The sequence below is a fragment of the Poromitra crassiceps genome, assembly GCF_964638095.1.
Source record: "Poromitra crassiceps genome assembly, chromosome: 4".
In the NCBI taxonomy this organism is placed as follows: domain Eukaryota; kingdom Metazoa; phylum Chordata; class Actinopteri; order Beryciformes; family Melamphaidae; genus Poromitra; species Poromitra crassiceps.
In genome coordinates, this window is record NC_139626.1 from 63271083 (window position 1) to 63559440 (window position 288358).

Here is a 288358-nt window from a genome sequence, read left to right on the forward strand (position 1 = left end):
CCACAGCACCACCGTACCCCACCGTACCCCACCGTATTGGCCTAGCTACAGGAAGCTGGACCACTGGACTGACTTTTAGCTGGTTACTGTCAAACTGAGTCTGACAGTAACCGCCCAGACACACCAGAAATGTATCCGACGCTGTGGTAGCACACGTACCACGGAGGCTGTGTCCTTCACGCGGCCGACTGCAGGTTCAACTCTGACCCGCGGTCCTTTGCCACATGTCATCCCCTTACTCTCTCCTCACCTTTCCTGTCTGCCTACTGTCCTATCAAATAAAGGCAAAATGGGCGCCAAAATAATCTTTAAAAAAAAGAAAGAAATGTATCCGACGCAGAAGCGACGCTACGCGGAGGCAGTTCCTTTTTGGCATCATTCAGTTTAGAACGATCACTCCGGCCGCGTCGCGTCAGGTCCGTCTCGCATCCTGCAGCGAGAGCTTTGCAGCCGGGCAGGAAGTCAATGCAAGTTGTGACCACGGCACAAAGCAAAACAGAGCGCTTCTGGTGTGAGTGGCCAGGCTCCTGCTCGCCGTTTCGCTGCACCATGGAGACTGAAGGTCCACCTGAACTGAAGGCCATTAGCCTAACCCATTTCATGTAGTTTACATGAAATGGATCCCTATGCCAAACAATGAGGACATGGTGGAAAATATGAAAACACTGTAAAAACTACACATTATAAGCCTTCCCTCCAGGATGAATGTGTAAAGACCCCCTAAAGTCAGACATCTTCTTCCTTCAGGTGGATGTCTGAGCTTCACTGTGCAGAATGATGTCTGACACTAGAAGCCTGTTTCCACAATCTGCTGAAAGTGGAAAGTTTCTCTGAGCTCACTGAGCCAATCCCTGTCCGGTATTCAGCAGTTGAAGCCCTTGTTTGCATGCTGTGATTGGCTAGTTATGTTCTTGATAACTCTGATTGGTTGCTTTAGCATTTTTTATGAGGCAGAGGGAGGGGAAGTCATTTTAAGGTCAACCTTTTTGTGGGGAGAAACCATCAGACACAAAGTCTGAGTCAAAGTAAAGTATTTGATATAACTTTAACATGTAAGACATGATCCATGTTTCCTGCCCCAAGCAGCCTCATTTCCTAGATGTGAACACAGAGACTGGAGAAGAATGTCTGTTGTGATCATAGCACTCTGGGAACCCATCGGTTAAACAAAAAAACAAAAAAAGATTCTCTAACCTCTGGGGGCAAACATAAACATCTAACCTCTGGGGGCAAACATAAACCTCTAACCTCTGGGGGCAAACATAAACCTCTAACCTGGGGGGCAGCAGCCCCGTTTCAATGTGGTGCGACAGGAACTCAAGAGGCGCGGTCGGCAGCAGAAGAAAATCCCTTTCCGCTCCCTGCAAGCTCTGCCATTGGCTCCAACCGACCGGCTCTGACCATTAATGGATTTATTTTCCGCTCCCTGCGTGTCGCTCTCAAATCCGTCCGTCGCTATGAAACAACAATAACAACTCTAGCTCGTTGCTGAAAATGGTAAGTTTTGACAACACACCGGTCCCGTTCACTTCATTTTGATCAGGTAAAGCGCAGCATGCGTGCGAGCGCTGTTACACCCCTTTTGACGGAGCCTGCCGACAGATTTTCGATGCAAGTCGAAAGTCTGTCTCGAGAGATTATGATCATAGTTTCTCTGTTATCTCTCTACCTCAGAGGTTCTCAAATGTTTTTCAGCCAAGGACTCCCTTACTTACAAGATAGAAAATATACCTGGAGGCGGGGACCCCCTCATTCTGATTTGTGATTTTGGGCTAAGCTTAATTGTTTCCACGGTAACGTGCTTGACTTTTAAATTGATAGGTTTGATAGATTAGAATGTAGTAATCCATGAACCATTCTAGATTTAAAGCATAAAATATTTTCGTTGAACTATGAAGCTTTTGCACACAAAAAAGCTCTGCCATTGAAAAAAAATATGAAAAAAAAAATATATATATTTTTTTTTCCTGAAAACTTTTCACCACGGACCCCCATTTGAGAACCACTACCTCACAGACAGCCATGGAGTTCTGTGGACTAAATCAGAATACAAACATCCTCAGAGACCAAACACCATCAAATGGTGTAAAAAAGGCTGAGAATCACTGGTGTAATCTGCTGCTTTCATCGACTAAAGAACAAAACCATCCATTCCAAGACTGAACATGTGAGAGAAACAGACACACCCTCTCCTCTCTTCTGTATGTGGGACATTTACCAACCTACAGGGTTGGGGGGGGGGGGGGGGGGGAGGGGGGGGGGGCGCTTAGGGGGCGTCTACTGTGCACCAAACTTGTTTTGATCAGAATTTGATCTTGATTTTATCCGTGATGTGTCGTTTTTTTCTGGCCAGTCTCTGGTAGATCAGAGATCTTATTCAACCTCTGTTTGTTTCAGGGTAGAATAAATACCCCAGCGTGTCGGGGGGGGGGGGGGGGGGTGGGGTGGGGGGGGGGGGGGGGGGGGGGGGGTGGGGGGGGGTAGGTTTCCAAAGAGTTATTGGAAAAAATATAATTTTACTGAGATTTTCAAAGATACATTGTGTACCGTTTCTACTATAAAGCTTTATGGCTTGCCTGTATGTTAAAAGAGAATGAGAAACATTTAGGATGAAAAAAAGAGACTTTGAGTAACATCTAGACCAGTGATACTCAACTTGCGGCCTGGGGGCCATGATGCGGCCCGTGATGGGGTGCAGAGTGGCCCCCCAACCATTTTCTAATTCACATTGAAAACTAACATGAAATTAAATTTGACTGAGCTTCAGCTAAATTGACAAATGCCGCCATCTGCTCGCCACTCAGGCAGTTATATACTGTATATAATAATGTACCTAACTAACTTAACCTAACTATCCTGTGTGCACATAATTGTCAGACTAAACTCTGGCTGACACCCCAAAAACCTACAATCCGCTACTGTACAAAAAAATATATATTAATGTTTGTTTGTTAACTGGCCCCTGGCCTCCTATCATTATACAAAAGTGGCCCCCGGACGAAGCAAGTTGAGTATCCCTGATCTAGAGCTTTCATTAAGGACACCTGATTTGTTCTACAGGTCCCGTTTAATGACATTTTGTGTCTCAGACCCAAATGTGAAAAAGAGTCTAGAATTCCGTAACGGTCATTCTTCTACATTCTCGAACTGGGTTCACTTCTTGTAAATTAAATAATGGTGAAGTTTAACAAGTCATCAGTTTGCTGTGGACCCCCTGGAACACCCCTCAAGGAACTCTGATGGTCCCCGGACCCTACTTTGAGAATGACTGATCTCGACTCTCTTCCTTTATCCTGCGGGAGCTCTGATCTCAGATCAGATGTCTCATCCGTTCACACAGACACAGTCCCAAACTGACTCCACATCAGCAGTCCGCTTCACATTTAAAGAGACGGTTCACTCCAGAATCGCAAATCCATATTTGTCCCCTCACCTGTAGTGCTATTCGTCCATCTAGATTCTAGATGATTTTGGTGTTGAGTTGTTGAGTTTTGGATATATCGAATGTAAAGATGCCTGCCTTGTCTCAATACAGTGGAACTGGATGGCACTCCACGCTTGTGCTGCTCAAAGCGCAAAAAATATATTGGAAAAACTCAACAGCAATGTCTATTCCAGAAATCATGACCTGGTTACTCAAGATAACCCACAGACATTGTTGTGAGCAGTTTCATGTTGGAAATATTTTCTTTCGACCAAACTACAGCTAGCGGGCTAGCTGCTGCTATAGCTGCTCGCGGGTATAGTTTTGTCAAAGACATGAAACTGCTCACAACAGGGTCTGTGGATTATCTTGAGTAACCAGGTCACAGTGGCTCAGTGGTTAGCGCTGTTGCCTCACAGCAAGAAGGTCCCGGGTTCGAACCACGGTCCGTCCCAGGTCCTTTCTGTGTGGAGTTTGCATGTTCTCCCCGTGTTCGTGTGGGTTTTCTCCGGGTGCTCTGGTTTCCTCCCACCATCAAAGACATGTATGTTAGGGTTAATACTCCTGTCAGTGCCCCTGACCAAGGCACTGGCAAAAGAACTGGAGTTGGTCCCCGGGCGCTGCACTGCGGCTGCCCACTGCTCCTAGTTCTAGGAAGGTTCCTAGGAGAGGATGCGTCAAATGCAGAGGATGAGTTTCCCCATGGGGATAAATAAAGGATAACTTAAAAAAAACAATCTGGAATAGACATTGCTGTTGAGTGAATGTGATTTTTGGTGTTTTGAGCACCACAAGCAAAGTGCCATCCAGTTCCATTGTATTGGAGAGAAGGCAGACATCTCTATGGCTGATATCTCCAAAACTCAACAACTCACACCAAAACCATCGAGATGGAATAGCACTACAGGTGAAAGGGAAAATGTGTAGTTGTGATTTGGGGGTGAACTGTCCCTTTAAGGAAACTCAAAGTTTCCTCTTGACTTCAAGAACAGACTGAGTCACAGTGGAGCCCAGTGTTTTTCTCAACTCGCCCTGTGTTCAGAACAGCACACGCACGCACGCACACGCACACACACACACACACACACACACACACACACACACACACACGCACGCACGCACGCACGCAAGCACACACGCACGCACGCACGCACGCACGCACGCACGCGCACGCACGCACGCACGCACGCACGCGCGCGCGCACGCACACACACACACACGCACACGCACACGCACACGCACACGCACACGCACACGCACACACACACACACGCACACGCACACGCACACGCACACACACACACACACACACACACACACACACACACACATGTTGATAACACATATGACACAACATTTGTTATGAATAAAGTAGTCTAAAACACTATGTATCTACTTTGGTAACAAAACATCTTCAGTCTGTGATGTTAAGTTCATTCACCAATTATTTAGTGAAGAAGAGTTTGCCGTTTCACCCAATCTGCTCCAACTAAACTAAGCTAAGGTAAGATAAGGTAGGGTACGATAAGGTATGGTAGGTAAGGTAAGGAAAGATAAGGTACTGTATGGTAGTAAGGTAAGGTAAGATAAGGTATGGTAGGTAAGGTAAGGTAACATAAGATAAGGTACTGTATGGTAGTAAGGTATGGTAAGATAAGGTATGGTAGTAAGGTAAGATAAGATAAGGTACTGTATGGTAGTAAGGTATGTTAAGATAAGGTATGGTAGTAAGGTAAGATAAGATAAGGTACTGTATGGTAGTAAGGTATGGTAAGATAAGGTATGGTAGTAAGGTAAGATAAGATAAGGTACTGTATGGTAGTAAGGTATGGTAAGATAAGGTATGGTAAGGTAAGGTATGGTAGGTAAGGTAAGATAAGGTACTGTATGGTAGTAAGGTATGGTAAGATAAGGTATGGTAGTAAGGTAAGGTAAGCTAAGGTATGGTAAGCTAAGGTAAGGTAAGGTATGGTAGTAAGGTATGGCATGGTAAGGTATGGCAAGGTAAGGTACAGTAAGGCACTTTATTGTCCCCGTGGGGAAAAACCTTTTCAGTGAGATTCATTCTTGGCGTAACATGACATAAAAACAGAATAAAGACACAACATCAACAAAATATATCACAGTATTTCACAAATCCATTAAGTTCTATACTAGTCTAACCACAGTGCATTATAGTCTAACCACAGTGCATTATAGAAATATCAAAATAAGTACTGGTACACTGACTCGACCCACTGGACAGAGCTTTTAATAATGAGGGATTTAAGGGGCGTCCGGGTAGTGTAACGGTAAATTCCCTGCCCACCAACACGAGGGTCGCAGGTTTGCGCCCCCATGTTACCTCCAGCTTGGTCGGGCGTCCATACAGTACAGGCATGATCGGCTGGTGCCTGCTGGTGGGAAGCCGGATTGGGGGTATGTGTCCTGGTCGCTGCGCTAGCGCCTCCTCGGGGCGGTCGGGGTGCCTGGTCGGGGTGGATGGGAACTGGTGGGAATAGCATGATCCTCCCATATGTTACGTCCTTCCGGTGAAGCTCCCCATTAGGTGAAAAGAAGCGGCTGACAACTGCGCATGTGTTGGAGGAAGCATGGTGCTAGTCTACGGCTCTCCCCAGATTGGCAGAGGATGGAGCAGCGACCTGGGCAGCAGAAGGGAAAATTGGCCAAGTACAATTGGGGAGAAAATGAGGAAAACAACAGGGGGGGGGGGATGAATTTATGTGCTTGTTTTAAAGGATTTAGTCACAGGTATGAACCACTGTTTTGACCTGTTCTTTAAGGCTGGGTGGCGAATTCTACGGCCAGAAGGTAACAGATCACAGGCTGTAAAAAGTGGGTGAATTTTCTCTGCTTTGTTAAGAGATCTGTACAGAGCCAGATTAACACCCCCAGGGGCCCCTGGGCACTGAAGCTCCCAGGGGCCCCCCTACCCATCGTCCGGATGTTTGGATGTTTTTTCGCCATATTTAGAGGAATATCTCATTTTAAATTAACATTAGTATTATACTGTTATGTCATTATTCAGTTTCTGAGATTCAGTTTCTCACTCACTCATAGGCGATTCTAGGCTTTGCAAACAGGTAGCACCAGCAGGATAAAAATATTAGTCTGACTGGGGGTTTTCTAGGGGGGGCTGTGCCCCCCCTGGACAAAGAAATTTTGTACATTTTAAAGTAAAATGCATGAATCTGATGCACTCTGAGAGCAAAAGGAAGAGGCTAATCTTCACATTAATATCCTCTTCACTGTGCTGTGGCTTTACAATGATGAAAAAATAATTGACATTACATTTCCAATACAAAACAGCCGAGGGTGCCGCAGCACCACAAGCACCCCCACTTCCCGCGCCCCTGGTCACCACTTGCCCACAGGCATCCAATGAGACTAAATCATCAGACTTAATCTTCTTGGAAACACATTTTATTTTGTCCTGATTGGTCTTAGATTTGTATCATAGTTCTGTGGAGCCCAACATGAGCCCGACCAAAAAAAAAAAAAAAAAAGTTTTGGAGGGCCCCTTCACCCCGAGGGCCCTGGGGCACCTGCCCCGGTTGCCCTATGGTTAATCCGGCCTTGGATCTGTAATGTCCTCTACGCTGGTCAATTGAATGCCTTAAGTTTGATATAACTGGGCTTTTTTCATTGTTTTGGCTAGCGTGAGCTTAGCATTTTTTACTAGCGTTATACTCGTGAGTCGTGTTGTTTACACTCTTGCTTCCATTAACAGGTCCCATCAGTCTTTTTCAGTTGAGGGTGTAACGTTACTTTCAGTTGGCCCTACCTCACCTCACATATCTCTTCTTGGTCCACATGTGGAGCTGGCAGACTTTTTTGAGAAGCCACCGCTTCATATTCAGACACTTCATCGCAGTAGTTAGCTAGCTAGCTAGCTAGCTAGCAATCACCTGTCACTGTGCCACGGTCTGGCAGGAGGAGACGACTTCCCAGTGCGAACGCATTCACACACTGATTTTACTCACTCCCTGAAATCCTTTTTATACAGTTTATAGTTTATGGTTGATGTAGCTTTATATGAGACATTAAATCATTGGTATGGGAGATTTCATTATCATAGGAGAACAAAATCCTTTTCTTTTTTTTTTCCTTTTCTTTTTTTGACAATCATCCCTGCGACCTCCCCGGGGAGTCCCGACCCTCAGGTTGAGAACCACTGGTCTAGAAGGCGTAGGGTCCGACGATCACGGTGAGGCGGAGCAGCGAGCTGGAGCGGTAGCTGAGGGCAGTGTTCTGCGTGACCATCTCCAGGTCCAGAACGTGCTCCATGGGCCCACTCAGCGCCCGCGTCAGAACCAGCATCCCACTCACGTTACTGGAGCGCTGCAGGGACCCCGACACACACACACACACACACACACACACACACACCAGCATCCCACGTTACTGGAGCATTGCAGATAACCACACAGGGATACAGGTCAATATCTAAGAGAGTTTGTCTCCAATTAAGCTAAACATTATGGATCTACTGTAAACATTATGAATCAGATAAAAGACAAAACAAACACATTCAGGCAGAATGTGGACTGTCATCATATGTTCTACATCAAACACCAGTTGAAAGGTTCCTTTTTAGCCTGATTTGGTTGTTTTCTTGTCAAAAGTTATGCTGCCGCAAAGCTTGCTGGGAAATATCGGAGAAGGGAGGGGAGGGGTGGATGGGGAGAAGGCAGGAGCAGCAGTCCGTTCACAGCGCTGGCTGGCTCTGAATGAAACCACACATGCGCGAGCAGGAACTGCACAGAGCTCTGCCATTGGCTCTGAAATTTGCCCGCCCCACAAAAGTTCATCCTATCCAAATGTTGAGCGGGTGGATTTGAAAGCCTCAAAACTGACCCCCTTTTTTGAAAAACTAACATGACCCACGGCTGACTGATACCTCTGAGTTGTGAGTGTTGAGTATCTCTTTAAAGCCCCATTCTGTAGTTTTTCTCTTTGGGGAAACTGCGCCCCCACCCGAAGGCTAGACCTCCCTGTTTGTACGTTCAGCTATCAGCCTTATTTCACTGTTTATGCTTGTACTCTCTACTTTGCTTGCCTTTCGTCAGTGTTTATAACTGTTTCGCTGGGGGGAAAAACTGCTCCAAAATGTCCAAATATCCCCAAATGTCCTTGTCTCGACTTGTTTCAGTGAGAGAAGTAGCTAATTGCGCCGCTAATCAAGCTAGCAAGCAAAACATGTTTAACTTCCTATACCTACTGCACAATAAAAGCATCCCGTTAGTTTGTCAGAGAAAGGTGCTGTGCAGCAAATTTAGTTAGTCAAAAGTTCCGCTCAGGGACGCAGCCACGAAAACTGCATAGTGCAGGAACAGGCCTTCGGGGGGCGGTGTGGGGATGACAGGGCCGCCATTCTCCCTATTAGAAGTCGTCACTGCCATCAAAATGATTAAAAAGCTGTTATATTAATGTAAAATGGTTACATAATGGGGCTTTAACATGTTAAGGGTTGGCTAGCTACCAAACTCGATATTTTTAAGGGTACCAAACAAATTACGTCAATACTACTGAGTAGCCAACCTAGCTACTGTATTCACGTAAAATCATGCGGCGCCAAATTTCAGTACCTCAGAGCGCATCTGGGTGAAAGGGTAGAGAGAAAGAGAGCGAGATGACGCATTCAAAACAACTCGGAACTCGGAGAAAAGATTACGTTGTAGTCGGATTTGCTATGAAAATGACGTTTCACGTAACTATGGATTATTATTTCATCACGTGGTGAGTACCAGATGTCCCAACATGTACATATAGAGCTTTCTGGCGCTGTGTTTTGTTGACTTTGAATGGCGATATCGATACCGATACTATTGCACCCAGAGGGCGCAGTTTCTCCAATAGCAAAACTTTAAGGTTTCCTTAAAATAAAATCGGTTGCACAAAACATCCTTAACTCTTCTCCTTAAGGTTTTCTTAAAAATGTTAACCTTAAGACTTCAGATTGTTTTGTGCAACCGATTTTATTTGTACCCCACTGGTCCATATGATGGATATTTCTTACATTTGCGTGGCTGCCGTTTGGACATTTTTGGACCAAATGGTCTAAAATTAAGGCTAGGTATTTTTTTGGGGGTGTTTTACAAAACTCATCCCTAGAGGGAGACATTCTACCATCCAAAAACCCTGTTTTGAAATTCCACCCTTATTTACCATTGGTCCATCAGATGGACCCATTAACTTACATTATAAACACTTTATTGGTACTCCCAGCAAATTTTCACAAAAGTAATGGATTTTATTTTCTTCTGCTCTCATCCTGGACCAAATACCTTGAAATTTGACCTTGAAAAGAGATTTTGGAGTTGGTTGAACATTTGGGGGAGTTACATGGTCTCAAAGTCCATTGCATAGTTTTCCCATTGGATTCAATGTTAATTTTGCACAAAAACAACATTTCTTTTGTGACTCCCAGCTAATTTTCCAAAAAATCATTATTTCCTTGATGTTACACATCTCACCTTGACTCAAGGGGTCAAAGTTGTAGTTTCTACTGTGTTTTGCTATTTCCCCCTAGTCCCCCAGTTTTGGCATAGCAATCAATTCCATGCAGTTTACATGAAATGTACAGAAAATTGATTCCTATGCCAAAGATGGGAAAATATTAGAAAACTGAATTTTACGGTCCACACTACTGATTTGAAGCCTTTAGACCAGGATGGATGCTGGACTAAAGCTAATTTGTGTTTTTCCAAAACATGCACTTTTTTGCTTTTTGGCTCAAAATATGAAAAATATGATTTTTACAAAAACAATATGAAAACCCACTGATGATGTCACAATGTCTGTGAAATCCTCAGTAATGTAATGAGTGACATCATTATTGACCAAAGTCATCTTATGACATCACTGATGATGTCATAGGCTAGTGATGTCATAGGTATTGTGACATCATTCTAAGATGGATCCTGCCAATCTTTGAAACTAGGCATCTTGCAGTGGTGACTTTTGTAAAACACCCCAACCTGCCCATAATATCAGACCCAAATCCAGTTTGCCGTTATGGGAAGGAAATTAATTCACTTTTTGTCTTTTTCTGTACTTTTTCATTTTTACTGTACTTACTGTACACTGGCATTTGAGGGTTAAAATTCTAATAGGTATGAAATGTTGGTATGAGGTATTAGGGATGAAGTTACCAATGAATTATAAACAATAAATCTTTTTTTTTTTTTTTTAAGGAAACCTTAACTTGGACTTTAAGTTGTTTTGTGCAATCAGCCCCAGGTTTCGTACCCTAAGGAAGAACTGTCCACCCTCGTTGCCAGCTTTGATCCTGAAGGTGTTGAGCATGTTGGGAAAGACGCTGGTGGCCTGGATCTGGAAGATGTCTGCTGGCACCGCACGCTCCGATGTGATGCTCATGTACTTATAGACAATGGAGGGAGGCAGGCCTCTGCACGCACTCAGGGACTGACAGCTGCAGCGGCTGTGGACGACAGATCACATTTCATCAGGTTCTTTACCTTATCAGTTGAACTTCCCTTTCAAAACACCAGAGCTTTCCAAAACTTCATGTCTTGGCTTTTGAGATTTAAACATTCTTGCTCAGTGTTCAGTTACAACACGTTCTCATTCCGGCCGCGTAATATCAGTGCTCTGTCATGCACCTTGTGTGATGGATGGAACGCGTGGTACCCTTGTGCACAAATACGATATGCCCACGGGGTGCACTGTTAAACAAGCACCGCACACCTGGTTGGGGTGAGGCAAAGGTGAAGTTACGGCATTGGGGAAGGGTCTCTTAGGGTTTGACACGGGGGGGTTGGGTTTAGGGGGGTTCCTCTGCCTTTCCGACATGCTGCCACTCCGAACGTTAACTTCCATTATTCGGACTGGCGGTCGTTCACCTTAGAAGCCGCAATGCCGACCTTAGGTTTAGGCGTGGGGGTGGGAGAGGTTAGGTTTTGGGTTAGGGTCTGGGGGAGGTTAGGTTTAGGCATGGGGGGAGGTTAGGTTTGGCGTCGGGGCTGGGAGAGGTTAGTGAAAAACGGGGAATATAGACCCCCTTTCTGAGTGCCGATATTTCGGAGTGGCAGAACGTCGGAGTGGCAGCACGTCGGAGTGGCAGCATGTAACCGGGTTTAGGCACTGGTAGCCACTTGGTTAGGTTAGGGTTTGGGTATGGTGGGGGGCTTAGGTTTAGGGTCTCCAGGGTCTCCAAGGTAGGAAGACCACCTGAGGGAGTCTTCCACTTGGAAGATCAACCGGGAGCGCACTAATGTTACCAGGGTTCAATGTTCCCAGGGTAAAATGTCCCCACATACACCTTAGCATGAGCAAAGTTTAGGGGTTTCACGGGGCTCCCTAAACTCCCTATGGTAATTTTTTATTTTTACAAAAAAATATATATTATTATTATATTACTATTATTAACATTGTATTTTTCTCACAAATGGAAGGTGCGATTGCAATGACTGACTGTATAGGATGAATCAGCGTGATATGACGACAACTAAAAAGCACTTCCTGGTGCTCTGGCAGCAAGTAAACTAGTATGAAACATGCTGAAAAGCTGTGGCAAGCAAACATTCATATCTAAAAAAAACTATACATCACATCGCTTATATTTTGACATTCTGAGTGAGAGCAGAAGTAGCTAAAGGGTCTGATGTATAATATATGTGTGTGATTTCTCAAACCGTACAAAAGATAAATAAAATTAAGGCGATGGAATACTAAAAGGGGTGACTTGTTTAAAGTTTAAATGGAGTGTGTAGCTTAAAGTATGAAGGAGTAGTTAGAGTTCAAAGAGGGCATGATCTCTCATCTCAGGAGAGGAAATCTAAGTGTGAACTGTGAACAGGGGATTCATGTAAGTGTGAACAGGGGATTCATGTAAGTGTGAGCAGGGGATTCATGTAAGTGTGAGCAGGGGATTCATGTAAGTGTGAGCAGGGGATTTTTGAGTACGAGTGCAGTAAATCTGTCCAAGCAGAAAACGTTTGAGTGTGAGAGTACAGTTTGAGGACAAGCAGAGCAGATTTAAGCACACGCGGGGGCTTTTTCAGTCCAAGGGTCCAAACAGCTATATAAACACAACAAAACCAATGTTTATAATTGTATTTTATTTTTGTTGTCATTTTAAAGCAATATTTTCAACTTCATTCGACCTGGACTTTCCCAGGATGACTTAAGCTTTATTATTTTAGATATAGAGCTGGGGAACATTGAACCCTGGGAACATTGACCGCCTCCAACCCCACGGCGTAACTTGACCTTTGCCTTACCTCGACCGTGTTCGTTCCATAATACGCCTGAGATGTGACATGCGGTTAACAGACCTGAGATGTGACATGTTGGTTAACAGACCTGAGATGTGACATGTTGGTTAACAGACCTGAGATGTGACATCTTGGTTAACAGACCTGAGATGTGACATGTTGGTTAACAGACCTGAGATGTGACATCTTGGTTAACAGACCTGAGATGTGACATGTTGGTTAACAGACCTGAGATGTGACATCTTTAACAGACCTGAGATGTGACATGTTGGTTAACAGACCTGAGATGTGACATCTTTAACAGACCTGAGATGTGACATGTTGGTTAACAGACCTGAGATGTGACATGTTGGTTAACAGACCTGAGATGTGACATGTTGGTTAACAGACCTGAGATGTGACATGTTGGTTAACAGACCTGAGATGTGACATGTTGGTTAACAGACCTGAGATGTGACATGTTGGTTAACAGACCTGAGATGTGACATGTTGGTTAACAGACCTGAGATGTGACATGTTGGTTAACAGACCTGAGATGTGACATGTTGGTTAACAGACCTGAGATGTGACATGTTGGTTAACAGACCTGAGATGTGACATGTTGGTTAACAGACCTGAGATGTGACATGTTGGTTAACAGACCTGAGATGTGACATGTTGGTTAACAGACCTGAGATGTGACATGTTGGTTAACAGACCGCGCGTTCCATCCAGTGTGCGTGACAGAGCGGTGATTACGTGGCCGGAGTAAGAATGGGCTGACAGTTAACAGTTTGAACACGCCACATTCTTCTTAATCAAATTTTCCACATTTTAGAATAATAGTAAACTATCAAAATTATGAAATGATCAACTTCACTATTTATATTTGTATTAAGAAAGCAGAAGCCTTTAGATCAGAATGCTTTAAGAGAATGAAACAGAACATTCAGTCACACATGGTAGCTCACTCGAGCTCGGCTGTCCCTGCAGCCTGTCTTGTCTTATCTTATTTGCCTTAGCTTATATATACATTTTTATCTTTGATCTTTTTATCCTTTTATAGTCTATGGTTTTATTGGTTTTTATGGAACTATGGTTTTATGATGGTAAGGGTTTATGTGATGAAATGAAATGTAATGCGGTTTTGGGACAGTGCAATACTTGAAGTGCAATACTTGTTAGGTAGGGTTGTTAACCCGTAGCCCAGGCTGCCATCATGTCTGACTATGTTGTCCTATTGCAGTGCTGCTTGTCATCAGCTGTGTTGCGTTTATATAATATGTACTGTCTGTCACGTTTGTCACGCTTCTATCTGCTGCTGTACAAATGCCTAAAACAAATTTCCCTATGGGACAATAAAGTTAAACTCAACTCAACTCGAATCCAAACTGTGGACTGGTAGCATAAATATATGTTTTATCCTTAATTTTCTTTCTTTCTTTTTCTTTCTTTCTTTCTTTCTTTCTTTCTTTCTTTCTTTCTTTCTTTCTTTCTTTCTTTCTTTCATTCTTTCTTTCTTTCTTTCTTTCTTTCGCAACAATACTTTTCCTGCAATTCCCAAAATGTTCCTGAAACTGCCCATTCCATTCCCCCTTCCCATCCCCAGACGTCCCAGAGCGCCTCACCCCTCTCCGGTCTGGACGTAGGGCTCGTGGCAGGGGTTTCTGGGATAGCAGCGGAAACCGCCGAAGTAGTTCCAGCAGGTCTCGTCCTCGCGGCAGTTATGTCCCGTCTCACACTCGTTAATGTCTGTTCACAAGCACAACACTTCACAATCAATTTGCAGGAAGTTGAAGAAAATGTAGTGAGCAAAGATGGAGGCTGGAATATTTCATAGTTCTGATCTAAACAGGGATGCAAATTCATGGAGCGTGAAAAAGGTGAATGACGCAGGGCAGACACAAAAGCACTCAAAATCCTTCACTTAAGTGCCCTATTCAAACTGACATCAAACAAGCAACACTTCTGAGTTCTGACTCTTCAAATATTAATTCATGTTTTCTAGTGAAGTGTATCACTCAATACAATAAATCAACAAAGGCTTTTATAGAAGCGAAAGCCAATGGCTGCATACTCTGCAGATAAAACACAATGACAAAAGGCACAGTAGACTGTTATGCTTAAAGGCGTAACTAAACCGACTGGGCCCTAGCGGTTACCGGGTTGCTTTTTGGAGTTAAAAACACAAACACTTGACATTCAATTTGGGGTAAAGCATGAGGTTTTTATATGTGGTTTACGCCAGCTCTGGGAGTATGAAGTGCTTTGAATTTGGGTACGTTAGGGGAGCGTACCTATGTTCCCCGGGTCCTATATTCCCCGCGTCCTATGTTCCCCGTTTTTGTGGGACCGGGGAACATAGAACCCTTTCTATGAAAAAGGGTCCTATGTTCCCCGCTTTTCCCAAATAGGGTCCTATGTTCCCCGCTATGTTCCCTGGTCCGATGTTTCTCCCGGAATGCTTGATTCATTGATTCATTCATTGATTGAAATCCGTTGTGGGGGAATCTCACGGAGGAGCAGGCTGCTCGCTCATCCATTCGACCACTGCTTCAGCCTGATGCGCTGAAAATAAGTCTGAAGTTTATTGCACAGGCCATGAGAACTGATTTGAAAAATACTCTTTCCATAAGGACACTGTGAAACGCGCCTTGCAGACAGCGGGAGCAGACTCGTTCCCTTATTTAGGCTACTAGGACTAGTTGAGTGAATAAAGTGGATTCGCTCAGTAGCAGCATCTCACCTACTCCTCATCTATTACGTGCCACCGCCCAGCATACGTGTTTATTCTACCAGACAAACAATGGCTGCAAATGGCTGTATTATTTGAGCCACCTGTAGCCTAGTAGGCTATTGCACTGGCTGCCTGTGCGCTCCCGCATTGATTTTAAATTAGCCCTCACTGTTTTTAAAGCACTTAACGGCACGGCCCCATACCTCTCTGTCTCCGAGAGGTATGGGGGATGAAGGCGCAGACAACACTCACATAATATTTAAAAAAGGCCTGGTAATCCCAGAGACAGAACTCAAAAATGATGGTGGGAAAAAAAATGAGCTAGTCGGCAGGCCCTTTCCAAATGTTACGGAGAGTGTTGTCTTTTGATTGAATCACGCGATCATATGAGGTAGGCTGTTTTTGGCATTTCGGGAGACACATCGGACCAGGGAACATAGCGGGGAACATAGGACCCTATTTGGGAAAAGCGGGGAACATAGGACCCTTTTTCATAGAAAGGGTTCTATGTTCCCCGGTCCCACAAAAACGGGGAACATAGGACCCGGGGAACATAGGACCCGGGGAACATAGGGATGACCCCGCCACAACGTTAACGCTAAACCAGCAGTTCCCAACCTTTCCCAACTCAGGGCCCACTTGAAAATCTCAAAACCTTTCATGGCCCACATCCGACCGCATACAAAATACAGCCAAATAATGTGTTCTCACAGCACTTATTTTCCACAATCACTAACACAGCATCTGAAACATGTTGTAGCATTTTCAGTGTTACAGTTTTCAAGGAGGTGTCCATCAGCAAGGGGGTGTAAAAAAAATCAAATGATTCGGCGGGCCACTTGCAATACCTCCGCAGACCACCAGACTTTCCCCTCATCTCAGAACCCTTGAGGAACATGTATTGTACTGTATTGCAAATAGCAATAGCGTTGCTATCATCTGAAACTGAAAAAGAGCGGCCATGGAGACGACATGTTTTGCCTCTAGCCTGCAACCGCAGGCGCAGCAAATTCAAGAATTTGTTCGTTGTATTTGACGCTCTTATACTACTGTATGCCATGTTCTTAAGATCAGGGACCATGATGGAAATAAGTGTATTACACTTTTCATGTTATCCCTTGGAAGTTTGTCTGCATTATCCATAATAAAATTCATTCATTCATTCATTCATTCATTCATTCATTCATTCATTCATTCATTAAGAAGAAGAAGAAGAAGAAGAAGAAGAAGAAGAAGAAGAAGAAGACTTGTTCAGTGAGCAGGGGAAGACTTGTGTTTTGAGGTGAAACAGAGCTGGTTGCTGAGCTGGCTGTTATGTTGCGCTGTGTGCAGATGGATCAGCCGTCTGCCAGTCCCAACACGCCCGCTGCTCCACAGCCACACACACACACACACACACACACACACACACACACACACACACACACACACACACACACACACACACACACACACACACACACACACACACACACACACACACACACACACACACACACACACACACACACACACACACACACACACACACACACACACTGCTGCATGGCCACACACACCTAAAGCTTTTGCTGCAACAATGAATTCAAATTGTTTGTCAGAATATCTCCAGAGAATGTCTCCACAGAATCCAGAGGAAGCAAAAAGCAGCAGAGCTCAACAGCTACAGACAATACTGTCTGTGGCTCCAACAGCTACAGACAATACTGTCTGTGGGTCCAACAGTTACAGACAATACTGTCTGTGGGTCCAACAGCTAGAGACAATACTGTCTGTGGGTCCAACAGTTCAGCGATCTGTCCTCTAGTTTTCTTAATGTCTCTAATGGTGTGCCGCAAGGTTCAGTTTTAGGGCCAACCCTTTTCACCATTTATATAAATGATGTAGGTCAAAATATTAATGCTTCTGTTCACCTTTATGCGGACGATACTATTTTATATTGTTGTGCGAGCACTGTTGCTCTTGCTTTTGAACGTCTGCAGTCTGCTTTTGATACCTTACAGTCCCATCTGTCCCACCTCAGACTGGTGTTAAATGCAGACAAAACCAAAGTAATGCTCTTTTCAAATAAGAAGAAGGTGCCAGCTGTTCTTCCCTGTATCACCTCTGTACAGGGTGCCCCTATTGAGCTTGTGTCCACCTACAAATACTTAGGTATTATAATTGATGATGGCCTTTCTTTTAAATGTCATATTGACAATCTGCTTAAGAAATTAAAACTAAAATTGGGGTTCTTTTATAGGAACAAACATTGTTTTTCTTTAAACGTTAGGAAACGGCTGGTTTCTGCCACCTTTTTGCCTCTCTTGGATTATGGTGATGTCCTGTACATGAATGCGTCTGCAAATTGTCTCCATCTGCTGGACGCTGTTTATCATGGTGCACTAAGATTTATAACTGGTTGTAAACTCATCACACATCATTGTACTCTGTATGCCTTGGTCAATTGGTCATCTCTCTCCATGCGTAGAACCATACACTGGTACATATTTATTTACAAATCCATTATAGGTCTGCTGCCCCCTTACTTAACATCCTACCTATCTCGTAATCAGTCCAGTTATAGCCTACGGTCCCAGGACTTCATCACTTTCTCCATCCCCTCAGTCCGTACTGAGCACGGAAAAAAGGCCTTCTCCTACTCTGCCCCCTCGGCCTGGAACACGCTTCAGCAGAGTCTGAAGCTGTCCAGCTTGATTCCCCTTGCGAGTTTTAAATTATTGTTAAGAGATTTAGAGAGAGCTTCTATGGTGTGCTCATGCTGAATCTCTTCCACCTTTAACATGTATTTGTTAAATGTTTTGTTTCTTTTCGTTTTTGTACGGACTGTATTGATTGTTTTTATGTCTTTGTAATTTGTACTTGTCTGAACAGGTCACACTTGAAAATGAGACCTCGGTCTCAACGTGTTTTTACCTGTTTAAATAAAGGTTAAATAAAATAAAATAAACAGTTACAGACAATACTGTCTGTGGGTCCAACAGTTACAGACAATACTGTCTGTGGGTCCAACAGCTAGAGATAATACTGTCTGTGGGTCCAACAGCTACAGACAATACTGTCTGTGGGTCCAACAGTTACAGACAATACTGTCTGTGGGTCCAACAGCTAGAGACAATACTGTCTGTGGGTCCAACAGCTACAGACAATACTGTCTGTGGGTCCAACAGTTACAGACAATACTGTCTGTGGGTCCAACAGTTACAGACAATACTGTCTGTGGGTCCAACAGCTAGAGATAATACTGTCTGTGGGTCCAACAGCTACAGACAATACTGTCTGTGGGTCCAACAGTTACAGACAATACTGTCTGTGGGTCCAACAGCTACAGACAATACTGTCTGTTGGTCCAACAGCTACATACAATACTGTCTGTGGGTCCAACAGCTACAGACAATACTGTCTGTGGGTCCAACAGTTACAGACAATAATGTCTGTGGGTCCAACAGCTACAGACAATACTGTCTGTGGGTCCAACAGCTACAGACAATACTGTCTGTGGGTCCAACAGTTACAGACAATACTGTCTGTGGGTCCAACAGCTACAGACAATACTGTCTGTGGGTCCAACAGCTACAGACAATACTGTCTGTGGGTCCAACAGTTACAGACAATACTGTCTGTGGGTCCAACAGCTACAGACAATACTGTCTGTGGGTCCAACAGTTACAGACAATACTGTCTGTGGGTCCAACAGCTACAGACAATACTGTATGTGGGTCCAACAGCTACAGACAATACTGTCTGTGGGTCCAACAGTTACAGACAATACTGTCTGTGGGTCCAACAGCTAGAGACAATACTGTATGTGGGTCCAACAGCTACAGATAATACTGTCTGTGGGTCAAACAGCTACAGACAATACTGTCTTTGGGTCCAAGTTACAGACAATACTGTCTGTGGGCCCAACATCTGTGGGTCCAACAGCTACAGACAATACTGTCTGTGGGTCCAACAGTTACAGACAATACTGTCTGTGGGTCCAACAGCTAGAGACAATACTGTCTGTGGGTCCAACAGCTACAGATAATACTGTCTGTGGGTCCAACAGCTACAGACAATACTGTCTGTGGGTCCAAGTTACAGACAATACTGTCTGTGGGTCCAACATCTGTGGGTCCAACAGCTACAGACAATACTGTCTGTGGGTCCAACAGCTACAGACAATACTGTCTGTGGGTCCAACAGTTACAGACAATACTGTGTGTGGGTCCAACAGCTACAGACAATACTGTCTGTGGGTCCAACAGTGACAGACAATACTGTCTGTGGGTCCAACAGCTACAGACAATACTGTATGTGGGTCCAACAGCTACAGACAATCCTGTCTGTGGGTCCAACAATTACAGATAATACTGTCTGTGGGTCCATCAGCTACAGACAATACTGTCTGTGGGTCCAACAGCTACACACAATACTGTCTGTGGGTCCAACAGCTAGAGACAATACTGTCTGTGGGTCCAACAGTTACAGACAATACTGTCTGTGGGTCCAACAGCAACAGACAATACTGTCTGTGGGTCCAACAGCTAGAGACAATACTGTCTGTGGGTCCAACAGCTACAGATAATACTGTCTGTGGGTCCAACAGCTAGAGACAATACTGTCTGTGGGTCCAACAGTTACAGATAATACTGTCTGTGGGTCCCACAGCTAGAGACAATACTGTCTGTGGGTCCAGCAGTTACAGACAATACTGTCTGTGGGTCCAACAGCTAGAGACAATACTGTCTGTGGGTCCAACAGCTAGAGACAATACTGTCTGTGGGTCCAACAGCTACAGACAATACTGTCTGTGGGTCCAACAGCTACAGACAACATTGTCTGTGGGTCCAATAGCTACAGACAATACTGTCTGTGGGTCCAACAATTACAGATAATACTGTCTGTGGGTCCATCAGCTACAGACAATACTGTCTGTGGGTCCAACAGCAACAGACAATACTGTCTGTGGGTCCAACAGCTACAGATAATACTGTCTGTGGGTCCAACAGCTACAGACAATACTGTCTGTGGGTCCAACAGCTACAGACAATACTGTCTGTGGGTCCAACAGCTACAGATAATACTGTCTGTGGGTCCAACAGCTACAGATAATACTGTCTGTGGGTCCAACAGCTACAGACAATACTGTCTGTAGGTCCAACAGCTACAGGTTGAAAGGGCTCATATATAGACGGTGGGTGTGTGTACCTTGGCACATGCGTGTTCCCTGCAGCTGGTAGCCGTCCGGGCAGACGCAGGCATAGCCTCCAGGCTGGTTGCGGCACTGCCACTGACACATGTAGGTGGAGAAGGAGCACTCATCCACATCTGGAAGAACATCAGCAAACAGGTCAGACCCAGACAGACTGCGGTCTGAAGAAACTCCTTCACTGGCTTACATACATTTGGTCACCAGGGTGATTACTATCATGGTACAGAGATTCAATTATCACACATTAAGATGGTGTATTGTGTGCATGTAGTGTATGAACCTCACAGTTTCAGACTACCTGCATCCTGGTACCTTCTGTATAGAGTACGGCAGGGATGAGATATTTTTGTAGGTCAATCCAGAAGTCATGAACTTCCATGGTTCGCTCATGAAGTCAATGGGATTTTTGGATGGGGATTTTGGTTAAATGTCTGATGGTCTGTGGTTAATGAAAGTTTACGAAATAAAGACCTTTGTTCAGCAAGATACTCTTCACAAATGAGGACCACTTTGTTGACTTTGAAGCATTTTCAATTTTTTTTTATTGTATTTACGCTTCAAAATGAATCAATGTGATCCTCATTTGTGAAGACTATCTTGCTGAACAAAGGTCTCATAAGGTTTCATAAACCTTTGTTAACCACAGACCTTGTGGTCAGAAGGTGGAAATCCTGGATGGTAGCTTGCCACCATTGGTGCATGAATGTGTGTGTGGGCATGTGTTGTAAAGCGCTTTGAGTGGTCGGTAGGACAAGCACTATATCAATGTTTGAACTACTGCTGTATTGCGTGTGTGTGTGTGCAGTGGCGTGCCGTCCATTAGGCGAACTAGGCAAATGCTAAGGGCGCTTGAGCCGTTAGGGGCGCCAGAGAGGGTTAAAAAAATTTTTTTTTTTTTTTTTTTTTTTACAAATACTTTTACCATGGTCCCTAATCCATACCACCCCACCCACTGCGCGGCCGCGCCCCCTTCTACCTGCTCGGAGCTTTTTCCCAGAGTGGGGGAAGGGAGCTGGAAGGTGGGTGCTGAGGGTGCTGCAGCATCCCCTGGTGGCAAGAAATGGATTTTCGAAATTGTTGGATTTGGCTGTCTTGTGTTTATACCACCAACAAGATGCATTAAAAAACAGTTTGTGCTTCCCAGCTCTAATCTTATTTCATATGCTCTCTCTTCAAAAGTGTTTGATTTTCATCATAATCTGGTTTTCCATAATAATAATAATAATAATAATAAGTTCAGTGTTTATGCCTGTGTTTCTGTCTGTTGTAGTGTAAAACGACTAAAGGGAGAGCAGGTGCTTACATGAAAGTGAGTGAGAAAAGGAGAAGATACTGAATAATGACATCACAACAGTATAATCCTAATGTTAATTTAAAATTAAATATTCTTCTAAATATGGATGAAAGTCCAAAAAACGTAAAATTTTCTTCGGCGCTGCCCTCGTGGGCAGCACCGAGAGACCCTTCCTTACAGCACCCCCTACCTAAAAGTACTTCCAGCGCCACTGGGGAAGGGCGATTCTGAGCCTGCACTGCAGTGCTGGATTAGCTGCGATATAATTTTTATTATATTTTCTTTGGGGGAGGGGGGAGGGGGGGGGCACCAGCAAAAATCTTGATTAGGGCACCAACTTGGTCAGGCACGCCACTGTGTGTGTGTGTGTGTGTGTGTGCGTGTGCGTGTGCAGACCTTGGCAGGTGAGCTGGTCTGAGGCCAGCTGGTAGCCCTGTTCACACTGACAGATGAAGGAGCCCAGGACGTTGTAGCACTGATGCTGGCAAGGGTTAGATGTCTCACACTCATTCAGATCTGAAACACATCAGGAACACGTGTGTAACGTTGCACACCTTCATCTATGAACACAGTGACCCACATGAAGGGAAGATGTTACACACCTTCATCTATGAACACAGTGACACACATGAAGGGAAGAACAACCGAAGGGTATCACACCAAATAAATGGTGTGATACCGGGCTGTTCTTCCCGTTCCCGTCATGTGTGTCACTGTGTTCATAGATGAAGGGCTAAATAAAATGTCCAGTTAGCGTCAAGCTTTGCCTTACCTAGGTGTGAAAAGTACACTTTCAAGGCCAGCCTTCAAGGCAAAATGTGACACTGACACTGCTGGACTGAGGCAAAACATGCCAGTGACACAGGCACTGACTCAGGATGCACTGACTCAGGCAAAATGTGACACTGACACACTGGACTGAGGCACAAAATGACACGAACACTGCTGGACTGAAGCCAAATGCGACACAGACACTGCTGGACTGAGCCAAATGCGACACAGACACTGCTGGACTGAGCCAAATGCGACACAGACACTGCTGGACTGAAGCCAAATGCGACACAGACACTGCTGGACTGAGCCAAATGCGACACAGACACTGCTGGACTGAGCCAAATGCGACACAGACACTGCTGGACTGAGCCAAATGCGACACAGACACTGGGCCGGTCTCTTTTGACAGAGCTACCCCTTGTATGTAACACATTTATGTGTGATGAATGGTTTACACTTTAGATTAGGGGATGCAGAAAGCATTGTAAATTAATTTTAAATGATTTACACATAATTTATAACAGATGAGGAACACTTAATTTATGAAAAGTTTACAGATGACTTACAACGCATTTGTGATATGTTAACATAGCATTTATTAATCATCTACAAATGTATAGTCATGTTTTGTAAGTGATTAGTTCATCATTAACTAAAGGCTTATAAATGACTTTCGACTGAACATTATTATGAAGTCTTAGCAAATTCAAATTCTTATTGAGGAAGCTAGAGTAATGTGTGAGCCTTCCGGTGTAATGGTATGTTGGTTTATGTGTCTTGTTCTTCTTATCTTTGATTTTTCTGTAGATATATTTATCCAAAATAAAAATCAATCAATCAATATTGGATTATGATTCAGGTTTTTGTTGTTGTTTTGTTTGTTTTGTTTTTTTGGCATTTAGAAACTTGTTTTGATGGATAATTGATGACTCCTCAGTGGACGATGAATCAAGTTGAGAAAATATTCTATCCAGCAGATTGTTTCCATTTCCTGACAGCCTGACTCACCAGCTCAGTGAGGAGTGGGAGGATTAGCTGAATTACTTTGTCTTGTTCAGTCATGTAGTAACTCTGTTTTTCAGTCTGGCCTTTCAACAGCAGATTGTACTTTACCTCGAAACTTGATACAGTAGAAAAGCAGGTCATGGGCAACCAAACAAACGTCAGTATTTGACCAGTTGTCACTGTGACAACGGGTTGGACCTTACCTCTGCAGTAGTTGAACTCATCGGGCATGAAGCCGACAGCGCACTGGACCGGAGTCAGTCCGGCTCCGGGGCCCTGGCCGGTGCGTGAGCCCGGGAGGACGGGCGGCACCGTGGGCTCGTCCGTTCCGTCGTTCACGATGATCTGGGCGTTCTGCGGCAGGCAGAAGTAGCCTCCGAAGTGGTTGATGCACCTCATCCCTCCTTTACAGGCGTCCGGCAGCGTGGTGCACTCGTTGATGTCTGGGAAATGTAGTCCGACAAGACTCAAGTCAGGGTTGAGGTCAGTCGTGAACTCAATAGAGGATGCATGGTAAATTGAATTCAAATGTGAGATTCTCCCAGCTGTCAGGAAACAGAAGGTGAACTGAACTGGAATGACAGGAATCAGAACTGGATTCCACAAAAAAGTTTTTTTCCAGATTTCCCCCCGTTTTCTGCCCAATTGAACTTGGCCCCCTGCTGTCCCGGTTATAGAAAGCCGCAGGAACAAGTCCGGAAATCATCGATGCTAACAGTCCTGGTTCTTCACTGTTTTCGCCTGTGGGAGTTTTCAATGGGTTTTTGGCGCGATGCTTCTAATAATCTCTCTGGGCAACGCTGGCTTAATCAAACGCGAACCAGTGTTTAGTAATATCATCTTCACACACGAGGACCACTTTTATGAGTTTTGAAGCTTTTACGTGCTGTTAAAAGGGCGGCTAGCTAGCAAATGGCTAAATGAGACTACACTGTTGAGTCGATGGGGATATATACGTCAATAACGTCACCACTTCAAAGGACGAACACGGAAATTCTCTTTCCCTCACCTGGTTCAGCCCCGTTCAGCCCGGGGTAATCAGTGCACACATCAACAACAGTCCAGGTTGAGTGCTGACGTGACGTGGAAGCCTATGCGACAGTGTGTAGTTCTGGATTATCTTAGCTCAAGCTTTTTACTTCTAGGGCTCGCATTTACACTACAAAACTCATGAAAGTGGTCCTCATGTGTGAAGATTATCCGACTGAACTCTGGTTCGCGTTTGATTAATCTTGCATTGCCCAGAGACCGTATTTGAAGCATCGTGGCAAAAACCCATTCAAAAATCCCATAGACAGAAACAGTGAAGAAGTCCGGGACTTCCGCGTTCTGACTACAAAAATACATCATCCCTGTGGCTCTCTATTGCTCCACCCCCTCTGCCGATCTGGGGAGAGTTGTAGACTAGCACAGGTGCCCTCCGATACATGTGCAGTGCCATTCGCCAGCTGCTTCTTTTTCACCTGACAGCGAGGGGGGTTTCACCGAAAGGATGTAGCACGTGGGAGGAGCACTTTATTCCCCCCAGTTCCCCTCCCCCTCCCCCCGCCCTGACCAGAGGAGACACTAGGGCAGTGACCAGGACACATACCCTTAATGTGTTCACACCCGCAGTTTGCAAAAAGCTAAATTTATAGGGGCAATAATAATAATGATTCAGACCATAATATATCTGTGGAGGTTGATAGGGCTGCTGATCAATATGGAGGACTTGGCCAGCTGCTGAGATATTCAGGGCTGAACTGTAGACTTAAGTCTTTCTCAGACTTTGATATCAACATGTTCCAGACAACCATGACAGATGATATTAAAAGACATGTTGAGCAGTGTGCATGTTGCCTCACCTTTGCACTCTTGTTCTTCAGCGTTGAACTCGTAGCCGTCTGTACACTGCGGGAGAGGAGATTCACATGAACGCATCATCTCACTGATGGATCACATGAAGGAACGGGAGCAGAGTCTGTTCAGGAAGTGAGTTCACTTCCAAATCGCAACGTTTTATCTTTTTTCATCTTTTTTTTGCAAATAGTTTAAATCAAGAACAAACGAAGGATACAAGTGTATGAAAAGATTGTGCCGGTGCAGAAACCCTAATGCAATGCTTATGCAAGTTCGCTTATGAGAAATTAAACCAATATTAACAACAATTACATCAAAAACATACAATATACAAAAATAACAAGAGAGAAGAACAAACTGTCGGCATGGTCTAAGGCAGGGGTGGGCAACTATTTTTCATGGGGGGCCACATAAGAAACCCAGATTGTTGCCGGGGGCCGAACAAATTATTGTCAAAAAATGTCTTCGCTACCAGATTTTGCTGAGGGCCGAACGGCGCCACCGCGAAACATTTGGTGCATTTGAAGCCAGGTTTAGAGGAATAACTCATTTTAAATGAACAGTTGTGATGTCATTATTCAGTCTTAACCACCAATATTTCATCATTTTCTCACTCACTCCTATGTCACCACCTGCTCTCAGGGCTTGAAATTAACTTTTTTGACCACCTGCCAATATGGCTGCTAGATTTTAAAGTTACCAGCCAATTAGAATTTCCACTAGCCGAAATGTTTTTCTTGAAATAAACCAGAATATGGGTGGGTTAATTTAAGCATAAGTATCAGTAAGTGGCCCGGGATTCTCAAAGCCTGTGTTGAGGGTCACACAAGAACAAAAATGCACTCTTGAAGCTAAATAAATCCAAAACCAACAAGTTAATTATTTAAATTTCTACTTTTACATTACATTACATTACGTCATTTGGCAGAGGCTTTTATCCAAAGCGACTTACAATAACACATTTTTGTCAGCAATAGAGCAATCAACTATGGAGTACAGTCTATGACAACTACAACTTCTGAAGTTTAGGTTAGTGGTACAAGTTTAGGTTAGTCAATTTTTTTTACTTTACTTTACTTCAATGTAGAACAGTCATTTCTTACACATGAGATTACTTTTAGCCTTTTAGTCATAAATATTATTGAAAGATATTCCATATTCCAGACTGAAATGCTATAACCGAAGAGTATTGCCCAGAATGACATGAACATTTGGACACTTATTCAGCGGGTATATTGCATGTTGCGTTCAAGTGCACTGTAAAATTTTTTTTTTTTTTTTTCAATTCCATCGCGGGCCACACAGGGGGCGCCCACGGGCCGCATACGGCCCGCGGGCCGTATGTTGCCCATGTATGGTCTAAGGAAATCGGGATGATGGCGCTCCTAATGATAGTGCAAGCGACCGGTAAAATTTGCATAAAGGCACACGGCAGGGCAAGTTGACTTCCTGTTCCAATTCTTCAGGTATTGAAACGAGCTTGTACCCCAGAGGGTAGATTTTTTTTTCTACCGATGGATTCTTGAATTGCAACAGAACTGACTGAGCGTGAAGGCTGCTTGTACAAACAAACTGACTGAGCATGAAGGCTGCTTGTACAAACAAACTGAGCATGAAGGCTGCTTATACAAACAAACTGACTGAGCGTGAAGGCTGCTTATACAAACAAACTGACTGAGCATGAAGGCTGCTTATACAAACAAACTGACTGAGCATGAAGGCTGCTTATACAAACAAACTGACTGAGCATGAAGGCTGCTTATACAAACAAACTGACTGAGCATGAAGGCTGGTTATACAAACAAACTGACTGAGCATGAAGGCTGCTTATACAAACAAACTGACTGAGCATGAAGGCTGCTTGTACAAACAAACTGACTGAGCATGAAGGCTGCTTATCCCTAGAACACTAACGTGATTTAAAGTCACACCATCACTAACGTTGGGTGTATTTCACCTGATGCAATATACCCCATAAAACATACTTCTCATCGAAATATCTGAAAGTACAACAATACATGGCAAATTGAGGTACTCTTCTTTTGTTTTTAAATGTGAAATATCACAAAAAACACAAAAAAGTTTATTATGGGGGACACTATAAAAAATATGTCAAATTCGGGAAAAATGAGGTAATCGTTATAAAAAAATCCCCCCCCTCAAAAAAACAGGAGCTCCCAACTTCTCCTTCGGTCCACCCATTCATGGGACTTGTGTGGTGAAAAAAAAAAATAGTCACCACAATACCATTAACCCTAACCCGAAGATATTTTACCCTCTATCACTAACGTCGGGTGAAAATCACCCGAACACGTAGCCGGTAGAAAAAACCATGAATGGGAGCAGGGGAACAAACCTACATTCAATGACGTCAGTGAGCATCCTGAAGGTACCTAAGGACCCGCCCACCTCAGACAGCAGCAAGACAATGAAAATCACGTGAATTCAATTGTCCGGGTGAAAATCACCCGACGTTAGTGTTCTAGGGTTATACAAACAAACTGACTGAGCATGAAGGCTGCTTATACAAACAAACTGACTGAGCATGAAGGCTGCTTATACAAACAAACTGACTGAGCATGAAGGCTGCTTATACAAACAAACTGACTGAGCATGAAGGCTGCTTATACAAACAAACTGACTGAGCATGAAGGCTCAACATTGTGGTAATCTACCGCCCGCCTGGTCCGCTTGGTCACTTTCTGGACGAGCTGGACACCCTCCTCTCCGTCTTTCCTGAGGATGGTACTCCACTCATCCTTCTGGGAGACTTCAACATCCAGCCAGTAACCTTACAATCTCTGTCTTTCCTTAACTTCTTCTCATCCTCTGACCTTTACCTCTCTCAATCTCCTCCTACTCACAAAGCAGGGAATGTGCTTGACCTGGTCTTCACCAGATCCTGCTCCACCTCTAATCTCACTGTGACTCCTCTTCCTGTATCCGACCACCACTTTATCACTTTCTCCCTTCCCATCCCCCTCCCCTCCTCCCACCCATCACCCCCTCACTCTACCACCACCCGACGCAACCTAAAAACTCTCTCACCCGACTCCCTCTCTTCTACCGTCCTCTCCCTACTTCCCCCTGCCAAGCAATTTGCTCTCCTGTCCACCGACGAGGCTTCCACCACTCTTCTCTCCTCTCTCTCCTCCGCTCTTGATTCTCTTTGCCCACTCACCACTAAGCCTGCCCGATCTTCTCCCCCTTCTCCTTGGCTGACTGAATCTCTGCGAACTTATCGAACTGAGCTTCGGGCAGCTGAGAGAAAATGGAGAAAATCACATCTCCCTGAAGATCTCTCTTCCTACCACCTTATCCACTCAAACTTCACTGATGCTGTCTCTAAAGCAAAAACCTCCTTCTTCATCTCTCAAATCCAGTCCTCTGCATCCAATCCCAGTAAACTGTTCTCCACCTTCTCCACGCTCCTCAACCCTCCCTCCCCTCCCCCTCCCTCCTCCCTCTCTGCTGATGATTTTGTAACCTTCTTTACTAAAAAGGTGGATGACATCAGCTCCTCCTTCCATCCTCCAGGCACCCTCACTAACACTCCCGACTCCAATCCTGCTCCTCGGCCCCCCGTCCCTGGATTTCCTTCCTTCTCTCCCCTCTCTCCTGATGAAGTGCTTAAACTCATCAGCTCGAACCGAGCCACTTACTGCCCCCTCGATCCTATCCCTTCCTCTCTCCTCCAAACCATCTCACCTAACATATCTCCCTTCCTCACTACCTTCATTAACTCCTCTCTGTCCTCTGGTCTTGTTCCGCCTGCTCTAAAGACTGCAAGAGTCAAGCCTCTGCTTAAGAAACCCTCCCTTGACCCTACTGCTATTCACAACTACAGACCTGTCTCTCTTCTCTCATTCCTTTCCAAAACCCTCGAACGAGCAGCGTCCGAACAACTTTCTACCTATCTCTCCCAAAATGACCTCCTGGACCCTCTGCAGTCCGGTTTCAAGGCCTCTCACTCCACTGAGACAGCTCTTCTTGCTGTCACAGAGGCCCTTCACACTGCTAAGGCCTCATCCCTCTCTTCTGTTCTTGTCCTCCTTGACCTGTCTGCTGCCTTCGATACAGTCAACCACCAAATCCTTCTTTCCACTCTGTCTGACCTCGGCATTTCAGGTTCTGCACTCTCCTGGTTTGCTTCCTACCTCTCAAACCGCTCATACCAGGTCTCATGGAGAGGGTCCCTCTCCAGATCCTGTCCTCTTACCACCGGTGTCCCCCAGGGCTCAGTCCTGGGCCCCTTACTTTTCCTTCTCTATATCAGATCTCTTGCCTATGTGATCTCTTCTCATGGCTTTTCTTATCACTGCTATGCTGATGACACCCAGCTTTTCCTTTCCTTCCCCCCCTCCGACACTCAAATCGAGGCTCGCATCTCTGCATGCCTCAAAGACATTGGCGACTGGATGTCTGCCCACCACCTCAAGCTCAACCTTGGTAAGACAGAGCTACTCTTCCTCCCAGGAAAAGACTGCCCTCTCGCAGATCTCTCCATCTCCATTGACAACACCACTGTACTTCCCTCCCAAACAGCTAAGAACCTTGGGGTGATCCTTGACAACCAGCTGTCTTGCTCTGCCAACATAGCTGCTACAGCACGCTCCTGTAGGTTCTCTCTCTACAACATCCGCAAAATCCGTCCCTTTCTCACAAGAGAAGCGACTCAACTCCTGGTCCAGTCTCTTGTCTCCTCCCACCTGGACTACTGCAACGTGCTCCTGGCCGGCCTACCTGCCACCGACATCCGACCGCTTCAGCTCATTCAGAACGCTGCAGCCCGTCCGGTATTCAACCAACCCAAATTCTCTCACGTCACTCCCCTCTTCCAGGAGCTCCACTGGCTTCCCATCTCGGCCCGCATCAAATTCAAGACACTGGTACTGGCCTACAGGGCAGTACACCAGTCAGCTCCCCTGTACCTGCAATCCATGGTCAGGTTCCAAACCTCTCAGCGCTCCCTTCGCTCCTCCACCAGTGCAGGTCGCCTCGCCCCTCCTTCGCTACGGGGGCTCAAAAGTCGCTCATCCCGATCTCGACTCTTCTCGTCCCTGGCACCTCAATGGTGGAACGAGCTTCCACCTTCGGTCAGGACAGCTGAATCACTGCCGATCTTTCGGAAAAGACTAAAGACACACCTTTTCAGGCTCCATCTGGGCCCTTCTTGATCTAACTTCTTATAAAAAAAAAAAAAAAACTAACCAACCTTGTACCACTAACCTAAACTTGTACCACTGTTCCTTCAGAAGTTGTAGTTGTCATAGACTGTGCTCCATAGTTGATTGCTCTATTGCTGACAAAAAAATGTGTTATTGTAAGTCGCTTTGGATAAAAGCGTCTGCCAAATGACGTAATGTAATGTAATGTAAATGTAATGTAATGTAATGAAGGCTGCTTATACAAACAAACTGACTGAGCATGAAGGCTGCTTATACAAACAAACTGACTGAGCATGAAGGCTGCTTATACAAACAAACTGACTGAGCATGAAGGCTGCTTATACAAACAAACTGACTGAGCATGGAGGCTGCTTATCCAAACAAACTGACTGAGCATGAAGGCTGCTTATACAAACAAACTGACTGAGCATGAAGGCTGCTTATACAAACAAACTGACTGAGCATGAAGGCTGCTTATACAAACAAACTGACTGAGCATGAAGGCTGCTTATACAAACAAACTGACTGAGCATGAAGGCTGCTTGTACAAACAAACTGACTGAGCATGGAGGCTGCTTATACAAACAAACTGACTGAGCATGAAGGCTGCTTATACAAACAAACTGACTGAGCATGAAGGCTGCTTATCCAAACAAACTGACTGAGCATGAAGGCTGCTTATACAAACAAACTGACTGAGCATGAAGGCTGCTTATACAAACAAACTGACTGAGCGTGAAGGCTGCTTATACAAAGAAACTGACTGAGCGTGAAGGCTGCTTATACAAACAAACTGACTGAGCGTGAAGGCTGCTTATACAAAGAAACTGACTGAGCATGAAGGCTGCTTATACAAACAAACTGACTGAGCATGAAGGCTGCTTATACAAACAAACTGACTGAGCGTGAAGGCTGCTTATACAAAGAAACTGACTGAGCATGAAGGCTGCTTATACAAACAAACTGACTGAGCGTGAAGGCTGCTTATACAAACAAACTATATGGGCTGTTTGTTGGCTGAGGGCAGTCTTGTATTTAAAGGGGTCGGCTTTATACCCTGATGAGGGTGCTGCTGTCAACCCCCCAGGGCCCCGCTCCCCCCAACATGCTAAAGAATAAAGAATTCTGCATCAGAGCGATGGGAGTGCCTTGTCTTTTTTACGGCAAACCTTCAAACGCACACAGCCTGTCCTTCATGTGCAGGTGTTCAGATTCAGCTGCTCTGTGCCCAGCAGATCACAAAGCAGTAAGGAGTGTTTATATGAGGGAGTTAATATCCTGTCATTACCTGTGGAGACGGAGCTGCTACATAATCATTACTTAGCCTCCATTAGCTGCTTTCTTTCTGCTACTTTACAGCTTATTGTCCTGACGGCATGCAGGTGGGCCGGGCAGGTGGGCCTATTTTAGTTCACATCTTACACTTTTCTTCTATTGTAAATTCTTATTTTAATTAATATTACTTAGGACCTCACAATTCTTGTGTATGCTTGTGTATATTCGGATTATATATATATATATATATATATATATATATATATATATATATATATATATATATATATATATATATATATATATATATACATACACACACATATATTTTATTTATATATATATATATATATACTTTAATAATAATAATCACTTTTATGCCTTTTGAAGCATTTTCTAAAAATCGAGTAAAAACAAAAACGCATATACGTTCCAAAAATCATAAAAGTTATTAACATTTGTGAAGATTATCCTGCTGAACCCAAAATAAAAATAAATAAAAATACAGACCTTATTTTATGCATTTAAGTGAAATCCCCATTCTAAAAGCCCATTCACTTTTCCCCTGACGAACCCGGAAGTATACTTCCACACTCATTCCTGCGGTTCTCTATTGATGGTTCTTACCGAGTAGGTGATGGGTTCTTCTACCTGCTGGGACAGAGCTGAAACCAAGACCCCGAGACAGACCAAGACCCCGAGCACCGCCATTCTCCTACAGACCACACACACACACACACACACACACACACACACACACACACACACACACACACACACACACACACACACACACACACACACACACACACACGTCAATCACTCTCACTTACAGGTAACTTCAATTACCTCTGTCTACCTCCATATCTCCTGTTACCTTCAGTCAAACAGGGAATTGAACCCCCAACCTTGGCAGTAGCAGTGCCTGGCTCTACTCCTCCTCCATGTGACACATGTAAAGCTGTAAGTATGAGTCCTGCATAGTGATTCATTCACAAATACCATTCACTGTCCTGACAACTGTTGTCCTTATTGCAATATTGTAGGAACACCTTAGACGCTAGTATAGTATAGTACAGTATAGTACAGTACAGTACAGTAGGCTACACTATAGTATAGTATTCACCTTATGTAGCCACACCCATTTGACCCGGTTGTGTGGTCGTGTGACGACTTCCGGCAAAAAAATAGATAAAGGTAATGGCTGGCTGCTCCAATATCATCCAACTCTGAATTAACTAATAATTTAGTCTATTGTATGTAACATACCAAATAAAAGCAAACGACAATGTCTAAGAATGCAACGCCATGTAACTGGCTCGTTAAGTCTCGCATTCCAGGGAATTACATTAACGTCTGCGGGTCTTATAGACGTAAGTGGCTCGAACGCAACTCGGAGGAGAGAAAACCATCTGAAGCTTTCTTTGTTGGAGTCCAGGTATGTTTTACAAGAAAGTGCTCGTCGTTGTCGATGATAACATTATCTGACCTGGCTAACAGTGGATATTCGCTTGCTTGCTGTGTACCGAGCTCAAAGTAGTAGGCTACGTTCTTTGTTTTACTCCCTGCACTGTCCACTCCAAAAACAACTCTCTTCTTCATGACGTTCATTTGTATTTGGCGCCGTGACCGCCGGAAGTGTTAACATGACCCGGAAGAATTTGGCCCACCCCCACGTCTGAACATATTGGTGAATAGTATGACATCGAGGAATTGAGAGAAACTTAGCAAGTAAACTGGGGGGGGGGGGGAGGGACTTAGAAAGTGTCAGACTTGGAAAAGCCTTGCTATAGAGACCTTTCAATATCATAGCAATTCTATAGGAATATCACAGTGATACCATATAAAAAAGATTCAAGTCACTTTAAACCAGGGGTGTCAATAAACATACGGCCCGGGGGACAGAACCAGCCCGCCACAGGGTCCAATCTGGCCCACAGGATGCCTTTTGCAAAGTGTAGAAATTGCACCGAGAAGTCCATTCCAACTTTTCAAGATTTGACACCTAATACGAGTGCACGTGTGAAGGCTAAGAGGTAGCAGGTTTCAGGAGCAAGTGCAATATAGCATGAGAGCAAGTGTGTTGTGGAGAATATATCCCGCTGATAAGCTGTTATCCCACGAGGCCTGCGGCCTCGTGGGATAACAGCTTATCAGCGGGATATATTCCACAACACCACGCAGCTCGAGTGCTATATTGCTTTTATAAAACGGTTTCCAAGTATATAATATAATAATAATAATACTATAAGTCCGACTGGCATGGTATTCTGATAGAGTCAGTTGAAACACTACTGTAAGGCGGGACCTCTAGCAAGAAGATAGACGTGCGGGTGATTTGATTGGATCGTTCTGGAGACTGAAGTCGACATTGGCCAATCCTGGCGCTTGCTGAGAGCTTTTTGCAAAGCCCGACACCAGAGCCGTATGCCGACACCAAGTAACGTTACGTCTTATTTAGAAATGCGGGGTTAAGAGTGAGGGCGCGCGAGAGAGGGGTTAAGACATTAGCCCGCGTCTATTCTTGTACAAAACATCATTTTCTGCGAAGTATTAGTAAAGTTATAAGCGAAGATCGATTCACAAGGATCTGAAAGCTGTCTCCGCCATTTTGTTTTTGAGGTACTTTTAGTAAGAGAGTTGCGCCATCATGCGTCCATAATGACTCATTGTACAAAGACTTGAAGGACTAGTGACCCTCCATACACAGCAGATCAGGAGAAAGCTGTTTGGCTCGAGCGCAGCGCTGCCTTTTAGTAAGAGAGTTGCCATGGCAACCAATAACCCATGGCCATGGGTTATTGAACTCGGTTACTGGAATTATACAATGGCTGTGAACCAATCAGATTGCTTGATTTGAGAGAGCCGTTTTATAAATTCTCCACAACACACTTGCTCTCATGCTATATTGCTTAATTATACATTGTGTTGTTATTTATAGGTTATTATGCATTGTGTTGTTATTTATAGGTTATTAAGCATTTATTTTCTTTGAGAACAAATTGGGTTCCATGTGGCCCATGGACTAAAACGAGTTTGACACCCCTGATTTAAACTCACTACTGAGTAACATTAGAATAGAATGGAACATATAATAGAACATCTATATTATAGGAATAGTGGTAGTAATTGGAAATGAAAACACCATAAAGTACAATAAGGACCAAACAAACTTCCTGTTCGATAGTAATATGAATATTACACAGTAGATAATATGAAGTAGGATAATATTATCATTGAGTACTATAATGCACACAGTGTAACTAAGTATAGTAATAGTAAGTCACACAGCAGATCAGAATCACTGTAAAGTCATTCTCCAGCCCTGCACACACACACACACACACACGCACACACACACATGCACGCACGCACATGCACACACACACGCACACGCACACAGACACAAACACACACATGCACGCACGCACATGCACACACACACACACACACACACACACACACACACACACACACACACACACACACACACACACACACACACACACACACACACACACACACACACACACACACACACACACACACACATGCACAGACAGTTGTTTCTTACCAGACTGCAGCAGCTGGAGACTGCTCTGTGTTATGGGAGTATGAGATGTGTTTGAGTATGTGTGTGTGTTGAGTCCAGAAGCCACAGGGGGGCGGAGCCTCTCTGCTCTGTCTTATCTCAGCTGCGTTCCAGTCAACTCGGACCTCAGGATTTTCCGACCTCCTACTAGACAAAGTACACTGGAAAGTCACTCGAAGTGGGAGTTCCTACCTGTAAACCTGGGAGAAAGAAATCTTCACCGACTTCACGGAGAAGCAGTTATCTGATATCACCCAACACACAACAGTGCGGTGGACCTGGAATGCTTGGAGGTCGGAAATCTGACATTTCAACTGGGAAATTCTGACCTCTGAGTTGTCTGGCACACAAACCTGTAACTGAACACATGGGGAAAACACACAAAGGGTGGACAGCTCCACCCCCAGGCAGGGAGGGAGAACACATCAAATAAATACACTCAAAATACAGTCAGTCATTGAGTTAAAGTGTTTTTACCTTCACCAAACCCACTCAGGCAGTGTTGCAGGCTCCAGAGAGCAGACAGACTGCACACAGTGCTAACACTGAGCTAGCTTGCTGCCTACAGAGAGCTGCTGTGAGGCTACAGTACTAACACTGAGCTAGCTTGCTGGCTACAGAGAGCTGCTGTGAGGCTACAGTGCTAACACTGAGCTAGCTTGCTGGCTACAGAGAGCTGCTGTGAGGCTACAGTGCTAACACTGAGCTAGCTTGCTGCCTACAGAGAGCTGCTGTGAGGCTACAGTACTAACACTGAGCTAGCTTGCTGCCTACAGAGAGCTGCTGTGAGGCTACAGTACTAACACTGAGCTAGCCTGCTGCCTACAGAGAGCTGCTGTAAGGCTACAGTGCTAACACTGAGCTAGCTTGCTTGCTACAGAGAGCTGCTGTGAGGCTACAGTACTAACACTGAGCTAGCCTGCTGCCTAGAGAGCTGCTGTAAGGCTACAGTGCTAACACTGAGCTAGCCTGCTGCCTACAGAGAGCTGCTGCTGTAAGGCTACAGTGCTAACACTGAGCTAGCCTGCTGCGTACAGAGAGCTGCTGTGAGGCTACAGTGCTAACACTGAGCTAGCCTGCTGCCTACAGAGAGCTGCTGTGAGGCTACAGTGCTAACACTGAGCTAACCGGCTGCCTACAGAGAGCTGCTGCTGTGAGGCTACAGTGCTGCTAACCAGAGACATTTCTCCTCACTCTTTCTTCACTTTTCCAGTCAAACCCATTCCAACTGCTTGGAACGGCACAGTTTCTGTCTTTGACTTATTTGTATGAATTATTTGCACATTAATAATAAATTAAAATGACTGATTGCATGTGTGAGGGGTCAGATCGGAGTGAAAAGCCATGTCCTAAGCCCCGCCGCCCAGCTACCCCAAGTTGAGACACTTGATTTAATTTTTTTTTTTAATCCCAAGTAGAGGCAGGTCTGGCAGAATTCTGGGGGCTCAGTTAATTTTATAGGCAGCGCTTATACTTTTTTAGTTTAGTTTCTTTCTTACACTGCCATATTTTAGATTTGATTTCATTCATGAAAATGTTTCAAGTTTCAAGTTTCAATACTTTATTGCCATTCAACATCGTTGATAGGAATTTGGTTTAGTGAGCTCAATCACAGAACACAACAAAACATGAAGACATACAATTCCCCTCACATACGATGCACACATTCTGACAAAAGAAGATATAAAAGTGACAAAATGCATAAAGTACAAAATACAAAATACAATTTTACCAAAGTAAAACAACACTCCCACAGGGAGGTTACAGAACCACGACCAGCTGTGGTAAGTTAAGATAATATACGTTAAAGTTTAGTGCTGTCACACAGAATATCTGTCTGTGTCAGACTTGAATAGAGCCTGCAGCACATTAAGAGTTGAGAGCACGGACAGCCTCGGGGTAGGTGCTGTTACAAAACCTAGCTGTTCTGCTTTTGATACTTCTCAACCTTTTAAAAGAAGGAAGAAAATTAAAAAGATAATTGGCAGGGTGAGAAGGGTCCCTGAGAATATTTTGTCCCTTTTTCTTCAGTCTGTTGGAGTAGATCCAATGGTCCATCCATGGTTTTAGTCTTGGTTCAAGTGTTAGTCAACCTTTGTCCTGTAGCACCCTCTACTGTTCATTTCACCACATAACAATGCATGACAGCAGAACAAAAAGAATAGGGATGCACCCATTGACTGTAGATGCACCGATATGGACATTTTGGCAAATGCCAATATTAAAATAGCTGTTATGGCCAATAACCTATATTTACCAATGTCGATATGATCTGCATAAAAACAAGTTTCTATGATAATCAAATTTTTTATTTCCTGAAAACATGTCAACACAGAATTTGAGCAAGAATGTCTTTCATTTCCAAAACATTTGTAAAAGACCATAAATCATAGAGTTACCGCATTGTTTCCTCTCAATACAGTACTGCAGGGATGATGTATTTTTGGAGGCTCACCCAGAAGTCCCTGCACTTCCTGGTTCATAGGTGTAAAAGGCAATGGGATTTTTGTAATTTCAGTTAAATGCATGAAATAACATGTTTAAAAGTTTATGATTTTCATAAAACACTTCAACAGTCATAAAAGTGGTCCTCATGTGTGAAGATCATCTTGCTGAACACAAACTTTGCTGTTTCATAAACATTTGTTAACCACAGACCTTATTTCATGCACTTAACCCAAATCCCCATACTAAAATCACATTCAGTTTTACATGTGGAAGCGCGTCCAGGTCCTCCGAGCTCATTCCTGTGGAACTCGCTATGAACATTTTGGCCGATACGATAATAACCTAGATTAACATCAGTCGATATGGATACGACTGCCTGTGCATCCAAAAACAAAACAAACAGGAGGGACAAACCTGAGGGAGACTTTGTTACACACAGACCAAACACGTCAAGTGAAAGGTCAAGAAAAGCTTTCCATGTTGTCAGACACATAAGAACAATGTGATGCTCTCACTCAATACTGCACCCATTTAAAAAAACTCTTCCCCCGATTAGCCACAAAGACAAAGAGTTAGGAAAAAAGCGGCAGGTTGAAAAAGACAGAAATTCTCCTTAAAGTGGAGAAAGTCAAGATCTCTACTTCCTGTATTCAAGACATTTAAAATCTTTTCAGGCCTTCAGTTTAGATCAGCGGTTTTCAAAGTGTGGGAGTGTGAGCTTTCCCTCAGAGAACATTATAGACAAGCCCCCCCCCCCCCACCACCCACCAACACTGCATCAATCCTTTACATGATAGATAGATAGATAGATAGATAGATAGATATATCTTTATTTTTGTGTCACTCCTCAACAAACAAATATGGTATAAAAAACAGCAAAAAGTGCATTAAAAAGTTGGGGACCACTCACATGGAGTTGTGAGACACAATACAATTCAGAACAATAAAAGATAAAAACATACATACAAGTACTATTACACAGAAAATACAGTTGGCAATACAATTATGTAAAAGGAAGGGGCAGTTTATTGGGCGGTGCTCATGAAGGCTACTCTTCTTTTTAGGATGAGGTGGCAGGCCTTGGCACATTCATTTATACCGTGTTCACCAGCTAAAATTTTACGCAATTTATTTATGTCATCAAGGTCATTAAAATTCTCGTAGTGTTTTGATAGAAAAATAAAAAGATCAGCGCGAATGTCGTTGTAAAGTTCACAGTGTAATAGAACGTGGGCTTCAGATTCAATAGAATACATTACATATACATTACATGTGAGCTCGCGGAGTCGCAGCAATAATCTGAGCTGAAGGGGATGATCACTTTTATAGCCTGGCAGGGGAGCATCGTCGCATCGGGAACAATCAGGTTAGTATTCATCTGTTTTCTGCTCGCACCAGATGCTGTCTTCTCTCTCTCACTGTAGGTATTAAATATCGTTTCATTGACATTTTGACCCATGACATGAAGGTAGCTAGAGTAAAAAATAAATAAAAAATTATTCTCTCTGATTTTCCCCCCTCACGCCGCGCCTCCCCTCAAGTTGTCCCCGCGCCTCACACTTTGAAAAACGTCTGGTTTAGACGATAATTTCAGACTTTCAGGAGCCACAGACACTCTGAAAAATGACTCGACACAGACACAAACACATACATGTACCTATTTAATAAAAACAAATCAAATCCATAGCAGGTGAATGAGGCCTACAGAGAGGAGTTCCTGAGCATTTGAGCTGAAGCAGCTTGGAGCTTCAACTTCAGTTCAGCTTCAAACACCATCAGGACTTTGACAGTCAGTCATCATCAGTCCAACGCGCACAAATATCCACAGCTGTAACCAGACTGTCAAGCTGCTTTTCCACCACAGGTGTAGTTCCTCTAAATGCCACTTGAGGCAGGACTCGGAGTCGGAAGTGACGTTCCCATTCACCCCCATGTTAAAATGCCCCACTTTGTAACAGTGATTAAGCATCTTCAGCCTGATCATTTCACCTTTCATAACAAATGCAGGCAGATACATTTTGATAGAACTCCCCCGTTTAGAGTAAAATAGACGATTAGGGGGTGATTGACAGGTCGCCTGTAGGTGGAGCTTCGGCTCTGGGACCCCCCCCCCACTTCCCATCTTGTGCTGTCTCGCAAGGACTCCAAGATGGCGACACAACACTTTGCTGCAAAACGTGAGTCCAAAAAATGGTGGATGGTTTTGTCTATATTATTTAGGTCATTGGTCATTGGGCAAACCCCGGGCGAGCCCACTGATTGGCCTCTTGCCTCAGGCCTGCGGGTGCTGCAGTTGCTTCGGCGGCAGCTTGCGGCGGTCCTTCCCGGCGTTCCTCTTCCTCTTCTTGCTCAGGAAGTTCTCCAGCTTGCCGCTCTGCTTCAGCTTGCTGTATTTCTCCGCCAGCTGCAACTTCCTCTTGTCAGCTGGTGAACGTGCAGAGAGAGAAGGAGGGAGAAGGAGAGTTCAGCAGATTCAAGCGATTTGGAAAACAGATTTTTCCACCCATTTGAAACCACTAACAACCAATATGGAATCATCCCTCTCCTCCGTCCCAAAAAAAAAAAAAATTATGAGCGTTTTAAACAATTTACGTAAAATCATTTCTAGATTTGCTCTCTCATAACGCTGTAGCAGCTCTCTATCCTTAAATATTCAAAATACTTTTTCTTAGTACATTTTACAGTTTAGTAGTAATATCATTCAGTTTTCTGTGGTGATGCACAGATATATCGGTTGAATATCGGAAATGGATTTTTTTAAAAAAATCAGTTCATTGGCCGATAAGATTAAATCCACCGATGGCAGTGGCCGATACTCATTACATTACATTACGTCATTTGGAAGACGCCTTTATCCAAAGCAACTTACAATATCACATTTTGTCAACAATAGAGAAATCAACTATGCAACAGAATCAGACAGCTACAACTTTTTGAAGGAATAGACTAGCAGTTGTAGGAATTAGTTTGACAAGGAATAAGTAACATTAATTGGATTATTTCTATTCACGATTGATGGATCAAGGAAGTTCTATATAATATGAATCTAGAGAAACTTAAGATTCTCTCTCAGAGGCTCGATAAAAACATTTAAAAAGACTTGGAACCCTTTCCTAGAATATATTGACCTACTCGACATTTCCTCAGACATGGAAGAAGAGTGGACATCATCATTTATCTTTCATAACAGGTTATTTTGTGACACCTGAGAGACTATGAGTAATATGTTTGTTTCGTATCAAGATAAATGGTCTGCTGACTTCTGGTATAAACCAAAACTAAGAACCTGTCGTCTCATAAAAGACAGTTACTGTGTAGAACCCTATGTGAGGTTTGATTTGAACAGACAAAAAAGATCTCTGTGTGCTCAGTTAACTCTGGAACTCTTCCCTTTGCTCTAGAGATTAGAGACTGGTAAGTTTAATGCAACCGCTGAAGAATATAGACTCTGTTCACTATATGAATTATGTGAAATTTAAAATAAGATGTTTTATTGTACGGCAAGGGGCGTACGCTTTAGTAAAATGTCCTCTATTTACAGTATGTTGACTTTTTCTGAGCTGGACGATTATGAGAAATTTGAGTTTTGTTTTAAAGGGAACCTTCCTCACAGCAAATTTTAGTTAGCAAAGACAGAATTTCTTGTTTATAAAGTGATGTTTTGATCTGTATTGTTGTCTGAGCACTATGCTAACTTGTTTACAAAGTGATGTATTGATCTGTATTGTTGTCTGAGCACTATAGGCTCAGGCTATAGGCAGGCTATAGGCAAGCTAACGGCAGGCTATCGGTATCGGCCGACTGTAAAACATAAATAAAGAGAACAGTTTGTACTCACACTTCTTGAGGAAGAAAGGTTGGAGTCCCTGTGCTGCCAGCGCCCTCTGCTGTCTCTTCAGAGCAAGCTCTCTCTCTCTCTGCTGCTCCTGGCTCTGCCTCGCTCGCTCCTGGTTTTCCTGCAGACAGAGGTTCATGGATCATCACACCTTCAGCTCACATTTCTCTCTGCATACCGTGTGCTTCAGATCCTTTTCATGCTTTGCCTTCATATAAACGTCCCCCTTTTCTCCCCAAGTAAGGCTGCATTCACACAGGATCCAGCGCTCTGCATTGCCCACCCCCACGCTCCATTCATAGTCAATGGGGGTAGGTAGTCCGTCAGGCTCCGGCAGTGGGTGAAGCAGGGGGGTGCGTGAAAAACACACAGAGGTCGTACTGTACGACAAGAGTGTGATCCAACTTTGGGGGGATGCAACCCGACGTCACGCTGCAGCTAGTCTCACGTAGTCAGACCCACCGTCGATGTCAGCAAGCTTCCAGCGACAGAGGGTCTGAATCACAAGTCTCTGAATTAGGGATGTTCATCTATTATCGAAAATCGATAATTGATCGTTAAGGAATGGAATCGATCATGTGGAATTTTTATCGATTATTGTTATTATTATTATTATTATTTTTTGTGGACTAGGTTTGGGTGGAATTCGTTCCTCCTCGCCCCACTCCATTGCACAGCCGACTAACGTGAGGTGGAGCTTCATATAGTCTCTAGTTTTCTGGCTGGGCACGGGCCTTTGTGCCAACAAAACTGTTTTAAACATGGGGAATTCACACCGGCATGCGCCGGGGACAGCAGAGTGTTGGAGAGGAGACACATTGAAATAAAGAGTTCATTGAGGAGAACACGTTGTCTTTCGTATTTTCTGCCATAGGCATTCATTTTGTTAACACGTTCACTGCCGTGGACGAGATATCTCGTCAAGCAGAAACCAACGGTTGACTGCCAATGACGAGATATCTCGTCCAAATTTTTTTTTTTTTTTTTTTGACGGTGGGACGTTGATCAACCCCTTTTACATCTCCTATTAAAATATGGGAGGTATTGAATGTGTATAATCTATTTTACCGACCCACTAAGTGGCGACAGTGCTCTCCAGACGAGAGAAAGCCAAGCAAAAACAGCCACGTGAGGAAGCCATTCTCATGAAAATGGATTGGCGAAAACGCTTTCGCTTTCGCGCAGGGAGCTGGCGGTGGGGGATTGCAAATTTGCATAATAGATTATGGGTGCAACACACTTTGAAACACGCAGCATAAATAAGACCAGAATCGCAAAAGCTTCATCAAAGCTCTCAACCGAAACCCCAAGAAACGAGCGAGCCCATCCAGACTCGCCCAAAGAGCGGCCGCCAGCAGACAGGCAGCAGCAGCAGCAGAAACTCGCTTGTGACACGCCCGCTGCAGAGCCAGGGAGGCAGGAGGAGAACACACACGGAGGGAGGAGTTTGAAGGAGAGGGGGGTTTCCTGCTGTTATGGAGGAAATTACTGTTCAAAACTATTGTTTAGATGTCTGACGTCTTACTGATGCCAAAAATGAATGGCTAAAGTGACTGTTCTATCGAATTTCACAAAAAGCCATTTATCTCAGCTTAAATTTTCAGACGCTGAAACCATGCTGTATTCAAGTGCTAATGCCTACATAACTACTAACTCTACAAACTAACTCTTTTAGACAGAGAAAGCACACATTCTATTAGTTCTTTTGAGATATTTTGTGTTCACAAAATCTTAGCAGAAAATAATCCTCGGCTCTTGAAAGATGAGCCAGAATCCTAAAAAAAAAACCTTGGCAGAAGCTACCTACAGTAAAAAAAAAACGCCTGGCAGTGAATGTGTTAAAATATATATATATATATATATAATTATTAATATGATCGATAATCGATAATTGATCGTTCATTTTCCCGATTTTCGATTATGGAAATTTTTCAAAAATGACCATCCCTACTCTGAATCACATGAGACATCCGGCGCTCTGGTCAGATGCTGGACGCAAAATCTGCTTGGCTGAGCTGTGACGGAAGTTACGTCATACAGCCAGTCATACTGTACAGCGTGCCTCCCATACTACACTCCGTTCAGTGGAACACCGTGAAGAGAGAAGAGATAAAAGGAGCGACCAAAAAGTAGCGATAAGCTGTCTTGCAGGATCGTAGTTTATCTCTATTGTCTGAACGGAATGATTTTGGAGCAAAGGAGGCAGCCAAAGTCCGTGTGTCCATCTGGCTTCTTTTCAGTAAGCTTCTGTGTCTTTTTTCAGTTGTTTCCAATGAGGAGAGAGCGTATGCGAGCGCACACGGACGTCTAGAGAAAGTGCGCTGCGCCCAGCGTCTATTTTCACAGCGCTCCGGCGTTTTTGTGCGCCGGCTCCCAGCGCTTCCAGCTGAAAATATTGTAACTTTCCAGAAAGACGCTGGTGTCGGGTGCGCCTTTTCAGGCAACTAATCATATGGAGAAACTATCCCAACAGAGACAGAAAGGCTCAATTGTGGGAGCAGATTGGCTAGACACTTAATATTTCTGGTGAGTGTTGAGCTAAATCACTGTATGTGTGTTGTTAGCTAATGTTAGCTGTCAGCTATCAAGCTAGCTACCGCACTGAGCTAACGATACTTTCAGACTGCTTCCTTGCATATTGTCCGCTAAGATCAGCGCTCCCAGCGTACTTCCAGCGTTTAACCGTCAGAAAAAGACGCTAGATGGACACACGGCAAAAGTTTGCAGTTTTAGTCGGCGTGGTGGTGGCCATTTCAATGTTTTCACTCGGGGTCTATTTGGCTGTTCCACACATTCTGAATGCACCGCTCACGAGGTCCGTGGTTGGTCAATTCATATGTCTGTCACGCATGCTTTTTTTTGTCTTGGGGGGGTGGGCGTTAAGCACTTTTGAGAGTTGTGCTCCAGACGTAGATATCGTCTGGCCAAGCTAGACCACACACAGCTCTACTATGTTTCAACTCTCATCTTATTTCTTCTCCTCTCAAACGCACTGCAGATTTATGCCTCCGCCATTAGTTCATTCTTGAGTCCAAATCGCCATTTGAGGCAAATTGGAAGAAATTCCATCAAGGCGCTCCTGAGATGTTGCGTTACAGAGCTTGGAAATTGGGTGTGTGAGGTCACAGTGACCTTGAGACTTTGACCTTTAACCATCAAAATCTAATCAGTTCATCCTTGAGTCCAAGTCGATGTTTGAGGCAAATTTGATGAAACTCCGTCAAGGCATTCCTGAGATATCGCGTTAACAAGCTTGAAAATGGCGATCGAGAGGTCACAGTGACCTCTCGAACATGGGACGGACAACCCGGATCCATAATGCCTCTGTCCTGGCTATCGCCGGCGGAGGGATAAAAAGAGAGAAATGATACTAAAGCTACAAAATAGCCTACAGCCTTTTTAAAAACATCTTTTCCTGGTTCGCTCGCACACTCGGGGAAGGGGCAGAAAGGGGGGGTGAAGTGAGACCCGCCCACCCTGACGTACTACAGCTGCACTGCACGCAGCGGCCACTGGGGAGCGCTGGATCCTGCCTGAAAGCAGCCTAAGGGCTTGTGTCCATATAGCTTCTTTTTCTGAGCTCCAGCGCCCTTTCCTCATTGAAAGCAACGGGATGCGTCCGCAAGGTGCAGAAAAGGCATCTGCTCCAGAAAAACACTAACCTGACTCTGCCAGATGGGGGCGGTATTGTAACAACTCCGCCCCCATCTGGCAGAGTCAGGTTAGAAAAACACTGCACGTCAGAGCAGAGGAGCGCTTTCTAAAGCTGAGAAATGTTAAAAGCGCCGGGTGACATGAAGAGCCTTTTCCAGCAGGGCGATGGAGAAATAAGATGTTGCAGTCTAATAATTGAATTAATGTTCCTGTAACAACAATCATAAAGGCACTATGGAATACATGTATTGTAAATATCTGCCATCTGGTAAAAGCCTTATGCCAGGATCAGACTACACGATATTTTTTGTCGTTCACGATGTCACCATGTCAGACGAGGCCATCATACTGCCATAAATTCGTGACATGTCTTGGTCGGGAGACTGGCCACACTACAAGTGTATTCTCGCTTAACACCGACAGAGCATCGTATGCCACCGTCATCACGTCGTCTGCTGTCGTCAGCGAGTTCACAGGTCGTCGGGGAGGCGGACCTGTGAACGAAATCTCCCAGCATGCATTGAGGCCACTACATTGACAAGAAATAGCAACCAAATCAGCCTAAATAGGCTAAAGTGGTAGATAGAAATAATGTTTATGTTAGCACAACATGCAATTGTAAAACATTTCAATATTGGGCAAAATAAAACATTGAAATCCAAACACAACCCTATGTGAAACATGTATGTAATCCAGGTGCTATATATATCCCTTGCAGAATTAACGTTATTTGGATGAGTGACAGGCTTTACTGTGATGCACTGTGATGTCCGCTCCAGCCTCCAACTTACTTCATGTGCACGCCCACTATTTTCTTGCCAGCTGCTGCGAGACGAGAAGGAAGAGAAACGAACATGCAGCCGACTCTGCTGAGCTCATGTTATTTGTAGTGAGCAATGCCCATTGCCCAGGCGTTTAAACGCAAATTAAAACACCCTGGCCTTTTTTATCTCTTTTATTCTTTTGAGCGGAGCGGTGAGTGCGAGCGGGTGAAATCTGTATCGAGCGGGGAGCGGTCTCCCCAGGACCTGATACCTGTCTTCCGGGGTGTCACACTAGGCGAAACCATGTCCAAAAGACTGACATGCCAGTCTTTTCGTCAGGGCGTCGTGAGGCGTCCTAGACGTCCCGACTGGTCCCGACGCTGGTCTTTGATTATGTCACACTACAAGAGGTGAAGACGGCCGATCGTCGTCCCCGACGGTCATATTCGGGCCCGACGCTGAAAATCTGTCGCGCACGACCAAATCGGTCTAATATCGGGCTGAATTCGTGTAGTCTGAACCAGGCATTACTTGTTCTACAACAATGTCTTGTTAGTAACATTACTGCTAGAAGTGCTAACGTTACGTTAACCAGGTAGTAAGCTAGCAGGTCTGCACCACTTACTTCTCACCTGGGGGTGATTTTTTTTAAATGTTGCTATGCACATTGCCTATATATACACATTATACTATAGTGTTGTATTATATATATGATATATCATTAGCAATATATATATGGGGTTATTCCTAATAAATAATTTCAATACATTGCCTAGAGGGATGGAATAAAAATTACAGATTCTTTGGAGATTAAAATTTTGATGGGGAGTCATATGGCACACTGATAAATAATAAAATGATAAAACGGCACTTCATATCGAAAAGGTTGCCAATCGGCGAGCCCTGATCGAGTGTGAACTTTCTCCTGTTAGAACCACATGGAAAAGATCACAGCTGACAACGTTCTCTGTTCTAAAGAGGAACTCGGGAACGTTCACTCTGAGGACATGTTAAATCACACACTTTGTACTTTGAGATTTTTACAGCGGTAATTTGAGCTCTACTGTAGTAAAATATCAGCGGTAATTTGAGCTCTACTGCAGTAAAACATCAGCAAGGTAACAGTACTTGTCCTACAGTAGGACAGTCTGTTGTGTCTCCTCACCATCCTCTTCAGCAGTGTCTGGAGCTTCTCTTTCCTCTGCTCGTTTCTCTTGGTCCTCTTCAGCTTCTTCTGGACCATCTGTAGAGCAACACACACAGATCTTATCTTCTCATATTGTCTCTCTCTGCTGAGCCACTGGCTTCAACAACTTACAACTCCTTCCTCACTTTATTTATCAATGGAAGCGTTTCTGCTCAAAATTGATGTGTTTGTTTTTCAGCATTTTTTCTCTCTCACCTCTTTCTCTCGATGTTTGATGTCATTGATGAACTTATAGGTCTTCTCAAAGATTTCAGGCTTGTATTCTCCCGACAGGTCGTCGAATCGAGGATCTCTGGAGACCTGCAGAGAGAAAACACTGTTCACAACAAAATGGATTCATTTGCAGTTTGCAGGCAAAAATACAATACAAATAAAACAAGTCAGTTAGTTGATCAGACAGATGATATAACACTGCCTGCTGCAGACTGGTGGCTCTGCTCGCCCTGGTGGATAAATGCAGTTTTACCTCAGACATGCTGCGGGCAGCTGCTGGACGTGTGTGTGCTGTGAGTAGAAAGCTGCTGTAGGCCGAAGTCCTGTGTCAGCATGTGTGTGTTGTGTCTGTCTGTCTGTCAGAGTGTGTTTTGTTGTGTGTCTGTGTGTCAGTAGGCTCTTTCACACCGGCCTTGAAAGCCGAAAAATGCACGGAAAATAGGATTCGCGCCTCAGATGTGAAAGTCGTGAACGCGCGTTGGTGGATAATTGTTTTACGCCTTTGTCGCGCCACAGTAGGTAGTAACAGCGCCGGGTTACCTGGCAACCCTCCTCCACTTGAAAGCGTCGGCGTCGTCGCAGCGAGCCGGAAAAGGTGTGAATGGTCAGCTCATTCATAAAAAAATGACAGGGGAAATCACCTCATGTATCAAGAAAGTGCACGACTGAAAGTAAAAAAAGTAGCCTATACAATCATGACTGCAGGGACGCCAGGAGGAATGCTCCGTGCGGTTAGGCTTTATGCGCAAACGATTTTGACATTAGTAGGTAAAATTAACGGATATAATAATAAGCTTCAGAGGGCTATAGCTGTCTGTGGCGAGTTGGTCTGAGGATATTCCCTCTCGAAATCAGCTCTGTGCATTCCCTTACAAAAGCTACTAACTTTAAGTAGTCATGTGCATTTATAGCCTATACTATTCCCCCGACGAACGTTATGCAGACTGCAGCTGTTTGATATGCGGGCGTCGTCTTTCAGAACGGCCCCTAATTAGGCTACTTGATGGGAATAATTTGCTTTACACAAAAATGGAACCAAAAGATAAGAATTAGCCTTGTACCTAATAGGCTACATGATGGTGCATGATGCATCCATGAAGTCGATCAGATGAATATTGAAAGCCTGGTTACCATGCTGCATGTGGACAACACATTACACAAGGAATTACACCATGACACCATATCCATCTGCTTAGTCAGTGAATTTACTTCTATGAAATATGTTGTATAAATAAAGTTGGCTTTCCTTGAATGCAATTCATGCAACACTTCACTGCCAGAAAGTCGGCAGATGCACTCCGTGGCGGAGCCCGTTTTGATATTAAGGCGAGTCCGCCCACCATGCGAGTGGTGCTCGCCTTTCAATCCGGGAGCAGGGGATTTCACCTGAAAGTACACTGCAGGACGGGAATGTGGCCGTGCTGCTTGGCTCTGTGTGAAAGCAATTTCTGTGGCGAGGCTGCGGGCTTTGCGGGACTCCTAAAACTGCAATTTTGCGCGATCTGTGTGTGAAACAGCCTAGTGTGTGTGTGTCAGAGTGTGTTGTGTTGTGTGTCTGTGTGTCAGTGTGTGTGTCAGAGTATGTGTTGTGTTGTGTTGTGTGTGTCTGTTGTGTGGTGTGTGTCAATGTGTGTTGTGTTGTGTGTTAGGGTGTGTGTGTTGCTTCAGACTCACAGTTTTCTTGATAGGAACAACCTGCCTGAGGAACTTAGTGGGTCTCTTGGATGAAATCTCCATCGGCCTGAACAGAGAAACACCGTTAGCATGTTGAGAATGTTAGCATGTTGAGACTGTTAGCATGTTCAGACCGTTAGCATGTTCAGACCGTTAGCATGTTCAGACCGTTAGCATGTTCAGACTGTTAGGATTAGTGCTGCAATGGATCACAGTTGATGCGTGATTCGTACGGATCAGCCCCCACGGTTCGGCACGCATGTGAACCGCGGATTAATTGCAAATTTAACCATCAGTGTGAAATACAGTTTAACTGCCGCTGTTCCTTTCTAAAGTAACAATTGACATTAGGGATTTGGGGGGGGGGAGCACATTTTTGAAATTCTTTAAAACCGTCACAAGTCGCGAACGCGAAGCTTTCCGGAAATTTTCACTTAACATGTCGTCAATACCACATGAGAGGGCCATTCATATGGACTCATGGTAAACACAATCCCATGTGAAGGTCCATGAGATCCCTTACCGGTTCTTGTTGAGTCGTTTCTTCTTCTTGTCCTTCTGAAGCGTCTTGTTGGAGCTGTACGCTATCTCATTATAGACTTTGGTCCCCAGTTTGTTCTGTAGCTTCATGACGTCTTCAAACGACATGGAGGAAAGTTCTGGAAGGAGTCAAGAAAAGTTGCGTTCAGAACTTCAATGAACTACTATTATGTGGGCAACGGCATTAAACATCACTGTAGTGCTTAAAAAATGTGACTGATATTCATGTGACGCACTGAGCATCTCCTAAACAAACCAGGCATCATGACAGCAGGTTGAAATGGACTCAGGTATCGATTTTAGTACAGGTTTAAAATTGAATTATAAATACATTTTTGAAATTCTAACCGTGTGCTTTGTCAGCTAAGTTGAGGTGCCGTCTCCTAATGTGGCAGCAAGCTGTTTTTGGTCCAGCAAACAATAAGCTGGTGAGCTAAAGTTAGCTAGCTCACGAGCTAACAACTAGCACAACTAGCTCAATCAGGTTCATTATGACTTTGTTCAAATTATCGTTTTTGTTTCTTTTAAATCAGACGAATGCGTAGTAGATTTTCTTTTGTTAGGTAAAAAAAAAGCTAAATGACAGAGCACTCGTATAAATAGGTCACAACTCGTCACCATGCACTCTGATTTCTATCATGGTTGATTGTACTCACCTGACCCGTTTTCCTCTCCGCCAATTGGTGGAGAGTTGTGACCTATTTATATGAGTGCTCTGTAATTTCCTGCTTCATTCTGAGGAAGGTCGTGAGACCGAAACGTCAAAATAAATCTACTCAAGATTCAAGATTCAAGATTCAAGATTTTTATTGTCACTTCGTAGTACAAGTATCACGTGTGAAATTCTTGTGCTGTAGGCGGAGATTCCAACAGCAGTGTGCATACTCTACTTTTTGTGTGGATGTGCTGCGCTCTACTTTGTATCAGCATCAATTGCCATAACGCCGAAGCTGCAGCTACACTCACCTTTCTTAATGTCGTCTTTGGTCTGGATTTCATCATCATCCTCCTCCTCCTCATCGCCTTCGCTGTCACCATCCTCTTCCTCATCCCCATCAACCTCCTCTTCCTCACCTCCTTCAGACCCTTCCTCCTCCGCCAAGGTTTCTGCAAGTTCAATTTAAGACTTTTTAAGACCTTACAAAGACCATTATGATGGCAAATTAAGGCCTATTTCACGTCCATACTGGGGGGAAAAAAGTACAGATAGGATTTTTAGTGAGGACATTTTTAGCGATGTCAGAATCAGGGAACATTGAAACAGCACACCTATGTCTCTGATCAATTCTGACCAGGCTGCATAGTTTGCACGAGTGGTTATTGGTTCCATGTTAGTCAGGTTCACTGGAGGCAGGCTGCGGTGATAAGCTGTGCCATTGGCTCCGCCTCCGACCATTTCAGTCAGAGTGGCTCCCTGCAAGCTCTGCCATTGGCTCCGGCCGTTTCAGTCGGAGCGAACAACAACAATGCTAGTAGCGAGCTAGCAACCTACACGCTAAAAATGGCGAGCTTTGACGAAGATTTGGACTGTGCAATAAAGCAGGCCTCCTTGGTACCGTCGGTGGATGGATGTAAGAGCCATTTCGCCGCAGGGGCGTAGGCAGAAATTCAATTATGGGTGGGCCTGGATAAAATTGGGTGGGCCTGGATAAAATTGGTGGGGCAATTGCATGACGAAATTTTGCGCGGGAAGCTCGAAAAATTCCTAGATGTCATGAAGTCGTCATGCATTAGACTCTGGAGATGATGTGCCCTGCGTTTTTAAGCTACAAAACCATTAGCTAGCAAGGCAGCAGCAAGTTTGCCTCTAGAAAACAACCAATTAAAAAAAATAAGAAAAAAAAATTGGGGGTGGGCCAGGGCAAGAAGTGGGTGGGCCTGTGCCTACCCAGGCCCACCCGTAGAAACGCCCCTGTTTCCCCGCTAGACCAGAATGAGTGAAAGAGGAGCCAGACTCTCTCCTGCGCGGGTACAGCGCAGCGCAGGAGAGAGTCTGGCAAGCGAGGCTACTGCCATGTTGTTTTCGTGTTGTAGTTTTGTAACAGCGTGATCGGTACGAATTTAAAGGGATAGTTCAGACTTTTGGATGTGGGGTTGTATGAGGTGTGAATGGGGTCACGAGCAAAAAACCTAAAAAATAGGGGGAGAATTAACAAAATGACTCCATAATGCTCACCTGCCGTAATCCAAGTCTCCACAAGCCCTGAGATGCCAAGTTGACTTGAAAATATGTCATTTACACCCTGTTTTTAGCTGAAATCTGCACTGGAGCCAGGTTGTACTTACTGTACCCTGGTGGTTGTACTTCCAGCCCCTGGCTACAGTGCAGATTTCAGCTAAAACAGGTGTGTAACTGACATCCTTTCAAGTCAATTTGGCATCTCAGGGCTTGTGGGGGATTGTATTAGGCCAGCTGAACAGTATGGAGGCATTTTGTTTTGTTTTTCTGTTTTTCTTTTTAAATTTTTGCTCGTGACCCCGTTCACACTCAGCAGACCGCTTTACTTGCCTGACACAGTTGTGGATTTGACTCTTCTTGAGCAGATGAGGAACTGAGTTTGAGTTGACGATTCAGTCTGAATATCAGAGTTTAAACACACAGTCCCAAATTTCCTATGCGTTTTTTTTTATCTGCCATCCGAAAAAAGATCATCACGCACAGAAAACCTTGCACACTTCTGAGTCCGATGCGTTTTATTATTATGTTCATTGTTCTATTTGCAATACGAAACAAATAGTCTCTCCTGTATCCACGTTACAACATGACTGACAGGCAGCAGCGGTGATGTGGAATGGAGAAGGCAGCAAGTCGGGGAAAATGTTATCATACTGGACACAGGGCTCCATCACTGCTCACTTTCACCTAGGGGCTGAGCGATATGGCAAAAATATCATATCACGATTTTTTCAGGCGGGATCACGATCCACGATCTTATCACGATTCTTTTTCATATTGGTTTTTAAGACTATTTTGCAAGTTACTGAACAGTACAAGTACAAACTAATTTCAGGGTTCGTATGGTCATGAGAAACCCGGGAAAAGTCATGGAAATTTAAAATACAATTTGTTTTATAAATATTTTCATGTCGTTCATTTCCGCTGAGTTTACAATAATTCATATGCTAAGAAATAATGTTCACAAGCATGCACATGCTCACTCTATCTATCTCTCTCTCTATGTATTGGTTATTGATATACTATTATTTCGGCTATACAGTAGGGTGAATACGAGGCAGGATGACAGCAGATTAAGAGCAATGCCTCGCATTTAAAATAACTTTGCACCATGAGTTCCACTCTATCTGCCTGTCTGTCTCTCTACCCGCATGTTTGTTTAGTGTGCGTGTGTGTTGTAAAGAGGTTTCATTTGCGTTCAGGTCATTTTCATCGCCGTTCATTTTAACGAGCAGAGCGTGTGTTTAGGCTATTTTTATTTTTTCAACTATCGTCCCGGCTCCGTCCCCAAATTAATTTTCATCATCCCCGACGCTATTTTTAACGTCCCCGGGATGACGGGAGGTCCTGTCGAGCCCTGGTTAAGTGTGTATGTGTGTGTCAAACCAACTCCCCCCTCAGTGTTGTCGTCCTCCATGCTGCTCTGCTGCTGCATTTTGTGAAGTGAAAAGGGGGAGGGGAGGACAATTTTGGAAGCGTCTTTCAGACATAGAAATGCAACTGATAGAATGTGCACTGCATGTAGCGCGATTCCAACGATCTGTCTGGAAAGGCAGATCGTGGACCCATTCTAATCGTTAACTCATTCTCTGCCAAAGACGTACCCGGACGTACTTTTAACAATGGCGTTCTGTACCAAAGACGTACTCGGACGTACTTTCATGTTTTGGCTGTTTACATTACATCAGACACTTTCCCAGCCTGTGACATTGTTTCAAGTCAGACTGATAAAAGGAACCCGCTTCTCGGCTGGCGACGATGGCGAGGAAGACGCCAGCGTTTTTGTTATTGCTCCACGACGGAGCGCCATGGCGACGAAGGCTCCCCTTCACAGCGTTCTGGTCTGACACAGATGAATTGGAGGAGGAGAAATGAGTGCCACTTGGAGAGAGCGATGACGATGGTAAAAAGTAGCCTATTTTTTGTATCGCGTTTGAGATGAAATGATCACACACACAACATTCGAGTATAATTGTCACGCATTGTTTATAAGTTATGCCGCCGGCATGACTCGCTTCACGTTTCCTCTTGCCAGCTCTCCCTCTCAAGGGAGAGCTCCCTTCACACTCAAGGGAGGGGGAATCACATGGATACGTCAAACGCGTCAAACCGCGTCACACACCCGTCCCCAGCAACCAAGGCGAAACATGTGTCACATAAACATTTCAAAGTTTACAGCACTAACGTAGCTATTGTGTGATCTTCTGTGCTAACGTTAGTTATGAGAGGTAACGTGACAGCAGGTAACGTTACAGCACTCGTTATTCCTGTGTGTGTGTGTGTGTGTGTGTGTGTGAGAGAGAGAGTGTGTGAGTGTGACCACATAAGGGTTCGTTCCATTTGTTTATGCTTTTATCAAGCTAAGCTAAAAATCCACATGGCAACTGTAAAATACATTCTCTTATTTTTTATTTATTTATTTGGGAAAACAAATACTGTATATGTCTGATGTGTCACTGAGGCAAAAAATAAAAGGCTCAAAAGAGAGTTCTGCTTGAAACGGTGTCCTTCACTAAAAACCTATTTTTCCATATTTCTGTCCAAAGGAGGGCATTTTTAGTGAAAACAAGCTAACTTCCACTGCTTGTAACTAAACAAGGAAACATGGGAGAGTTTCAGTTTTTTACAAGGGGTAAGAAGAGAGTCTCTGCTTTATTGTGAGATATGTTGTGTAATTTTATTCCTAGCAGAGAATATTCTGTGGGTCCTGGAAGATCAGGAAATATGCTCAAAATCCTGGCACTGGGAGCACACAGACCGAAATGACCCTGGCAGAGAATGAGTTAACGATCTAAGATCGCCATATCGCCCACCCCTACGTTCACCTGCGTTCACCTCGCCAAGCCGGCTGTGCGCGGTGGCGGGTTGCTGCAGCACAGCTTCCCGGGGAGAGAGAGCAGAGAGAGAGGAGCCAGTGAGGTTGGGCGAGCCGCTCAGACTGGACTCCAGCCGAGCGGGACTCGGCCGCACCTCTGTCTCCACGGCTTATTTTTGACTTGCATGTGTGACAAACTGCGAGCTTTGTCTACTTCACACTGACGGTGAAAAGTTTCCACACCGAGGAAGGTATGCTGGCGTGTGTGTGGTGTGGTGGCTGCCTGTCTCGGTGCTTTGGTTCTGCGTGCACGTCACGTGAAAAAGACAGGGGGAGCCAACCGGCACACAGAATCGGATATGTAGACTGACCGGCGCAGGTCACCGGTCACGGCCGAGCAGCTGACAATCGGCTATTTCCGGTCACGTGCCGATCGATCGGTGCATCTCTATACCTCATACAACCCCACATCAAAAAACCACAACTATCGCTTTAAAAGCAAGACTGAAGTTAATGCAAATTTATAAAAGTAATGTTAACTTCATAATCCAATCCATTTTTAAGACATTTTAAGGCTTAGAATTCAGACGATAGGATTTTAGATTTGAAGACTTTAAGGACCTGCCGAAGCCCTGTCCTCTTCCTCACCTCCTTCAGACCCTTCCTTTTCATCTCCAACAGACCCTTGGTCCTCCTCCTCCTCCTCCTCATCGCTGCCCTCCTCCCCCTCCTCTCCGGGGCAGAGCTCCTCTCTCTCCTGGGCTCCTCCTCTTGCTCGCCCACTGAGCAGAGTGAAGTTTCTCTCCACGTCAGAGTCTTCATCCTCGCTGCTGCTCGTCATCCTCACAGCAGCAGCTGCCGCCATCTTCTCTTTCCCCTTCGTTGGAGCTTTCCGGGCTGCAGACGACATCGTCAGCTGGGGGAAGACACGAGGAGCCACAAGGGGTAGAGGTTCAAATCAAACAGATTCAGTGTTTCCCCTAGAAATGTTTTCAGGCCTGGAGGGATTTCGAAACGTACCCCAACCGCAACGGTGGAGACCCTCGCTGGCGACGCTAAACTTTTAGCTAACCTGTTCGCATCTATGTTCGCAATGGCATCCCAAGTATCATCATACTATTATGGGATGCGTTGCGAACAGTTGTATTATGGGATGTACGTTTCTCAGGCAACAACGACACACATTTTGGAACAGCGCCACACGCTGGCACAATGCTCCTGAAAGCAAAATGCTTATTGTTTTGAATGATTTGGCATCTTCTATTACCGTCACACTGTCAACACCAGTATTGTTGTATTATAATAATATGCCATAAAGGTTTATTGAAATTTTGGGGAGAGAAAAACAAGAATCTAATCGAAAAAAATAAAAAATAAAAATCTGGCCTGGCGGGGGCGTCGTTGGCCTGGCCTGTAGAATGGTAGGGGAAACACAGATTGAATCAATTCATAGTTTGTGAAATTCATTCAAGGAGACACAAAATCTTGTACAAAAAGTTGTATTATTATAGTTGCCTGGTTTGCTCAGGAGTCCCTGGAATGTTACAACATGATTATAAACATCATAATACTATAGCAGGCTATTATACATTTTATACAGGGTTTCCGCTAGGTTCAAAGCCCGGGAAGATTTTTTTTTACCTGTCAAATTTGAAACTTACTAGTTTCAATAATGATGCAAATGCAAATATATAATGCAAATCTTACAACGCCCCATTACCTCGCTGCTTCTCGAGGCCATGGAACGAGGAGCCAGGAAGCAGCCAGGAGAGAGGGGGAGAGCCAGTGAGCACTCAGTCCACAGTCCGTGATTAAATGCAAAGATATACTAACATTTATGGGCTGGCCATTTTAGCACCGGGAGCCATGTTGCAAAGATATACTAACATGTATGGGCTAGCTAGCCATTTTAGCCCTGGAAGCCATGTTGCAAAGATAGTAACATTTATGGGCTAGCGGCTAGCAAATAGTAGCCAGGTTAGCCCCGGTGGCCGCAAACATGCTGACATTTATGGGCTAGCCATGTTAGGCCCGGTAGCCACGTTGAAAAGATATACTAACATTTATGCGCTAGTCATTTTAGCCCCGGTAGCCATGTTGAAAACATATACTAAAATGTATGGGCTAGCCATGTTAGCCATGTTGCAAAGATATACTAACATTTATGGGCTCATTGGGCTAGCCATGTTAGCCACGACCAGAGGAGGCACCACATCAGCGACCAGGATATTGCATGTTTTGGTGAAGGGGTTCCTATATGAAGGAAACCCCTGGGAGGCACGGGGAGAACATGCAAACTCCACACAGAAAGGCCCTTTTGACGACCCCACCTGGGCGGCGGGCAGTCGAGGACATGCGGACGGGCACGCATTCCTTCAGCGCTCACAGCGTCCCAGGTGGGAATCCAGGACCTTCTAGCTGTGAGGCGACAGCGCTTACCACTCAGTCCCGGTAGCCATGTTGAAAGATATACTAACATTTATGGGCTAGCTATTTTAGCACCAGTAGCCATGTTGAAAATATTATATACTAATGTTTATTTATGGTCTAGCTATGTTAGCTCCGGTAGCCATGTTGAAAAGATATACTATCATTGATGGGCTAGCCATTTTAGCACCAGTAGCCATGTTGAAAAGATATACTAACCACTTTTAGCATTATATGTCCTTAATTCAAGTTTAATTTATATTTTGTACAGTTTGAGAAATTGAGGTTTCATACTTTTTTCAAACGTTATAATGGGACCCTATGGAGCCAGGAACTCAAGGCTGATAAAAAATAAAATGGTGTCATTTCGCCTATAGGGGGCGCTATAGCAACATCATTAAATACCTGTATCTCACAAACCATAAGAGCGACTGTTCCCAAATTGGGTACATAGGTTCATAGGGTACTCTTCTACTCTGGCCTAAGAAATTACACCGATTGACCTCACGGTGGCGCTATAGCTGCCCTCTTTACGTTTTGGTTCACAAGTTTGGAACCGTAGCTTCTACGATCAAAATTCTTTCTGTCCTGGTTTCCTTGGCTCCTTCCGCTTGTACTCACATAGGCAAACCCAATTCTCGCCCACAACTACTTAGCACACCCTAGCAACGATCTAGGAATGCCCTATACCGATCAGCCAAAAAACACCCTAGCAACCAGTTAATATACCCTTGCAACCGCTTAAACACGTCCTAGCTACACATTGCCGATTGGGACTGTATTTATACTGGATAGGAGGGTGGGGTCTAAGACAGGGGCATTGCAAGGGGGGCGGAGCGTCGCGCCACAGCAACTACACAACTCGTTTTTCCTTATTCCAGCAATCTCTACACAGCTTGTTTCCTACTTGCAAAGTATAGAGGGTATGCACACCCACTGGAACACGCCCCCTCAATCGGGAATGAGTGTCAAAATGAGTGTCAAATTCCTCCCTGAGCAGCAGGTGTCAGTTATCTAGGCTGATTACTGCATTCAAGCTCAGTCTTGCTGTGACTCAGTGGGCGTGACCCCACAATGACTTCTGCCTCTGTGACATCACATGCACACCCCTCAATAGAGAGCCGCAGGGATGACGTATTTTTGTAGGCTGAATGCGGAAGTCCCAAACTTCCTGGTTCTTCACTGTTTCTGTCTATGGGATTTTTGAATGGGTTTTTGGTGCAACAGGCGTAAGTCCATGGTCTTAACTAAGACCGACGTAGGAGTTACGACCAGGCATAGTTAAGACCAGTTAGTGCAACCGGCCCCAGGGCTGTTAGCATCGATGATTTCCGGACTCGTTACTGCGGCTCTCTATTGAAGGCAAGAGTTGTTTGTGTTTGACAACAGCCATTTTGGCATGAAAAAAAAGCCTCAATGACCAATGGGATAACAGCATAGAACCATGACAGCCAATCAGAGGTGTCTCTTTCAGACCAAAATGGCGGATTTGCTGTGCGCCGATGTTGCAATGGAACAAGCTATTAGAAACTTCTGTTCCTATCAATGTACGTTTTCTGCAACCACTGACGTAACCCCGTGACGTCCACTCGAAATTGGTCTATTATACTGTGCAAACGGCAAGCCATTTGTTGACGTTCATTCTGAATTATAGGCTAAAGCCTGGGATGCTATTTTTTAAACCTAGTAACGACAAGTGACATCTGACAGCTGCATGTATTATGAACCTCTTACGGTGCAGCCACATCTACGCGTCGTTTGGCGCGTGCTGACGCTGCTGCCCATCCACTTTGTATTGAACATGCTGCTCGACGCCTCGCAAAGCATGCTGGGAGACCAAGCGACGCGTAGCAGGCTTGTGAAGCGACAGTGGGCAACAGAAGGGGCGGGGTGGAGTTTGACAAAGTACAAAGCTAGTCAATTGAGCTCGTCCTAGGACCTACCCTACCCTTCCTGTCCTCTTCCACTTCCTCTCTAACACCAATTTTCAAAGAAGCAAAGTAAATCTAGCAGCAGCTAGCTTGGGAGCTAGCGTAACCGTGTCCTGCAACGGACACCTCCTTGCCTGTTTCGTCACGTCCGGGTCAGAGGTCTCCCGACGTGGTTTCCGGTACTTTAGCGGGCATTGCAGATGCTGGATCGCCGCTTTGTGAAAGTGGAACTAATTTATACATCTATATGTGTCAATATGTGGAATTTCATATGAATATGTGCATGGTAACATGTCAAATTACTTTAGGAAAGTGACTTTGATGACAGAAAGCCATAAGACGTGCTTGGGCGACGAGAGTTACTGATCTTTAAAGTTGCTAGCTTGCTAGCTAGCTAACGCTAGCTTTGTCTAAAACACAACAAGGCCAGCTAGGTGGCAATAATGCAGCAAAATGGGACTCAGCGACCACTACAAGCCACTCGCTTTGTTGACTATTACTGGCTTGCTAACCACTGGCTTGCTAACCAGCAGAGCCGCAGAGTGAGCTGTCCGTAACAGGACAAGAGCAGCTTCCAGTTAAGACGCCAGCGGTAGCGTCCTTTCCCCGACTCTGGTAAATCAAAGACACAACTAAAATAAATTATTTCAACGGTATGTTGCTAGAAAGAAGTTCGACTTAACGTTTTCGCCGTTAAACGACACGGAAACATGACATGATCATTGTAGCAGTGTTTGAAGCACAATTTTAACAGAAGTTTTGTAAAAATATTGTCCGATGCAGGACACGCTTCCGTTAGCTGCTGCTTCTGGATTTCCACGCCCACCAAGCGTCGAGTGTCAATACTGCCAACGGTGCAGCCACATCTACGCGACGTTTGACGCGGGCTGACGCTTGGCTGTATGGACGCTCGTCGCTTGGTGGGCGTGGAAATCCGGAAGCAGCAGCTAGCTTCCCAAGCTAGCTGCTGCTAGATTTACTTTGCTTCTTTGAAAACCCGCCCCCTCTGTTGCCCACTGTCGCTTCACGAGCCTGCTACGCTCGCTTGGTCTCCCAGCATGCTTTGCGAGGCGTCGAGCAGCATGTTCGAATACAAAGTGGTTGGGCAGCAGCGTAAAAGCTTCTGGCATACTCTTCGCGCCCAGCCAAGCGCATAGGGCGCACGGCGATTATGACGACATCGCACGGGGCGTGTCGGGGGGCGAGGCCTGAGCGCAGCGCGGCGCGTCCATGTAGATTTTTCTATCAGCGCGTCGGTTTTGCTGCCTGTGCCTGAGATCTCCGTGGTAGGCTATCAGCGGATATCTGCTGTGATTGAGTCCTCACCGTCGTAAAGTCGCCTTCAAAGCATGCTGTTCGATTATAACGAACTAGTTGTGTGGCTTAGCCTTCCCAAATGTGGAGGGGTCGTTTTTTATAATTTAATACATAGAATTGGGAACGTTACATTCAATTTCATTCAGACTGCCTGGAGCCTGGAGCTGCGCACTGAGTATGTTCTGTTTTGGCCCGCGCAGAGTGCGCGCGCCCTCCTCTGAGCCCCGCCTCCAGCGCGTGCGCGAAGAGTATGCCAGAAGCTTCAGCCCGCGTCAAACGACGCGTAGATGTGGCTGCACCGCAAGCGTCAGCCCGCGTCAAACGACGCGTAGATGTGGCTCCACCGTTACCGCGTGCGTGTGTTGTGCACACTGCATGTGTAGCCTGATGGTGAATTGTTTGGTAGCCTATATGCCTGATGGTGAATTGAGTCATGTACACGTCGTGATAAGTGCGTTACTGTGCGTATATCATTAGCCAAAATTTCACTCCAGTAATATCACACTGACACACCTTTTACGTTAGTTTTGGCGTTAAGTTGTGTTTATAGACCGGAAAGTACGTCTAGTCGCACTGTGGGGGAGACAGACGGAAGCTAGCTAAGCTAACGTAGCTAAGCACGGGGATGATGAACGTCTCTCTTACCCAGTTCCAGATTCACACGATGCTATAAAACCCTTGTTCCTTGATCTGAGGCTGTAGTCGTAGTCTTGAGTTCTGTTGTTTTCCTGAGCTCCATTAACGTTATCCGCGTGTTTGTTGCAGGCGTCAAGCTAGACAGAATAAGCAGCACACCACATGCCATCCGACCGGAACCTTCAAAATAAAACCCTTGCATTCTAGTTCTTTTTGGTGTTTTGCACTGGAACATATCACTTAAAGGACACACACGTTTTACTGGACATTTACACAGACACAATCCTACCCCCCATCATGTCACTTTAGGATTTAAACTACTTTGCACTTCATAATTTATAATTTGAGATTGTTTTCTGATTGCTACATATTCTGCTATTGATGATGATTGATCACTGCTCTGCATACTGATTAGGCTACTATAATCTTGTGTTTTTATGACTATGAGTCCGCTAAATAAAAAGTGATTGATTGATTAGAAATACAACTTCCCCATAGAAATATTGTTGTCATTGCATGAATTCGTAGATTAGATTTTTGTTGATTTTGTTTTGTTGTTCTGTGAATCTGTTACAGATCTGTTACACATTACAATAGCTTTTATTTTGAAGGAGAAAATCACAGCCAATTTGCTTCCTGTCATGCGCAGTTGCAGCGTTAACGAACGGAAACACAGTCCGCGGAAAAGAACAGACGAGTTGGCTTCCGCAATTTTCAAATGCTCTCGCCATACCGTCTGTACGTTATGCTGCCTTCCAGACAACTGGGACCTTCGGATTTTCTGGCCTCCTATTAGGAAAAGTGCGCTGGAACGGCACTCAAAGTGGGAGCTCCCACTTGAAAACTGGGAGAAAAAAATCTACCCCCACTAGGCTGGGAACCAGTTGTCTGACGTCACACAACAATGGCCGCAACATGGAGTATGTAGTCCAAAGTATTAAGTGCCTTAATAAAATGTATAATAGAGTCTGTTACATTATGTGTCATTGCTGCTCCTCATTTTCATTTAAATATGTAAGGATGGTGCTCTACTCGTTGTTAAGCTGTCTTGCTATTTGCTAAACAAAAAAAAGTTTGTCTCGGTCCGCCATGTTTCTTGGTTGCGTTTTGCCTTTGTGCTCTGGAATGCTTTGAAGGTGGGGGGTGGGACTTTTCCACTGGGAAACACCCACGTCCCAGGTGTCTGGAAGGCAGCATAAGACCCCCAGAACATGCACAAGGAAGTAGTGAAAAAAACCTTCAGACCGGAAGGAAGTTCGACGGAATCTGACCAATCACGACACGCGTGTCCACGAAAAATATGTTCCCCCCGGAAACTTAAACCGATGCAGGTTGCTAATGCTAGCAGTGCTTTAGAATTACCATGGAAGCTACGCCGACGAAACCGGTGAAAGAAGACCCTGATAGACGTAAACGATGTATCCGCGGCTTGGAGGAACCTCGTGCAAGAAGTGTACTTATTCCAGAGTTAAACGAAAGTGATGAGGTAAGTTGCTAACGTTACTGAGCTTATCGTTCGTCTTACTAATCAGCGTTAGCTAACGATAGCTACAGCAGTATACAGCTAGTTAGCTAATGTTAAATTCTGATTGGACGAATGAGCGGAAGTCCCGCCTTTCAACTTCCTCTTCCGTTTGGTGCATGATTCTCCCCCACGAAGTACAGACTGTATACAAAGAACTTTTATGGAAAGAACTGAAAGCTCCATATTGCCCCATTGCAACATCAGCGCCCAGCAGCCTCCGCCATTTTTTATTTTTGGAAGCGTGACAGCGCCAAAAGAACCTCGCACAGGCTCGCAGTGGTCAGCTGCGGTAGCACGGGCCCCAATAATCAGCCTCTCTAAACAGTAACTCAACGGGAGAACACTCTAAACTTTGGGGATTCACATCTTTTCCGGGCGTACTGCAAATCTTGATTGAAGTGGTGTAGTGCAGGGATGTAAAACAACAACCATATTGTGGAAACTAAGCAAAATTTTTCGTTTTCTTTGTTTAGTTTTTTCAAGATAAATAGCTAATGCGGCTGTCGTCCACTCCGTCAGAAGTGCGTTGCCGTGGTTTTAACCTCGGGTCCTTTGCATTTACTATTTATCTTGAAAAAACTAAAAGAAAAAAAAGAAAAATTTTGCTTAGTTTCCACAATATGGTTGTTGTTTTACATCCCTGCACTACACCACTTCAATCAAGATTTACAGTACGCCCAGAAAAGATGTGAATCCACGAAATTTAGAGTGTTCTCCCGTTGAGTTACTGTTTAGAGAGGCTGATTATAGGGGCCCGCGCTACCGCAGCTGACCACTGCGAGGCACATTCTGTTTCCAAAAATGGCCGGAGTTTCGTCTCTTTCCTTCCATGCTCTTTGCTGTATATAGCTGCATCCACCGGATGTAGATAAGACAGTCTGTTTTAAGAGACTACGGAAAAGACGGAGGAGCAGAATCGTTCTTTTACTTTGAAAAGCCTCCCCGGAACTTCTTATATTGGCTTCGCTAGCACAACACAGGCCTTGCAGTAAAGGCTACTCTTCCGCAGTGTGAAGCGGATTATTGAAACAGCGTAGTCTACACAGTGTAGTCTACACTGTACTAAAGCATGGACCGCCATTACGGCTCTGGGTCCAGGAGGCTGAGGGACTCCAGCTGGGGAGGCGGTGGGTCGGGTTCTGGGTGGGGAGGCGGTGGGTCTGGAGGACGTTATAAGGACTCGGCGTCGGGGCTCGGGGGCTATGGAGGTCGGCAGACGAGGTTCTCCAGGGACTCCCGGGTCTCTTCCAAAGGTGAGAAGGGACAAAACAACGCTTGTTGATCAAACGTTTATTTTATGCAGTAAAGCATGGTAGGCTGTGAAACAAATGAGGAGTTTGATGAGGACAGCCTATCTCTATTCAGACCCATGGTATGTGTTCTTCTTCTTCTTCTTTAGTGTTTTATGGCGGTTGGCAACCAACTTAAAGGTGCATTACCGCCACCAATTGGACTGGATTGTGGAACAGGGGATTCAAAACAAAACAAACAAAAACAAAACAACTACTCTTACATTCTTGTGTCTACCCCAATTTCTTTAAGAAACTTAATAACATGCATATATATGCTACCTGCTGTTTTCCCTAATAAACATGGCAATGAAAAATCTTGATGTTTTGCCATTCTCAATGCCTGAAACATAGGCCCCGTTACAATACCCATACTTGTACTTCTTTCTTGTAGTATGTACTGCCGCTGCCCTCACAAAGTATGGATTGTAGTGTGCAGCATGCATGCAAAATGCATACTATTGGGACACACTACATCTGTCGTCACGTGAGCTTCCTGAACTCCGACCTCTTGCTCACTTCCGCCGACGTCCGCAGCGCCACATTTGATTTTTTTTTTTTTTTTTTTTAATTCAATAAACAAAGTCTGGCAGTAACAAACAGTACATTATACAAAAAATTCAGACTAAACATTTACAAAATTGGAACAGACAATCAAATAAACAAAATAAAATAAATAAAGCAAAAACATTAAGTCAGAGATCTAAACAGGAATCAAGATATGCATGTTTTGGTACACACCATGCTTGTTTGGTTTTAACATATTTCAAGGCTTTCTTAAAGTTAATTATCTCATTCATGAACACGCAGCTCAGTCAGTGCGACGTAACTCCAGTAGGTGGCGGTAATGCACAAAAAGTTGTTTGCCAACCGCCATAAAACATTAGAAGAAGAAGAAGAAGACATAACTTCCTGCTGCGCAAAGGATTGTGGGGAAGTTTGGCTGAAGCAGCATGCATCGATGCATACTCCGAAATAGGAGCTGATGTAGTACAACATCCTGGTACTCTTGGCATACTGCATCTGACATACTATGTATTGGGACATACTAAATCTTTTTTTGCCTACTAAATAGTATGGAAGTATGGGTATTGGAACGGGGCCCTGGTATTCCAATTGTGTTTGTTCTTCCGGTTCAGCGCTAGTTGGCGGCCAATTTCAAAACAAAACTATGAATGAAGTTTGGCAACCTTCAGAAGCTACACTGCGGCTAGCCGTGACACGCAACTCTAAATGGATTCTCCTTTAGAGTTGCGCACAGCTTGCCCTTCTCCGTGGAAGTCAGACCCAAACCAAGCTCTACGGGCTTCAAACATGCACGAATCACAAAGACAAAAGTACTCACGCGTAGCCACGGGTGTCTTCCCTCATAACGGGCTGGCAACGGTGTTTGTTAACTTTCAGTTTATGAGTACGATGCTTATTTGTGTAGCCAGAAACGGTATCTTTCCCTTTTCAGAGACTCTTCTTCCGGGGCGTGGCCGCATTTCAACTGCACAGCAGCGCCACGCCCCCGGAAGAAGAGTCTCTGAAAAGGGAAAGATACCGTTTCGTGCATGTTTGAAGCCCGTACGAGCTTGTTTTGGGTCTGACTTCCACGGAGAAGGGCAAGCCGTGCGCAAATCTAAAGGAGAATCCATTTAGAGTTGCGTGTCGCGGCTACGCTGCGGCCAACTTCAGTTACATGTTCACAGCGGTCGAGCGTTCAAAACGCTCTCCTACCCTTCTCCAACGTCCGATCACAGCTCCAAAGATATAATAATATCCCCACCGAAGCCAGTAGTTTAGGTGGCGGAGTTAAAATGATATTCCTGCTGCATGAAACAACCGTTTAAAAGCAGTCTTCCCACAGCCTGTGCCGAATTTACAGCAGGTTGTGTTTGATCTCACTATCATGGCAAACAACATCTCTTGCAGTCACACGGATACGGCAGCACAGTGATCAAATCCAGCGCACCTGGGAAGCAAAACGTGTCATGAAATACTCACACTCCCTAAATTCGGCCTTCGGCCTGTTGGTTCGCTACCAGTGAGTTTCCAGTGAAGTGTCACTACTAGACTACTAGACTAGTCTCTTAAAACGAACCTCGCTCACCAGGCTCTCTCTCAAAACTAAGCTTGCTCACCAGGCTCTCTCTCTCTCTCTCTCTCTCTCTCTCTCTCTCTCTCTGAGATATGGTCAGAAAGATCTGATCACATTCTGATCACGATGTGTTTACACCTTGCATGTAAACACAAAAAATGTATGTTACATGCATTTTTTCCTTATCCAGATAACATCCAACTAACTTATCCAGATACAGGTCACATTTAAAAAGGTCAGGCAGGGTAAACATACAGGTCACATTTAAAAAGGTCAGGCAGGGTAAACATACAGGTCACATTTAAAAACGTCAGGCAGGGTAAACATACAGGTCACATTTAAAAACGTCAGGCAGGGTAAACATACAGGTCACATTTAAAAACGTCAGGCAGGGTAAACATACAGGTCACATTTAAAAACGTCAGGCAGGGTAAACATACAGGTCACATTTAAAAACGTCAGGCAGGGTAAACATACAGGTCACATTTAAAAAGGTCAGGCAGGGTAAACATACAGGTCACATTTAAAAACGTCAGGCAGGGTAAACATACAGGTCACATTTAAAAAGGTCAGGCAGGGTAAACATACAGGTCACATTTAAAAACGTCAGGCAGGGTAAACATACAGGTCACATTTAAAAACGTCAGGCAGGGTAAACATACAGGTCACATTTAAAAAGGTCAGGCAGGGTAAACATACAGGTCACATTTAAAAACGTCAGGCAGGGTAAACATACAGGTCACATTTAAAAAGGTCAGGCAGGGTAAACATACAGGTCACATTTAAAAACGTCAGGCAGGGTAAACATACAGGTCACATTTAAAAACGTCAGGCAGGGTAAACATACAGGTCACATTTAAAAACGTCAGGCAGGGTAAACATACAGGTCACATTTAAAAACGTCAGGCAGGGTAAACATACAGGTCACATTTAAAAACGTCAGGCAGGGTAAACATACAGGTCACATTTAAAAACGTCAGGCAGGGTAAACATACAGGTCACATTTAAAAACGTCAGGCAGGGTAAACATACAGGTCACATTTAAAAACGTCAGGCAGGGTAAACATACAGGTCACATTTAAAAACGTCAGGCAGGGTAAACATACAGGTCACATTTAAAAACGTCAGGCAGGGTAAACATACAGGTCACATTTAAAAACGTCAGGCAGGGTAAACATACAGGTCACATTTAAAAACGTCAGGCAGGGTAAACATACAGGTCACATTTAAAAACGTCAGGCAGGGTAAACATACAGGTCACATTTAAAAACGTCAGGCAGGGTAAACATACAGGTCACATTTAAAAACGTCAGGCAGGGTAAACATACAGGTCACATTTAAAAATGTCAGGCAGGGTAAACATACAGGTCACATTTAAAAACGTCAGGCAGGGTAAACATACAGGTCACATTTAAAAACGTCAGGCAGGGTAAACATACAGGTCACATTTAAAAACGTCAGGCAGGGTAAACATGGCCAAAGTGGAAAGGGAAACTCAAGGAAAATAATGAGCGATGATAGAGGGATGTCCCGCCTGAAGGCAGGCGATTGGAGAAATACTCCTCATGCTCGTATTTCTCCAATCGCTTGCATCGGTCCCAACTTCCTCCGGTCTGAAGTGATTCCTGTGATAGAAAAATTGCTGAAATGCCCTGCTGATCCATCAATAATGAGATACCCGTTTCAAGTGTATTTAGGAGGATTTATGTAAGGGTTAATGCACGACGAGGTGTCCATTATCACTTTTTAAGGGACGACGTGGAGGCGTGAACCGTCCGAGGCGAAGCCGAGGATGGTTTGCCTCCGCGAAGTCCCTTAAAAAGTGATAATGGACACCTCGAAGTGCATTAACCCGCTTATACCATGGTCACTTGCCAAAGAAACAAAACAAGACCATTCATTTATATTTCCATGCATTTTGCAATCAAAATCTAGTTTTCATAACCTTGAATATGAGTTGAGAACCGGCGAGACAAAATAGTCCCCTCGAGATTAGGCTATCATGGGATAAAATGGCTGCTTAGTTTCTACACCTGGCACAATTCTAGAATCAAGCTAACTAATAATTTGGCCAATTGTAGCCTATGTAACAACATACAAAATAAAACGGCAATGTCTAAGAATGCAACGCCATGTAACTGGGTCGTTTAAACTCGCATTCCAGGGAATTGCGTTAACGTCTGCGGGTCTTATAAGACGTAAATGGCGCGAGGCAGGAGCAGAGTGAAAACTATCTGCTTTCAGTATGTTGGAGTCCAAAAAAAACTGCTTGTTTTGCCATCTGCGGGAAGGCTCAAACTGTCAATAGTGTTTGGCAACATGGAAACGACTCTATACATGAGTATTATTCTCCAGGGTTTACTGTGGGACAGAGAAAATGTGCGTATGAAGAGGCGAGAGGAGAGAGAGAGAAAGGAGGACAGCACAGCGCTGTTGACACACACAGTGCAAGCTTCCCTGCTCCTCTCTCTCTCTCTCTCTCTCTCTCTCTCTCTCTCTCTCTCTCTCTCTCTTTCCTCGGCTGTTCACGCCCATTTTCTCTGTCCGGAGAGTGGCTCATAATGGCTCAGAGCCGGCTTCTGTCAGGGGAGGGAAATCTCCGAAACGAAAATCAAAATTGTAAATAAGAGTTATTTTTGATAAACTGAGCACACAGGGGTGATTTAAATACTTACTTTGACCGAGCCAATTTTTTTCTCAACTTAGAAAATTGTCATATTAACCCTTAACGGGGGTATAGAGCTCAAACAGCTCTCTTGATACCACACTGTGAAACTATGGCGCATTGATATGAACGGTGAACAGACCATTTAGCTAGGTGTCCATTATCACTGTACAATATCACTTTTTAATGGACACCTTGCAGCCAATCAGAATCGAGTATTCACCCAGACCATGGTATAATCTACGTTAACATCTGTGCACAGAGGGTCTCCCCGACCACGTTGTCCCAAGGAGCCATGAGTCATTTTTACAACTCATCATATACTGAAACTATGGCACCCGCCCCCCCACCTTGGAGGGCAGTACTTTTCCACTTCATACAACCTTTCTCCAACTCAGTACATTTCCATGACGTCAGTAGTCAATCTGATGTTCACAAGACACAACAATCTGATGTCTACTCACACAAGGCAAGATCCATGTTCTCCCTATACAGGAATGTTCTGCAATGATGAAGAGCATGGTTCACAAAATACATCTTAGAAGGGCCATAGATCATAAGCAAAAAATCAATAAGCACTCAATCAATAATTTACTATCACATTCCCCCCCAACTTCCTTTGAGCAGGCTCTGTGGGCGTGAAGTACAGACTGTCTCTGGTGCAGTCACATAATTACATGTAGAAGAGACAATCTGGCTTGATAGACTACTGCTAGATGTAGTAAACTCACTTCTGGTAAAAACAAAAACACACTGAAATGTTCTTAGCCTTCAAAATCTTGATCTTTTTCTGTGCAAAATATAAATTATTTACATACGTACGTTTTTGGATTTGAACAACTTGTTGTTATTGTAATGTTGAAAATGATTCTTATCACATCTATTTGTGTCACAAAAACATCTATAAATATTGGTGACTTTCTAAAAAAAAAAAATCTACAACAATCACCAACAACTTTAATTACACTTTCTATCTAACACATCATTATCTACCACACTGAGATAGGCTACAGCTAAACCAAGCTCGTTTTCAACTGACACTCTCAAAAACCAAGACTAGATCTAAAAGGCGATTCTGTCCGTCTGTATGTATGCATGTCTTTGTCTGGGTTAGTGTGTCTATATGTATGTATCTATGTCGGCCCTTCGCATATCTCAAGAACCGTTCATTGGATCGCCTTCAAACTCGGGGAGTGCACTTAGGGGGGGCGTGACAGAGTGCACGCATAGTAGTCATAGTAGCGCCACCTAACGGCAACACAAAAAACGGCTTATCTCGAGAATCGTTCGTCCGATCGACTTCAAACTTGGGGACTGCGCTGCTGGGAACCCAATGGAGTGCGGTGCCAAATTTTGGACACGCATAGTCATAGTGCCACCTACTGGCAACAAAAAGTGGTTTATCTTGAGAACCGTTCATCCGATCGACTTCAAACTCAGTGGGTGCGCTGCTTTACTCGTGTGCATTACATGTAATGTCTTACTACCCACCCCTGCTCTCATCCACACAGGCACAATGCAGATGCCTCCATCATTCACACCGTCAGACAGAGGAAGGAAAGGGAGCGGTGGTGACCGGTCATTCACCTCTTCCCGAGATCACTACAGATCTGGTGGCGGCGGCGGTGGCTATGGTCATGATGACCAGAAGAAGAGAAAGCAAAGGCTGCCTGCAGCTGATGAACCATACGCCAAGAGGAAGAAGAAAGAGATTGCTGGGGCAGAATCTGAATCAGATGGGGAGGAAGCTCCGCCCACCCAGGTGAAGATGCAACAGGGCAAGCCCATCCCAAAGGGAATAAATAAGAAGCACTTCAAGTCTAACACATTTGCGTGCCCGGTGTGTCAGTTCCGCTCGTTGTACAAGGAAGACATGGACCTTCACCTTGAGGGTCGCTTCCACAAGGACCACTTCAAGTTCCTGTCCACCCAACTGACCAAGCCCACCTCGGATTTCATACAGGAGCACATACTGCACAAGTATAAGCAGGCTGAGCAGAAGAGAGAGATTACAAGACTGAAAAGATTACGGTACTACACTGGTTTCATCTGCAAGGTAGGGATGAAACGATTATGGTTTAATAATAATAATAAAAAAAAGTGATTCAATTCCTGGTTGTTAGTATTATTACCGTTTCAAATTGTAACGATTAAAAACTTGTTTAAATTACTGCACTTCGGAAAAACACAGTAAATACTGTCCATCGTTAACCAAAGTTACGAGGTCAGAGTTTTCAATATAGAGGGTATGCTACGCACTGACATCACTTTCCCACCGGAACACGCCCCCTCAATTGGGACTGAGTGGCAAAACATTCAGCAGGTTCCTCCCTGAGCAGCAGGTAGGGCTGGGCGATATGACCAAAATCTCATATCCCGATATAGGTCATTTCATATCCCGATACAGATATATATCACGACATAGCATATTTTCTGTAAATTAAATTTATAGTTTATATATAATGACCACATGGCCATTTATTTATGTAGCAGTTAAACCAGTTAAAATGTTGTCAAACCTCACAAAGGATACATGCATTCAGAATACAGATAAGCATAGCTAACACAAATAATAATAATTAGTTGCAGGGCAATAGAATGAAACACAAACTGAACCACACCACCAGTTCGATTTTCAAAGATTACATTAGAGCAAAACGGGTAGAATAAAAGTTATTTAGCCTATAGTGCAGTCCAGTTCTCTCAGTTCGTTTATAAAGGAACAAAAATGCTCCACTTCGGGATTTCCATGTTACCAGTTCAGTTCACTCAACAAAAGTACTCCACTCCGGGATTTCACGGTTATCCAACAAAACTCTTAGCTAAACCCAGGGAAAGCTATGAGCTAAAGCTAACAATAGACGTTTTGTTGTCTGCTCCTCAAGGGATTTCCTTGGGATGATGAGAGGATGGGAGGAGATGTTTTGCCAGGTTTAACGTTAGGAGGGCACACACAAATATGGATCAAACACGGACTTAACACAGCGCAAATGCCTGGGTAGACTAGGCGGACGGAGTGGAGGTAACATCTCCCTGCTCTTTAGCATACTCATTTGTGCCACTTATAAAGGGATGCAAGGGGCTTGTTGACACAGAGTCTGGTGCATGTGTGGACGTGAGTAAAAAAGAAAACGGAATGAAGAAAGCACAGCGTCATCCAAATGACGGACAGTATTGCCGTAAAGAGTGTGATTTGCAACACAACGATATAAACGATCAGCGAGCATCATATGAGACGAAATACATTTTCTATCGTCCAGACGAAATATATCGTCATATCGCCCAGCCCTAACTACAGGTGTCATTTATCTAGGCTGAGCACTGCATTCAAGCTCAGTCTTGCTGCCACTCAGTGGGTGTGACCCCGCAGTGACTTCTGCCTCTGTGATGTCACGTGCACACCCTCTATAGAACTTGATGAAATGATTTTTCAGTCAGTGTATCAGTACTTTTTGAACATTTCAGCACATTTTAACAATACAGTGATAATACGATAATACTGATAACGTGCTATTTTTGGTCACTATAATCGTGATATGAATTTTTCATACGTTTCCTCTCTACTGCCAGGTGCACAAAGAACAGGACGTCATCGGAAAGCTCGATATGAAGGAATCCATCAGCAAAGTGGAGACGGTCCACTGTGCAGCATGTGACCTCTTCATTCCCATGCAACACCATCTAATTCAGAAACACATCAAATCTGATGACCACATCTGCAACCACAAGAGTTGGATGGAACAGTCAAAGAAGGCCAGCCTGAAGGTCGCGCGTGACATCCTCGAGCACGACATCATTCGCATGAAGCTGGCGAGCTACCTCAAGGGCGAGAACCCCTTCACCGCAAGCCTAGACCTCGAGGATCTAGAGGACTCTGCAGTGATGGACGTGTTACAGCCACCTGAGGACGAGCCTGAGGAAGGTTATGAGGTTGGAGAAGATGAGGAAGGTTATGAGGTTGGAGATGAGGAAGGTTCTGAGGTTGGAAAGGAGGCAAGTTCTGAGGTTGGAGAAGATGAAGGTTTTGAGGTTGGAGCTGAGGAGGAAGGTTTTGAGGTTGGAGAAGATGAGGAAGGCTTTGAGGTTGGAGAAGATGAGGAAGGCTTTGAGGTTGGAGATGAGGAAGCAGGTTCTGAGGTTGGAGAAGATGAGGAAGGCTTTGAGGTTGGAGATGAGGAAGCAGGTTCTGAGGTTGGAGAAGATGAGAAAGGCTTTGAGTTTGGAGATGAGGAGGCAGGTTCTGAGGTTGGGAAGGAGGCAGGTTCTGAGGTTGGAAAGGAGGCAGGTTCTGAGGTTGGAGAAGAGGAAGAAGGTTTTGAGGTTGGAGAAGACGGAGGTTCTGAGGTCGGAGAAGATGAAGAAGCTTTTGAGGTTGGAGAAGAGGAAGAAGGTTTTGAGGTTGGAGATGAGGAGGAAGGGTTTTGAGGTTGTCTGATGAGTTTGGTGCAGAGAAGTAACAAAGTAATGATTAATTGATTGTCAACTATTGAATTAATCACTAACTATTTCGATAATCGTTTAGAGTAATTTTTAAGGGGAGTGGGGAATGAAATGTATCTGATTTTAGCTTCTTAAATGTGACTGGTTTCTGGTTTCTTTACTCCTCTGACAGGGGTTTTCCTGCATAGCGGAATTTTCAGCTCCCCCAAAGAGGTTTTCGGCATCCCCTTTAAAGGCCCAAGGCCAATAGAAATCCTGACAATGACTGATATATTTGAGTTCAGGACAACCCCCACTACTAACTCAAAATCAAGCATTTTGTACTGTCATTTTTGAGAATTTCAAAAAAGTCCCACATTTGTACCTTCAAATGGCTTCCTTTCTAAAACGTGGGGTTCTGTAAAAACACATTGCTGCATCATTTTTTACAATGACTGTTATAATTGTGCTCAGTAAAACTATCAGTATCCACACTAACACTTTTTTGGCTTCACTACGCCCTTTCTCTGACTTGTGACTCCAAGTATCCCCGCTACCCGATCATTTTGCCTAGAAAACTAAGAGAAAGCTATAGAGAGGCAAAGTGGAACGTCACTTCCTGCTTCAGCACTGTACCAGAGATTTTCATCCGCCATTTATTTTCCCATAGACATTTCGTAAAATGCTTATAAAATAGTTTTAACCAAACGGTTCGGCTAACGCTATAATCGGGAGAGACCATAGAACATTTCACTCGGACCAAAACTTTTTTTGATTTTTTTTAACGTTTTGGTCCCAGTGAAATGTTATCCTCTCCTGTTTCTAAATATATCTGTACCGTTTGGTTTGAACCAGTATATGAAGCATTTTACGAAATGTGCATGGGAAAATAAATGGCGGATAGAAATCTCTGGTACAGTGCTGAAGCAGGAAGTAGGTGGTCACGTTGCCTCTCTATAGCAATACTACAGGGTTTCCACGGTCATGAAATTCCTGAAAAAGTTATGGAATTTGAAAAACAGTTTCCCAGACCTGGAAAAGGTTTGGGATTTAGAGTGTTTTGGAATGTCATACCTGCACCTGCACATATCTTTGGTATCAGGCACGCATTTTGACATCGAAGCAATATCCAAGCGTGTCATGTGTTGTAAATCCTACTTCATCTTGTGGCAATAACCTGACCAATCCAACCGTCGAAAGACAATCAGAGGCAGTGGACCACATCACTGGTCCACTAAACTTATTTAAATAACTGTCAAAGTAAATTGCTTTTTCGGTGGAGTTCTCCTTTAATACTATTATGTGAATGCTGGTGAATATAGTATCTTGGGGTGAAGGGCATGGTGCTACAATCTACATTTCATGTACTTAACAGCTCACCCTAAAATCCAAAGACATATTTTTCCTCTCACCTGTAGTGTTATTTATCCATTTAGATTGTTTTGGGATAGTTGCCTGAGTTTTGGACATATTGGCTGTACAGTGTTTCCCCTAGAAAAATGTTCAGGCCTGGAGGGATTACGAAACGTACCTCGACCGCAACGGCGGGGGCCCTCGCTGGCGACGCTAAACTTTTAGCTAACCTGTTCGCATCTATGTTCGCAATGGCATCCCAAGTATCATCATACTATTATGGGATGCGATGCGAACAGTTTTATTATGGGATGTGCGTTTCCCAGGCAACGACACACATTGACATGTTTTGGAACAGCGGTGCACGCTGGCACAATGCTCCTAAAAGCAAAATGCTTACAGTTTTGAATGATTTGGCATCTTCTGTTACTGTCAACACCAGTATTGTTGTATTGTAATATATCTATATATCTATATCTATATCTATATCTCGATATATATATATTTTGCAATTCTTTTTCTGGCGTGGCGTGGTAGGGCAAACACTGCTAGAGATGTCTGCCTTCTCTCCAATACAATGGAACTGGACGGCACTCGGCTTGTGGTGCTCAATGCGGCAAAAGTAAATACTGTACATAAAAAAAAAAACATTTGAAAAACAAACAGCAATGTTTCTTTCCAGAAATCATGACCCGGTTACTCAAGATAATCCACAGACCTTAACTTGTGAGGAACTATTTTCTTTCGACCGAACTACACTAGCTGCTAGCTAGTTCCTACATGAAACTAGCAGCAGCAGCTAGCTATCAGGTGTAGTTCGGTCAAAAATAGTTCCTACATAAAACTGCTCACAACAAGTCTGTGGATTATCTTGAGTAACTGGGTCATGATTTCTGAAAAGAGACATTGCCGTTGAGTTTTTCATGAGGAAGGCTTTGAGTTTGGAGATGAGGCAGGTTCTGAGGTTTGGGAAGGAGGCATGTTTTGAGGTATTTGTTTTGGCACTTTGAGCAGCACAAGCCGAGTGCCGTCCAGTTCCATTGTATTGGAGAGAAGGCAGGCATCTCTACACTCAATATTTCCTCAACCCAGACAACTAACACAAAACAATCTAGATGGATAAATAACACAAACCGGTGAGAGGACAAATATTTTTGATTTTAGGGTGAGCTGTCCCTTTAATTTTATGTCACATGGTCAGGGAAATTATATTCTAGGTCCTGGAAAAGTTTTGAAATTGTGTCTGTTAAAAATGGTGGGAACCCTGATATTTAATGCAATGAATGAATGCTAACCCAACTTTTGAAGAATATCACTTTACAATCTAAGAAATGGAGTCAAAGAATTGCAATGACTGCCTCCTGAGCAGATTTATTTGAATGTTTCATTTATTCTCGTGATTTATTCTTAGATTTTTACATTTCCCCCTTTCTCTTAAGTACCCCCTGTAGTACCTCCATGTATCCCTAGGGGTACGCGTACCCCAGTTTGGGAAGCACTGCACTAACCCAATAGTCAGATGTACCCACAACTAGGGGTGCACCGATCGATCGGCAAGCAATCTGTATCGGCCGATTTTGACCTCAAATATGCGATCGGCGATCGGCCATTTTTTTTATATATATATATATTTTTTCTTTAAATAAAAAAAAGCCCTATCACTAATCAGGCTTTCCAACGATATAAAATACAATGCCAATTGGTATTATTAAAGGGGAGAGATAATCGACCTAAAATAACGTTTCCAAACTTTCTTTGAGGAGTTTATATATCGGTGATCGGTAATCGGTAATCGGTGATCGGTCGATGATCGGTTGGGCAGATATTTCCCATAGGCGATCGGTGATCGGTGCACCCCTACCCACAACAGTAAGCATGATCATGCTGTCGAGTGTAGGAACATTTAGTTGAGTTTATTAGGATCCCCGTTAGCTGCAGCAAATGCTACAGCTATTCTTACCGGGGTCCGGAAAACCCCGAGTCAACGGAATAGAAGACATTTGAGGGCATCGTCTTGGGCTTTGGGAAACACTGATTGAACATGTTTCACCATTTCGTGCACATTACTGTGTCAATCCAGATGTTTGTTTTGCACACCGCACTATGAAAACAACACAGGACATTCTAGGACTGCTCGCTACCAGGTCCAGAATCACTTCTGCATTTAGGGTGCCCAATCTGGTGGCTCGTTACTGCAGTGGCCAATGAAATTAAATCACACTCATCAACAACACTGACAAATTGAATTGGACAGATGTAGACGATCCACAGAATTGTAATGATTCCCATCGTCACCGTAGTTCAGAAAACTGTTTCATTTGACACTAGCCAAAGCAAAATGGATGCATCTGATTCTGATATTGCGGCTGCTAGCAGCTCCAGCTCGATTTATTTTTTTGTAAATAGTAAGCTATGTATTTTTTGTGTATTTTACAATACAAATTTGTCTTGAGAAAATGCTATTAAGTGTTTTTCTGAAATCTATTTTTCTCTTCCTGGTTAATGACATTGCATTGGGACAGCCTGCAATAACACCGGTAACGTGCTGCATGGTCCTTGAAAGTTTGTGGATTTCAAACGATAATAATAATAAATAAATGAAGGCCTTAAAAGTTTATGAAAATAGACATGGGTCCTGCAAGGTCTTCTTCATCAGGGCTTTGAATGAGAAAAAGACAGGCAAGACAGACAAATAGTAACCTTGGTTTGGGGGGGTGTCCCCCCCCCCAATCCAAATGAGTGAATGAGTACGGGTGTAACGAAGCAGGTGTTTACAGGCTCCCTGTATAGAAAAAAAGCATACATACATTCATACATACATACATTCATACAAATAAACCAGACTGGATAACAACAGTATGTTGGATACATAAAAACAAGTGATTTCATATTGGAATCAATTTGTAGATGATGTGGTATGGAAGAAGGCCTGGCTGGCTTCTAACTAATCAATAGTTAATTACCAATAAAGTTAAGGAAGTCTACTTTAAACCCATTCATAAATTTGCTCCAGCCAAAAACTAAAAAAGAAAGAAAGACATGATGTGATGTGATTGAGAATTGTAGTTTGTGTAATGTATGTCGTGAAACTGCTGTGCGCTTATTTTAGCATTACCCAATTTACTTTATATAGGAAGAATGTATTGTTTGGTCTCATGGAAAATGATACAGAATGATACACAATAACACCTGTGAGAACATGATGAATCTTATTATTGAAATCGACAAATACCATATTCATAAATGTACATTTACAGGTAAGAAACTATGCTTTGATGTCAGCAATAAGTTCAATTCTACATTTATTCAATTCAACACTCTAAAACAAAAGGCCCTGTTCGTGCTCCTGCTAACAAATAAGGACACCATTTCTTTTTAAAATGTAGTAGTGTAGTTTGCACTGTGAAAATGCTCAACTCCAGTAGGTGGCGGTAGTGCAACTTTAAGGATGCCAACCGCCATAAAACTCCAAAGAAGAAGAAGGAGGATAAAGGAAGAGGAAGAAGAAGCAGACTATATTGCGCATGCGTGCGTGTGTTTGGGCGGTCGGCGCGCGGGACGATTTGACTAGTTAGTCGAGATGGATATACTCCCTGCGCTCCAATTTATGAGGTTACATGAACTTCCTTCAGGTAAAACGACGCTTTTGCTTCTCATTAACGAGTTTGGTTGCTTTCTGGTTGCCTTTCTTTTCCACACAGCTTTTCCTGGCTAAATGGTAACGTGTAGCCGCTACCTTGTGGTGCGATTGCCCTGTGCTAACTTGTCAAAACATCGTCTCTGTCGCCTCAACGCTAGAGTCAGAAGGAAGAATGACTGTGATGAGTCTCGCGTTGAGGCCACTCGTCTCTGCAGTGGAGACATGATCACTTTCGACACGTAGCGTTAGTTCTGATCATATAATATTGCGTGAACAACGACGACATGTTACTGAATCAGGGTTCCGAACTTCCTAGCTGCTCTGGAAAGTCTGGAAAAGTTGTGTGTGTGTGTGTGTGTGTGTGTGTGTGTGTGTGTGTGTGTGTGTGTGTGTGTGTGTGTGTGTGTGTGTGTGTGTGTGTGTGTGTGTGTGTGTGTGTGTGTGTGTGTGTGTGTGTGTGAGAGACGTATATCATGTTGTTTTTCCTTATTTCAGACTCAGTCACAAGATGTTTCATATACAAATAAAGAAAACGGTACAAGATAAAACGTCAACAATTCAACATTCCATTGCGGAAGTTAACTAGTACGAGTTGTGCCAAACAAACGTTAATATCTCAAAAACTATACATGACGACGTCGCTTATATTTGGACATTCTGAGTGAGAGTAGTAGCTCAATAGTTTGATGTATACTATATGCATGTCGTGTCAAAGTTGTGTGAACTGTCACAGTTGTTAAAATGTACACCGCACAGCTGGAGTGAGCACTCAAAGCTAGCTCCATATAGGATCCCATTGCAGTTTCCACCCGGAAACGCGGTTTGTTTACCAAAATGCTGCTTGGCCGATCCCTCTATTCAAATGGAGAGGACGATTTATGACAAAAAAGGCATGAAAAAAATCCAAATCCAGCCACTCAAGGAGGATTGAAATATATAAAAGGCCTTTAATTTAATTCAATGGGCTGGAATAATTAAAATACACCAACACGTGTCGGCTTGTGCCTTCTTCAGGGTGCAGTGACACAGAGACAAATCACAGGTGTGACAGGTGACAACTTGCTGCCAGAAGTCAATGTAATCCACAATAAAAAACAAACCTTAAAATGTAGCATTCAAGTCAACCAAATGACACCTAAATGAATGACACCATCCCTACAGATGCAATTAGGCAATATAAATACAATACATACAGACACCATACACTATGAGCTTATCCCATGGGGTGTGTTTGAGGGAAAACACTTGAAAATCAAAGGAGAGAAAACCAGTGGCTATATCATGTTAGGACTAAGACAATGACTATCACGTTAGGACTAAGACAATGGCTATATCATGTTAGGACTAAGACACTTAGTATGTTTACATGCACAGTTAAGTCGAGCTATGGTTATAGCTTGATTAGCGAGGCGAGGCTGTCTTTATGTGGAGAGAGATAACGCCGATAAACCGTTCAAACGCAGGGATGGTCAAATAACACAAAGCTGCCCCTTGTTAGCTCAATACAGTTGAAACTAAGATACTCCACAGTGTTTCCCCTAGAAAATCTTTCAGGCCTGGAGGGATTTCGAAACGTACCCCGACCGCAACGGTGGGGGCCCTCACTGGCGACGCTAAACTTTTAGCTAACCTGTTCGCAATGGCATCCCAAGTATCATCATACTATTATGGGATGCGATGCGAACAGTTGTATTATGGGATGTGCGTTTCCCAGGCAACGACGCACGTTGACATGTTTTGGAACAGCGCTGCACGCTGGCACAATGCTCCTAAAAGCAAAATGCTTATTGTTTTGAATGATTTGGCATCTTCTATTACTGTCAACACCATTATTGTTGTATTGTAATAATATGCCATAAAGGTTTATTGAAAATTTGGGGAGAGCAGAAAAAAAATCTTAAACACTGCTCCATTAAATTTTTTTTTTTTTCTATACACAGATTTAGCTCTACAAAAGGAGTCTCTTGCGCGTCAGCCCCTCCACAAAAGGAGGTCGGTGCTCTCAGGACAGGACAGTATCACGACAAAAGTTCAATGGACAAACCAAAGAGGATCCTGGAGCACACGATTCACTGGAAAATTGCTTTATTCAATGACTAACGTTTCGACGCCTGCTGCGTCTTCATCAGAGTCAAAACCTTTTTTGTTTCGCGGAGGCAACCATCCTCGGCTTCGCCTTGGACGGTTCACGCCTCCACGTCGTCCCTTAAAAAGTGAGAATGGACACCTCGTCGTGCATTAACCCTTACATATACAGTACATATATTATACACAGAGAGACAGATGCTAGCCAAAGAGCTCATTTGGGACTATGCATTTACAATAATAATAATAATAATAATACTTTACACTTTCTGAGCCTGGGTGTGTAGTGACACATACAATTGTGTTAAAAGTGCCTCACATGTAGGCAAGGTCCAAAATTAACTTTTTGTCCACCAGCCAAATGGCTAGTGGACCGCTCAATGGATCAGTGTTGTTTGTTTGTTTGTTTTTGGCTGGTGAGACAGGCAAATCTACTACTTGTATATTTTACCAGGCAGCATTTAGCTGGTGCTAATTTTGGACCCTGCATGTAGGGGACACCAGAACACAAACAGCTGCCTGTTACAGTGCTATGGCATCTGGGAAACCTGAACCAAGATTTAAAATGTCTACTCTGTTCTGAAGCGCATTAAATTATCTTATTATCTTATTATATTATATTATCTTATGGTTATGAAATTTGCTAAACTTTATTTTTAAAGTATGACCTTTGACAGTAATATTACCATACCCCAGTTCAGGCCTACTTTTCCGGCAATTAGCTATTAGAATATGGCTGCTAGAGTAGACTTACTTAGGGTAGGCTGATATTCAATATCTGATCGATCAGCGTTATTATGGATCCCACAGGCTTTCCAGGCAAGACCCGAAACCACGCCCATTTCGCATGACACCACCGGAACAAGCCGGTCGCTGCTGGCTGCTCGGCGAACTTTCTATACTAGCAAAACCTGCACCCCAAAATTTGCCAATTTTCCGTATCGTTGCCTTAATCGCAAGATTAAACCTTCACAAGACCTCATGCCAATAGACCCGTTGCACAGCATTTAATTTGGTGTATCAAAGGCAGGGTAAACACAGGTGTAACCAGAACATTAATGATGGTTTCCAACTTCCATTCCATTAAGGTGTTCCAGACCAGAGCTGGGGCCCTCATTAATGTTTTGGTTGCACCTGTGTTTCCGCTGCCCTTCTTTGAGACACAAAATGGTGGTTCATTTCAAACAGACATTTTTTCTTCTTTCTGTGATCATCCATTTAGGAAGAAACACTGAAGTGATGTCTGTGTGAAGTGAATAGAGAGATGTCTGTGTGAAGTGATGGCTGTGTGTGTCCAGATCGGGTAGGATTGACGGAATGTAGGGAAACAGTGGATGGATACATCCAGAAGGAGGCGGGTAATGCAACATAAAGGATGCCAACTGCCATAAAACACCACAGAAGAAGATGTCTGTGAGTGATGCCTTGTGCTGTGTGAAGTGATGTCTGTGTGAAGCCTTGTTGTGTTGTGTGTGTGTGTGTGGTTGCAGCCTGGGTAGATGCCGTGTGGGACGCGGAGTTCACAGAGATGGAGCCGCTGGATGACACCATAGAAGAAGAACTGAGTGGCGTTGGGGAGAAGGACTTCAGGAGGCTGTACCAGAGCCTACTGCCCTCTGCTGCCGAGGAGCCGTCGGCAGGCACAGAGGTCTGTTCACACCGAATGCTCAAGGAAGCACGTGCTCAAGGAATTTCACTACTTTTAGGATTTCTTTTTAAGTGTATGTATAAATGCGATCGCCAAAAATGGACAGAAAATGCTTCAAAAGTGACAAAAATTGTGTTAATTTGTGAAGATGATCTTACTGAACAAAGATCTCAGTTTGATCAATCTGGGAACCCATCGGTTAAACAAAAATAACACTTTTTTTCTCTTCTCTAACCTAAACCTTTAACGGTACCACAGACCTGATTTCAGGCATCTGATCTAACCAAGCACTAAAAAGCCTTCCAGATGAGGCGATGCTAACTTCCCGCTTTTAGGACCCATTCTTCTGTCACTCTAGACCAGGGGTGGGCAACTATTTTTCATGGGGGGCCACATGAGAAACCCAGATTGTTGCCGGGGGGCGAACAAACGCGCGAAAAATTTGGTGCATTTGAAGCCAGGTTTAGAGGAATAACTAATTTTAAATTAACAGTTGTGATGTCATTATTCAGTCTTAACCACCAATATTTGATCCTTTTCTCACTCACTCCTATGTCACCACCTGCTCTCAGGGCTTGAAATTAACTTTTTTGACCACCTGCCAATATGGCTGCTAGATTTTAAAGTTACCAGCCAATTAGAATTTCCACTAGCTGAAATGTTTTTCTTGAAATAAACCAGAATATGAGTGGGTTAATTTAAGCATAAGTATCAGTAAGTGTCCCGGGATGATCAAAGCCTGTGTTGAGGGTCACACGAACAAAAATGCAGTCTTGAAGCTAAATAAATCCAAAACCAATGAGTTATTTGAGTTATTTAAATTTCTACTTCAATGTAGCCTTTTAGTCATAAAGATTATTGAAAGATTCCATATTCCAGACTGAAATGCTATAACAGAAGAGTATTGGCCAGAATATGACATGAACATTTGGACACTTATTCAGCGGGTATCTTGCATGTTGCGTTCAGGTGCACCGTGTGTGAACCCCCCCCCCCCCCCCCCCCCCCCCAATTCCATCGTGGGCCACTGTATTTTGCCCATGTGTGCTCTATACTGTATAACCTACCGCAGTGATACTCAACTTGCGGCCCCGGGGCCAGATGCGGCCCTCGATAGGCGTGCAGAGTGGCCCCCCGACCATTTTCTAATTCACAATGAAAACTAATAAAGTCTGACTGTGCTCCAGCTAAATTTTGAAATATCGCAGCCTGCTTGCCACCCAGGCAATTATGTTGTACTTAACTAACTTAACCCAACTAATGTAAGTATCGGATCCTGTGTGCACAAAATTGACCTGTTTGGTTAATTTTATTTTTGAGAGAGATCCTTTATTGATTTGTTTGGGAAGAGGGTTTACTCTGAACATAATTTGAGAACTGAACTGAATTCAAGTGAAGAGCCTGAATTTCTAACTTTTGTTATTTATTGTTTTCATTATATACAGACACCTCATACAGATATTGTGTTTGCATTGTCACTCTGATTATTGCTTTGATTATTGCTTGTTTACATTCTGCTTGGTGCATCAGATTTATGTTATGTGGGTTCAATCCGGTTGGCACCCCAAAAACCTACAATCCACTAACGAAAAATTAATATGATTAAGGTTTGTTTATTAACTGGCCCCTGGCCTCCTGTCACTTTGCAAAAGTGGCCCCCGGGCAAAGCAAGTTGAGTATCCCCGAGTCCTACCGTCTCCACCCGCAGAGGAGGGAGGGGGCCTATCATAAAAGCTGATTTATGCTTACGTGAAATTGGCCAGCACCGACTGTGTGGAGGGGTGCTGGCTGGCTATATATAATCATTTACTGTATTTGAGTGGACTTGTTTTTCCACTTGTGTTGTTTGTCCATGCAACTGCAGGCTACCGGTGAGCTCGCTAACTACAGTAGCAGCTATGCTGTGTTGTCGTTGAAATATTGCTTTTCTCGGGCGCATGCAAGTAGGGTTAGGCTTAGTTCACACCGGGGACCCAAGCCTTGCCTATGCCTTGCCTTTACCCACGCTTTTAAATAGGTGTCCGTTTTAGTCAACAAGGCTGTGTACACCGGGCGCTTGAGCGTGAACCCTGCGTGTACCCACGCCTTGCCTGACCTGCGCCGATTTTATCGTTTAGGCGTGAGTTCTATTTTCAAGAGGACAAGGCGCGTGCAGGCAGGCTTCTTCTGTCAAGCCACGAAAGAAAAACGCGACAATATCCGTGGGAAATGGCAAAGTCAACTAAATTTCAAAATAAAATGGAGTTACTACAACAGTGTTGAGCAGAGAGAGAGAGAGAGATTGACGGGTGGCTATCACGTGGGGCTTTCTCCCCGTCGGCAAACAAATCTTCAGGAGAGAGAATAGCGACCGAAGAAGCAAGATGGACAATGTTGTTGTGCCAGCACATATTCTTGCAAGATTACCTCTCTAAAAAGTCAGACTATAGTCAGACCTGGTTATACATATCCAGCATCAATAGAACATTAAATATATCAGATTTATTTTACCTACCCTACCCATGATAATTCGGGACCACAAGTGAAAAAATACAGTCGGGAGAGACGAGAGGCGCTTGTGACTCTGCTCCAGGTTCAGCGTGCAAAGGCGTGCGGTGTGATCGGTTCACGCCCAGCTCAAGGTCTGCAGGCGTAGGCGTGGGTTGAGGCAAGGCGTAGGTTCCCTGTGTCTGTGTGAACGTAGCGTTAGGGTTAGGGTTAGGCGGGGGTGGAGAGGGAGAAGAAATGCTGAGAGAATGTCAATTCTGCTTGTGATTTCCATGAGGCAAATTGAACGCTCACGTTGGTCGATTTTGGATTTAGAATAGAAATGGTGAACAGCCCCTCCTCTGGAAGCAGGTGAGTGAGTGAGAGTGTCTGCAGAGTAGGGCTGTGAATCTTCACTGACCTCACGATTCGATTACGATTCATCTGTCAGCGATTAGATTCCACGATGCATCTCGATGCAGCTCAAAGTATCGCAGCTCCACGTATCACATCCTCAATTCTCTATATTATTACTGCACATGGCTACTTTTTCATCAATTCATACAAGCAGTCAGATAAATATCAAGCCCCTTTTTTACTTAGAAAGTGCTTTAAAATCTGAATGTCAACACAAATTTTTACATAAAGGATTCATCTGTGTTCGGTTCGATTCACACGTCCGCATCGCGATGCATCGATTAAATGATAATTTTGACACCCCTACTGCAGAGCGTGTGGGCCTTGCTGGGGGAGAGTGGTGGGTTAGAGTGAGTGTCAGTGAGTGTGTCTGTGTGTCTGCAGAGCGTGTGGGCCTTGCTGGGGGAGAGTGGCGTGTCCCCGCGGGCTCTGGTGGCCGCGCTGGCCTTCTTCGTCCTGAGAGGAAAAGCCAAAGTGGCCAGCGGGCAGCAGAGGGTGAACGGCCTGCAGGCAGCCTCGCTCTACCTGCTGTTGCTGGGCATCCCAGGTGAGGAAGTACTCTTCTACTTGGATACACGTTTTGTTTTTTACTTTGTCTCCCAATGCTATGTGAAGCACTTTGTAACAATTGTTTTGAAAGGTGCTATACAAACAAAGTTATTGTTCTTATAATAATAATTAATTATTATTATTACTCTCTGTCCTATGGATGAGGTGTAGGGGCATCTGAAATCTGTTTTTCCCCCCCTCCATTTACATTTTAATTTAGTGGTTAGGATCTTTTTTCTTGTTCTTTTTTCTTCATGACTTGTCTCTCTCAGACAGCCTCTTTATGACTTGTCTCTATCAGACAGTCTCTTTATGACTTGTCTCTCTCAGACAGCCTCTTTATGACTTGTCTCTCTCAGACAGCCTCTTTATGACTTGTCTCTATCAGACAGCCTCTTTATGACTTGTCTCTCTCAGGCAGCCTCTTTATGACTTGTCTCTTGTCTCTCTCAGGCAGCCTCTTTATGACTTGTCTCTATCAGACAGTCTCTTTATGACTTGTCTCTATCAGACAGCCTCTTTATGACTTGTCTCTATCAGACAGCCTCTTTATGACTTGTCTCTATCAGACAGCCTCTTTATGACTTGTCTCTATCAGACAGCCTCTTCTTTATGACTTGTCTCTATCAGACAGCCTCTTTATGACTTGTCTCTATCAGACAGCCTCTTTATGACTTGTCTCTATCAGACAGTCTCTTTATGACTTGTCTCTCTCAGACAGCCTCTTTATGACTTGTCTCTCTCAGGCAGCCTCTTTATGACTTGTCTCTATCAGACAGCCTCTTCATGACTTGTCTCTATCAGACAGCCCCTTTATGACTTGTCTCTCTCAGACAGCCTCTTCATGACTTGTCTCTCTCTGACAGCCTCTTTATGACTTGTCTCTATCAGACAGCCTCTTTGACTTGTCTCTCTCAGACAGCCCATTTATGACTTGTCTCTATCAGACAGCCTCTTTATGACTTGTCTCTATCAGACAGCCTCTTTATGACTTGTCTCTATCAGACAGCCTCTTTATGACTTGTCTCTATCAGACAGCCTCTTTATGACTTGTCTCTGTCAGACAGCCTCTTTATGACTTGTCTCTATCAGACAGCCTCTTTATGACTTGTCTCTATCAGACAGCCTCTTCATGACTTGTCTCTCTGACAGCCTCTTTATGACTTGTCTCTATCAGACAGCCTCTTCATGACTTGTCTCTATCAGACAGCCCCTTTATGACTTGTCTCTCTCAGACAGCCTCTTCATGACTTGTCTCTCTCAGACAGCCTCTTTATGACTTGTCTCTCTCAGACAGCCTCTTTATGACTTGTCTCTCTCAGACAGCCTCTTTATGTCTCTATCAGACAGCCTCTTCATGACTTGTCTCTCTCAGACAGCCTCTTTATGACTTGTCTCTATCAGACAGCCTCTTCATGACTTGTCTCTCTCAGACAGCCTCTTCATGACTTGTCTCTCTCAGACAGCCTCTTCATGACTTGTCTCTCTGACAGCCTCTTTATGACTTGTCTCTCTCAGACAGCCTCTTTATGACTTGTCTCTCAGACAGCCTCTTCATGACTTGTCTCTATCAGACAGCCTCTTTATGACTTGTCTCTATCAGACAGCCTCTTTATGACTTGTCTCTATCAGACAGCCTCTTTATGACTTGTCTCTCTCAGACAGCCTCTTTATGACTTGTCTCTCTCAGACAGCCTCTTTATGACTTGTCTCTCTCAGACAGCCTCTTTATGACTTGTCTCTCTCAGACAGCCTCTTCATGACTTGTCTCTCTCAGACAGCCTCTTCATGACTTGTCTCTCTCAGACAGCCTCTTCATGACTTGTCTCTCTCAGACAGCCTCTTTATGACTTGTCTCTCTCAGACAGCCTCTTTATGACTTGTCTCTATCAGACAGCCTCTTTATGACTTGTCTCTATCAGACAGCCTCTTTATGACTTGTCTCTATCAGACAGCCTCTTTATGACTTGTCTCTATCAGACAGTCTCTTTATGACTTGTCTCTATCAGACAGCCTCTTTATGACTTGTCTCTATCAGACAGCCTCTTTATGACTTGTCTCTATCAGACAGTCTCTTTATGACTTGTCTCTATCAGACAGCCTCTTTATGACTTGTCTCTATCAGACAGCCTCTTTATGACTTGTCTCTATCAGACAGCCTCTTTATGACTTGTCTCTATCAGACAGCCTCTTTATGACTTGTCTCTATCAGACAGCCTCTTCATGACTTGTCTCTATCAGACAGCCCCTTTATGACTTGTCTCTCTCAGACAGCCCCTTTATGACTTGTCTCTCTCAGACAGCCTCTTCATGACTTGTCTCTCTCAGACAGCCTCTTTATGACTTGTCTCTCTCAGACAGCCTCTTTATGACTTGTCTCTCTCAGACAGCCTCTTTATGACTTGTCTCTCTCAGACAGCCTCTTTATGACTTGTCTCTATCAGACAGCCTCTGCATGACTTGCCTCTCTCAGACAGCCTCTTCATGACTTGTCTCTCTCAGACAGCCTCTTCATGACTTGTCTCTCTCAGACAGCCTCTTTATGACTTGTCTCTATCAGACAGCCTCTTTATGACTTGTCTCTATCAGACAGCCTCTTTATGACTTGTCTCTATCAGACAGCCTCTTTATGACTTGTCTCTATCAGACAGCCTCTTTATGACTTGTCTCTATCAGACAGCCCCTTCATGACTTGTCTCTCTGACAGCCTCTTTATGACTTGTCTCTCTCAGACAGCCTCTTCATGACTTGTCTCTATCAGACAGCCCCTTTATGACTTGTCTCTCTCAGACAGCCTCTTCATGACTTGTCTCTCTCAGACAGCCTCTTTATGACTTGTCTCTCTCAGACAGCCTCTTTATGACTTGTCTCTCTCAGACAGCCTCTTTATGACTTGTCTCTATCAGACAGCCTCTTCATGACTTGTCTCTCTCAGACAGCCTCTTTATGACTTGTCTCTATCAGACAGCCTCTTCATGACTTGTCTCTCTCAGACAGCCTCTCTATGACTTGTCTCTATCAGACAGCCTCTTTATGACTTGTCTCTATCAGACAGCCTCTTTATGACTTGTCTCTATCAGACAGCCTCTTTATGACTTGTCTCTATCAGACAGCCTCTTTATGACTTGTCTCTATCAGACAGCCTCTTTATGACTTGTCTCTCTCAGACGGCCTCTTTATGACTTGTCTCTGTCAGACGGCCTCTTTATGACTTGTCTCTCTCAGACGGCCTCTTCATGACTTGTCTCTCTCAGACGGCCTCTTCATGACTTGTCTCTCTCAGACGGCCTCTTCATGACTTGTCTCTCTCAGACAGCCTCTTCATGACTTGTCTCTCTGACAGCCTCTTTATGACTTGTCTCTCTCAGACAGCCTCTTTATGACTTGTCTCTCTCAGACAGCCTCTTCATGACTTGTCTCTCTCAGACAGCCTCTTTATGACTTGTCTCTCTCAGACAGCCTTTTTATGACTTGTCTCTCTCAGACAGCCTCTTCATGACTTGTCTCTCTCAGACAGCCTCTTTATGACTTGTCTCTCTCAGACAGCCTCTTTATGACTTGTCTCTCTCAGACAGCCTCTTTATGACTTGTCTCTCTCAGACAGCCTCTTCATGACTTGTCTCTCTCAGACAGCCTCTTCATGACTTGTCTCTCTCAGACAGCCTCTTTATGACTTGTCTCTCTCAGACAGCCTCTTTATGACTTGTCTCTCTCAGACAGCCTCTTTATGACTTGTCTCTCTCAGACAGCCTCTTCATGACTTGTCTCTCTCAGACAGCCTCTTTATGACTTGTCTCTCTCAGACAGCCTCTTTATGACTTGTCTCTCTCAGACAGCATCTTTATGACTTGTCTCTATCAGACAGCCTCTTTATGACTTGTCTCTATCAGACAGCCTCTTTATGACTTGTCTCTCTCAGACAGCCTCTTTATGACTTGTCTCTCTCAGACAGCCTCTTTATGACTTGTCTCTCTCAGACAGCCTCTTTATGACTTGTCTCTATCAGACAGCCTCTTTATGACTTGTCTCTATCAGACAGCCTCTTTATGACTTGTCTCTCTCAGACAGCCTCTTTATGACTTGTCTCTCTCAGACAGCCTCTTTATGACTTGTCTCTCTCAGACAGCCTCTTTATGACTTGTCTCTCTCAGACAGCCTCTTTATGACTTGTCTCTCTCAGACAGCCTCTTTATGACTTGTCTCTCTCAGACATCCTCTTTGACATGTTATTCAAAGTGAAAACCAAGTTGTTAACAAGACCGACCACCCCCCTTTCAAAACACCCCAATCCAAAACAAAATAATTTCTCTCTGCTTATTTTACAATTATGAAATCATTTAGTTTACTACAATAATTAGGCTTACTTCAGGCCAGCCTTGATCAATTTCAGACAAATTATGTCCCAATATTCCATGTTTTACACTTGATTCTATTTTTATTACCAAATTCCATGGTTCCGTCAGTTCCTTCTGCATTGTGGAAATCATATGTCCCTTGATTTGATGATCTGTGGTTGGAGATTCAATACATCCAGGATTTCATGTGATTCATCAAAGTTCAGTGACAACAAAGTCTGACTTTGCACAGTTCTTCTTATTTCTGAGACTCATGTTTTCAGCGATGCCTTTCATTGGCTGCTATAATAATAACAATTCATGTCACTTGTAAAGTACTTTTCAATGACCCAAAGATGCTGACAATATGAGGCGACAAAAAACAAATAAGAGGAACAACAATCTTGGAACCCAGAGTCTATTTACTTTGAAAAATAGACTCTGGGACAGGGGGACCATTTTGTGAGGGCTCCTGTACAGCGCGGATATGCTGCTTGGGACTTCTGTTTCTGTGCGTCCAGCCTCCGCTGTTTACAGTCCGAATAGCAACTTGTGCAGTGACTCCCGCCAGAATGGATTTGGCAATACTTCTAGTCCCAACAACTACACAACAGTGGAGCGTGGACGTGGAAACGGAACTCCTGGGCAGGATATCCATGTTGTACAGGAAACAAAATGTTGCGCCTTTCCCAGAGTCTATTTTTCAAAATAAATAGACTCTGGTCTGGGTTCCCAGATTGGAGGACAGGGTTCATACAAGGTCCTTGAAGTGCTTGGATTTGGAGAGAAAATAATTCAAGTCCTGGAATACCTTGAAAATAGCAAATTCTTTAACCAAGTGCTTCAAAAGTCCTTGACATTCAAATGAACCACATAACACTGTCTTATATTTTGACCAAAGTTTTGTTCATCAAGTGATAACTAAATTCAGAATTAGGGATGTTCATTTCGAATAAATTTCCATAATCGAAATTTGGGAAAGTTAACGATCAATTATCGATAATATTAATATAATATAATATATATTTTAAATATTTTTTATTATTATTTATTTTACAAAATGCCTATGGGCGAAGCGCTATGAAGTAGGGATGTTCATCAATTATCGAAAATCGACAATTGATCGTTAAGGAATTTGAATCGATCATGTGGAATTTGGATCAATTATTGTTATTATTATAATTTTTTTATTATTATAAAAAAAAATTGCGGACTAGGTTTGGGTGGAATTCGTTCCTCCTCGCCCCACTCCATTGCACAGCTGACTAACGTGAGGTGGAGCTTCATATAGTCTCTAGTTTTCTGGCTGGGCACGGGCCTTTGTGCCAACAAAACTGTTTTAAACATGGGGAATTCACACCGGCATGCGCCGTGGACACAAACAAACGCACCCAGCGGTCTGCGGACCTCAGTGAGGCTCAGGCCTGTTGATTTGACTCTTGTGCTGTCAGCTAAGCTGGAAGACGCTGATTGCCTTACATCATTAACTTGACATGTAACACGTTTGTAGGGCTGCTCGATTAATCGAATTTTAATCTAGATTACGATTTGGGCTGTCCACGATTATGAAAACAAGATAATCGACATCAAACGATTTTGTGGCTCTTGTCTCTCTCGTTCTGTCTTGTGTTATAAATCAAGCGCACCCCTTCCTTTGCTCGCCCCCTCCCCCAAAGCCCAAAGCACACCAGTTTGAGTTGTGAAATGACTGTCGTGTGAAGAGCCACGGGATGTTTCTCCTCCCCGCTTATTTCCGTGGTAGCACAAGAATAAATGACAGAAGTCACAGAAAGACAGCCGCTGGTCGAGAAGAGAGGTGAAACAACGTATGTGGGGTGGAAACACTATGGTTTCGCCGAGTTTAAAGGTCCTTACACTGCGCATATCTTGCACTGTTTGTTCCAAGTCTGTGGCTGTGACAGGTGGGTCAAAACTCGCATCGCAATTCCGTGCTGTATATTCGCATCGCTCTTGATGTGTAACTGATGTGTGACGCGAATATACAACACGTTCTCACTCCGACCACGTAGCATATTGACGCTTTGTCCCGTCCCTTATGCGCCACTTGTTACTAACATGGTACCCTTGAGCGACCCATGAAACGACTTGGGCTTTCCGACTAAACTCAATGCAAACCCATAGAAGTCAACTTTGACGCTTATGGCAACTGCTCCCCCATCAGCCTAACTGCTCGCCCATTAGTCAACTGCTCACCATTAGCGTCTGGGGGAGGTTAGATTTAGGCGTGGGAGGTGGGAGAGGTTAGGTTTAGGGTCTGGGGGAGGTTAGGTTTAGGCATGGGGTGGGAGAGGTTAGGGTTAGGGTTAGGGTCTGGGAGAGGTTAGGTTTAGGCATGGGGTGGGAGAGGTTAAGTTTAGGGTTAGGGTCTGGGAGAGGTTAGCTCCTCCAGACCCTAATGGGCGAGCAGTTGACTAATGGTGGAGCAGTTAGGCTAATAGGGGAGCAGTTGCCATAAGCGTCAAATATGACTTCCATGGGTTTGCATTGAGTTTAGTCGGAAAGCCCAAGTCGTTTCATGTGTCGCTCAAGGGTACCATGTTAGTAACACGCGACGCACAAGGGACAGGACAAAGCGTCAATGAATTGCGATGCGAGTTTTGATCCACCTGTCAAGATATGCGCGGTCGTGGCAGCACCCCGCAACACAACCTCTCCCTCTTTCGTTTAATCACTTGAAATCCACTCACAAAGTGGTCTATGACCAAGAAATAACGCTAAACGAACAAAAAGACAAAGCCCCATATAGTTACTCCTGCCACCGCAAAGTGTCATCGATTCAGGACACTCTTTACAATGCGACCGCTTATTCAACAGCTAACGAGCTCACAGATAAACATTAACAATAGCCTATTATAAACCTTTTATATAAATGTTATATAAATTATAAACGCTTTGGATAAAACCATCTGCCAAATGAGTAATTTAATGTAATGTAAACGAACGTTACTAGCATTCTCATTTGGTTAGATTTGAGGTTTAAGGACTAGTTCAGATGTTTACCAACATATTGAATGTAGATTAATAGTTGCAGTTGGTTGTGGCAGTTCACTGCTACATATACTGTATATTTATTTTAGTTTTTATTTTATTTCTAAATCTTTGCACTTTCTATTTATTTTCACTTATTTATTTATTTATTTTCAATTATATCTAAAATCCAAAGACATCCAATGTTAAAAAGAAAAGCCAGTGTCAATGTTCAATAAATTCATGATGTTCTCAATGTCAATGAATAATCGTGTTAAATAATCGTGATCTCAATATCAATCAAAATAATCGTGATTATGATTTTTGCCATAATCGAGCAGCCCTACACGTTTGTTTACCTGGCCACAGCGCTAGTGTCTGATATTCTTACTACACAGCGGCATCGCCATTATAGCTGGCCGAGAACGCGCAACGTTATTACCAGACCAGAGTAAAAAAATATATATATATATATATATATATATTATTACGCTATCGATAATCGATTAATAGATAATTGATCGTTAATTTTCCCTATTTTCGATTATGGAAATTTTTCAAAATGAACATCCCTACTATGAAGCGCTTTTCAATCCGCCTGGTAATGGTGCTCCGTGAGGGAAGCGCATAGTATAGCTCAATTACCACATTGATCAGGTCTCGATGAGGTTGCAGACGGGTGATCTTTTCTGCATGCCGGCCGAGGACGAGGCGCCTTCCTCGTTAACCAGGCTCGGATCTACGCTGTTCAAGTGGTGAATCATTGGCGTCTAGCCGTGTTGTAGCTACTTATAAACGGCATCACAGTTCTTGCAATGAACAATGTCGTCTTTTAACTCGAAATGGTCCCAAACAAAACTTTGCTTCGCTCGCTTCATTTCCTCGTCTGGCTGAGAGCTGACAATGTGCTGTTGCCCAGTGAGACCACGCCCATAGCCCCACCCAGAGGTGTTCTGTTCAGTTGTCTCTCATAGTCCCATTGCGCCCTCACCTGGTTGCGACCACGTAGTGAAATCCAATCTTATACTGTAGTTTCAGCACATTTAGGCCTACTGTATATGATTTGATTAAAAAAAAAAAAAAAAAATCGATAAAAATTCCACATGATCGAATCAATTCCTTAACGATCAATTATCGATTTTCGATTATTGATGAACATCCCTACTCAGAATCATGTTGCATGCAGTAATGGTGCAGCAGCTCTGATGTTACACTATGGTTGAGCAGCACACCTGCAGTTGCTGTGGAAATTGTCCTAACCTTTGGCTATATTAACTTCACACAAGGCCCAAACAACAACAATCGCTAAATGCTATGTCAAAAATAAAGGATGCTGGATTGACCACATCAAACTTTGTCAGACACCTGACAGGTCAGCCATTCATGGTCATGTGAAAATTAACATTAGCTCGTACGGATGGTTAGCACTTAGCAAACATGTTAGCAGATGTTAAAACACTCATTACAACCATAGAAGACTTGAGACCTGACTTGGACTTGCAAAAAAATACTTCTCTGATCACCACTGTATTTTAATTGTATTGATATTCGCCATAGTTTTGACCTGGATGTGGACACAGACCCCCCAGTGACCGGTTTGGCCTGTTTTGCTACATTTACCTGGCCCTGGTATCCTGCCCCATATAAATCGCAGTTGTCATCACTCTTCTTCATATGGGTCTGGACTAGGGTTGTGCGATGTCAGCAAAATATCCATCGTGATTGTTTTACAGTGAAACATCGTTTTGAACGATGGCATCGTCATTTATGCCATCCGCCGCTGCAATGCACGTTAACAGCAGGACAGCTGAGCTCTTCATGAGACCGACAGGCAGGCTACTCCTGCACAGAGCCAGGCGACTCAAGCAGTAAGCGGCAGCTACTGCTGTAACAGCTAGCAGTAGCCTAGCTGCTGCTGCTGCTGTATTTCTCTCTCAACTCGCTCCAGTCTCCTCAACTCTCTCTCATTAGGTTCAAAAGCCCACGCGAATCTAACGTTATATCCGCCAGTAATTCTGTCAGTTTTCTGCCAGCTAGTTAAATTCAACACACACACACACATGTTGGTCAGGATGTAACGTTACGTTAGCCTATTTGTTTTGCGCCGTTCAATATTGCTAGTGCTGTATCAACTTTCACTTTGGAACCAGGCGAGTTAAATTCACACACAGTTGAAGACTTGTACTCACTTTGGGTTGAAAACAGGAAAGAACGTGAAGTTTCTTCTTTGTCTTAAAAAGTTTTCACAACAACACAGCCGACACGCGCGGGGGATGCCCCGGCGACATTAAACAAGCGCCCCCTGTTCAGAGAAGCAGTAGAGAGAAAGAGGGGGAGTGGAGGCTTTCCTGAACTGAACTGGGCGCGCTTGTTTAATGCCGCCGGCGCGTCACGGTAAGATGACTTGGCCTCTTTTATCATTAAAACGGCACACATTTATTTCGAACAGATAATTAATCACGATGATCCGATGTAGAAGGCTCAGAGGTCGATGGGGGGTCGGCCAATCACGATGGTCCATGCCATCGTCCATTGTGCCAACCCTAGTCTGGACCAAAGCCCATCACTGGCGTTTATTCATGACAGATACTGTCCGGGACACCCGATTGGCTGGTCAATATAAGTGGCGGGACCTATTTAATGTTACTGATGACGCATTACAGAGTGCTGCAACAACACACCTGTATGTTAAATAGCTAGCTAGCTGTTAGCTACATTAGCTAAGCCCACTACTGCTGCCGTAACCACTTCAGCGACACGGGACTCAAAAAGCCAGTGTGAGTGAGCAAACGTTTTCACTTGTTCACCAGTCGGAGGCACGCTCTTTTCAGTCACCCATCAGCTTTGAAATCCATTGAGCTGCTTGTGGCTTGCAGCTTAAGTTAACTTCGCTACTGCGATTGGTCAAAGAGTTTGATGATTGACACAGACAGCAACCAATTAAATCAGTTGGGCTGAAAAGTACATCACCGAATCAGTGGTGATAGGCTTGCGTCCAGCCACCCTAATGAAGGATTCATTGGGGCTGGTTAAAGGTAAAGTCCCACTGTCACACACCTGAGTGTGCAAAATTTGTTCTCTGCATTTGACCCATCCCCTGGGGGAGCGGTGAGCGGCAGCAGCGCCGCGCTCGGGAATCATATGGTGATCTAACCCCCCAATTCTAACCCTTTGATGCTGAGTGCCAAGCAGAGAGGCAAATGGGTCCTATTTGGCCAGGGATTGAACTCACAACCTCCCAGTCTCAGGCCGGACACTCAAACCACAAGGCCACTGAGCTGGTTACCAGGCTAACATTTACCACCATTAAAACTCAATATTTAAATTGACATCGGACAAATACTTTTCCCGTCCGGCTCACTGGATTGATAGTAGAATTGACTTGGTTAAGGCACACTCTGTAATTCAAATTTACATTTGAAAATGAATTATTTGCTTTGCGTGAAGTCCTTGAAAATGAAAAAATGGTGCTTGAAAAAGTCATTGAAAAGTCCTTGAATTTCATCTTGTAATGTCTGTATGAACCAAAACAAACGAGCGACAAGGAACAGATAGAAACTAAAGGTAAGCAGGGATCCATAGGAGGGGGGAGTGGGAGGGAGATGGGCCGGGCAGAAAAACGTGAGAGGAGAGAGGGAGCAGGGAGGGAGGAGGTTAGATGAGGCTATGGATAGGGGAGGTTGTATACCTGGCGGATTTGAAGATGGTGAGTGAGGGTGAGTCAGGCACGGGATGGGGGAGGGAGTTCCACAGACGGGGGGGGGGGTTTGGATGATGGAACGGTGATACAGTGGATGAGGAGCGGAGGGGCAGGGGGGGGTCAATGGGGGAGGAGGAGGAGGAGGTCAGTCAGGTATGGAGGCGCCAGTTTATGGAGAGCTTTGAAGGTGAGGAGGGCTTATTTATTTGTAAGTTGATGTGTAGAATGTAAACGACAATTTAAAAAGTCATTACAAAGTGACAATAATATAATTTAGATGGAGTCAAGAGCTTGTGAAACTGATGGTCAAGAAGAGTCTCATTAGTGATTATTACTACAGCAGGAGAACATGGAGCTGATATCACCATTCATGTTCCTGACAGCACATACAAACTGTGACACGTTTTTGTATTGTATTGTATTTTGAGCTTCACCGTAAGAGGTGTTGTGTGTGTGTGACCTGACCTGTCTGTCTATGTCTGACTCTTTCCTTTTGTCTGTGTCTGTCTGACTCTGTCTCCAGGCAGCATTGCCAACCAGGTGTTCCACCAGGTTCTAATGGACACCTGTTCAGACCTGGCGTCTCACTGCTGGCCTCAGGAAACGGGCAAGAAGCGCAAGAAGGAGGGAGTGAAGCTTTCTCAGGCCGAGGGGAAGCGCTCCAAACTGGCACACAGGAGAGCCCAACAAGAGGTGAATTAGGACTGGGCAGCATCTGGACCAGAAATCATATCTCACACTATTTTGACACCATTCTAGTGCCCCTTGCTCGCTGAGCGCTGTGCTCGCTCGCCCAACAAGGCATGGTCAAAAGGAGTGCCCAGTCCACTGGACTGGCAGCACTCATTTGGCTACGGCTTGCAGACGTAGCTTGCACATTACGCCCGCCATCACTGCGTGGACTCGTTTTTGGGCTTTTATTTTGAAGGTCTGTGTGTTTTTTTGGGCCAAAGGGGCCCTCAGCGGCTTGCGTGAGTAACCAGGCAATTGTGTTAAGTGTTTCTTTTCTACCTCCAAATGATTCTTCTAACTTCCTGTTGTATAAATAATTTGTTTGATTTATAAAGTTGCAACTTCTATGTTTCAGGAGACTTTATTTATTATATCCACCATGTTGTTCACAAAAGGTCCTCGATGGAGAATGACAATTAAACGAACGGAATGGACAGAATAGAAACCGTTAGAATGGAAGCCTGTAACATGTTAAGTTTAAAGTGGTCTTCAACAAAAATAGTGTTGCTTGTAACACGTCTATGCTTGCCTATTAATAAGGCAAAAAGAAAAAGTAGCCTACAAATGGCGAATGAAAATAAATGAATAAAAATAATTTAGGCTAAGCCCAGCATAGGCAAAGACACTTGTGACTATTTTGGCTGAACGAAAAAGAGAGAAAATAGTTTTGACGGTATTGAAAATCATACCGTCGAGATTTCTAAATACCATGGTATACCGTAATAAGTTAATACCTCCCAAGCCTAATGTTACATTTATGGACATTTATATGGACCCCATCATATGTCACTTTAAAGGACTTTCACTTTGCACTTTATAATTGATGATGGTTTGTATTTTGGGGTTGTTTTCTGTTTGAGCCATCTTCTGCTATTGCTGTGATTGCTGTGCTGCATACTGCAGAGAAATCCTTCATTTGTAACATGATTACTCATTATGACTATTCAAATGATCTTGAGTCTTGAATCTATAAAGTAGTTGTTGTTCAAATGGTGTAGATCAGCCATTACCAACCTGTGGCCCAGCCCGCAGGTATTGCAAGTGGGCCATAAAAAAAGAAAATAAATAAATAAATATATATATATATATGTATGTATGTATGTATAATATGTCTGTGTATGAGAATGCATTTCTCCATTGTTGAATGATACCGTTATTTAATTTGTAATCAATTATTCGTTAATTAGCCCATTGCAGACAGCACCTCACTTTTAGTCTCTGGTTTGTCTGTGGTGATGGACGGTTCCTTTTATCGTAAACTAAAACTTGCTCTGAGAACGCATTATTTGGCCTCCGTACTGTTTACGGTCGAATGGGTCCGCAAACATTTTTTGAGATTTTCAAGTGGGTCTTGATTGGGAAAAGGGTAGGAACCAGGAAGCGCCGGTAGAGATAGTTCAAGCTGTCTGTAAATGAGGCTGCCTGTCTTCTTCGTTGTCCTCAGATGGAAGGCGGTGAGGAAGAGGAGGAGGAAGAAGAGGAGGTCCACCTGTCTGGTCAGGAGCTGGTGAAGATCAGAGACTCGGTGGTTCTCCTGGTGCAGAGCCTCCTCAGACTCCTGCAGAAGTTTCCCCTCAAAGACAAACCACAGAGCGCCAGCAACTGTGCCCAGGTGACCAAACTCCCCTTACACCCAAACAGCTTTACAGGAGAATGTGGCATCCACAGGGCTTTTCAAATGAACGACAGTGTTTCCCCTAGAAAACATGTCAGGCCTGGAGGGATGAATTTGGTGTACTTTGAGAAAGCACTTAAGAGCAACATTAAAAGGCTAGATCTATGAAGAACATGTCACCCTTACTGTGCTGTGGGTTTACAATGACAAACTAAATTTCTCCCTATAGGTATATTCTGAATACAGGTCACTCAGTAGAATACTGCTTGTTTAAATACAATGGCCCATCTATACCAAAATCACTTCCAGAGGAGAACTCAAAATACAAAGTAACATTTTGTAGGCATAAACAGAACTTGTTTGGTTCTCCTACAGGTAGCCTACATTCTTCTGTTATCTCACATCACTAAACCATCTAAATCCTGGAATTTATCAGAAAATGAATTTTGATGAAGCAGGAATGATTAGATGAATCACTTCTCTCTTTGACTACACATCGTGTGTGTCATTTATTAGCACAAAATAAGACGTCAGATCTCTCAAATCACAACACCGAAAACTAGGCCGGAACATGACCTCTGTGTCCCCCTGATACCCTAAGTCTCCATGAGCCTGTGGCTCAGTCAGCCCAAACCTGTGTTCACTAGTACTGTACGTCACTACAGGAACAACCTTTCAATAGGTCTCAATGACCTGACATGAACACAAGCTGAACATGAACCATTTTCTTTGATGCTCATCAACATTGAATTAAAGAAGTAGTAACTCACTGCTCCAGCCTCTTTTAGTCAGAGCTGCAGAAACACGTTTTTATGCCTGTGTAGTAAGATTTGTAAGTGCACTCACACGGTGTATATGACTGCAACATATTTACATTACATCATGTACTTTTTCATTAAAATACATGTAAATAAATAAATATAAACCCCTTAGAAAATGGGGTAGAAGAAAGTGTGCAATTCTCCTTTAAACTACCGTAAATTCCGGACTATAAGCCGCGGCTTTTTTCCCGTTTTTTGGCCCCTGCGGCTTATATAACGGTGCGGCTAATCTATGGATTTTTTCAGAAAAAAAATTCCAAATACAAATAAAATCTCTCTTTTTTAGCACTCTTTCTACCTATAAATCCACTTCTGTTTTAATTTCCTCTGTTGCCCTCTTTTCACCACACCGCGGACACTGTGTGCACTGTCGAAATAAACAAAGGTGTTGTGTTATGTTGTTTTGTTGAAATGTTACGGTAATACGGTAAATGGGAGCTTCCTCAAACAGCCAACAATCCCCTCTGTGCGTGAACCCTTACATATGGTAATTACGGTAAGCAAACGGCCACTCGGTGACCTCCAAAATCGATGGATTTTACAGGTTACACAGCTTCATCAGCACATTTTATGTGCATTGCTTTGCTGCTTGTTTTTTCGATTATTTTTTTGTAAAGCACCTTGAATTGCCTTTGTGTATTAAAGACTTGACATCATTGGCGGAAATCAACCGGTTACTCCTACCGGTTCAATGTTCATCAGCGCCCGGAATCACAACAAGACCAGCAGTCTCTCTCTCACTTACCATGGGGAAGGTACGCAGAAATTCACACGACGCAGCTTTCAAGCTGAAAGCAGTCGAACTCGCACTAAAAGAGGGAAACAGAGCAGCCGCGCGTACTCTGGGCATCAATGAATCGATGGTGAGACGTTGGAAAAAGCAGCAGGAGGAACTGTCTCAGTGTAAGAAGACAAAAAAGTCCTTCAGAGGCCACAAAAGCAGATGGCCGGAGCTTGAAGATTCCCTTGAGGACTGGGTGTTGACCCAGAGAGCAGACGGCCGAGGCGTTTCCACGGTGCAGATCCGACTGAAGGCAAAAACAGTCGCCACCGAGATGAAAATTGAACATTTCAGAGGTGGGCCATCTTGGTGCTTCCGTTTCATGAGACGAAAGGGACTGTCTGTCAGGGCGCGGACGACTGTGTGCCAACAACTCCCTCCCGACTACCAGGAGAAAATCGCAAACTTCGGCGAATACACACAAAGGAAGATCAAGGATTATTCCATCGAACCGGAGCAGATCATAAACATGGATGAAGTGCCCTTGACGTTCGACCTGCCACTCACTCGCACTGTGAACAAGAAAGGTGAATCGTCGATCACGTTGAGAACCACAGGTCACGAGAGAACCAATTTCACTTGTGTTCTAGGCTGCACAGCATCTGGAGCAAAGCTGCCGCCAATGGTGATTTTCAAGCGGATTACGATGCCGAAAGAGAAAATGCCCAGTGGTATCTGCGTCAGAGTCAACAAGAAAGGGTGGATGATGGAAAGTGTCATGAAGGAGTGGTTGTCTCAGTGCTACGTCAAGCGCCCTGGAGGATTCTTTCACCAAAAGAAAGCGTTGCTCGTTCTGGACAGCATGAGGGCTCATATAACCGATTCGGTCAAAGCAGCCATCAAGACCACAAACAGCATTCCAGCTGTGATACCTGGGGGCACGACCAAGCATCTCCAGCCACTCGACATCAGTGTCAATCGCGCATTTAAAGTGGCACTGCGCGTTGAGTGGGAGACGTGGATGACGAGCGGTGACAAGTCATTCACAAAAACAGGGCGCATGAGGAAAGCAACTTTCGCACAAGTTTGCCAGTGGGTCCTGACAGCGTGGAGGAGTGTTAAGACATCCACGATCACCAACGGGTTCCGAAAGGCTGGACTGCTGCGTGATGAAGAGGAGGACGCCGCCACAGCTGAGGGCCTTCAGAGGCTGTTCGATTCCGACAGTGACGAAGAGGAGTTCGTTGGTTTTGAGAGCGACAACGAAGGAGAGAGAGGAGTGGTTGACGAAGCCACCCTGAACCTGTTCGTTTCCGACACTGAAGTTGAGGACTTTGCTGGTTTCAGTACGGAGGAAGAAGAGGAAGACGAGGAAGACGAGGATTAGTGACTTTACTTTGACTCTGTTTACAGCCGTTTGCTGCACCTTCACCTAAAAGATGAAGACAAGGATTACGGTACCTGGTTTTGTTGGCAGCACCTTATCCTTTTGAGGATTGTTTTTTGTTTTCCAGTTATTTACTGCACCTTACCTTAACCTTTTGAGAATTGTTTTATTGTTTACAGCACTTTATCCTTTTGAGGATTGTTTTATTGTTTACAGCACATTATCCTTTTGAGGATTGTTTTATTATTATTATTATTGTTTTATTTTTTATAGCTACGGTATTTATTTTGTTGAAATGTTAATAAATGGGAGCTTCTTATAGCCTATAGCCTACCCTACCGTAATGCTTGTTTTGTTGAAATGTTAATAAATGGGAGCTTCCCCAAACAGCGATCTCTTTCCCGACATTCCTCTCTGTGCACGAACCCTTTCATATGGTAATTAAACATCAAAACACCCGCGGCTTATAGACCGGTGCGGCTTATAGAAGAAAAAAATAGTCAATTTTGGTGCTGCGGCTTATAGACCGGTGCGTCTTATAGTCCGGAATTTACGGTAAATGAAATTGAATGAAAACAAAACATAAACCCAACACTATATAAATAGACTGGGCAACAAGTGTAGCAGTTGAAAGCAGTTACTTTCTCTTTTTTTTCTCCAAGTTTGATGCACAGAAATAAATAATACAAAAACCATAGAAAATGAGGTAAAATAAAGTGTGCAATTCTCCTTTTAAAATAAATAAAATTAAATAAACAAAATAACAAACCGTTTAATTTTGAGCAATGGTTAAGTCGGAGTTTCAGGCTTGTTTTGATGCCCTTTGATGTGTAACGTTAGTGAACGGTGGCTGGCTGATATTAGCGGTCATTAACCTGGTTACACACGGGAGTTACACTACGGGGAGAAGGGGAGCCACTACCCGGCGGCCTCTCCCCAGGCAAGACCGCGGCTTCACTAAACCCCCGCCTCCGGCCTAGCGGAGCCGACGTTCACTTTTTCTCTCTCAAAACAATTGAAACCCGTCATGTTAAAGCTGAGCAGGGAGATCGATTTTATTTCACCAGAGCCGAAGGCAGCAACACAAAAGACTGATGGAAATAACACAAGAGATTCAGCAACAGGCGGACACCGTGGTGGTGAGTAGGTGCGATGTGATTTTCCTGGCTGCGGACTTTCGGAGGAAAGGCGGTCGCCTCCCTCAACGTGCATCTCAACGAATCACGATGCATTTAATCGATCACGTGTCTTGAAAATGACATCTAATCCGTTCTACTCTGCCTCTGATTGGCTCTGATATCACTCCGCTGCCCTGTGTGTTTTCCAATGTGGACTTTTGAGAGGGGGTAAAAAAACTGTCAACAGCTTCTTGTGGCGGTCAAAATCCCGTTGTGGCGGTGCGCCATAAATTCCCCTATGTGTGGGAAACACTCATGACATCGAATTAAAGAGGTAGCTAATGTCCTCATGGTCTTCTTGTCGAGGTTTCATGTTCAACTGTTTGTTCTGTGCAGATCTTCAGTAAGCTGATTTACTTTGAGCCGGTCACTGGAGAGATCTCCTTCACTGCAGCACAGTGAGTCTGTCCACCTCCTCTCCTCCCTCTGTCCCGTCTGAACCAGCCGCTCGACGGCTCCTTGAAATCTTTTACTTTGTGAATTTGAGGGGGGGAATCGTGGTCTTGTAAGTTTTTGAAAATGGACATCATTAGACGGGTTATTGAATCTATATATTTATGTGCAAGAAAAACATTTAATTTAATTTTTTTTTACTTGTGACACAGCATAGTTGAGGTGTTCCCACATTCAAGCCTCCCTCTCTTTGTAATAGTTGTCTGTGAGCTTCTGTCATTAGAAACATGTTCAGTGTTGTAACAAAAAGTAACCTGCATCTGTGTCTCAAACTCTGCTGTGTTGTTGGCTCCTTGGATTTGAGAGAATCGGGCCTGGAAAGTCCTTGAGTTTGGTGTTAAGAAGGCGTAGGAACCCTGTGTGTGTTTCTGTGCAGAGACATCTCCAAGCTGAAGAGCATTCCTGTGCTGGCCTTCTATGGCCTGCGGCTGCTCTGCTCCTCGAGCCACGGAGACCAGGAGCAGGTGAGATCTGATCCACTCTCCTCATATTCATGACCAATATTAGGCCATAAGGATATAATAACGGCTTTCAAAACACTACAGGGCCTTATTTAACCAATTAGCACTACAGCTGCAACGGTTAATCGATTAGTTGTCAGCTATTAAATTAACTGCTGACTATTTTGATAATCGATTAATTGGCTTGAGTAATTTTTTTTTAGATTCCAGCTTCATAAATGTGAATATTTTCTGGTTTCTTTATTCCTCTGACAGTAAACTGAATATCGTTGGGTTGTGGACAAAACAAGACGTATGAGGTTGTCATCTTGGGATTTGGGAAACACTGATTGACATTTTTCGATATATTCTGACATTTCATAGATCAAACAACCAATCGATTATTCGAGAAAATAGACAGATTGATCTATTTTACAATTCAAATCTTCGTTAGTTGCAGCCATTATGAAACAAAGTAGGCCAGTGCCAGAAGAGAAAGCGATACAACACGTCCAAATAGATATTATCCAGCGAGAAAACGATACAAAATAAGATAAAAAGACGCAAATGTGGTTACAGTGACCCTTCCCACTTGATATAATCTAGTCTAGTGTTTCTCAACTGGTGGGTCGCAACCCACCAGTTGAGAACCACTAAGGCCTTGGCCACACTGATCCGTCAGAAAATGGACAGAACGGATAGACGGATAGATTTATGTCCGTTGCATGTACAAGTAACCTACTTGTACAGCAGGTGGCGCACCTTGAAGGTGTCAGCAACCCGCCTATAAATCCAGAGAAGAAGAAAGCTGGCGTCAGCTCAGGGGTGTTTCTACGGGTGGGCCCGGGTAGGCACAGGCCCACCCACTTCTTGCCCTGGCCCACCCCATTTTTTTTTTTTTTTTTTTTTTTAATTGGTTGTTTTCTAGAGGCAAACTTGCTGCTGCCTTGCCAGCTAATGGTTTTGTAGCTTAAAAACGCAGGGCACATCATGACATCTAGGAATTTTGCGCTTTTCCCGAGCAAAATTTCGTCATGCAATTGCCCCACCAATTTTATCCAGGCCCACCCAATTTTATCCCGGCCCACCCATAATTGAATTTCTGCCTACGCCCCTGCGTCAGCTAGCTGTTAGCTCTGTGCGCTACGTTACTCATGTTGCAATAAAATGCCACTGAATGACCAGATTAGATGGTGAAATCAGACGGTGACACTGACTATCACGTTGTACAACAGCGGGATGGTGTACACAGCATTAATTATAGCCTCCTTCACCGCCTCGGCCGCCATCTTCTTTGAAAAGTTGAAACAAATCTCGGAACGCCTCCTCTCGAGACCTCGACTCTGATTGGCTAAACGGACAGTGACTATCCGACCATCCGATACGTCCGTCCAGAAAAAGTTCATCCCTCTTGAACTTTCTGTCCATCAAAACGTATGCAAATTTTCTGGATACGTACGCTTCTGAGTGCTCCACGGACAGTCGGACAGCTGTCATTGAAAATGAATGGAAGTGAACAGAGAAATGAACGCACACGGACAGACACCACGGATCAGTGTGGCCAAGGCCTAAGTGTCACATTTATTCCCTGTGACGTGAATTTGTGCAAATGAAAGTGTAGCTCCTGGTGTGTGCACTGCACATACTCTGCAATGAAGCTGGCTGTGGCTGTGTTTCCTCTCAGTGCCTGCAGAGGGTGTTCCACCGCCTGCTGTATGTGATCCTGATGATGAGTAAAGTGGGAGGTGGGAAGTCGTCCCTCCTGCTCCCCAGCCAGGCCGTGCTTTCTGCCCGTGACCACGCCATCTCTTTTGTCTGGTAAACCACTGTCATGGCTTTTTGACTTGTAAACGGAGATAAACAACTTGCGTTTGGCAGGCAGGGTTCTGCCAAGGTGCTTGAACTGCTTGAGTTTTGAGGAAGAAAAATTCAAGTTCTGGAATACCTTGAAAACTACTGACAATGACATCACCAAGTGATTCTACTGACAATGACATCACCAAGTGATTCTACTGACAGTGACATCACCAAGTGATTCTACTGTCAGTGACATCACCATGTGATTCTACTGACAGTGACATCACCCTGTGATTCTACTAACAGTGACATCACCCTGTGATTCTACTAACAGTGACATCACCCTGTGATTCTACTAACAGTGACATCACAATGTGATTCTACTAACAGTGACATCACCATGTGATTCTACTAACAGTGACATCACAATGTGATTCTACTAACAGTGACATCACCCTGTGATTCTACTAACAGTGACATCACCATGTGATTCTACTAACAGTGACATCACCATGTGATTCTACTAACAGTGACATGTGATTCTACTAACAGTGACATCACCATGTGATTCTACTAACAGTGACATCACCATGTGATTCTACTAACAGTGACATGTGATTCTACTAACAGTGACATCACAATGTGACATCACCATGTGATTCTACTAACAGTGACGTGATTCTACTAACAGTGACATCACCATGTGATTCTACTGACAGTGACATGTGATTCTACTGACAGTGACATGTGATTCTACTAACAGTGACATCACCATGTGATTCAGGCCATCAATGATCATATTGAATTATTTCCCGGCATTTCACTTTAAATCCGTAACTCTTTTGCCTGTTTTTCCTTATTTGGAAATGTTTGTGCCATTTGAATGCATGTATGAGTGTGTTTGTGTATGAATGTGTATTCTACACACACACTGAGTAGAGGGTGGTTCTGTCTGGCCCGGGAGATCTAAGACAAACCATTTGACTTACGATGCTAGAAACATCTAATGATATTACCTAAATTGGATTTTATTTTGAAACAATTGTGCTTCTTCCTGAATAAGTGTGCACAGTATGTTTTCTATAATTTAGTCAAGTGATCAAATTTGAGGTTATGGCATGACGGGGAGGAAAGATTGGCCCCCGGCAACAATCTGGGTTTCTCATGTGGCCCCCCAGGAAAAATAATTGCCCACCCCTGCTCTACACACGTGTTCGTGTGTGTGTGTGTGTGTGTGTGTGTGTGTGTAACAGACTACACACTCGCACAAAGTGCACACACAACGTAGAGTGTGTGTGTATAGATGTTCGTGTGTAACAGACTACACACTCACACAAAGTGCACACACAACGTAGTGTGTATAGATGTTCGTGTGTGTGTGTGACAGACTCTACACACTCACACAAAGTGCACACACAACGTAGATCGTAGAGTGTGTGTATAGATGTTCGTGTGTGTGTGCGTGTGACAGACTACACACTCACACAAAGTGCGCACACAACGTAGATTGTGTATATATGTTTGTGTGTGTATAGTAGATGATGTGTGTGTTTGTGGTTGCAGTCACATGGTGGAGGAGCTTGAGGAGCTGGCCATGCCCTTCCTGCAGATCCTGCTGCAGCACATCTGCTTCCAGGTGAATCATCTCACAGGGGTTCTCAACCTGGGGTCCACGGACCACGAGGGCTCTTTGAGAGGGTCCCCAGCTAATTGATGAATTGTTAATTCACCATTATTTAATGTACAAGAAGTTCACACAATTAGAGATTAGAGGTCGACCGATATGGGTTTTTCAATGGCCGGTGCCGATCTTTAGAGAGCAGGGCGGCCGATGGCCGATATATAATGCAGATTATTATTATTTTATTTTTTTCATTAGATAAAATAATATTAAAATATAATGAATGAGAGTATTTGGGTAAAAAAAAATCAAGTAGCCTATTTCCATTATCCATTCATGCACATTGAAAATCTAATAACATTATACTGTAGGCCTACATCTAATATTTTTAGTTATTTTTAGTTTTAGTTTTTTTTAATAATCAGACAAATGTGTAGTAGATGTTTTTTTACCTTGACAGTTTCGACTGCGTCAAATGACAGCTGTGACGTGTCAACAGCTGTTTTGTGCTTGTTTAGGAAAGGGGAGGGGCTAGGGGTGAGCAGCCACACTAGGCTGCAAACACTTGTAAACCGTCCTTTAACACTACAATGTTAGTTTCCTCCAGATATGAACCCCCGCTAAATAATAATAATAACAATAATCATAAATAATAATAATAATGTGAGCCAGGCAGCAGCCGATTAATTGAAAATGCCAATAATCTACCCCAATTAATCGGCCAACCTCTATTAGAGCTGGAGAAGAATGACTGTTTTGATGATAATGTATCTGTTATCTCTCTACCTACAATACAGATAGTCGTGTAATTCTGGACATCGTCAAAATGTAACAATAAAAATATTCTCAGATGTGCATCCGAGAGACAACATGTCAGTAACTGGGGGTCTGTGGCTCTAATGTGGATTAGCTTAACCTTTATACCCTGTTGGGGACCTGTTTGGTCCTAGCTTAACCTTTATACCCTGTTGGGGACCTGTTTGGTCCTAGCTTAACCTTTATACCCTGTTGGGGACCTGTTTGGTCCTAGCTTAACCTTTTTACCCTGTTGGGGACCTGTTTGGTCCTAGCTTAACCTTTATACCCTGTTGGGGACCTGTTTGGTCCTAAATAGTAAATGTGTGGTGACCTCGAAGAACCCTTCACATATCACTGCTACCCATTGTTGGTAATGACCCAAAGAAGGTCGGAAATGAATTTTGAGTGATGACTTTAATCTCCATAGTACATCATGGTGACAATTTATTTTCATATAACAAAAGGGAAAGTATATATCTGTATGGTTTTGGTGGAACGCCACTGTAGAAAATATGTTGTTGAATGCTTAAACCCGTTTTACTTTTGAACACATAACAGATTAAAAATACTTACAAGTTTTGTTTTGATATAAAAGAGCGATCTCAGTCATTCAAAAAGTTATAGGGGAGAGTTTCTAATTTATGGAAATGAAAATAATAATAATAATTAAAATGTCAGATTTTCACCATGTGAAGGGTTTTTGCAGGCCACCACACAAATGGTAAATATTAAGTCTTAATATTTACCATGAATTAATTAAGATATGGTACAAAAGTTAAGGGTCTTTGATATCATTGCCCTATGAAATCCTATCGCACAAAATAACTTAAAAAGTTCCGAATATGAGATCCTAGAAACTGGCTTGCTGTGTTTGTGGGTGTGGCCTGCTGTGTTTTGTGGGTGTGGTCCTGAGAAACTCTTTGCTGTGTTCAGATTGTGGAGAAGAATGAGTATCGGAGCCACGCGGCACAGGCCGTGGGCACGCTGACGGCTCAGATGGCAAGTGGAGACTACACCGCCTTCATCAAGTGGCTGTACAACTACTCCAGACTGCCCAAGGTACAGCCTCACCTTACATGATTAATCAATCAATCAATCAGTTTAATACATGTCCCAGAAGGGCACTTTGGTTCACATCAGGCAGTAGTGGAAATTACAACATCATTACTAATTTGATAGTAGTAATAAAGGCACACTTCAGAATTGAAATACATTATTACTAGAAATAGATTATTACTATTAGCCGGCCTGTGTCCACCTAGCGTCTTTTTTTTCGACTGTTAAACACTGGGGAGCGCTGATCCCAGCGCACAATATGCAAGGAAGCAGTCTGAAACTAACGTTAGTTCAGTGCGGTAGTATAAAATGAGTGCTTCCTGAGGCTGTTTCATTCTGGCTCTCCCGTATAGGCTACCAAACGTGACTCTGGAATAAAATTCAGTCCTCAATTTAGCGGAGGTAAATTGACAGCCTAACGTCGGGCGAATCAATCAATGAATAAATCGCTCGCACTTGTTGCCGACACTCGTATGATACAGTATATATGAGGAGATAATAGTTATGTGTGTTTTGGTGCGCAGCTGGCTAACACGAGTGCTTTGTGAGACTGTTTCACATGGCTCTGCCGTATAGGCTACCAAACATGACTCAGTCTGGAATGGAATGCAGTCGTCAATTTCAAACTAAAAAAAATTTGGTCTTTTTTTTTTCACGTGTGCGCGCATGTGTGTGTGTGTATTTGCCATGTTTCCCATGCTGTCAAGCCTCTTAGCTTTCCACCCAGTGAGGAGCATTGCATTAGCACCCAGTGAGAGGACTACAGGACGGAACAGCACCTGGCACCTGAGGCGGTCCCAGGGAAAATATGACGTGTGCTCTGCTGCTGATACTCTCACCCACAAGCAGTTTTTGCCCAAAACGCCCAAATCTCATTTTAAATTAGCATTAGGATTAGACTGTTGTGATGTCATTATTCAGTTTTAACCATCAATAATTGTTCCTTTTCTCATTATTTCATTTCTCAGAGTAAATACTGTATATTTATTTCGAGATCTTTGTCAATTATTTGTGCTGTTATGGTTATAATTAGCCTAGTTACTCACTTCTACACTATCTTAGATTGTGTTACTTATGGATGGCATGGAATTATAGTGAAAATAGATTATCCCCCCTTTTTGCTGGGGACCCCACTTTGAAAACCACTGGCTTAGGCTAGAACTGTTGCGAGAAGGTTTCAGGATTTATCTCTATGCATTAGGCTGTGATTACTATTTATATAAATCTATTTATTCACATAGATTCATGATATATTATGGTATACAGCCTACCTGTGACATCAATGTTTTGATTCATCCTATGATGTCTCACACTCAGGTGTGCTTTCACAAGACAGGTGTTGTCCATTCAATCAGCTAACCTGTCTTTATAATGGCTGTCTTGCACTGTTTGTATGATACTTGACAAAGTCTATGGCCGAAACTGTTGTCAAATAGCGTTAAATTACACTTAATTGCATCTGGAACGAGAGTGTGTCTTCCTGTGCACAGTGCTGCACTACTCATTTAGTTATCAACTTTGGAGCGTTATTTACCCCCCCTTCCCGACATCCTAGGTTGACATGCTTCATCCCAATCGATTCCTTATTTCTTCTACTTTCATATGATATAAAGATCACCACTCAAGCTTTAAAATTGAGCCCGCTGTCAGCTATCGATTTACAGGCCAAATTCGGTTAAAAAATGTGTGAATTTAAGTTTCGCGGGTTTTAGTATAAGAAATTACAGGATGAAACTTCAATACGACAAAAATAGCGCTGCTCGGTGAACCATTTCCACGCCAAATTTAATAGAAGGTTCGGATAACTTGAAATCATTTGACTTACTTGAATATCCGTGCTGTCTGTAGGGGAAACGCTGCAGTCGAGACGTTGCAAATATTCCAGTTTTCTGACATTGCAAAAAGCCCGTATCGCGCAGCTCAAGTCTCCCCGCAACTCGAAACTCGTTTTGGTGGTAATCCAATATCAACGACTGTCTGGCTTGTGAACACTTACTGATTGATAAAAAAGTAAATAAAAATAAGAGGGAAATATGATATGCTGCTACTGTCTCAGTAAATCCTTCCTGTCAGGTCAAGCAGTGGATTTCACCTCCTTGATTCAGCGTGAGAGACCACAGACCAGGCAGTGGAACAACGTTGCCGATTTTCAGACGTATTCAGCATTGGACAATACAGAATGTCAATCAATGTCAAGCAATCTATCTATCAAACAACAACCAATTAGGGTTTCACCTGGTTTCACGGGCTAAGGGAGAGCTCCCTCCTAGCTCAATCTGATTCGTTGGAAAACACATCACTCTCACTGTTTTCTGTGAATTGCAAGTCTTTTTCAACCAATCTTATTTTTTCATTAGATAAATTACCAAATAAATCAAGCCCACAGGGCGGGTGTTTTTTTAATCCCCTCCCCCATGCTGGGACCAGGGCCAGAGTGACTCGTCTGCATGGAGCTATATAATGAATGAAAAAATGAGCGTCTGCACATAAGAAAAAACACATTTGATTGATATTTTATTATAAAAAAAAATATGAAAAATGAAAAATATAAAAATAAAAATAAAAAATATATTTTTTTAATATATTTTTTTTTATATAAAATCCCCAATCTAATAGAGGAGGACCATCCTCCTATGCCTCACTGGAAAAACCTCCTCTGCTGCACTGAGACTGTCACAGTTATTACTTTTAGCTGCGTTGTTTGTTTTTTTACAACAAATTAAGCTTAAGATTGACTTGACATGTATTGATTAATCAATCATCAATCAATATATTAAAATAATTTGCTTCAAATTTTACTCTGGCCTCTTATTTAAGTGTGTATTCTTCAACGTAATACCTTATCTACTTGAAATGTACTGAAAAAATTGATATGGATATATGTGACACAAAAATGCGTTTTTTTTTTGCCGGTAAGAAATATGCTTGGCGGGTAGATTTTTTCCATTTACCCGCCACTGGCCGGTGGGTCAAAAAGTTAATTTCGGGCCCTGCCTGGAGGGATTTCGAAACGTTTCCTGACCGCAACGGTGGGGGCCCTAGCTGGCGACGCTAAACTTTTAGCTAACCTGTTCGCATCTTCTATGTTCGCAATGGCATCCCAAGTATCATCATACTATTATGGGATGCGATGCGAACAGTTGTATTATGGGATGTGCGTTTCCCAGGCAACGACACACGTTGACACATTTTGGAACAGCGCCGCACGCTGGCACTATGCTCCTAAAAGTAAAATGCTTATTGTTTTGAATGAGTTGGCATCTTCTATTACTGTCAACACCAGTATTGTTGTATTGTAATAATATGCCATAAAGGTTTATTGAAATTTTGGGGAGAGCAGGGTGAAAAAAATCAAAAAAGATTCTGGCCTGGCGGGGGCGCTGTTGGCCTGGCAGGCCCGCCAGGCCTGTAGAGTGGTAGGGGAAAAACTGGGGTCTGTCTGTTAGCAGGATTACAGGAAATCTACTGGGCCGATTTTCATGAGATTTGGTGGGAGGGTGTAGCAGGGGCCAAGCAAGAACCCATTACATTTGGCACGGATCTGGGACGGGGCTAGGGAAAAGGGGCTGTAACTAGGGATAGGAGGGTTGTAGAGAGTCGGGATTCGGGGGGTGGGTAGGGGGAGTGGCTAGGTATATTAGCTGGGTGGTGGGCGGGGCTCGGGAAAAGGGGCCGTAGCTAAAGGGATTGTAAGTTCATAGATGCTTAATTCCAATCCGCCCCCTTACTGACTCACCCCCTTAGAGGCGCGTTCACGTGAAGGGAGTGAGGGCTTAGGGATGTCCCACGGTGAAATTGCAAAGTGAATGAGGGCTCGTAGTGAGCCCTTTCTGCCCCCTTACCATAAGGGAGCAGCTGTGGCCACTTAGGGAAAGGGAATTGCCCACAATGCATAGCGTTGTGACGTATAAAACGGGGTTGCCGGGGAAGGCTGCAAATATCTGTCAAAAAAATAAAAACACACGCGCGAAACGAACGCGGTGTTTGCGAGTGCGCTGGAATGCCTTAATTGACAATGAAACATTACATTAATAGGGATTTCAGATTAGACAAAAATATTATATCAGAGGAATGCAAGTAGTTATTTTACACAATCCTAGAATAATCATCGATCATTTCTATTACAATTGCAATCCACAACTTTTTTGATGAATGAGAAATAGTTTTACCGAATCTGTATTGTACAGTATTGACATTGTCTATAATGTTGGGTGACATGTCATTATTATGCTTATTTTAATTATAATTACACATGTTGCAGATTGCAGATTTTGCAGTAGGCTACATTTATTTTTAAATGACCTGTTGTCCACTCTGTAGAGCCAGAGCCTGGATGAGAACAGACTCATCAGGGAGTCTATTCCTCAAAGCGTCTTGACAATAAACAATATATAGCGAACCCCAAACCTGCCAGAGTCAACATCATCTTGTCAAGTGCAAAGGGCTCTGCTGTCCCAATCCTCCTATTTATCCAATGTGGATCCCTTCCACACTTGATGACTCAACCACTTTCAGATGGTGGCCATTAGAGGGAGTGAGGGTTCAGGGCTTGAGTCTTTAGGGGGCGGATTGGAATTGGGCCAGAGATTCTAGGTTGGAGGGGTGGGTAGGGGGAGTGGTCAAGTGTATCTGGGTGATGTGAGGGGGAGTGGTCAGGAAAGGGTGTGGGGCTACGGATAGGAAGGTCGGAGAGCGTTGGGATTGGAGGGGTGGGTAGGGGGAGTGGCTAGGGTGATGTGGGTGGGTCAGGGTTCTGCTCCAACTCACATAATTTGCATATTATAGCACACTGGTGTATTAGCCTTGTCTGCACTCTCCGAGTGCACTTCTGGTTATGGAATGCTATTAAGGTTTGAATGTGCAATACAGACACATATTGAACTGTTTAACACGTTGAGTGCCAAGGACGAGATATCTCGGCTTACATGTTCCAACCGTTGAGTGCCAAAGACGAGATATCTCGGCTTACATAAACATTTTTTTTTTTTGACGGTGGGATGTGCATCTAACCCTTTTACATCTCTTATATAAGTATTGGACGTGTACAACGTGTACAACCCATTCCACCGACCCACTAAGTGGCGACAAGGAAGGAGGAAGGCAAGCAAAAAGCAGTGTGACGAAGCCATTCTCATGAAAATGGATTGGCGAAAACGCTTTCGTTTTCGCGCTGATTGCTGGCAGTGCGGGATTGCAAATTTGCATAATAGATCACGGATGTAACACACTTTGAAACACGCAGCATAAATATGACCAGAATCGCAAAAGCTTGATCAAAGCTCTCAACCAAAACTCCAAGAAGCGAGCGAGTCCAACCAGACTTCCTCAAAGAGCGGCCGCTCAGACAGGCACAGCCGCACAGCAGCTGCAAAGCAGTGAGACTGGTGACAAGTTGTGACACGGCCGCTGGCTGCAGCCAAGAGGAACGCCCACAGAGGGAGGAGTTGTGAACAGAGGGGAGTTTCCTGCTGTTATGGAGGAAATTACTGTTCAAAACTATTGTTTAGGTCTTACTGATGCCAAAAATGAATGGTTAAAGTGACCGTTCTATCGAATTTCACAAAAAGCCGTTTATCTCTGAATAATTTTTCTGACGCTGAAACCATGCTGTATTCAACTGCTAATGCTTACCGTAAATTCCGGACTATAAGACGCACCGGTCTATAAGCCGCGGGACCAAAATTGACTATTTTTTTCTTCTATAAGCCGCACCGGTCTATAAGCCGCGGGTGTTTTGATGTTTAATTACCATATGAAAGGGTTCGTGCACAGAGAGGAATGTCGGGAAAGAGATCGCTGTTTGGGGAAGCTCCCATTTATTAACATTTCAACAAAACAAAACAAAAGTCAGGTCAATCAATCAATCAATCAAACTTTATTGCAGCCAAAGGCCAAAAGGTACAAAACAGGACATGTATATAAATAACAACATTTTAAGCTAAAAACAGGTCCATCATTAGGTCGTCATCATATAAGTTTGCCAACAAACAATATTTGTGGAAACCTAACTTGTGCATACACAGGGACTGACCATGGGGCACCACCCCACCAATAAAAAGTTAGTAAAACTTACATTGTGCATACTTAAGGACTGACCGTAGGGTACAACCCCACACAGCCAAGAGTCATAAGAGGCACTTGTACCAGTGTGACCATATATGAGAGTGGTAACGAACAGAGCTGTAGCTTGGATTAACCAACACCATAATTACCTCATTAAGTGACCCATCAAGTCTACATTTAAAACTGTGCATGAGGTTTCTCAGTAGAGCCTGGAAGGTTGTCAAGCCATTAGTACAGAACAGCTGACTTGCACTACCCCCCCTAGGCTCCTTCAGGAGAATCCTGAGGGCGTCGTTATAAGCTACCTTAAGTTTACGTAAACTCTCACTTTTGTAGTTCACCCATAAGGGGGCAGTGTAGAGAGGGGTGCAGTAGGCTCTGAACAGGTTCACCTTCACCTCCATTGAACAGAAATGAAATTTCCTGACTAACATGTTAGCTTGCGCATATAGCATACGACGCTGTCTAAGCATATCAGAGTCATCCTGCATCTTGTCATCAATGATGTGTCCCAGATATTTGCAGTTGCTGGCCACAGAGATTATCCGTCCTGACAAATAAAATACGGGGAAATTAAGTTTCTGATCCCCTTTCGACCGGCAGATCAGAACCACACTCTTTTTGGCATTATATTTCACATCAAACATAATACCATATTCAGAACAGATGTTAAGTAGCTGTTGAAACCCCGCACTACTGGGGGAGATAATGGCAAGATCATCAGCATACATAAAATGATTAATCAATGTGCTACCTATCACACAGCCAGTCCTACAAGTAGTCAACTGCTTGGATAAGGCATCCATATAAAGATTAAAAAGGGCTGGGGATAAAATCCCCCCCTGACGGACCCCATTGCCAACACTAAATGGGGCAGACACCGAGTTCCCCCAACTTACCCGCATACTCTGGTTGGCATACCAGTATACAAGGATGCGGATGAAAGAACCCGGCACACCTCTCTGCATTAGTTTGGTAAAAAGCTTATGGTGATTGATTTTGTCAAAAGCTGACGAGGCATCAATAAAGCCAACAAACATAGTGGAGCCATGTTGTCTGTAAAGCTCAACCGCTTCTTTTAACGCATAAATACAAAGATCTGTACTGTGTTTGGCCTTAAAACCAAATTGATTATCAGTGGTTGAGATAAAAACACTTATCCTATCGAGTAGAATCTTTTCAAAAACTTTCGATATAATACTGGCTAAGGCGATGGGACGGTAGTTGGCCAGGCTCCCAACCTTTCCAGCTTTGTCCTTAATGACAGGGACTAAGGTAACTGCAATCATAGAGTCTGGCAGAATACCATGCAACAGAAGACCTGAAAAGCAGATGGATAGCAGCACTGCTAACCTGGGGCTAGCCAGTTTTAGATGTTCAGCAGTGATGCTATCCATGCCGCAAGCTTTATTATTGGGCAGTTGCTTAATAGCTTGGTAGAACTCATTGTAACTGAGAGGAACACCTTCCTCCACCTCGTCAACACAATAGGGTTCACTCTGCACACTATTGAAAAGTGCAACGTAGTGCTGCCTCCAAAGTTCAGTTATTTCATCAGCCCCGGAAACACCCTCAACGTTACAAGGCAGAACAGTTTTGGACCTGTTAACATTTTTAACATCTTTCCAGAAGCAAGTGGTGTTGTTGCTGAGCAGTTTACCAGCCATTGAATCCGCTCTCATGGCTTGTTCATGTTTCCCAATAAAACGAACTGCCTGTTTGTATTTAGCATTGGTGGTTCTTTTATGTTCTAGTTCAGGCCCTTGTCTAGGTTTCCCAGCTATTACCCAGGCCCTATGAGCTGCCTTAGCTTCTTCAAGATGACCAGCTACATATGTTTTCCATCCTGGCTTGATGTTATTAGACCTCCTGGGGTGAGAAAGTAGCGGTCTGCTGGCCTCAGAGAGGGCACTGACTATACTGTCATACATCACACAAAGGTCATTACAGTGATTAAAATCATTACAATTTGCATGGCAAACAATAGCATCCATAGGTAATTGGATTTGACTTAACAGTGTGTCGGTTCTCCCATAGTAGGCTAATACTTGATCAGCTGAGAGCCTATCCCAGACAATCTTGGCCACATAATCATCATTACACTCTGTTAGCTCAGGGAGCCTTTCAGTATCCAGCTTCACCACCAGAGGGAAATGATCAGTAGTGGTAGCATCATACAATATCTCTATTGACCTAATTGTTGCATGTGCATCCGCAGTACAAATTACATGGTCCAGCCAGCTAGTTGTACTATGGGCTTCACTGTAATATGTAAAGCTGTCAGCAGGCAAAAGCTCTTTACTGGAGAGTATGAGATTAGCATCATTACAGAACCTCACCAAATGCTTATGAAAATGGGAATAATTATCAGAAATATCGGCGTTCATGTCCCCAACCACACAAACGCTAGTACCCTGGTGTTCAGAAATAAAAGAGCTTAAAAACGCAAGCCTATTCACATACTCATCATCATTTTGCCTAGATTCATAGGGTGTATAAACATTCAGAATGAAAAACTCTCTGTTGTTCATTTTAATTTGAACGCCAATGCACCAATCTGACTCAAGTCTGACAACATTGATAACAGAATCAAACTTTTTGTGCCATAAGATGGCCACACCCCCAGGGATCCTCCCTTTTAGAATGTGCTGAGAGAGATCTTTAGTTGACTCCCCCGCGCCATGAAAATTAGCGTTCATAGAGTTCAACCCACCCAGGTCTTGTTTGGAGAGGAAAGTCTCCTGTAAACATAAAACATCACAGTTTTGTAGCAGGCTGTCCACCTCCATGCGTCGGGCTTTGTCACCCACATTGTTTCCTAGGCGCAGGCCGCGACAGTTATAGGAAGCAACACGCATTATAAGTTAGTTGGGTAAAGCCACAGCTGCATTTATCTCCGGACGGAGTAGTTCTTCCCTCCTAGGAGCCAGGCCAGAAGAAGCTCTGGGCACACGGGGCTCAAAGTAACGCCGCACATAAACACCCGCAGGCCAAATTAGGGGACTGTACATATCAGCCACCTCTTTGCAGTCTGCGGTGATTTGAAACGAACCATAACGGAGATTAGCCGTCTCAATCTTCCGACAAGACACAGACGAATTGTCAAGTTTCTCGGACAGATAGACACGGAGAGTCTCAGTATCCAATTCGGGGGAAAATCTGGTTGCAAACAGACTCACCCTCTTTGACGTAATAACAGGAATGCTGCTCTCTGTGCTGGTGCCAATGATCCCCGTAGGCCTATTCCTCTGTTCGCGTTTTCCTCTCGTTGGCTCCGAGGTCTGGCGGGGCTGTTGCTTCATTGTAGAAGTTGACTTTTTGGTCACTAATCCCCAGACAAAATCACACAACAATAGGCTATATGTGCAGCAAACCTGTAACCAGAGAAGTCAAGTCACTAATCCTCGTCTTCCTCTTCTTCCTGCGTACTGAAACCACCAAAGTCCTCATCTTCAGTGTCGGAAACGAACAGGTTCAGGGTGGCTTCGTCAACCACTCTCCTCTCTCCTTCATTGTCACTCAAAACCAACGAACTCCTCTTCATCACTGTCGGCATCGAACAGCCTCTGAAGCCTCTGACGGCCCTCAGCGCCAGCTGTGGCGGCATCCTCTTCATCCCGCAGCAGTCCAGCGTTTTGGAACCCGTTGGTGATTGTGGATGTTTTCACACTCCTATAATATTCCGTGATCTTCCTTTGTGTGAATTCGCCGAAGTTTGTGATTTTCTCCTGGTAGTCGGGAGGGAGTTGTTCAGTAGTTCTCCCCCGGACGGACAGTCCCTTTCGTCTCATGAATCGGAAGCACCAAGATGGCCCACCTCTGAAATGTTCAATTTTCATCTCGGTGGCGACTGTTTTGGCCTTCAGTCGGATCTGCACCGTGGAAACGCCTCGGCCGTCTGCTCTCTGGGTCAACACCCAGTCCTCAAGGGAATCTTCAAGTTCCGGCCATCTGCTTTTGTGGCCTCTGAAGGACTTTTTTGTCTTCTTACACTGAGACAGTTCCTCCTGCTGCACCGTCCAACGCCTCACCATTGACTCATCGATGCCCAGGTTACGCGCGGCTGCTCTGTTTCCCTCTTTTAGTGCGAGTTCGACTGCTTTCAGCTTGAAAGCTGCCTCGTGTGAATTTCTGCGTACCTTCCCCATGGTAAGTGAGAGAGAGACTGCTCGTCTTGTTGTGATTCTGGGCTGATGAACTTTGCTTACCGTAATTACCATATGTAAGGGTTCACGCACAGAGGGGATTGTTGGCTGTTTGAGGAAGCTCCCATTTACCGTATTACCGTAACATTTCAACAAAACAACATAACACAACACCTTTGTTTATTTCGACAGTGCACACAGTGTCCGCGGTGTGGTGAAAAGAGGGCAACAGAGGAAATTAAAACAGAAGTGGATTTATAGGTAGAAAGAGTGCTAAAAAAGAGAGATTTTATTTGTATTTGAAATTTTTTTTCTGAAAAAATCCATAGATAAGCCGCACCGTTATATAAGCCGCAGGGGCCAAAAAACGGGAAAAAAGCCCGGCTTATAGTCCGGAATTTACGGTACATAACTACTAACTCTACAAACTAACTCTTTTAGACAGAGAAAGCACACATTCTATTAGTTGTTTTGAGATATTGTGTGTTCACAAAATCTTAGCAGAAAAGAATCCTCGGCTCTTGTAAAATGAGCCAGAATCCTCAAAAAAAAACCTGGCAGAACCTACCTACAGCATTGAAAAAAGGGCTGGCAGTCAATGTGTTAACTTCTTCTTCTCTTCTGATTGGATATCTGACCAATTCGTCCCTCCCCAACATAATTTTCATCTACTTTCTATTCATTGATAAAAATGTCAATAGATTTCCTCCTAGGTTTTGTCATCACAACTTTGTTTTTATTATGCCTCCGCCGGCGATAGCCAGGCCGGAGGCATTATGGATCCGGGTTGTCCGTCCGTACGTACGTACGGCTGTCCGTCCGTCCGTACGATGTTTGTTAACGCGATATCTGAGGACGCCTGGACGGAATTTCATCAGATTCGCCTTAAACATTCACTTAGGCTCAAGGATGATCTGATTAGATTTTGGTGGTCAAAGGTCAAAGGTCAAGGTCACTGTGACCTCTCGAACGCCATTTTCAAGCTTGTTAACGCGATATCTGAGGAACGCTTGTACGGAATTTCATCAGATTCGCCTTAAACATTCACTTAGGCTCAAGGATGATCTGATTAGATTTTGGGGGTCAAAGGTCAAAGGTCAAGGTCACTGTGACCTCTTGAAACGCCATTTTCAAGCTTGTTAACGCGATATCTGAGGAACGCCTTGACGGAATTTCATCAGATTCGCCTTAAACATTCACTTAGGCTCAAGGATGATCTGATTAGATTTTGGTGGTCAAAGGTCAAAGGTCAAGGTCACTGTGACCTCTCGAACGCCATTTTCACGCTTGTTAACGCGATATCTCAGGAATGCCTGGACGGAATTTAATCAAACTTGTCTCAAACATCGACTTGGACTCAAGGATAACCTGATTAGATTTTGGTGGGCAAAGGTCAAAGGTCAAGGTCACTGTGACCTCTCGAACGCCATTTTCAAGCTTGTTAACGCGATATCTGAGGAACGCCTGGATGGAATTTCATCAAATTTGCCTCAAACATCGACTTGGACTCAAGGATGAACTGATTAGATTTTGGTGGTCAAAGGTCAAAGGTCAAGGTCACTGTGACCTCTCGAACGCCATTTTCAAGCTTGTTAACGCGATATCTCAGGAATGCCTTGACGGAATTTAATCAAACTTGTCTCAAACATCGACTTGGACTCAAGGATGAACTGATTACATTTTGGTGGTCAAAGGTCAAGGTCACTGTGACCTCTCAAACGCCATTTTCCAGCTTGTTAACGCGATATCTCATGAATACCTTGACGGAATGTTATCAAATTTGCCTCAAACATCTACTTAGACTCAAGGATGAACTGATTCGATTTTGGTGGTCAAAAGTCAAAGGTCAAGGTCACTGTGACCTCTCAAACGCTATTTTCAAGCTTGTTAACGTGATATCTCAGGAATGCCTTGACGGAATTTAATCAAACTTGTCTCAAACATCGACTTGGACTCAAGGATGATCTGATTAGATTTTGGTGGTCAAAGGTCAAAGGTCAAGGTGAGCTCTCGAACGCCATTTTCAAGCTTGTTAACGCGATATCTCAGGAATGCCTTGACGGAATTTAATCAAACTTTTCTCAAATATCGACTTGGACTCAAGGATGAACTGATTACATTTTGGTGGTCAAAGTTCAAGGTCACTGTGACCTCTCACACACCCAATTTCCAAGCTCTGTAACGCAACATCACAGGAGCGCCTTGACGGAATCTCTTCCAATTTGCCTCAAATGGCGATTTGGACTCCAGAATCAACTAATGGCGGAGGCATAAGTCCGCGTTGCGGTCGTTCTAGTTTAGTTAACATCTAGTTTTTGTCAGTGAAAAAGGGTCATTTTAGTCTAGTCTTAGTTTTAGTTAATGAAATTAACACTTGTGTGTGTGTGTGTGTGTGTGTGTGTGTCAGATGGTGTATCGTCTCTTCTCTGTGGACGTGGTCATGACTCTGTTGGAGCAGCCAGAACGGAGAGCAGAGCAGAGCCTGTCGGCGGAGCTCCTCCCCTTCCTGTCCCACAGCTTCCTGATCCAGAAGCTGCTGTACGCCCGGCAGGCTGACATCTCCCCCACTGTCAGAGGCCACGCCCTCTCCTGCCTCGCCCAGTGTCTGGAGCTGCCCCAGGTCAACTCCACCCATGCTGTCCACTCCCTCTTCTCCTGTGAGCACACACACCACACACACACACACACACACACACACTCACACTCACACTCACACACACACACTCACACACACACACACACACACACTCACACTCACACTCACACTCACACACTCACACACTCACACACTCACACACACACACACACACACACACACACACACCGCTCAGGGAGAGCTTCCTCCAGTCATAGTGAACCTAAACTATCTAACATCACTAAGTAACCTGCCAAATTCTACAAACACACTATAAAAACTATAGGAACGAATCGGCGTGACATCACAACAACAAAAAAGTAGTTTCCTGTGCCACTGCAGCAGAAACTAGTATGAAAAATGCTGAAAAGCCATTCAAACGTTAATATCTCAAAAGCTATACGTCACATGGCTTATATTTTGGCATTGTGAGTGAAACACTGACCTAAATAATATGTATTATATGTATTATATTATATGTATAATATTTTTGGACTCACATTTGTAAGCAAAATGTTGTCTGTCGCCATCTTGGGGTCCTTGCTTGCGTAGCTCACGCGAGACGAGTCTGATGTATATGTGTTCAAGTTGTCGCAGTTTTAAAATGTGTGAAGTTAGTAAAAAGTACAGCCTGCTAGAGGGAGTTCCTGCTCCATAGGGTCCCATTATAAACATTGAAAGAAAGCATAAAACATAAACTGCGATTTCTCAAACAGTACAACATATAAATGAAAGCTGAATTAAGGTGATGGAGTCCTAAAAGTGGTGACTTGACATGGAGGGACTAGCTTAAAGTATGAAGGAGCAGTTAGAGTTCAAAGAGCGCGGGGTTTCACCATGGACTGCTGTTTAAAAACCAACAGCAGTTGCACCCGGAAGTATAGCCAATCCGTATGTTTACAAACATGCTGATTTGTGCTATAACATTGAAGCCATTTACACTTGGCACTAACATGCGTTTTCTGTGATCAGATCCATCTTCAGTGTGTCTTGGGGGCGTTTACACCTGTACTTTCAAGTGGTCAAGCACTATCCGATTACAATCTGATCACACAAAACGCATGTTAGTGCCAGGTGTAAATGGCCTCATTTACACTAAAACAATCTGGGGGCAAACAGTGCAATCGAGGTAACTACTAGCGCTGTCCCCGAATACCATTTTTGGGCTTCGAAGCTCCAGTGACAAGTATTTGAATAGAGTGGAAGCTTGGACGGGGGTGCGGCCGTGCGGAGCGCGTAGTAACAATGAGAGGCAAGGAGACAAATCTGACTTAAAGCATTTTCCTTTTTATTGGAACGAAAATGGATAAAAAAATGTGCAATAAGCACATCAAATAATATGACAGCCATAGCCCATGAAGAGGAATTTGCTCATAAGTCATATACAGTAGACCCTGCTGGCTGCATGGTCAAACTGTCTCAGTTTCAGTGCTGGTAAGTAACGTTAGATGAGAGCTGTGAGGCACTATGTCCTTGTCTAAGAGAAGAAGTAATAATAATTAATGTTGATGCATAATGAATAATGTTGGATTATTATTTAAAAAATAAATTTCAGAAGAAAAACGAAGCATTCAAATACTGATTTGGAAATCGATCACCAGTCTGTGGTAGAAGAGGAGAGAGAGCAGTGCCTCCACCACAGGAGAAATCTGTGGTAGAAGAGGAGCAGGAGGATTTGTGTATTTGTATGTTTGCAGACTAAACATACCTGTCTTCTGTCTGTCTAGCTGGAATACAGACTGTGTTGGAGGGAGAAACCACAGAAGGTAGCACAGGTAGGTACTACTCAAGTACAGTTACACCCAGTTACTGTACATTACTTGATTAAAAATTAAATTATAAATTGAATTTCTAATATTTTTTTTAGCAGAATACTTTACTCTTACTCAAGTACTTCAGATGGTGAACAAAATCCTTGTATGTAATCAATTGTATTGTTTTTTGTTTGTTTTTGACAATTTATACTTCTAATAGTCATTTTTTAGTAGAATACTTTAACTTACTCAAGCACTTCAGGTGGAAAACATAATTCTTTTATGTAATCAATTGTATTGTTTGTGTTTTTTGTTTGTTTTCTGGCCCCCATTCAAAAAAAGTTTGGATACCTCTGCTATTGAGCAATTTCACAGCAACCATTTTGAGGTGGTAAAGGTGGTGTAACCAATATCATCAAGTGTTTACATTATCTGGTAATTGCTGGACTTTTACAGTTAAAATTAATCAAAGTCCGACAAATTAAAATCTGCTGGACACCAAGTCCGGTGAAATTATCTCCCTCTAAACACAATTTGAATTGTAATAGGTAGGGATGTTCATTTTGAATCAATTTCCATAATCAAAATTCGGGAAAATTAACGATCGATTATCGATAGCATAATAATATATATATATATATATATATATATTTTTTTTTTTACCCTGGTCTGGTAATAACGTTGCGCGTTCTCGGCCAGCTATAATGGCGATGCCGCTGTGTAGTAAGAATATCAGACACTAGCGCTGTGGCCTGGTAAACTAACATGTTACATGTCGGGTTACATTATGTAAGGCAGGGATACTCAACTTGCTTTGCCCGGGGGCCACTTTCGTGAAATGATAGAAGGCCAGGGGCCAGTTAATAAACAATCAATATACATTTTTCTGTAGCGGATTGTAGGTGTCAGACGGAGTTTAGTCTGACAATGTTGTGCACACCGGATAGTTAGTTAGGTTAAGTACATACGACTGCCCATGTCTCGGAGGAAGCATGGAGCCAGTCTCGGCTCTCCCCAGATCGGCAGAGGATGGAGTAGCAACCAGGATTGAGAAATCAAATGAGCACTAATGGGGGATAAAATGGGATAAAAAATCGGGAAAAAAACATAAAAAAGTTAAGTACATACATAAGTGCCTGGGTAGCGAGCAGACGGCTGTATTTGACAATTTAGCAGCTAAATCATAGATTATTGAAAGATATTCCATATTCCAGACTGAACTGCTATAACAGAAGTGTGAGTATTGGCCAGAATTACATGAACATTTGGACACTTATTCAGCGGGTATCTTGCATGTTGCGTTCAGGTGCACTGTAAAAAAAAAAATTTTTTGCAATTCCATCGCGGACCACACAGATGGACTTTGGCCACATGCGGCCCGCGGGCCGCCAGTTGAGTATCACTGATGTAAGGCAATCGGCGTCTTCCAGCTTAGCTGACAGCACAAGAGTCAAATCAACAGGCCTGAGCTCGGCGCGTCCCCGCCGTAACGTTGACAACCACAGTCCATAGTCACACAGCCTTACACTAGCTAGCTAGGCTACTGTACTCACATTTTGGTAGGCCGTGGCTTCCAGGCTTATAAACTCATGACAAAAACCTCATCTGTCCTGATGGTCGAGTTCCATCCAGCTGCTCTGTCCGACGCGTGGATATTATTATTTGCCACTAGATGTGTGTGAATTGATTCAGGTGGGCGTTAGCAGCTAAGCAGGGGTGGGCAATTATTTTTCATGGGGGGCCACATGAGAAACCCAGATTGTTGCCGGGGGCCGAACAAATATTGTCATGCCGTAACCCATGGATGGGTAACTTTGATGATAGAGAGGGCCACAAGAAATGTCCTCGCTACCAAGTTTTTGCTGAGGGCCGAACGGCGCCAGCGCGAAAAATTTGGTGCATTTGAAGCCACGTTTAGAGGAATAACTCATTTTAAATGAACAGTTGTGATGTCATTATTCAGTCTTAACCACCAATATTTCATCCTTTTCTCACTCACTCCTATGTCACCACCTGCTCTCAGGGCTTGAAATTAACTTTTTTGACCACCGCCAATATGGCTGCTAGATTTTAAAGTTACCAGCCAATTAGAATTTCCACTAGCCAAAATGTTTTTCTTGAAATAAATCAGAATATGAGTGGGTTTTGATTTGATTTGATTTGAATTTATTTGATGGTTAAAAAAATCAAGATTACATGTGCTGGACAGAGTACAGACATGAGACATTGAAATAAAATAAACATCAAGGATGAGCACAATAAAGTCAAGAACTTATTTCCATTGTGGTCCTTGGTCTTAAACACAAAAGCAGCAATACAATCATAAAAGAAATAAAACCTGGTTTGCTTCCTACCTCTCTAACCGCTCATACCAGGTCTCATGGAGAGGGTCCCTCTCCAGATCCTGTCCTCTTACCACCGGTGTCCCCCAGGGCTCAGTCCTGGGCCCCTTACTTTTCCTTCTCTATGTCAGATCTCTTGCCTATGTGATCTCTTCTCATGGCTTTTCTTATCACTGCTATGCTGATGACACCCAGCTTTTCCTTTCATTCCCCCCCTCTGACACTCAAATCGAGGCTCGCATCTCTGCATGCCTCAAAGACATTGGCGACTGGATGTCTGCCCACCACCTCAAGCTCAACCTTGGTAAGACCGAGCTACTCTTCCTCCCAGGAAAAGACTGCCCTCTTGCAGATCTCTCCATCTCCATTGACAACACCACTGTACTTCCCTCCCAAACAGCCAAGAACCTTGGGGTGATCCTTGACAACCAGCTGTCTTGCTCTGCCAACATAGCTGCTACAGCGCGCTCCTGTAGGTTCTCTCTCTACAACATCCGCAAAATCCGTCCCTTTCTCACAAGAGAAGCGACTCAACTCCTGGTCCAGTCTCTTGTCTCCTCCCGCCTGGACTACTGCAACGTGCTTCTGGCCGGCCTACCTGCCACCGACATCCGACCGCTTCAGCTCATTCAGAACGCTGCAGCCCGTCTGATATTCAACCAACCCAAATTCTCTCACGTCACTCCCCTCTTCCAGGAGCTCCACTGGCTTCCCATCTCGGCCCGCATCAAATTCAAGACACTGGTACTGGCCTACAGGGCAGTACACCAGACAGCTCCCCGGTACCTGCAATCCATGGTCAGGTTCCAAACCTCTCACCGCTCCCTTCGCTGCTCCACCAGTGCAGGTCGCCTCGCCCCTCCTTCACTACGGGGGCTCAAAAGTCGCTCATCCCGATCTCGACTCTTCTCGTCCCTGGCACCTCAATGGTGGAACGAGCTTCCACCTTCGGTCAGGACTGCTGAATCACTGCCGATCTTTCAGAAAAGACTAAAGACACACCTTTTCAGGCTCCATCTGGGCCCTTCTTGATCTAACTTCGTCTCTCTCTTTCCTTATATAAAAAAAAAAAAACCTAACCAACCTTGTACCACTAACCTAAACTTGTACCACTGTTCCTTCAGAAGCTGTAGTTGTCATAGACTGTGCTCCATAGTTGATTGTTCTATTGCAGACAAAAAATGTGTTATTGTAAGTCACTTTGGATAAAAGCGTCTGCCAAATGACATAATGTAATGTAATGTAATGTAAAACAATAAGATAAAAACAAACAGTTAATACAACAGTATCAAAAACATATTTTAAAACCTAATCTTGGATTTTATCTGAAAGCCATGATTTGACCTTTTTCTTGAATACACCACGACTGTTTATATCTTTTATCTGGAGGGGCAACATGTTCCAGTTTGAAGCCCCAGCGAATTTAAAGGAGCATTTCCCCATGTTTGTTCTAAAACCAGGTAGCCGCAGATCTGCAGTGCTGGCTCTAGTGTTGTGGGAGTGTGTATCTCCACATCTCTGGAAGTGACTGCTAAGATAATCTGGGGCCCTGTTGTTTAAGATGTTGTGGACCATGTTAAGTTGCAACTGGACAAACCTAGCATGCACAGGGAGCCATCCCAGCTTCAAGAATAAACTTTGGGTGGGTTAATTTAAGCATAAGTATCAGTAAGTGGCCCGGGATGATCAAAGCCTGTGTTGCGGGTCACACAAACAAAAATGCAGTCTTGAAGCTAAATAAATCCAAAACCAATGAGTTAATTATTTAAATTTCTAATTCAATGTAGCCTTTTAGTCATAAAGATTATTGGAAGATATTCCATATTCCAGACTGAAATGCTATAACAGAAGTGGAGTATTGGCCAGAATGACATGAACATTTGGACACTTATTCAGTGGGTATCCTGCATGTTGCGTTCAGGTGCACTGTGTAAATTTTTTTTTTTTTTTTTTTTTTGTTGTTGTTGTTGTTGTTGCAATTCCATCGCGGGCCACACAGGTGGCGCCCGTGGGCCGTAGTTTGCCCATGTATGAGCTAAAGGCTAGCTGAGTCCATGGTGACTGCTGCTACTTCATAGTTCATAACGTTATAAACAAATAAAACGACTTGAATTCACTTAAACACGTGTACCGTTACTCACACTTTGTTGAAAATTAGGAGAGAAGTGTACGAAGTGTCATAGTTATAACAGCCTCACTGAGGTCCGCAGACCGCTGGGTGCGTTTGTTTGTGTCCCCGGCGCATGCCGGTGTGAATTCCCCATGCAAGGGAGATATAGAGCATGATGATAATGCTCTATATCTCCCTATTTGCTCTGAATACACCAGTTAACATGATAGAAATATTATCAGCAAACCTAATGACTAGACTAATTATTCTGATCTGAATGGCAATGATTATATCAAGAAACATTGACTTTGCTGTATAGTGGGAGGTGCATTTTTGAGTATTGGTTGTTGGTTGGTTCAACACATGTGCATGCGTGCTTCTTCTTCTTCTCTAGCCTACAAGCATGTAACTTCCTTGATTGTTATTGTTGATAATTCTATTTAAATAGGCTACATTTTCAGTATATCAATAATGCAGTCATTTCCCAAAACATTCCCAAACAAGAAAGGAACATAGTGCGTGCACTGCAAAATATTTTTAATTACATTTGTAATTTTTTTTTTTTCGTGGAAAAAATCATCTCGCCACTAGGAGGTGCTGCAGCACCCGTACTTCCCGCGGCCCTGTGGGAGGCTGTTGCCAACTTTGGTTGATGATGGACAGTATTTACCATGTTTTTCAACGCACTGTAATCACGGTACCACGGTTTTAACGATGATGACAATTTGAAACGGTACAGTTATCGTAAGGAATTTTATCACAGTTATCATTAAAACCGGTTATCGTTACATCCCTAATATACATGTACATATTCTGATAGTAGAACAGTTGAAAGAGTTTATGTTGCAATTTGTGGGAGGTCATCGTTTAATCCCTACACTATATAGCCCCACCTCCACCACGACAACCCCTGCGCACTTCAACTGACTACAGTTGTGTACTGAACTGTGTGTGTATGCGCGTGCGTGTGTGTGTGCTTGCGCGCGTGTGTTTCAGGATCGCTCGGGCAGCAGACTCGGAAGACCATGGGGACTGTTGGATTCAGGACGGTGGAGATCAGCAGCCACATCAGCAGCAGCAGCTCAGCCTGTGAGGGTGAGCCAGAGTGAGACGTCTGTCTCATTTTAATATCTCAACTCGAATCACCCCCCTGCTTTACTACAGCACCACCTGCTTTCGATAGCACCACCTGCTTTAATACAGCACCACCTGATTTACTACAGCTGATGTTTGCTTTTTTATTATCGTAACTTTAAACGAACAGTTACCCCAAACAATTGTCATTATACTCCCCTCCATGCTGCTAGAAGGTCAGGTGAAGTTTTTTATCTACTCACCTCACGATCACGGTCACAATCAACTTCCGTTTAGGAGAACTGTTTTGTGGACTAAAAAACTTCAGGTGGGGGGGCATGGTGGTGCAGTGGTAAGCGCTGTTGCCTCACAGCTCGAAGGTCCTGGGTTCGATTCCCACCTGGGACGCTGTGAGCGCTGAAGGAATGCGTGCCCGTCCGCATGTCCTCGAGTGCCCACCGCCCGGGTGGGGTCGTCAAAAGGGCCTTTATGTGTGGAGTTTGCATGTTCTCCCCGTGCCTCCCGGGGGTTTCCTTCATATAGGAACCCCCTCCACCAAAACATGCAATATCCTGGTTGCTAATGTGGTTCCTCCTCTGGTCGTTAAGGGCGCCTGTTCGGAGGGAGGGGAACTGGTTGGAATAGCGTGAACCTCCCACGTGCTATGTCCTACCGGTGAAGCTTCCTCTGTCAGGTGAAAAGAAGCAGCCAGGGCCCGAAATTAGAGCCCGCCACCCGCCAATGGCGGGCATATTTTAGCTTTGGCGTGTTAGATTTGGCATCTGTCCGCCACGTGGCGGGTCGCAAAATAGTCGTCATGTAATATTAAAACTGTGTGTAGCCGGCCTGTGTCCACCTAGCGTATTTTTCCCACTGTTAAACGCTGGAGTGTGCTGCGGAGCGCTGATCCCAGCCACAATATACAAGGGAGCAGTCTGAAACGTAAGGTTAGTTTAACGTTAGTGCATTCAGCGCAGTAGTATAACACGAGTGCTTCCTGAGGCTGTTTCATTCTAGCTCTCCCGTATAGGCTACCAAACGTGACTCTGGAATGAAATGCAGTCGTCAATTTAGCGGCGGTAAATTGACAGCCTAACGTCGGGCGAATCAATAAATGAATCAATCAATCGCTCGCACTTGTTGCCGACACTCATATGATACAGTATATATGAGGAGATAATAGTTATGTGTGTTTTGCTGTGCAGCTGGCACGAGTGCTTTGTGAGACTGTTTCATTCTGGCTCTGCCGTGGCGTATAGGCTACCAAACAAAACATGACTCTGGAGTGGAATGAAGCGTCTTTTAACCTCTGCTAAATTGACAGCCTACATCGGGCGAATCAATCAATGAATCAATCGCTCGCGCTTGTTGCCGAGCTCGTATGATGAGGAGATGAATCAAAATGCTTACCACCAATAAAGCCGAAGCGGAGCCAAGAACGAGTGCAGGAGAGCTAACGCAGGTGCCAGGTGTGAGTGGGAGAGAAAGGTGTGTAGCCCAAGTTGTGCGCTGTCTGCACTGAGACTGTCGCAGTTATTACTTTTAGCTGCGTTGTTTTTTTTTTTGCAACAATTTAAGCTCAAGATTGACTTGACATGTATTGATAAGATTGACTTGACATGTATTGATTAATCAATCATCAATCAATATATTAAAATAATTTGCTTCAAATTTTACTCTGCCCTCTTATTTAAGTGTGTATTCTTCAACGTAATACCTTATCTACTTCAAATGTACTGAAAAAAATAGATATATATGGATATATGTGACACAAAAATGCGTTTTTTTTTTTTGGCCGGTAAGAAATATGCTTGGCGAGTAGATTTTTTCCATCTACCCGCCACTGGCCGGTGGGTCAAAAAGTTAATTTCGGGCCCTGGAAGCAGCTGGCTAACTGAACATGTCTCGGAGGAAGCATGGAGCCAGTTTCGGCTCTCCCCAGATCGGCAGAGGGTGGAGCAGCAACCAGGATAAATAAATTAAATTAGCACTAATGGGGGATACAAATGGGATAAAAAATCGGGGGCGAGGACTTCAGGTGACCTTCCCCCGGCATGGAGGTGAGTAGATGATTCAATTTTCATTTTTGGGGTGAACTCTTTAAAGGAACACTCCGCCCATTTTCAACCAGCTTTGTATCATTAGAACATCAGTAGTATATCAGAAAACTGTAAACGGTTTTGAAGTCTGTCATTTAATTTGACAGTTATTGAGTGTTAAAGTGTGGACCAGTGACATCACTGGTCCACACTAACTCAAATTAATAACTCATTAACTCAAATCAACTCTCAATAACTGTCAAACTAGGTGAATGATGAATAGTTTGACAGTTATTGAGAGTTGATTTGAGTTAATGAGTTATTAATTTGAGTTAGTGTGGGCCAGTGATGTCACTGGTCCACACTTTAACACTCAATAACTGTCAAATTAAATGACAGACTTCAAAACCGTTTACAGTTTTCTGATATACTACTGATGTTCTAATGATACAAAGCTGGTTGAAAATAGGCGGAGTGTTCCTTTAAGAGATGTACAAATAGCTTACCTAATTTGTTTTTTTTTTAAATGTATTTATTTAGTTATTTAGTTTTTTATTTTAATAGAAAGTGTAGTTTAATATTTTAGTGTTATCACAGTATTTGCATGTATTTCTCTCTCTCTCTCTCCAACTAAACCTACTTAGTCTTTAATGTGGTTAAGTTAATAGCAAACCAACAAAGTAAACATGCTTATTTATTCAACAATTTCAAAAGCTACTGTAGGTTTAGCACTGATTTAACTCACGATTTGACTCTTTCAACACTGTACCAAAGGAGCAAAGGAGAACCTGGCTCTCCTCGTGCAGCGTATTGCTGACCCCAAGACAAACGTGAGGAAGTCAGCCCTGCAGGTAACTGTAGTCTTAAAGGGATAGATGTGTGTATGAGTTACTTGCATACAGTCAGTGTACTACTTGCCGTAGCATGCAGCTGTGCCGTCCCAGTTTGCAGAAAGAGGGATGCTTCCATACTACTGTATGGAAGCATTTTATGTCCCCCTTTATTGTTTATTCAAAAGGATCCCCATTAGCTGACGCCTAGGCGTCTTCCTGGGGTCCAAGACAACAAATACATCACATGTCAGACGAACAATAAAATAGAATAGAAACATGTCACATAGAGTAAGAGAAGAGAAAAGATAAAAAGAAGAAACATTTAAGAAAATACTAAAAGTATATCTAGAATCAAATAGAACAAAATAGCAAGGACCAAAATATCACCAACAATAATCTGATACTTACAATCTCTAAAACAGGCATCACAAAATATGACGAGAGATAAGATAAATACAAGGGTGGTTAGTGTGAAAATAAATAAAATCCAAGTTTCTTTTTAAAACCTGCCTTTCCTGTGATGGAACGTATATCACCAGGAGGATTGTTCCGTGAAACTATAGCCCTGTAAAATACAGCCTTCCTTAAGTAGTTAGACCAGCTTTACAGCTTACCGGTCGGGGTAAAGTCATCTGTCCACCATTTGCCCTTCTGGTGCAGTGTGTATGTATATTTGAGCTATACATTATGTTATTGTGAAAAAATTCAGGAGTCTGGGTTAGAATTAGTCTATAAAAAAATATGAGTAGGTTGGCAGAAAGTCTTTCCTCAACACTAAGCCATGAGAGACGTGCATGATGCATATCAACCACACTAGACCTACGTGAGCAGCCCAGGATCAGTCAGGCTGCCTTGTTTTGAGCAACTTGTAGCTTACTGATTAGACCATTGGATGCAGATGACAAACTACAGAGCAGTAGTCTAAATCAGTGGTTCCCAACCTTTTTTGTCTTATGTACCCCTTGAGCTGTTTTGCCATGCCAATAGTAGCCTACCCCCTCACTCATGCCTGTTGATGATGCTCCTAAATTTGTTCTATAACTTTTAGTGTAATAATATGCAGACGTACAAGTAAATCCATACAAAATATATTTGTCACTGAACTACTGGTGTTTGGGATTGGCCTCCTTTTTCCTTTTATAACCAGGCTCTCCTAAATCTGAATCTGGAGCGACCGCAAGTGGACGTTTTTGAGCCATTTATCAGTCATGTAACAGTTGACACCTGTCGGGGGGAACTAGTGCATGTGCGTGCATGTGACATTTTAACAATGGGCTTATGAAATTACTTCTGAAATTATTTTTCTCCCATCATTTTGGGAATAAATTGTAATGCCAAATCTTTCCAAGTACCCCCTGCAAGCTGCTCAAGTACCCCTAGGGGTACACGTACCCCTGGTTGGGAAACACTGCATAAACCATAGAGCAAATAACTTGACGAAACAGCAATGATGTGAGATAAGGAGAGCACTTATGTGTTATTGCAACCGCTCTGCCCATTTTGGCAAAGGCAACCACCTTGTTGATGTGATCAGACCAAGACAATGTACAGTCAAGCCATAGTGAAAAGCTTAAACCGAAAATTATGCACATTGTTTTTGATATGTTAAGTATAAGTTTATTTGATTTTATCCAGTTAAATATAATGCAAAGCTCACTAGACAGAACCTGACTAAGCTCTGTACTTGTGGCAGCTGCATAATAAATAGTGGAATCGTCGGCAAATATTGTCAAATTAGCTCTACTTATTGCAAATGGCATGTCATTTGTAAAAACTGAGAATTAGCCGGAATTAGTACGTACGTACGTAGTACATCCGTGTTCACTTCGTTAATGCGATATCTGAGGAAACGCCTTGACGGAATTTAATCAAATTTGCCTCAAATGTCGACTTGGACTCAAGGATGAACTGATTAGATTTTGGTGGTCAAAGTTCAAGGTCACTGTGACCTTACACATCTAACGTTAGACGAGGAAATCCGCAACTTCCTTTAAAGGCACAACAACGGGTAGTTAAAAGGATGGTACTGAACTTTGGGAACGTCTAATACCGAACAGTTTTGAACAAAAATTATCAAAATAGTATCAATTTTGGTATACCGTGCAACACTAGAAGTTTATCGCTCACTTGTGATTGGTCAAATAACATCAAACTTCCTTCCGGTCTCAAGCGTATTTTCCCCCTTTAGAAGATGACAACTTCCTCTGTCCTGAGCCTGTCCTGTCCTCTGCACTGTGAAAAAAAATTGCAATTCCATCGCGGGCCGCATGTGGCCCACGATGGAATTGCAATTTTTTTTTCTTTTTTTTACAGTGCACCTGAACGCAACATGCAAGATACCCGCTGAATAAGTGTCCAAATGTTCATGTTTTCTGGCCAATACTCCACTTCTGTTATAGCATTTCAGTCTGGAATATGGATAATAATCTATGATTTAGCTGCTAAATTGTCAAATACCGCCGTCTGCTCGATACCCAGGCACTTATGTATGTACTTAACCTAACTAACTATCCGGTGTGCACAACATTGTCAGACTAAACTCCGGCTGACACCCCAAAAACCTACAATCCGCTACAGAAAAATGTATATTGATTGTTTATTAACTGGCCCCTGGCCTTCTATCATTTCACGAAAGTGGCCCCCGGGCAAAGCAAGTTGAGTATCCCTGCTCTAACCTATGTGCCCCCCTGGTCCAGACTCTGGTTGGGCTCCTGAAGCACGGTGTGATCCCCCTGAGCCTGGACAACCTGTCCCTGCTGTCAGAGCGCTCCAGAGACCCCGCGCTGTCTGTCAAGAAGAAAGCCCTGCAGTGCCTGGGAGAGCTGCTCGCTGTAAGTCACTCTGAAAGCTCTGCTCAGGTCTACTTCTGTTACCATTTCTGCATTAGCTTCAAACAGAGGGAGGCTGAAATGCCCACTGGATGCTAACCAAACTTGGTACAGGTGTGCAGGGATGTACTCTGAGCTGATAAAAAAAAAGTTGTCATTTTGCCTATAGAGGGCGCTATAGCAACATTAATAACCTGTAGCTCACAATTCTTACCTTACATCCGCACACTTTCTTTTCTTTCTGGATTTGATATCTCAGATTTTCACTGAAGGCACAGGAAGCACTCTGGGGAGAAATAAATTGTTGTTTTATTTTGAAGGAAGGAAGTGCCGATTCATTGTAATTCTCTCAAGCCTTACTACTTGTACTTGCACACGCATGCAGTTATTGTAGATGTCGGACACACCTCTATTATATACCCCAGTGTCCCCATGTGTTCATCATGGTGTCCCTCTAATCTATGTTTGGATCTCTGTGGAAAATCACATCCAAAAAATGTGTTTGGAGCAGGAAGCAGGTGAGAATTGGCCAGAGAAATCCAGTTTAAATAGCAGCTCTGAGCACGAGAGTTGCATGCTGGGTAGAGAAGTTTTGGAGACAAATGGGCTATTTGAACAATATTTGAGTAGGGATACGGAGGTTGTAGAGTCTGGATTTGAGGCGAGGGTTGGGGGGAATGTGTAGGGGAGTGAGGGTGGTGGGAGGGGGCGTGATCAGTAAGGGGTGGGGCTAGGGGAAAGGGGCCCTAGCTACAGATAGGAAGGTCTTCGGCCGCTTTCACATAATACGCTGGTGGACTCGGTGCAATTCGGGGCAGTTGAAGTTGTTGCATTTTTCATTTGGTCCGGTTCGCTTTCACACAGCAATTTGTCAAGCGCACCAACCTTTCTGAACAATGTCACGTGGTCGAAACAGTCACTCGTCTATTGGACAGAATAGAGAAGGGAAATCTCTCCTCTCCAGCAGGCTTCTTACCTGGCTGAGGGCTGACTGAACAACACAAGTGAATCTGCGAAACACAAACCATGGAGCAACACCACCTGCGATATTGGGATTTCTGGTTTTACTTCGGTGTTACTATCAAATAAATATTGCACAAGAATGTGCCCAATATGAGCAGCAGATGAGGCAGCAAGCTGTTGAACATTTCATTCTGCAGATGAGACGAGCGATGCAGTACCAAAGAAGGCGAGCCCTGATGAGAGACAACAATGTGGTGGTGGTGTTATGACAACGTATGTGTGCGTGTCTGCCTAAAGCAGGGGTGGGCAACTGGCGTGTTTTTATTTGACTGTACAACCCAGAACATGGTGCTAATGGCGTTAGCATTGTCCATCCACATACTGTTTAACGTTAGCATTTGAGCTAATCGCTATTGTAACAAACTATATCCAGGATGCACATGCAACATTACTAATCACATTAATATCACATATTTGGGTGATGTACCCCATCAAATTGCTGTAGCGGGCTGTTTTAAAGCTAGAGCAAAGTTTGTGGTGTCATCTGAATGGAAGACTTACTAAATTTGAATATGAAAATATAAATGTTGGTATAATAAACTTTGATTACCAGTCCTTTTCATCAAATTAGTAGCTATAATTGGGAGTGATGGTGTTACAGTAGGCTACTGGTGGAAGTGCATGGTCACTTTGGCCCTCTCTATCATCCAAGTTGCCCATCCCTGGCCTAAAACGCCATAAGGCTGAATGGCCACACCACTGCACTGTGGGCTTGTAATGAGTCAGGACAGACATGGATGTTGACTGCTGACTTGTTGGTGGAGGCATAGAATTAGAACAGCTATGCACTTTTTCTAATTATTTTATTTAAAGACCCCCGAAAGTCAAAAATCAGTTTTTCTTCTTCTTCCTTCAGTTGGATGTCTGAGCTTCACTGTGCAGAATGACATCTGTGCACAGTTTGACACTAGAAGGCTGTTTCCACAATCGTCTGCTGAAGGTGGAACATTTCTCTGAGCTGAAACTGAAAAGGACATTTTCAACAACCTGATTCAAATGTCATCACAAATACTGGAGCCAATCCCTGTCCAGTAATCACAGTTAAAGCTGTGATTACTGTGATTGGCTAGTTATCTTCTAGATCAGGGGTTCCCAACCTTTTTTTTGTGCCAAGGACCGGTAGATACATGGAGAAAAAAGTCGCGGACCGGTTGTCAATTTTAATGGTTTTAGTTCTATATATATTTACTCACCAGGTGGCGACAAAGAGTAAATAACAGCCTTTTGTGTTGTACTGTATTTATGTTTTTGTTTTAACTACAAACATAAATAAACGTCAACTTGAAACTATGTTTCAACTACTACACACAGCCTATAATATTATAGCTTATGTTTATGTTTTTTCTTTTTTTTTTTGACCGGCTCGCGGCCCGGTACCAAATGCGTTGCCGCCCGGTACCGGTCCACGGCCCGGTGGTTGGGGACCACTGTTCTAGATAACCCTGATTCTTTTGCTTTAAAATTTTTAATGAGTCAGAAGGAGAGGAAGTCATTTTTAGGGATCTTAACAAGATAATTCAACTTTTTGTGGGGGACAACAATCAGACACAAATCAGTATTCAAAGTAGAGTATTTTATATACATGACTTCAGGGGGTGTGTTGGCTCAGTACTCTGCTTGGCTTAGTCGTGACCCCTTCCCCAGGCCAAGCCGGAGGTTGTGGTGGTACAGCAGGCGTGGCTGCAGGGCGTGGTGCCGGCTGTGGTGGACGCGGAGAGCTCTGTGCAGGAGAAGGCTCTGGAGCTTCTGGAGGAGGTTCTGCTCAAGCAGGTGAAGCCGCACCGCACTCACATGGACGCCCCCCAGAGGCTGACCTGGGGCCTGCTGCACCTGCTCTGCACAGACTGCCAGCACCTCAGGTTAAAAACTCTTTTTCTATTTTTGTGTAAAGGAAACCAGCTGCAGTAGGCATGGGCATTTCAAGAAATGTCCTTAATTGTTCGATCGCTGATTGATTAATAATTTATTATTATTATTATTATTTTAAATCTATGGCAGAAAATAGTGAAGACAGTGTGTTTTTCCTCAATCTTTATTCCAAGAAGAACTTATTATAGTCCAACTACAATCCTACAAGGGTTTGTCGCCTCGGCAGGGGGGGTTTGGACTACGCAAAGAATTTGCCAAGCTCCCCCTGTAATTTTCTTTGGAGAAGAAACTTATGAAAACGTAGGATATAGCCTACATAATGTGGGGTCTGGGTCTAACAAGGCTATTCGATATGAAAATGTACACCGTTTATTATGATTTGCCTCTTGATGAACTAGACCGTGATAACATAGAAACCACATTTAGTGTCCTAAATGCTAGGCCCTAGCGCATTTATGTGGCCCCAGGGCCGGACTCAAAGAAAAACAAAACAACCCCCAAAAACTCAATAAAAGGCAGAATTATGTTAATAAATCTTATCTGCTAGAGCCATTGGATTTGTATCACTATCAGGAGATTAACAAGAAATGATCAATCACAAGGGGAGAGAGGGTTAAAAATCAGGAGTGTTGGCAGCTATAATCTCCAATGTGTGGCCCTTCGCTTACTTGATGTAAGTCAGTATGGCCCCCAAGAAAAAGATGTTGCCCACCCCTGACCCCTGACCCCTGCACTACAGGGTCTGAAAAGTAGCTAAATATAATATAGTGCCAAAAGCGCTAAGTTGGCAACACTGCACGTGTGTTTACACCAGAAGGGCGTTGTGCCACACTAATAAGCCTCCGTGCGAAACACAGTCTAATATGCCGTGTCGAGGCCAATATATTTTGACTCTGTCATTTTGTTTTATGGAATTATTCGATCTCCTCGAGGAATCGTTTCAGCCCTGGCCTACAGTGAAGATTTCAGCTAAAAACAGGGTGTAAATGACACCTTTTCAAGTCAACTTGGCATCTCAGGGCTTGTGGAGACTTGGATTACGCCAGGTGAGCAGTATGGAACATTTATTATGTATTTTTTCTGTTGTTTTTTTACGTTTTTGCTCATGCCCCTTCACACTCAGCAGACAGCTCTCTGTGCCTGCTGCAGTGGAGTGCAGTTCTCCTATCTCGATGCACGATGCGTCCAGAGTGCTTTACCCAGTACACTGACTGTATGCAAGTACCTCATAGGACCCCACTTCAAACAAAGCAAACTATCCCTTTAAAATATATTGAAAAAGTCTTAAAAAAAGGTTTTAAAATCCTCAGTCACAGGCTCAAGTGCCTTTACAAGTGCCTCTTATATTTTTTGTTTAGTTTTTTAACACTTAAAGTTATAATCTATAAGATTTCAGTTTAGTTCTCTTGGGTGACACCTATGGCGCTGAGTGGTAATTGCAGGTGAGATACAAACTGTTGCATATCGTCGCTGTCCTATGACAACCACTTATCTCCAAAACGCCAACTTTTCAGGAAATGAAAAAAAACGCTCTTGAAATACTGAACACCACATTGTCATATTTGACTCCATTATAGTCAGTTTCTCACTGAATGTGTCATTACATTATTAATATCTTACCTGAATAAGCTCAAATGCTGTTACAGGATTATCACACCGAGTCTGGGGGCACTTTCTGTCGGCCAGGCAGCAGCAGCGTGGGCACCTGCCTTTTAAAGCGCGAGCCGCTGTGCTCCAGGCAGCGGGGACGCACAGACGGAGCTCTTCACTCCCAAGGCAGGGAGAGTGGCTCTGTCATGGGGTTGAGCAGTCTCGGAGTAACGTGACATTATTTTCGTCAGAAACCACTTCGATTTGCATACTTTAAATGAGTTTGCAGCCCAAGGGCAACCCGAAAACACCTTATTGATCTATTTACGTCAGACGATGCCAGAATCACACAAAACCAAGCGGAAACACAGCCGGCATTTGGGTCAGCAGCGTGCCCTGTCACTTTGTCCTCATGAGGTGGGGGGGAGCATGGAGGTCTGACTGTCACATACGTGATGTGATGGGCGGGTCTAGCATCCAATGGTGGTACGTGTTACATAATCAAAGAGAGGAAATCTCTGCACAACCGTGTACGTCAGGTGCGTCGGAAAAGGCAGGATCAAATGAAAAAAGAGGACTCCCGCACACTGACTCCCACTTCAAGGCTTTTATGTTTTAGGCTTATGTCGGCAAGACCACACGTAAATTAAAACAACGCATTAGTGAACACAAGAGTACGATTCGGCGTAATGACAGGGACTATCCCGTAGCTGTCCATTTTAATGACATGAAGCATGATATTTCTTCCCTACGCTTCTGTGGTATTGAAAGGGTTGCCTCGCCACCTAGGGGTGGGGATCATGACCTTCTACTGAAAAGAAGAGAAGCTTTTTGGATTTTTCATTTACAAACCCTATCGCCAAAAGGCCTAAATGATGAACTCCTTCTAAATGTCATGCTTTGAGTTATATAATTATTATTGTTTTCATATAACCTACCTTTTTCTATTTATTCCAGGGTCTGTTGTAGACTATCCCTTTAATACTGTATCTGTAATTGTGTCACACCTGCAGTTATTTGCACTGATTTACTCCATGGGTCTTGACATGATTGCCTTGCTCCCATTGGATAATTGTTCTTGTCCTGCTTCCTATAAATAGGTTCCAGTGTTCTGCCATACCATATGCCAGATGAAGGTCTTGTGACCGAAACGTTGCAGCATTATTATTAAAAGCCTTGAAGTGGGAGTCGGTGTGCGGGAGTCCTCTTTTTTCATTTGGTACGTGTTACATAGATTACCCAGTAAAACATGTTTTTATTGGTAATTTAGACGCCAAAACCTGCCAGTAGATGGAGGAGAATGGATATATTCCATTTATATTAACTCATTGAGTGCCAGCCACTTTTGGAGAACGGACGCTCCCAGTGCCAGAGTTTCAGAGCGTTTTCAGTGATTTCTCGAGGCCCACAGAATATTGTGTGATATTACTATGTAAACACCGAACACGCACAAAGAACGATGAGACTCTCTTCTATCATCTGCAAAAAAAAGTTTATTGATACCATTTTCCGTTCTTTAGTTATGAGCCGGAGAAGATAGGTTGTTTTGAGCAAAAAGACACGTTTCAAATTAGAAGCCGAGTTATTCCGCCTTTTGTGAAATGAAGCATTTCAAGCACATTCACTGAGTCTGAAGATAATATTTTCTGATGTCGTGACGTGGTGTAGTTGTGTGGTGCCCTGCGTGCCCCACCCCCCTCTCCCCCCATCAGCTGCAAACTCCTCCCCACACTAACACACAGCCTAACACGCACCCAGTCTATTTTCAGAGAACGGACGCTCTCAGTGCCAGAGTTTCAGAGCGTTTTCAGTGATTTCTCGAGGCCCACAGAATATTGTGTGATATTACTATGTAAACACCGAACACGCACAAAGAACGACGAGACTCTATTGTATCAGCAGCAAAAAAAAGTTTATTGATATCATTTTCCGTTCTTTAGTTATCAGCCGGAGAAGATAGGTCAAAAACAGCAAAAACACGCGTTTCCATCTAGAAGCTGAGATATTGAGCCTTTTGTGAAATTAAGCATTTCAAGCAAATCACTGACTCTGAAACTAATATTTTCTGACCTGAAACATCTGAACAGTAATTTCCTTCATTATAACAGCACCCCCACCCCCCTCTACTGCAAACTCCTCCTCCGTGGGTGTGTCTCTGGTGGCTTTGCTCGCTCTGCTGCTTGTCAGGCGAGTCTCTGCTGCTTGCGGATCCACGTTCGGATGGCCGCCGCTCGTCGGGGGAGTCTGGATCGGGCTCGCCTCGCTCGTTTCTGGGGTTTCGGTTGTGAGCTGGGATGAAGCTGCGTCCGATTCTGGGCTTTCTGCTGCGCGTTTCAAAGTGTGCTGCACCCAGAGTCTATTTTCGGAGCCCCCCACCGTTGTGCGCCGGCTCCCAGCGCGACAGCGAAAAGCATGAGAATGGTTTCATCACGGCTTTTTCTGCTGTTTTTACTCAACTTTCTCTAATCTGGAGAGCACTGTCGCCACCTAATGGGTCGGTAAAATAGGTTATACACATTCAACATGCCCCAAAATTTTACAGGAGATGGATCTGGCTTTGATCCACGTCCCACCGTCAAAAAACGCAATTGACGAACATACTCGTCCTTGGCACTCTACGTTACTAAACGAAATGACGAACATACTCGTCCTTGGCACTCAATGAGTTAAAAAGTAAAAATCATAAAAAAATTACTTCAAGGGATAGTTGGGTTTGTTTGAAGTGGGGTCCTATCAGCTAGTTCCATACACTAACTGAAATAGGTACAGTGTTCTGGACGCTGAGCGCACCGTTTATCGAGACCCAGCACTCTGAAGCAGCAGCCTCCAGAGCTCTTTGTCTCTCTAGTACACAGGGCCAGGAACTTGTATTTTCAGCACTTTACTTTACCGTCAAACAGCCCTCTCATTCGGCACTACATTTCCTCCCAAGGAAGACCCGATACAGCTCTATTAAACACATCTAACGTTATTCATTTAAAGTTTCTTGATGATCTACAAGTAGACAAAGGTACCAGGTGCCGCTCTTCAACTCGGCAAGCATAACGTTATAATCCACGGAGCAGATAGTAAGTGAATACAATTTCATTCAATTCTAGAAGTGAGTCACCTTAAAGTTAATATCTCTGTTTACCACGGCGGGTAGTGTGCTACGTATTTACCATTATTTACCATGTGTAGCCCTATTGTGTGGAGGCTACACGGCATGTCATGTTTTGCAGTGATCAAGGTAAACTGTGTGGTTTTTGAATGGAGAGACAACAGAATATCGCTTCATCTGTTTCCACTGCACTTATCGCATTTTTCTTTTATCGATACACCCGACTTTTCCACCTCCCTCAAGCGTGAAAACTTTTGTGATATTTGGAGGTTTTTGCAGCGTTTCCACCAAGTTATTTTATGCGCAAATTGAAATGTAGCATAACAACAGGTGGATGGAAACACGACTATAGTAGCACAAAACAAGGCAGCTAAACTGGTCCTGGGCTGCTCCCCAAGCTCTACTGTAGTAGCTATGCATGCATGTCTCACATGGCTTAGTGTTGAGGAAAGGCTTTCGCCCAACCTACTTATATATTTTCACACAGTTATTCAAACTCCTACATTTCTTTACAATAACATCATTTATAGTTCAAATGTTCATACACACCACCAGAGGTGCAAGCGGAGGACAGATTACTTCACCCCGACCAAAGTCTTAACTACATGAAGAAGGCAGGGCTATAGTGTCGTGGAACAGTCTTCCAGGTGAAGTTAAAAGGAGACTTAGATTTGACCTACTTTCACACAAACCACCGTCATTTGTATCATACTTTTTATCATATCTCTTATCGTCTGCTTGTGATGTCTGTCTTGGAGATTACGAAAATGTTCTGATTTTAAGTTAGAAAATGTGTCCACTGGCTAACTAGACGGCTAGCGGACCGACCATGCTTCATTGTTTTATCTGATTCGACATAATGCTTTTTACTTTTTCTTCTTCTTTCATTTTTCTTCTTCTTTTATTCTTATGTGACCATGTTTTTGTATTTTATTTCATTGTTTGTCATGTAAAGTATATTGTTGTCTTGGACCCCAGTCAGACTAGCTGTCGTCTAGGCGTCAGCTGATTGGGATCCTTTTTTAATAAACAAATAAATAAACATATAGACAGCTTTAACTTGACAACATAAACATTCTAGTAAATTGCCCCGAGCTCACTTCCTGTTGCAGTGTTCTAATAGAATAGCTGACAGGAAATAAAGCTAGGTTTCAAACTGTTCCCTAGCAACACGATTCTATGAAATATATATATTAGGGCTGTCATTCGATTAAAATATTTAATCGCGATTGTCCATAGTTAATTGTGATTAATCGCAAATTAATCGCACAATTTTTTATCTGTTCTAAATCTACCTTAAACCGATATTTTTCAAGTTTGTAATACTCTTATCAACATGGGAGTAGACGAATATGCTTGCTTTATGCTGATATGTTTATTATTATTGGAACAATGACAAATACTGTCCAGAATATTCTTCAGAATAACCTCAAGGGTGTGCATGCTGAACCATACTGTATAGTGAAGTAGAAGCATATAGGCTACTGTAGTAAGCTGCATAATTAGCCTACTGGTTCATCTGAAGAAAAGAGCACAGGAGCAGCTGTGTGCCAGCTCTCTCCCCCTCTCTCTTTCTCTCTCTGACTCTGGTCTGATCGCCCTCCCTGTCTGTCTGTCTCGCTCGCTTTCTCTGCCTCTCTCCCCCCCGCGCTCCGTCTGTCTCTCTGCAACGGTCTGATCGCGCTGATGCGCCCACTCTCTCACCCAAAATGTGGGACATTTTCTCAATTTTAAACTGAACTTGGCAACAATATTATACCCATTTTCTTCCTCCTTTTCTGCTCACGGGGGTTTCTTTCTGCTTGCTATCAACGTTACTGCTTCCTGATTTCCCAAACTACGGGTCGGACCAAGGCTCAAACTTCAAAGAAAGTGCATGCGTTAATCGCGCATTAAAAGGAATTTGAGTTAACGCGCGATTAACGCGTTAACAGCCCTAATATATATATATCACCCAGTGTTTCCCACAGGATTTTGAGAATTTGTGGTGGGGGACCGCAGACCTGCTAGGGGAGTGCGGGGGCATGCCCCCCCGCAAGATTTTTTTTAAACATTTTAAAGTAAAATGCATGAATTTGGTGTACTTTGAGAAAGCTTAAGAGCAAAATTAAAAGGCTAGATCTATGAAGAACATGTCATCATTACTGTGCTGTGGGTTTACAATGACAAACTAAATTTCTCCCTATAGGTCAGGGATACTCAACTTGCTTTGCCACTTTCGTGAAATGATAGAAGGCGAGGGGCCAGTTAATAAACAAACAATATACATTTTTCTGTAGCGGATTGTAGGTTTTTGGGCTGTCAGCCGGAGTTGAGGCTGACAGTGTTGTGCACACCGGATAGTTACCGGTAGTTAGGTTAAGTTAGTTAGGTTAAGTACATACATAAGTGCCTGGGTAGCGAGCAGATGGCGGTATTTGACAATTTAGCAGCTAAATCATAGATTATTGAAAGATATTCCATATTCCAGACTGAAATGCTATAACAGAAGTATTGGCCAAAATGACATGAACATTTATTGGACACTTATTCAGCGGATATCTTGCATGTTGCGTTCAGGTGCACTGTAAAAAAAAAAATTTTTTTTTTTTTTTTTTTTTGGTCAACATCTTATTGTGGCGGTCCAAATATTATTGTGGCGGCCCGCCACAAATTCCTTTATGTATGGGAAACACTGACACCAATATGGTTCAGGTAAGCAAAAATGACACCCTAACAGAGGTTCTGCTCTCCCGCCCCGTGCAGCCATTACTTCAGCAGGGCGTTCAGCGTGTGGTCCAAGCAGCAGAAGTTCACACGGGCGCTGGTCTCCAGCCTGATGTCCCACACAGAGAGCGAGGAGCACGCCGCCCCCGCCTGGCTGCTGCTGTCCAAGGTGGTGGGCTCCACCCCCACACTGTCCTGTGGCAAGATCCTCGATGCCTGGGACCACATGCTGGGGTCAGTAGACTTATTTTTTAATACACCACACAATTTAAAGGAGAATTTCTTTTGTTTGTTTTTACAATCTGGACCTTGTTCCCACCTTATTTTTGCTTTGTTTTTAATTCACCCATGTAACTTCAGTTCGATGAACAAGCGCGGAAACGTTCATCTGTTTTGACCCGCGAGCTGAAAACAAGGAATTTGGGGCATGTGAAATGCTTCTATTTATGTCCTGTATATAGCTTATTTTCAGACAACTCAGCGGCTCATATACTTATTATACATCATACAGACAATGAGAAAAATAATGATCTACAGTATTTACCTCGGTGCTACGTCCGCAGCCTTTGGTTTGCTGTCTGTCACATTTGTAGCAATCTGGGAACCCATCGGTTGAACAAAAAAAAAGTATTTTTTTCTCTAACCTCTGGGGGCAAACATAAACCTCTAACCTCTGGGGGCAAACACAAACCTCTAACCTCTGGGGGCAAACATAAACCTCTAACCTCTGGGGGCAAACACAAACCTCTAACCTCTGGGGGCAAACATAAACCTCTAACCTCTGGGGGCAAACACAAACCTCTAACCTCTGGGGGCAAACATAAACCTCTAACCTCTGGGGGCAAACACAAACCTCTAACCTCTGGGGGCAAACATAAACCTCTAACCTCTGGGGGCAAACACAAACCTCTAACCTCTGGGGGCAAACATAAACCTCTAACCTCTGGGGGCAAACACAAACCTCTAACCTCTGGGGGCAAACACAAACCTCTAACCTCTGGGGGCAAACACAAACCTCTAACCTCTGGCGGCAAACATAAACCTCTAACCTCTGGGGGCAAACATAAACCTCTAACCTCTGGGGGCAAACATAAACCTCTAACCTCTGGGGGCAAACATAGACCTCTAACCTCTGGGGGCAAACATAAACCTCTAACCTCTGGGGGCAAACACAAACCTCTAACCTCTGGGGGCAAACATAAACCTCTAACCTCTGGGGGCAAACATAAACCTCTAACCTCTGGGGGCAAACACAAACCTCTAACCTCTGGGGGCAAACACAAACCTCTAACCTCTGGGGGCAAACATAAACCTCTAACCTCTGGGGGCAAACACAAACCTCTAACCTCTGGGGGCAAACACAAACCTCTAACCTCTGGGGGCAAACATAAACCTCTAACCTCTGGGGGCAAACACAAACCTCTAACCTCTGGGGGCAAACATAAACCTCTAACCTCTGGGGGCAAACATAAACCTCTAACCTCTGGGGGCAAACATAAACCTCTAACCTCTGGGGGCAAACATAAACCTCTAACCTCTGGGGGCAAACATAAACCTCTAACCTCTGGGGGCAAACATAAACCTCTAACCTCTGGGGGCAAACATAAACCTCTAACCTCTGGGGGCAAACATAAACCTCTAACCTCTGGGGGCAAACACAAACCTCTAACCTCTGGGGGCAAACACAAACCTCTAACCTCTGGGGGCAAACATAAACCTCTAACCTCTGGGGGCAAACATAAACCTCTAACCTCTGGGGGCAAACATAAACCTCTAACCTCTGGGGGCAAACACAAACCTCTAACCTCTGGGGGCAAACATAAACCTCTAACCTCTGGGGGCAGCAGCCCCGTTTCAATGTGGTGCGACAGGAACTCAAGAGGCGCGGTCGGCAGCAGAAGAAAATCCCTTTCCGCTCCCTGCAAGCTCTGTCATTGGCTCCAACCGACCGGCTCCGCCCATTAATGGATTTATTTTCCGCTCCCTGCGTGTCGCTCTCAAATCCGTCCGTCGCTATGAAACAACAATAACAGCTCTAGCTCGTCCCTAGTAGCAAGTAGCAACTTGCTATATGCTGTAAATGGTCAGTTTTGACTACACACCGGTCACGTTCACTTCATTTTGATCGGGTAAAGCGCAGCATGCGTGCGAGCGATTACATTGTTAGAGATACAGAAGCTCCCATTCCAGCGCTGCTCAGGTGTAATCCATGACGTTATTCCGGACAGGCTCAAATAAATACGTGCAGCCATCGAATTCAAATGAATTGTCCATAATCTCGAAATCGGATAAATATCCGCGGTGTTTAGCTATGCTAAGCTAAGCTCCACAAGACCCTGGCTGCTGCAAGTCAACTATGCCCTGCCCAGGGAGAGAGGCAGAGATAAGCCTTCAGTAGCTATTACATTACGTCATTACATTACGTCATTTGGCAGACGCTTTTATCCAAAGCGACTTACAATAACACATTTTTTGTCTGCAATAGAACAATCAACTATGGAGCACAGTCTATGACAACTACAGCTTCTGAAGGAACAGTGGTACAAGTTTAGGTTAGTGGTACAAGGTTGGTTAGGTTTTTTTTTTATATAAGGAAAGAGAGAGATGAAGTTAGATCAAGAAGGGCCCAGATGGAGCCTGAAAAGGTGTGTCTTTAGTCTTTTCCGAAAGATCGGCAGTGATTCAGCAGTCCTGACCGAAGGTGGAAGCTCGTTCCACCATTGAGGTGCCAGGGACGAGAAGAGTCGAGATCGGGATGAGCGACTTTTGAGCCCCTGTAGCGAAGGAGGGGCGAGGCGACCTGCACTGGTGGAGGAGCGAAGGGAGCGGTGAGAGGTTTGGAACCTGACCATGGATTGCAGGTACCGGGGAGCTGTCTGGTGTACTGCCCTGTAGGCCAGTACCAGTGTCTTGAATTTGATGCGGGCCCAGATGGGAAGCCAGTGGAGCTCCTGGAAGAGGGGAGTGACGTGAGAGAATTTGGGTTGGTTGAATATCAGACGGGCTGCAGCGTTCTGAATGAGCTGAAGCGGTCGGATGTCGGTGGCAGGTAGGCCGGCCAGAAGCACGTTGCAGTAGTCCAGGCGGGAGGAGACAAGAGACTGGACCAGGAGTTGAGTCGCTTCTCTTGTGAGAAAGGGACGGATTTTGCGGATGTTGTAGAGAGAGAACCTACAGGAGCGCGCTGTAGCAGCTATGTTGGCAGAGCAAGACAGCTGGTTGTCAAGGATCACCCCGAGGTTCTTGGCTGTTTGGGAGGGGAGTACAGTGGTGTTGTCAATGGAGATGGAGAGATCTGCAAGAGGGCAGTCTTTTCCTGGGAGGAAGAGTAGCTCGGTCTTACCAAGGTTGAGCTTGAGGTGGTGGGCAGACATCCAGTCGCCAATGTCTTTGAGGCATGCAGAGATGCGAGCCTCGATTTGAGTGTCAGAGGGGGGGAAAGAAAGGAAAAGCTGGGTGTCATCAGCATAGCAGTGATAAGAAAAGCCATGAGAAGAGATCACATAGGCAAGAGATCTGACATAGAGAAGGAAAAGTAAGGGGCCCAGGACTGAGCCCTGGGGGACACCGGTGGTAAGAGGACAGGATCTGGAGAGGGACCCTCTCCATGAGACCTGGTATGAGCGGTTAGAGAGGTAAGAAGCAAACCAGGAGAGTGCAGAGCCTGAAATGCCGAGGTCAGACAGAGTGGAAAGAAGGATTTGGTGGTTGACTGTATCGAAGGCAGCAGACAGGTCAAGGAGGACAAGAACAGAAGAGAGGGATGAGGCCTTAGCAGTGTGAAGGGCCTCTGTGACAGCAAGAAGAGCTGTCTCAGTGGAGTGAGAGGCCTTGAAACCGGACTGCAGAGGGTCCAGGAGGTCATTTTGGGAGAGATAGAGAGAAAGTTGTTCGGACGCTGCTCGTTCGAGGGTTTTGGAAAGGAATGAGAGAAGAGAGACAGGTCTGTAGTTGTGAATAGCAGTAGGGTCAAGGGAGGGTTTCTTAAGCAGAGGCTTGACTCTTGCAGTCTTTAGAGCAGGCGGGACAAGACCAGAGGACAGAGAGGAGTTAATGAAGGTAGTGAGGAAGGGAGATATGTTAGGTGAGATGGTTTGGAGGAGAGAGGAAGGGTTAGGATCGAGGGGGCAGTAAGTGGCTCGGTTTGAGCTGATGAGTTTAAGCACTTCATCAGGAGAGAGAGGAGAGAAGGAAGCAAATCCAGGGGCAGGGGGCTGAGGAGCAGGATTGGAGTCGGGAGTGTTAGTGAGGGTGGCTGGAGGATGGAAGGAGGAGCTGATGTCGTCCACCTTTTTTGTAAAGAAGGTTACAAAATCATCAGCAGGGAGGAGGGAGGGGGAGGGGAGGGAGGGTTGAGGAGCGTGGAGAAGGTGGCAAACAGTTTACTGGGATTGGATGCAGAGGACTGGATTTGAGAGATGAAGAAGGAGGTTTTTGCTTTAGAGACAGCATCAGTGAAGTTTGAGTGGATAAGGTGGTAGGAAGAGAGATCTTCAGGGAGATGTGATTTTCTCCATTTTCTCTCAGCTGACCGAAGCTCAGTTCGATAAGTTTGCAGAGATTCAGTCAGCCAAGGAGAAGGGGGAGAAGATCGGGCAGGCTTAGTGGTGAGTGGGCAAAGAGAATCAAGAGCAGAGGAGAGAGAGGAGAGAAGAGTAGTGGAAGCCTCGTCAGTGGACAGGAGAGCAAATTGCTCGGCAGGGGGAAGTAGGGAGAGGACGGTAGAAGAGAGCTATAAACCTAGCATGCTAAAAACACAAGTTTGTCAGAATTCTGAGAATAAAGTTAGAATTCTGAGAATAGAACTCAGCTACATGATGATAAAAAAAAAAATGTATCAACATTTTTTCCTCTCCTCTGGTTTCTCACTAATTCTGCTTGGCCAGTTCACCCTGCTGTCCCGGTCATTGCTGCACCCCCTCTGCCGATCTGGGGAGAGTTGTAATCTAGCACATGATTTCTACGATCAGTGTTGGCCTTAGAACAAAACTAGGATATCGGCTTGAGATAGAATGTGTGTGTCTGTTACCCAGATGCTAACCAGATATTAACCAGATGTTTGTTGTTGTTTGTTGTCAGGTCTCAGGATATGAAGGCGATGACCCACTGTCACATCCTGAGCGTGATGGGAGACATCGCCCAGCACCTCAATGACGACACCAAGAGCAGGATCATCGGTGAGTGACCGCAGTGTTGCATGATGGGAACATCCACAGGGTGACGAGAGTGTGAGTGGACTGTTAAACCAATCAGCAGAGTGTGAGGGGACTGTTAAACCAATCAGCAGAGTGTGAGGGGACTGTTAAACCAATCAGTAGAGTGTGAGGGGACTGTTAAACCAATCAGCAGAGTGTGAGGGGACTGTTAAACCAATCAGCAGAGTGTGAGGGGACTGTTAAACCAATCAGCAGAGTGTGAGGGGACTGTTCAGATTCTCTGAGAATCTGATGAAGGTCTCACGACCGAAACGTTATTCTGATTAAACTTTTTATTGCATGTGGAGACAGTGTGCGGGAGTTTATTCTGGTACCGCGTTTTATATTGAAAACTCAGACCCAAAAAGCATTGATACACTCACTGAAATCATTTCTCCAAGGCTGCACGTTTGCATCTGGGAGACGGTTGCCAACTTTGGTTGATGATGGACAGTATTTACCATGTTTTTCAACGCACTGTAATCACGGTACCACGGTTTTAATGATAATGAAAATTTGAAACAGTACGGTTATCGTAAGGAATTTTATCACGGTTATCATTAAAACCGTTTATCGCTACATCCCTAGCACGTGACATAGGAGAACGCCAGGATTGGGTTTTTTTTTTTTTTTTTTCCTCCCGTTTTGGTTTCTGAATGATGACGCGCTCCGCAGTGTTTCTATAGGTCACTCTGTCTGTCTGTCTGTCTGTCTGTCTGTCTGTCTGTCTGTTGGTCGGTCGGTCTACAAAAAGTTCACCACCCTTTAGTGGGCACAGTTTTTGTCCTAGGAGGCTGAAATTTGGCATGGAGGTCGCGTGCGTGTGTGTGTGTGTGTGTGTGTGTGTCTGTGTGTGTGTGTGTGTGTGTGTGTGTGTGTGTGTGTGTGTGTGTCTGTGTGTGTGTGTGTGTGTGTGTGTGTGTGTGTGTGTGTGTGTGTGTGTGTGTGTGTGAGCTAAAAGGGGGGCATTGGGGGGCAAATTTCGAAATGCAGGATAGCAGAGGGCTGAAATTTGGCATGGAGGTTGTGTGTAGGTGTATCAAAATGCAGAGTAGGGTGGGCTGTCCCTGCCACCCTGCATTTTGCAAATTCGCATATGTGGTCGCAGCTTTTGCAAATTTGCGCTTGTTCATGTAATTCTCTCTCTCTGTCTCTCCCTCCCGGTCTGTCTCTCTCTCTCTCTCTGTCTCTCCCTCCTGGTCTGTCTCTCTCTCTCTCTGTCTCTCCCTCCCGGTCTGTCTCTCTCTCTCTCTGTCTCTCCCTCCTGGTCTCTCTCTCTCTCTCTCTGTCTCTCCCTCTGTGTCACCCTTCCCCCCCCCCAGATGACCTGATGGCATGGTTGAAGTCTTTCAATCAGTCTCTGGAGGTGATCACAGCTGCTGTGGAGACTCTGTCCCATCTGGGCCGCAGTGAAGACATCAAGCAGACTCAGGTCCCTCACACTGCCTCTTCTGCATCACCTCACAATTACAAAGAATTCAAAACACAATTTAGAATGTGGTCATGTTACAAATATGCAAATACAATATATAATATATTTAAGCAATATAGCATGAGAGCAAGTGTGTTGTGGCGAATATATCCCGCTGATAAGCTGTTATCCCACGAGGCCGCAGGCCGAGTGGGATAACAGCTTATCAGCGGGATATATGCCACAACACACGCTGCTCGAGTGCTATATTGCTTTTATAAAACGGTTTCCAAGTATAATAATATAATAATAATAATACTATAAGTCCGACTGGCATGGTATTCTGATAGAGTCAGTTGAAACACTACTGCAAGGCGGGACCTCTAGCAAGAAGATAGACGTGCGGGTGATTTGATTGGATCGTTCTGGAGACTGAAGTTGACATTGGCCAATCCTGGCGCTTGCTGAGAAGCTGAGTGCTTTCTGCAAAGCCCGACACCAACTAACGTTACGGGGTTAAATGCGGGGTTAACAGCCTTTTTTTTGCAAAGAAGACATTAGCCCGCATCTATTCTTGTACAAAACATAATTTTCTGCGAAGTATTAGTAAAGTTATAAGCGAAGATCGATTCACAAGGATCCGACAGCTGTCTCCGCCATTTGTTTTTTTTGAGGTAACCAAATGCTTTTAGTAAGAGAGTTGCCATGGCAACCAATAACCCATGGCCATGGGTTATTGGACTCGGTTACGGGATTTATACAATGGCTGTGAACCAATCAGATTGCTTGATTTGAGAGAGCCGTTTTATAAATATATATATAATACAAATATATCTCTAGAGTTTGAACATTATGGCAATTTCAAGGCCAATGCTGATGGGGATTTTTTGGGAATGAAGCCGTTTGTAGCAAATATGTATAACTTTGAATATCTTAAAATTGGACCGTTTTCAGGTGTTGAAAAGTTCTTCTAAAGGGCACCTGGGTAGTGCCGCGGTAGATTCCCTGCCTCGCAACATGAGTCACAGGTTTATAATAATATTAATACATTTAATTTATAGAGCGCTTTTCTAAAAACTCAAAGACGCTTTACAGTACATTTTAAACACTACTTTAAAAATAAACACGATTTCTTGGCATAAAATTACACATGACATAAGTAATCAAACATTAAAAGCAGTTTTGAATAGGTGGGTCTTGAGGAATGATTTGAACTGGGGGAGGTCGGTGGTGCAGTCACGTATGTGTTTTGGAAGTGACTTCCAGAGGGAGGGGGCAGCAGCTATGGAGAAGGCTCTGTCACCCCAGGTCCGGCGCTTGGTCCTGAGTGGTGGGGATAGGAGATTGGGGTCAGAGGAACGGAGGTTGTGACTGCAGGTTTTGATCCCCTGTGTTCCCTCCAGCTTGGTTGGGCGTCCGTACAGGCACATTTGGCTGTGTTTGTGGGTGGGAAGCTGGTGGGTTATGTGTCCCACTAGTGCCTCCTCTGGTCAGTCGCGGCGCTTGTTCGGAGGTGGGCGGGGTCTAGCGTGATCTGTAGAGATGCTGCGATCGAGATTTTTCAATTCCGATCCGATTCCGATATTTTAGCCTCAAAACCGATCCGATTGCGATCAAATTTCGATACCCGATTCGATACCGATTTCGATACCGATACAGCACATATTTAAGCCTCTCTATGCTGTCTGATAGCTAGCAGGCAACAAACATTTTTAGGGTTAGGTATGTATGTGTGTGCTTTGGTAATATAGTATGTAAACGATTTAGTTCATCTAATTAATTTGATGTAAAACTAAAACATAACAATCAAATACACACTTATTTTGTAATGGGTGAACACTGGACACAAATAATTATTGTTTCCTCACACATACACCCCCACTCTGTCTCACACAGGACACATACACACACAGCCCTGTCCCTGTCTCTCTCTCTCTCTCTCTCTCTCACACACACACACACACAGCCCTGTCCCTGTCTCTCACACACACACAAAGTTTGTGCATACATTTCCACTGCCAGATTGGAGGAGTCTTTTGTCATTTTCTAATGTTACTTCTCTTCAGTGCAATACGTTTTGATAACGACCTGCTGTACAGCGCCGTTCGCTCAGTCAACTACGTGTCGTTAACGTTAGTTTAGAGGAGAAAGATAGCTGGTGTTAGCTAGCTAATTAGCCATGTTAGCTGCCTCAGTGGGTAACGTTAGCCTATAGAGTATTTATCTGACGTTTATGTTAGCTACTCCTCAAACCTGCGGGTGGAAATTGTTTATGCGATGCGATGTATGTTGAAGCAAGACAACGTTTTAATGTACCTTGAATTGGACAAATTACGACGGGTCGTGCTCACGCAGATCTAAGCCCTGGCCATCCTAGGCTCAACGCGAGACTCATCAGTCATTCGGTTGAGTCTCGCAAAGTTACCCACAAAGTTTGTGCATACATTTCCACTGCCAGATTGGATGAGTCTTTCGTCATTTTGTAATGTTACTTCTCTTCAGTGCAATACGTTTTGATAACGACCTGCTGTACAGCGCCGTTCGCTCAGTCAACTAACGTGTCATTAACGTTAGTAAGATAGCTGCTGTTAGCTAGCTAATTAGCCATGTTAGCTGCCTCAGTGGGTAACGTTAGCCTATAGAGAGTATTTATCTGACGTTTATGTTAGCTACTCCTCAAACCTGCGGGTGGAAATGGTTTATGCGATGCGATGTATGTTGAAGCAAGACAACATTTTGGCCCTGGCCATCCTAGGCTCAACGCGGCCTCAGTGTGCTGCATGCTGGATAGAAATCCATGGAATGGAGTGCTTATATCGGAGCCTTGGATCGGTCATTTTCGCTGGAATTCGATCCGATCCGATCCATGTTTTTTGGCTGATATCGCGCCGATATCCGATCACATGATCGGATCGCAGCATCTCTAGTGATCTGTCCCATGCGCTACGTCCTGCCAGTGAAACTCCCCGCTGTCAGGCGAAAAGAAGCAGCTGGCGCCTGCACATGTATCGGATGACGCATAGTCCACAACTCTCCCCAGATTGGGAGATGGGGTGCAGGGGGAGTTAGCCAAGTACAATTGTGGGGTGGGGGTTGGGGGTCCTTATACAGACACATTGAATTTAATTTTCCATATAAGCACTCTTAGCTGTAGCCAAGTCGATCCACAGTCTTGTTACAGAGGGGGTTGTTGTTGTTTTGTGCAGGCGTTCTTGAACCAGCACTGTGGAGAGCTGCTGTCCGTCTGTGAGACCCAGCTGTCCAGTGTCCTCCTGAGTGAGACCAGAGCCCAGGACCTCAACCAGGAGCTGATGGTGAGAAGAGAGCTCAACCTTCACACCCAAAACATCTGTTGATCTCACCATACCATTCAGTACATCATACAGTACGACCTTCAGGATGCCATTTTTTTTATTCAATTAGATTAGTTTTTATGATGACATCATGGCAGACGTCAAAGGCATCAATAGAAGCTTCAAATGTAAAATAAATAAATGGATGAAATAAACAATGACATTCGGTACAGTTTCGCTCATTTGTAGGGATGTCACGATATTTTGTCCCACGAAATTTCACGATACTAAAGTCCCACGAAATTGCGCGATATCAAAATGTGACGATATCGTGGAGATTAAAAAATATATCACGAGAAAAAGAACCTCTGAACATGCTGCACTGATGGGCCGGCACTGATCTGTATTGTCTCTCTATCTTTTTCATTACTTTGCTTGAAATGGGGACTAAACCGACGCTCATTAAATAACCGACAAGATTAAATGCGCTATTTATAGACTAATGCATTGCTGGCGAAGTTTGCGCAACACAATTCACATTTCCCTGTGCGGTTATCCCAATGCGGACCGCGTGTTTCAGTGGATGACAGCAGCGCACTGGCTGTGTGTCTGCCTCTGCCTGCACTGTCAGAGGCACAGACGGACACTCTGACAGGGAGACCCCGCTGGTCCGTGGCAGGCGAGATGTCTCCCCTCATCTCTAAAGACTAGACCTACAGTAGTCTGAAATGAACTAGTTTGTGCCATTGTTTCCACGGGCACATGTCGGGTAAGCAGTTAATAGTATAGCCTACAAATTAATCTCGCTCTGAATGTGTCTAATGTGCGCATAATAGGCTATCTGTCATTAGGGGATGCAGCTCTGTACTCCCGAAACAATTTCAAATTGTACGTTACGATTACCATGTCTAATTGTACGAGTAACGTTAACTTGATACTACGTTTCAATCGTCAATTAACGCTCCGCAACGCTCAACATATAGGCTAGTGCAGTCAGAGAATTCATTGAAGAGGAATCATCCTCCTTAAGAGGATGACAATTACATATGAAGATAGTAGCCCAAGTCAAGTCAAGTTTATTTGTATAGCACATTTCATACACAGAGGCAATTCAAAGTGCTTCACATAAAATGGTTGACAGGAAAATAAACAGCCTACACAATACACAGCTCGTACTTACTTCCTTGTTTGCCTGTAATGAACGCTTCCGCTGTACACAGCGCATGCGCTGCATGCCGCACATGCCTGGTGGCCATGTTTAGAAAGTAATTCCGGCTATCTGTATTTACCTTAAAATATATATAATTTCTCAGCATTTTGGATTAATATTTCATCTCGTGGTGAGTACCCAAAGCACAAAGAGCTTTAGATGCACTGTTAGATTTGAACGTGGTGATTTTGAACGACTGTACCATTTGCCTCCATTCTATGGCGACACTATCTAACTTGACGACTGTAGCTCACTGCAAACAGGAAGTAAGCTGGGGGGCAATTTAGAATCTTTTGTTGTCTAGTTGAAACAGTGTATTTCGTACGGTGATATATTAATTGCACATAACTCTCATGGCCAGCGTCAGTCTGCATTACATTATTGTTTAGGAGCTTAATTGGCAGAAATGATGAATAATGGTTCAGCCTGAATCCCCGACCAGAAGGTTAAAAAAAAATACATCCGCTGTTGAAGTCTAGAGCAGAGACTTTCAACATGGCTCCTCCGGCTGAGTGTGTTGTCAATATGAACCTTGAGGTACTTGCAGTATAAGAACAGACCTGAGTGATGGGTGCATTGTGGATGGCCCCGGCTGAAGGTCACCAGCTGAAGGTCACTCCACTGCCTTTTGGGTCAAACTCCATCTCCTCAGTCTTCTTGAGACTTCTTCACATGCAGCACAAGGTGGTTAGTGTCACACCATCGCACAAATCTCTCTATTTAGTAGGTAATATAAATTACCCCAAAATGTCCATCTTATTTTCATTAATTCCCCTATATTCCCATACATTTCCATTCAAAGTTTCCAGGTTTGAATATTCCCGGAATTTTGCAACCCCACTGTAATCACATTCACTCAGGTCAGATAAGGAAAAGTTTTACACAGACCTTAAGCAGAGGACTTACCAGTTAGCTTGCTTGCTCGCTAACTGGTGTTTGTGGCTGCTGGGTTTGCGTTTACCGGTGTACAGTAACGTCACTGTTGTAAGTTGGTGTATTTGCGTTCAAGTGTGGAAGGAAAGATTTTCTAAAGCAGCGCTTGTGGACACAGTTAATATGGAGGAAAACCCTGTTTAAAGAAATCCATGTGTCCCTCTTCCGGGACCGTCACTGGCTTCCCATCTCGGCACGCATTAAATTCAAAACACTGGTTCTGGCCTACAGGGCAGTACACCAGACAGCCCCCCTGTACTTACAATTGGTCAGGCTCCAAATCTCTCACCGTTCCCTCCGCTCCTCCACCAGTGCAGGACGCCTCGCCCCTCCTCCACTACGGGGGCTCAAAAGTCGCTCATCCCGTTCGTGACTCTTCTCGTCCCTGGCACCTCAATGGTGGAATGAGCTTCCACCTTCGGTCAGGATGGCCGAATCACTGCCGATCCTTCGGAAAAGACTAAAGACTCACCTTTTCAGGCTCCATCTGGGCCCTTCTTGAACTCCCTCTTTAAAAAACAAAACTACTTACCTAAACTAAACTTGTACCACTGTTCCTTCAGAAGTTGTAGTTGTCATAGACTGTGTTGCATAGTTGATTGCTCTATTGCTGACAAAAATGTGTTCTTGTAAGTTGCTTTGGATAAAAGCGTCTGCCAAATGACGTAATGTAATGTAAATGTAATGTAATGTAATGTAATGTACATGTGGACTAGGCCTCAGCTGCTGTTGTTGTTGTTGCAGGTGAAGCATCTGCACACTCTGGGCGTGGCCTCGCTTCACTGCCCTGCCCGCGTGAGCAAGAGGACGGTGCTGCTGGTGGAGTCCATCCTCACCACACAGGCAGACAGGCTGCAGCCAGGTGGGGCTAGAGCAGTGATACTCAACTTGCCCGCGATGGAATTGCAAAGAAAAAAAAAATTGCACAGGTCTCCCAACATTTGTCTCCACCACTCCATAACGCACCGGTCTCACTGCGAAGGTTCCGACGCATTCTTATGCATTCAGGCGATAACTTGGGGTGGTAATGTGCCAAAAAGTAAGAGCTTGCCTTGTTACATCGCCCAAAAGCCTCAAAATAGTGGTCGCACTAACGTTAAACGCTGGATGATTTTACAAGTGGCATTCAAGTCATATCTGACTAGTTTTCAATTTATTTCTCCCCACAAAAGTTAGGCTATGTCTCGAATATAGAGTACAACACAGTCACTGTCACCCTCTTGCCGTTTGCAGCACTTGAGGAAACCGTGAGTTTGCTCGTTTAATTAATTGATATGCGCCATTGTGCGAATGATACGTGAACGAACGATGGCCTACTTGAACATTAATAGCGGGCACTTATCACCCAATAGCCTAATGCAGAAAGTAGTAGGCTATCATCTCCTTTGCATTTTCAAACTGGCAGAGGAGGGGGGGGGGGGACGATTCAAGTTTTACTTGTTTACTCACCAATTTGGCTCTCTTCTTCCAAATAATCCAGCCACGTAACTAGGTCCATTGATGAAATTATTAAATAGCACGGGGACATTAATGGTTTGTAAGGAGACAATCAGACCAAAAGCGTTTTTGGAGCTGCCAGCGTCTTTCTGCAATTCATTCTCTATGCTAGACCTGCTCCTCTTTTAATGAACCTGCACCTGGCGTTTAAGCCCTGGTGGTGTCTGTTGTTTTTGGAGGAGCGCTGTGGGCGTTTAAAGCTGAACAAAGTTGAACATTGAGGAAAAGCGCCCTGATCGTCTTTTTCACTCCTCCTACCTTTTCTCCTCCCGAGGGATTTTCAACCTCGGCTGCTGCCAGAATTGTCAATAATCTGGCTTTCATGTTGACGGTGAACAACATCGAACAGACAAAACCAGCTGGCTACCGTCAAGGATTGGACAAAGAATATGAATATGAATATGACCGGTATACCGGACTGTCTTGGCTACCTTCTGGTCGTTGTGTTCTGATCTGTACTGCACGCGACTGCAGGGGAAAACAAACGGAGCGCAAAAAAAAACGCTCCGTGCGCTGTTTTTGTGCACAGTGGAAGCGCTCTCAACATGATTTTCATAGCGTTCTGACTGAAAAAAAAACGCTTTTGGTGTGAATGTCCCCTAAAAGTGCCATCTAACCACCCGCCCACTCGCAGCATGATCCCGCCCACTCACAGCATGACCCCGCCCACTCACAGCATGACCCCGCCCACTCACAGCATGACCCCGCCCACTCACAGCATGATCCCGCCCACTCGCAGCATGGCCCCGCCCACTCACAGCATGACCCCGCCCACTCACAGCATGACCCCGCCCACTCGCAGCATGACCCCGCCCACTCGCAGCATGACCCCGCCCACTCGCAGCATGACCCCGCCCACTCACAGCATGACCCCGCCCACTCACAGCATGACCCCGCCCACTCACAGCATGATCCCGCCCACTCACAGCATGACCCCGCCCACTCACAGCATGACCCCGCCCACTCACAGCATGATCCCGCCCACTCACAGCATGATCCGGAAAATGAGCTGGGAGCTGCTAAACTACAGCGATGCGGATGTTATACTAGGTGCTCGGGTGGTAAAGATCTGCAATCACGGGAGTGCGTATACAGCAGGCTGACCGGGCTAGTGTCTGGTTACAATCAGAGGGGTGTACCACGAAACAAGATTAGTGGCTTAGCGAGGTAACTTCAGGTTTAACCCTTGTTTTGCCGTACCACGACGCTAGTTAACTTCTTATTGAGATGGATCACCATTAGGGCTGTCCCGGCGAGTCGACGTAATCGATGACGTCGACTACGTAAATACGTCGACGCACGCTACGTGCCTCGACGCGCCCCAATCGTCACAAAATAAAAATAGTGTAGCTCATGTTAGCGGCTAACTGTTACTTGTCGTTACTTTACATGGCAGTAAAATGCCACTGAATGACCAAATTGCACACCAAATTGATTTCCACTTTCCACACGGACCCCCAGCATTGGTTAGTTGTTAACGTCGTGACAATTTATAACGTTATAACGTACTCCGACCGGTTTGCGGTGTTGCGCAATAGCTACAACCCCTGCTGTATTCAGACTGATAGTATAAACCGGAAGCTGGAGCACGTTATAAACATTATAAATATAGTCACGTTATAAACTAACCAATGCTGGGGGTCCGTATGGAAAGTGGAAATCGAAATGGTTAAAAGTTAAATCAATTTGGTCATTCGGTGGCGTTTTACTGCCATGTAAAGTAACGACAAGTAACAGTTAGCTGCTAACATATTAGCCACATTACCCATCAGCGGAGCGTCAGCACACTCTTCTAAACAGGTCGCGTGCCTCATTCCAGTCGATTCCAGTGGGCATTCCCATGCTTTCACATGGATCCATGTTGGGTGTGGATGCTACAGACACAGTCTTGTGTCTGGATGATGTGTACAGTCCATGTGTGTGACCATCTTACATGGAGCATTTTGTCTTTCTCCAAAATTAAGAGCACTGTTACTGAAAATTGCACACCATTGTACTGTAAGATGATGATTTTATGTTGGACTGCTGCTAAACTCAGTTGGCATTGCACAAGGTTTTTGGTATTCCTCCTGAAAGTGACTTGAATTTTATTTATTCTACTATTTTATTTTGAATTGCACTATATTCATTTTATTTGAGGACAAGCTCTTGCTTTAATTTTATTTGAGAGATTTTATGTTGGACTGTTAAAGAGAATGAGATGGTTAAATAAAATACAGAAATTGAGAAGTTTTTGGTTATTTATTTGTTTTGGGTAAATTTATTGTTATATAATAAATAAATAAAAATCGTTAGATTAATCGACTAATCGAAGAAATAATCGTTAGTCGAATCGATAAGAAAATAATCGTTTGGGACAGCCCTATAGCAACTTATGCTCTACGGCTAACCTGCTTTGTAGCAGATCCTGGATCTTCTTATACAACATTTGTGGTACAGCCCTCAGGAATCACTGCATGTTTAGTATACAGCAGGCCGGCTAGTGTCTGGTTACCATCAGGAGGTTAGAAGGGGGGCTATAGGCTGTGTTGTGGTCCCTGTACAGATGTTGTGTTTGTGTGTTGTTCCAGCAGGGGACGCTGAGGAGATGCCAGCCTCTCAGCCTCTGTCTCAGTTCAGACCCAACTCTCTGCCAACCAAAGTCAGAGCACATGGAGTCATCACTCTCGGTAAACAACCCTTTTGTCTGTCTCTCTGTCTCTCTCTCTCTCTCTCTCTCTCTGTTTCTGTCTGTCTCTGTCTGTCTCTCTCTCTCTCTCTCTCTGTTTCTGTCTGTCTCTCTCTGTCTGTCTGTCTGTCTCTCTCTGTCTCTCTCTCTCTCTCTCTCTGTTTCTGTCTGTCTCTCTCTGTCTCTCTCTGTTTCTGTCTGCCTCTCTCTGTCTCTCTCTCTCTCTATGTCGATCTGTCTCTGTCTCCATTTCAGAAATGTGGAGGAAGGAACTCTATACATTTTGACCGTCTATTTCAAAGTCTTCACCTGGCTGGAAAATGTTTCTCTAATTTGCTGTTAAGTTTGTTTACAGCTCTACAGTAACTACAGTAACCATCCTTTTTCTTAGTGTTCTAGTCTCGCAAACATGTAGAAAGTTGATGGTGAAATTTGAGATTCACCAGCCCCTGGCCTGTGAACACAAAAAGTTAACCTTCTGCCCTTGTTGCAACTTGCAAGTCATACTGTATCCAAATAATTCCAAGGTATTCTCATAGAAAATTAAACCCCCTAATGCGAGCAAAAAGATGAAAATCATTGTGTTATTAAAGGTCTCCGTGTGCAGGTAAGCTGTGTCTAAAGGTCTCTGTGTGCAGGTAAGCTGTGTCTAAAGGTCTCTGTGTGCAGGTAAGCTGTGTCTAAAGGTCTCTGTGTGCAGGTAAGCTGTGTCTGCAGCACCCAGAGCTGACTCAGAAGTACCTCCCCGTGCTGGCTCGGGAGCTGGAGCTGGGCACCGAGGTGGAGGTGCGGAACAACGTGGTGGTGATCCTGTGCGACCTGTGCGTGCGCTACACCAACATGGTGGACAGCTACATCCCCAACGTGTCCGCCTGTCTCCGTGACGACCAGCCCGTCATCAGGAAGCAGACGGTCATCATGCTCACCAACCTGCTGCAGGTGGGGAGAGGAACTGCACGCTATCTATCGTTTTTCCAACTTTAGATGAAACTACGCCCACTTCCATATGACGAAACTAAACCTCTGTGAAAGACTCAGCACCTGCATGGCTCAAATTAGAGTTGGAGTTATCATCTGAGCTTTGTGGAGGGTCTCCAAATAACTCATGTTAGAGGTGTTTTCAGACCAGCTAGTCCGGTTCCTTGATTCGCACCAAATGCAAAAATGAAACATTTAGTTTTTCAGTTGGTTTGGTTCAGTTTCACACCAGATGACACATGTTAAACAGATGTATGATTTCACTGCTTTCATGGGGCCTCAGACACTTTGTTATGGTTGGTTGATTGATTGATTTTAGGACAAAGAATGGCAAAATCCCAGGGATGACATGCAAAAGTGTAAACACTTATTTCCATCATGGTCCCTGGTCTTATAGAAACATGACATACAGCAACACATAACATCAACAATACAGAACAATCAAAGATAAGAAGAACAGGAGAAATAAAACGACACAACATTACAAAAGAAGGCTCACACATGACTGTAGTTTAGTTTTAGTTTAGTTTATTTGTTTAGCACAAATTTATGTACAAATCTGTGCAAGGTGGGAACGAAGCCTTTGCAGGCTTGTACAAAGTTCCACACCTACTCATATCAATTTTGTGACATGCAGGCTAAACACTCAGCAAATAAAACACAAAAAAAGAAAAACTACATGTTAAATCAGCAAAGCAGCAAAAATAAGATCATTTGCATCTGAAGCAAAAGCAAGGCTAAGAGGAAAACAAAGTCTGTTGGAGAAAAGTTGTCAAAATCTGTCAGAGAAGGATGAGTACAGAGATCAGGAGGACAGTAGATGTTTCTTCAGGTGTTTTTTGAAAGCAGAATAAGAGGACATTGATCTTAACAGTAGGCTTAATTCACTCCACACTGTAGCTTACTCAATAAGAATATCTTCTGAAGGGTTTTAAAACCATCCAGAGGATTCGCAGACTTAATTTCCATATAGAGGAATGTACTTCTCCCAACTCTGCTTTTCAGATTGGGTGGCTTCAAGTCTGCTACACTAGCCCTCGTGTTCAGGCTATCAATGTCCCGAACAAACGGGAAGTACTGATATGTGAAGCGCTTTGAGTGTCTTGGCGCTCTATAAATCCAATCAATTATTATTATATTTTTCTCCTGTAGGAGGAGTATATCATTATCATTATGATTCTATGTGTCTCCTGTAGGAGGAGTATATCAAATGGAAAGGCTCCCTCTTCTTTCGCTTCATGGCTGTTCTGGTCGACCCAGTGCCGGAGATCGCCAGGTAAATACCACTATGAAGTTTCTTTCCTTTTTGCCTCTTTATTTCCACAGAGAAAGTTCACACAGAGCCTGGCTCTTAGAGAGGAGCAGCTGATAATAAGGTTCACACAGAGCCTGGCTCTTAGAGAGGAGCAGCTGATAATATTGTGCACTGTAATGTGAAAACTACTGTAACTGCTTCCTGTTTGCTGTAATATGAAAGCTAACTGCTTCCTGTTTGCTGTGCCAGTCTGTGTGAGTACTGCCTGGTCCACCTGCTGCTGAAGAAGAACCCCACCATGTTCAGCCAGCACTTCATCGAGTGCATCTTCCACTTCAACTTCTACACCAAACACAAGACCTACAACAAGTTCCCCCAGACAGACAGGTAGGAGGCTCCTACACCAAACACAAGACCTACAACAAGTTCCCCAAGACAGACAGGTAGGAGGCTCCTACACCAAACACAAGACCTACAACAAGTTCCCCCAGACAGACAGGTAGGAGGCTCCTATAGCCAAGACAAGACTACAACAAGTTCCCCAAGACAGACAGGTAGGAGGCTCCTACAGCCAAGACAAGACCTACAACAAGTTCCCCAAGACAGACAGGTAGGAGGCTCCTACACCAAACACAAGACCTACAACAAGTTCCCCCAGACAGACAGGTAGGAGGCTCCTATAGCCAAGACAAGACTACAACAAGTTCCCCAAGACAGACAGGTAGGAGGCTCCTACAGCCAAGACAAGACCTACAACAAGTTCCCCAAGACAGACAGGTAGGAGGCTCCTACACCAAACACAAGACCTACAACAAGTTCCCCCAGACAGACAGGTAGGAGGCTCCTATAGCCAAGACAAGACTACAACAAGTTCCCCAAGACAGACAGGTAGGAGGCTCCTACAGCCACCACAAGACCCCCAACAAGTTCCCCAAGACAGACAGGTAGGAGGCTCCTACAGCCAAGACAAGACCCCCAACAAGTTCCCCAAGACAGACAGGTAGGAGGCTCCTACAGCCAAGACAAGACTACAACAAGTTCCCCAAGACAGACAGGTAGGAGGCTCCTATAGCCAAGACAAGACTACAACAAGTTCCCCAAGACAGACAGGTAGGAGGCTCCTACAGCCAAGACAAGACTACAACAAGTTCCCCAAGACAGACAGGTAGGAGGCTCCTACAGCCACCACAAGACCCCCAACAAGTTCCCCAAGACAGACAGGTAGGAGGCTCCTACAGCCAAGACAAGACCTACAACAAGTTCCCCAAGACAGACAGGTAGGAGGCTCCTACAGCCAAGACAAGACCCCCAACAAGTTCCCCAAGACAGACAGGTAGGAGGCTCCTACAGCCAAGACAAGACTACAACAAGTTCCCCAAGACAGACAGGTAGGAGGCTCCTACAGCCACCACAAGACCCCCAACAAGTTCCCCAAGACAGACAGGTAGGAGGCTCCTACAGCCACCACAAGACCCCCAACAAGTTCCCCAAGACAGACAGGTAGGAGGCTCCTACAGCCAAGACAAGACCTACAACAAGTTCCCCAAGACAGACAGGTAGGAGGCTCCTACAGCCACCACAAGACCCCCAACAAGTTCCCCAAGACAGACAGGTAGGAGGCTCCTACAGCCAAGACAAGACTACAACAAGTTCCCCAAGACAGACAGGTAGGAGGCTCCTACAGCCAAGACAAGACTACAACAAGTTCCCCAAGACAGACAGGTAGGAGGCTCCTACAGCCAACACAAGACCTACAACAAGTTCCCCAAGACAGACAGGTAGGAGGCTCCTACAGCCAAGACAAGACTACAACAAGTTCCCCAAGACAGACAGGTAGGAGGCTCCTACAGCCACCACAAGACCCCCAACAAGTTCCCCCAGACAGACAGGTAGGAGGCTCCTACAGCCACCACAAGACTACAACAAGTTCCCCAAGACAGACAGGTAGGAGGCTCCTACAGCCAAGACAAGACCTACAACAAGTTCCCCAAGACAGACAGGTAGGAGGCTCCTACAGCAACCACAAGACCCCCAACAAGTTCCCCCAGACAGACAGGTAGGAGGCTCCTACAGCCAAGACAAGACCTACAACAAGTTCCCCAAGACAGACAGGTAGGAGGCTCCTACAGCCACCACAAGACCCCCAACAAGTTCCCCCAGACAGACAGGTAGGAGGCTCCTACAGCCACCACAAGACTACAACAAGTTCCCCAAGACAGACAGGTAGGAGGCTCCTACAGCCAAGACAAGACTACAACAAGTTCCCCAAGACAGACAGGTAGGAGGCTCCTACAGCAACCACAAGACCCCCAACAAGTTCCCCAAGACAGACAGGTAGGAGGCTCCTACAGCCACCACAAGACTACAACAAGTTCCCCAAGACAGACAGGTAGGAGGCTCCTACAGCCAAGACAAGACTACAACAAGTTCCCCAAGACAGACAGGTAGGAGGCTCCTACAGCCAAGACAAGACCTACAACAAGTTCCCCAAGACAGACAGGTAGGAGGCTCCTACAGCCACCACAAGACCCCCAACAAGTTCCCCAAGACAGACAGGTACTGTAGGAGACTCCCTGGGAATCCACACTTATTTTTATTTTTATTTTTTTAGCAAAGATGTGTCCATCGACGGGGCGGACATTCATTCCTGATAATGGACACCTCGAAGGGCATTATCCCGCTTGTACGGGATGGTGATGGTCACTTCTAACTTCAAATCTAAAGTTTTTCACAAGCCATAATCCTGTTTCCCTGGTAACAGCTGAGGGTTTGACTAATATCCGAGACAATCATTGCCATCTCATAAGCTTCTCATGCAATGGAAACATTGTTCACTGCTCAGGACAAACCTTAGATGGGACTTGGCAGCCGGAGACAATCTAGTTAGTACACTCAGCTCATAGGACCCTTTGACTCAGCTATGAGCCAGAATGCTAACATTATGCAAGCAACATTCAAAGTCCAATAACATTGCGTACGGTTGACAAACAGTAAATATGTTCAACAACAAGACCAGCTCGTAGCTAGCTATTCAGCCATGTCATTGGCCCCAAATCAATATCAAGATTTTCACAAATGAGAGAGAGTGTGTGTGTGTGTGTGTGTGTGTGTGTGTGTGTGTGTGTGTGTGTGTGTGTGTGTGTGTGTGTGTGTGTGCGTGTGTGTGTGTGTGTGTGTGTGTGTGTGTGTGTGTGTGAGAGTGTGTGAGAGAGAGGCTATGTGTACTGTCGGCCGTTGAATAGCGAATTTGATGTGAGATGATCACGTACCATATTTAATATTGTCACTCAGGCCATGTCCACGGAGACGGAAGCGATCTTTTTTTTTTACGTTTAAGAAAAGTTTTCTATAAACACGGAATCGTTTCAAGAAATGTGTGTATCCACATGAAACCACTGAAACCGCTGTAGTATATATGCCAGGCCGGTAAGTGGCGCTGTAACGCTGCCACATCACAGTGCAACGTGTGGTTGTCAAACCTCTCACTTCCCTATTCCCGTTGTATTTGCGAGGGGTATATATAGAGCAGCCCGAGTATGTCCGTTACACTCAGGGTTTACATTTCATTTTGTCCAATATTAAAATATTCCAGAATTGCATGTTGTATTAAAAATAAATATTATTTCTATCTTAACATGTTTAGCCTGATTTTGTTTGTGTTATTGTAAAAACTTAGCCGCCGCTAAGCCTTCTGGGAAATAGCCGATGAAGGGAGGGGAGGGGTGGATGTGTGGAGCCCTGAGGATGTTGTACACGCTGTTCTCCTGTCCACTTGTTGCTGACGGTGGTAATAGAGGAGCATTATATTTTGCTGCAAGAGCCCTAACAGGCTCAGTAGCTGCTGTAGCACGAACGCTAGTGCACTGTAAGCCATTGTTGCTGGCGGAGAGAGGTGGGGCTATGGCGTCATCGGTTCAGGAAAGATGCGTATGGGTTGTAAACGCGGAAATGCAAGGGTGGCGTCTTCAGATTTATTGACCCTGGCACCCGGTTTCAAAAATTAGCGTATACTCCCAGAACGTATAGTCCCAGAACGTATAGTCCCAGAACGTATACTCCCAGAACGTATACTACCAGAACGCTGGTTCCGTCTGGATGAAACGTCTATATGACAAAAAACTTTAGCGGATACACCTAAACTCGTCTCCGTGTGGACATGGCCTCAGTTCAAAGGGGCAGCTTGTGTGTTACATCGCCATCCTATGGTGTTCAGAGGATACTACAGAGCCAGAGCATTAATTTAGAACGGTGAACAGACCGTTTTACTGGAACTACTTGTTAGTAGGTGTCCATTATCAGAACTGAATGGACCCCCCTGCAGCCAATCGGAATTGAGTCTTCACCCAGACCATGGTATAATTCTTCTTAAATTCTCCTGCACATTTATCCTCCTTTGATCTAGATAGATAACTAAAAGGTTATAGTATGTCTCCTGCTACTAAGTGACTATTTGTAAAAACGATCAACGGTTTGTTTTTCCCCAGGGAAAAAGTCAAGTTCTCCCTGAAGGGAGCTCAGCACCGGGACAAGCGTTTCTGCATCTACCGTTTCCTCCTGGAGCATTTCAGCGACGCCCAGCGTGTCAACATCACCATCAAGATCAACCAGACCGTGCTGGGTGAGCAGCGGGCGGCTAGCTCTGCCTTTTGAAGTGATACTGAAACCTGTAGTTCTTCCAATGGCCACTTGAGGCTGGCTCCAAAAGGGAGTCAATCCCCATCCCCATAGACTAGAGAGCTGCAAGCCCTCAGGCTTGACCAATTTGGACTGGGGCCAGGCTTTTTTTATGCATAGATGGGCCTCAGGCTCTGGCTCCTATGTGTTGAGAATATACAGTCAGTGTTTGAGATTGACGAGCTCAAATCGAGCAGAGGGGAGCACTTTTGAAAGTGAAACGGTGCCTGCAAATGGAAAGTTGAAGTCTGAATAGTTTTGCCTGATTGTGGATTTAGCCGGTTGGCGAATATTTGTGACACGTCAGGATGGAAATGACCACGTTGTGGAAGTGCGGGAGAAAGACACAAAACCAAAGGTTGTATCCGACTGGATTTATTTTCTCACACTTCAACTGCGATCATACAGGTAAAAGTGGGCTGCTAACATGTTGCTTTGTAGCCTACTACTCCCCAAAGCATTGTGTTCCCCACCTGAACCCCCCCCGCCCCTCTTAAAGGGCCCCCGACCAACAGGTGAATGTCTCTCCCCATTGTCTCTGCTGTGGTACGCCACCACGTTATTCAATGCACATAAACGGTGAATCTGCTGTTTTAATTAGCTTGAGTTTCCATAATGTTTCAGTTGTGGGCACTGTTGCTGTTGGCAATTAAATGAGAGAGACAACATTTCTTAAGTTATTGTGGCAATTTGGACTGCTACGGTAGTGAAGTGATTGCAGCGCACATCCTCTCGCTGGCCAGCCTCCCCTCCCTTCTGTGAGAGGAGTCTGTCGGCACGGACACAGGCTGCTCCCCTGCTCTACAGCTGCTCTACAGCTGCTCTCCCAGTGTCAGCGTCGATTTCGGACTTCCACTCCCCGCTTAAGAAGCTCTGTCATTGGCACAGGCCTTCTTCAGCGTTGACAACACTGAAGAAGGCCTGTTTGGCTGAAACGTCCGTTGTTGCTGACTTTGCCCAGATGATGGATTAAAACGTTTGAAAGGACATTCAGGTTTGCTGGCTGTTCTCTCTTAGAAGTCATTATTTTGTGCCTTGCACCTGAGTTTTGAACGTTTGGTGAGTACCACCACATGGATATGATAATATAATAAAATAAACAATTTGTATAGCACCTTTCTTAACAAGGTTACAAAATGCTTGCACACTAGAATAAGCACACTAAACACACTCTCTCTGCCTCGGTCTGACCGAACTCCCCCTCTCTTTCTCACGGTCTGTCTCTGTCTCTTTCTCTTTCTCTCCCCCTCTCTTTCTCACTGTCTGTCTCTGTCTCTTTCTCTGTCTCTCCCCCTCTCTTTCTCACGGTCTGTCTCGCTCGCTTTCTCTGTCTCTCCCCCTCTCTTTCTCACGGTCTGTCTCGCTCGCTTTCTCTGTCTCTCCCCCTCTCTTTCTCACTGTCTCACTCGCTTTCTCTTTCTCTCCCCCTCTCTTTCTCACTGTCTCACTCGCTTTCTCTTTCTCTCCCCCTCTCTTTCTCACTGTCTCACTCGCTTTCTCTTTCTCTCCCCCTCTCTTTCTCACTGTCTGTCTCTGTCTCTTTCTCTGTCTCTCCCCCTCTCTTTCTCACTGTCTCACTCGCTTTCTCTTTCTCTCCCCCTCTCTTTCTCACTGTCTGTCTCTGTCTCTTTCTCTGTCTCTCCCCCTCTCTTTCTCACTGTCTCACTCGCTTTCTCTTTCTCTCCCCCTCTCTTTCTCACTGTCTGTCTCTGTCTCTTTCTCTGTCTCTCCCCCTCTCTTTCTCACTGTCTCACTCGCTTTCTCTTTCTCTCCCCCTCTCTTTCTCACTGTCTGTCTCTGTCTCTTTCTCTGTCTCTCCCCCTCTCTTTCTCACTGTCTCACTCGCTTTCTCTTTCTCTCCCCCTCTCTTTCTCACTGTCTCACTCGCTTTCTCTTTCTCTCCCCCTCTCTTTCTCACTGTCTGTCTCTGTCTCTTTCTCTGTCTCTCCCCCTCTCTTTCTCACGGTCTGTCTCTGTCTCTTTCTCTTTCTCTCCCCCTCTCTTTCTCACTGTCTCACTCGCTTTCTCTTTCTCTCCCCCTCTCTTTCTCACTGTCTGTCTCTGTCTCTTTCTCTGTCTCTCCCCCTCTCTTTTTTATTTTTATTTTTTTTATTTTACCTTTATTTATACAGGGAGAGTCCCTTGAGAGCAAGCTCTCATTTACAAGGGAGCCCTGGTGTACAAAGAACATATACAGCAGTTACAAAATTACAGGTTAACACAGCAGACAATAACAAGCATCAAGAGCATAATTAAATAATTTCAAATAAAACATGAACACACCTTGCGAGGAATGCTTTCTAAAAGTGCTTTAAAAGAAGCAAGCGGGATCAAATTATCCATTTTTAAGTTTTCCTGGAGCACATTCCATCTGTTGGGGGCGAACCAAGAAAAAGCGGTCTTTCCTTGTTCGGTTCGCACCCGTGGGACAGACAGTCTGATATAGGACCGCGATCGTGTTTGATAACCTCCACTGTTACAAGAAAGGAGTGCGGATAAGTAAGGTGGAAGTTTCCCAATTAATGCTTTATAAATAAATATCAGACAGTGCTGATCTCTACGCTCCGACAGGGAGGACCAACCCACATTTTCGTACAGAATACAATGATGTGTACTGAAAGCATCACCTGTAACAAAACGTAGAGCGCTATGATATACAGCATCAAGAGGCTTTAAGACGGATGGAGAGGCATACATGTAAATCACATCACCATAATCAAAAACTGACATTATCAAAGATTGGACAACAGTTTTTCTGGCCAATAGTGAAAAACAAGACTTGTTTCTATACAAAAAGCCGATTTTTCTCCTCAAATTCTTTGTGAGATGTTCTACATGTACATGAAAAGAAAGTTTGGTGTCCAACCAAATACCAAGATACTTATAAGAATGGACTAATTGAATTTGGTCGCCTTGAAGCGTACGGATACACAAATTATCATTTCTGTTTAAAGATCTTGAGAACAACATCCACTTTGTCTTAGTGGAGTTCAAAACTAATTTAAGATCGAACAGGGACCGTTGCAACGAATCAAAAGCGGCCTGCAAAGATAAGACGGCCTGTGCCGGGGTGGGTCCAAAACAATATAAGATTGTGTCGTCCGCGTAATAATGGACATTGCAGAGATCAGAAGGAAGAAAAATGTTATTTATATAAAGAGTGAACAGGATAGGCCCGGAAATGGAACCTTGGGGCACGCCCTTCCCGACGTCCAATGAAATGGATTTGATATTTTCCGCCATTACAGACTGTTTCCTTCCAGTCAGATAGTTAGTAAACCATCTGACTGAGGGGTCGTCTAATCCGATGGCGGACAACTGAGCAATCAGGATGTTGTGATCTACTGTATCGAAGGCCTTGGAGAGGTCTACAAAGAGAGCCGCACAGTGCTGGCGGCTATCCAGGCCATTCAGAATGTTATTCAAAACAAGGGATGTGGCAGTGACCGTGCTATGGCCGGGTCTAAAACCAGATTGATGAGGCTGAAGAATGTTGTAAGTATCTAGAAATGCACGGAGCTGTACATTCGCCAAGGTTTCAAGCACCTTGGCAAGGCAGCACAATTTAGAAATGGGACGGTAATTATTTAGATCGCTCAAGTCACCACCTTTAAAGAGGGGTGTAACTTGAGCGGTTTTCCATATGGCCGGGATCTCGCCCGTTACAAATGTTAAATTAAATATATGGGCAATTGAGGGGGCGACCAGGTCAGCGCCAAGGCGTAAAAGGAACGGTGGAATGTCGTCCTCACCCTTGGATTTCCTGGTATTCAATTTGGAGAGAGCCTCATAAACTTCATGACTACTTACTGGTCTGAAGGAAAAACGGTCGTCTGAGGAGGCGGGAATCGCCATCGGAGGCGGGCGGTCGGCTACGAAGGCAGAAGTTGCCAACAGAGGCGGGCGGTCGCTGATGGAGGCGGGGGTCACCGGCGGAGGCGGAGAGTCGGAAACGGAGGCGAGGGTCGCCAACGGAGGCAGGCAATCGCCAGCAGGGGTCGCTAACGAGGGCGGACTCGCTCTCACTGTCTCACTCGCTTTCTCTTTCTCTCCCCCTCTCTTTCTCACTGTCTGTCTCTGTCTCTTTCTCTGTCTCTCCCCCTCTCTTTCTCACTGTCTCACTCGCTTTCTCTTTCTCTCCCCCTCTCTTTCTCACGGTCTGTCTCTGTCTCTTTCTCTGTCTCTCCCCCTCTCTTTCTCACGGTCTGTCTCGCTCGCTTTCTCTTGTCTCTCCCCCTCTCTTTCTCACTGTCTCACTCGCTTTCTCTGTCTCTCCCCCTCTCTTTCTCACTGTCTCACTCGCTTTCTCTTTCTCTCCCCCTCTCTTTCTCACTGTCTGTCTCTGTCTCTTTCTCTGTCTCTCCCCCTCTCTTTCTCACTGTCTCACTCGCTTTCTCTTTCTCTCCCCCTCTCTTTCTCACTGTCTCACTCGCTTTCTCTTTCTCTCCCCCTCTCTTTCTCACTGTCTGTCTCTGTCTCTTTCTCTGTCTCTCCCCCTCTCTTTCTCACTGTCTCACTCGCTTTCTCTTTCTCTCCCCCTCTCTTTCTCACTGTCTGTCTCTGTCTCTTTCTCTGTCTCTCCCCCTCTCTTTCTCACTGTCTCACTCGCTTTCTCTTTCTCTCCCCCTCTCTTTCTCACTGTCTGTCTCTGTCTCTTTCTCTGTCTCTCCCCCTCTCTTTCTCACTGTCTCACTCGCTTTCTCTTTCTCTCCCCCTCTCTTTCTCACGGTCTGTCTCTGTCTCTTTCTCTGTCTCTCCCCCTCTCTTTCTCACGGTCTGTCTCGCTCGCTTTCTCTTGTCTCTCCCCCTCTCTTTCTCACTGTCTCACTCGCTTTCTCTGTCTCTCCCCCTCTCTTTCTCACTGTCTCACTCGCTTTCTCTTTCTCTCCCCCTCTCTTTCTCACTGTCTGTCTCTGTCTCTTTCTCTGTCTCTCCCCCTCTCTTTCTCACTGTCTCACTCGCTTTCTCTTTCTCTCCCCCTCTCTTTCTCACTGTCTCACTCGCTTTCTCTTTCTCTCCCCCTCTCTTTCTCACTGTCTGTCTCTGTCTCTTTCTCTGTCTCTCCCCCTCTCTTTCTCACTGTCTCACTCGCTTTCTCTGTCTCTCCCCCTCTCTTTCTCACTGTCTGTCTCTGTCTCTTTCTCTGTCTCTCCCCCTCTCTTTCTCACTGTCTCACTCGCTTTCTCTTTCTCTCCCCCTCTCTTTCTCACGGTCTGTCTCTGTCTCTTTCTCTGTCTCTCCCCCTCTCTCACTGTCTGTCTCGCTCGCTTTCTCTGTCTCTCCCACTCTCTTTCTCACGGTCTGTCTCGCTCGCTTTCTCTTGTCTCTCCCCCTCTCTTTCTCACTGTCTCACTCGCTTTCTCTGTCTCTCCCCCTCTCTTTCTCACGGTCTGTCTCGCTCGCTTTCTCTTGTCTCTCCCCCTCTCTTTCTCACTGTCTCACTCGCTTTCTCTGTCTCTCCCCCTCTCTTTCTCACTGTCTCACTCGCTTTCTCTGTCTCTCCCCCTCTCTTTCTCACTGTCTCACTCGCTTTCTCTTTCTCTCCCCCTCTCTTTCTCACTGTCTCACTCGCTTTCTCTTTCTCTCCCCCTCTCTTTCTCACTGTCTCACTCGCTTTCTCTTTCTCTCCCCCTCTCTTTTTCACTGTCTGTCTCTGTCTCTTTCTCTGTCTCTCCCCCTCTCTTTCTCACTGTCTCACTCGCTTTCTCTTTCTCTCCCCCTCTCTTTTTCACTGTCTGTCTCTGTCTCTTTCTCTGTCTCTCCCCCTCTCTTTCTCACTGTCTCACTCGCTTTCTCTTTCTCTCCCCCTCTCTTTCTCACTGTCTGTCTCTGTCTCTTTCTCTGTCTCTCCCCCTCTCTTTCTCACTGTCTCACTCGCTTTCTCTTTCTCTCCCCCTCTCTTTCTCACTGTCTGTCTCTGTCTCTTTCTCTGTCTCTCCCCCTCTCTTTCTCACTGTCTCACTCGCTTTCTCTTTCTCTCCCCCTCTCTTTCTCACGGTCTGTCTCTGTCTCTTTCTCTGTCTCTCCCCCTCTCTTTCTCACGGTCTGTCTCGCTCGCTTTCTCTTGTCTCTCCCCCTCTCTTTCTCACTGTCTCACTCGCTTTCTCTGTCTCTCCCCCTCTCTTTCTCACTGTCTCACTCGCTTTCTCTTTCTCTCCCCCTCTCTTTCTCACTGTCTGTCTCTGTCTCTTTCTCTGTCTCTCCCCCTCTCTCACTGTCTGTCTCGCTCGCTTTCTCTGTCTCTCCCACTCTCTTTCTCACTGTCTCGCTCGCTTTCTCTGTCTCTCCCCCTCTCTTTCTCACTGTCTGTCTCTGTCTCTTTCTCTGTCTCTCCCCCTCTCTTTCTCACTGTCTGTCTCGCTCGCTTTCTCTGTCTCTCCCCCTCTCTTTCTCACTGTCTGTCTCGCTCGCTTTCTCTGTCTCTCCCCCTCTCTGCTCTGTCTCTCCCTCTCCCCTGCTCTCCGACGTCTCCGTCTGTCTCCCTCTCTGCCTCGGTTGGTGCTGGCTCGAAGGTTACTTGAGCGAGGCAGACCGCAGCAGATTTGACCACATGGGTCAAAAATGTGGCCAAAACATGGCTCAGTGTAGCCTACTTACTTCATTTATCTCCCTCTCCAGCTCTGCTGAGAGCCCATCAAAGCCATTCAAGTAATTGAGGGGTGCATTATTATAGAAAGCAGGCTAAGTTGCGCCCCCACACCAGCTCCGGTGTCTCCGCTTCGCGGTCGTAATGCAACGTTTCCTCGTGGAACCTCAATCTGCCCGGCTGCCCAGCAGAGACTTCAGGCAGAAAGGAGAAAAAAACTTGAATGGAGGCGCATCAAAGGAGATTTAGAAGTGAGTAGACGCAAAGCCGTCTGAAAAATAAGTAGGTAGACAGCGTCTACCTGCGTCCACCCTCCACTACACCACTGGGTGGCTTCTGGTGCACTCATGTCCATTACATATGACGCAATAGTGTTGTTTACCAAGAACTTGCAATCATGTTGGCGAAGTTGAAGTTGTATGCTATGCAGAAGGCTTTGCTAGATGAGGGACAAGCACTGTTAAATGAGGAAATGGCATTTCCTTGACTTGCCTCTACGGTTTTGTATTGTATTGTCCTGTATGTGAACTAGGGTTGTCAAAAGTATCGATGGTTCGAAAAGCATCAATACTGAAAATTTGAATCGGATACAATACTCATTTGCATCAGGTATCGATAGTATCGAAAGTATCAATACTAAAAATTGGAAATGGATACAATACTTATTTGCAACAGTTTTGATACATCAGTGCTTTCTTTTAATGAAAAATACAGATTTTCCCCTCCCTATCATTGGTGGGTATCTGTTGCTTCAACAAGCTAAACGTGTTCTGATGTCTAGAGCAGGGCTAATCTGCTGTGCAAATTCAAAGTTTTATCAGGCCTAGATTATGGAGAAGTGTGCGTCTGTCCGTCCATCTGTCTAACTTTATTTGTATGCCTCTTGATGCGTCGTCATCCAACCCCTCCCTGTGGTATCGAAAATGGTATCGAGTATCGATATTTTCCTGGGTATCGGTATCAAAGTAGAAATTCTAGTATCGTGACATCCCTAATGTGAACGATTGCTAATAAAACATTGCTGTCGTCTTCCACTCTCACAACAAGTACGTCAGCGGATACGTACGCTGACACAAATGTCAGCACCCAAGGCAACGGCCAATCACAGCTCTCGTGCTGGTCACGTCACGTCCGCGTCGCGGATTCACATTTTCGAGGAGCTGCACTCAGGCTGTGCCGACGGACCTCAGCGCATTCGGCGAGGGCGGGGTGTGACGTGGAACTATATTTAGGCTTTATGAGTTGGGAGGAGTTGCTTGCTTGACAGCCTGTGAAGACGCAGTTGCAGTGACAAATCAAATGAGTTGGGGCGCGTGGTTTAATCTAAACCAGGTTGGACACAGACATCAAAAATGCATAGTTCAGCGCGGTGTGGGAATCACAGAGCTGCCATTCTCCCTATTAATTGACTTCATGGGGCATTAACCAACTTTTAACCTCCCCCTTCTCCTATCCCAGAATGCTTTGCAGACGAGGAGCTGCCTCTGGATGCGGACGGGGCTGACATCCTGAAGGAGACCTTCAGCATCCTGAGTCTGAAGGAGCTGAAGGTGCGCACCGCCGCCCCTCAAGCAGGGGGCGCTGCAGAGGAGCCGGAGGAGCCAGAGGAGGTGGCAACCATGGCCAAGGCTGTGCAACAGGCCGTGCACAGCAAGGTGGTCTCACAGGTCAGTTGCTGCTGCTGCTGCTGCTGGGCAACGACCCACATTTAGAAAACAACGGTCCCTGCATGAAACGACAAACTGCTACTGTGTTCTGGGCCCAGTTGCACAAAGCACCTTAGGTTAACATTTCCCTTAGAGTCAGAGTTAAGGTGTCCATAAAATAAAATCGTCTGCACAAAAGACCCTTAAATCTTGTGCTTATGTTTTCCTTAAAATGTTTAACCTTATGGAGAAGATTTAAGGACAAAACATTGTGCAGCCACTTCTATTTTATGGACACCTTAACTCTGACTCTAAGGGACATCTTAACCTAAGGTGCTTTATGCAACTGGGCCCTGGTCGTTTGTGATAACGATTCACATGCAGACTGGAGTCGCTAATGTCAGCACCAACGCCCAGCAGCGTCAAGTGAGCCAGAATAAAATGGAAACTTCTGGTTAGAACCTTCCCAATACTGTAATAGCAATTAAATAAAGTAATAGTAGATCCACGTTACAACCTTTTTGTGTCTGATCCGAAATACACATAACTAGGGATGGGCCCGATCCAATATCGGTATCGGGTGCCGATACTGACGTAATTCGCGGATCGGATTTTGCCGATCCACGTGCCATGTGCTGGCTGTGCCATGTGCTAGCCGTGCCATGTGCTAGCCGTGCCGTGTGCTAGCCGTGCCATGTGCTAGCTGATCCATGACTCGCGGTGAGCGGTTAATGAGACACGCCTCCGTTCCAGAAATTCCATTCCACAGTTTGCCACGCGCTAGCCTGTAACAGCAGCATGTCACTCTGAGCAGTGCGGGAGGCGGAGGGACTGGGCAGAACGGAGGTCGCAGGAGCAGAATACACACCCAGACCATCGACTATCGACAGACAGATCAGACAGACAGAGCCGCAGTGAACCAGGACTTTGAAAAGTTATAACGTTACTTACATAAGCAGAATGGATGCTCGTTGCCACGTTTGCTTGAAACAATCTGTCTAGACTCTGAAGCTAAACACTTGTTGAAAAGTGCCTCAAATGTAATACAGGCGGAGAAACACAGTTTTCGACTGCCTGCCTCACCATAACGTTACAGCCTCGGAGTTAATGCAGTTAAACTAACGATAATTCATCTGATTGTTTTACATGTTGATGCCTACAGAAGTTGTGCAGGCTGCAGGTCTTGCCTTTTTCTCTACTCTTTCTTTACGTGAACTGAATAGAAGGAGCTTTTACAATTCTTTGTATAGGCTACAATAGCCTACTACTGTAAGACAGGCTATAGGAAATATGAGATGTGTGGTATGCCTACAGTATGTAAACGCATTCAAATAATTCCACTCAGTAAATTCAAATGAACAATCCTGTATAATGTTTTTAATAGTTTGTTGTTGAGGCTACTATTTATCATTTAATTAGTAGGTCCCCTTTCCCTCTTTGCTACTCTAGTGCTTTTGGCATTGTGCCTGTAATATTTTATATAATAAAGTAGCCTACAAAAAAGATGTGGTGATGTGTTATCATCACAGCCCTAGTTATGAGATAGATAGGAGCCAGCTACAGAGTGCCCTTACCTAAAGCAGCAATGTCTAAATAGTGCAGAATCAAACAAGTAGGCTATCCTTCTTTGCCTTGTATATTTACTTCATTTTGTCCGATTTTTGTAAGTTGTATTTTTCTTTCCTTTTTATTCAATTGGCCAAATGTTTGTCTGTACTGTATATTCAAGAAAAAATAGCTCTGGTATCGGAATAATATCGGTATCGGCAGATATCCAAATTCAGGTATCGGAATCGGATCGGAACTCAAAAAATGTGGATCTGTGCATCCCTACACATAACACATAGAACCGAGACAATTAAAAATAAATTTTAACCCGTAGTGAGTCAACTGTTTTTTATTTACCATGTAATAAATGATCGCTTTTATTTTGAACATAAAACCGCCTAGCTTCCTGTATTCTGTCTATTCCTAGTGGGATTGATGCAACTTTAGGACTAAACTTTAAAGGGATACTTTTTCGGGAGTTTAGCTCATTTGCCACATCCCCCCCACATAACCAAGATGCACCATGCCTTACCGGCACTGTCCGCTCAGTAGGGCTGTCACTTTTTCCCGAAATAAAGTTCGAACGAACTTTAATTGCCTGCAAAATGTTCGAATATATTCAATGTTTTTTGGGTTAATTAAATTTTTTTTTTTATATATATAATATAATATAAAATATTAAAAGAATATTTAAAAAAAATCCTCAGCTGTCCTCATGGTCCAGTCAGTCAGCTCCTCTCCGCTGCTGTGTTAGCTTGGACGCTCACAGTCACAACACTGCCTCATAAACTTGGCTGCATCCACCTCGAGACAACTTTTCAGACCCTGGAGACAATCTTTCTCAGAAGAGACTAACGCGACAAATTTGGAGACTTTTTCTGACATGGGATTAACATTACCAGCAAGCAGCAGTTGGTTAATTTTGGTTAATAATAAAAAAAAAAAGAAAGAATAATAATGATAATAATAAAAAAAAAAAAAACGAACAGGTCAATTACATTCGAACATGCCCCTCCTCCCCCACATTCGAAGTTAAATTCGAATTTCGAATAAAAATTGACAGCCCTACCGCTCAGTGAGCTACAGTCGTGAAGTTAGTAATTATCACCATAGAATGGAGGGTAATGGTACAGCTGTAAAAAGTCTGCCAAAACACACACCTTGCGGCGCCAAAATACATGTTGTGCTTCGGGTACTCGCCACACGATGAAATATTAATCCAAAATACACATAATCTGTCTTTTTGGAAGTAAAAGAGGTCACCGGCCATGTTTGGAATGTAAAAAGACAGATTATGTGCATTTTGGATTAATATTTCATCATGTGGTGAGTACCCGAAGCATAACATGTATTTTGGCGCCGTGAGTTGTGTGTTTTGGCAGATTTTTAACAGCTGTACCATTACCCTCCATTCTATGGCGATAATTACTAACTTCACGACTGTAGCTCACTGTAAACTGAGCGGACAGTGCCGGTAAGGCATGGTGTATCTTGGCTATGTGGGGGAGGGGTGTGGCAAATGAGCTAAACTCCTGAAAAAGTGGAGTATCGCTTTAACTTTAAATTATCCACATCATAGAGTGACACAGAAGTCAGTAAGGGGGATGAACTGCTGCAGATTGGTTGCATTACAGAATACACACCCAATAGAACAGTGGTTCTCAAATGGGGGTCCGGGGACTCCCAGGAGTCCGTGGCACTTTGCGAAAAGTTTTCAGGAAAATGAAACAATATATATTTTTTTTTTACAAAAGCTTCATAGTTCAACAAAAATATTGTATTCTTTAAATCTAAAATGGCTCATGGATTACATTCTAATCTGACAAACCTATCAATTAAGTCAGGCACGTTACTGAAACAATTAAGCTTAGCCCAAAATCACAAATCAGAATGAGGGGGTCCCCAGTATATTTTCTATCTTGTAAGGGGTCCTTGGCTGAAAACCATTTGAGAACCTCTTCAGTAGAATACACACCCTATTAGGGATGGGCATTTCTAGCAAAAACACTATTTGAAATTCGCTGGCCAAAGTCGACTTTTAATTGAAATTGAAAATTTTTTTTTTTTTTTTTTTTTTTTTTTGTGGGTGAAATGTTGCATTGTCTCCCCTGATTCTAAGTCTAAGGCTTTATTAATTAATAGAAAAAGCTTCTGCTGTGGATTTTTAGCTTAAACAAGCATTGCACCACTGAAGTAAAGAACATGTTACATGACATTGACATTTTCGAAAATAAAAAACAGTTTTGACAATCATGAGTGGTTCATTAAATATTTAGTAGGCTCAGGTCTGAGTGCCAAAGGGGTGCCAAAGTCACCCCCTCTCCCTCTTCATGGGATTTCATCTGCCATTAATTTTTCCATAAACCTTGCTTAAAATGCTTATAAAAATAGTTTTACTTGCTCAAACCAAGCGATTCGACTATACTTAGAATCCGGGGAGACAATGCAACATTTCACTCACACACACACACAAAAAAAAAATATATACATTTTTTTTTTTTTTCGAATTTCGACTTTCAATAATAAAAGTCGACCTTGATAATAACAACGATTATTCGAAAATTCGAAATTCAATGCCCATCCCTACACCCTATAAAACAGACCTGTCTTCTTTGCAGCACTTGAGGAAAACGATGCATCTGGCCCTGAGTTGTAGGATCGTTGAATTAATAATGTTATGGGCAAACGATTAATTCATATTGGTGATGAATGTTAATAGCAGGCAGTTACAGTATTTACTGATGTCATGATAGTTTGTTGAATGTCAGTGTGATTCACTTTGTGCCATTAAGGCTATATTGATCCGCTAGTGAATGCTCAGACTATTGTCTTCCATGGCTGAGCTGCGTATGCGAGTCCACGCAGCGGGCGAGCTGCAGGGCGGACCCGGATGCACATCTAGGAATCGGACACACCTAGCGCGAGAGATTTCTAATTTGATAAAATTGCCCTGGAAATGATCCAAAATGCCCCCGAAACATAGGGAAGGTGGAAAAGCCCTTATTAAAATAAAATAAAAATCCTACCCGGGTAAATGGTAAAAAGTTCTTCCTGGTTTGGCCCACAGGTCCAGAAGAAACATTTCATGGAGAACACCATCCCCATCATCATCACTCTGAAGAGGCTGCTGGAGCAGAGACGTTCTCCTGTCCTCAGAGACCTCATGTCCTACCTGCAGGTCAGACTCACACAGCCATGTGTTACTGTGATTGTATTAGATTTGTCTGTAAGGAGTAGTGTAAGGCAGGGCTTCCCAACCTTTTTTGCACTTAAAATTGACAATATTGCTGTGAAGTGGGTGGCATTGAAATGTGTGTAATAAAGACAAAAACATGTCAAAACTACAAGTACACTTGGAGAGCACCGCCAAGGCCAATGCTACAGTCTGCTATGATATGCACATTTTTGTGAGTCGGATTGGAACCCTAACCCTAAAACCCACCCCCATGCCCCAGCCACTCCCCCTACCCACCTCTCGAACCCCTCTCCACGACCTGCTTATCCATAGCTACAGGCCATTTTCCCTAGCCCTCCTCTTTCCTGACCACACCCCCCTCCCACCGGCTGGATACACCTAACCACTCCCCCTACCCACCCACCCCGAACCCTGACTCTCTGACCTGCCCATCCCTAGCTACAGCCCCCTTTCCGTAGCCCCGCCCCCTCCCTTGCCCAGAATCTGATCCGTGCCAAAATGTAACGGATTCTTCCTTGGCCCATGCTACACCCTTCCACCAAAATTCATGAAAATCGGCAGTCGTTTTTCCGTAATCCTGACAAACTGCACCGTGGTGTGACATGACTCAGATGGCGATGCAGGATTACCGCTGCGAGGTGAAGGAGCTGTTCGCCGGAGACGAGCAGCTGGCGGCCGAGCTGGAGTTCAACCTGCAGAACCTGGACAAGGAGAGAGAGGTGGAGCAGCAGCTGAGGGGCTGCAGCCTGCGAGACGACCAGCCCGCCACGGTCTGTCATCCACTGTGCTACAATAATGATCATAAACGATGCCGGTTATTTGAGTTCAATAGAGAGACAAAGTGACTGCCTACTTCCTGCTTCAGCTACGAACCAGCCGCGGGAAAAATAGGAATGGTGGTGAACGGCGAGAGACGATATCTTTTTTTTTATTGTGCCATGAAGTCCACATTAAAATAAATAAATAAATTTTGTCAATTTAAAAGATAACTCTGTCGTAAAACTGAAAAGTAACATTTAGTTTTGTATGAAACCGCTCGACTACATCGCTCGTCTCGCACATTATCAGAGAGTTCCCCAAACTTCTGACCAGCCAGATATCTTACCAGAGCAGCCAGTAGTCGTGGTGGGACAATGCCTCTGGGTGCCGGCGAATAAGGCGCTGCGCAAAATTTTTGGCCCCTTCAAACCAGATTAGAGGAACATTTACATTAAGATTAGACTGTTTTTCAGTCTTAACCATCAATTTGCTGAGTGAGTGGCACTGCTCTTGCCCAGATGTAGCCATATAGGCTCAGGGGTTAAAGCAAAATAAAATTACTGGCTATAATAAATCACAATTAATATATGGATGTTTTTTATCGAGTCAAACAAGTAGGTTAAGGGATCAGTATAACAATTATAACTAACAGTAGCCACAGGAACTACAACAACATTGTCAAACATATGTCCCAACTAAAGAGGTTCTCTTCCACCAGTCACACAGCTCAGCTCCACCCAAACTCTCACCCCTCCTGTCCCACTGAGCTGATGGTCTGGTAGCCTACTGTTATGAAAACACACCAATTAATACTGTCAGACAACACCTACCATGCCTAGGCTAACCACCTAACGCTAGTGTTACAGTTCAGCATCAAGTGAAGAGGAAACATCCCACTGCACACGGCTACATCTAAAACATATTCCTCAGTATTACAGAACCATCATGGAGTCAGGTAACAGATGAAATCAACATCTTGTTATCAACTAACTCAGAGACTAGCAGCAGCTGACACATATAATGCTAACCAGAAAGTTAGTAACCAACTAGTTACTGCACTAGCAACAGTTGTTTGTTAATGTTATCATGTTGCGTTACAGATAGGTGCCTATAGCTCATTCAGTAACGTTAGCGTTGACGCTATAGTGAAACTCCACTAGACTTTTTCTCTCCATCAAATAACGTTATTCTGCTGACATGCATCTTTATGATGGAAATGACAATTAGTGACATGTGGTCGTGGAAAAAGCGTCAACCCCCCGCGCTGTCAGGGGGGAAAAAACACCGAAAATAATAACGTTAACGTTATTGCAGCAAACGTTTGAGCGTGTGTGTGTTAGCAAGTTTTACCTGTCCGTGTCCAATAAAAGACAACTCCGCATCGCGCATGTTTTTAAAGTTCCTCCACCTTTGCAGTAATAAATTAACTCCAATTCTCACAATAACAAACTTCTTCACTCCAATGCTGTCATGGATAATTTAACGTTAACTAACGCTGTCTGAGAGGCAGATCGGCAACAGTGTTTTGTTTAGCGTTACATGGTGGCTTTGCAGGGTCGCGTCAGCGGGCCGAAAACATAGCACAACGTAGCAAAACATGTATCAGCGAACATAGTGGTGCATTGAAACAGGCAAGGAAACATGACGTTCAACCTGGAAACCGTAGCAATACATTTTCAGACTACAGCCCAGGAGAATCATTTGGACGTCCGGTCGGAATTTTTCAAAATAAACGCTTTCATTCAAACTCAATACAATACACATTGAAAATATACAAAGGGGCTTTAATTTTGGTATTTTTCACATTTCATATCTGGCACATGTCAACTTGTCAAAATTCCGAGTCGGATCGAGAGAGCCGCCAGACGGTGAAATGTCCGACGACCGGCTCTTGTGGAACTCTCTGCATTATACGTCACCCAACATGGCCTGGCGGGAGAGACGTCATTTACGCGACTGGTTGTGTGTCGTCTTTCTAATTTATAACGTATAGTGCAACAGTTTTACGACAAATTGTGACTTTCTTGACTTGGAAATGTAAATTTAAATTATGTTTTAAATTGACAACCATCATATGCGGACTTCATGGCACAATTCAAACAGGATCAAAAGATTATTGTCTCTCGTCGTTCACCACCATTCATATTTTTCCCGCGGCTGGTTCAGATAGGGCCTGACCGGAAGGGGCGGGACTTTGGATCTCTATAAAAAAAGAAATGAAATAACAATTCTGAAAAAGTTATTATGATTCCTGTACTGTCCCACCCCCCCCCCTTCCCAGGGTTCAGTCCGGGGCACTCCCGCCCGGGCCAGGCTCCTCCCCCCAGACAGCTTTGCCACACCGCAGCTGCCGCCTTCCAGACTGGCTGCCGCTGCCAGGTACACACACACACACACACACACACACACACCAGGGTTTGAGTTAGCCGGAGTATGCCTGTTTTCGGCTGGAAAAACGTGCACCTGTCCAACAAATACTGGTTGGCCAAACTGTCCCACAGAAGATATGACCAATATCAACAGCCTAATGAAATGATATCTGTCAGAACATATGACCAATATCAACAGCCTAATGAAATGATATCTGTCAGAACATATGACCAATATCAACGGCCTAATGAAATGATATCTGTCAGAAGATATGACCAATATCAACAGCCTAATGAAATGATATCTGTCAGAACATATGACCAATATCAACGGCCTAATGAAATGATATCTGTCAGAACATATGACCAATATCAACGGCCTAATGAAATGATATCTGTCAGAACATATGACCAATATCAACGGCCTAATGAAATGATATCTGTCAGAAGATATGACCAATATCAACAGCCTAATGAAATGATATCTGTCAGAACATATGACCAATATCAATGGCCTAATGAAATGATATCTGTCAGAACATATGACCAATATCAACGGCCTAATGAAATGATATCTGTCAGAACATATGACCAATATCAACGGCCTAATGAAATGATATCTGTCAGAAGATATGACCAATATCAACGGCCTAATGAAATGATATCTGTCAGAAGATATGACCAATATCAACAGCCTAATGAAATGATATCTGTCAGAACATATGACCAATATCAACGGCCTAATGAAATGATATCTGTCAGAACATATGACCAATATCAACAGCCTAATGAAATGATATCTGTCAGAACATATGACCAATATCAACAGCCTAATGAAATAATATCTGTCAGAACATATGACCAATATCAACAGCCTAATGAAATGATATCTGTCAGAACATATGACCAATATCAACGGCCTAATGAAATGATATCTGTCAGAACATATGACCAATATCAACAGCCTAATGAAATGATATCTGTCAGAACATATGACCAATATCAACAGCCTAATGAAATGATATCTGTCAGAACATATGACCAATATCAACAGCCTAATGAAATGATATCTGTCAGAACATATGACCAATATCAACGGCCTAATGAAATGATATCTGTCAGAACATATGACCAATATCAACAGCCTAATTAAATGATATCACTTGACAAAAGTTGATAAAAGTCAAATTGGATTTTGCTCAGACATTCCTCCATACTACACAGAACAACTAGGCCGACCTTTTCTCCTTGGTTGTGAGGTTGGTCAGTAGTTTAAAGCAAGGACCCTAAACTGACACAATTTAGACCACAGACCCCCATTTGATCAGATTTTTCAGATCAGATCTCTTTCTCCTGCTGTGCTCCCCGATTGGTCATTTCTCCTGCTGTGCTCCTCGATTGGTCATTTCTCCCGCTAATCTCCCGATTTCATAGTGATACAACTCAAATGGGTGTTTCACAGTTTCTGTAATAATGTCCAGACTGTAGGATATGTGTCGTGGTACCTGGCAACCCAACCAAACAAGCCTTTCTGCGCTGGCTCAAGCTCTGGTGAGGGCCGTCATGTATTTTTTACCTTTATTTATACAGGGGGAGCCTCACTGAGAGCAATGCTCTCTTTTTCAGGAGTGCCCTGTTCACATTCACACACACATTCATACCTGGAAGCTGACCAGTACAACCACAGTCTGATCTGTTGGCCACTGATCAACTCCACTGGAGCGGTTGGGGTTAAGGGCCTTGCTCAAGGGCACCTCAGTGGTGGTAATGAGGGAGGGGCAAGAGCGCTGCCTTTTCACTTTCCCCACCCAGATTCATCCTGCCGGTCCCGGGGATTGAACCGACGACCTTCCGGTCACAAGCTCGCTTCTCTAACCATTGGGCCACCACTGCCCATGTATACTGTCAATGGGCTCCGCTCACGTTGCCACTGGAAATGGATGAAACGGGTCCCAAGAAGAAGAAATACACGTCCAAATTTCTGTCCACTTGGTGTGAAACCTTCCTGTTTCTAACCGCACAACACAGCGAACACCATGCGTTTTGTGAGTTGTTTTTAGATGTTGACTTTTGAGCACATCTTTTGTTCATTTTGTATGTTTATTTATTTTGTATCTCCGCAACCATAACTCGTAGATGGCACACAGATGGCGGCATTGGATTCGGGGTGAAGAAATACATGTAGTCCTTTTTAGGCATCACGATCTAACCTTCCGTTTCCCAGAAAACGCCAACTTTTCTCTGATTGGATAGTTTGAGGTCGGCGCCAATTTTTATCTAATCAGAGAAAAAACCTCTACGAGTTACGGTTGCGGAGATACGTCCACCCTGGCCTGCATGCAGGACTACAGGAGAGAAATAGGACAGGGGGGTTGAGGGTTTCAAGTCACTGACCAAACACTATTTCAGTGATTGCTGTCAGAATATAGAGACATTTAACACTTACTTTAACACAAAAACATCGCTAAATGTACCTTTTAAGGTTAATTTACACTTAAATAATCCCGGTTCTGCTCCAGCTTGTTTTTACTACCTTGTTGAGGTGAGTCAGTACCCGGATAACTAGCTTCCTGTTTACCTGCATGTCATCTTCATGCAGAGTTTATCATTTTACTATATACAGTATTCACCTTATGTTCCAACACAGGGGTCAGCCAGTTACCTCCTATTGTGTTGACACTTCCTGACATAAGGTGAATAAGACCTGCTCCAAAAACCTTGTTGGTCACAACTCTAGCAACCCCATGCTGCCTTCAAATGCTGTCAAAAATATTGCAATTGTAGAACCGACTCAGGCTGAAACTACACAGAGCGTGTTTGGGCTTTGGCGGAGGGGGCGGAGCAAGGGAAAGGTGTGCCTGGATTTACAACACAAGACAAAACCACATGATGAGTGTGAATGCATCACGCGTGTAAATAAAATGTTTTTTTTATTATTCGTTGCGTTTCCAGGCAGTCTTTGCGATGTGTTTATTGCACATGTTCACATTGCCATGACGATGAAAATATGATATATCGTGCAGCCTTACTGCTAACAAGGAGTACAATAATGTACAGTAAATACAATACAATAATACAATTTATATTATACGATTTATACAGTATAGAGCCTTTTTAGACACTCATAATAACTATATGGTTACGTGTGTGTGTGTGTGTGTGTGTGTGTGTGCGTGTGTGTGTGTGTGTGTGTGTGCGTGTGTGTGTGCGTGTGTGTGTGTGTGTGCGTGCGTGTGTGTGTGTGTGTGTGTGTGTGTCTCAGGCGTAAGTCCCTGCCGTTGTCGTTTGATGGCTTCAGCCTGGAAAGAGGCTCAGGTACGATGATAACACTCTGCACCAACCACACGTCACTTAAAGTCAAACACAGCCACTAGAGGGCGAGGTGCATATTCCAATAGAATGTCTTTTCTTCATACAAAGTCCATTTTGGACGTACAAAGTCGGATCATCAAGTTGCAACATACTGAACCATTTTTCACAATTTGCATCATATTTGTCTTTCTGAGCTCTCAAAAGAAAGGTGCTGCTCTTCATATAAACTGCTCTCAGTTTCTTCCAGAGATGGGGACTCCAGTCACATGACTTGGATTCGAGTCACAATTGTAATAGCTTGAGACTTGACTTGATGCATGAAGAGAAGACTTGAGACTTGACTTGATGCATGAAGAGAAGACTTGAGACTTGATGCATGAAGAGAAGACTTGAGACTTGACTTGATGCATGAAGAGAAGACTTGAGACTTGACTTGCTGCATGAAGAGAAGACTTGAGACTTGACTTGATGCATGAAGAGAAGACTTGAGACTTGACTTGCTGCATGAAGAGAATACTTGATACTTGACTTGATGCATTAAGGGAAGACTTGATACTTGACTTGATGCTTGAAGAGAAGACTTGAGACTTGACTTGATGCATGAAGAGAAGACTTGAGACTTGACTTGATGCTTGAAAAGAAGACTTGATACTTGACTTGATGCATGAAGAGAAGACTTGATACTTGACTTGATGCTTGAAGAGAAGACTTGATACTTGACTTGATGCTTGAAGAGAAGACTTGATACTTGACTTGATGCATGAAGAGAAGACTTGATACTTGACTTGATGCTTGAAGAGAAGACTTGAGACTTGACTTGATGCTTGAAGAGAAGACTTGATACTTGACTTGATGCATGAAGAGAAGACTTGATACTTGACTTGATGCATGAAGAGAAGACTTGAGACTTGACTTGATGCTTGAAAAGAAGACTTGATACTTGACTTGATGCATGAAGAGAAGACTTGATACTTGACTTGATGCTTGAAGAGAAGACTTGATACTTGACTTGATGCTTGAAGAGAACACTTGATACTTGACTTGATGCTTGAAGAGAAGACTTGAGACTTGACTTGATGCATGAAGAGAAGACTTGAGACTTGACTTGATGCATGAAGAGAAGATTTGAGACTTGACTTGATGCATGAAGAGAAGACTTGAGACTTGACTTGATGCTTGAAGAGAAGACTTGAGACTTGACTTGCTGCATGAAGAGAAGACTTGAGACTTGACTTGATGCTTGAAGACTTGAGACTTGACTTGATGCATGAAGAGAAGACTTGAGACTTGACTTGCTGCATGAAGAGAAGACTTGAGACTTGACTTGATGCATGAAGAGAAGACTTGAGACTTGACTTGATGCATGAAGAGAAGACTTGAGACTTGACTTGATGCATGAAGAGAAGACTTGAGACTTGACTTGATGCACGAAGAGAAGACTTGACTTGATGCATGAAGAGAAGACTTGAGACTTGACTTGATGCATGAAGAGAAGACTTGAGACTTGATGCATGAAGACTTGACTTGATGCATGAAGAGAAGAATTGAGACTTGATGCATGAAGAGAAGACTTGACTTGATGCATGAAGAGAAGACTTGAGACTTGATGCATGAAGAGAAGACTTGACTTGATGCATGAAGAGAAGACTTGACTTGATGCATGAAGAGAAGACTTGAGACTTGATGCATGAAGAGAAGACTTGACTTGCTGCATGAAGACTTGACTTGATGCATGAAGAGAAGACTTGACTTGATGCATGAAGAGAAGACTTGAGACTTGATGCATGAAGAGAAGACTTGACTTGCTGCATGAAGAGAAGACTTGAGTTGATGCATGAAGAGAAGACTTGACTTGATGCATGAAGAGGAGACTTGAGACTTGACTTGATGCATGAAGAGAAGACTTGATGCATGAAGAGAAGACTTGAGACTTGACTTGCTGCATGAAGAGAAGACTTGATACTTGACTTGATGCATGAAGAGAAGACTTGAGACTTGATGCATGAAGACTTGACTTGATGCATGAAGAGAAGAATTGAGACTTGATGCATGAAGAGAAGACTTGACTTGATGCATGAAGAGAAGACTTGAGACTTGATGCATGAAGAGAAGACTTGACTTGCTGCATGAAGAGAAGACTTGAGTTGATGCATGAAGAGAAGACTTGACTTGATGCATGAAGAGAAGACTTGAGACTTGACTTGCTGCATGAAGAGAATACTTGATACTTGACTTGATGCATTAAGGGAAGACTTGATACTTGACTTGATGCATTAAGGGAAGACTTGATACTTGACTTGATGCTTGAAGAGAAGACTTGAGACTTGACTTGATGCATGAAGAGAAGACTTGAGACTTGACTTGATGCATGAAGAGAAGACTTGAGACTTGACTTGATGCATTAAGGGAAGACTTGATACTTGACTTGATGCTTGAAGAGAAGACTTGAGACTTGACTTGCTGCATGAAGAGAAGACTTGATACATGACTTGATGCATGAAGAGAAGACTTGATACATGACTTGATGCATGAAGAGAAGACTTGAGACTTGACTTGGGTTCTGGGGACTTGCTGTACTTTGACGACTTGAAAATGTTTCTAAAGTCTTGACTTGCGATCTTGTGTTTGTGTAAATGACTTGGATGGAAAGTGATGAGATTTGTTCCAGCAGATGACTGGATTTAAATTGTTTTGTGAATTTGCATGAAGTGACTAAACTTGTTGAAGTTGAAACTGATGATGATGCTCTTACCAGTTTTTTATCCTATTGACTCATATTCCATTGAAAAGTCCTAGATATTTAGTTTTGTTTATATTAAATTGATACTGGACTCTGGATTAGTTCTGACTGGACTTACTGTTCTACATTTAGCCTTGGGGCTTTGGACTGTTTCCATGTTGACTTTGTTTTGGTTTGTTTGTTCCAGTCGGATCAGACCAGCGAGCCATCAGCACGCCCCATCACACGCTCAAAGGTCAGAACCTCTTCCCCTTTAACCCTTTAGCTTCTCATGAAAACAAGATGAGGATGCCAGCAGCATGGCGTGCTGCATGCAGCATGGCATGCTGGGTATTAACAGCTTAGATACACTGGTGCTTTTGCCTTTATTAGACAGGACAGTAGGCAGACAGAAAAGGTGGAGAGAGAGAGAGAGAGGGGATGACATGCGGCAAAGGACCTTGGGTCGCATATCATCTCTCTTTGGATAAAATGCCCTCCAAGCAGTGTGCCATTCGGATTTCAAAGTAATTGTTACTTTTAATCAATAAGAAAAAGCCTTGACAGCAGGCAGCGGCCACAGCCATTGCTGTTTACTCCTCGGCAAGGTCTTGACAACCGAGCATGACATCGGCTTACTCCCGCCCGTTGGGCTGTTTATAGGCAGTGATTTGCCAATCGTTAGTCCCCCTCGGCACTCATTGGCCCAGAGGGTTAGAAACCGGAAAAAAGTTATTTTGCACAGGGCCTGAAATTCATTTTGCTACCTGTGGGGGAATCCTCTCTGTGTAAGACACCTAGTTAAACCCGAGTTAAACTATGTGCCATTGTCCTATTCTTCCCCACAGTTGGTGGCACCGTGGCATAGGGGTCGACCGATATGCTTTTTTCAGGGCCGATACCGATTTTGATTATCGCTAATCAAAGAGACCGATAACCGATATTTTGGAACCGATATACATTTGCAGTAAAATTGAAAATCTTGGTGTCAAAATTTAGAATGACACGACCCATTGTTAAAATGCATTTTCTTCAGTTTATCCAACTGCAATATTAATTGAAAATAGTCACACTATTAACATTAAGCAAAGTTGTGTGTGTGTGTGTGTGTGTGTGTGTGTGCGCTCAATCTAGTGGAGACTTGGGCATAATATCAAGATAAAGCTGTGGACTTATACTTTTAACAAACTAACACAGACTCACCACAGTAACAAGATAATAGAGGCTTTCCCTCCCCTTACACCTGACACTAACCTCACCCCCAGGCTCTCAAAGGAGAATACTGAAACAAACATGTTCATCCGTGCATCCGCTGACGAAATGTCTCGTCCTAGTTTATTCGGTTCCTTGTTCCAAGCAGAGGGAGTCCATTTGATAGATCTGGTAGTTTATTGCACGGCAGAAACGTCCGCCTCAGGAGTCTTACTCCTTCCTGGACTGAGGGCAGACTCTGCCACACTACAGTGACTCACTAGTGCCTCTTGAGTTAGAACAGACTCTGCCACACTACAGTGACTCACTAGTGCCTCTTGAGTTAGAAGCAGGAAAGGACGGACTGGGGCAAGCTGGTGCTAATGCTATTTTCAGTAGATATCTCTGCAACGCAGTACATAGACGTCTTTGAGATGTCGGTACATAGACGTCTTTGAGATGTCGGTACATAGACGTCTTTGAGATGTCAGTACATAGACGTCTTTGAGATGTCGGTACATAGACGTCTTTGAGATGTCAGTACATAGACGTCTTTGAGATGTCGGTACATAGACGTCTTTGAGATGTCGGTACATAGACGTCTTTGAGATGTCAGTACATAGACGTCTTTGAGATGTCGGTACATAGACGTCTTTGAGATGTCAGTACATAGACGTCTTAAAACCAGGGTATCCGCGGGGTCTTGAAAGTTGGGAATTCAATTTAGGGAAAATCAAGACCCTTGAAAAGTATTGAAAAGTCTTAGGTGGATTTCAAATTCAAGACCCTTTTAAATGTGTTATTTTTTCCATGTGTTTTCATGACATTCATTTACGCTGAGTTAACAAATAATGTGTGTGCTTTTAAAAGAAATAATGTAACGTTACATGCATGTGACAGTGTGTCCGTGTGGGTGTGTCGTGGGCGTCCCCCCCCCCCTCCTCTCCTTCACTCATTCAGTGCTTGCTTCAACACAACAAACATGGCTGCTGTGAGCACATGCGGTCTTGTCCGGTCTAGAGAGCGAAATATGGAGTTATTTTGCTTACGTTACGTTGCTGACAGGGATGGACACTACATAGCCCCAGTGGCGTGCCTGACCAAGTTGGTGCCCTAGGCAAGATTTGTGCTGGTGCCCCCCCTCCCCCAAAGAAAATATAATTAAGCAATATAGCATGAGAGCCAGTGTGTTGTGAAGAATATGTCCCCCTGATCAGTTGTTATCCCACGAGGCCGCAGGCCGAGTGGGATAACTGCTGAGCAGGGGGATATATTCCACAACACACGCTGCTCGAGTGCTATATTGCTTTTATAAAAGGGTTCCAAGTATAATAATATAATAATAACACTATAAGTCCGACTGGCATGGTATTCTGAGAGTCAGTTGAAACACTACTGTAAGGCGGGACCTCTAGTAAGAAGATAGACGGGTGCGGGTGATTTGATTGGATCGTTCTGGAGACTGAAGTCGACATTGGCCAATCTTGGCGCTTGCTGAGAGCTTTTGCAAAGGCTGACACCAGAGCTGTATGCCGACACCAAGTAACGTTACGTCTTATTTAGAAATGCGGGGTTAAGAGTGAGGACGCGCGAGAGAGGGGTTAAGACATTAGCCCGCGTCTATTCTTGTACAAAACATCATTTTCTGCGAAGTATTAGTAAAGTTATAAGCGAAGATCGATTCACAAGGATCTGAAAGGTGTCTCCTCCATTTTGTTTTTGAGGTACTTTTAGTAAGAGAGTTGCGCCATCATGCGTCCATAATGACTCATTGTAAGGACTAGTGACCCTCCATACAGCAGATCAGGAGAAAGCTGTTTGGCTCGAGCGCAGCCTTGCCTTTTAGTAAGAGAGTTGCCATGGCAACCAATAACCCATGGCCATGGGTTATTGAACTCGGTTACTGGAATTATACAATGGCTGTGAACCAATCAGATTGCTTGATTTGAGAGAGCCATTTTATAATAAAAATTATAAACCGGCTGAAAGAAACGGGTCCCAAATAGTTTGAAATCTCCCAGGTGAGTTGGTCCTCAAGAACCTGAGTCTCTCCATTCGTATAACGGAGATCATGTCCGCCAACCACAACTGAAAACAGGGTGGAGTGGGGGACTTCCATTTCTACAGAATGAGTTTCTTGGCAACAATTTTCCCCTGTGACAGAGACTGCTGCGCAGCTGTAGGGAAGTTCAGAGAGGACTCCGAGCAGCCGAAGATGGCGAGTTCTGCCTCCGGCTGAAGGGTTATTTTGTAGGCCTTAGAGTACCAATAAAATATTTTGGCCCAAAATCCGGTCAGTAAAGGGCAGGACCAGAAGGCATGAGACAGAGTGCCCTCCGACACCTGTCACACATTGGTGAGACGTCCAAGTAGGGAAAAAGCTGTGAGACTGCGCCGACAAAAGGCATCTAAAAAAGTTCGGCTGGGTGCGTCGGTACACGCAAAGTGTCCGCATGTACCAGCAGGTCACGAACGTTGTGGGCTCTGGAATGCACAAAAAAAGGCAAATTAGAAAACAGGCTTTTACCCACGACATCAGCAGAGAGAATATGCCAGTGCTTAGATATTACCTCCTTGAAGCACTGGCATATTCTCTCTGCTGATGTCGTGGGTAAAAGCCTGTTTTCTAATTTGCCTTTTTTTGTGCATTCCAGAGCCCACAACGTTCGTGACCTGCTGGTACATGCGGACACTTTTCATGCTGGACAAAGTAGGAGGATTGACGGCCCTATTGGCTTCTTTCCTTGCCTTCACTGCACTTCCTGTCAAAACCACAGGAAGGCCAACTCTTTTGTCAGCCATGTAACTAAGAAAGAATTCAAGATCCACAAATGTATTTCTTGCCATTCTGTTAATGTTATTTATCTACTTATTTGCCCTTGTGGACTTCAGTATGTGAGGAAAACAAATCGTCAGCTAAGAACCAGAATCAATGAACACAGAAGCTCCATCCGCAGAGGTGATCTCAAGTCACCTGTAGCTCGACACTTCCTGGAAGCTAAACATCCAGCCACTGCTCTGAGATTCTGTGGCATTGATAAGGTCGACCCCAGTCGTAGACACACAGATCTAGAAACAAAACTTCTCCAATGTGAGAGCAAATGGATTTTTAAACTTAAAACTGAACAACCTCTAGGGCTGAATGAAACTTTGTCTCTAGCCTGTTTCCTCTAGGCCTCTGGACAGTGTCTACATGTACCAGCGTGTCCCTATGTCCTCCATGGCTCCTTCCATTACTCTGCCTCCCTTTGTTTTTCTCCATTGATGAGTGTATTGTGGCAACCTTTGCATATTTGTGGAACATTCTTGTGATTTACAGCCATTATCTATTGTTTTTGGTGAAGAACCTTATTTTCAGCTGATTGACAGTGACCTGACTTTGTCTGGCCCACATGCAATCAGCTGAAAGCTGATTGATTGATGGCACCTGAGCAACATGATGTACCTGCCTGTCTATTTAACCTGTCCTTGTCAGACCTGTATGTTAGTAGCACTGATGATAGTCCTCGACTGAAACGTTTGCTGCCTTTTAATCCACTTTTTCTTATGTTGCACTGTTTTGTCCTGCACCATGTAAAATAAAGTAATGCCTACCCCACACTACAGGATTTTCAAATCCTTGAAGATTATAAAAATCTTGAGAGCCCACACACTACAGGACAGAGAGAGCCGATTTTTTAACATTTCAATCTTGGGACACACACACAATCGCGTCTGTTCAAACGCAACCCCACACACTAGAAGATTATGCCGAAGATTCACCTTTGAAGCAGGGCTCGACATTAACTTTTAAAATGCCTATTCAGTGTGCGCACCGGGTGTAGTAGTAGTAATAATGATAATAATAATAATAATACATTTGTGTCATTTCGTTTTCTAAACAAATCTTATTTTTTGTTTTTATAATGCATTTGCAATGAAAGGATTTGTTTAACTAATATTTGCGCGGACAGCCGCGTCCATTCGGGGTGTAGGCCTACTGTGCACGGCCAGGCGAAAACCGTCTGCACAGGTGCCTTGTGGAGGGGGCGTCTGCTGATTTGACTCACTTTTCCGTGTAGGCTACATGCTTTGCAGTATAGCATTAGTTTTCCGTCCCGTTCAAAGACGCACGGGTATTTCACCTCGAGGACAATTTCCTCGTTCTTTGTTTCTGTGCGGGGCTGCGGGCGGACCAGATTATTTTGCGAAAAACTGTAATGGAAATGCAGCTACTACTGGCTCTCTGCTCAAGATGCAATCGCCTATCGGGTTGTAAATATCTAACATGTTAGATATGCCCGATTCCAAATCGGGAAGAGGCAGTCTTCCCGATTGTGAATCTTTGAACCCCACACACTACAGGATCTTTTGGGAAGATTATCTGCCCGACGCGCATCAAATCGGGAGCACCCTTGAGAAAATCGGGAGGGGGGAATCTTGACCATAATCTTGCAAATTATCCTGTAGTGTGGGGTAGGCATAAGTCTTTTTTGCTTGATCTCAGCCTCTAGACCTCCTCTGTGGCTTTTTTAGCCCTGTTACATCTGGTGTGCGGGTATTCTCTTTGACACACATTGGTGAGACAAACGAGTAAATCTTGTGCAATTTCTGCTTAGAATAGTGAAGACGGTGAGTAACTTTAAATTGGATCAGCTGGTGTCTACTATTCTTTATATATATTTTTAAGTTTAAATAAACCTTGCCTTTGGGTTAGTCACTCAATTTATTCTCTTGAGCTTGATTTCTTCCTGGCCTATCTGAATTATGTTGTATTGATACAGTGCATAGAGGTTATGGCAAACTAACATTGTTTAGTTTTGCAGTCTCAAACTCAAAATGTATAGGAAGTGTTAGTTAACTCATTGAGTGCCAGCCACTTTTGGAGAACGGACGCTCCCGGTGCCAGAGTTTCAGAGTGTTTTCAGTGATATCTCGAGGCCCACAGAATATTGTGTGATATTACTATGTAAACACCGAACACGCACAAAGAACAAGGAGACTCTATTGTATCATCAGCAAAAAAAAGTTTATTGATACCATTTTCCGTTCTTTAGTTATGAGCTGGAGAAGATAGGTTGTTTTCAGCGTTTTCAGGCGTTTCAAATTATAAGCTGAGATATTCAGCCTTTTGTGAAATGAAGCATTTCAAGCACATTCACTGACTCTAGCTAATATTTTCTGATGTAGTGACGTGGTGTAGTTGTGTGGTGCCCTGCGTGCCCCACCCCCCTCTCCCCCCCTCAGCTGCAAACTCCTCCCCACACTAACACACAGCCTCACGCACCCAGCATCTATTTTCGGAGTGCTCCGTTTTTGTGCGCCGGCTCCCAGCGCACACGGAAAAGCCAAACCGGACTGCTGAGAATGGTTTGGCTTTTCAGTGTCGGGTGCTGCTTTTCTGGCGGCTAATCGTGTGGAGAAACTATGCAGACAGACAGACAGAGGCAGAGGGGCTCAGTTGTGGGAGCGGATTGACTGCTGTTCCCAGCCAACGTCAGCTGCAGCCAGAGCAATCTATATGGCTCTGGCTGCAGCATGAGCGGTTTCTCTTTCATCACGGCTTTTTCCTGCTTTTTTCCTGACCTTTCTCTAATCTGGAGAGCACTATCGCCACCTAATGAGTCCGTAAAATAGGTTATACACCTTCAATAGCTACAATATTTGTACAGGAGATGCAGGAGGCTTTGATCCACGTCCCACCGTCAAAAAAACGCATTTGACGTTGATCGACGTCGTTGGCACTCAATGAGTTAAAGGTGTGTCGCTGATGTAATCGGTCACAGCTCAAAGTGGCGATGGGGTCTTGAAATTTATTGCAAGGGTCAAAAACTCTTGAATTTAACCTCAGGATTGGTGCATATACCCTGTAAAACGTTTCTCAAGATCCTATTGATAATTTTTGTTTTCAACTTAAATTCTGGCTAAATTTTACACACCGCAGACCGCACCTTTAACTCTCCACCGTTATTTATTTCATTTCGACCCACCCACATTTTAATATCTTTAACCTCAAAAGAGCAAAACTTCTGCACACCCAAAGAATGATGAAAGTCATTGGACCGAAATGTTATTCTTTTGTTGAATACACTTTTTTTGCAAGTGGAGACAGTGTGCGGGAGTTCTCTCTTCAACTTTTGAGTACCATCTAGAATTCTAGATTTCAGTAAGATGCTTGTTTTGTAATTTTTCTGCGGTTACTTTCTTGATGTCAACTTTGTTTGTTTTTCTTTCCCCCCCTGACACTTCTCTCTCCACCGTCACACTCCTCTCTCCACGGGGATCCAGGCGTCAATCTAACTTTCGGTGAAGGACCCAGCGCCATCTTCAGCGACCGAGAAACAAGTTAGCTTCTTCTCTGACACTTTCTCACTTTACATGTCACATGTTGGGCCTTTGGGCAACAGAAAAGAAACTCCAATTCCTACATCACCAATGTTATAATATGCAGAGTCCAAAGCAGCTGAGGAGAGCAGGGAGTTGGACAGTCTTGTTTCAATTGAATCCTCATCTGTTCTCAGATTCAGCTGTGGAGACCAGCGTCCTCAATGTGCTGTCAGGGGACCAACAGTAAGTACCAAATATTTTCATTCTGTTGGGTGTATAAGGTGTTGTTGGGTGTATAAGGTGGTGTTGGGTGTATAAGGTGGTGTTGGGTGTATAAGGTGGTGTTGGGTGTATAAGGTGGTGTTGGGTGTATAAGGTGGTGTTGGGTGTATAAGGTGGTGTTGGGTGTATAAGGTGGTGTTGGGTGTATAAGGTGTTGTTGGGTGTATAAGGTGTTGTTGGGTGTATAAGGTGTTGTTGGGTGTATAAGGTGTTGTTGGGTGTATAAGGTGTTGTTGGGTGTATAAGGTGTTGTTGGGTGTATAAGGTGTTGTTGGGTGTATAAGGTGTTGTTGGGTGTATAAGGTGGTGTTGGGTGTATAAGGTGGTGTTGGGTGTATAAGGTGGTGTTGGGTGTATAAGGTGGTGTTGGGTGTATAAGGTGTTGTTGGGTGTATAAGGTGTTGTTGGGTGTATAAGGTGGTGTTGGGTGTATAAGGTGTTGTTGGGTGTATAAGGTGTTGTTGGGTGTATAAGGTGGTGTTGGGTGTATAAGGTGTTGTTGGGTGTATAAGGTGTTGTTGGGTGTATAAGGTGGTGTTGGGTGTATAAGGTGTTGTTGGGTGTATAAGGTGTTGTTGGGTGTATAAGGTGTTGTTGGGTGTATAAGGTGGTGTTGGGTGTATAAGGTGGTGTTGGGTGTATAAGGTGTTGTTGGGTGTATAAGGTGGTGTTGGGTGTATAAGGTGTTGTTGGGTGTATAAGGTGTTGTTGGGTGTATAAGGTGGTGTTGGGTGTATAAGGTGGTGTTGGGTGTATAAGGTGGTGTTGGGTGTATAAGGTGGTGTTGGGTGTATAAGGTGGTGTTGGGTGTATAAGGTGTTGTTGGGTGTATAAGGTGTTGTTGGGTGTATAAGGTGGTGTTGGGTGTATAAGGTGGTGTTGGGTGTATAAGGTGGTGTTGGGTGTATAAGGTGTTGTTGGGTGTATAAGGTGGTGTTGGGTGTATAAGGTGTTGTTGGGTGTATAAGGTGTTGTTGGGTGTATAAGGTGGTGTTGGGTGTATAAGGTGTTGTTGGGTGTATAAGGTGGTGTTGGGTGTATAAGGTGGTGTTGGGTGTATAAGGTGGTGTTGGGTGTATAAGGTGGTGTTGGGTGTATAAGGTGGTGTTGGGTGTATAAGGTGTTGTTGGGTGTATAAGGTGTTGTTGGGTGTATAAGGTGGTGTTGGGTGTATAAGGTGTTGTTGGGTGTATAAGGTGGTGTTGGGTGTATAAGGTGTTGTTGGGTGTATAAGGTGGTGTTGGGTGTATAAGGTGTTGTTGGGTGTATAAGGTGTTGTTGGGTGTATAAGGTGTTGTTGGGTGTATAAGGTGTTGTTGGGTGTATAAGGTGTTGGGTGTATAAGGTGGTGTTGGGTGTATAAGGTGTTGTTGGGTGTATAAGGTGTTGTTGGGTGTATAAGGTGTTGTTGGGTGTATAAGGTGTTGTTGGGTGTATAAGGTGTTGGGTGTATAAGGTGTTGTTGGGTGTATAAGGTGTTGGGTGTATAAGGTGGTGTTGGGTGTATAAGGTGGTGTTGTATAAGGTGTTGTTGGGTGTATAAGGTGTTGTTGGGTGTATAAGGTGTTGTTGGGTGTATAAGGTGTTGGGTGTATAAGGTGTTGTTGTATAAGGTGTTGTTGGGTGTATAAGGTGTTGTTGTATAAGGTGTTGTTGGGTGTATAAGGTGTTGTTGTATAAGGTGTTGTTGGGTGTATAAGGTGTTGGGTGTATAAGGTGTTGGGTGTATAAGGTGTTGTTGGGTGTATAAGGTGTTGTTGTATAAGGTGTTGTTGGGTGTATAAGGTGTTGTTGGGTGTATAAGGTGTTGTTGGGTGTATAAGGTGTTGGGTGTATAAGGTGTTGTTGGGTGTATAAGGTGTTGGGTGTATAAGGTGGTGTTGGGTGTATAAGGTGTTGGGTGTATAAGGTGGTGTTGGGTGTATAAGGTGGTGTTGGGTGTATAAGGTGTTGTTGGGTGTATAAGGTGGTGTTGGGTGTATAATGTGTTGAGTGTATAAGTGAAAGATCCCTTACAGGGGAAAAAACACATGAGGTCCACATGTGGTGAAACATGTTAAATTTAACATGTTAAGTTTTAGGGCTGTGCCGATTCACTTATCTCCCGATTCGATACTATCACGATACTTGGGTGCCGATTCGATATATATTGCGATTCTTAAGTATTGCGATTCTACGATTATTGCGATTCGATATTACGATTTATTGCGATTTTTGTTTCTTTTTTTCTTTTCTTTTTTCAGTTTGTTTGCTTTTTTCCACTAGATTAGAACATGGGAAAAGTTGAATCATACATTAGAGACTGTATATTATATCATGAGTAGGGCTGGGCGATATAGTTAAAAACAGGGGCGGACTGGGATCATAATTCAGGCCGGGCATTAGATACCAAGCAGGCCAGGCCGATATGGGCAGACGCGCGTGAAATTTGGGCCGTTTGAAGCCCAATTTGGGCCGTTTGAAGCTCAATGTGGGTAGTTTGAAGCCCAATTTGGGCCGTTTGAAGCTCAATTTGGGTCGTTTGAAGCCCAATTTGGGCCGTTTGAAGCTCAATTTGGGTCGTTTGAAGCCCAATTTGGGCCGTTTGAAGCCCAATTTGGGCCAAGTCCAATTTTACAATGAGATGCACCCACTTTAACCCTGAAGTGTAATTATTACTTCAGACTAACTAATAAAGTAAAAAAAACACTAGTAAACCAGTAGGCAGCGCCTGGCCTGCTGTTCAGTGAGTGGCCTGACTGCGGGCACCAAAAAAAAAAAAAAAAAAAAAAAAAAATTTTTTTTTTTTTTGCTTTTGCGATTATCGATTCTGGAATAAAAGATCGATTCAAAAAATCGTGACAGTAAAAATCGCGATACTTAGGTGAATCGATTTTTTCTCCCACCCCTATTAAGTTTACATTTACATGGAGTTTCACATGTAATCACATAGGTTTCATATGTAATCACATTACATGGGGAAATTACATGGGTTTCAGACATTTTACATGTGTTCCACATGTTTTCACATGTGAAATTTCATGTGAAAAATCGCGTCATCACGTGATTTTTGCACGTGGTTTTTCTGTAAGGTTTCATTTATTTTCTGAATTTATTCTTAGTTTTCCATTTCCCCTTTCTCTCAAGCACCCCGGCCTGTAGTACCTCCACATACCCCTAAGGGTACGCATGCCGCAGTTTGGGAACCATTGGAGGTGTTGGGTGTATGTAGTGTGGGCTTCACTGTCTCCTCGTTGTGTTTCAGAGCTGCAGAGCTGAGGCAGTGGAATGTCCAGTCTCCTCTCCGGCAGAAGAAAAGGCCCACCAAGAAATAATATTATAATATATATATATAAATATATATATATATATATATATACTTATATATATACGTGTATGTATATATATATATATATATATATATATATATATATATATATATATATATATATATATGGATATAGATCATGTGGAGCAGCTAGATATGATAACAAATAAACAAACTTTAATTAATCAAAATATTTTGAGTGGCCTGAATGTATTTAGGATATATTGTACTTGCAGGTAAATATCAGCAGTGCATATCTTTCAAATTAACATCATCTGCATGCACAAATACTGTATATGTTTTGGGTAGTGTTACGTTCCCAACTGTTACTTGAATCAGAAACAAAATCACTGTGATTAACTGAAATGCATATTTGAAATGTGCCAAGATTTGAAGGTCTCACCCACGGGACAGGGCCTCAGTCACAATGTTCTCAGCATGACAGGGGAAGTCAGAGCCTGGAAGTTCACTCCAGGTTGAGGGTGCACCACCTCGATTATGAGGCAGAGGTTCTGTCCTTTTATGATGGATGACATGACCCTGCTCTACAAAGTCAACACAACCTTCACCCAGCCCCTGCATGCTGGGCCTGGCCCATAGAGTGCACTCTCGGCAGAGGTGCCGAAGTCAGAGGTTCAACATGGCCTGGTAGAGGGAGGGCACTGATACTGTAGCCACACTCTGCTGTGTACAGCTTAGTGATGGGGTACACACCTGTCCTGTCACAGCCTCAAAGCAAGGCTCCTCCCCAGTGAAGGAGAGATCCCAACACTCCTTGTCAAGTACACAATTTGGAATGTCCGCACATTTGGCAGTTGACGCAGAAAGGAGCCAGGATACTCCAAGCCATAATCCAAAAGCCATGGCTGATGTGTTGCAGTGTCCAAAACTAGCAAACTACACCTGCTAGCCAAGCTGATCGAGCTCAACTCGTTAATTGCAATATCCTAGCCAAAATACCCACAACTCACCTCTACCTGTGGCGACGATCGCAGTGAGTATTACGGCTGATGTTCAATCATGAAATTCAAGTCACCCTTCAAACAAACCACCTCAGCTCCCACTTCTAATTGTCTTCAGGGCTCGAGGCGATGCAGGCTATCTGCCCCCTCCCCAGGGTTCGCCCCACCAAATCTGCTGAGGCAAGAAGGTGACAATGAACAATCACAGATAATACTCACCACGCACCACCGGAGAGCACCTGAGCACAAACCAATAAACACTGATCACTTGTAACATCTCAAAGTTCCTTTGTCAAATCCCGGACGAGTCCCCATATATGTTAAGTTCCCAAGTTTGACCAGGGGAGAAAGGATGTAACATGAAACACAACAAACCGGGGCACAAAGGAGACAGATCATTTACAATAATCAGGTTTTATTACTAAAATAAGGTTAAATAAAAAGGTACAAATCGAATCAACACAGGACTGCTTTGGGCCCGGCGCCACGAGGGGGCGCCAGGGGGCTTTGCACCCTCAGTTCAATTTTCTGCCCCCCTCACTTTTTTTTTTTTTTTTAAAGAATAGTTCATCTATAAAGGCCAGTTAGGCAATGTTTGTACCTGACATGTTTCGGCTGCTGTTTCTGCAGTCTTCATCAAATTTGATCAGTTTAAGTTGATGTAGGCTACCCCCTACATAGCTCTGTTTTTTCAGAATTGGCAGGGAAGTGCTATTTGCTGTGCTTTGGTTGTCACAAGGTGTCAGAGATGTAGCTATTTATTAAATTTGAACCTCACTGCATGTTGTAGTGATCATGACGTGATTAAAACACACACACACACAGAGAGAGAGAGAAATCAGCTGCACCCAAGCACACAGCATGCCAGAAAGATGGAGACAACGCATCCGATCACTTTATTTCTTTAATTTAATGAACCTGGCACTGACTGGCTATTATTTTGTTTAGTTTTTTGTCGATTTTTGCAGCAATTGTTTATTCTATGACTTTTCATATAGACATATAGACTTTGTGCATCTGACTCTTCATATGTACTTTTTATATTGTACAGATGTCTTAAATGTTCTTTGTATCCTTCTTGGGACCACAGTGGAAATCAGTTGAACAACTGTCTGTGTTTTTATCCTTGTACTACTTTTTGTTACATACTTTATGTAATATTCTTGTACTAAATAAAAATCAATCTTCTTGGGTACAGGCCTGCAAAAATAAATAGATAAATGGTTTTATTTAAATATGATTGCAATGTTCTGCTGTACTGTAATGGTGTAATGGTGTTTTTTGTGCTTTTTTAGGGAGGGGGGTTTGGGGGGGTAGCCGATTACTGTAAATGTATTAATGTATGCTTATATGTGAAAGCATGAGTATACTTCTATGTTTTTAAGGTGGACCCCAGGAAGAGTAGCTGTTACCTCGGTAACAGCTAATGGGGATCCAAATAAATAAATAAATCAATATATGTTCAGAGTGCTCCAGACAGGTCCCGCATTTCACGTTATGCAAAGCTCAGCTTTTCAGAGGTTATTATGGTTAAAAAGTCCAGAAATAGGCATAGCGGGTATATAACCTATGTTTTGCGATGTAAAAATATCATATAAAAAAAAAAAATCAGCCCCTTCCCCAGTTATAACTGCCCCCTAAGTCATTTCATCCTGGCGCCGGCCCTGGACTGCTTCCTGAAACAGAGGAAGAGTGGTTAATGACACAAAAGCTATGGTTAATCAAATAAACTGACCACACTTTTGAGTCGAAACGCGTGTAACCACACTGGACAGCTATACCTCTTTTTTATCTTGTATCTATATATGCCCCATCCTGGAAGAGCACCTGATTTTTACTCTGCTAACCTATATTGATGTCTTGACCCAATGCAGCACTCCCATTTGTATCTTTACCCACATGGATATGTTGTTTTTTTTCACACAAGAATTTGTAGAATTCTAAAAGTTGTTGACGGCTCAAGACAAGTCCTTCCAGTCCTGCCTCCTGTCTCCAGACACATTCACAGCTTCCATCTGTCTGTTTCCTCTGTTCATTATTGATTGATTATTTGTTTGTTTGTTTTGTCTGCAGTGGCCGACCTGGGGCCTGTACTACGTAGCTAGATTAATGCCTTATCTGAGTAAGTTTGAGTTTGAACCTGGTTTAGCCGTACTACAAAGCAAGTTAACTTCTAACCTAGTTCAATCACCATGGCAACTCACGCTGCAAAGCTAACCTGGTCCCGACCAGGTTAGCTTCAGAGGATAAGATCAAAATCCATGACAGACCCATATAATCGGCTCTCTGGAGTCACTCACCATTCATATAAGATCGCCATATGAAAAATAGATTGCAGTCAACTGAGAATAGAACAAGAAAAACATTCGTGGCTCTGTAGGCTACATAATTAAATTAAGCCTACTTACCACTTTATGTCTTAACAGCTGAACGATGCGTGGAAAAATATGATCACTATTAATCACCGCAGCGCATATCATACACGGAGCCTCAAATGGAGTGAGGGTGATATTCTCCTACATGCCAGAAAAGCCTATAGCCTACATATAATATAGATATGGGATAAATATGGGATAGCCCCAATACTAAATATGCAGGCTACTCTTGCATGTTTCAGCTGGAACTGTGTCCTGTAGGCTGTATGCCAATATGAGCAAAAATAGGCTAGTTTTTATCAATGAAAACTATGCCCGCATCGTCTCAATTCAGTTCAGCAGTTTTCTCTTTTATATTAGGCTATCATTATTTTATATATTAATTATTCGATCAGTGCAACCACACACATAATGAGTGATAGAGATCATTATTCATTGAGCATGCGTTTCTAAATCTATGGTCTAAATAGGCTTACAGATTGTGGAAATTTATAGACTGAAATTACACATTTACATTTACACTCGCAAAAAGCTGCTGTAGGAGACAGAAATCGCTGATCAAAGTAAATCAAATGACTGATGTGAATACAAGCGGCAGCTTTAGCAGTCCTTCAGCAGACTATATCCAACGCGGATTTTCATTCTGACATAGGCTACATTAAATATCCGCTAAAAACTCTGATCACACTGCGCTTTCATTGAACGAGGAAATGGGTGTAGAAATGGGTGTGGGCGTGGATCAACTCAGCTGTTCATAATGTGATTGGCTAGCGCACCTCTTTCGCGTGGACGCGCGCCTGTGCACGAGCGAAAAACGTGCGCGTGCACAGGCAGATCCCAAATAAATCCAGCTTCAGTTATCGAGTAGAAAACCAGCGTCGTAGTATCGTTAAACTAGATAGCTTTGATCCTGTTCAGTCAAACCAGATCAAAGTGACAGATCGCGGGTCTGTTAAGATAGCTTCGTAGTATAGGGTAGGCTACAGATCTAGACGAGGAGGAGCTACTGCACCACGGCTCCATCACCCCTTACTTCCTGTTTTTCCTGACTTCCTGTTTTACTTTGTTTTTTAAATAATTTTAAGCCAGAGTCTGAGTTAGTTTGTGGTGACTGTTGCTGTCTGATGCTTTTTTTGTAAATAAAGATCCTTGGTTCCACAGCCGAGCTTCATTTAAAAACCACATACACACACAGATCAGTCTCTGGTGGGGTGTGATTCATACATCATTAGTACAGTCAATGTTGAAGTACCACAAATACAATAAATAACATCAAAGAATCACAGGAAATAAGCCTGATTAATTTCCTCATTAGACCAACATTATACCAACATAATTTAGTGGATAATTTCTGCCACAAATAAAGGTCCTTACACATCAAGAGCGATGCGAATATACGGCACGAAATTGCGATGCAAGTTTTGACCCACCTGTCAATCACAGCCACAGATGTGTACATGTCGGAAGCGAATTTCTGAAAAATCGACCGTGGTTTGAAAAAATAAACACCGCAATAACGTAAAAAAAACGTGCTCGGTGTGTAAGGACCTTAATTCTCCAGAATGTAAACCTTCACTTATTTCCTACTGTTTTTACCATATCACCATCACCATAGTTTTTTGATGGAGTCTCCCTCTGTCTCTCGCCCCTCTCGTCCTCTTCCCTGCTCTCTACCCCCTCCCTCTCCTCTGTTATGTTCTCCAGTGAAATAATTAATGTTAGGTCAGCAGCATTTTGAAGTTTCACTTCCTCCAACAAGAAGTTTTAACTAGAAAAAAGAAGAGAGAGAAGAAGCCTCCGTCCCCATCTGGGTTGGTTCATTTCCTTGTTCGGTGTGGCGCAGATAGAGATTTCTCCGGCTAAAGGTATTGTAACAAGAGTTTATTGACAGTTTTTAAAATTATTTTTTACTTTCCTGACTACCAGCAGATCTTTAGTGAATGTTACCGCCTGCCATTAGCTTATCTACACTAGAACTAGAGCAAATCTACAGCTGAGCTGAAGGTGTGGCTGGCTGTCTGATGTTTAGGCCAGCTATGTTAGCTTCAAAACAACTCAAACGGTTTTCCAACATGTTTGTGTTTTCATGTTCAAGTATAAAGTGTGTTCTATTCACACTTGGTCCCTTTCAGCCCTCCAAGTGGACTCAGACCTCTTTAGTCAGCATTTTCTGCATAATACAGAACTCAGGACCCCTCTGAAGTGAACCGAACTCCGACCTGATCAGGACTCAGGAGGTGGTCTGAGTTCGGTTCACTTCACCTGTGCAGTGTGAACACAAAGCGCTCCAGATTAACTTTAATATCACATTGTTGGCTCTTTGCTCGTAACAGCTTCAGCGTATCGCCTGAGTTCTACCGTCTTATTCCCATGCCATGAGCCTATTTATAGTTTTCTGATAGGCTTAAGGCAACTCTGTGTTGGTAACAGAACTTAATATACTTAATATGTTTGTTTATGTAGGCTAGCATAAAGTTTGAAAAATGTTTCTTTGCTATAATATAGTACAAGTATAAGAACAGCCATCTTGTTCCATGTGAAAACTACTAATCACGTCTGAGCTCCAGTGGAACTACGTATAGTGTGAACAGAAAGAACTGAGTCCCTTTAGGGTTTGGCACACTACATGCTGTCTAAGCCCTGGGCTAACTTAGCCCTGTTTCACACTGGCAACTTTTAGCCCTGCTTAGATGGAAAGTCAGGGATAAGCCTGCTCCAGAGCAGGGTCAGCTAGCCGGGACTGAAGTCGGGGTTAGTCCACTTTGGAGTGAGCCAGGATTGTGCAAGTGTAAAGCTTTCTTAGCCCTGAGCTAACAGCTCTCTTAGCCCCAGGCTAAGGGACTGACTTAACCCCAGCTAAGTGTAGTGTGAAAAGCCCTTTTTTTGTTGGTCCACTTAAAGAGGTCTGAGTTCGGTTCTTTTAAAGGGGTCCAAGTGTGAAAACACCCTAAAGTAGTTTGTAATGCTTGTGTTGCCTTCTGCCTGGAGGTTTGAGGCGAAGATTTTCAGTTCCCTTGATCATCAGCCAGCGATACTAACAGGAAGATTTCGGACCATAAAAAAAGATAGTCAAGTAGGTTTATCAAAATAACGGCTATTTGGAACTCTGATTTTCGTTGTCGCCAGAGATTTGAGGAACTGGGAGCATTCAGCCATCTCAGCTGATAGAAGCTGGGCTCTGAGCAGTGAGTAGTACGGCCGGGGAACGTGTTCGGTCGTAATTCTTAATCAACAATATTGTGTAAACTATATTTTAATGTAACACTTATTGTTTCAAGTAGGCCTAAGACCTGATGAAGTAAGTTACAACCAACAATATGTTGAATAGAATAAATGACAAAATAAAGTGCAAAGTAAAACTATGTAATCACAAGACAGTAAAATTTCTTGCTCTAATAAAATGGAAGTTACATGTCACATGCTCCACCTGTTTTGATATTGTACCTGTCATTTTCACTCTCACTGTCAACTCCTCTATGCATTACATGTCTGTGTGCTGCTCTGCTTGTTAGTTCCCTGTAGATGATGTGGTCAATGTCTCCATCTAGCGGCCACACAGTAGAACAACATCACCTGATCTGTGGTTGCTGTCAGACTAGTCTCTCCCCAGACTCAAATATTATGTTGAATCACTGCACTCCACATACTACATAAATGAGTCTGTGCTGCTTCACAGCCACAGCTGGTATTTGAGGGCAGGTCTAGGGGGGCGTTGAAATTGAATGAGTGACAGGTCGTAGCACCAATGAGAGAGTGGTTGGAAAAATGGGCTGCGACTGATCGCAAAGTCGTTACTGAAAGTCCAATGCCTCCCTCATGTATATGTATGTCTCTGTAAGTCTATATGTCTTTACGTATACACTATACTTTATCCCATATGTATGTATGTGTTACTTACCTTGTATCCCTGTCAGTTGCCCTGTGTATGCACTCATTTTTCTTTTTTCTTTTTAAACCCTATGCACTTTACATCTACCTGTCGAGGGATGGAAATTAGCTAAGGTTACAATCCGGCACATTTACATGTAAATGTTCATTAATGCTGCACTGTCCCTATGAAATAAATAAATAAATAAATAAATAAATAAATAAATACAAATAAAATAAAACCCTATGGTGATGAGTGGTAATTGCAGGTGAGGTCCAAACTGTCAATGGGCTCACTATCAGATAGTGACTTTTTGTATGAAAATGTTTGAGATTATAACTTTAAATCAGGATTCTGAGAATAAAGGCGGAATTCTGAAAATAGTCAGAATTTTGAGATTAAAGTAAAAATTTTGAGGGGAAAAATAAGCATACATGTGACTAGCCTGGGTAAACCCAGCCCCCAGTGACCTGCTCTCAGGCTCACCCTGCTTACAGTCACAAGGGTCTGGCCTCCCACCTATGGTAATCGATTTCTAGCGGTTGTTGCGCCCCCCCCGATAGACCACTCCATCACGCAACCGTCATCCAACCAGCTTAGTGCACAGAGCACATGCGCAGTGCAACAGATGGCGTCATCACTCTGCGACCTTTGTTGTTAGCACGCGAGCTAACTACACTTTCATTCACTAGACTAGGCTACTGCTAGCGACCACAACAGCAGCGCGATGGCTACCACCAATGTGAACGATTTTTGCAGGTTGTGTAAGAGAAACCTTCGTTCTAAAGGCAAGTTGGGCAGCTGCAAACCACTCGAGAAGGGGGTATTTCTACGCCTGGAGAGGGTTGGTGTAAAACTACACCAACAGGACAGCAAATCATGTCGGATTTGCCAAACGTGTTCCAATTTCATTACAAGAGCAGAGGAAACATTGAATACTCTCCAGAAATGGAAACGGAGCGAAGAATCAAGCTCTCCAAAACACATCCTACAGGAGAACATAAAACTGTTATTCTTTGCAATTCTTTTAAAATCAATGCTAAAACATTTTAGGGTAAAATATTGACACGAGTAACTGGTGATCTGCAGATGATGTAAACTTTTGTAATAAATGTTATCTCTTGTACTTCAACCTCTGTCTAGTCTGGTCAATTATAGGACAAGATACACTTAGCCTACTGTAACACAGTCTTGGGTTTTGTCTTCATTGCCTAGAATTATTATTATTATTATTAAAACGATTATGAATTATATTCGCTAAACATTATCTTAACAGACTTACCAGCTTAGGCTTCATTCTGTGATGCGTTTGTTATGGTTTGTTGTTGTTCACTTCCTCCCAGCATGCATTGTGCTACTCCATTTCGCTACTAAATAGCAACCAAAATGAGCCGAAATAGATATGAAGGTATCTGAATTTTGTGTAATGGTAACACAACCTGCAATTGTAGAACATTTCAATATTGGACCAAATAAAACATCAAAATGAAAACACCACCCTATGTGAAACATATATGTAATCCTGGGTCTACCTCGTCGATTTAACGTGATTTAGGTAAGTGACAGCGTAACGCGCTTCTACTGTCATTTCCTACTGTGATGTCCGCTCCAATAAATTGGCTCTACTTCACATTTTAGTTTTACAATAAAAACACACGTTGTAACGTTTGAATCAGCGTTTCATAACTTTATAATAGCCTATTACTGTATAGCCTGGATGACGTTAGCTAATGCTACCCAGCCTTACATTTGCATATGCTGCATTTAGCTTGTGGTATTATGTAGGCTACAGTAATATTGTGTAGCTGGCTAGACAGACGAGTTTATCTGGAATCAGTGTGACAAGATCCCTGCTGCTAGCTTGTCTGCCTTTCTGTGTCAGAGTATCCAGCTACAGTATCTGCATTACATGCTACACCATGCAAATATATTTCGATATAATTCAAACAATTAGCCCACCATACCACTGGACTGTACCGTATTGCTGTGAAAAAGTTACATTTGATTGTGTCAAGTGTTACATTTTAACTGAGCTTTGCGGAATTACCTCAACACAATTGTGTATCAGCTTTAAATATCCAATATATACAGCATTAAAGAAACGACCAGCAGCATTCAAATGTGCAAAAACGTTATATTTATTGAAATGTGGTGATCTCATGTCACATTACATAATGTTATGCCCAAATGGTCTACTGCCCAGAAGCGTCACTTTACATGTTTGGTAGGGAATTATTTTAATTATGTTAAACCAGTGTTTATCTTCCATAATGCATTAACGTTAACGTTACAGCATTTAATAACGTTAATTTTCGTGTACCCGATGCCAGGATATTTAGCCACTTTGTTTTCATCAAGTTCTCTGGATTTGCATACACAAGCTCACAGCGTCCATGTAAATCCTCATCTTTATCATTCTCCCCACCGATCTGCAACACGATTCCCACATTAACATTAACAGCTGTTTTCACTTGAATTTCCTCAAAGTAGTTGCATAGCCATATAGCTAGCCAGCTAGAGCTAGCTCGGGAGCTATGCTTTGGAAAGACAAAAAGCTAATGGCTAGGTAGTGCTAAGCCGCTGCAGCTGTTACACGTCATTGACAAAGACGCACTCTCTGATTGGCCGATCACGGCAGGACTGATGTTGGCAGTCACGCCGTCACTCATTGGCTGCGGGTCTGCGTGGGTCTTTCAATCGCCCCAGAAATCGATTTGAATGGCTCGGGGTCTAGACGCTAGTGACTGGGAACTGAGAGAGCAGGTCACGTGGGGGCTGGGTTTACCTAGGCTAACATGTGACATCACTGACGAGGTCACTGATGACATTATCGACGGGGTGTGCTGGAATTTGAATGTCGCGGGTCCCTAGATTCTTGTGACGTCAAAATTGGGTCACGAGCCAAAAAAGGTTGGGAACCCCTGTCTTAAAGGAACCCTCCACGTGGACCAGTTGTATACCAGTGATGTCATTGCACAAGTGCACAAGTGACATCACTGGTCCACAGCCTTACTCAAATCAACTCTCAATAACTGTCAAACTAAATTAATTACTTCAAAACTGTTTTCAGTTTTAGATACTGATTTTGTAATGATAGAAACTGGTTGAAAATCAGTGGAGTGTTCCTTAAAGGAGAATTTCGTTTTTTTTTAACCTGGATCCATCTCCTGGCATTAATTATGATTTGGCCACTCACCAGGCGATCTCCGCGGCGTTTCTGGCCGTCCTAGGGTTGTTTTGACATCAATAGCGTCCAAGTCAGTTGTAAAATGGAGCTGACTTGGGGCCAAGTGTGAGCCTGTCTTTCCTGCATCTAAATAGCTATTTTTATTCCCGTTTTCGCCAAATATCGTCAGAATCTGATCCCTCAAGAAGCACCACAGTGATATTTCGCCAAAGGCTGTTTCCTGGAGTCCCACAGGGATCAAATTACCTCAAACGTGATCTCGGTCACCAAGTCTCGTGAAGTCCCGCGATACTTTCCTGCCGACTGACCAAGTACAGGAGGACGCTTTGCGGTGGTGGTTTTAGCGCAACCTATGTGGGGTTTGGCGTAACCTATGTGGGATTCGAAATAACGAAGGTTATGCCAAACCCCATTGATGTCAAAACAACGCTAGGACGGCCAGAAATGCCGCGGAGATCGCCTGGTGAGTGGCCAAATCATAATTAATGCCAGGAGATGGATCCAGGTTCAAAAAAACCGAAATTCTCCTTTAAGGACTTATTGGACATTTATTACATGGTCATTTACATGGACCCCTCTATATATGTCACTTTAAAATACTTTTACTTTGCACTTTATAATGAATAATTTGAAGATTGTCTTTCTGTCTGCTCCATATTCTGTTATTGCTGTGATCACTGTGCTGCATACTGTACAAAGACACATTCCTCCTTTGTAACATGTTTACTCACTATGGCTGTTCAAATCATCTTCAATCTTGAAAGCTTGTTGTAATGACTGAGTCCAGCTAACTGTGTGTGTGTGTGTGTGTGTGTGTGTGTGTGTGTGTGTGTGTGTGTGTGTGTGTGTGTGTGTGTGTGTGTGTGTGTGTGTGTGTGTGTGTGTGTGTGTGTGTAAAGGTGTTGGCTCTACCATGAGTGAGTGTGAGGTGAGAGAGGAGCGGCTGTCTCTGTCTGGGGAACATGACAGCCCGACCAAAGCTAAGAGGTGAGATGAGGATCTCTTACTGTCCATGACATCATTCGAGCTCAGCAGTGACATCATTACAGCTGCTCAACAGTGACATGTCCCGGTGGTTCACCTGGTAGAGTGCGTACCACAGAGGTGTGTAGTCCTTCGCGTGGTCCTTTGCTGCATATCAACCCAACCTTTCCTGTCTGCCTACTGTCCTATCAAATAAAGGCTAAATGCACCCCCCCCCCCAAATAAATAAATAAAATAAATCTATCTAAAAGTAGACTACATACCACAACACACCATTAAAACAAATAGACTTGCAATTGTGTCTTATATAAATATAAATCGACCAGAGAGCAAATCTTATAAAAATACAGGTGTTACCTGAGTCATTGTGAGTGCAGCGCCTGTATGGCACAGAATGAAAGACTTCTTAGACAGTTTTAACTTGACAACATAAACATTCTAAATTGCCCCCAGCTTACTTCCTGTTGCAGTGTTTGCTAATACAATAGCTGACAGGAAATAAGATAGGTTTCAAACTGTTCTCTAGCAACACAATTCCATGAAAACCGTCTATAATGTTCTGACTGGCCTTTTGGACCCTGATTCAACGGTCAGACGGGAGCATAGAGGGTGCCTGAATCTGCACTTATCTGTTTAGCCTGTAGAGGGTGTGAGGTAACTGCACTTATCTATTTAGCCTTTCTGTGTAGGCACTGTCAAATAGACCCTTTTTATGTTTGTAAAGAGCGATTACGTATTTTGTGGGCGGAGCCGCACTGGTTGCAGAAAGTTACAACTAGCGGTTCAGCTGTCATAGAAATATGGAAGATCTGGACGCCTCCTCCACGTATTTTAAAGCTTTGCCACCAACAGACAGGTTACCTTACACAAATAAGATAACTCTTTCAATGGGGTGAGGTTTCCTGACCTGTACTCACTGTCAGGATGGGTCTAGGATAGGGATGTATGTAAGGGTTAATGCACGACGAGGTGTACATTATCACTTTTTAAGGGACTTCGCGGAGGCAACCATCCTCGGCTTCGCCTCGGACGGTTCACGCCTCTCGCGTCGTCCCTTAAAAAGTGATAATGTACACCTCGTCGTGCATTAACCCGCTTATACCATGGTCACTTGCCAACAAAACAATAAGACCAGTCATTTATATTTCCATGTGTAATAAATAAAGCAATCTAAATGGCTAAATGTCTGTTATTCATACTGTAAATCAGTCTTCCACGAAATAAAATAGTCCCTCCCACCTCCACCACCCTCCGTTTTAAAGCCGACTCAAACGTTAACTTTATCACAGGAATGCGGGTTTAACGATGTTTTGCGTTCTACATTAAATGAAGACATTACCGTTTGGCCACTTGCTTTATTTTGTATGATAGATACGTATTGGCCAAGTATATTAACATTTAAGAGCGAAGAGTTTCAGGAAGTGACAGAGCAGCGGGGGCTCGCCCTGTGTGCTGTATGTGGTGAAATGCAGCTCTCTCTCTCTCTCTCTCTCTCTCTCTCTCAGGCCGCCCCCGCTCGTGCACGAGCCGAGGGAAATCTCCTCTTTCTCGCCGAGAAGAGCCTGGTGACGCGAGTTTAGAAATCTCCGAAACGAAAATCAAAATTGTAAATAAGAGTTATTTTTGATAAACTGAGCACACAGGGGTGATTTAAATACTTACTTTGACCGACTCAATTTTTTTTTCAACATCCAAAATTGTCATATTAACCCTTAACGGGGGCATAGAGCTCAAACAGCTCTCTTGATACCACTGTTGAAACTATGGCGCATTGATATGAACGGTGAACAGACCATTTAGCTAGGTGTACATTATCACTGTACAATATCACAAAATAATGGACACCTTGCAGCCAATCAGAATCGAGTATTCACCCAGACCATGGTATAAGTAACGATAACCGCACCGTTTCAAATTTTCATTATCATTAAAACCGTGGCACTGTGATTACCGTGTTACCATGATTACAGTGCTTTGAAAAACATGGTAAATACTGTCCATCATCAACCAAAGTTGGCAACAGCCTCCCAGATGCAAACATGCAGCCTTGGAGAAATGATTTCAGTGAGTGTATCAATCCTTTTTGAACATTTTCAGCACATTTTAACAAACCATGATAATACGATAACCGTGATCATTTTGGTCACGATGATGTGAAATTTTCATAGCATTACATCTCTAGTCTAGGATCCAAGTACATCGCCAAAGTTGCAGTGCCGGACATCGTTATATTCCTAGTGGAAATGTCCAGCGTCTATACGGCACAAGATGTCTTTTTCCTGTATTCCGGCGATCCATAGGAAATCCATATATGGTCGTGCCGTTCAGTCAGAACGGGTCGGAGCCAATGGCAGAGCTTGCAGGAAGCGGAAAGGGATTTTCTTCCGCTGGCGACTGAAATGATCGCCACCAATGGCAGAGCTGATACCAGCAGCCTGTTTCCATGCAGCCAGACTTCTCTCCGTGCAGGGAGGGAAGTCTGGCAAGTGAGACTACCGAAACACTGGTCCAGAATGTGAGTGGAGCAGGTGGGCGTGGTTACATTCTGCTACAGAGTAGGAAGATGAGGTGCCAGATCACATCCTATAATACAATTGCCTAGGTGGACGGGCGAGCGTGTAAGTCACGATTTGTTTTGTGACTGAAATAGTTTCAGCTATCGAAGCCATCCAGCTTTCCAGAAGCACAGTTACACGCCCATGTGAAGTGATGGCTGGTGATTTGAGTGTTTCTCACTCCAGCTAACGTTCGATGAATCCATGAACCTAAGTGTGAGGCGCGCCTCCCCTGGTGGGCGCAAGACATCTTCAGGGAGGGGGGCGCGACGTCACAGGGAAAATCTTGCCCAATGCCCACTACAAGTGATGCTGGCTGCACAATGGCTGCACAGCCTCCACCGAGCAAATGAGCTGCCTCTGTTGAGGCGAGAAACCAGGCGTGTTTAACAAATCCGTTCGCAGCAGTTCTTTGTATGTACATCAAACACATATGCTCATGTGTTCTGTTGGGGAGCTATTTCCAATGAATTTTACGAGCTTTATGAGACTGGGGAACTGGATCCGCACTGGCCAGCCTGCAGCACACAGTCCATAGTCAATGATATAATAACTAAACAAATAAACATAGTCAATGGGTTGAATATGCAGAGAATGCAACATCTACACTCAATACACTGCACGGTTATCCCGCTAGTTATAATAAAGATCTGGAGTAAATGAGCCCTGGAAATAGGAGTGGAAAATTAAGACAAATCATTGCTCATTTCTGGTCTGGCGGTGGCTGGATTCCATCCACCCGTTCGCACCGGGCCTGTGGGCGCCACCAGTATCCAGAGGTTTTGTTTGGGTGCGGGTCGCGCTTGGGGACCGGGTGTGGATGAAAGGTGACTAGGGTAATGAGTACTACAGTATACTTCTGGGTTCGTGAGTGGAAAAGTCTATGGGATTTAACATGGGGGTTTCGCTTAAGTGTATAAAATAAGGTCTGTGGTTAACAAAATTTTATGGGAACGCGAATTTGGGTTCAGCAGGATAATCTTCACAAACGTTAATGTGTTGTTTTTTTACGTGATTTTTTGAAAACGCTTCAAAAGGCATAAAAGTTATTCATGTTTGTGAAGAGTAATTTGCGTTCCCATAAACTTTTGTTAACCACAGACCTTATTTTATGCATTTAAGTGAAATCCTCATTCTAAAACCCCATAGACTTTCCCACTGATGAACCAAATGGCGGCGATTTCTGGATAAAGCCTACAAAAATACATGATCCCTGCGGTGCTCTATATAGGATAAAGATGTAAAAAGATTTTTTTTTTTTTTTAATTAACATAGGCTATAATATTATAGGCTGTGTGTGGTAGTTAAAACATAGGTTGACATTTATTTATGTTTGTAGTTTAAACAAAAACATAAATACTGTAGGCTACATACAGTACAACACAAAAGGCTGTTATTTACCTTTTGTCGCCACCTGGTGAGTAAATATATATGTAACTAAAACCATTACAATTGACAACCGGTCCTGCATGTATCTACCGGTCCTTGGCACAAAAAAGGTTGGGAACCCCTGGTTTAACTGACCTGGCAACCACTATGGCTGCTGGGTTCTACATGCTTGCTTGACACTGATAGGGCTACAAACGAGCGTCATCATCGTCACGTTTGTTTGTTTTAAATATTCCTCTAAATATGGCTAAAAGTCCAAAAAACGTCAAATTTTCTTCGCCCCTGCCCTGGCGGGCAGCACCGAGAGTCCCCTCCTTACACCACCCCCTACTTAAAAGTACTTCCAGCGCGGATGCCCCCAAACCCCCGCCCCTGGGAGGGGGCCCCTAATCTATATCCTGCTTAGGGCCCCCAGATGGGGGGCCTAATGTTCCAACATTTTTGGAACTCCTTATGGCCGAGTGGAGCATACAACAATAATGCCAATAATAATTGTTGGGGGGGTTTGGACGCAGCTGTCTATATGTTCTCTGAGGGGAGGCTCACTCTGCCACACTTTGAAAACCCCCGACCTGTTCAAAGATACAGTGAACGAAGTCTATAAATCCCCCTCATTTGAACCGGGGGGGAATCCACCCCCCCCCCCCCCCCATAATATTTGCAAAATAGATTTTAGGCCCTGTGAATCGGGGTGTAATAGTCACATGAGCTATTTACACCCGTGTACAAATAGTCACATGGGATATTTACACCCGGGTACAAATAGTCACATGGGATATTTACACCCGGGTGTAAATAGTCACATCGTCTATTCACACCCGGGTACAAATAGCATCTGCCTTATTTTTATTTAGATGAAAATCTTTGAGATTATAACTTTAAATCAGGATTCTGAGAATAAAGTCAGAGTTTTGAGATTAAAGTCAGAATTCTGCGGGGGAAAAGAACGCTTGCATAACACAACAGGGTGTTACCACCGTTTCCGCTTAAATAAACGTTTTTTTGGAGCTGAACTCATCCCTCAGCCCTCTCTGTTCACTGAGGAGCGACTCCACGGATCCAAGCAGGCTGCAGCCAGAGAGAGAGACAGAGAGAGAGAGAGACACAGAGAGACAGAGAGAGAGAGAGAGACAGAGAGAGAGAGAGAGAGAGAGAGAGAGAGACAGAGAGAGAGAGAGAGAGAGAGAGACAGACAGACAGACAGAGAGAGAGAGAGACAGGGAGAGAGAGAGACAGACAGACAGACAGACAGACAGACAGACAGACAGACAGAGAGAGACAGACAGAAAAAGAGAGACAGAAGTCATGTTTCCATTACCCTCAGAAATGCGCAAAATCTAAATATCGCAATAGAAATTGGGTAATGGAAACACGTAAATTTAGAAAAACCTCCTAAATATCGCAAAAAGTTTTTGCGCTCTCATGAGGTGATTTTTCAGACGTGTCGATATAGCAGTTTATCGCAAAAGTGTAATGGAAACACATTTTCCGCATTTGCACGTCATGTGACCCATCTTCTCCTTTGGAAAAGGAGTGGAAAATGAGAGAGAAAGGGTTCGATAAGCCGTGGGAAAACCTCCGCAGCAAGTGGAAAACTTTGAAGCAACGCTATCTAGCAGAAAGACGAGTGTTGTGCAAAAGCGGAGCCGGGGAAAATAGATCATGTTTAATGGCAGAAACGGAGAGAGAGGGCGCCTGGAGAGAGAGGCGAACAGCTGTGGAGCTCCGTGAACTTCGTAGGGAATAGGTCTTTTTTTTAGAGTAATTTCGTTTTGTTTATAATTTCGTTGCTTCTATTCGCTTTGTAAATAACTAGTGTATATATCAGTGTCTTTTATACAGTGTACATAGTAGCGTAAGTGCACTTTTTTTGGCAAAAAGAGAACACAACAACAGCGTGGACTACTGTGGATTACCGCCGGTCTAACGTTCTATTGTTCCCACTGCATCTCCCCCCCCCTCAAAGGGACTGGGCCAACAAGATGGAGGACAACGACAACATCAACTATAACAACGATAACAACGACGGCATCAGCACCGTACGTAGGTACAACAGGGGCGCGCTGATAAACATCAGAAATGCGCAAAAACATCCCATACAAAATTGGACGGCTCCCGACCTCTCTGGATTCCCTGAACTCAAATGACAGAGGAGAGGTCTGCTGGTCAGACCAATCAGAGGACATCCTGAGAGACTGTTTCGACCAAACAGCATGGGAAGAGTTTAAGGCTGCAGGAGACCTGGACGATTATGCAGACACGGTAACAGGCTTCATACAAAAATGCACAGAGGACATAATCCCCCAAAAAAAAACCAAAATAATGCCAAACCAGAAACCCTGGATTAACTGTGATGTCCGGGCTGCACTCCACGCCCGGACCACCGCCTTCAAGTCCGGGACCCCAGAACAATACAAGCAGACGAAATACGCCCTCCGAGCTACAATAAAAAAAGCGCGGAGAGAATATGGAAGGCAGCTGGAGGCAAAACTGGACTCCAACAACCCCAGACACCTGTGGAGAGGACTCCATGCTGCCACTGACTTCAAAGGGGTAAAACAGCAAAACAAGAACGAGTCACCCACCCTGCCAGACGAACTCAACGCGTTCTACGCCAGGTTCGACCCCTCTGCCAGAGCGCCTCCCCTCCTCCCCCCCTCCTCTCCCACCCCTCTCCTCCTCTCATCACCCCCCCACCACCCCCCCTCCCTCCTCCTCTCCCTGCCACCTCCTCTCCTCCCCCCCCTGCCACCTCTCTCCCCCCACCACCCCTCCCCTCCTCTCCTCCCCCCCCTGCCACCTCCTCTCCTCCCCCCCCTGCCACCTCTCTCCCCCCACCACCCCTCCTGCTTCAAAGCAGCGACAATCATCCCCATTCCCAAGCAGCAGAAAGAGACCAGCCTCAACGACTGGCGCCCAATAGCCCTCACACCAATAGCCAGCAAGTGCTTTGAAAAGCTGGTCATATCAAAGATCCGCCCCACACTCCCCCCGGACCACGACCCGCTACAATTCGCATACCGCCCCAACAGGAGCACAGCGGATGCAGTAGCACACGTGCTCCACACCGCCCTGTCCCACCTGGAGGGGAAGGACACCTACGTAAGAATGCTGTTCGTGGACTACAGCTCAGCATTCAACACCATAGTACCCTCCAGGCTGGTATGCAAGCTCAAGGACCTGGGACTTAACACAGCAATGTGCGACTGGATCCTGGATTTCCTGACAGACCGCCGCCAGGTGGTGAGGGTGGGCAACCTCACCTCCTCCCCACTGACCATCAGCATAGGAGCGCCCCAGGGGTGCGTCTCCAGCCCCTTCTGGTACGACCTCTACACCCACGACTGCGTGGCGACTCAAACCTCTAACACCATCGTGAAGTTTGCAGACGACACAGCAGTCGTGGGGCTGATCTCGGGGAGCGACGAGACGGCCTACAGAGAGGAGGTGGGGGCCCTGGAACAATGGTGCCAGGACAACCACCTCTCTCTGAGGTCTCCAAGACCAAGGAGATCATTGTAGACTACAGGAGGGGGGGGGGCGCACACCCCCCAATCACCATCAACGGCACAGTGGTTGAAAGGGTGGACAGCTTCAAGTACCTGGGAGTCAATATCCACCAGGACCTGACTTGGGCTGGCCACACCGCCACTGTCGTCAAAAAGGCCCAACAGCGAATACACGGACTCAAGCGCCTGAAGAAATTTGGGCTAAGGAAAGAAATCCTCAGGGACTTCTACAGAGGCACCATTGAAAGCTTGCTGACTGGCGGCTTCACCACCTGGTACGGGAACTGTACCACCATGGACCGCAGGGCGCTACGGAGAGTGAGACGCGCGGCACAGCACGTAACAGAATGTGAGTTGCCAGATCTGCATGAACTGTATAAACAGCGGTGCCTCAGGAGGTCCCTGAAGATCATCAAAGACACAAACCATCCCCACAACAGCCTGTTCTCCCTGCTACCCTCAGGGAGAAGATACAGGGTTCCGAAAGCACGCACAAATCGCTTGAGGAACAGTTTCTTCCCGCAGGCCACAAGACTCCTTAACATACACAAATAGTGTAGTAGCCGCACTGTACCGTACTGTAGCTGCTACCATTACGTATGTCTAACGTTTAATTGTATGTTTAATAAGGAATATGCTATTTGCACCCGTATGTCAAATCCACCGAATTTAAAATGCAGAGTTTAATTGTATGTTTAATAAGGAATATGTTATTTGCACCTGTATGTCAAATACGCAGAATTTAAAATGTTTAAGCACGTCTAAAGTATGCACCCAACATGTGCACCTATGTGCAGTGAATATGCCACTGTCTCTGACTTGTCTTATCACTATACTGCCTTATTGCTTGTTGTGTCTCTTGTTGTTTTTGCACCCATATGCCCTGTTATATTTGTACTATTTGCACTATGTTGTAAACTGAGTCCACAGCACAAGAATTTCACACGTGATACTTGTACCATGGAGTGACAATAAAAATCTTGAATCTTGAATCTTGAATCTTGAAATCGGTCCATGGTGACAGGCTGCCTGTGTGTGCGCATTTGGCACAGCGGCGAGATGAGGGGATGAAAAGCACACACCGGTGCGGTGCTGCTGACTGAAGTGAATACAGTGACTGTGAGTAATACATTACACACGGTTCAGGTGCAATGTTATAATTATAATACACGACATTCCGATTATTGCACCAAATCAGCCTTTCCCCCCCTCCATCTCTAAATCGGACCAGTTGTAGGCTATTAGGCTACCTTTTTTCCTCTGTCTGTCGTGCTCACTGCATTCACCGCAGCCATCAACATGTTGCCACTCATTTTCTTTTGAATTGATAATCAGGCTCATTTATATGCGTTGTAACTTCATGTTGTGATTTGCATTGACCATTGGTTGGATTTGAGCATGCAGGGGACGGGATATGGGGCAGATCCCCGTGCGTAATCACTGTGGCAGCTGCTGGTAACGGGAATAGACCCTTCCCATGGGGGCCATTTTGTGTCGAAAAGGCAGGGTTAACACAGCTGCATGCAAAACACTAATGAGGGTTTCAAACTTCCATGATTGGAATTTGAAAACCCTCATTAGTGTTTTGCTCGCACCTGTGTTTATTCTGCCTTCTCGACACAAAATGGCCCCCGTGAAAAGGGTCTATTGCGTTCAGGTGTGCGCGCCGTCAGACCAAACTCAACTTCAATGGAAACGCCTACAAGTCGCAATTGTACATTGTCGAAGTTGTAGAAATATCGCAATTATTTTGCGAAAAACTGTAATGGAAACACAGCTAGTGAGAGACAGAGAGAGACAGACAGACAGAAAGACAGACAGAGAGAGAGAGAGAGAGAGAGAGAGACAGACAGACAGAGAGAGAGAATGAGAGAGAGAGACAGACAGACAGACAGACAGAGAGAGAGAGGCAGAGAGAGACACAGAAATACAGACAGAGAGAGACAGAGACTGAAAGAGAGAGACAGACAGAAAGACAGAGAGAGAGAGACAGAAAGAGAGAGAGAGAGAGACAGACAGAGAGAGAGAGAGAGACACAGACAGACAGAGAGAGAGAGAGGTTAGGGTTAGGGTCTGGGGGAGGTTAGGTTTAGGCGTGGGCGGAGGTTAGGTTTTGGCGTGGGGGCTGGGGGAGGTTAGGTTTAGGCGTGGGGGTGGGAGAGGTTAGGGTTAGGGTCTGCAGAGCCTGTGCACGTCACATGTGTGTTGAAGTTGTAATGATATGCAGAGAGAGAGAGAGAGAGAGAGAGAGAGACGGTACCTCCCTTGAGGGGAACACCCATCTTGCTGCAGCTGCTGTTGTCAATGGAAAATAACATGTTAATGTCTAGACCCCCAAATAAGATGATGCCCCTTTTTCAGACGTTTTTCTCAGCAGTGTTGGCAAACCACTCGCAGCCCACCTGCAGTACCTCCCCGCCCCACCAGTCGGCCGCAGCGCATACTTTGGGAATCACTGGTCTAGAAAATGTGCTCAAGGACGCCGGCACACTATTGGTCAGCCGCCACTGTTCAGCAGTGACCTCAGCAGCATTATTCACAGGCAAAGCTTTGTCTCTGTTGTGTTGAAGAGTCCAGCAGCAGAGAGCAGACTCAGGGCTGTAACCAGGGTTCCGAAATAGGGGAGGTCCAGCAAGGGGAGGCGGAAAATTTGAGGGTTTTTTTCCCCCTTTTTTAGCCATATTTAGAGTAATATATCATTTTAAATCAACATTAGGATTATACTGTTGTGATGTCATTATTCAGTATATTCTCTTTCATGTCACCACCTGCTCAGCTCTCCTGTCAACATAATTGTAACTAACAAACACAAACTGTTTTAGCCAAATTCATATCAAAATGACACCTACAAACACAGGTACACAACCCAAGCCGTACACAACACACAAAGTCATCATCGATAATAAAAAAAACATACAGAGGGACATTTATTTATTCCTGATAGGAACGATTGAAAAATAAAATAAAATATATTATGTTGTTTTTAACTTTACACCACCTCTTTTTGTTACTTATTGGGTCATTAAACTGAAACCATGCATATAGCCACCTGCATACCTGACTTTGGGAGCTTGGCAATTGGCATCATGCATGATTAGCCAGTAGCATCTCAACGTGTCACACAGGTAACATTACTTAAGAGACAGACTAGACACTTACTTTCTTGGTTGTTGCTAAAAAATCTGTCAGTGTCACTCACTGTCTGTCGTTCACTCGCTCACTGTCTCGCAGCTCGCTCACCTTCAATTATCTCGCCAGGCAGACAGACAGTCATCTCACTCACCACCATGCTGCTGCTCTCTCGGAATCAAGTTACCGCGGACGCGGCGTCAGATGACTTCCTGCCTGACCTGCCTTTCGTTTAAAAATAAAAGCGACCCCGTGTTTTTCATGCTTTTCCATGCAGATTGTTTTATTTTTTTCTCTGAAATATTAGGGGAGGTCCGGACCTCCCCGTCCTCATAGCTAGTTACGGCCATGAGCAGACTCCCCTGAGCTCAGCTGTGTGTCCATCAAGAGTGACTGGTCTAGTCATTATCATGTTAGTTACTGCATCAAAGTCTTCTTCATAAAGACACAGCCACCTTCACTGTCTTCATGTTTCTATCAGGATGCAGCAGCAGAGAGCAGACTCCCCTGAGCTCAGCCGTGTGTCCATGAAGAGTGGCTGGTCTATGGATAAACATCCTGTATTTAAAAGACAACCACCTTCTGAAACAAAGTAAGTCAACATAATATGTTACTATATCATGTTATCATTAATAAAGCATTTATCATGTTATCATTAACAAAGTCTTATAAAGAACAAATCCATCAGAAGAGACTAAAGATATTAACAATATGGAACATTGCTCTTGTTTTTATGTAGGGATTTGAACTGGTGACCTTCTGGTCAAAAAGCTGCTGAAATTGATTTTCTTTTGTCTCCTGTTTCTATCAGGATGCAGCAGCAGAGAGCAGACTCCCCTGAGCCCAGCTGTGTGTCCATGAAGAGTGACCGGTCTATGGATGAACGTCCTAAATTTAAAATACGAGCACCTTCTGAAACAAAGTAAGTCAACATAATATGTTACACAATGTTAGCATTAACAAACAGGGAGGCAAACTAGTCACCTTTAGGTGACACTCACCTTTTTGATCCCAAAATTGGGCACTTAATTGAATGATTTTGAGTGGTTTTGTGTCTGGCTTGGAATCTGTCACCTTTTTCACTCTGGAGAGTTTGCATCCCTGAACAAAGCATTATAAAGAACAAATCCCTCAGAAGAGATTAAGATATTAACAATAACGTAACATTTCTCTTGTTTGTTTTCTTTTTTTTTTTACCAGAAGTTGTATGTAGCGATTTGAACTGTCAAAATCCAGATTTTCTTGAGGTTAAACCTCCTCTTTTTTTGTTAATCCTGTTTCTATCAGGATGCAGCAGGAGAGAGCAGACTCTCCTGAGCCCAGCTGTGTGTCCATGAAGAGTGACTGGTCTATGGATCCACCTGGAAACTTTAAAAGTCAACATTCTTCTAAAACAAAGTAAGTCAACATACTGTTGTTACGATATCATGTTAGCATTAAAAAAGCATTTTAAAGAACGAAACCCTCAGAAGAGATAAAGATATTAACAATAAGGTAACATTGCTCTTGCTCTGACCTGAGCAGAGTTCTCCAGGAGTCAACACTTTGGGGTGAAACCAGCTTATCTGTATCATCAAAACAGTGGATTATGCACTCCATCTGTGGTTGATATGGTAGTAGGCTGTTGTTCACCGGTAGCCATATTATATATAATATAATATTATATATTATATAACATATTATATAACATATTTTATAACATACAATCAGAAATCATCATTACTTTTATGCAAAACTGTATTAAGTATGTTGAACAGCCACAGACGTCTGGTTATGGATGAGGCATTAAACTTGGTTTGCAGTATATTAAATAAATGTTGTCACGATACCCGTCAACACGGGAATGTTAACATGGTGGATGAGTTGAGTTCCCCTGCCTCCCCTGATATGTGAAGCGCTTTTAGTATCTAGAAAGGTGCTATATAAATCCAATGTATTATCAATATTATTATCATTAGTGGCCGGGCCAGCGAAACGGCAGGGCCACTTATTGTATTTGCCTGTATTATTATTATTCTTCTCACGGGAAGTTCGACTTCCCATGCATGAAAACTAACTAAACTTTGCACAAAGGTCCAGTCCCATGCCAAACGTCTTTGACGCAAATTTGGGGCCAATAGTCTTAACGGTGGCACTACAGCGACCGTTTAAAGTTTCAAAGTTTGAAAATTCATAAAAAATCAGGCATACGTGCTACAGCTTTGCAAGTTTCACCGAAATGTGGGCCCAAATGAGGAGAAACTTTTGTACAATGCAACCTATGGCCAATTATGAAGTCTAAAGACCGCAAAACTGCAAAAACTGTAAAACGAATTAAACCCTACTCCTCCCACACTTTTTTCTTCAAACGACACCAAACTTCAGCATCTGCATCATTAGACTGTCCTACACAAAAGTATCAAACAGATTTTCGATTCGTCAAAAATTGAGCCCACAGTGCATCAAAACGTTGAATTCTGCCCCTGTGTATAGCCTAATTGCCTTAATTACCTAGGGCAATTAGGTTGTATTTGTGATGTCATCAGTCACTCAAGCAATTGTGATGCCATCACTGATGTCACTCGAGCAATTGTGATGTCATAATAGCTCAAAGCCTTGAGACTTGCCCGGCCACGACCCATTGCTGCGCAGCAGCTATAATTATTATTATTATCATTATCATTGTTATTATAAAAGACAGAGGATGTTGAATGGTGATGTGATGCCTCATCAGTGGTTGCAGTTTTGTAGATTGTCTTTCTTTGGACTTTTGGAAGTCAGACCTTGGGCCCAGTCCTCAGGAATGACATTTCTGTCCCAGATGTTTGTGAACAGGTCTGTGAGGACCTTAACTGAGGTGTTGAGGTCAGTCTTCAGTATCCAGATGTTTGTGAACAGGTCTGTGAGGACCTTAACTGAGGTGTTGACGTCAGTCTTCAGTATCCAGATGTTTGTGAACAGGTATGTGAGGACCTTAACTGAGGTGTTGAGGTCAGTCTTCAGTATCCAGATGTTTGTGAACAGGTCTGTGAGGACCTTAACTGAGGTGTTGAGGTCAGTCTTCAGTATCCAGATGTTTGTGAACAGGTCTGTGAGGACCTTAACTGAGGTGTTGAGGTCAGTCTTCAGTATCCGGGTGTGAATGGAGTCAATGCCTGCAGTTTTCCCCTTCTTTGTTACTTTAATGCAGTGGTACTCAACCTTGTCCTACTCAGGAGCCACACTGACAACAACAAAAAGAAGCTTTGCAAGACGCACAATAAAAAAAAAGTCAATTTCCTCCCATTATTTTATTTTATTTTTATTTATTTATGTACTTTAAAGGGGGACTAACCCCCCAGATATGTATCAGAACAGTGATTTGAAAATACCTATGGAAAAAACCAAGAAATGACATATGCTCTTGTCTATACTAAACTCTTTGGCTGTGTTCAAGTCAAGATTTTTTTTCGGAAATCGACGCCATTACAGTTTGCCTACTGCCTCAAAAATAATTTATTTGAGAGGGGCAATATCTTTATAAATATCAACAACTAGCCAACGCTGGTGGGTTGTATGGAAACAGCGTTGCTTAAAATGGTCGAAAGTTATATCAATTTGGTAATTCAGTGGCGAACTAGAAATTTAATTATTTTTTTCCATGTGTGTGTATGTGGGCATCTGTAACTATTGCTAAGAGCAAAATGAGGCGAGGCTCGTTACCGCAGCACACCGCACAATAGGACAAACCCCCCGCTCTGGGGTAACACAATGCGAGATTTCTCCACGTCATTCCCTCGTACAACTAGCGATAAACCGCACAATGAAATCCGTTTTTAATTTGCGTTTTGGGGCTTTTCGTGATTCTTGTTAAAAGTTACTGCAGCGCAGGGCAGTGTCAGACCTCCATGTGAAGAGCTCCGCCCGCGCGTCCCCGCTGCCTGGAGCACAGCAGCTCATGCTCGCGCTCTAAAAGGCAGGGTGCCTACGAGCTGCAGCCTGGCCGGCAGAAAGTGCTCCAGACTCGGTGTGATAATCCTGTAACAGCATTTGAGCTTATCGCCGCTGTCGTTCCAGGACCTCGAATTTCCAAAACAGAAACTTTTCAGGAAGTAAAAAAACCCTGTTTGCTCTTAAACTACTGAACCAAATGTCGTCCAAGTTGGCACATGTCTTAATTATAGTTAGTTTCCCGCTGAATGTGTCATTACTTTATAAATATCTTACCTGGATAAGCTCAAATGATGTTGTTTATATTATCAGTCCGACTTGGAAGCGCTTCCTCACGGCCAGTCAAGCGGGAGAGAGTCGCATACTCATGCACGAGCCCCCAAGCTCCAGGCCGCGGGGGCGCGCGCAGGAGCAGCAGAATTGCCCCTCGCCTCTCATGGCCGAATGGGGGCTTTGGCATGGGGTGAGAAATAGTCTGACATAACGTAACGTTAACGTTACTTTATTCTCGTCAGAAAGCACTCCGATTTGCATGTTAAAACAAGTTTGCAGCCTAGGAATAACTGGAAAACATTTGATTGATATATTAACGTCAGAGGAAGCCAGGATTAGTCAAAACGATATGAGAAATACACCGCGCGTCTGCCGTGTGTCTTTTCCGGGTTTATTGTCCTGCGTGGGGGGGTACACACGGAGGTAGGGGGGGAATTTCGAGGTTTGACTGACAGATTGAGGAGGAGCACACACACACAGACAGAGAGAGTGCCGCTGTGCTCCCCTCCCCCCCCCCCAGTCCCCAGTCCCCAGTCGCTCTGCTCTGCTGACTTCATTTCCTGAAAAGTTGCTGTTGCTTGTACACAGTGACGTTATTATAGTAGCCGATGTGTTTAGACCAGCTTTGTCACGTTGTAGTATAGCGTTATATTTTACATGTGCGCTAAACTGCGATTAGATTTATTTGCGGAAGGATGAAAGTGAGGCTCTCACTTGGTGCTGGGCTCTCGGAGCTGATTGCTGCAAACCCACAATAACCCCTCCCTCCCTCCGGGCAGAACGTCATTGCAGCAGCTCTGTGTCCCCAGCGAAAAGGGGCACAGAAGACCACCAGTCGTCCTTGAGAGGATTCCAGCATTCGGTGTCTCTCAACCTAATTATATGGAATTCTGGACAAAATCATATCTAGGCTATAAAAAATAAGATTTACATGAGACCAAATCTCATCATAGTATGAAAAAGGTTGGGAATGATTTACTTGCTATGCCATGTCCTTTATGATTATAGTGGTGTTTATTGATAGTATTGTGTTACATATGAGTTGGTAGGAAAATAACAGGCGATTGTAATAAATTAACAGGTCAAGTGACATCATGGGAATAGGCGTGGAGTTGTGAGGAGCCGAAAGGGTACAGGGGGAGTAGTGGAGTAACTATCCTGAAATCCCATAGTCTTTGGTTCACCGTGACGTCACGACGTGTCAAATATCCCATTCATTTGAGGGGGAAAAAAAAAGCAGTGTTCCACCCTTAGAGGGCGCTTATGCCAGGTATGCTGCTGAAAAATGATACAAATGGTAAAATGGCAACAGTTTGGTGTCAAATGTGGAAATTTTGACCAGAATTCTTCACACATCACCCCAAAAGTCATATATCGCCGCTGTCGTTCCAGGACCTCGAATTTCCAAAACATGAACTTTTCAGGAAGTAAAAAAAACCTGTTTGCTCTTAAACTACGGTACTGAACCAAATGTTGTGCAAGTTGGCACATGTCTTAATTATAGTTAGTTTCCTGCTGAATGTGTCATTACTTTATAAATATCTTACCTGGATAAGCTCAAATGATGTTGTTTATATTATCAGTCCGACTTGGAAGCGCTTTCTCACGGCCAGTCAAGCAGGAGAGAGTCGCATGCTCATGCACGAGCCCCCAAGCTCCAGGCCGCGGGGGCGCGCGCAGGAGCAGCAGCATTGCCCCTCGCCTCTCATGGCCGAATGGGGGCTTTCACATGGAGTGAGAAATAGTCTGACATAACGTAACGTTAACGTTACTTTATTCTCGTCAGAAAGCACTCCGATTGGCATGTTAAAACAAGTTTGCAGCCTAGGAATAACTGGAAAACATTTGATTGATATATTAACTCATTCTCTGCCAGGGTCATTTCGGTCTGTGTACTCCCAGTGCCAGGATTTTGAGCATATTTCCTGATCTTCCAGGACCCACGGAATATTCTGTGCGAGGAATAAAATTACACAACATATCTCACAATAAAGCAGAGACTCTCTTCTTACCCCTTGTAAAAAACTGAAAGTCTACCATGTTTCCTTGTTTAGTTACAAGCAGTGGAAGTTAGCTTGTTTTCACTAAAAATGCCCTCCTTGGAACAGAAATAGGAGAAAAAGAGGTTTTTAGTGAAGGACACCGTTTCAAGCAGAACTGTCTTTTGAGCCTTTTATTTTTTGCCTCAGTGACACATCAGACACATTATACAGTATTTGTTTTCCCAAATAAATAAATAAAAAATAAAAAATAAGAGAATGTATTTGAGGGAGCTGTGTCGGTCCATCCCGCCCAGTGAGCGGCTACAGAGAGAGAGAGAGAGAGAGAGAGAGAGAGAGTCTGGCCCCTGGGGTTTCTTGACAGATGAGGCTTGGCTGCAGTATTTATCAAAGTATGATAAATATGTGCACAAAATCAAATAAATAATTTACTTTTACAGTTGCCATGTGGATTTTTAGCTTAGCTTGATAAAAGCATAAACAAATGGAACGAACCCTTATGTGGTCACACTCACACACTCTCTCACACACACACACACACACACACACACACACACACACACACACACACACACACACACACACACACACACAGGAATAACGAGTGCTGTAACGTTACCTGCTGTCACGTTACCTCTCATAACTAACGTTAGCACAGAAGATCACACAATAGCTACATTAGTGCTGTAAACTTTGAAATGTTTATGTGACACATGTTTCGCCTTGGTTGCTGGGGACGGGTGTGTGACGCGGTTTGACGTGTTTGACGTATCCATGTGATTCCCCCTCCCTTGAGTGTGACAGAGCTCTCCCTTGAGAGGGAGAGCTGGCAAGAGGAAACGTGAAGCGAGTCATGCCGGCGGCATAAGTTATAAACAATGCGTGACAATTATACTCGAATGTTGTGTGTGTGATCATTTCATCTCAAACGCGATACAAAAAATAGGCTACTTTTTACCATCGTCATTGCTCTCTCCAAGTGGCACCCATTTCTCCTCCTCCGATTCATCTGTGTCAGACGGATCAGAACGCTGTGAAGGGGAGCCTTCGTCGCCATGGCGCTCCGTCATGGAGCAACAACAAAAACGCCGGCGTCTTCCTCGCCATCGTCGCCATCCGAGAACTCTGGGTCGGACTCTGTTTCGACCACAGGCTCCACCCATAAATACTAAACTAGCGGGTTCCTTTTATCAGTTTGACCTGAAACAATGTCACAGGCTGGGAAAGTGTCTGATGTAATGTAAACAGCCAAAACATGAAAGTACGTCCGAGTACGTCTTTGGCACAGAACGCCATTGTTAAAAGTACGTCCGGGTACGTCTTTGGCAGAGAATGAGTTAACGTCAGAGGAAGCCAGGATTAGTCAAAACAATATGAGAAATACACAGCGCGTCTGCCGTGTGTCTTTTCCGGGTTTATTGTCCTGCGTGGGGGGGTACACACGGAGGTAGGGGGGGAATTTCGAGGTTTGACTGACAGATTGAGGGCGAATGGCGTTACGAGATTTACTCACAAGCTCGTTTTAATGCTTTTCCATTGGTTGCATTTGTTAAAAACCACACAGAGACGTGAAGGGTGACCAATGGCATTGATTCATGACAAAAAATAAAAAAGTGAAAAAAGGAAAAAAGGAGAAACTTTTATCACATTGCAAGGAGGGGTTATGGTAAATTAATTGAGAAAACTTGTACATTGTAGCCTACTTGCAATAGGCTATTCACCTTCACCTGCTATAACCCGGAGGGTCGTTGGCATCACAGCCGATCTGGCACAAGTCTTGCCACGAGTCGAGTTTTAATTGAGTCCACTGTAAATCCTCAAATCTTTTCTTTTGTCTCCGCCGTTTACCCGCTGCAAACACGTTTCTATTGTCCCACCCCAGTCAACAAAATAACCCGAATTGCATCAAAACTCAGCTGTTTTTAACAGGTATATGATGTGATGGTGTCGTTATGAGATAGGGATAATATATACTTTTATTTTTATTTTTTATTTAACCAGGTAAGTCATTAAGAACAAATTCTTATTTACAATGGCGACCTGAAACAGTCAATACAGTCAATAGGCCTTCACCTATCCAAATTATGCATGTGAAGAATTACAGCATGCCTCACGCAAACTGTATTAAATGGACTGCAAGATGGGAATCTGGTTTGATTGTAACGCCCAGGCATTGCTAGGCCACACCTGTGAATAATTCTGGTGGTTAACACCACCCAAATCCCGTTTGCGCCGTGCATAAATGATTTGGCACGCCTCTAATCTGCGTTTGCGCCCGTTGTTGTGACGAGTTATGCTTCCCCGCACCACCATGCATCGCCAGCATATATTTTGGGGCTGTTTTAACTTAAAAACAGGAGGGTCACATCTACCTAAATAATTATATCATTTTTAAACAGTTATGTTTCTGTATAAATCATTACAATATTTTCCCGTGAGGTGGGATGTGTTTTGCTGCTGTCTGGCCGTTGTGCAAAACTCGGCATAACACCTGGACAGCGGACTGCAATCTTCCCTGCTTTAAGGCACGTGCAAACAGGTGCGCAAGCGCTAATAGGGGATATCGCCTGTACGAAGATAGGGCCCGTTGTCTTTTACAGGAGCAGACTGGATGATGTTTTTGCCACAGAGTAGTTTGGTGATTTTGGATAGCACTTATTTCACCTCTTGGGCAACACAAACAACACAAACAAACTTTTTGCTGATATTCTGACATTTCAGTTTGTTCATGTCGAGTCGTCTGCTGCGTTGACTCTGCTGTTTTACTTCCTGGAGTTTCAGCCTGATGTTACTGTAGCTGTCACCAGATAGGGGTCACTGTTGGCATTTGTAGCATCAGACTCTAACACCTTGGCATTGATTTCTGTCACTTTGTCACATGACTTTTGCGTTGTATTTGGACGCACACGGTTGGGGTTAGGCAAGGAAAGCCACTTGGCTGGGGTTATGGTTTGGATATGGCTCGAGGTTAGAAACCGAGTCGAACGGAAGCCCCTCCCTCCGCCCACATGTCGACATTATCTCCTCCAAGGATATATAGTAATATTTTCCGTGTGTGTGTGTGTGTGTGTGTGTGTGTGTGTGTGTGTGTGTGTGTGTGTGTGAGATAATATGACCTCAGACCTATGACCTAATATCACATGTTTTGTTTCCCCCCCAGAGCTCACCAGGAGAGGTCAGAGGTTACCAGTGATCAGTCTGTCCAGGAACATCAAACAGACCTGGAGTCCATATTTATGGTGTGTAAATAAACAACAAGTCAAATGCAAAACAAACATTCACTCTCCATGCTGCACTCTTTAGACCAGAAGGCTTTCAGTCTCTGATGGATGTGATCTTGTGTTCCATGATTCAGTCAGAAATGTATCTCTGCCAGAGGCGAAGCCGAGGGGGAGATTTATGTGATCGGTCGTGTCTGTCTGTTCCCTCCTCGTGGTAATTGTGATGACATCATATGTATGACATCATAAGTGAAATCACCAACTTTCAACAGTGACATCATTATGTCAAGAGTGACATCAGTTAAATCATCAATGATGACATTATCTCTTCCCTTCTTCTCATTGGTGTTTTATGGCAGTTGGTATCCTTAATGTTACATTACCGTCTTCTTCTGGATCGTCCCTCCAATATTTTGTATTTTCTTTCAGGAGATCAATAGTGGCAGAGGAAGTTTGCAGTCTTTCTAACTCAGGCTTTAAATGGTTACCAAAGGTGCGTCAGGCCAGGTAGATAGTCCAAACATTGAGAGAAAAAGGCTCGCACACTTTCCAAAGGATGAGGCATATGGATGCAAAAAAACTTGGCTTTTAATTCACCATAAAGTGCAAAACAAAAGTGAGGTGATGCAACAAAAAAGAGAACGTTTCGGTCCTCAGACCATCATCAGCCCTGGTATCAGCTGCTTGTAATGAGCTTAAGTAGGTTTGAAGCCACAGGGAGGAGTCTGTCATGGCTGGGGCAGCACTTCAATGATTCAATCAGGGCATTGAGCCTACCAGAAATAAGCTGCAAGCAGAGAACCCACACTACACAAATATATACAGCAAATATACACAGCAAATATACACAGCATTACAATGCATATCATGTACAAACAACTGAAGAGTATTCTATACATATTCCATATACACACATGTGTTTATGGCTGTAGGATCAAGACCTATGGAGAGAGGGAGTAACAGAGAATATTGGAAACATCATGAGAAACATCATAAGAAACACGACAAGGAAAATTCTTCATTGAGACCATCAGGGTGTAGTGTCTTCATAGAGAAAATCCATTTGCACTTCAAAAGTTTCAGATCCATGTCACCTCCTCTACGTGTTTTACAGATTTTATCAATCACACAGAATGAGAGTGTTGACACAGGATGATTGGCTTCATGAAAATGTCTGGCAATGGACGATTTGTTGTCATTTCTGCGTATCACACTTTTATGTTCAATGACACGTGTCTTTATAGGTCTAATTGTTTTGCCTATGTACTGTAACTTGCACGGGCATGAGAGGAGATAAATCACTCCAGCAGATGTACATGTGAGACATTGTCTGATGTCAGGTTTTCGAGGTCACCTGACTAGTGAAGGTGTGACACCTCTTGGAATTCTCACATGCTGCACAGTTGTGACAAGGAAAGAAGCCAGTCATCCCATCCAACCGTCTCTGTACAGGAACAGATTGGACAGTGGTATCTGCCCGTACAAGGTGGTCTCTCACATTCTTGGCTCTGTAGTGAGAGAAGATCTACAGAAAAGGACATCCCAATGTTTTTTAATGACAGCTTTCATATCTCCACTTAAGGGAGAGTAGGTAGTGGTACAGACACATGAATATTTCTTAGAGCCCCGATTCCTGGCCTGGCTGATATCCATGTGACGCACTTTCTCTAGGACTGTATCCAGCCAGCTAGTAGGGTAGGCCCTCTCACAGAAGTTCACATACATTTTCTGAGCCTCAAGTTCAAAGTCCTCCATGGTGGTACAGATGCATCTAAGTCTCAAAAATTGAGAGAAAGGGAGACCTTTTTTTGTGGGATGAGAGCTCGTAGCATGTAGAATGCTGTTCTTGTCTGTTGGTTCTGTGTAGAGAGTGGTGGAGATTTGCTTGTCTTTAATACGCACTTTTGTGTCTAGAAAAGAGACCTCTTGAGTGCTATACTCAACACTGAATTTGATGGTGGGGGCCATGTTGTTGAGGTATGCCACATACTCATGCAAGGTGTTCAATGGGCCCTACCATAAAATAAAGCAATCATCTATATATCTCTTATACATGAGGATATGTTCTGAAAATGGGATAAACCTGTGTTCTAGATACCCCAGATACAGATTGGCAAAGTCAGGGCCGAAGCTAGAGCCCATGGCGACCCCATGTGACTGTAGATAGAACTGCTCCCCAAAGAGAAAGTAGTTATTGGTCAGGACAAGATCAGCCATAGAGACTAAAAATTCTGTGGGTGGATCAGGGGAAGGTCTAAGTTCAAAAATATGCCTTAGGGCCCAACCCCTCTGGCTTAGGTACATTAGGGTACAGCAAATTTACATCCATGCTTATAACATACACCTCTGATGTAGAGGTTTGGAGATCTGTGTTAGTGAGGCAATTAATGAAATCCCCTGTGTCCTTCAGATAGGAAGGTAATTGTACTACGAGGGAGCGTAGACATCTGTCAAGATAGAGTGATAGAGGTTCTAGAAGACTATCAATGCTGGCTACAATGGGATGACAAGGATCTCTTGGGACTTATGTACCTTAGGTAGACCATATATAACAGGTATCGTGGGATGATCTTTAGTCAGGAACTTAAACTCTAATTGAGAGATGTGGCCTTCCATCAATGAGTCCTGTAAGAAAGGAATCAATCTCATGTTTAAATGTTGCTGTAGGGTCCCCATCACATTTGGTATAATAAAAGGGATCTGAGATTTGAGAGTGTATTTCATCATCATAGCATTTTTGGTCCAACAGAACCAGGCCACCACCCTTGTCAGCAGGTTTCCAGACTACATCCCTCATTTTACCCAGGGCTGTAAGCATCTCTCTCTCTCCTGCTTCAGGATCGCTGCGTTGAGTGGAGAAAAGTTTGGCTACATCTCTCTCGACCAATTTGCAGAATGTATCTTGCAGCTGTTTGTAACAGGAGGACAAAATGTACTTCCGTGTAACGGAAGTTGTTGCGGGGGAGCGTCAGGTGGTGTATAAACCTGAACATTATCTCTGTTATAGAAGTATTTCAATTTCATGGTTTGAAAGAACTTGAACAGTTCCACCTTAGTCTGAAAAGGATTAGCCGGAGTAGGGGGAACATAAGACAGACCTTTGTTCAGCATGAGAAGCTCGGAGTCCGACAGCGTCTGGTCAGTTAGGTTAAAGGTTAAGTCCTGTTGCGGCCGCTCTGTCGCTGTTGGGACCTGGGTTTTCCTCCTGGAGCCCCGCCTGCCATGTCTGATCTTCTTTGTCGCATGTGGTAGCGGTGTGGGCGGTGTGGAGGGCCGTCTTGGCTGTCCTCTTCTAAAAAATCCCGATCAGAGTCTGATGGATATTCCGATGCACTGGAGTGGGAGGTGTAGGGGAACTGGTCATAAAACCAGACCTGTTTCCTCCGTCTGGTGGCAATGGGGCCCTGGGTTCTCCATGGGTAGACTTTGTCGTCCTTGTAGTCCATCGTATCCCTTCTGAATTTCTTAATCTTGGTCATGTGAGTGGTTTCTCTGTACTTGGAGATTGTAGCTTTCAGTTCTTTCAGGAGATCAATACATTACCATCCATTATATAAGTACATGTAGATAAATACATGTGCACACACACACACACACACACACACACACACACACACACACACACACACACACACACACTCTCTCTCTCTCTCTCTCTCTCTCTCTCTCTCTCTCACTGACTCACTCACTCACTCACTCACACACACACACACACACACACACACACACACACACACACACACACACAGCACATCATGCAAGCATTACCTTGCTCTCCCCTCATAACCTCCCTGTGGTGACCCCCCGATCTCCTGATTCATTAACTGTTACAGCTTTATATACATCAAATATAGATCATAAAATATACAGACTGTTACAGCTTTATACATTAAGTATATATCATCAAATGTATACAGACTGTTAGAGCTTTATACATCAAGTATAGATCATCAAATATATACAGACTGTTACAGCTTTATACATCAAGTATAGATCATCAAATATATACAGACTGTTACAGCTCTATACATCAAATATAGATCATCAAATATATACAGACTGTTACAGCTTTATACATCAAATATAGATCATCAGATATATACAGACTGTTACAGCTTTATACATCAAATATAGATCATAAAATATCCAGACTGTTACAGCTTTATACATTAAGTATATATCATCAAATGTATACAGACTGTTAGAGCTTTATACATCAAGTATAGATCATCAAATATATACAGACTGTTACAGCTTTATACATCAAGTATAGATCATCAAATATATACAGACTGTTACAGCTCTATACATCAAATATAGATCATCAAATATATACAGACTGTTACAGCTTTATACATCAAATATAGATCATCAGATAAATACAGACTGTTACAGCTTTATACATCAAATATAGATCATCAAATATATACAGACTGTTAGAGCTTTATACATCAAATATAGATCATCAAATATAGACAGACTGTTACAGCTTTATACATCAAATATAGATCATCAATTATATACATACAGATTGTTACAGCTTTATACATAAAATATAGATCATCAAATATATACAGACTGTTACAGCTTTATACATCAAATATAGATCATCAAATATATACAGACTGTTACAGCTTTATACATCAAATATAGATCATCAATTATATACAGACTGTTACAGCTTTATACATCAAATATAGATCATCAAATATATACAGACTGTTACAGCTTCATACATCAAATATAGATCATCAAATATATACAGACTGTTAGAGCTTTATACATCAAGTATAGATCATCAAATATATACAGACTGTTACAGCTTTATACATCAAATATAGATCATCAAATATATACAGACTGTTACAGCTTTATACATCAAATATAGATCATCAATTATATACAGGCTGTTACAGCTTTATACATCAAATATAGATCATCAAATATATACAGACTGTTACAGCTTTATACATAAAATATAGATCATCAAATATATACAGACTGTTACAGCTTCATACATCAAATATAGATCATCAATTATATACAGACTGTTACAGCTTTATACATCAAATATAGATCATCAAATATATACAGACTGTTACAGCTTTATACATCAAATATAGATCATCAAATATATACAGACTGTTACAGCTTTATACATCAAATATAGATAATCAATTATATACAGGCTGTTACAGCTTTATACATCAAGTATAGATCATCAATTATATACAGACTGTTACAGCTTTATACATCAAATATAGATCATCAATTATATACAGACTGTTACAGCTTTATACATCAAATATAGATCATCAATTATATACAGACTGTTACAGCTTTATACATCAAATATAGATCATTAAATATATACAGACTGTTACAGCTTTATACATCAAATATAGATCATCAAATATATACAGACTGTTACAGCTTTATACATCAAATATAGATCATTAAATATATACAGACTGTTACAGCTTTATACATAAAATATAGATCATCAAATATATACAGACTGTTACAGCTTTATACATCAAATATAGATCATCAATTATATACAGACTGTTACAGCTTTATACATCAAATATAGATCATTAAATATATACAGACTGTTACAGCTTTATACATCAAATATAGATCATCAAATATATACAGACTGTTACAGCTTTATACATCAAATATAGATCATCAATTATATACAGGCTGTTACAGCTTTATACATCAAATATGGATCATCAATTATATACAGACTGTTACAGCTTTATACATCAAATATAGATCATCAAATATATACAGACTGTTACAGCTTTATACATCAAATATAGATCATCAAATATATACAGACTGTTACAGATTTATACATCAAATATAGATCATCGGGGGGGTTTATGCTAAGGGGGGGTTTTCTTTCTTAATGCTAAAGGGGGGTTTTCTTTCATAATGCTAAGTCAGCGCGCCGAATTGTGCCGGATTGGTCGTTCACCCAGCGCCCGCTGTAACGCTGTGGCCACGCCCGGTCGGCGGTTTTCCTAAGTCAGCGCGCCGAAGCACGCCGGATTGGTCGATCACCCAGCGCCCGCTGTAGCGCTGCGGCCACGCCCGGTCGGTGGTTTTCGTAAGTCGCTGTGCCGCCAAGCCAACCGGTCGGCGACAAGCGTCGCATTCCGCCCAGCGCCCGCTGTATCGCTGAGGCAAGCAGACCGGTTGGCGGTTTTGGGTTTTTCTTTCTTTTGGGGGATTCTCTATTCTAGTCCGAGCAGATGCCCTCTCTCACCTCAAGAAGAGAGGCATCTTACCACGGAGTCATTACGCCAAAGAACTAGTCACCATGCTGCCATGCCATCAGAATTAGTTGCCATGCCGTTTCATGCCATAGATCTTATCGCCATGCCATACTTGAATAAAGCTTGCTTGTTAACTCTACCCTCTGGTCTCTCATGATTGAAATGGTGGTCTCGACCTAGTTTCAAGATGAAGACCAGACACGCTGCCTTGCATCATGTAATCTTAGTGACCTCATCATATGTAATCCTAGTGTGATGTCCATGTGACGCACTTGCCTATATGACGCCGATAATGTCGTCAATGCCGAGGCTATGACGTGGCAGTATTTATAGCCATGCTCAGCGTGTCATCGTCCTCTTTCCCTGATCTTCTGGTCGCTGTACCTGAGCTGATCGCATCCCATTCTCTGAAAGCTGTGTTTTGCCCCACCCACCTCCCCAGTCCACCACCAATGTCTTGACTCCTGAAGAATCCCCTACAGGGGGGGGGGGGGGGGGTTCTCTATTCTAGTCCGAGCAGATGCCCTCTCTCACCTCAAGAAGAGAGGCATCTTACCACGGAGTCATTACGCCAAAGAACTAGTCGCCATGCTGCCATGCCATCAGGATTAGTTGCCATGCCGTTTCATGCCATAGATCTTATCGCCATGCCATACTTGAATAAAGCTTGCTTGTTAACTCTACCCTCTGGTCTCTCATGATTGAAATATATACAGACTGTTACAGCTTTATACATCAAATATAGACCATGAAATACAGACTGTTACAGCAGCATCATATTTATTTATACCAAATATTTTAACTGTTAAAGCCCCATTCAGCAACTTTTCCAAGTTTGGCTATTGGGGAAACTGCAATACAGCTTTATACATCATCATAGATCATCAAATGTATACAGACTGTTACAGCTTTATACATCAAATATAGATCATCAATTATATACAGACTGTTACAGCTTTATACATCAAATATAGATCATCAATTATATACAGACTGTTACAGCTTTATACATCAAGTATAAATCATCAAATACAGACTGTTACAGCTTTATACATCAAATATAGATCATCAAATATAGACTGTTACAGCTTTATACATCAAGTATAGATCATCAAATATATAGACTGTTACAGCTTTATACATCAAATATAGATCATCAATTATATACAGACTGTTACAGCTTTATACATCAAATATAGATCATCAATTATATACAGACTGTTACAGCTGTATACATCAAATATAGATCATCAATTATATACAGACTGTTACAGCTTTATACATCAAATATAGATCATTAAATACAGACTGTTACAGCTGCTTTATACATCAAATATAGATCATCAAATATATACAGGCTGTTACAGCTTTATACATCAAATAGAGATCATCAGATATATACAGACTGTTACAGCTTTATACATCAAATATAGTTCATCAAATATATACAGACTGTTACAGCTTTACACATCAAATATAGATCATCAATTATATACATACAGACTGTTACAGCTTTATACATAAAATATAGATCATCAAATATATACAGACTGTTACAGCTTTATACATCAAATATAGATCATCAAATATATACAGACTGTTACAGCTTTTTACATCAAATATAGATCATCAAATATATACAGACTGTTACAGCTTTATACATCAAATATAGATCATCAATTATATACAGACTGTTACAGCTTTATACATCAAATATAGATCATCAAATATATACAGACTGTTACAGCTTCATACATCAAATATAGATCATCAAATATATACAGACTGTTAGAGCTTTATACATCAAGTATAGATCATCAAATATATACAGACTGTTACAGCTTTATACATCAAATATAGATCATTAAATACAGACTGTTACAGCTGCTTTATACATCAAATATAGATCATCAAATATATACAGGCTGTTACAGATTTATACATCAAATAGAGATCATCAGATATATACAGACTGTTACAGCTTTATACATCAAATATAGTTCATCAAATATATACAGACTGTTACAGCTTTACACATCAAATATAGATCATCAATTATATACATACAGACTGTTACAGCTTTATACATAAAATATAGATCATCAAATATATACAGACTGTTACAGCTTTATACATCAAATATAGATCATCAAATATATACAGACTGTTACAGCTTTATACATCAAATATAGATCATCAAATATATACAGACTGTTACAGCTTTATACATCAAATATAGATCATCAAATATATACAGACTGTTACAGCTTTATACATCATATATAGATCATCAATTATATACAGGCTGTTACAGCTTTATACATCAAGTATAGATCATCAATTATATACAGACTGTTACAGCTTTATACATCAAATATAGATCATCAATTATATACAGACTGTTACAGCTTTATACATCAAATATAGATCATCAATTATATACAGACTGTTACAGCTTTATACATCAAATATAGATCATTAAATATATACAGACTGTTACAGCTTTATACATCAAATATAGATCATCAAATATATACAGACTGTTACAGCTTTATACATCAAATATAGATCATTAAATATATACAGACTGTTACAGCTTTATACATCAAATATAGATCATCAATTATATACAGGCTGTTACAGCTTTATACATCAAGTATAGATCATCAATTATATACAGACTGTTACAGCTTTATACATCAAATATAGATCATTAAATATATACAGACTGTTACAGCTTTATACATCAAATATAGATCATCAAATATATACAGACTGTTACAGCTTTATACATCAAATATAGATCATCAATTATATACAGGCTATTACAGCTTTATACATAAAGTATAGATCATCAATTATATACAGACTGTTACAGCTTTATACATCAAATATAGATCATCAAATATATACAGGCTGTTACAGCTTTATACATCAAGTATAGATCATCAATTATATACAGACTGTTACAGCTTTATACATCAAATATAGATCATCAATTATATACAGACTGTTACAGCTTTATACATCAAATATAGATCATCATATATATACAGACTGTTACAGCTTTATACATCAAATATAGATCATCAAATATATAGACTCTTACAGCTTCATGGATCAAATATAGATCATCAATTATATACAGACTGTTACAGATTTATACATCAAATATAGATCATCGGGGGGTTTATGCTAAGGGGGGGTTTTCTTTCTTAATGCTAAAGGGGGGTTTTCTTTCATAATGCTAAGTCAGCGCGCCGAATTGTGCCGGATTGGTCGATCACCCAGCGCCCGCTGTATCGCTGCGGCCACGCCCGGTCGGTGATTTTCGTAAGCCGCTGTGCGCCAAGTAAACCTGCTAAGTCAGTGCGCAGAAGTATGCCGGATTGGTCGTTCACCCAGCGCCCGCTGTAACGCTGCGGCCACACCCGGTCGGCGGTTTTCCTAAGTCAGCGCACCGAAGCACGGCGGATTGGTCGATCACCCAGCGCCCGCTGTAGCGCTGCGGCCACGCCCGGTCGGCGGTTTTCCTAAGTCAGCGCACCGAAGCACGGCGGATTGGTCGATCACCCAGCGCCCGCTGTAGCGCTGCGGCCACGCCCGGTCGGTGGTTTTCCTAAGTCAGCGCACCGAAGCACGCCGGATTGGTCGATCACCCAGCGCCTGCTGTAACGCTGCGGCCACGCCCGGTCGGTGGTTTTCGTAAGTCGCTGTGCCGCCAAGCCAACCGGTCGGCGACAAGCGTCGCATTCCGCCCAGCGCCCGCTGTATCGCTGAGGCAAGCAGACCGGTTGGCGGTTTTGGGTTTTTCTTTCTTTTGGGGGATTCTCTATTCTAGTCCGAGCAGATGCCCTCTCTCACCTCAAGAAGAGAGGCATCTTACCACGGAGTCATTACGCCAAAGAACTAGTCACCATGCTGCCATGCCATCAGGATTAGTTGCCATGCCGTTTCATGCCATAGATCTTATCGCCATGCCATACTTGAATAAAGCTTGCTTGTTAACTCTACCCTCTGGTCTCTCATGATTGAAATATATACAGACTGTTACAGCTTTATACATCAAATATAGATCATCAAATATTTACAGACTGTTACAGCTTTATACATTAAATATAGATCATCAAAGATATACAGACTGTTACAGCTTTATGCATCAAATATTGATCATCAAATATATACAGACTGTTACAGCTTTATGCATCAAATATAAATCATCAAATATATACAGACTCTTACAGCAGCATCATATTTATACCAAATAGTTAAACTGTTAAAGCATTATACGAATAACCAAAAGTAAACAATCCATCATCTTTCACCCTCTTAGTAGCTCTTTTATTTTATTGTATGATGACAGTGCTCTCACTTGCACCATGCATTCTGACCACCGATAAGAATTACATCAAGATAAGAGTTCAGTCATTGTTCAATCAATTGATGATAATGTCATCAAGATCTGCACTCTACTGAGTGCACTTTTCTAGTTAATATATTTTTCTGTTCCAGCTGCTTGAGGAGACCATCGTCACCTTTGTGAAGAAGGAGCTGAGAAGGTTCCAGAGGGTTCTGAGTCCAGATGAAGCAGAATGCTCAGAGAGTCAGAGGGAGGATGAGGAGGAGGTGGACGATGAGGAGGAACAGCAGAGGAGGAGCAGCAGAGAGGCTTTTCTGAACATCACACTGCTCTTCCTGAGGAGAATGAAGCAGGAGGAGCTGGCTGAGGAGCTGCAGAGGAGTAAGAGTCTTTAACAGCTTTAACATCATGGAGAGAGAGAGGGGAGATGGTGGGAAATGGGTGCTTCATGTCTGTTAGAGCCTGTTTTGTTTTTGTTTTCAAGACAATGATGCCACCTATAGGTGAAAGATTGGCAAAAGAATATAGGAGCAAATCATTTGGAGCTCCCCGTCTAATTCATTTGAATCAGATGTGCCAGCCATAGCTGGAAGATGCCGTCGAGCCACAGTTCTCAACTGTAACAAACAAAACAAGAAACTATTTATTAGAGAGAACATTTAATTTGAGTTTGGCTTATTTTTATCTCATTTGACTTGTAAAGGCCTGTTTTATTATTCTGAATGCATTTGAGTCATTATTTGTTTGGAATAAGCCAAATAATCCATTCCAACAAGAACATTCCAGATCAACAAACTGAGTAGCCACCTTCATGTTGGAACTTTATAGTATTTTAGTTATAGTTTATAGTATTTATAGCATATAGTGGGTATAGTTTTAAATTTAAAAAAGCCATGACCATGTCCAAACTGCTGAAAACATAAACATTTGCCAAACAAGATCTATTCATTACAAGATAGAAAAGTAAATGAGCGAAATCCCTCTGGATAATCTGGTAAAATTATTAATTTGTTAATGTGAGTGGAATATGCTGAACACAGTGGTGTACACTGGCAAACAAAAACAGCAGCACACCAGTTGTCTTTCACACTGAGCTGCACACAGTCAGGACCTTTTTGTCCACTCACCAGTGATGAGCTGAGATGTCATGGAGTGGAGATACACATTTACCAGGAAATGTTCACATTTCTCATGTTTACTGAAACATCTGCTCATTGTTCATTTGTTCTTTCAGGAACTCAACATCAACATCCACAACAACAACACAAGTCCAGTCTGAAGGAGAGGTTTCAGTGTCTGTTTGAGGGGATTGCTAAAGCAGGAAACCCAACATTTCTGGATCAGATGTACACAGAGCATTACCTCACAGAGGGAGGGAGTGGAGAGGTCAATGATGAACATGAGGTCAGACAGATTGAAGCAGCATCCAGGAAACCAGCCAGACCAGAAACAACAATCAAATGTGACGACATCTTTAAACCCTTACCTGGAAGAGACAAACCAACCAGAACATTGATGACAAAGGGAGTGGCTGGCATTGGGAAAACCGTCTTAACACAAAAGTTTACTCTGGACTGGGCTGAAGACAAAGCCAACCAGGATATACAGTTCATTTTTCCATTCACTTTCCGAGAGCTGAATCTGCTGAAAGGGAAAAGGTTCTGCTTGGTGGAACTTCTTCATCACTTTTTTCCTGAGACCAAAGAAGCAGGAATCTGTAGGTTTGACAAGTTCCAGGTTGTGCTCATCTTTGACGGTCTGGATGAGTGTCGACTTCCTCTAGACTTCCAAAACAACGAGATCGTGACTGATGTCACAGAGTCGACCTCGGTGGATGTGTTGCTGACAAACCTCATCAAGGGGAAACTGCTTCCCGCTGCTCGCCTCTGGGTGACCACACGACCTGCAGCAGCCAATCAGATCCCTCCTGAGTGTGTTGACGTGGTGACCGAGGTGAGAGGCTTCACTGACCCACAGAAAGAGGAGTACTTCAGGAAGAGATTTAGAGATGAGCAGCAGGCCACGAGAATCATCTCCCACATCAAGGTTTCACGAAGTCTCCTCATCATGTGCCACATTCCACTCTTCTGCTGGATCACTGCTAATGTTCTGGAATATGTGTTGAGAACCAGTGAGATAGGAGAACTGCCCAAGACCCTGACTGAGATGTACATCCACTTCCTGGTGGTTCAGTCCAAACTGAACATCAAGTATCATGAGAGAGCTGAGACAGATCCACACATGATTCTTTCTCTGGGAAAACTGGCTTTTGAGCAGCTGGAGAAAGGCAACCTGATCTTCTATGAAGCTGACCTGAAAGAGTCTGGTATTGATATCAGAGCAGCTTCCGTGTACTCAGGAGTGTTCACACAGATCTTCAAAGAGGAGTGTGGGCTGTACCAGGAAAAGGTCTTCTGCTTTGTCCATCTGAGCATTCAAGAGTTTCTGGCTGCTGTTCATGTCATCATCTCATTCATCGACTCTGGTGTCAATCTGCTGTCAGAACCACAATCAACCTCCACACACAAATCTGTCAATCTGCTGTCAGAGAACCAGTCAGAAAATCAGTCATCCTCCACAGACAAATCTGTCAATCTGCTGTTAGAAAATCAGTCAACCTCCACAGACAAATCTGTCAATCTGCTGTCAGAAAACCAGTCAGAAAATCAGTCAACCTCCACAGACAAATCTGTCAATCTGCTGTCAGAAAATCAGTCAACCTCCACAGACAAATCTGTCAATCTGCTGTCAGAAAACCAGTCAGAAAATCAGTCAACCTCGCACACTGCTGACTATTCTGAATCAATGTCCAGCAAAGGGTTTATGAGTAAATGGCCATTCTCCCTTTTGAAGAAAGCAAAACAAAGAAGAAAGAAAGAAACAGAACAGCCAGGAGCCATGTTAGACGAGCACACGTTAGAAAATAAACCAGAAACTATCTTCTACCAGAGTGCTGTGGACAAGGCTTCACAGAGTCCAAATGGACACCTTGACTTGTTCCTCCGCTTCCTCCTGGGTCTTTCACTGGAGACCAATCAGACTCTCCTACGAGGCCTGCTGCCACAGATAGGAAGTAGCTCACAGACCAATCAGGATACAGTCCAGTACATCAAGGAAAATATCAAGGAGAATACCTCTTCAGAGAGAATCATCAATCTGTTCCACTGTCTGAATGAGCTGAATGACCGGTCTCTTGTGAAGGAGATCCAAGACCACATGAGTTTTGGAAGTCTCTCCACAGAGAAATTCTCCCTTACCGAGTGGTCGGCTCTGGCCTTCATCTTAGTGTCATCAGAAGAAGACCTGGATGTGTTTGACCTGATGAAATACTCAGCTTCAGAGGAGGTTCTTCTGAGGCTGCTGCCACTGGTCAAAGCCTCCAATAAAGCTCTGTAAGTGCATACAAACTGGATAGATTCAATATATGTTGTGAGGAGGGAAATCAACATTTTCAATGTTGTTTTTTCATCACACTTCAGGCTGAGTGGCTGTCAGCTGTCAGAGAGAAGCTGTGAAGCTCTGGCCTCGGTTCTCAGCTCCCAGTCCTCTAGTCTGAGAGAGCTGGACCTGAGTCACAATGAACTGGAAGATTCATCAGTGAAGCTGCTCTCTGTTGGACTGCAGAGTCCACACTGTAGACTGGAGACTCTCAGGTCAGGATCACTGTTACTATTCAACAGACCGTTTAAATTCTGTTTTATGTCAGAGAAAATACCTGAACTCTCATTTTCCTGCTGATGTGTTGTGAACCCCAAATTCTTCTCTGAGAGAACATGTCATTATTTTCTCACCTCACTGTCTCTTGTTGAAATAGAAAAGTTCACCTGCAAAAACAGATATCTTTATTTGTACTTTTTAATAATTTTTTTAATGCACTATAAATACTGTGGGCTTCACGCGTTCCTTTCTAGCTGACCTGGCAGCGTTCATTTCTACTGTGCCTCGCTGGTTCCCCCTGGAGGTCTTGCGCGCTTCACGTGCTCTCGTATGCTATTATGAATCATGAGGTAATTAAAAAAAATCAGTGAATCATCTTCACATAAATCATCTAAATCATTTTTTATGTGCACTCCAGGGAGTATAAAACAGGTGTTATTTCATTTTAAGAATGATATTTATGTTCCTGTTTCCGGGGCAGCATGGATTGAACGCAGGCGCGACTGCTCTCCTAACAAATTAAGTTTTTTTACAATGTAAGGAGGATTTTTTTTCTGCAAACAAAATTGAACGATTAGAAGGAGGCATCTATTGTTCCTAACTTGAGGGATATTGCAACTAGAAGTCAAATTCATTTGTTTGTGGTGGCAATCTCCGCACCGGCTGTCTGTTGATTGTTTGATACTCAAGTTGCATGGCCAACGCCGCTGGCAGCAGAGAGTTAAGAAATCTAAGAAGCGATCTCAAACAAAAAGTTACTGTGATGGACCGCGGAGAACTTGCATCAATTATGAGAGAAGTCATACGTGAAGAGCTTGACTCCGCATTTGATCTGAAACTGAAACCAATTCAAGAATGTCTGGATTCACTTCGCAATGATATGATTTCCAATATGACCAAGGTAAAGGACCTGGAAGCAGCCGCTAACGAGACGGAACGCCGTCTAACTGATATCGAACAAAAGCTTGCTCAATCACAGTCGGATAATGTGTCACTGAAACAGAAAATTGAACAGATTGAAGCACATAGCCGCAAGTTTAATATTCGAGTGTTGGGACTGCCTGAAGACAGCGAGAAAGGCAATCCCACTGCTTTTATGAATTCCCTGTTATACGACGTGTTTGGTGCCGACAAGCTGGGACCTCAACCCCTTATCAACATCGCACACCGCACGGGTCCCCGTCTGGAGGGAGGCAAGACGTGGGGCATGATCGCGCGGCTGTTCAGCCTGGAGACGAGGAGGCTCATTCTACGCCTGGCAGCGGAATCTGCTGGCAACCTGAAGTTCCAGGGGAAGAGGATCCACATCTACCCCGACCTCACAGCCGATCTGGTCAAACGAAGAGCGTTATTCAACGAGGTGCGGGGACACCTGCGGGAGGCTAACGTGAGGTATGGGCTGTTATTTCCATGCAAGCTGATTGTCACATTCGCTAACAACACTGCCTCCTTCACGGACCACAGAGAGGCCATGGCACACTACAACCAGGTAATTAAACCAACTCTATAATCCTGACTACATCAACGGCTAACATCAATACCTGAACAACAGCCCACTATATGGGCAATATGACAGTAGACAATAATGAACCCTGGATTGATGGAGATGCCTATAGGCTACGTGACATTCAACTGGAGTCCCTGGCTATGACGAACTATGGGATCGGATGGGGGGGGGGGGGGGGGGGGTGAAATAATACGTGTTTGAGATTGACCTTGAATTTAGTTGAGTTATCAATGAGTGAAGTGGGACTTGGAGATTAATTTGGTTGGTTATGAAGTAATCCTTAAGTGTAATCCTATGGGGTTGGGGTGGTTTGTCCCCCCCCATCTCTTTCTCCCTCTCTCTCTCTCTCTCCCTCTCTCTCTCTCTCTCAGGTATAACCTTCCTATGTTGACACACAATTTAATTTGGTTATCGGGGGGGAGTTCTCTTAGGGGGATGAATTGACTAGGATGATTGTTTGTGTCCCCCCACCGCAAAAAAAAAAAAATCCATGATGGTGTACTGTTGGGGTGACTATGACTATTTACTTATAGGAAGAAAAAAAAGAGGGGAAAAAAAAGCGACAATTATTAAATTGACTGCCAGCCGTTTTTTTTTTGCTGTAGGTAGCTTCTGCCAGGCCGTTTTTTGAGGATTCTGGCTCATTTTACAAGAGCCGAGGATTCTTTTCTGCTTGGAGTTTGTGAACACAAAGTTCACAAAAGTACTAATAGAATGTGTGCTTTCTCTGTCTAAAAGAGTTAGTTTGTAGAGTTAGTAGTTATGTAGATATTAGCCGTTGAGTACAGCATGGTTTCAGCTGTCTGAGAGTGAAAGCTGAGATAATCGCAGTTTTGTGAAATTCAATCAAACAGGCAGAACAGTCACTTTAACCATTTATTTTTGGCATCAGTGAGAGATCAGACATCCAAACAATATAGTTCCGAACGCCCTCTCCTTCAACTCCTCCCTCCGTGGGCGTGTCTAGTGGCTTTCAGCCTGCGTTTGTCACAAGCGAGTGCTCTGCTGCTGCTGCTGCTGCTGCGAGTTTGAGCAGCCTCCCTCCCTGGCAGCGAGTTTGAGCAGCCTCCCTCCCTGGCAGCGAGTTTGAGCAGCCTCCCTCCCTGGCAGCGAGTGTGGATAGGGCTCACTCGTCTCTTGGGTTTGAGAGCCCCGATGAAGCCCCGTGCGACTCTAGGCTTTATGCTGCCCACCCAGTCCATTTCTGGAACCCCCCACCGCAGCAGCGCGAAAGCGTCCCCGCCTACAGTATGAGAATGAGGCTCGTTCGTTTCTGGGTTTTCGGAATGCGTGCGATTCTGGCCTTTCTGCGGGCGTTTCAAAGTGTGTTTCACCCATAATATATTATGCAAATTTGCAATCCCCCGTGTGCTGCTGCTGGCGCGGCCCGAGAGCGGCGAGTCTGGTGACTGATGACTGTAAAATCGGCAAGCCATTTCCTTGAGAATGGAGGAAGCAGCCGCGGGAGGCGGCTGCTTTTGGTTGACTTTCTCTCTGTCGGGAGAGCACCGTCGCCACCTAGCTGGTCGGTAAAATAGATTATACACATTCAATACTTCCAATATCTCCATAGGAGACGCGGGGGGCATTGATCCACGTAGCACCGTCAAAAAAAAATATATATTTTTTTTGACGACTCAACTCGTCGTTGGCAGTGAACGGTTGGATTCTGTTTGACGACTCAACTCGTTGTTGGCATGGGGAAAAAAAAAAAAAGTATATATATATTTTTATGATGATGAAGTGTTTATTATGATGATTATGATAAAAAAAAAAAACATTTTCCTTTCTTTTTTCTTTCTTTTTATTTTGGGGATGATTATTAAAAAAAAAATTATGATGTATTGTTGGGGTGAATTGATTGACTAGTATTTACCTATTCCAAAAAAAAAAAAAAAAAAAAAGGTTCTCTTTGTTTAAAACAAAAGGTTGTATTTAATCTCCTTAAATTTAAATTTATTTGATAATGGTAGGAGAGTATGTCATTCTTGTTAATATGATGCACCCTGTAGTGTACAGGGCAGGATACTCAGGAGGTATCAAATGGGTGGGTGGGAGGGTGCGGGATGTCTGGGTGTGTGAATGGGGTTGTTGTTTTTTGTTTTGTTTTGTTTTATTTTTTATTCTCTTCTGTCCAGTCTTGCATTCAGTTGTTCCTTCGGATTATTTTAAATGCCTAGATATAACTTCATAACTTACAATGTTAAAGGAATGGGGGGTTTGGTGAAAAGGAAGAAAATTATGACATACCTGAACAAACAAAAAGTGGATGTAGCCTTTTTACAAGAATCTCATCTCCTATTTTTAACTCATGAACAGCTCAAATCCGGATGGGTTGGTAAAGTATTTCATTCCTCATTTGCTTCCAACTCAAGAGGTGTTGTAATTCTCATCAGACATAATGTATTATTTCTCCCTGAAGAAGTTAAATCTGATAAAAATGGTAGATATATTTTTGTTATGGGGCTTGCTGGACCAAGTCGAAATAATTTTTTTTAAATTGTTATTGTCCCAATCATGACGACCCCAAATTTATTAATGACCTTACATTAATGGTGGCAACATTTAAAATTCCCATTTTTTGGGGGGGTGATTTTAATTGCATTCTGGATGCTAATTTGGACAGATCTTCAACCACTAATTACTCCCTATCCAATATGTCTAGCGCTTTGGCCAAAAACACTCAGGAATTGGGCCTTCATGAGACTTGGAGAACTATTCATCCTAATGATAGAGGTTTTTCATTCTATTCCCCTGTGCACAATACTTATTCAAGAATAGATTTTTTCTTTGTGTCTTCATGTTTTGTTTCCAAGATATCAAAATGTGTGTATTTGGCGAGAATCTTATCAGACAATTCTGCACTGCTTTTTTCAATTGATTTTGATGGGCCTCCGGCACCATCTAAAACTTGGAGGTTCAATACATCATTGTTAGCCAACCAACAGTTTATTGAATTTATGAATGCCCATTTGGACACTTTTTCTGCTGTACATCAGTTTGTCCTTTAATAGTTTGGGACACATTGAAAGCCTATATTAGAGGGATGAGTATGGCATTTTCTTCCTCCCTTAAGGCCAAAACCAAAGATGAATTACAGCATATCGAACAACAGATTAAGAAGTTAGAGAAACACCATTGTGTATCCAAAGATCCTGCGGTACTTTGCCAGCTTGCACAACTTGAAAATGAAATACAATAATATAAACACACATTTTATTGAATTGAATATTTTAAAAACAAAGCAAAGGTTTGTCGAGCAAGGCAAAATGGCAGGTAAATTACTAGCATGGCAAATAAAGAAAGAATCACAAGATCGAGCTATTTTGCGAATTAAAGGGGCGGATGGTAGTGTTACAATGGATCCAATAGAGATTAATGATACATTCAAAAGTTTTTATAGTAAACTGTATGAATCGGAGTGTCATTGTAGTGAGGAGACCTTAAATAATTTTCTGAAAGACATTCCTCTCCCTTCTCTGACAACCGAAAGGAGGTCCCAGTTAGACAAAGATATAACCTCAGAGGAGATTTTGAAGGCTATTTACTCTCTTCAAAAGGGCAAGGCACCAGGATTGGATGGTCTTCCAGTGGAATTTTACAGACAGTTTTCTCAGCAGCTAATGCCTTTTTTTCATTCTATGATTTCAACCAGTCTTCAGAAAAGATCACTCCCTCAATCTCTTTACGTAGCAGTTATTACTTTACTTTAAAAAAAAAGATAAAGATACACTGCTGTGTGCTTCTTATAGGCCAGTTTCACTGCTAAATGTCGATTATAAGATCATCACTAAAATTCTAACTCTACGCCTTGAATCAGTGGTATCTAGTCTTATTCATTCGGACCAAACAGGTTTTGTTCAGGGTCATCTACTGTCTGACAATATACGTAGGTATTTTGATATTTTGTTTCACACTAAAGACTGTCCTATGGTGGCTATTTCTATCGATGCTGAAAAAGCATTTGATAGACTAGAATGGGAATACTTAATAGCCATTCTATCAAGATTTAATTTTGGACCTATTTTTATTTCTTGGATTCGCATTATTTATAGTCTCCCTATGGCAATTATTAAGACAAACACTCAGCACTCATCCCCCTTTAAGCTATCACGAGGGACAAGACAAGGCTGTCCGATGTCTCCATCATTATTTGCTCTTGCTATTGAAGCTCTGGCTGCAATAATAAGATCACATAATCACCTACAGGGCATTAAAATTGGAAGCGAAAATCATGTTATTTCATTATATGTGTGTAAACCAAAGTTTGCAGTGCATCAATACCACTGTCATGGAGGAGTTGGAGTTGGCACGGAAGCTGTTGCCCGGTGCTGCTGATAAACTGTGGGAGACGACACAGAGGGGAGGGTTGAAAGCAGAGGAGGGCACACCTGGGACGCCAGGTGTTGCCGACGAGCCCTCTAGAGGTGTAGTGGTTTTGTCGTCGAAACGCCGGTGAAGGGGGGTTATCACCTGATGACTCCAATGACTCTTTTAACCCTCGCCCCTCTGTGTCAAATTCCATCATTAGCCACTTCAGTGTTGCAGATACCATCAAAAGACTCTCTAGTAAGTGCTTGCACAAGGGATATTTACATCTTATTATCCTGTGTTTTTTGAATCTGATGTTCTGGATTTGTCCAGTGACTGCTGAGAAAGGTCAGCTGACGACAGGGGAAAGTCCTTGTGGCGGCATGGAGAGACAGCTGACAGGAGGGAACAGACCCCACCGGGACAGGCATGGGTTAGCTTCCCATGGCTGTAGTTTCCCAGGCTTTTCAGCACGTTGGAAACACCCGCTTTAGCTACGAAAAGTAAATATAAGAGAATACCCCCGGAGTCTGCGAAAGTGGGGGCGGAAGAGGACTCATCGGCTGATATCGCGGTAATAGACTTTGGACCGGAAACGACTATGAGCAACACGAGCACAGTGCAAGAGAGCACCACAGGAATCGCAGCGGCGGGCCACAAGCTTCGGTGTTTGAGGGAGAATGGTGTCATGGAGGAGTCTGACTCGGGCACGGAGGCTGTTGCCCACAGGCTTCCGTGTTGGAGGGAGGAGGGACAGAGGCCTCGCGTTGACTATACCCTTCTGACTGTCATACATCTGCGAAGGCAAGGTCAAATCAGTCGAGTGAAGCACAGCAACGGGATGTAAACCAAAGTTTGCAGTGCATCAATACAACTGTCATGGAGGAGTTGGAGTTGGCACGGAAGCTGTTGCCCGGTGCTGCTGATAAACTGTGGGAGACGACACAGAGGGGAGGGTTGAAAGCAGAGGAGGGCACACCTGGGACGCCAGGTGTTGCCGACGAGCCCTCTAGAGGTGTAGTGGTTTTGTCGTCGAAACGCCGGTGAAGGGGGGTTATCACCTGATGACTCCAATGACTCTTTTAACCCTCGCCCCTCTGTGTCAAATTCCATCATTAGCCACTTCAGTGTTGCAGATACCATCAAAAGACTCTCTAGTAAGTGCTTGCACAAGGGATATTTACATCTTATTATCCTGTGTTTTTTGAATCTGATGTTCTGGATTTGTCCAGTGACTGCTGAGAAAGGTCAGCTGACGACAGGGGAAAGTCCTTGTGGCGGCATGGAGAGACAGCTGACAGGAGGGAACAGACCCCACCGGGACAGGCATGGGTTAGCTTCCCATGGCTGTAGTTTCCCAGGCTTTTCAGCACGTTGGAAACACCCGCTTTAGCTACGAAAAGTAAATATAAGAGAATACCCCCGGAGTCTGCGAGAGTGGGGGCGGAAGAGGACTCATCGGCTGATATCGCGGTAATAGACTTTGGACCGGAAACGACTATGAGCAACACGAGCACAGTGCAAGAGAGCACCACAGGAATCGCAGCGGCGGGCCACAAGCTTCGGTGTTTGAGGGAGAATGGTGTCATGGAGGAGTCTGACTCGGGGCACGGAGGCTGTTGCCCACAGGCTTCCGTGTTGGAGGGAGGAGGGACAGAGGCCTCGCGTTGACTATACCCTTCTGACTGTCATACATCTGCGAAGGCAAGGTCAAATCAGTCGAGTGAAGCACAGCAACGGGATGTAAACCAAAGTTTGCAGTGCATCAATACCACTGTCATGGAGGAGTTGGAGTTGGCACGGAAGCTGTTGCCCGGTGCTGCTGATAAACTGTGGGAGACGACACAGAGGGGAGGGTTGAAAGCAGAGGAGGGCACACCTGGGACGCCAGGTGTTGCCGACGAGCCCTCTAGAGGTGTAGTGGTTTTGTCGTCGAAACGCCGGTGAAGAGGGGTTATCACCTGATGACTCCAATGACTCTTTTAACCCTCGCCCCTCTGTGTCAAATTCCATCATTAGCCACTTCAGTGTTGCAGATACCATCAAAAGACTCTCTAGTAAGTGCTTGCACAAGGGATATTTACATCTTATTATCCTGTGTTTTTTGAATCTATGCAGATGATATTTTACTTTATTTACGGGACCCTTTGTACTCAATTCCAATCCTGTTTACAATACTGGATCAGTTTGGCGACCTATCGGGCTACAAAGTCAACCAGTCCAAAACCGAAATTATGCCAATTTCCAAATTTAACTTTGACTCTTTAAGAGACAAATTAAATTTGAAATGGTCTCCAGATTATATGAAGTATGCGGGCATATATATTCCTAGCAAAATAGAAGACATTTATCACCTGAATTATTCTCCATTAATTGAGAAAGTTACAAATGATCTGAAAAGAATGAATCTACTTCCTATATCTCTTATGGGCAGAACCAACATTATTAAGATGTCTATTTTACCCAAATTTCTTTTTTTGTTTCAAAACCTCCCATTTTCCCCTCCGTTACTTTTCTTCAAAAAGATGCAGAGCATCTTCTCCTCTTTCATTTGGGAGAGTAAGTCACCAAGGATTAGCCAACAGGTCTTACAACTTCCATATACTGCTGGTGGCTTAAACCTACCAAACCTTAACATTTATTTTCTGGCTGCCCAACTTACCCAGATTAGGCAGTGGTTCTCTAGCTCATCTAGCGCATGGTCAAGACTGGAATCCTATGATATTCTACCATATGAACTGAGATACCTGCCTTATATCGGTTTACAACAGGTTAAACAAATCACAAATAATCCTATTATTATTAATAGTTTACTGATATGGAAGAACTCCCATAAACTTATGGGTCACAGGGAACACCTTTCGCCCTATACTCCTATCTGGAGAAACCCCAATTTTAAATCTTGTTTTAATGATGACACCTTCAAGTCTTGGTATGACAAGGGGATAAGGGAAATAACACATCTTTACGACAGTGGTACATTTGTTTCCTTTCTTCAGTTAAAGTCAAAATATAATTTACCTTCTACACATTTATTTCGATTTTTTCAAATCCGCCATATGATACAGACAACTCAAGGCACTCTTGAGGAACCCAAGCCCTCCAAAATAGAATGCCTTATCAATAAGGAGGTTCAAAGTTCTAAATGTATTTCTCAAGTTTATTTATCTTTGCTTGAATGTTTGTCTACAAGTACAGATGCTACGAGGTGTAAAAGGGAAAAGGATTTAGACATGGATATAAGTAAAGAGGACTGGTCTTTCTTTTGTATTAAAGTTCATAAGTGTTCTTACAATATGAGGCACAAACTCCTTCTTTTTAAAATTTTGCATAGAACTTATTATACACCGGTAAAACTTTATAAAATGAATAATGAAATGTCCTTTTTGTGCTGGCGCTGCAAAAAACAGAAAGGGGAGTTTTGCCATATGTTTTGGTCATGTAATTTGTTGTTAACATTTTGGAACTCTGTAATTGACACGATAGCACTATGTTTAAATATTCACATTGCAAAATCGTCTCGCTTGTGTCTTTTAGGCACAATCAATATGGACCCTTGGAATGAATTTCAAAAAAAATATATTGATCTTGCTTTGATTGCTGCAAAGAAGTGTATTGCAATCCATTGGAAATCCGATTACCCTCCTACAATATCACATTGGTTAAATGAAATCTCTAGCTATGTTCCATTAGATAAAATATACTATAATATAAGACATAAGAGTCAGGACTTTGTAAAAATATGGCAACCACATATAGATTTTAAAAAATGTCTTCAATTATATTGTAAAAATGCTTGAATCTTTAAAAAAAACTTAATAAAAATATATATATAAAAAAAAAAAAAAATGATATTTATGTTTTTTACAAATGAACTCTTCTTGAGTCAAGAACTAAAATGAAAAAACGAACCCGATGCTTGAGTCAACTGTTAATATTGGGGACAATAACAGTTTCTGCATTATCATAATTGTATGTACCAATGAGAAAATCCAACATGTAACAATTTTATACTGAAAGATGGGATCTCTTTCTCAGAAAACCTGTATAAAATCATCAATCGTAAACAATCAAATTAATAGTGCTGGGTGATATGGATGAAAATGTTACCCGATTCAAATTTCCATATAGTGTGATAGAGTTTTATCACAATATACATAATGCTACCCTAAAATCATATTTTTTTTTATTATTATTTCAATAATACAAACAATACAATCCACCAACCAACATACAATAAACACACCGTTGAGCAACAGAGCACAATTAAAACAGGACACCATTAAAAATATATACATACAGTATATACATATAACAAACATTAAACAAACAAAACAAAGAATAGTGATGATCATTATTATCACACTAAGGTTGGCCTTAATCTGTTCAATTTCTTATGATAATCTTTCATTGTTCCCTATATTTGCAATAATGTCTTCTAACAAAAAGTAATGCTTTAGAAAAGAAAGAAAACAAGGGAGAGTCAATTGTTATTTTCCCTTCAATTCAAAAATGAATCTCTTACCCAATAATATCACAGTTTTGTTTTACATAACAGGACAATTTCTTAATTCACCAACTATTGTTTGAGGGCACATGCCACAATTGAATTGAAAGCTAGCGATCTCTTAATAGTCAACCAAAAAGTCAACACATGAGGGCAGAACCAAAATAAATGGAACATATCTTCAATTTCAAAATTACAAAAGAGACAGTTTTGATCCTTTTCCAAACCCCAAATAAAAAGCATTTTTCTTGTTGGCAGTATTTTGTATAATTGTTTTAATTGAAAGAACTGTGACTTTGTGTCTATAATACAACTATAGGTTGATTGTATACCTGTCTCCATGGCATTGCGCAATATCAAAAATCCCCTCCCAGTATGATTGAAATATCTCTGGCTTATCATTCAAATCATATGCCGTCAAGAAAAGATTATACATATAAGAATTTATCTTTTGACTTTTAAGCCAAAGACTATTCTTTATTGAAGGCAAAGTTTTCTTCCTGCACCCTCCACCTTTTTCTTCCAGGCCAAAGGCACTGCAGCTACTAACTGATAATATCTAAATTCTGAACAAAATATTCCAAATGTTTCACAAAATAACTCGTATGAATAACCATTACCATCAATTATATAATTTATAGAAATGATGCCCTTTTCAACAAACTGCTCCCATCTATCAATATATTAGTATTAAACCATAAAATTTGTTGCAAAATTGCATCAACAGAATCTGGTGGAAAATACTGGAAGTGTAACCGTGCCTGTATCATGTCTTTAAAAAAGGGTGATCAATTGGTGAAGATCTTTTGTATACATTGAAAATGGGTTTTTGAAATTTGGAGAAAAGGAAAGAGTTGATGCTTAAAAATTGGATGGATGTTAGAAATAAGTTGTGAAGAGCTCCAAATGGGGTTCCATTACATTTTTTGGATTCATGATGCCCTTAAAGGTTCTCCTGAATAAGAGTTGAATAGATTCACATGTTAACTTTGATTTAAAACTCTTTAAAAAACACTTATTATTATTATTGCTAGAATAAAACTAAATAGTAACACTTTATAATAACGTTCAGTTCAGTCATAAGCCATTTATAAGCCTTTAGTTAATGACGAGCTAACCATTTACAAAACATGAATATACATTTACAGATGATTAATACATGTTATGTTAACATAAATGTGTCATCTATAAACCTTTAGTAAATTACGTGTTCCTCACCTGTTGTAAATGATGTGTAAATAATTTACAATTCATTTACAAGGCTTTCTGCATCCCCTAATCTAAAGTGTAAACCATTCATGACACATAAATGTGTTACATACAAGGGGGTAGCTCGGTTTGTCAAAATTGAAGCCAATGCGGAAGTGTCCTCTTTGCCTGTAGGGGGCGACCCATTGGTTTGTGGACTTCTGTTTTGAAGCCTCAAGTATGGCTTCAGTAAACACTTTCCTAATGCGTTTATGGTCTCAATCCCTATATTCAGACTATGTTTTGGGGCGTGATTGACAGGGGACTTGTCCATTGATCACACAGCTCGCCGATCATGGACCAATAGCAGGCCGTGCTCTGTGGGAAACCCCTGGACTTGTGTCGAGATCCAAGATGGTAATGGCCAAAATGCCATACGTGAGGCGTCAAAAAACAGAAGTGCAGAGACCAATTGGTCGCCCCCTGCAGGCCATTTGAAATAATGCCGGTTTAAGTGCACTTCCGCATTGGCTTCAATTTTGACAGAGCTACCCCCTTGTATGTAACACATTTATGTGTGATGAATGGTTTACACTTTAGATTAGCGGATGCAGAAATCCTTGTAAATTAATTGTAAATGATTTACACATCATTTATAACAGGTGAGGAACACTTCATTTACTAAAAGTTTATAGATGACTTACAACGCATTTGTGATATGTTAACATAGCATTTATTAATAATCTGCAAATGTATATTCATGTTTTGTAAGTGATTCGTTCATCATTAACTAAAGGCTTATAAATGACTTATGACTGAACGTTATTATAAAGTGTTACCAACTAAATAAAACAAAAAACAAAAAACAAAAGAATATATAAATAAGAAGAGACAACAAGCAGAAGTGAAAATGAAATGAAAGCCTGTTCTTCCAGTATAACCTGAACGCAGCAGAAAGCCAGCAGGCAGCACAGTGATGTAAACATGACTGAGTGGACCGAAGTGCAGAGACAGAAACTCAACACATCCTGGGTTCGATTCCCACCTGGGACGCTGTGAACGCTGAAGGAGTGCGTGCCCGTCCGCATGTCCTCGAGTGCCCACCGCCCGGGTGGGGTCGTCAAAAGGGCCTTTCTGTGTGGAGTTTGCATGTTCTTCCCGTGCTCCCTGGGGGTTTCCTTCATATAGGAACCCCACACCAAAAGAAGTGGCTGTCTACTGCCCATGTCTCGGAGGAAGCATGGAGCCAGATGTGGCTCTCCCCAGATCGGCAGAGGGTGGAGCAGCAGCCAGGATAAATAAATTAAAATGAGCACTAATAATAATAAAATGGGGAGAAAAATCGGGGGGGAAGAAAAAAAAAGAAGAGAAAACATCGTCAGAACTGAAATGTCTAATAAGTCTTCAGTCACAACTATCTCACTGCAGTGAGAGTGTTACTGTGTTTGAACACTTTTTGAGTTTAACTGTGTGTGTGTGTGTGTGTGTGTGTGTGTGTGTGTGTGTGTGTGTGTGTGTGTGTGTGTGTGTGTGTGTCTAGAAAGTCACTCCTGTTTAACTAAAGCTATGTATAATTCAGTGAAGGGACTGATGTGTGTAATGCCCACTGGGGGGGAGAGACATGTCCCCCACTTCTCAAAATCCAGATTCTGCCCCCTCCCCCCCACCCCCCCCGTTTTCCCCCCACAATTTAAACTGATGAGAGAGAACAGGACAGTATAGAACAGTGATTATCAAGCCTTTTCATATCAAGGACCCCTATCTAGTCCACAATAGGACCACAGACCCCATAAAGCCATATAAACATGAACTCTGGACTATGCCCGTTGAATCAGGTGTGAGTATTTCCCAGAGTTACTCTTCCAGACAAGACGCAGCGTTGTTTCCACACATGAGATCAATCCTCTGGTGTAGAGACTAGAGAGTGGGGAGGTGGAGACGTTAGTGTGCTGCACACTAGTCTGCAGACCGCAGCCAGGAATAGTGTTTATGCTAAACAGACTTTTAATGACATTAATCAATGTAGACTACATCAAGAGATAGATTTCAGAAAGTAATTCTCCACTCCATGAAAAACCTTCTATGCATTATTCAGGCGATAGCGCGGGGTGGCGATGTCCAAAAGCCATGTGGGTGATGTCCACATCGCCCAAAAGCCACCAGTCAAAATAATAGTTGCACTAAAGTTAAACGGTGGAAAAGACGATTTTACAAGTGGCATTCAAGTCATATCTGACTAGTTTTCAATTTATTTCTCCACAAAAGTTACGTCTCGAATATATAGCCTAATGCAACACTTCCAAATAATCCAGCCACGTCCATTCATGAAATTAAATAGCATGGGGACATTAATGGTTTGTAAAAGTGCCATTTAACAAGTATTTGACTATAAATAATCTTGTCTCACTGGCTTTCCCTCTCACCCCCACTCGCCCGCTCACTCTGAGGCTGGACCTGCTAAACTAGAGCCGCTCCTCGTGCTGATATTAAGCACATGAAAAGAGCTCCATGGTAAACAGTATGTTTCTCCTCCTCCTTTGATAGAAACGTTAATAATAAACTGACCGGGAGCATAATTCTTGTGCAGACATTATTTACCGTGTTTCTCAAGTAAGTAAGTAAGTAAGTAAGTAAGTACATTTTATTTATTAGCAGTTATCACAGAGATGACTCACAAAGTGCTTCACAGGTTAAGAAACCGACAAAAATAAACACAAAAATAGGACAATGCATACAAAGTAAAACAGTGAGATGGAGAAATAGCATACAGGACAGCAGGGTTACAGAGAAACGAACATCAGGCCAGTCTAGGCAACAAATGCCTGTCTAAACAGAAATGTTTTCAACTGCTTTTTAAAGATCTCAACTGAGGCCGCGGCCCTCAAGACCGGTGGAAGAGCATTCCACAACCTAGGAGCTACAGACTCAAAGGCTCGGTCACCTTTGCTTACGAGTCTGGTGCGGCGCACAACCAAAATACCCTGGTCAGCAGATCTCAGTGACCTGCTGGGGACATGTGAATGAAGCAGGTCACACAAATATGCAGGTGCCTGACCATGCAAGGCTCTATAAGTAATGACCAGAACCTTGAACTGGATCCTGAAATTAACAGGAAGCCAGTGCAGGGAGGCCAGGACAGGGGTAATGTGACTAGACCTACTTGTCCTGGTCAACAATCTGGTCGCAGCATTTTGGAGCAGTTGGAGGCTGTCCAGAGATGTTTTGCTGAGGCAAGTAAACAAAGAATTATAATAATCTCGTGATGAAACAAAAGCATGTATAATCATTTCTAGCTCATCATGTGAAACGACAGACCTGAGCTATAGCTATGTTTCTAAGGTGGAAGAAACATGTACGGGACAGGGACTTGATGTGTTTATCCAGGTGCATAGCCTGATCGAAAATCACACCAAGATTTCTCAGGCTTGATCGCACATTCGAGCTAAGGGCCCCAATACAGTCTGCCACCTTGGCGGCAACATTATCAGGAGCAACTATCAGTACCTCAGTTCAAGAAAGTTGCTGGCTAGCCAATCCTTGATTGCACATAAACAGTCATATAAAACATTAAAATCATCCATCCTGTCAGGGTTAAAAGAAAAATACAGCTGAATATTATCGGAATAAAAATGATAAGAAATACCCTTAAAACTGCTAATAATGAGTCCTAAAGGGAGCATATATAAGGCGAAAAGAAAAGGACCCAATATCGAGCCCTGTGGCACCCCACAGGATAAGGGGGCAGACTTAGACCAGGGCCCACAGCTACAGAGAAACTCCTATCCGTAAGATAAGAGGAAAACCAATCCAGGGCGCACCCCGAGATGCCCACCCACTCTCTGAGACGGTCGATCATGATGCGGTGATCCACAGTATCAAAAGCTGCGCTCAGATCAAGCAGCACCAGAACAGAACATTTACCGGCATCAGAGGCCATCAATAAATCATTCGAGACTCTAAGGAGAGCTGTCTCTGTACAGTGTTTCTGACGGAAACCGGACTGAAAATTATCTTAAATATTATGGTTGTTTAAAATATCAGTGAGCTGCTTGGCAACAACCTTTTCTAAAATCTTTGAAATAAAAGGGAGCTTTGAAATGGGCCGGTAGTTGCTGGGAAGCAAAGGGTCCAGGTTGGGCTTTTTAAGGAGAGGCTGGACAACCGCCTGTTTAAAATAGGAGGGAACACAGGCAGATTCCAGTGAGCAGTTAATGATTTTGGCACAGGGGCCTATAGAGCTCATTACATCCTTTAGCAATGTAGTTGGTAAAATGTCTAAAGGGCTGGAGGAAGTTTTCATACTGCCCACTAGCTCCGTTAAGGTTAAGGAGGTCCCTGAAGATCATCAAAGACACAAACCATCCCCACAACAGCCTGTTCTCCCTGCTACCCTCAGGGAGGAGATACAGGGTTCCAAAAACACGCACAAATCGCTTGAGGAACAGTTTCTTCCCGCAGGCCACGAGACTCCTTAATATGCACAAATAGTGCAGTAGTCGTACCGTACCGTACTGCAGCTGCTACTATTACGGATGCCTAACGTTTAATTGTAAATTTAAGTGTATGTTTAATAAGGTGCCTAATGTTTAATTGTAAATCTAAGTGTATGTTTAATAAGGTACATGCTATTTGCACATGTATGTATAAAACGTCGAATTTGGAATGTCTGAACACGTCTAACGTATGCACATGACATGTGCACCTATGTGCAACGAATATGCCACTGTCGTATAAGCCACCGACTTGTCTTATTGCTTATAGATGCCTATTTCGTATTGCCTTATTGCTTATTGATGCCTATTTATTATTGCCTATTACTTATTGCTTGTTGCCTATTTGTACTATGTCGTAAACGGAGTCCACTGCACAAGAATTTCACACGTGGTACTTGTACCATGGAGTGACAATAAAAATCTTGAATCTTGAATCTTGAATCTTGAATCTTAAAAAATCTTCCAAGGAGATTGGAGAAAAACAAGACATAATGGACTGCTGAGCCGGACAAGCGGGTAGGGGAGAGGAGGAGGGAGCAATGCTCAACCTCACCCTCGCAACTTTGTCGACAAAAAATGAAAGAAGATTTTCGCAGTCATTGTCAGAAAACACAGGTGCAGAGTGCACTGGAGGGCTAACCATGTTTTTTATTGTGTCAAAAAGGATTTTAGCGTTTCGCCTACTGGAGGAGATAAGATTGGCAAAAAAGGAAGCCCTCGCATCCTTAACCATGGAGTTGAACTCAGTTAAAAGTTATTTAAGATATAGGCGGTGGACCTGCAGCTCAGTGGCCTTGTGGTCTGAGTGTCCGCCCTGAGACTGGGAGGTTGTGAGTTCGATCCCCGGCCGACTCATACCAAAGACTATAAAAATGGGACCCATTGCCTCCCTGCTTGGCACTCAGCATCAAAGGTTTGGAATTGGGGGGTTAGATCACCAAATGATTCCCGAGCGCGGCGCTGCTGCCGCTCACCGCTCCCCCAGGGGATGGGTCAAATGCGGAGAACAAACCTCGCACACTCAGGTGTGTGACAATCGTTGGGACTTTACCTTTAGAAGACTTCCACCGGTGCTCCACGCCCCGACATTTACGCCTAAAAGAACGAATGTCATCGTTTAACCAGGGTGATGAATTTACAGAGCGAACAGAACGCGACTTAAGAGGAGCGAGCAGTGCGAGATTATTTGGAAGAGAGCCAAAAACGCGGACCAAGGAATCAACATCGACATCGCCAGATGGCTGCACCACACTATCAAAAGCAGAGGAGAAATGTTCTGCAGAAATCCATTTAACATGCGTGAGCACTTCACACGCTTATCAGTTAAACAATCGGTGTTAAAGACAGAGTAAAAATAACACAAACATGGTCAGTCACAAGCAACTCCTCATAGCCAAGACTGTCTATGTTTAAACCCAAAGTAAAAACAAGGTCCAGAGTGTTACCCTTAATGTGCAAAATTAAAAGATTCAGTAACACTTAAAAAATGTACAGCAAAGCTATTTGTCGAGTCATTTACATGGATGTTAAAATCACCAAACATCAAAATCTGCTCAAATTTTATAATGGAGGCTAAGAAGTCACTGAATTCTGATAAAAAAGAGCTATTTAGACCAGGAGGGTGATAAATTAAAATGCAATAAAACGGGTGCGAGTAGTTGATTTGTCCTGCACCTGCTTATTGAGAGCTCTGATGTGAAGGAATATTTCGCACAAGCGGGTTCCTTGTGAAGCAGAAAGCAAAATAAATAGCCTATCAAATAAACAGGCTGCATCTGAGGATATTTTATTTTATGAACCTCCAACGTTTAAGAAACTGACACCTAAGATATATAATGACAGAATGACCAAGCGAAAGTAAAAGAGATGATGTAGCCTGTTATTTTTTGGAGACAATTGGAGTTTGAAAATAGAGCTGTTTGGATATAATCATCTGTGCATTGAGAGATGCATTTCAGGAGGCATTTTGAACAAAATTGGACTTACGGAGCGGTGTTTTGATTAAAGCCTCATGGTCGGAATAGGATTGAAAAACTGCAGTCAACAGCTGAGTAGTCTACTACAGCCTCTGGAAGCTGAAGCACGCACACATTTCCAATCAGGTGCGACTCGCAATGAGAGGAAATATCTGATATGTCCGCTTAGATTCCAGTCACATCGCATTGGGCCATGTCTGATTCATATCTGATTTATTTCCACATGTGACTGAGGCCTGAATGGGACCTGACAATATCCTGTTTGTTTATGAACTTTTAGAAATAAATTATGCTTGGATAAGAGTCATTGATTGGTCTGTCATGCTACATACTGTAGGTACAACTAAAGTATTTCCCAACATTTGATAAAATTGCCCTGGAAATAATCCAAAATGACCCTGAAATATATTTCAGATGGGCAAAAATAGCCCTTGTTTAAAAAAGTAAATGTCCTACCCTGGTATTGAGTCATGTGTGTAGTTAGTCACGTCATTTTACCATTACACGTTCTTCATAGATTATTATCTAACCTCTTAATTTTGCTCTCAAAGTGCACCAAATTGATGCAGTTTAATTGAAAATGTAAAAAAATGAATTAATAATAATAAAAGAATTCCGGGAGAGCATGCCCCCGGACCCACCTGGAGAATCCGAGCTCCCGATTTTATTTTGCGCCCCCCCCCCCCCCCCCCCCCCCCACCTTCTCAAACCAACGTTACTCCCTTGTGTTGAACACAATCACCATCAGTTATTGAAAGTTATCAAGCTGCATTTATTTTGAAATCACGCAAAAATGTAACTGAGATAATTATCAATATTGTTGTATCACTCAACACTGCAAACTATTCACTGAAGAAAATGCTTTGGTGTGTGTGTGCGTGCATGCATGTGCGTGCGGGCATGCTTGTCTTTGTGCAGGCTGTCAGGCTGTCTGCTCACAGATGAAGGCTGTGCTTCTCTGGCCTCAGCTCTGAGCTCCAACCCCTCCCATCTGAGAGAGCTGGACCTGAGCTACAATCATCCAGGAGCCTCAGGAGAGCTGCTGTCTGCTGGACTGGAGGATCCACACTGGAGACTGGACTCTCTCAGGTATGGAGAGCCAACATCTGCTAGAAGGCTGAGAGTCACATACACTTTCTCTGTCACATTGAGAAGATGAGGAATAATGTTTAATGTTGAATGGAGGACATGAGTGGAACTCCTTCATATTGAACATGTCCATGTTTCCATCATCAAAGCGAATCTGCTGGTCTGACTTTGATTATTCCTCCAGGGTGGACCATGGTGGAGAGCAGAGGCTGAAACTAGGCCCGAGGAAATGTAAGTGTGTATTTAGTTTGATTCATGAAAACAAATAAACATATTCAACTACTAACATAGAAAATCCATCTACACCACATCTACATTCACATCCTACTGACTCAGGATGATGACGTCATTGTGACATCATCAAACTGCTGAGAAATTAATGATCAGACTGTCAATCAATCAACAAATAACCACATGGTCCTGTTTCACTTTCCTGCTAACTCAGTTACCAGATACGTTTGTTGACGATTTAGCACAAGTCCAGGATTTTCTCTTTCACAAAGCCAGTTAACAATTTAGCCAGACTTGTTAAAGGATGAGGCATACGGATGCAAAAAAAACTTGGCTTTTAATTCACGATAAAGTGCAAAACAAAAGTGAGGTGATACAACAAAAAAGAGAACGTTTCGGTCCTCAGACCATCATCAGCCCTGTAGCCTGTACTACGAAGCTAGTTTAATGCCTTATCCGAGTAAGTTTGAGTTTAAACCTGGTTTAGCCGTACTACAAAGCAAGTTAACTTTCAATCACCATGGCAACTGACGCTGCAAAGCTAACCTGGTCGCGACCAGGTTAGCTTCAGAGGATAAGATCAAAATCCATGAGAGACCCATATAATCGGCTCTCTGGAGTCACTCACCATTCATAAGATCGCCATATGAAAAATAGATTGCAGTCAACTGAGAATAGAACAAGCAAAACATTCGTGGCTCTGTAGGCTACATAGGCTAATTAAATTAAGCCTACTTACCACTTTATGTCTTAACAGCTCAACGATGCGTGGAGAAATATGATCACTATTAATCACCGCGGCGCATATCATGAATAGACCCTCAAATGGAGTGAGGGTGATATTCTCCTACATGCCAGAAAAGCCTATAGGCCTACATATAATATAGATATGGGATAAATATGGATAGCCCCAATACTAAATATGCAGGCTATTCTTGCATCTTTCAGCTGGAACTGTGTCCTGTAGGCTGTATGCCAATATATGAGCAAAAATAGGCTAGTTTTTATCAATGATAACTATGCCCGCATCGTCTCAATTCAGTTCAGCAGTTTTCTCTTTTATAGTAGGCTATTAGGCTTTATACTAGGCTATTTTATATATGAATTATTCGATCAGTGCAACCACACACATGAGTGATAGAGATCATTATTCATTGAGCATGCGTTTCTAAATCTATGGTCTAAATAGGCTTACAGATTGTGGAAATGTATAGACTGAGATTACACATTTACATTTGTTGCTGCTGTAGGAGACAGAAATCGCTCATCAAAGTAAATCAAATGACTGATGTGAATACAAGCTGCTGCTTTAGACAGCCCTTCAGCAGACTATCCAACGCGGATTTTCATTCTGACATTAAATCGCGGATACATTAAATATCCGCTAAAACTCTGATCACGGTGTGCTTTCATTGAACGAGGAAATGGGTGTGGAAATGGGTGTGGGCGTGGATCAACTCAGCTGTTCATAATGTGATTGGCTAGCGCACCTCTTTCGCGTGGACGCGCGCCTGTGCACGAGCGAAAAACGTGCGCGTGCACAGGCAGATCCCAGCTTCAGTTATCGAGTAAAAAACCAGCGTCGTAGTATCCTTAAACTAGATAGCTTTGATCCTGTTCAGTCAAACCAGATCAAAGTGACAGATCGCGGGTCTGTTAAGACAGCTTCGTAGTACAGGGTACTGTACTACAAAGCAAGATTAGTGGTTTAGCGAGGTAACTTCAGGTTTAAACCTGGTTTAGCCGTACTACAAAGCAAGTTAACTTCTTACCAACATATATTTCCATAGCAACTTATGCTTCACACTTAACCTGGTCCGCAGCAGGTTAAGTTGCAAGGATAAGATTAGACCTTAAATACACCGCCCACGAACCAATCGAATCAGCAGTTTGGAAAAATGGCCAACCCCTTTCTGGATGAGTTTCCCATCTAGGAAGGAGCACGAATTGGAATGTTGAATTAATCAAGGACGAATAATTTAATTAAGCCCTACTTACCACTTTGGAATATGTTTTTATATATTCATTTTAATGCTCTCAAGTAGCCTAGATACGTTGTTTGACCCCGCTGATCGATTGCAGCTGAATAGTGAGTGGAGAAATATCACTAAACCGGCATAAAAAGGTTACATAAACGTCTCCAAAGCGCACGGTGCCGTGTGCGCAACGGAGCTGAGACTGACGTTGGGTTGGAATTGAAATGGTCATAGCCTACATGCTAGAATAGCCTACTACATCTAAGCAATTTAATATGGGATCACCTGCACATATCATCATCATGATGATTAATCATCTTAATTATATTAAGATGATTCATATCTAGGCTACTCCTGCATTTTGCAGCTGCAACTGTGTTGCTTTTGGCCTGTATGATGTGATTGAACTTCATATTTCCAGCATCGTTATATGAAATATGGAGATATGCGCTCTGCTGACAATAGCCTATAGGCTATATGTGACCACAAAATAGGCTATTTTTTATAAATGAAATCTATGCCCGCACGTACCGTGTCGATTCAGTTCAGAAGCATTTTTTTATTTTATTATCATTCTTTTTTTTATTGATTAGCCGATAGGAATTATTCAATCAAATAGCCTAATAATGATCTCAGATGTGTTTAGTCGCACAGTGGACTAAACACATCATGAGATCATTATTATTCATTGAGCCTAAATGGTCTATACTACATACGGATTTTGGACTGAGATAGATTACACATTGCTTCCACAAAAGACTGTAGATAGAGAGCTGTAGATAGCCTACGAAACCGCTCTTCAAAGAAATTACTGGTGTGGATAAAAGTGGTCACTTTAGACAGTCATTCGGGAACAGTAATAATATCCAACGCAGATTTGTATTTGCGGTTTCAATAAATGAGGAAATAGGCGTGTCTGGCGCTGTCAGAGTTGGAGCAGTCCATATTGCACTGTGATTGGCAGTTGTTAAAAACCACGCCTCTTTTGCGGGCACGAGCTCCAGTGCACGGGCATTTTCATGTGCACGAGCTGTCAGCTAGATTAGAAAAACCTGGTTTGCGTTAACGAGTGCCAATCGACGTTCGTAGTACAAGTTAACTACAATCGAGCTGATCTGGTTTAGACAAACCAGGGGGCGGTTGCACCAACTGGTCTTAACTATGCCTGGTCGTAACTCCTACGTCGGTCTTAGTTAAGACCATGGATTTACGCCTGTTGCACCAACACGGCTTATGTCTGGTCTTAACTATGCTGGTCGTAGCAATGCGCGTCCATGTGAATTGTCGGGGAATGCCCTCTGATTGGCCCACAAATGTGCCTCGCGCCGTCACCCACTACTGTATGTGCGTCACTACACCCTCCCTCCTCCCACCCCCTCCTCTTGTAGAAGCCCCTGGGGAAAATGGCGGCGGCGATTAGTGTCAGGCAGTCTGAATGAAATTGAATGTAACGTTCCCAATTCTATGTATTACATTCTAAAAAAATTAACGCGAACATTTGGGAAGGCTAAGCCACACAACTAGTTAGTTATAATCTTAACATCGTGCTTCAAAGACGGAGAACTGGCGGTGTTACGACGATGACGGTATGACGGACTCAAAAAGGTCTCCGCGGAGATCTCTGTTACAGGCAGGCGCTACGCCTCCTCCTGACCAGGCGTAGGAGTTACGCCTGGTCTTAGTGAAAATAAGGCTTAAGTCGTCTTGGTGCAACCGGCGTAGCTGTTAGGTCGTAAAGTTACGACCAACTTAGCTTAAGACCAGTGTAAGACCAGTTGGTGCAACCGGCCAAGGGACAGATCCTGGATCTTCTTATCCAACATTCGTAGTACAGGCTACTGTTCTCTATCATTATGTTATTCTTTGTATATTGTTATTATAAATGATGCAGGAATGAAAACATGTTCACTTCATCATGTTCACATAAATCATCTGTTTTATAGTTTGTATTCATGTTGCAGCTGTAGGAGTAGCTGTCATTTCTGTGTCACTTTGTCTCCTGTGTTGTTAGGTAGGAAGGTAAGAGACTGTCTTTTGCTTTTCTTTATTTTGGGGAAGGTCAGATTTAAACTCTTAGGTAGAATTGTTGGCACTGGCCTCCTCTGAAGCTAACTGTCCATCTCAAGCAGCTCAGCTTTACATCTGATGTTATTTAGAACTGTTCAAAATCATCTGTCTATTTAAACCTGTTCATCTTTATTCATTTGTAATAAATACATCATTTTTCTTGCCATCTAAACCAGTGGCTCGTTTCATGTTGCTTCAAGGTACCCTTAGACACACACACACGCGCACACACACACACACACACACACACACACACACACACACACACACACACACACACACACACACACACACACACACACACACACACACACACACACACACACACACACACATTGGCTGAGTTTCCCAACAAAGAAGCTTCTTAAGAGTTAAGAAGCTTCTTAAGGAGTTAAGAAGCTTCTTAAGGAGTTAAGAAGGCTCCAAAGAAGTGTTTCCCAAACGCCTTCTTAACAGTCGAGAAAAATAAAAAAAATAGAAGGCTCTTAAGAAGCATCTTAACTGGAGCGGCTCACTTGATGGCACTCTGAGCCCAGCAGTGGGCCACGACTCAGTGTGAGAAACACTGTTAACACCTAATCATGGTCATGTTAAACTTTATTAAACATTATTTATTTCAGACATGGACTGCAGTTCAAATTGCTTTATATACACAGCATACAACAAAACAGAGAAACACTACAGAATTTAAGCGACCTTGGGTTCTGTGAAAGGTGCTATATAAATCCACAACATTATAAAAGTAATCCATTCTGATTAGAGGAATATAGCCTACGGTAAAACATTTAAAACACAAGTAACCATACATACAGGGGAGATTTTCAAGTGTTCCCTAATTTTAAACACTAAAGGGTACATGAAAGAAAGGAAAAAGGGAAAAACACAAGAGGAACAGTGGACACAAGTATCTCCTTTTGCCTGACGCGGCTGGATCTGCCAGTGTTTTGTCATTAAGAAGGTGTTAAGAAGGCTCCAGACCCTTCTTACAAAACCTTCTTAACGAAAGATCATCTTAGCGCTAAGAAGCTTTTGGGAAACGCAGCCTTCTTAACGGAGGATAATTGGAAGATAATTTTAGGCTAAGAAGCAATCGGGAAACGCGTTGGCTTCGTTGGCTTCTTACGGGAGCCTTAAGAAGGGTCAAAGAAGCTTCTTAGCGCTAAGAAGCTTTTGGGAAACGCATGCCTTCGTAAAGAAGCAATTGGGAAACGCGTTTGCTTCTTAAGGGGGCCTTAAGAAGGGTTGAATTAGCTTCTTAGCGCAAAGAAGCTTTTGGGAAACCCAGCCATTATCTGTGTCTGTCTCTGTTGAACCAACAAAATGATCTGTCTCTCTGTATCCACATAGAAGACAGGAAGTGGGTGTGGTTTATACCGGAAGTCACGTACATCGGACAAATGTATTTTCTTTTCTTTTTTTCAATATTGTATTAATTTTTTTTACAGAACAATAAACAAACAAGATAAACAAGCTCAGACACAGGAAAACAAAAAACAAACAAGAAAAAAACCACGTCTTTGACAATTAGTATTGTAATGTGGTGCTACCAGCCCTATATGTGCCCATGTGCTTATACAAGATATTATGCATTGGGTCCTATGCAAGGTTATAATAGTTTTGGATTTTTTAATTCGTTTTTATTTCAATTTGAGTTTAGTTTTCATTAGTTTTTAAGGTGGGTTTGATCGTTTAGTTTAGTTTTTATTTTTTGAAAATGCTTACTTTTAGTTTAGTTTTTATTAGTTTCAGTGTTAGTTTTAGTCTTTTTTGCCCCTTTCCTCTTTTTTTGTAATATGGGGTGTTTGTCAGTGGTGAGATTCAAAAGAGTCATAAAATATGATAGATCTAGGAAAATAGATTGCATCTCCACTCAAAATATAGGCTTATTATGTATGAAATACTGTAAACTGACAAAGACTGAAACTAAGGACATTTTCTCTTCAATTTTATTTTATTTTAGTTAGTTTTGTAAACACACAAATACTGTTTCAGTTAGTTATCGTTTTTTTGTAAAGCTTAGTTTTTATTTTTATTTCAGTTTATTTCATGTTTTTTCAATTCTAGTTTTCGTTTTTTCGTTAGTTTTCGTTAACTATAATAACCTTGGTCCTATGAAAGGGGTCCATGGAAAACCAATGAAAAAACACTTGCACACTACAAGGGCTCCTTTTCAATAGCTTTATTGCACCAAGTACAAGTGGTAACGTTTCGAGCTACATTAGCTCTTCGTCATCGTCAGTCCATGGAAAACCATCCAGGTAAGCAGTCTATCACCCGTAACCTCAGTCACTAGTCATTCTTGACTTCGTCAAAGTAAGCCAAAAAGGGGTCCCAGATTTGAGAACCTTCTGAGCGAGTTGGCTCTCAGGAACCTGAGCCTCTCCATCTGTATAACAGAGATCATGTCCATCAGCCACACCTGAAAACAAGGTGAAGAGGACGACTTCCATTCCTTTAAAATCAGTCTTTTAGCAACAGTTGTCCCCAGCGTCAGAGATTTCTGCACAGCTGTAGGGAAGTTCAGAGAGGACTCCGAGCAGCCAAAGATCTTGAGTTCTGCCTCCGGCTGCAGGGTTATTGTAGGCCTTGGAGTACCAGTCAAATATCTTGGCCCAGAATCCCGTTAGTGAAGGGCAGAACCAAAAGGCATGAGACAGAGTGCCCTCTGACACCTGACACCTGTCACACAGTGGAGAGACAGAAGGGAAGATCTTGTGTAATTTATACTTTGAGTAATGAAGACGGTGAGCAACTTTAAATTGGATCAGCTGGTGCCTGCTATTAACTGAGCAGAGTTGCACCACAGACAGGACAAATGTATTTTCTAACCTTATATTCATTGTCAATTCAATGTTTGTGCCTTCAAATAACAGATTGCTTTAATATTGACATATAATTAATGATGAAATATATTTCCAAATCCTCATGTTGTACTTTCTCTTTCTCTCTGCTGTCAATCATGTCTTGTTTTATGTGAATAATAATGAGCAACTTGGTAAATATCCGATTCCATCACCTGATCTGCTTCTCCTCATAACCACTTGTTACTGGAGAAAGTAATATTATTACTGTAATGTGTTACTATAGTAACTAGTTACTGTCCAACACTGCATGTGATGGTGTGTGTGTGTGTGTGTGTGTGTGTGTGTGTGTGTGTGTGTGTGTGTGTGTGTGCGTGTGCGTGTGCGTGTGCGTGTGCGTGTGCGTGTGCGTGTGTGTGTGTGTGTGTGTGTATTATGATCAGTTGAGGGGTGTGTGCATGGGCGGGACTGTGTTACGCCTCATTACATTTTTGTTTTTTATTTGATTTAGTTGTATTTATTTGCACATATTAAAAACAGACACAGTCAAAAGGAACAAAAGATTGTGCCGGTAGAGACAACAAACCCTATTGGTCTTATTCTGGGTCTCTACCTAAGAAATTAAACCAATATCAATAATAATCCAAACAAAGCACACACACATAATATGTATAAAACCCTAATGGTTCCCTCACTTTGCGCAGGCTAACAACACTGGCACATTTTAGCTCCAGGCTCGACCCCATGACCTCAAAACTTACTGAGGCTCAAACCCACGAGCTCGATACTGCTGAGCAGCAATCCAACTCTCTGAGCCACTGGGTCACACTGCTTAAGACAGTTTCTCACAGTCTTTTGTCTGGGTGTCCACTTTCAAAACTCTGACTGAATGAGGCTCAAACCCAAAAGCTCCACATTGTGGTGTGGTCATAGGTGTCATTTACACTGGGGACACTTTTCAACACAAAGTGATGCCCTTGTGTGCTCAGATATCAAATATGGTCTGACAGAGAAGTCTGGAAAAGTCTTGAATTTTGAAATGGAAAATGTGTAGGAACCCTGATTTATGTCATGAACAAATGTTTTGAGGAGACTCAGCTTTGATCCAGTCAGTGTAGTATTTGATATAGGTTCATGTATGTGACAGCAGCTGGCTCATCAACACAAACATCAAAGCTATAATTATGTGTGTATCGGACCTGAACCACAACATTTTCCAGACTTTTTCTTCTTCTCCATATTAATACCTGGAAACGATCCAATTCAGGTTCACTTCTCCAGACCTGCGTAGGAACCCTGCATGGAGCAAATGTGCAGAATCATCAATATAATCAATAACACAAGTGGTCTGTGTGATCACTTTCAGGCTTGATGTGAACTCAGTTTCATGTCCTTCTGATGTCAAAATGTAGCATCACATCAGTCTACGAGCGCACTTATAAATTCACATTTGTTGATTGTCAATAAAAAACTGCCATTTGCATTTCATTGATGAATACCTAAAATAGTCTATTTGTGTTGTAACGATTTGACAATTCAGGCTAATTCAGTCTAATATCCGGCTAATTCAAACCCACATGAGCAGACCTCCATGTCCTGCTCAATGAGATGTGATGTTTACTGTACCTCCACCATGATGTTTAAGAGAGAGAGAGATAGAGAGAGAGAGACGTGTGTGTGTGTGTGTGTGTGTGTGTGTGTGTGTGTGTGTGTGTGTGTGTGTGTGTGTGTGTGTGTGTGTGTGTGTGTGTGTGTGTGTGTGTGTGTGTGTGTGTGTGTGTGTGTGTGGGGGGGGGGGGGGGGGGGGGCGGGGATTAGGCCGGTGTTTGTTCTTGTAATATTCATTTCGGCCACAAGAGTGCACCACTACCCCATGTTGTAAAATAGGACTAGAAGTGTTTTCTTCCAGGTGAGTTTTTTCTCCATGCACTCTAAACACAAGGTGCATAAGTAAGGGTTAATGCACGACGAGGTGTACATTATCACTTTTTAAGGGACGACGCGAGAGGCGTGAACCATCCCAGGCGATGCCTCAGAGCCACCACCTTCCCTGGCCTGAATGAGGACAATGATTTCTCACCGTTCCTCTAAAATAGTATGTGTGTGTGTGTATGTATATATATATATATATATATATATATATATATATATGTGTGTATGTATATATATTGTAACGTTGTCACAAACCAGTCTGTGAGTCAGGATCTCGTTACCGCACTTTATTGGTTTCACACGGTCCGAGGGCTACTGTCAGCCGTAGCCCACGCCAAAACACCAAAACCCCGCTATCTCTCCTAGCTTCTCCGCTCTCCACACCCACACAGCCGTCCCTCTCTGGTTCCACACACCGACTCCCCGAGCTGTCCCCCCGCTCTCACAGCTCCCCTCCCCCCAGCCAATCACAGGTGAACCCCTCTCTCACCCCCACCCACTGGCTATATGCTGCCTTCATAGACCCCCGTAAATCCCCACAGACATGTCAGATCCCACAGTTAACCCCCATGCACAGAACAGTATAACACACATACAGTAGCACCCAACTCCAACCCGCTACAATATATATATATATATGTATATATATTTTTCCAACTCTCTCTGCCTTAACTGTGCTGTGCCTTTAAACCATGATGCCTTAACTGTGCTGTACCTTAAACTATGATGCCTTAACTGTGCTGTTGTCTTTAAACCATGATGCCTTAACTGTGCTGTGCCTTAAACTATGATGCCTTAACTGTGCTGTTGTCTTTAAACCATGATGCCTTAACTGTGCTGTTGTCTTTAAACCATGATGCCTTAACTGTGCTGTGCCTTAAACTATGATGCCTTAACTGTGCTGTACCTTAAACTATGATGCCTTAACTGTGATGTACCTTAAACTATGATGCCTTAACTGTGCTGTTGTCTTTAAACCATGATGCCTTAACTGTGCTGTGCCTTAAACTATGATGCCTTAACTGTGCTGTTGTCTTTAAACCATGATGCCTTAACTGTGCTGTTGTCTTTAAACCATGATGCCTTAACTGTGCTGTGCCTTAAACTATGATGCCTTAACTGTGCTGTTGTCTTTAAACCATGATGCATTAACTGTGCTGTACCTTAAACTATGATGCCTTAACTGTGCTGTTGTCTTTAAACCATGATGCCTTAACTGTGCTGTGCCTTAAACTATGACGCCTTAACTGTGCTGTGCCTTAAACTATGATGCCTTAACTGTGCTGTGCCTTAAACTATGATGCCTTAACTGTGCTGTGCTTTAAACTATGATGCCTTAACTGTGCTGTGCTTTAAACCATGATGCCTTAACTGTGCTGTTGTCTTTAAACCATGATGCCTTAACTGTGCTGTACCTTAAACTATGATGCCTTAACTGTGCTGTTGTCTTTAAACCATGATGCCTTAACTGTGCTGTGCCTTAAACTATGATGCCTTAACTGTGCTGTGCCTTAAACTATGATGCCTTAACTGTGCTGTGCTTTAAACTACGATGCCTTAACTGTGCTGTTGTCTTTAAACTATGATGCCTTAACTGTGCTGTACCTTAAACTATGATGCCTTAACTGTGCTGTGCTTTAAACTATGATGCCTTAACTGTGCTGTTGTCTTTAAACCATGATGCCTTAACTGTGCTGTACCTTAAACTATGATGCCTTAACTGTGCTGTTGTCTTTAAACCATGATGCCTTAACTGTGCTGTGCTTTAAACTATGATGCCTTAACTGTGCTGTTGTCTTTAAACTATGATGCCTTAACTGTGCTGTGCCTTAAACTATGATGCTTTAACTGTGCTGTTGTCTTTAAACTATGATGCCTTAACTGTGCTGTTGTCTTTAAACTATGATGCCTTAACTGTGCTGTACCTTAAACTATGATGCCTTAAACAGCAGCAGCAGCAACTGTGCTGTTGTCTTTAAACTATGATGCCTTAACTGTGCTGTACCTTAAACTATGATGTCTTAACTGTGCTGTGCTTTAAACTACGATGCCTTAACTGTGCTGTGCCTAAAACTATGATGCCTTAACTGTGCTGTGCCTAAAACAAAGGCCTTAACTCTACTGTGATTTAAACTATGTTGTGCCCTCTCTCTGTGATTAATAGAATCATACATTCATGACTCAATTCACTGTGTTGTGTCATTGATGCATTTTTTGTGTGTGTGACCTTATTATGTGACCTCTTCCTGTTCATTTAGGAAAGACACTTTTTCCATGTTTTATTTTTCTTTTCTTTTGTCTCCCATGTTGACTATATACAATCATATCTGGTGTCTCCTTTAAAGGTCTTGTTACATCACTCCCATGTGACTCCACCACATGACCCCTAAGTGGGCTTTAAATACAGCACCTGTATGTGATAGACCCTTCTCACGGGGGCCATTTTGTGTCGAGAAGCCAGGGTAAACACAGGTGCAAGCAAAACACTAATGAGGGTTTCCAAATCCCAATCATGGAAGTTGGAAACCCTCATTAGTGTTTTGCTTGCACCTGTGTTTACCCTGGCTTCTCGACACAAAATGGCCCCCGTGAGAAGGGTCTATTGTTCCCATTACCCTGATGAAGAGTTGAGAAAGCTTTCTTTGACCGACACAAGTGCTAAGCACCATGCACACAGCACACAATGCTGTGTGCAACACCGTTTTACACAGCACCAAGCTGTAAGGAATTTGGTATACAGCACCAAGCTGTCATGATGGCCCACTGGGGCTGACTGTCTGTCTCTCCATGGTTTTAAGCTGCAGCCTCTGATTGGCAGAGTGAGTACACCTGTGCTCTCCTGCACAGGTGCCACAGCACAGGGGGGAGGAGGGCCTGGAGAGGAACAATCCAGCACAGACACTCCCACGTAACAGGTACCAATATTTATTTGGAAAGATATCTGTCATTACTTTTTACATTAAGTACCTGCATTTTTCTTCACTATGTGAAAAAGAGTTTCGTCCCACCTTCCCTTTTTACCTGCAAGCTTTTTTTTGTATTTACAGTTATACTGTGCAAGCGTTTTGTGCAATACCTGTACGATATATATATATATATTTTTTATTATTTAACCTTTATTTAACCAGGAAGTCACATTGAGGTTAAAAACCTCTTTTGCAAGAGAGACCTGGCCAAGACAGGGTAAAATGAAAACAAGTTCTGTTAACAAAACAAAGCAAGAACAACAATAAAACAAGACAGACAACTTGTAATAAAATACAATGTAAAAACAACAATAAAGCAAACAGCCGGTAAACAGTTACCAAGCGTAAAACAGATATCAATACAGTAAATGCAGTAGGTATATAATTAGTTTCAGTGCATTTCTTTTACGACAGCAAATATGTCGTGATGTCCACTGCAGGGGCGGTTCTAGGCCGTTTTTGGGTGGGCTTTAGCCCACCCAAAAATAGTCTCAGCCCACCCAAAAAAATAGAGGCAAAAAAAAAGTTTTTTTTTTTTTTTTTTTCTTCTTCTCCTCTCCAAATCCATGGTGGTCATTAGTAGCAGTTTCTGACTACACTCAATGCCCTGTGTGCATGTCCCCCCCCCTCTATGTTCTTAGGGTGGGCTGAGACAAAAATTTAGGGGGGTTCAGCCCACCCGAAAAGTTTCTAGAACCGCGGCTGCGTAGGCGCTCCCTCCTCCATCTATCTGCCTAATCCCACATCACTTCACACAGGTCACACACACAGTAGGCTACAGCAGCGAAGTCAACACAATCGTTCTCCCCACTCATGATCAATGAAACTGAGGTGAGCATTGAGCAGTCAGAGTCGTTAGTAGTTACTTAATTAGCGCATATTGATATGCAAATTAGCACGTAACGTTGTTTCGTAGGCTAAACAAAATAACTTGTTGCTGTGCCTGCCAGACAAACAGGTGGACTGGAGGAAGGTAGGTAGGCTACCATCGCACCAGCCAGCCATGTCATGCTAGCTCGCAGTAAAGCGGGTGTAAATGGATGCAATGTTTTTTAAGAAACATATGGCATAAGTGACAAACATTTTCAAACGGGTCCCTTGTTATCTGAATGAAATTAAGCCCTTCAGAATTGCAAGTGGCTGCTTTACACAGCCTGTCTGATGTGATGATGACGATAGCTTAACATGCGTGCATGGCATCACTTATGTCTTGCTGTGATGTTAGTTCAGTATCTCAATAAAAGTTCTTACAGGCTTGTTATTTCCCTCTAAGGGAGTGCAAGGCAGATATTTAAACAGCCTTGTTTGTGTACAGTACCAGTGGCATGGTAGTAATAAAAAGGGATTAAGGACCAGGACCCCTGGTGGTCAGTAAGATGGGCTGGTTGAGCCAATGTTAAAATGATCTTTATTTATTATTTATTTTTGCTTTAAAACTATTTTTTTATTTTCTCCTTAAAGTTCATGAAAAAAAGTGGCATTCTTTTTTTTCCCCACAATAATTTCATAATACCATTTGTAATGCCACCGTTGTAGTGCTGTTGTTCAAAATTAAAGTACATTTTCTCAGATTTATTGGTGTCTTTCTAGTCACACAATTTAATAGTCAGTGTTTCCCATACACTGATCTATTTGTGGTGGTACACCCTACATAGATTTTGACCCCCACAAATACTGCCACATATTAATTTCAGCTAGTTGACTGCAAACTCCTGCTTTAGTGCTTACAGTATATTATTATCTTGTCGGAATATTATTCCAGCTAGGAATAAGTTAGGAAGTTCCCTTTTGATTTAATTTTACTTCTGTTTTGCCTACAAAGCAAAATGTTACTTTACTTGAAACTCCCCTGAAGTGATTTTGGTATTATTTATGCAAGCATAATTCTACCATAGTAACCTGTATGCAAAATATATATAGTATAGGGAAACAATAATTTTTTCATTGCTGTAAAACCACAGAACGGTAAAGAAGATATTGATGTGTGTAGTTCTTCATCGATCTAGTCTCTTAATTTTGATCTCAAAGTGCGCCAGTTTGATCCATTTTTACTTGAAACTGTACAAAATTTTCTCCCGGGGGGGCATGCCCCCGGACCCCCCTAGGGGTTCAGTGGTCCATGACCTTTGGGTGGGCAGAGCCCACCCAAAGCTCTGATGCTAAAACCGCCCCTGGTCCACTGTATTTGTGAGGTGACCTTGTTTGACACTGATCAGTGATCAGCCCTGCACCACAGTCTGTAGAACGATAGAGGGCGACAGCAACCCCCACACACATTGGCTAACGCACACACCATCCTGGAGAAATGAGGAGGAGTTTATTCCCGTTGCCAGGAGATCGTGGCAGAGAACCATATATCTATGCAGAGAACTGTCAAGCAGGACACATTAACGCAGGAAGTTGGGTGAATAGTTATTCAAAATAAAAGTAAAGACTTATTTTCTAATGCAAATAAGTAAGCTAGTAGATCTGACGGTGATATTGGCTTTTTATTATTAAAAATGTGATGTGATCCACTTTGAGTGGATTAGATTCTAAGGGCAAGGCAAACAAAGTAGGCATAAGAAAAAACAATGAATACAAAAAATATAATATTAAATGTTACAAAGAGTCACAAATAAGGGCAAAATTAGCAAAAAGAAATGATGCGGAACCCTGCTGCAGTTAATGAGTATGAGTTGTGCCAAATGTTAATAGATCTCAAAAACTATAGGCTACATCGCCGCAAATATTTTGACATTCTGAGTGAGAGCAGCATTAGCTCAAGAGTTTGATGTAGCCTATAAATATGCATGTCGTGTTGAAATTGTGTGAACTGTTGCAGTTTTTAAAATGTAAACGGTGTCAGACCAGACGCTCAAACTCAGGCTCCATAGGGGTCCATTGCCGTTGCCACCCAGTGACGCAGTTTGTTTATCAAAATGCTGCTCGGCTGATCCCTCGTATAGCACAAAATAAAAAATAGGCTATATATCACAAATGATACCACACTAGATATAAGGTAGCCTACATTAGACCAGCAGTTCCAGAGCCAGTAGGCTGGGTAATATGGACAGTAAAAATTAGAGTATTAAATAGGCCTAAGTGTAGTAGAGTGTGTAGTGCCGATGTAGCCTATGTGTAACCTACAATATTTCTTTGCAGTTGTACTGTGCATTGTAACCATACCTTAAAAGGCTTTTATTGTGAAAACTATGACCGGACATGTGTTTATTTTTCTCTTCTGACCGGTTTGACGTTACACTGTTGATGGAATGGTCGTGATGCGCGCACACACACACACACACACACACACACACACACACACACACACACACACACACACACACACACACACACACACACACACACACACACACACACACACACACACACACACACACACACACACACACACACACACACACACACACACACACACACACCTCGGATGTTCAATCGGATTAGACCTGATCTGAGAGCGGCTGCTTTGTGCAGGCTGCAGACCTCAGTGAAGACACCCGGGCTTTTACTGTGGAGCAGCAGACACATGGCCTGCAGCCTCTCTCTTGTCTGGTCTCTGAAGATATTCTCATCATTTTGAAGGCTGGAGGGCTGAGGAGGCAGGGAGCCGTTTGAACCCGGGCTGGAGGTCTGAGGGAGCGGGTAGCAGATTGAGGCTGCCAGCAGGTCTGAGGAGACCCTCGCTGCTGCAACAGGTCCAGTTTAAGGAGGAATAACCGAGCAGCAGAACACAGACACCAGAGGAGAGAGAGACCAACAGAAAACAGAGGGAGAGGATGGTTTGGATCAGACACTGCCCACAGAGCGGATAGAGGGGCAGAAAACAGAGAGAGAGAGAGAGAGATAAACCACCCTGCCGTCCAAGAGACGCCTCACAGCAGAGCCAACATGATGCCGGTGAGCTGCTGTCAAAATGATTTCATGTATAGAGGTTAGGGATGTACCGATATGAAGAGTTTGGCCGATAACCGATATTTCCCGATATCGTTATGATCTGTATAAAAACAAGTTTCTACAGCCTAGCAAATGTTGTACATACTGAAAAACACTGTAAACACGGAAAAGTATGCCTTTCTTTATTTCCAAAACATTTGGAAAAGCCCATAAATAACTGATAGGATTGCATTTTTATGTTATTTTGAACATCGGACGGATACAGATCGGCTATATTAAAAAATGACAGATACGGAATCATTGCCAATATAGCATGCATCCCAGGGATGCATCTCTTATGCATTAGATGATAGGCTACTTGTTTGCGTTGTATCTGTACAAGCTGGTACCATGTTCAGGGTTTGACTTATTATTATAGTAGGCTACTAGTATAGGGCAGGCAGGGGTTCCCAAACGTTCCCATGCCAAGGCCCTCCAAATAGCATTAGCCTTTGGCCCCGGCCACCCTATTGCAAGATGTCTTTGAAAACCCATTGACAATACTCAAAAATCACTTCCATATAACATCAGAATATATTTCCTTATATTAATGTAATAACCTAATAATTACATTTGTATCTCAAATCTTTTCTTTTTTCCATTATAAACATTGTTCCAGAGTCAGACTACTGTATTACTCACACCAGGGGGAAATGACAATGAATGTGATGAAGACTGGCAGGCAATTAGACAGATGGACATGGCAAATGTGATTTTCATGTGGAAGGAAATGATTCAATTATATTTGTTAATACTACACCAAACATAATTATAAAATATTATAAAATACATCTATTATATTTTTTATTTATTATACTGTAGTATTAACAAATACAGAACTGAATCATTTCCTTCCACATAAAGATATTTTTAAGCATTTCCATTAATTTGCTGATGTCACGGTGGGTAGATGGTGTGATGTGTGGACCCAAGTGCAGACAACAGCAGGAGGCGGATGATGAGTAAACCAAAAACTGGGTATATTTAATTAAATAACAGGTAACATAAAGACAGGTAACAGGGACACAACACACGTGAACTTGATGACGACCAGACAAAGACTGAGAGGTGAACAGGAACCTAAATACACAGAGGGAAGTGATTACACATGGGAAACAGCTGAGTGATTACAAACAAGACACAGACTGGAGACTAACATAGATCTGCTGGACCTAGACAGTGAAACATGAGGAACCTGAGGGGACTTGAGACATAGGGAAAGTCTGACAAAGTCACAATCGTGACAGCTGAGGCCTCCCTAGTGCCCTCCTGGCGGCCCACCAGGGGGCCCCGGTCCCCTCTTTGAAAACCACCGGTATAGAGTTCAGCAGGAATGAAGTAGCACTTCGGTTTGTCAGGAGAAAAGTTAACAGGCTTTTCGAATGAGGATTTCGCTTAAATGCATGAAATAACATCTGTGGTTAACAAACGTTTATGGGAGTGGTATTTTGTGTTCAGCAGGATAATCTTCACAAACGTGGATCTTTTACAACTTTTGAAGCGTACATAAATGCATTTTTTAAGGCCATTTGCGGAAAACATAAAAGTTGTCCTCGTTTGTGAAGATTAGGCTACTTACTGTATGCTGCTGATTGCTGAACACAAATTACCAGAAGAGATGGGTCTTGAGGCGGGATTGAAAAAAGGGTGAAGGGCTTTGTATGTGTTGACCAGGATTTTGTAGTTGATCTGGTAGGAGACAGGAAGCCAGTGGAGCTGTTTTAGAACTGGGCTGATGTGGTGCCAGGTTTTGGTGTTTTGTTGAGTTTGCTGCGGGTGTATTTGGAGCCGATGAGGAGTAGTTCAGTTTTGTCACTATTAAGTTGTAGAAAGTTGTGTTGCATCCAGGCTTTTATTGTAGACAGGCAGGAGTTGCGGAGGATCTGACGGAGGGGGGAGATGTAGATGATGAAGAGGAGTGGGCCGAGTACAGAACATTGGGGGACACCTTGTGTGACTGTGGAGGGAGCAAAGGAGTGACTGTGGAGGGAAATGAAATGAGAACGGGTGGAGAGGTAGGACTGAAGCCAGCTGAGTGCGGTGCCTTCGATACTTTGAGTATTTGAGCTTTGAGTCAGGAGAGCAAGATGTTCAAGTTCAAGTTCAAGTTGATTCGTATGTCCCAGAAGGGCACTTTGGGTTGCAGCAAGACATAAACACATAGAAAACAGGCATAACATCAACAACATCCTGGATACAAACATAAAAGGATTACAAAAAAAACATAAACATAAAGTGCAGACAAAGTTAAACACAATATACGCAAGTACAAAGTAGCAGTTTAAAGTGCCAGTGATCAGTGCAAATGCTATAGGCCAAAGTTTTGTCACTCAGCCATACACAATTACAAGAAATAAAAGAAAAAGCTACAACAGTACATATTGTATAAAATAACATATTGTATAAAAGAACACAGCAGGCCAAAGTGGTACTCTTTACAGCGCTACTCATTACAAGAAATAAGAAATGCTACAATAATATACATTACAGTATATTGTATAAAAGAACAATGGTTATGTATGTCACGGTATTGTAGGCTGCACTCAGGTCAAGGAGGATGAGAATGTTGAGGGATCCAGACAGTGTCGTCAGAGGTGAGGAGGTCGTTGAAGTCTTTGAGGAGTGCAGCTTCTGTGCTGTGGAGTGGGCGGAAACCAGACTGGAGAGGTTCAAGTAGGTTATTGGAGTGCAGGTGGGTTTGGAGTTGAGTGGCGACGAGGCGTTCCAGGGTTTTGGAGAGGAAGGGGAGGTTGGAGAGATTGGCCGGTAGTGGTTGAGGGAGGATGGGTCAAGACCCGGTTTCTTCAGGATTGGAGTGACGGAGCTGGTTTTGAAGGCAGAGGGGACAGTTCCATGGGACAGGGAGGAGTTGAAGAGCTTGGTGAGATAGGGGCAGAGGACAGGAAGGCATGATTTCAGCAGGGGGTGTGAAGGGACTCGGAGAGGGGTTGTTACTACTCGCGGTACCGATGAGATTTGAATGAGTGCAGCCAGGGGAAGGTGAAGTCCAGAGCGTCCAGTGAGTGAGTAACAGTAGTCCGATGGAGGAAGGGGAAAAGTCCAGGGAGAGGAGTGATCCAGTCAAATAAAAAGTAAAAAGTAAAATAAAAGTCTAGAGAGAGGGATAATCCAACGGGGTAGCATTAGCGGGACAGAGCAAGCAGGGCAGCTCCACAAGCAAACCAAGTGAAGTGTCAGCTAACGCTAGCGGACAGCTAACAAACCAGGTGTAACGTTAGCTAGCGTTAGCCGGCTAGCAGGGAGGCTGGGAGAGCGAGGCAGCAGGGAGTAACATCAAGGGACAGTGAGTAAGAGAGAAGTGGCAACAGATGTATAAAAAACCAAAATAAAGGGAGAAAAGGCTGATGGAGGAGCGGCAGCCACACACGGTGCCAGCAGTACCCTCTGACACACAGACGTGACGTAGTGACACAGCCACACACGGTGCCAGCAGTACCCTCTGACACACAGACGTGACGTAGTGACACAGCCACACACGGTGCCAGCAGTACCCTCTGACACACAGACGTGACGTAATGACACAGCCACACACGGTGCCAGCAGTACCCTCTGACACACAGATGTGACGTAATGACACAGCCACACACGGTGCCAGCAGTACCCTCTGACACACAGACGTGACATAGTGACACACTGACAATGCTTCACGGGCTGGGAAATAATTGAATATTTTCAGTAAGTAAGGCTGCAACTGTTATTTTCACTGTCAATTACTTCCCCGATTAACGCTAATCGATTAGTTTTTTGTAGACCCCGACCGATACTGGATTTTTGGGGCAGATATTGATATTAGGGATTTAAAAAAATCCGATATAGATATATCGGCGGATATTCTTATATTTTTTTCCACATTATGTTACACAAATTTATTGCAATGATACCTCAAATGTCAAACACTTGACAAAGGTATGACTCGACATGACTTGAGATATGTAATGTAGGCAGGATCTTTTACAGTTTAAGAATAAACTTTATTGTCCAAAATGACATCAGTGCACTGAAACTGTAAACCTCACTGGGAATTAGCGCAACTTGGTAGCAGCCTCCAAAACAACTGAAGTCAGTAGACTTCTTTAGAGTTCCGAAACAAAAACAGCCAAAAATCACCATGTGAATAGAAATAAATAAATTCTTTAAATCTCAACATGTGGCTTGACAGACATGTTAAAGAAATATAGATCTTTTTGAAACTCTGAAGAACTGGTCCACTGACTCCTGTTGTTTTGGAGAAGGCTGCTAGGGCAACCTGGCAACCTCCCTGTGTTTTATATGGACTAACTTCACCTGTGTTTACACTGGCATGAGGGGGAGGAGATGATGACACCATTTAAAGGGTGACTTTACCGATTATCAACCCACTTTGTATCATTATATAATGTCGTTAATATAAGCAGATGCAGTGTTTACCTTCGCTATATGTTTTCCACACAGAGAGCTCCCATTTTATCCTGTGGCAAAACGTTCCGCTGTGACGCGTTTTACATCACAACCAGGGCCGGCCCGCCCTATATGTGAACTAAGCGGCTGCCTAGAGCCCCGGGAGTTGCCAGGGGCCCCCTCAAATATATATATATTTTTTTTAATAAACATAGGCTATACTATTATAGGCTGTGTGTGGTAGTTAAAACATAGGTTGACGTTTATTTAGGTTTGTAGTTTAAACAAAAACATAAATACTGTAGGCTACATACAGTACAACACAAAAGGCTGTTATTTACCTTTTGTCGCCACCTGGTGAGTAAATATATATGTAACTAAAACCATTAAAATTGACAACCGGTCCTGCATGTATCTACCGGTCCTTGGCACAAAAAAGGTTGGGAACCCCTGGTTTAACTGCCCTGGCAACCCCTATGGCTGCTGGGTTCTACACGCTTGCTTGACACTGATAGGGCTACAAACGAGCGTCATCATCGTCGTTGGTTTGTTTCAAATATTCCTCTAAATATGGCTAAAAGTCCAGAAAACGTAAAAAAAATTCTTCGCGGGCAGCACAGAGACTCCCCTCCTTACAGCACCCCCTACTTAAAAGTACCTCCAGCGCGGATGCCCCCAAACCCCCGCCCCTGGGAGGGGGCCCCTAATCTATATCCTGCTTAGGGCCCCCAGATGGCTAGGGCCGGCCCTGGTCACAACGCATTACAACGGAACTGCGGAAGCTCTGCTCGAAACGCGGGATCTGCTCCGTGGGCTGTCGATTCGGTTTCCAGGGCGGCTGTTATTTTTTTTTTATTATTTTTTTTCAATATTTTTTTTTTTTTTTTTTTGAACAATTAGGGCAAACAAACACACTCAGACACAGGAAAAGAAAAAAACAAGACAAAAAACAAAACAAAAACATACATACATAAGATCAACATTCAATGTTACATGATTACCAGCCGCATAAGGTGCTTATGTGCTCGTGAAAGACATTATGCCTGGGGTCCCACACAAGGGGATCATGAACCAGCCAGGCGAGTCACCCGCCTCCCGCAACCCCATCTAGGTAGGCCAAAAACACGCCCCAAATGGCCGAAAACGTTGTGAGTGAATTGGTCCTCATGAATCTCAGTCTCTCCATCCGTATAACAGAGGTCATGTCCGTCAACCACAGTTGGAAAGAGGGTGAAGTGGATGACTTCCATTTTTTTGGCAACGATTGTCCCCTGTGTCAGAGACTGATGCACAGCTGTAGGGAAGTTCAAAGAGGACTCAGAGCAGCCAAAGATGGCGAGTTCTGCTTCTGGTTGGAGGATTATTTTGTAGGCCTTGGAGTACCAATCGAATATCTTGGCCCAGAATCCCGTTAGTGAAGGGCAGAACCAGAAAGCATGAGATAGTGTGCCCTCTGACACCTGGCACCTGTCACACAGTGGTGAGACAGAAGGGAATATCCTGTGTAGTTTCTGCTTGGAATAGGGGAGACGGTGAGTGACCTTAAATTTGATCAACTGGTGTCTGCTATTAACTGAGCAGAGTTGTACCACAGGTAGACTCCTTTGTTTATTTTTTAACTATGCGCACATCCACGGAGAATCGCACCGAGAGCCTTAAGGGTTTGCAGCTGGCGGGGGCGGGGTTTCTGCAAGCGGGACAAAGGGAGGATATTTCTCCGTGTGGAAAACATATAGCGAAGGTAAACACTGCCCATCTGCTTATATTAACGACATTATAATGATACAAAGTGGGTTGATAATCAGCAAAGCCATCTTTAAATGTTTGTGTGAACAGTCCCAGGCAGTAGTGAAACAGCCACACTGGCGGCAGCCATGTTTTGCTCTCGTACCAGGCGCAGCTGTGACAATATGCTCCGCTGCCGCTTCT

General features: G+C 43.5%; 5 protein-coding genes across 5 annotated transcripts in view; 3 read left to right on the top strand and 2 right to left on the bottom strand.

The window, feature by feature from the left end:
- Positions 1 to 5434: 5434 nt before the first annotated feature.
- LOC310774666 (EGF-containing fibulin-like extracellular matrix protein 1) lies at positions 5435 to 35552 on the bottom strand. The gene is made up of 9 exons (XM_083634773.1): positions 35506 to 35552; positions 32559 to 32646; positions 25494 to 25539; positions 23853 to 24092; positions 22267 to 22386; positions 20573 to 20692; positions 14271 to 14394; positions 10676 to 10868; positions 5435 to 7765 (listed from the first exon to the last, which is right to left on the bottom strand). Exons 2-9 carry the CDS (start codon positions 32640 to 32642, stop codon positions 7604 to 7606), a joined length of 1089 nt encoding a protein of 362 aa, XP_083490899.1. The 5' UTR covers positions 32643 to 32646; positions 35506 to 35552; the 3' UTR covers positions 5435 to 7603.
- Positions 35553 to 39619: 4067 nt separating this feature from the next.
- rrp36 (ribosomal RNA processing 36) lies at positions 39620 to 61282 on the bottom strand. The gene is made up of 9 exons (XM_083634775.1): positions 61170 to 61282; positions 55498 to 55765; positions 50825 to 50965; positions 49842 to 49977; positions 49319 to 49385; positions 47627 to 47731; positions 47390 to 47467; positions 41810 to 41927; positions 39620 to 40395 (listed from the first exon to the last, which is right to left on the bottom strand). The coding sequence occupies exons 2-9, from the start codon at positions 55757 to 55759 to the stop codon at positions 40244 to 40246; spliced, it is 1059 nt and encodes a 352-aa protein (XP_083490901.1). The 5' UTR covers positions 55760 to 55765; positions 61170 to 61282; the 3' UTR covers positions 39620 to 40243.
- A 2472-nt stretch (positions 61283 to 63754) lies between these two features.
- Positions 63755 to 73629, top strand: LOC310775897 (uncharacterized protein; the record flags this gene model as incomplete). The annotated part of the gene is made up of 3 exons (XM_083636021.1): positions 63755 to 63938; positions 70234 to 70778; positions 72293 to 73629. 3 exons carry the CDS (start codon positions 63755 to 63757, stop codon positions 73145 to 73147), a joined length of 1584 nt encoding a protein of 527 aa, XP_083492147.1. The 3' UTR covers positions 73148 to 73629.
- A 4407-nt stretch (positions 73630 to 78036) lies between these two features.
- On the top strand, positions 78037 to 201393 carry ncapd3 (non-SMC condensin II complex, subunit D3; the record flags this gene model as incomplete). The annotated part of the gene is made up of 35 exons (XM_083636022.1): positions 78037 to 78126; positions 81710 to 81867; positions 85135 to 85297; positions 96845 to 97014; positions 98498 to 98665; positions 103112 to 103173; positions 103605 to 103692; positions 105353 to 105486; positions 107029 to 107101; positions 108818 to 108943; positions 121556 to 121805; positions 123511 to 123558; positions 128986 to 129084; positions 131877 to 131953; positions 134632 to 134766; positions 137431 to 137645; positions 145091 to 145285; positions 150131 to 150228; positions 151569 to 151678; positions 154864 to 154971; positions 157838 to 157955; positions 161161 to 161259; positions 161959 to 162197; positions 163433 to 163512; positions 163741 to 163878; positions 167976 to 168109; positions 176210 to 176418; positions 181013 to 181123; positions 181753 to 181911; positions 184182 to 184279; positions 187532 to 187584; positions 190509 to 190556; positions 197759 to 197815; positions 197992 to 198040; positions 201324 to 201393. The coding sequence occupies exons 1-35, from the start codon at positions 78075 to 78077 to the stop codon at positions 201391 to 201393; spliced, it is 4191 nt and encodes a 1396-aa protein (XP_083492148.1). The 5' UTR covers positions 78037 to 78074.
- Positions 201394 to 243884: 42491 nt separating this feature from the next.
- LOC310775900 (NLR family CARD domain-containing protein 3-like) overlaps positions 243885 to 288358 on the top strand; it is a gene marked incomplete at its 5' end in the record, with an annotated part of 253183 nt that continues 208709 nt past the window's right edge. Inside the window, 4 exons of the mRNA XM_083636024.1 lie at positions 243885 to 243897; positions 244629 to 245851; positions 246248 to 246786; positions 246874 to 247047. Of these exons, the coding sequence (XP_083492150.1) occupies positions 243885 to 243897; positions 244629 to 245851; positions 246248 to 246786; positions 246874 to 247047 (1949 nt within the window). The remainder of the gene's footprint in view (positions 243898 to 244628; positions 245852 to 246247; positions 246787 to 246873; positions 247048 to 288358) is intronic.

Bases quoted from the DNA above. Each gene is read 5' to 3' on its own strand.
- rrp36 (XM_083634775.1), bottom strand. From the start codon at position 55,759: ATGTCGTCTGCAGCCCGGAAAGCTCCAACGAAGGGGAAAGAGAAGATG. The intron at 47,732-49,318 runs GTGAGTCTGAAG...TTCTCTCTGCAG, and splicing joins TTGTTCCTATCAAGAAAACT to GTCTCCAGAGATCCTCGATT. The intron at 40,396-41,809 runs GTGAGTACAAAC...CACGTTCACCAG, and splicing joins ACCTTTCTTCCTCAAGAAGT to CTGACAAGAGGAAGTTGCAG.
- LOC310774666 (XM_083634773.1), bottom strand. From the start codon at position 32,642: ATGGCGGTGCTCGGGGTCTTGGTCTGTCTCGGGGTCTTGGTTTCAGCT. The intron at 10,869-14,270 runs GTGAGGCGCTCT...TGTCGTCCACAG, and splicing joins TACGTCCAGACCGGAGAGGG to CCGCTGCAGCTGTCAGTCCC. The intron at 7,766-10,675 runs GTACGAAACCTG...GGGTCCCTGCAG, and splicing joins GTGGACAGTTCTTCCTTAGG to CGCTCCAGTAACGTGAGTGG.